The sequence below is a fragment of the Ambystoma mexicanum genome, chromosome 11, assembly GCF_040938575.1.
Source record: "Ambystoma mexicanum isolate Mex_15411 chromosome 11, UKY_AmexF1_1, whole genome shotgun sequence".
Taxonomy (NCBI): domain Eukaryota; kingdom Metazoa; phylum Chordata; class Amphibia; order Caudata; family Ambystomatidae; genus Ambystoma; species Ambystoma mexicanum.
In genome coordinates, this window is record NC_090934.1 from 699,374,553 (window position 1) to 699,662,910 (window position 288,358).

The 288,358-nt window shown below is 48.2% G+C and overlaps 1 long non-coding RNA gene across 1 annotated transcript; it reads right to left on the reverse strand.

Moving 5' to 3' along the window:
* Positions 1 to 5,579: 5,579 nt before the first annotated feature.
* LOC138504765 (uncharacterized) lies at positions 5,580 to 221,626 on the reverse strand. Its single transcript, XR_011279955.1, has 3 exons — positions 221,565 to 221,626; positions 149,104 to 149,175; positions 5,580 to 5,616 (listed from the first exon to the last, which is right to left on the reverse strand). It is a non-coding gene; the product is annotated as an uncharacterized lncRNA (long non-coding RNA).
* Between the last annotated feature and the right edge of the window lie 66,732 nt (positions 221,627 to 288,358).

Consider the following 288,358-nt stretch of genomic DNA (forward strand, 5'->3'; position numbering starts at 1 on the left):
ATCAAATATCTAAAACAGCTTAGCTACATCTATATGATGACTACAGGACAGAAACATTGTTGAAAAAGTGAATATTTTAGATCTCCTGATATATTATTGTTGGGATGCACGTCCAGCTCCCATGCGCACCCAAACTATTTAGGCTGCTGAGAATATATTAAAGCACAAGAAAGGGAACGTGTGCAGTGTGAGAAACCTGAGGGTATGCTCCCGAGTAAACCCTGAGAATCCCTTATTCAGGTGGCCAGGGAAGGGCTGGTGCTCTCAAATCCCAACCCTGGGGGTGGACGATCGAGGGCGGATCACCTGGGTCGGGCAACCCGGGGTTATTCTTGGGGGAATATCCAAGGTGAGATGAAGTATTATACCAGAGAAGAGAAGTCCCTATGGCTTTTATAGGCTGCTCTACAACTACCTCCCTTCCACTCAATGAGTCTCCCTTACTAGAATCCAACAACCCCTTCACATCTGATGAATCCATCAAAAACCACAACTCCCGGAATCCCTGCTATCCTGTCTTCTACCCGGATATTCCCAATCATTCTTCTCCACATCCCTATGGTTAATCTTTCTCGAACACCCAATCTACTTAGACAAAACCCCACCAATCCCGTCCCTCGGATTATCATTTCCTGCATTTCCAACCTGCTCAGATAAAAAACTACCATTCCCACAAACCCCCTTGTTTATTTCGTGATAATAATCCCAATCATTCCCGTTTGCTTCACAAACCCTAGCAATCCCACCCTTCTGAATCCAACCCCCCTAGGACGAAGAATATAATTTCCCATGACAAAAAAAACCTTTTTGACACAAACCCTTTCTTACCCCATGGAAGACAGCAGATTAACCCAAGAGCAGTTTACCTGACATCTCCCTACACAAGGGTCAGGCAATGTCAGGCAATTAACCAGAATTACACAGACCTGATGGCCCTTTCCTTTCCCCACAGGGATAAAAGGTGGAGCACAAGAGCACCAGACGAGCAAGGCAGACCGCATGACATAAGAGCTAACTCAGCACAGCAGTTCAAGAGGAGGACAAAGACGGCGCATACCGAGAGGGTGACAAGGAGAGAGTCGACCTTGCCCTTTCTGACCAAGCTTGTGGAACCTCCGCAAAGGGAATGATATGACCGAGAACAATAGCAGTGTGTTGCAGCAGATTTCAACGGTACACGAGACCCTCCTCCACTGATTACCAAGGCAGGAAGAGATGCTTGTCTCTGTGGTCCCAACCTTGACTCCAAAGAGGAAGAAAGCCAAGCGGTTCATCGCAGCCAGTGGGTCGAGGGGAGTGTCGATAAGAAACCAAACTGTGTTGAACGAAAAGTAGCCAAAGGCTAAATTGAACTTTGAAAAACAAGTGATACTAATAACGAAGGAGGGGGAAAACCATCAACAGAGGAGTCCGACACCATGTGGGTGTTCACACAGGAAACTCTGGACGATTGCCCAACGGTAAAGACTACCGTAACTAGAAGGCCTTGGGAAGAGGCTAAGAAAGGTCAAAGTGGTCATACAGGGGTAATGTAAAATCCTCTGTACCGACGAAAGTCTTTGACCAGCAGATGATTGTGAAAGCTAAGGGAAGTGAATCCTGCCTAGTGAACATTAGTACATGAACTGTATTTCGTAAAGATTAGCAAGAGTGAACCCGGCAGAGGAATGCTAATGAGAAGGGGCGAAGTCTAAAGTTCTGTGATGAACTGTAACAGTCGGCGAGAGTGAACCCGGTAGGAGGAAGCCGACAACCAAAAGTTGGTGAGAGTGAACCTGGCAGAGGGAAACCGACAACGAGGGGAAAAGCCCAAAAAACTGTTTAAAAAGCCAAAGATTTGTGAAAGCAAGAAGTATTGCAAGACAAGGAGAAGGGAAGTGTCCCCCTTGGCATTTGGGATCCGAGCCCGGCCGAGGGAGATCCAGGGGTGGAAAGCTATCGCTCAAAGTTCACTGAGAAGGGAACTGTCTTGTGAATTTGTTGAAAACAATTACGGAGGGGTCTGCGCCCAGAAGAGGGAGACCCAGAGGGGAAGCCGTCACCCAAAGTGTTCGTAGAACAGACCTTTTGTGTTTGTTTGTTGAGAGCATCAGGCCTCGAAGGCGAGAGACTTTTTATTGATAAGAGACTTAACCATCGAAGGACCTGATAGCTGATACGGAACTGTCGGCTCGTGCTGAGAAAGCCTGAGCGTGTGCTGTGCTCCAAGGTCCCACCTTATCCAGTGCTGAAAACGTGGGGAAGGGAGACCCCTGGCAATCACACCCTGACTTATGATTTGAGAACACTTCTTTCTTTATTGATACCCTTTCCCATACTCTTTCTGTAATTAGTTGTAAGGAATTGGCAATCATTTTTTCTTAGTATAGGCCCTTTTATCTTGACACAACGCCACTAGAACAGGAATTTAGGGATTTATATCCCTAAAATAACACATTTAGATTAAAAACGAAATAAACACTATCTGTAAACATAAAAGCAACTAAAACACAATCTTCCACATTCAAAGGGCAACGGAATTGATCTAATCTGGCCCATATACTGTACAAACCTCACCATGGCCAAGGTTAGAGCTACGGGATGACCACTAAATATGATGGCCCAGACTGCTTACTCTGTTAAGGATGTGTAGTAGTCAGAAAATGTGCTCAAGTAAAAAACTCTTTTCTCAGTCAAGTTTCTGTTTCAGATGGCACCCTACAGAAATGACAACATCTATCCTCATTGGAACAACCTATGGTGCATGCCTTGAACCTCTTTAGTACTTAATATGTTAAGGGGCATTCTGAGAAAAATATTTCTGTACACAGGGCTAGGGAATTTACCCTAATACTTTGGTAGGACATTAAAAGATTTTATCTCACTTCTGAGATTGGCAAAGGATTTATATTTAGTGCATTGGGCTAACGTTTCCGACCAGTCGTATAGCCAAAGCTTTTCCTTAGCTTTCTCAGGATTTCCTAATAATCTGTCCATGGTAATGTCCACTAAGGACATGATCTGTAGACATTCTGCTTCCCATTTGGCCAAAGCCTGGTCAGAGCCTACAGACATTGATCTCTTTCAAATCAGGAATGCAGAGTTTGGCTGAGCCAATATACATGTTCTCATAAGAGCCAGAGCCCTCCATTTAACCAGACTAGATATAGATGGTAGGCCCAGCTCATAACGCACAACCTCAATTAGAATGCTTCGAGGTAATGATAGAACTTGTTTCCAAAATATACCCCAATTACATTCCAATCTAGGTGCTAAGCCTCAGTTTGGACTCCGCTCCATACACGAGCGTCGAAATAACCTTCTGTTTATAGAACAAGAGAGTAGGACAAATAGAGTAAGGGCCATAGCGCAGATGAATTATCATTTCTGTCTACATTGATTAAAATAGGGTATTTCCATGCTGTTTTCAGTGATACAAACCCCCAAATACCTGTAGTCATTCACAACTTTCAAGGGTGAATTATAGAGGTACCAAGTTTAGGCCATCTCTTATTGACATGTGCTGGTTTAAATATCAGACTGTTGGATTCATCAACATCAACTCTGAAGCCATTCAGGTTTGCGTTGGAGCTGTCTTTGCAGACTTACAGGTGTGTGGTCCAAAAGGATCAGGTCAACTGCATACAGTAGCCATTGGATGGGACATCCTTCAAAACACGGGGAGTGAAAGGCAGGCCAACCCTCAGGTGATTGCCCAAGTCAGAGATGGAAAGATTAAATAAAGCAGGGGCCAATATTCACCCCTGCTTTAATTCCCTAGACGTGGAAATGGGTTGAGATAGTTTCCTGTCCTGATTTAATTGAACCTGCATTCAAGTTTGACTGTACAGTTCTTTTATGATAGCTAGACTTTATTTCTACTTGAATGGTCAGTTAACATTGTGCTCAGTAAGCAATTCATCATAAAATCACAATGTGTGTACTTTGGCCGGTTTCCATGATGCTAAATAGCACAGTGTGTATGCTTTTCGTTAAGCGCAATTAGCACATAAAGGCCAGATGTATGGCCAATTAGCTCAGCGTGATCAGTATCTGATTATGTTGAGTTAGCAAAGCATGGCCAGTTTCCATTACGCCCAACCAAAACTTCCCCGTCAAGTTTTACTATACTCTGTCAGTACGTTGTTGCCATGTTCTATTTTATCCAGTAGGTGCTACATTTTTCCGATTATATTATGTTCAGTTAGCACAGCACGACTGATTTACGTTGTGCAGAAACAGCAATTAATGGTTAGATTTAATTGTGCACATTGTACATTGTTGCCATTTTTCATTGTATCCAGTTAGCACAGTTGCCACCATGCTGTACAAACAAGGCCTTATAGAATTTGGCCATATTCAAAAGGCCTGATTCAGTCATGCCTATTTTGAACTTTTGTGAAAGAATTCCATTATGCAAATTTATCTCTGTATGGCCAGATTTGATCATGCCTTGTTAGCCCAGAATGGATGGCATATACCATGGCAGCTAGCACAACATCAGCATATTGCTTTATGCCAAATGAACACATTGATGTCATTTTCCATTAGCCACAGTTAGCACAGGTTGCCAAGATTATATAATGCCAAGTTAGCACTGCATGAACAGATTGTTATATTCAGTAAGCACTGAATGGCAGAATTAATTATATTCATTGAGTATAGAATGTCAATTTTACAGTTCGCACAGCATGATCCGTTTTCCTTACACCCAGTTTGTCCATTATTGCCAGATTACATTATCTATAGAAAACACATTTAGACTTCCTGCTGCCACTACTTTTGATTGTGTGACTGGGCAGGAGCTGTGTACGGTAAATTGCAGTAACGTTGTAGCTGGACAAAACTGCATGATCCCCTTGATTCCACGGCTTTCTTATAACGACCGGAGAAATTGAACACAAGCAATGCCTGGGCAGGGGGGTAAGAGGAAAGCAGGTACTCCACGGTCCTCTCGTGCTGCTTTCAGCCTGAGATTGGTATGCTCTAGGAAGCATTCACACAACAGTATTGTGAGCTCAGACATTTCCTTTAGCAAAACGCTACTTGGTATGCAGAACAATACACACTGCACAAAATGTTTGGTTTGCAGCACTTAATCCGTTTTATCCCCACCCTAGCCCTCTTACTATGTACCTGGCTATGGATGCCAATTAATGGTTGTATCACCATTCAGCCGAAACTAATAAAAAAGGGGTTATTACGAAATGTTCTCATGAAAATTGGAAATGTTTTGCTGGTTGCCCACAGTACTTATTGTATCGTTTTGTTACATTAAAACCCTGTTTCACTATTAATTTAGGACATTTTACTAATGAATGTGTATGTTATCAATGTACGCATTTTTTGTTCACATTGAATTTCATTAACTATGAATTTTGTTGTACAAATAACCTGACCAAGCATGTGTTTTGGTTCCCTTATTTGATGTTCTTCGTCATTTTTAATAGATGTATTGTAATTATCATTCAAACATTACACATCATGCTTTTCTGCATACATTCAGATTTTTAATAATCTGTGTGGTATACTGTTATCAGAAATTGTAGCTTTAAGATCTTTGTTGATGATATTGGCAATAATAAAGATTCATAAAAATACCTTCTCTTCTTCCATTGTACATATCTCTGCTTGTAACTTGGTTTGATAAAAAAAAAAAGGGTTGGGAAGAAGAATACAAAAAGTAATGCAACAGTTAGCTTTATGTTTACCAATTAAATTGACAATTGTAATGCCTGAATATATGTCATTTCAAATATTTCCATATTTTGCTGTGTTGATTAATGAGACATTTCTAGTACAAACAATATACATGACTGAGGTCACTGTTTGAAACACTAACAGCAGGCATCTACAATAAAAAACAACCACAAGATCTGTAAGCTCTTTTTTGTTAACAATGTTATTTACCTGTAACAATAGCTCTCTGATTACTTTTGGCAGACACTGGATACCATAAAAGAGTATATCTCAAGGGTTCTGCCTGGCATTTGGTAAAAATAAGGCAGAAAAAGAAGTGGGGTCATATTCCATCTAAAAAACCGTGTTCGAGATATAAAGCAAGATAGAGAACGAGTGTCACTCGTATTAAGTACTTTGTGAGAGAACTCAAAAAATATGATACAACTTATGTGAAAACAAAAGGTGGTATGTTGGCCCACTGCTGTGAAGGACCTCCTCTTACAGCATTTTGGCGGTGAATTGGTTAAGGATTAGGTCAGAAGAATAGCTGTGAATTGAGTCGCTGGACGGATAACAATATTATACGTTTGCTACTTAAAAAAAGGAACAATTTAAAACGTTGCTGGGAAGATTGCCCTATTATTCAATGCAATGAGAACTTGATCCCTGGACTCCCACTGACCTCAGTCAACTAAAAGTTTCCTGCAGTTTTTTTTAGAACTCCCCATTCAAAAGATTTTGGAGCAGTCACCAGGCCTTGTGTTACAGTGGAAATGGCCATGCAATCTGAGGCAGGTTTAAAAGGTAAAAGGAAAAGGGGGTACATGGCAGGTGGGTACAGTGGGTCTCATTCAAACAACTACTAGTTTTTTAGGTGCAACAAGCCCAAAGGAGCAATTACCAACAGCCAGATAAATGCCTTCTCAAGTTGGAAGTAAAGGAGAATTTTATGGACAAAAAGGGATTTCCCATTCTCGATTCGAGTATGTTTGATCAAGTGAAAATGTTGTAATTAACACATTCACTGAGGTCCTCTTTATGTCATGTTCTACGGATGACACTGCTATGAATACGTGAACAAAGCAGTGGAGGAGCAACCGGGAAAAGATATTTGCGTATTCTTACCCCCTATTTTATTTACTTGGAAGTATTAACCAGATTTAAGGGATCTAATGGACAGGTTCGCCGTTTATCTGGAGCCCTGAGAGCTTTGTTTCAAGTTCCTTCTGACTCTGGAGGGCAAGATAGGTCTGAGTTATACTGCAGGCATCTGCCCGCAAAATTCTTACATCTCTGTTGGCTGGTCAGCTTCTGGTTTTGAGCAGCGAGCTTGGGCGTCATGTGACAAAGAGACGATGTGTTGATGAGAGAGCAATGATGGCCAATTCCCCATAAACAGAGATAGACTTGTGGAGAAGATGTAACCGTGTTGAAATAGTAGTAATACAGCAGACTTAGCAGCAAATATTTGAAGCATGCAGCTTCTCCTGAGTGGAGGAAAAAAGATCATGGGGAAGCCTCCAGCACTGGACAACTGGAAGTGGGCGGCACACCTGAACAGTACAATATGCAGCAAATACTGAACTAGGACAACCCATTTTTGATGTTCTTCAATCACTGCATCAGAGCCTAGCGGAACAGGCCAAAGCAGAGAGGGCATACAACTCAAACAGATGTTGCTTGGTTTTGGGGATTATACTAAGAGTGCCTTAGCAGGTGCGTATAAAAACCCTATATTCACAATCTGATACTGTGAGTCTAAATGCACCCATGACCCCGCCAACTGAACAGAGGAGCCTGAGGGAAGACTAACAGACCTTAATTACTAATTGGTGGTACAAAGACAAGTGTGGATTCCAAGATGACGGCTGGCAGAGGAGGACGTGCCTGAGAGTCTCTTTCCACCTGGCCGCATACTAATTCCCCTCCATTTCCGAAACCAGTAGCAGAAGGAGAGGATCCTCTGACGTTGGCATCAGTCGGAAACATAGGTGCGCAAAATCTGCGACGAAGATCAAGGACGGCATGAGCTGTGAAACCAGGTAGCAGGAGGATCCCATCGAACTAGCCCGTCAGCTGTAACGCGGCTGCTAATAAAAGGCGACCGAAAGAGAAAGACCTTAGGGAGTACTTCGCCCCCTCTGTCCCCCGGGAGTGCACATTAGAGACGAAAACGTGCGAAGGGACGAGTGGAAGGAGGAGCCCCCGGGACGCGACCAGAGGAGTGGAAGAGAGCACGGGCCCCGTAGGAGTGGAAGGTAACGTGGACCCAAGCTCCAAGTAAGAGAAACCGACAGGCTTGATATATGTCAAAATACAAAGCCTCATTCAACAGATATTCAACAGATAAATCCCTGGCGCATGCAGGCCGAGCTGAACCATATAATTACTACAATAATAACAATCGGGGCAGAAATAGCTCTGAGCCATCAAGCCGTTTCACGGCACGACTGACACAGCAGGGAGGGGAGAACTAATAACGATAGCACGCATCACCAATATGAAGTTTTTAAAAAACACCATAACCCTCACGAGAGGATTTGTGCTTAATAAGGTGGCGTAGCATACCAGAGAGGATACCCCTGCTATCACAAATAAGAACACTGATACAATATGCGCCATAAAAGACCGCCGGACTCTGGAAATTGACCAACGCAGACATTTGAAGTTCATAAAAAGAGCAATCTCTCTCCCCAGCCACACATATCAATACAAGAGGGTGGAGGACAGGTATAGGGTAATAAAGGAAGCCCAAGCTATGGCCAGCACTCCACGAAAGAACTCAGAGATTAAAGAGTGAAATCCGAATAGACAGTCCTGGAAAGAAGGGATTCTAGTCCCAGGAAACAAAAAGTGCTGCAAAAGCGGTCCAAGAAGATTGAGACAAAGTGGGGGACCTTCTGGAAGTAAGACATTCCCGGAACAGAGTAAGCGACAGACAGCGGGATAACAGCGAGTCCCTCGGATCGAGACCCTCATACATAGGCAAATAAGAGGGAAGAAACATATAACAAAATCACTAGCACCCTTGAAAAAGCTCACATGTCCAAGACAAGGGGGAAAGTGGTGCAAGCGACTCCACTCAAACCTTAGGCAAGACAAGATCCAAGTAAAAAAACAGCTGTGGAGCACTGAAACCCCAACTCCCTCGAAAAGCGTAGGAACAACTCAAAAACCATAAACCGCAGAGATAAGCCCAGAAGTAAAGATGGCGACAACCAAAGAAGATATGCAAAATTGGTTTAAGGAATTCCAAGAGCAATTTATGTACTCATTTATTATCCAGTTTAACGCACTAGCAGAAATTAAACAATCGGTGCAGGAACTGAGAGTGGATGTGGTGAAATTGCAAGAGAGAACTGACACGCTGGAGAAAGTGGTATAAAATGTTGAAGAAGAAGCACAACAAAGCAGGGAAGCCCTAGAACATATAGCACGCCTCACAAATAATCTGGCGATTCAGTGTGAGCACCTGGAAAACCGATTTCGGAAGGTCCAACATTAGAATAAAAAATATGGCGGAATCAGTGGAGGATAAAGACCTGAAAGGGGCAGACAAACAGGTCTTCACGGACATTCTAGCAAGGAATGGGCAAGAAGAGATTCAACTGGACTGAGTGCACCGTGTGGGCCCAAGGAGAACAGGAGATCCAGGTGTACGCCCAAGGGACATATTAGTAGCACTCACCTCATATTCCCAGAAGGTAAACATTCTGAGGAAAGCAAGAACGGCGGGTCAAATTCGAATGAATGGAGAGGAAATTCAACTCTACCAAGACCTGGGGGGGCGTGGCTAGCTGACGAGCGATGTGCAGCTGAATCCCTGCTGCTCCCGTGCAGTCGCAAAATCCGACCGAAATCCTGTGTTGACAACCCCCAAAGACGGTGTCCAGACAGCTGGAATGGGAGCCTGAGACCCAGAGGCAGTGGATAACGGCCTCGGTGGAGGTGTGGAGAGCAGTGCTTTTACGGGCGCTCGCCGGAAAATCCGGACTGCCTGGCGGGAAGAGACACCCAAGATGGCCTCCGTGGCGTAGTGAGGGAGAAGGAGGAGGACGGCTGGAAGCCCGTGGTCGGTGGACATACGCGGCGCCCCCAAGTGCAGCAGGGGCAGTGACTGGCGGAGATGTGCCCTTGTTGGAAGAGCAGGACTTGTTGCTGCCGCGCGGGCGGTGAGGAGATTGGACTTGCGCTCGCATTAGCGGTACAACCCGCTGAGACGGACTGGGCTCTGCCGTGTGGCGTATGGTGGAGCGGTCCGCGCAGGAGTTGGCAGGGGAGGAAGCCGCGGGAGGAACGAAGTGACTTGGGCGCTCTGCAGCGGGGGAAGTGCCTGCCAGGATCCAACGTGTGCGCGCCGGTGACTGGATCAGCAGGGCGGATCCGAGCTACAGTGTGAGAAGGTTAGTGGAGGCTGAGAGGCTGGAGCCTGCATTGCGGCCCTGTGGACATAGCTGCTGAAGCGGTGGCTGGGCAGAGGGCGGCGGAGCTCTCAGGGAGCGCCCAGAAGTTACGCACAGTGCTTGCCCTGAACTAATTTATTTATTTGTTTTTTTTAAAAAAAATGTATTTCTGCCTGCCAGTGGAGGGGCAGTGCAGGGGGGGGGGGCACTGGATTGACTGGAGTGTGCCTCTGGGGACTTTGGAGGAGATGGGGGAGAAGCCACTGAGGTGGAGAGCAGGGGGTGGACTTTTTGCTCCCTGATGTTGGAGGGCCCTGGGGCTCTGCCTGTCTTCTCCCAGGTTGTCTGACAGGGGGGAGACGTGGCTGTGTTCGGAGTAGGGGAAGCAGAGATTTGAAAGCAGCGTGGAGTAGTCCGCTCACCTACTGCCTGGAGGAGGGGGCTGACTCCTGGGAACTGGAGTGGTGCAACAGCCAGTGGGAAGCGTTCAGCCCTTGCTGGAAAGAGTTGGATAAAGTGAGCAGAGCAGGGGCTGAATAGGAGTGACGTTGGGGACATGGTCCCTTGGCGGGAAAAATAAGGCTGGTGTGGAGGGCCTGGCACACTGAGACGTTTGCTGTGCGGAGAGGGGGCTCTGCTGGGAGACACAGGCAGGACAAAAGAACTTGGGGCACAGGTGGGCCAGTTGAGGACAATTCGTAGGACCCACGCCCAGGGGCGAGAAAATAAGAGTTGCTTTGAGATGGGCAAGAGTCAGCAGCGGATGGACAAATACACAGAGACTAAGGATAGTGCCCGGAGACAGGAGGGTGCAGATCGGCAGGAGCAGCCCCCAGGGGAGGACAGAAGGTGCGGGTGCACCGCCGAGAGTATTGGTGGCTAAAATCATGAAATTCCGGCATTAAGATGCCATTTTGCAAGATGCCCGCAGAAGGAGCTATTACATGATTGACAGCGTGAAGTTGAGGATTTTCCCGGACTTTACGCTTGAGGTGCAGCGACAGAGGAGGTCCTTTGATGCAGTGCGAAGCCGGCTAAGGGAACTCAATTTAAAATACATGATGTTTTTCCCGGCTGAAGTGAAAGTGCTGTCGGGGGGGAAATCGTGGTTTTTTACATCTCCGAGAGAGGTATGGGATTGGTTGGAGGTGGGGCAACATCAGGTGAAACCGCTGTCGGGGGGCCCTAAGATGGGAGCAGGTCAGGAGGCGGAAAAGTGTGGGTAAGGTTCAGCGAGACGTCAATGGCAGGGGGTCCAGCAGTAATTGGTTTTCTGGTTGGAGGAGGTATAGGAGATGGTGGGGGGAACACATCGGTGGGGCTGCACGGGGCAAGTGATAAAGCCCTCAATTTACGCGACACTACTGACTACCATCCCCAGGGGGGTGAAGAAGGGGGGCTGAGTAGTCCAGTGGGTCTGTAGTTACGGAGGAGGAAGGAGGAGAGGGAAGGAGTTTGGGGGGGTGGGGTAATGTAGGGTGTGGGGGGAAAGGGGGGTGTTCAGGGGAAGGAAGGGGGGGAGGGTTTGGGATGTTGGCACCAAGTTGGGGTCCGGTGCAGGAGGGGGGAAGCTGGATAAGAGTGGTAGAAATGGGACCTAACACAGCAGGGGCGAGAGATATGGGAAAGGGGAGGGAGAAGTGGGTACGGAGACTGGGAAGGCTGAATAGGAGAAGGGCTATGATGGGAAGAAGCTTCAGTCTACCGGATGGGTAAGCTAGGAAGTTTGAAGATTGGGACATGGAATGTCCGAGGATTATCACAAGAGGAAGAGAGTGGGGGAGTTTTTGAAGAGACAAGAAATACAAGTGGCCCTGTTGCAGGAGATGCATGCAAATGCAGAGTTGCTGGGGAGGTTGGAGAAGCTTTGGGGGGGGCAGATAACTGGCACGGAGTACTCAACCCAGGCGAGGGGTGTTCTGATCTGGGTGTTGAGGGGGTGCCATTGAAGGTGGAGCGGGTGTTGAAGGATGGGGAGGGTAGAACGGTCCTTGCGCACTGTCTGTGGGAAAACAGGTCAATATGCTTGGTTAATTCGTATGCGCCAAATGTGGACGACAAAGAGTATGTCCCTTCAGTGATGCGCGTGATGGGGGTTTATAGAGGGGAAATGGTAGTGTGGGGGCGAGATTTTAATTGCCACTTGGATGATCGGTTGGATGGGAGGGGAACGAGAGGAGGGCCTAAGAAACACATGGCGGGGTCGCTACGGAGGGTAATGGGGGAATTGGACTTGGTGGAAGTGTGGCGGGAGAAACATGGGGAGGAAAGAGGCTTCTCCTACCATTCGGTGGTGCACGGTTCGTACTCGCATTTAGATTACTTGGTAACGGGAAGGGAGTACTGTCACTGCTTTGGAGAGACTATGTACCTCGGGCGTATCCTATCGGATCACTCTCCTTTGGTGACGACATTGTGCGGGTCTAGTGAGGAGCCTCCGTGGCGGTTATGGCGGATGCAGAGGGAGGCGTTACAGGATTGGGCGTTTGTGGCGGAGCTTAGAGAGGGGATCAGGTCGTACTTTGAGCTAAATGAGGGTACGGTGGAGACTAGGGGAGTGCTGTGGGAGGCCTTCAAGGCGACTATAAGAGGGAAGTGTTTGGCCATGACAGTGGGGATGCAAAAACGACTTCTAGAGACGTTGCAGAGGGTGGAGGCCCGGGTCGCGGAACTGGACAGGGAGGCAGCGGGTGGAGTGGAGGTGGGAGAGGCCTTGGCGTGGGGGCTGGAGCTTCACGAGAGAACCCTGTCGGAGCTTTCACACTTTGATAATAATAGACGAGATGTTCGACTTCATGGTCGAGGGACTGTTGCCTCTGCTGGGCCATGGCCATTTGCGGTGGTGTCACAGAGGGGCTGGTCACCTCATGTTGCCTTGCCACAGGGCTTGTGGGGGATGGCCAGTCATCGTCTTGTGGGTGCCCCTGCGTGGTATCCTCATGGTGTACGGGATGGAACAAACAGGGGGATTGAGACAGGTCATGGATGGATCTTACTTCGACATCCCCGTTTTCTGTGTCGGAGCATGCTGCCATTAATGCAGTGTCACCTATGGTGCTGCTGCCACCAGAAGCAGTGCCTTCTGTGGCATCCATTGGGGGGACCTGTGGTGGTGCTGTTGTGGGCATGCTGGCTGCTGGGGTGCCTGTTGAAGTTCCCTCCTGTGTGCTGTCACTTGATTTCTGCTGCCGTGTCTTGATGCGTGCAGCTGAGGTGGAGGGTCTTTGGCCGTTGGTCTTGGCCCTCTTTGCAGGTGTGCTGGTAGGGGTGTCCTGGAGCTCGTCGTTTGAATCGGACCCTGTGGTGGAGTAAAGGAGGGCGAGCGTTATTAATGGGTCTGTTGAAATTGGAATGGCAATGTATCACATGCATTGGGGTGGTACCTGAGGGTGATTTGGGTCGGGGCCTTGGAGGTGGTTTCATTTTTGTGTGGATTGAGGATGCAGTTGTTTTGCAGCCTGCAGTTAGGGTGTGCATGCTGCACGTGTAGAGGGTGTTTTTAGGGTTTTTAATTATTTATGTATTTATTGTGAGTTTTAAAGTGCGCTATCAGGCCAATGTATGTGGACGTTCTCCTGGACATGTGTTACTGTTGCACTATGTGGACACATGGTACTTCACATGATTGGACATTGTGGATTTAGCATTGTTTTATTTGGCCCACCTACCTGATTCTTCGGATGTCTGCACTCCTTTCTCCATCCCTCCGACTCCCTCTATACTCTCCATTCCAATGGTGGAGGCACAGATTTCTTCCCAGGGGGTCAACTTGATGGGTGATTCCGATCCTCCCCCGGTAGCTGTGGCAATGTTTCGGTTGGCAGAAAGTATGCTCCGGACGCGTATCCGCAGGTCGTCCCATCGCTTTCTGCATTGCTGTGGGTTGCGGGGTGCGGTCCCCACCGCACTTACCCGCTGTGCCACCAGGGCCCATATGGCCTTCTTGTTCGCAAGTGCCGTCCTGGTCATTTGCGTCGAGAAGACGACGGCAGCATTCTCCTGGAGGGTCTCTGTGAGCACGGTGAGTTCCTCACGGGAGAAGTGGACCTGCCGCTTGCGGTCGCACGCTTTTTTCGCTACTTTTCCCATTGTTGTTGTTTTCACTAGGGTGGATGACGGGTTGTGATGTGTCTCAGGGTAGTATTTTTAATGGTTGTGTGGGAATTCTGATTTTATAGGTGTACGGCGTGCTGTTTTCCGTTCCGGGACCATGTTTTTACTTCCGTTTCCGTATATTTACGGTCACCGTACTTTCCGATTGCCGCTCATTACGGTGTCCGCTAAAATGGTTGGCGGAATTGCACCTAGGGCGCCGTACGACGGCGGTGGGGGGCGTTTTGGGGACATTTCCGCCATCGCGGACATTGCACTTCCGCCATGGAGTAGTGCTCGTGCCCGATGGGTCGGAATTAGCCGCACTTTGCTCCGTCGTGCAATGGCGGAAACGCTATTTACGCTGTGGCGGTCAGGTCAGTCACTTTCCGCCAGGGTCGTAATGAGGGCCATAACATATTGATATTTTATTTCCTTTATAACATTTCATTTTATTTGTAACATATCGAGGAATAAATCTTACAAAAAAGATAGGGCAATTGCATAGTGCAAATTACCCATCACTGTAAGAAAGAATAAGACATGACCTGGTAAAATGGAACCCTCTAACAGTATCATGGTGGGGGAGGATAACATCGATAAAAATGAACGTTCTACCGCAATTATTATATTATTTTCAGGCATTGCATATTAGAGTGTCGAAAACATTTTTCAAGTCCCTCAATAAGGCAATATCATCAAATAAAGAACCCCCAGAGCAGCAATAACAACGCTAACGCCCCAAGGAACAAAGGGGGAATGACCCTTTCACATTTTAACAAACATTATGAAGCAGCACAGATTAGGGTGGTGAGAGAATGGTCATGGGGGCTACATTGACCCACTGAACAGAATTTTGTCAAAACCAAGCTGCATTTGCGCAGAAACAGCAAAATGGTTGCGCCAGCTCCTGTGAGCACCATGGCCTTAAAACTGCGTTTTGCAGCAACAAAAAGATGCCTGCACCGTGTTGCAAAGCATACATTGGGCAGGATGGAACAATGGGACACACTGAGGGAGTGTGCCAGTGTGTTCTGACATATACAGATGGAATAAAGTGAAAAGGCAGCACTGCTTTGCTGCAAGGCCAAAATCTTCATTAAACAGGAAGCTTTTCACATAAAAAAAATGCTGCTCTGATGCTATTTCCATCTGTTTTTCCTTAAACCACTGTGATTAATAAGACCCTGCCATGTCCATTATCTCTCATTGTGCTTCAGCAAAACAGGGCATGATTTCTAAATGACAGGCCCTGTCAAATCAACTCTGAGGAAAATCAACAAAAGCTTCACTTTTCCCACATGGGAAAACACGTTTATTTTCATCACAATGGGCCTCATTACAACTCAGGCGGTAAGGGGTTTACGGCGCCGTAAACAGCGCCGACCCTTACCGCCTGAGTACGAGGTCCCTTAGCGCCATGGCGGATTTAACACCTGCTTTTAGCAGGTGTTAAAATCCATGGCGCTAAGGGACCATGGAGTTAATTACGCCACCGTAATTTACGGTGGCGTAATTAACGCCTTCCCCACTCCCATTATGCCCTATGGGGCAAAAATGGGAATGGGGAAGGGTAAATGGGGATTGGGGACTTACCGCCCCGCCAAACTCGGAATGGGGCGGTAAGTCCGCCAACCACCATGGCGTAAACGTAGTTTACGCCATGGTGGTAAAGTCACGGCCCAGGCGGTAACTTACCGCCTGGGTCGTAATGAGGCCCAATGTATCAAAGCTCAGTAATTCAAAGAAACTCCAGCTATCTGAGCCATGTCAATTTCAATACATCTCTGCTTCAAACAAAACTCCTGCATACAAGGAAACAACTATGGGGCTAATTCATAGAATTCGGCGCACAAGTGGCGCACGCAGCTGGCACACAGAGTGCGCGTGCGGCAGTCTGCGCCAGCCGCGTGCGCCAAAACCCATTTCGGCGCACAGCGTATTCATGGATTTATACATCCATAAGCAGCCGCAGAGCAGAGTGGTGCAGCGACCCTGCAGCAGCGCCAGTTACGCCCCCAACCCCGTGCGCCAAAAACATTGCACAAATCCAGTACATGGCGCAAAGGCCAGTGGACCAGCATACAGCCCCCCAACCATGAAAACGCGTGTAAAACTCCCCGCACACCCCTCGAAATACACGTACCCTGCACGCGCCAGGTAAATTGCGTGGAAAAAGTCCCCCCTGTGGTGTGGGCTGCCTGTGGGGCATGGCCAGGGTGGATGGGCTGCCTGTGGGGCAAGGGGAGGATGGATGGGCAGCCTGAGCGAATTTCGGGGGTATGCGGGGAGTTGCACACGCGATAGGCCCTGTGTGAGCGGGGTACGTGTATTTGCGGGGAACGCGGGGAGTTGCACACGCGATAGGCCCTGTGCGAGCAGGGTACGTGTATTTCGTGGGCACGCAGGGAGTTTCACATGCGACAGGCCTTGGGCGAGCGGGGTACGTGTATTTCGGGAGTACGCAGGGAGTTTCACATGCGACAGGGCTTGGTCGAGCGGGGTACGTGTATTTGGGGGGTGCGCGGGGAGTTGCACACGCGACAGGCCCTGTGCGAGGGGGGTACGTGTAGTTGGGGGGTGCGCTGGGAATTTCACACGCAACAGGCCCTGTGCGAGCGAGGTACGTGTATTTGGGGGGTATGCGGGGAGTTTCACACGGGATAGTCCTGGCGAGAGCAGGGTACATGTATTTCGGGGGTGCACGGGGAGTTTCACACGCGATTTGGCATCGTGGGCCCTCCCGGGTGTGCGGTTTCCCCCTCCCCATGCCCTGCAGGCAGCCCACATGGCACCATGCACTTGTGAGCCCCAACTCATGTCCGCCATCCCCCCACCCACCATTGACGGGCACCTGCCAGCAGGCCCCGACGCAGGTCCCCCGCTCCTGGGGCTGGGCTGTGGAGCGATGGAATACCAGTCGGGAGTCTTCTGTTCCAGCAGGGGTGGTCACAGCAACTGCAGATGGCTGACGTGCAGGCACCAAATAGCAGGGCACGTGGCCAGCAGGCAGGCAGCAGCAGATGGCAGGTGGGAGAGTGCTCGGGGCTCTGGGGGACAGGAAAATGGCCTTCTGGGCAGGAGAGTGGTCTTCCGTGTGTTGTCACGTGGCCAGCTTGATACGGAGTGAATTGGCACGTGAAAAAACTGCACATCAGCATGTAATTCGAGGACAGGCCCTTAGCGCGTAAGCGTGTCTATGACGTTACGCGCGTAGCCGTTTCCCTCGTGACGGGTGCATAGTGAATCAGCACGTGACAAAAAAAACACGTCTGCGTGTTAATGCGTGTAATTCGAGGAAAGGCTCTTAGCGTGTAAGTGACGTTGCACGTGTGGGCTGGTTTAAAAGGTACGCGTAGGACACCATTTTCTTGTACGTGCTTTTTGTGGAGAGCGAGCGGGTGATTCTTGTACTTCTTGTCGGTTCACACGCGATTTCTTCACAACGGTTCCAGTTCGTACTCCTTGTATACTCAGACAGCGTTCAATTCTTCTTTTGGCGGGGGTGTTGCCAACGCGCACACGCACGTCTTTTTCACGTTCTTTTTCCAGGCAGACGGTGAGTCGCACAGATATTTTTCAACTGTGGTTGACCCTGTGTGTCGCGTACCCATTCAGAGGTCATTGTAGCCTGCGTGTACCACGTGTACGCTTATTTTTGTGTTTCTGGGTGCCACCGCGTAGTGCGGGTTCTTTATTCCACGCACGTGGGCTACCAGGGGTTGCGCGCACGTTCATTTTTGTTTTCGGGGTGCCTGAGTGTTGCGTGACCCGTCATCTTCCCCCAGGGGTCACAGACAGCCTTGCTAGAGCACTAGGGTATGTATTCCATCTAGTACCCTGCCCCTTTCACCCCAATTGCCCAGGACAATTGTTTACTGCACCTCCCATTCGCACAATAACATCAGTGCCATGGTTGGGAGGCGAACAAGTGGTAAGGGAGGCAAAGGTGGCCGACCTCCAAGAGGTGGCTGCAGTAGGGGACGTGGCCAGGATGTGCAGGGTGGCCCAAGAGGCCAGTGTGTGGAGGACCAATCAGGGACACCTATGCCCCCCCAATGGGTCAGCTGACACCATCCCAGCTCAGCCCTTGTTAAGCCGGCCCATATTGTTGCCCCAAACGGCACAGGGTGACTCACAGGCCGACTTCCGTGTCACCAAGTCAAAGCCACGTGTGGCGGTGAAAGTTGCTGTCACCAGGCCATGTAGATCTGGGGCAGCTGTGTCATCTGCTGCTCCAAGTAGCCAGGGTGAGGATGCTGCAGGAGCAGCTGCAGCTCAATCCACCCCAGCTCCGAGTCACCCAGCCGGGACAGTGTTGGTCCAAGTCCATCACACCGAGGTTGGTCCTGCCAACATCCCCCAGCAGCCAAATGCCTGCAGTGAGACCTTTGGTCATCGTGCCTTTGGCTACTTCCAGTGCCCAGTCCACTTGCGCTTCAGCCCCTACCCACCAGAGCGGCGTAAACCACTCAGGGTCCGCACCACCTCTCAAGAGGAAGAAGGGTGCTCTTGCGGTACAGGCTCGGACCCCAGACACAGCTCCCCCCCTCCAGCACGTCAAGGAAGCATTGTTTCAATGATGTGGAACAAGACGCACTTGTGGGCTACGTGTCGGCCCATGGCCGTGAAATGCTGGTGACTGCAGGGTGCAAGACTACGACTGCTCAACGTAGGGCCCACTGGCAGTGCATCGCAGACCAGATTAGTTCCCTTGGATTTGTGAGGCGCACAGCTGATGATTGCTCTAAGCGGTGGAATGACCTCAAACGCAGAGCAAAGAACAAGCTGGCTTCCAATCATGCCTCTACTCTGGTGACTGGCAGAGGGTCTCCACCAGAGGAGGAAGTACTCACAGAACATGAGTCAATCGCTGGAGGCTTCATCACAGAGGATCAGATCCAAGGCGTGGGAGACCTACCAGATCTTGAGGCAATGTCCGGTGAGTGCCCATGCATGTGTGTGCAAACCATGTGTATGTTGCTTGGGTGATGTGTTCTGATTGAGTGCCAGGTGAGGCTGTGTAGTCATGACTGCTATGGGTCACCCATTTGCTGCTTCTAAACCATCCTCCGGCCTTGGGTTTGGGTTTTACAGTATCCCTTCTGACCACAGTTGACAATTTGCACCTGATTACTGCACTTGCCTTTCAACTGCCATCATGCCACAAAATTGTTCATACAGTTTTCCTATTCATTCTGCCTGATTGATGCAATCCTTTGCATGTTTACCACACATTTTTGTGCCGTTCTGCCCCAAATTTAACATTCTTCAGACATAGATTACACCCCACAATGCCCCACATTTGTTTCCTTATTATGGGAATGAATTAATCAATCAGGCTGATTGAGTAATGTGCACCTACATATGCCCTTCAAACAATCACTTTGGGGCCCAGTTTGAATGTTCAACATGACAATTGTCTTCTGTCATGTCCAAGTGACCAACCAATGATGTATCCATGTGCCTGCCACCACTGCAGTAGTGAACACTGGCTTTGTTGCAGCGTGTGACACATGTGTGTTTTGTCACACTCTTTTGCATGTTCTATTTCATGATGTCCATCTCACATGGATGGGTGACAGTACTGATTTTCTACCATCTGGGTGTCCTTGTCAAATCTGCCATGGCTATGCTACGTGCCATCTGTGTGGTGGCATGTGTTATGTATGTGGATTGTCCATGCCACTCACAGGCTCATGTGTGATGGCGGTGCTATGCAGCATGCAGCACATGTGTTGCTTTTCCATCTTGGAGTCCTCAGTGTCTGCTTTTAGGTTCCCCTTCCACTTCATTGCCAGTTCATGCATGCCAGAGTTATTGTCATGTGTGACATGTGTCATTTATGTATTCGATGTGTACCTCGTGATGCCTATGTGTGTGGGCTATGCTGCTCATGCCTGTCTTCATTACTTTTCTTTTATGTTTTTGCAGGTGATGAGGCACTAGATGCTGTAGAGGAGGAGGAGATGGCGCAGAGGCAGGAGTACTCACAGACACAACCAGGCACCTGTGGAGGTCGTGGGGTGGTGGTGGGTGAAAATCCATTACTCCTATAGACCATCCTGTCCACGGGTGTCACTGGGTACACCTCCGCAGACCTCTATAGCTCAGGTGCTGACATTGAGACATATGTCCCGTCGCAGGTGAGTGTTTCTGGCAGGGATGCTGTTCTGTCCAACCCACCTGCACTGGGGGTAGACCCCTCTAGGGGGCATTCAGTGTTGGAAAGTCCACCTGTGGTGGTTACGGATGCAGGGTCACACTCCACTATATTTGCTCCTGTTCCTGGCCCAGCAGATCAAAGGAGGAATGCAGTCCTGCAGCCTCAGGCAGTGCCAGCACAAGAAGGTGCCCATCACCTTGCCCCAAACAGGTGTGGTGCCCGCCAACGCGGTGGCCGTGCGCCACCAGGCAATACTGTGTGAGAGAACTCCATTTATACTATTGCAGCACAACAGGGGGCATCGTGTGAGATTATGGCTCAGGCCATGGATAGGGTGGCCATTTCCTTTCTCCCCCTGAAAGGCAGGTGGAGCTCCAACAGCAGGCAACAGAGTCCATGTGCCGCTCACACAGGGAGGACATGTTGGTGTCCAACAGGGACCGATGGGCTGGCCTGGAGACTCTGCGCACAGCCATATCTGTAGAGTCACAGGCCCACAGGAATGCCCTGAGGTTAGAACACAGGTCCCTCAGAGATACTCTGGGTGCACTTGAGGTGTCCCAGTGTACAAGGTCAGAACAGAAGCTGAAGCAGCTGCCACACACCCTCTCAGCTGAGCTCCAGGCAACCCGTGAGGAGATCCGGGCATCACGCGAGGCCTTGCAGGCAGAAATGCGTGCTACCCGTGAGGTGCTGCATGGGGATCTCCGTACCATCATCATGCAGAACCAAACCTTTCAGACCCGCATGCTTGCTGCCATGGAGGAGCATGCCAGGGCTTTGCGTGGTCTGCCTCCCATATCACGGCCACCTTCTAATGTACCACCAGAGGGTGATGACAGCGACGACAGTTCTCCCACTGTAGGGTAGCCGTGCAGGCCATGAGCCCATGGAGGTTTTCTTTTTCTCAACATCCACGCATGTCGGTGTTGAGGTGCACCCTGTACCTCCTCCCTCCTGGGTGGCCTCACCCCCCCGCACACACCAGGTCGACACATGGCCATTTTTGATTTTTTTTGTTCCATGTTTCATTCAGAATTCAGAATTAGAATAGAATTTATTATCTTTTTGCTACTTCTTTTTTCTATTTATTATTTACAAAATCTTTTCCTTTTTTCATTTTATTTTCATTTAATTTTTTTATTTTCAATTGTATTCTGATTTTTAATTTGTTATTTTATTGATTTGGTTTACTTTTCATTTACTTTTTCTTTATTTAATTTGCATTTACTTTTTTGTTCATAACCATTTCATTTCAGATTGAGAAATCATGTTACAGGGTGTTGCTTTGTGTGGCTCACGTAGGCATCCACTGTGTATTCCAGCTGGGCACATGCAGGCTTGTCCTGTCTTTGGGTTAGAAACTTGGGTTCCTGACACACACACCCCTCCTGCTTCCCCCTTTCCATGGGCTCGCAAAGGGTGTGACCAAGTGACAGTAACTTACACAGAGGCATTGGCTCCCATAAGTTGTGTGGGCAGTCTCTAGTCCAAACTGTGTATACATCCCTAGTGGGGATTGGTGTTCATTTCTCCACTGCATGGTTGATTTGTATATAGTATTACATACAGAACTTTTTGCATATCTACATGTAGCATCTTCATGTCTTAACCAGCCTCTCTCCATTGCAGATGCAGTTCATGTTGTATGCAGTACACTGCCACATTTACCTACCAGCAACACACTGCAGTTGGATGGGGTCGATGTGCTGCCTTTGTCAGGTTGTGATACTTACACTACTTTCATTTTTTACTGTCATACGTTGCCACTGTTGGATCCTATACTAATGTTTTGTCTTGCTGGTAAGTATTTGTTCGTGTGTGCTGTTATTTTTTCATTAGTGAGAGGAAATTGTCTCTGGCCTGTTTACATTTGGGACAGTGTACTTTGTGACACGTGTGTCATGTGTTGTGCGTTCATTTGGTTGCTATCACATAGCATGCCATGCCATGGTGTGTTGGGTAGATGAGATGGGGTTAGGGAGGGGTTGGGTGACATGCCACTATTTTGTTGTAGTATTTTGAAGGGGGTAGTCCTTCATGCTGCATGAATGTGTGCCTTTTACTGACACAGCATTGGATGTGTTTAAGTAGCTAGGGATGCACATGATGTAGCACTTCCAGGTAAACAATCTCAGGGTGGTATGGTTGTGACAGTTGACTGTCCCTTTTGTCATCATCATAAATTGTCAGCTGGTATGTGCCAGGCCTGTGTGCACTTCGCAGGGGTGGGATTTTAGGTGAAGTAATTTGCCACAAGCTGGGTACGGGCAGCCTCACCACGTGCCCTTTCACCTCCCATGCACAGCGGCCATGCATGTGGTTGGGGATGTGGGGGCACCACCATGTCCACCGGCACGCCCCGCCTGGTTGCAACGTTGTGCAGGACACATGCTGCCACTATGATCCTGCACACTACTGGGGGCGCATATAGCAGCTGCCCACCAGAGCGGTCAAGGGAGCGAAAGCGTGACTTGAGCACTCCGAATGTGCGCTCCACTATGCCCCGGGTTGCAATATGAGCTGTGTTCCATTTTACCTGGGGTGGTGTGGTGGGGTTCTGTATTGGCGTCATCATGTAGGTGCTCAGAGGGTAGGCATTGTCCCCTGGGGAGGTGATAATGGTTTTCATTAGTTGGGTTTTCCCATTTGTCAGTGTCTGACATGCATGCATGTGCAGAGGCATTTGTACTCACCAATGACTCCCAGCTTCCAGGTCCCGGTTTAGGGGTGACATTCGGAATATGAAACTATCATGGGTGGACCCCGAATAGTTGGCATATACTGAGGTGATAATTCCCTTGGCATCACATACAACCTGCACGTTGATGGAATGCCAGTGCTTGCGGTTTCGATAGATGTGCTCAGTGGCCCTGGGAGGACGTAGAGCCACATGGGTGCAATCAATGGCACCTAGCACTTTGGGGAAGTGTGCCACCCTGTAAAAATCCTGGACAACGGCCTGCCTTTCTGCAGGTGTTCTGGGCATGTATTTGTGCCTGCGGACTGAGGGGCGTGCAGTCATGATCGCCAACACCTGGTGTAGGCAGCGTGACTGCGTGGCCTAAGACACCCCCAACTATGGCACTTGTCCGCTGAAATGTCCCAGTAGCCAATAAGTGCTACCTTTTCCAAGGGGCTCAGTGCTTGGGAGCACCGGGTGGGTGATGTGAGGTCATCCTCCCACTCAGCAACCAGTTCTAGGGTGATATGGGGTGGAAACCTGTACCTCCCATAGACATGGTCATCAGGCATCCCGAAAAGGCTGGTCCTGGGTAAAAAAATGCAGGGCCTGGCTATCCTCCTCCTCCTGCGGTTTCCCACGCTCACTGGTGCGAGGAACGGTCATCGTAGCGTATGAGCTTGTTTGTTATTTGCGTGCACTTTTATGCTGCGCGGAGCTGCTTACGCCTGCTTCCTGCTGGCGTACGTGTTTCCGGATTAGCACGTCTTTTTTGGCGCACGGGTTTCCCCTGTTCGATTCCATGAATACGTGTTGTTAGCATGCGTGTGGGCGTTGCGGGCATTTACCTCCGGTACTTCCCCCGTAACGCCCACATTTTCAAGCGTTGTTCCCCATTCCACGTGTTACGCCCCGTGTTACGCCCACTATTATTGTGTGCGCTACACGTTGTGTGCTTTCCCTGTGCACGCTGCGCACAGCGTTTAGTGACGTGTGCGCCCGTGTGCGCCACCCACGGATTTGGCGTGCATCCCAGGTTTTCCACGCGCAGTGTATTCCATGAATCGATGAACGGCTGCGTGCGCGGCTTTAGCACGTGTGCGCTGTGATTTTCACGCTTGCGCTCCCCTTTTCGGCGCACATTTATTCCATGAATTAGCCTGTATAGCTGCAGGACAATGTGGCAATCCAGAGGGAGATGCAAAATCGCATTTGAAAAGAAATGCTAGCTTTTCACCACACATGTAAAATGGGCTTTGCAAACTCAGAGAGAAAGGCCTGTTTTAAAAGTAAACTGTTGAATGGAAGCCTGCCATTATCTAGCAATGTGAAGGGGTTTGTTGCTGGGAAAAATACACACCTGGGTTATTTTATTCAACTGTTTTGTTTAACTCAGGACCAAAATATAAGAAAGTAAAACAGTTAACCTATACTGGCTGGATTTTGCAAGGTCCAAAAGAAAAATAGGTTTCTGTTTGGAGGGATGCTACCCACAGGAGGGCCACTCTCAGCAGATACTAACAACCCAGTGATAATTATTAGGTTGGACAGAATCAAGTCTAGGCTGAACCCACTGACAATGGGATTTCCAGGACAAGAAAGTGTGAAGTGGGGTAGGGACAATAAACCTTCAATCCATATGGGAAACCCCCACCTTGCTCTGGAGGAAATGATAGTTGGTGGCAGCTGAAGAAAGAAAGAAATGGCCCAGTGACAGACAACGGACTGCCATTTGCGTCCAAAGACTATTTATGAATAAAAATGTAAAGACGGACCTTTATCTCTGTAGCACGACTTTGTAAAAATGTCGCAGTTTAAAAGTGGTTTTTCTGGGCTTTCATTTAAGACATGGAAGAATTCACTGACCCTTTGGGAATGGAAATGGCAATAAATCGGGGATTACAAGGAAAGTATCCATGATGACAATTTTTATACTTACATCCCTTATGTTAATCCACACATGTGTATAAAGTTTTGGAATTTTAGGCTGAATCGTTGATACTCAAAATTACCAAAACGTCTTAGAAGGGCCAAACAATGTCGCACAGATTGCAGAGTTGGAGTGTTATGCTCTACATAAAATATGTAACCTGTGTATATCATTTGCTAAGAGATGTCAACTGTATAAATATACCGTTTGTGGCAAAATCAGATTTTGGCTAAAATAACTGGGAGGTTTTTGAACATTGTAAACTCACATCATAAATCTGCCCTCCTGCTTTGAAATCCAACCAGTTGAGAGCGAAGCGGAGACTAGCACCCCTGACTAATCCCATTAGTTAGAGGTGTGTTTAGCTAAGCCTGGCCAGCCATATACTTGGATGATGTCACTGTGAATTATAAATAAGAGTCCCTGACAAGACTCTAGACACACAGACACAGACTCTTCCTGATTTTCCTGCGCCGGCGTTCCATTCCTGTTTCATTCATCCTGCTGAGTCCAGATCCCAACTACAAGGCCAAAGCATTGCTGATCCTACTCCAGGGCCCACTGCAAAACCCAAGCTGATCCTATTCCCAGCAAGGCCCTTGATCAAGAATAAACCCACTAATCTCCCATTAAAAAGGGGAAAGCTGTGGTATTCTTTGGGAAGCATCCTGAATCAGCCTGGCTTGCTGCCCACTAATTGCTTGCCCACTAACTGCATCCAGAGGTACCTGTGCCATCCAGTGACCAGAATTACCATCCAGTGACCCGACCTGCCCAGCTGTGTTTTGTCCAGCTGTCCTTTGCCAGGTGTGCTGCCGTGTAGCGACCAGAACCATTGACGGTCCAAAATCCCAAACTAAAAGTGGACTGTAAGTATAATCCCTACCCCATATAAATCCATAGTCTGCGTGTCTTGCATTTGTCCTTATCCCAATCTCTAAGCCATCCTATCCTTATCCTGTCCTGGTAACTTGTCAAAACTGTCAGAATTCTCTGTGTTCTTGCCCTTGATCTCCAAGCATTAGCGCCAGCTTTCTCTTCATTCCTGTCTTGCGTAGATCATAAATCATTAGCGATATTTGGATTAAATTAATTAATTTTCCCCTCACGAAAAGGGGTACACTGCGTGAAGGGTTACAACTGCAGCGTAACTTGGATATTCACGGGTGGCGTTCCTCTTTGATTAGCCATTAAATCTAGTTTAAGTAAACTTTGCCTTTCACTTTTAAAAACCGATTTCTCTTTTTCACTGTTATATTTTCCTAAAAAAAAACCTCACTCTACCTTCCAAATCTCTCTCAAGTCACCAGCTAGAGACCTATTTTCACCTCTATGTTGTACCTGTGATATATATCTGTCCCCCAGCCCAAAGATCGCACTCCAAATCAGAGTATTTCACCCGTTTTTATAAATAAACGTGTGAGTAAATTTACACAGCAATTGAAAGGAAATGCAACTTTTACACGTGTCATTTTGCTGCCATCTGTTCAAAACTTTCCACTCAGATTCCCATTGTATGCTCTTGGTAATCCATTGCTTGTGATTGTTAGTGTCTATGCATTGTTGCTTTAGTGAGAAATTGTTTTTACTTTAAAGTTTTAACCGCACATTAATTAATTATTTGTCAATTTCCGAGTGTCATTGCATAACATTGCAAGGGGTTTGAAATCCGTTTCCCACTCTTATTTGGGGAGGGAAGGTCGGATTTGGATTCCGTTTTCTGCATCTTATTCCTGATTACTTCTTGTGTCTTTCCATCCATTCAGAATTGATTATTTGTGGGTTGAGGGAACATTGCAAGGGGAAATCCTAACTTGGGTGCTATCTTTCCTAAATCAAAAAGTTCTCTGATTCCCTGGTGTTTTGTATATGTTCCACTAGAATGTTAAACCAAGTGTATTGCTTACATCCTCATTGTAATATCACCCCATTGGTGATTGCTGCCCCATATTAAAAATTGTATGATTTCTTTTGAATTTTAAAATAAATAAATAAATATTGCATTTTACCAACCAGCCTGGTTCATGGTTCATTGTGACCCGGGGTATTTGAAAAGGGGGTGTGATACGGGTTGTGTACCATCTCAAGTTGAATCTGCTTAAAATAAGGAGAAACGCATCTTAGTTGTGCGCTACATACTAGGCCGAGACCAAGGTGTGTGTTGCCTGATTGAAATCCGTAACAAATTTGGGGGCTCGTGCCGGGGATTGAGTTTGGTGTCTACCCGTGATAGTCTAACACAGCAGACTACCCTGCAAGGTAGTGATACTTTGTGGTTGGAATACTTGGTTACACTGTACAAGCACCTCCCCAAAACAAATACAGAACAGGTTGAAAAAGTCTGGCTACAAGAAATAACACAACAGGTCACCGCCATGAACCTGGACACGTGGCAGGACGGTGGCCTATTACACCAAGCTCTGAGTGAATTATATATGACCCCAAAAATTAAAGAGGAGCAAATCAAAATTGCCAGAATCACGGCCTACATGTATCTCCACATGGGAGTGATGCGGGAAAGGCATGAGGAAAACACGACTCTTGCGCAGAATCAAGTTGAACTATTAAATAAAATCCAGACTGATCTGAATTTAGCAGAACAAAAATTACAGAAGAGCCAAGAGTTGGAGGTAGAATCTGGAAATTATGTCATAAAATGAAAAGAAGATTTGGCTCTCCAACAGCAAAATAATGCAGATCAAGAGACCCAATTAGAGGCATTAAAAGAGGAGTGTAGAGAAAATGTTGACTCTCTGCAAGAGAGTCAACAGAAGTTAAATCAACAAATGAATTATAATAGATTCTGCGCAGAGCAGATAGTTACCCTACAAGATCAGATAGAGAAATTGAAAGAGGAAAATAATAAATTAATTATGAGAGCCCTCCACTCCCAAGCAGAATTTGATCAAGAGCGCCAGAAATCCAATACCATCAAGAAACAAAGGGATGAACTGGCTCAACAGAGCGGCACCCTAAATCAGGACAAAGATGCCCTAAGCCAGGAAATAAGCAAGTTAAAAACAGAGCTACAGTGAAGTGAGTTAGCCCTCCAAAAACTAATTGAACTCAAAACAGAGTATGGTAATCTACTGGGGCACGCCAGACAGGTAGAAGGTGCTCTGGAAGAGAACACCCAAACCAAAGAGGCACAAACTCAGGAGGTGAGTCTCCTGCAACAGAAATTGTCTCATTATTTTCAAACCATACAGGAAGCGCAGGGACAATGAGGCCCTCTGTGAAAAGAATGATGGGCTCCACAAACAAGTGGCAGCGCAGGAGCGGGTCATAGAGGCCAGTAAAGCCTTGATAGCTGAGCAAAAGTCTAAGATCTTTGCTTATTATCAAGAAGCAGGGGCTGAGAAGGACAAACTACCAAGGTTGGAGAAAGAGGGTGCTAGATTTAATCCTAACTGGAGGGACCCTGAAAAGGTAGAGAGGGACAGGGCAACCCCTGATCATAACATAAGGACCTCTGTACTAAGGGACTCAAACCCATTTAACACTTTGTACACTGCTAACTTCATTGCTGCCGGTTCACATGAGCCGGAAACCATGAGGCCATCAGAATTTAATAGACCAAGCATGATGGAACTGTCAGGTCAGCGCCCCCCAGAAATTGATGGACGGGCGTCCCTGTATAGATACCCAAACATTAAGGCTGATGTCTCTGACAAGGAAGTCTCCTATGAGGGGAGAGCCAGGGAATTAGATCCACAGAAATACGACTTTCCAAGGGACCAGCTGGTTCAATTTGATGAAAACCAAATGGAATGAGGCTGTGGGATATATTGACCCACATCACTAAGCTGCATTTGCGCAAGAAACCTGACTGCGATGGCTCCTGTGCGCACCAGGACCTCAAAACTGCGTTCTGGCAGCAACAAAAAAATGGCTGCACCATCCTGCCTAGCACACTTCAGGCAAAATGGAACAAGGGGACACACTGAAAAAGTATGCCAGTGTGTTCTGAAACCTATAAATGGAATCAAGAGAAAAGTAAAGCCTGCCATTGCGGCAAAAGCCAAAAATCCCTTTCAAAATGGAACAATTTCACACTTTAAACATGCTGCTTTGACGCTAATTCCATCTGTTCATTTTGAAACCACTGTGATTCAAAAGGCCCTGTCATGCCCAGTATATTTCACTGTGCGTCACCAAAACCAGGCATAATTCCTGAGTGACAGGCCCAGTCAAACCAGCTCTGAGAGAAATCAATAAGCAACTTCACTTTCACTCGCACGGGAACACGCGTTTATTTCTTTCCAAATGTATCCAGGCTCAGCAGTTCAAAGAGACTTTAACTCTCTGAGCCAGGTCAAGTGTAAATGTATCTATACTTTAGATATAACTCCTGCATTCAAGGAAATGACTACAGCTGCAAAGACAGTGTGGGCATCTGAGGGAGCTGCCAACCCGAATTCAAAGAAAGAAATCCTAGCAGTTTTTTTTTTTAAACATGTTTATTTTAAACCAAGGCAGGACAATTTACAAAATAGCATTGCACAGCAACTTTACTTGTTTTTTGACAGATCACTTTAGCTCATACTCTTCCCCCCCCTTCCCCCTCCAGTTTCCAGGCTCCCCCCCAGACCACTGTTCCGCGGATCTGCCCACTGCCCATCCCATTCAGGTGGTCTCTTGGTCCTTCAGGGCCCATCAGGTGTTGATTGGTTTAAATGTTAAGGTGGGCAATCGCTGTTCATAATCCAGTACTGGGGCCCAGACATTCTGGAAGCGGTGCAGGACTCCCGCCCTTGCCGCGGTTACCTTTTCCGCGATCAGGATGTCCCAAGGTTTTCCCCACCAGTGAGCCATACAGGGGCCGTCCGGGGATTTCCAGAAGCGGGCCAGCATGGTTTTGCCTGCCAGGAGCCATTGAGTTAATAGTTTTGCTCTATTGCCGGAGCGGGGGTTGACCCTGGGGGTCGGGACCCCTAGTAGGACGGTTTCAGGTTCCAATGGGAGTGCAATCTCGGTGATCTGTTCGATCGTTGACAGGCACCGTTCCCAGAATTGCCGGATCTTTGAGCAGGCACACCACATATGAAAGAAGGAGCCAGGTTGGGCGCATCCCCTCCAGCCGGAAGGGTCCACTCGTGGGTTCATGTGGTGTAGCCTAAGAGGGGGGTAGTACCATCGCAGTGTTAGCTTGTACGCACATTCCTTGTTGGTGACACAGGTAGATGAGGAGTGGGTACGCGTCCAGATATCCACCCAGGCCTGGTCATCAATCGGGTGACTCAAGTCAGCCTCCCATTGGGCCATGCATCAAGTTTTTGCTATTAGGAAGTCACTCAAAAAGCGTCTATATAGGGTCGAGATCCTGCCCCGGGATGGTAGGTCCTTAAGCGTTAGTTCAAGGGAGGTAAGGGGGCGAGGGCCGCCCGGAGGGTTTGGGGATGCGAGCACCAGTGACGGAGCTGGCAGTATTTAAATCTGTCTCTTTATTGGAGTTGAAACAGTTCCTTGCATTGTTCAAAGGTGCGGGGAATGTTCCTGGCATATAGCTGTTCCAGGGTCTCGAGGCCTCTGTCTATCCAGTTCTGGAAGTTACGGGGATTCGCCCCAGGCGAGAAGTCTGGGTTGTGAAAGACCTGTGAGAGGGGGCTTTGTCCTCTTAGAATTCCCTTTTGTTTCAGAACCCAGTCCCAGGAGCTTAGTGTGTGTTTGGTCGTCAGCAGGAGGCTCTTCCAGCGCTCTCTGAGGGAGGGCTGGATATGTGGGAGGAATCGCAAGGGGAGCGGCAGTTGGGCTTGCTCCAGTTCCACCCATCTGGGGCGGTCTGTGCTTATCTGCCATGCGTGAATGTGTGCCAGCTGTGCTGCCGCCCTATATGCCCGAAGATCGGGGACCCCTAGCCCGCCAGTTTAGAGCTGCCAACCAGAGGTTTATGGGCGATTCTGGCCTTCTTGCCCCTCCATATGAACTTCAGCATTTTTCTCTGCAGGTCCTGAAGAGCTGGTGCTGGGAAGGCTACTGCGAGGGAGGAGCAGGCGTAAAGAAATCTCGGGAGCAAGTTCATTTTGACAGCCGTAATTCGTCCCATTAATGAGATTTCCTGAGTGGACCAGCGCTTCAGATCCCATTCCAGTTCTCGAAATAGTCTGGGGTAGTTTGCCTGGTATGTGTCCTTTGGGTTTGCCGTAATGTGTACTCCCAGGTAGGGGATGGACTGTCTCTTCCACGTGATTGGGCAAAGCCTGGTTAGCGCCTCTCGCTCCTACCGGTGGAGGCCGATGCCCAAGGCTACTGATTTGGAGAAGTTGACGGCGAAGCCGGAGACCTTTTCAAAGCTAGCTATTTCCGCCAGCGCGTGCTTTGCTGAGGTGCTAGCCGTCAGAAGGACGTCATCGGCGTATAGCGCAATTTTGTGTTGGGATGGGCTGATTCTCTGGGCGAAAGGTTCCATTGTTAGCGCGAAAAGGAGGGGCGAGAGCGGACAGCCTTGTCTCGTCCCACAGGTCATGGGGATCGGGGTTGATAGGGAGCCGTTGATCCTCAAGAGGGTTTTTGGGGATTTGTAGTTGGCCAATACCATTGATTGAAACGCTGGACCAAAGCCGAAGGCCTCTAGGGTGAGTTTCATAAATGCCCAGTCTACCCTGTCAAATGCTTTGGTGGCGTCTAGGGCAATCAGTGCGAGGCCCTAGGAGTTTCGGTGGGCGAGGTCTTCCAGGTTCAGAGTTCTCTGTATGTTGTCCCCTGCTGCTCTGTTCCAAATGAAGCACGTTTGATCAGGGTGAATTACGTCCGGAAGTATGTGCGACAGCCGATTGGCCAGGATCTTGGAATAGAGGTTAGCGTCTATGTTCAACAGGGCAATTGGTCTGTATGACGCTGGGTCCCTCGGGTCTTTCCCTGGCTTGGGAAGGAGGATTGTAGTAGATTCCTGCATTGAAGGGGTCACCGAACCTGTCTCCTTGAATGAATTGAAGAGTGTCACCAAAGGGGGGGGGATCAGCTGGGGTTTGAATATTTTATAGAATCTCGAGGAGAACCCGTCTGGGCCCGGGGCCCGCGTTCTAAGTGATTTAATGGCTTTGTTAACCTCCTTGTCTGTGATTGGTGCCTCCAAGCTCTCTCTCGTTGGGTTGGGCAGGCGTGGCAAGGCTGCCCCTCGCAGGTATTCCTCCTGTTTGGACCGGTCCGTGGAGGTGCAGTCATTACTTGGGTTAGGTGGTCCACTGCCAGTTGTTGTTTCTTTGGCTCAGTGTATTGAATTACACCCTGTAGTTCACGGAGCCCCGAGATGGTATTGGTGCGTCTTGTTTTGTCCAGCTTGGCTACCAGAAGCTCGTTAGCCTTGTTGTTCTTAGCGTAAAAGAATTGCCTGGTCTTGGCCATTAGTTGTGCAGTGTGCTCAGCATTGTGGGCCTCTAGTTTCTTTCTGGCTGTGAGGATGGCTCGCTGTGTCCTGGGGTGCCACCCTTTCTTTTTTTTGAGCTTCCTCTGCTGTGTGCAGTTCCTCCTTCAGGGCTTGCCGGGTTTGTCGCCGGTTCCTGTGGAATGCCACTCATTGTGCTATCAGCGCTCCCCTGATCACTCCTTTCATTGCGTCCCAGTTGTTTGTGGGGGAAGTGTTCCCAAACGGGTTCTCCTCGAGGAAGTTCTTGATAGTGGTTGCGATCTTGTCTCTGATTAGCATGTCATTGAGGATCGGGTCGTAAAGCGACCATCTGCGCGGGGAGTTGGCTTTGGGTCCTGGATTCGGAATTCCATGATTATTGGTGCATGGTCGGAAAGGATCCTTGGGCCGATGGTTACCTCGTTGGCGTAAGCGAGGGTCTGGGGCGAAGTTAGGAGGAGGTCAATTCTTGAGAAAGTTTGATGGGCAGGTTGTTGAGTCCAGGATCTGGGGATTTAGATCTTTCCTAAATAGGATCGCCGTGCCCCCTTCGCCGTGCCCCCTTCTTAGAGCCTCCCGAGACAAGAAACTGACGTGGATATGAGCGGGATCGTAGGCGCCCAAAGTCTGCCGGAAGGAGGAGAGTTTCTTGGAGCATCGCCACCCCAGCTTCTCCGTCTTGTAATTTCTGTAGGATCGACTTGCGCTTGGCGGGGGAGTTCAGCCCGTTAACATTGAGCGAGAGGCATTGTAAAGTCTGGTATTCCCGGGCCAACGCTCCACCAAATCCATGATCTAGGGGGTGGGGGGCTGGGAGAGAGCCAATTAGTCGCCGTCATAGGTGAGAGTTAAATGTGTGATGTCCTGCTCTTGGGGACTTAACATAGGCCCCCAACGGGAGGCCAACTCTTTAACCGGCGGGGTGGTCGACATTGTGAGTGCGGCCGTACCCCTGGCCAACCGGGCCAAATGAGTCAATAGAAATCCTGCTTGAATTCCAGGATTTCACATTTATCCTGGAGGGCTCTAACCGATTGTTGAATGTCCCCCAACATAGTAGCCTGGTCTTGGGAGTGGTCCTCGACATCCCCCAGCCTCTGTTCCATCTCCGTCACCCTGTGATCTGTTTGCTCTAGTTTGGTGGTGAGTTCTGTCATAAAGGACCTAAATTCGGCCTTAATATCTGCCATGAAAGCTAGTAGGTCACCTCTGGTGGCCAGGGGATCCCCCTCCTCCTGGGGATCCTGTGAGGTAGGCCTGGCCAGGTCGGGTTTTCTTCCTCTGTCCGGTGCTGTAAGCATAGTGGCGATGTCTGCGTTTTTGCTGGCTTTCGTTTGTTTGGACATGGTGCCGGTTCGTGAGGGGAAGAGATGTCAGACAGGCCGGTTTACGGTTAACTCCAGAGGCCCTGATTTGGGCTGGGGTGTGTTGGTCCTGCTGTCCGTTGGAGTGGGGCTCCCAAGTGGAGAGGCTCAGCCCCGACTGCGCCGAGGGTTTAGGTGGGTTATAAGCTCCCAGTATCCAGACAGGAGCAGAGGGCAGTCACCACATTTCGGTGGAACGAGAAGTCCGATGGATCCCCTCAGGCCCCAGGTTGGGGGAGGAGCCTGAGTGGGGAGGTGGGCCCGGGCGCCCCAGGAGGTGGATGGCCAAAGTATGTGTCAACTTAGGAGAAATGCGGGCTCAGTGCCTCTTCCTCGGGGGGGGGCAGGTGCCCGAAGCGGCGGAGCGGGTTCTGGTGCGCAGCCTGCCTGCTCTGAGAACTGTGTAACTACCACCGGCCTGGAGGGCCTGAGTGGGTGGTGGAGCTGCCAGGAGGATCTGCTTTGGTTGTGTGGTGGTTGTGGGTTCTTGTGGTTGTGGGGGATTCAAGCTAGGAGTCGTGGATCCAGAGTTAGGTATAGCAGGGCCTTCACCACTTGCCAATTCGAGGCTGTCACTGATTGTGGCGGGCAAGGAGTGGGGCCACCGTTACTGCTGAAGGAGAGGGAGAGGCGGCACCATTGCTTCATTGGCCGGGGGAGAGGAGCTGCGTGAGCGAATGGGCCTGAGGCGCCCCAGAAATTGAGCATGCAGGCTGCGTGCTTGTTTGTGCTCTCCGACGTGGTTCGGTATGGGGAAGGGTCCGGAGGAAGTCCCATGGGCTGCCGGGGTGGGGGGAGAGCGGAGGGTGCCACTACCTTAGCTCCACCCTCGGAGCGTGCTCTGCAATCCTCTTCAGTGGGGGTCTGGGTCGGCTATGATACGGCCCCCATCCCTCACCCCACAGCGGGCCCTCCCTGCATGAGTGCCGTCCGCGCCGCTTCCCTTGCTGATGCTGGTGCTGGATGTCCGTGTAGGAGCAGAGCCGTGCTCTGCGGGAGCTGTGGGCCAGCCCAGAGTGCGATGCGGGGGACCCCCAGCCTAGAGGGGCACCACGGACCCCGCTGTGTGCCACACCGGGGCCGGGTTCGCTGATGGTGTTGCGCGGGGGTGCAGGGGTGTTGCGTGGGCTCCTCTCCCTTGGCTCCGGCCCGGCGCTGCCGCTGCCTGTCTCCAGAGGTCCCGGTCTCAGGTCTGCATCCGCTGGAGTTGGGTGGCCGTTTTCGGGGCTTCAGTGTGCGGTGGCCACCATGAAGGCTGTTAGCGCCGCCTCTGCACTCTGGGTGAGAGTGCGCCCGCCATTTTGGAATTCTGGCGCCGCCCGGTGCTGTAGAGATCTGACGGCATTGCAACGTCTAGAATGTGCGTTAAGCCCTCATCTTCGGGATGGTATTGCCTTGGGTGTTCAGACTGCCCTGGGTGCTAGCAGGGCCCCAGCTGGATAGCGGGAAGCCACATGTTTTTAGCTTTTACTGCGGGCTTCTCGCGGCTAGACTCAGGGGAGCAGCCACATCGATGGCGCTCCAAGCCACGCCCCCAAATGCTAGCAGTTTTAACACGTGGGAAAATGGGCTTTGCTGACTGAAGAAAAATTGGCCTGTTTAAAAATAAATTGTTAATGAAAGCCTGCTTATTGAGCAATGTAAAGGGTTTATATTAGTGGTGATAATACACACATAGGCTATCTTCTTTCACAGGTTTGTTTATTTCAGGACCCAAAATAAGAAATTAAAGAGTTTAAAACATATGGGCTGGATTTGCAAGCTCTCAGAAAAAACAGCCATTCCAGTTGCCAGCCATGAAACTTCCCCAAGGAAGGAAGATACACAATTGTTATGCTTGATTTGTGCTTGATTCAAAATGGCGCAGGAGCGCAATGCATTCTGGGAGCGCTCGGAGCCATGTTGGATATTTACTTCATACCGCAGTGAAAGGCTGCACACATTTTGCTGAAGTGTTAGATTCACAGTGCTGAGACAAACATGCTTTTCCAAACCTGGTATGCGGTCAAGGCCATTTCTGCTGGGAAAGCTAACGTTGTTATGGCTTGCTACTGTTCTCCGTGGAGCGTGTTTTTAGAGCAGGGAGGCCCTGCGTTCCTTGAGGGGAGCTCTCGATTGACCCAGCTGGCAACCGACGGCTGTTCAACTGCGCAGGTGCAATTTCCAGAATGTTCAAGAATTAACTCCCCTTTGTGGAGTGTGTATATATGCGGAAACCCAGAGGGGGTCAGGTGAGACTTCAGCCAGAGAAGGACGCTCTGTCTGGCCTTCCTGTGAGCTGTGGTACTCTCGGCCTGGCTGTCCCCGGGGTCTTCCAGCCGCTTCTGGACGAGATGAGGAATTCTGTTACGCTCATGGTGATGTATTTCTTTTTGACTTCTTTGTTTTTTCTGTGATCTATGTCCTTATTATTTTTATGAGTTATTTCTATGTACTTGTAATCTTTGAATAAATAGCCGTAAAGAGCTGATTATCTTCTAAAGAGTGCGTGGCTGTGAGTTATTGTGTCTGTCTGTTTATGGGTTGAAGTACTTGCTCTATAATTGCATTGGTGATTTATGGTTGTTCCGTGCACTTTTCGGGGGAGATAAATACAACCATAAATCCAGGACACGTAAGTGAAAATTGCCAGCTTGAAAAACCATACTAGTTAGAACCATAACTCCAAAACGTAATGACTTACCCACACAGGGGGTCATTAATTCCTCTTAAGCAGGTTGTATGTATTGGGTCAAATCCCATCTACATATCATCTAGTGCCAAAATAATTATGAAAGAACCCATTAGTCCCAGTATTGTAATCCACACATTGTGTTATGTCATTACATTAAGAGCACTAGGAACGTGCCATAACCATTAGATGGTGCGTATTATGTAAATTATTACAGACCATGCAAGTCTTAAGTGAGGCTAGTTGGGTGGTGTGCAATCTACCACGTTCGCTACTCCCGATTTTCGTAATCGTTTGCTGACATATATTTAAATGTAGCACTCAATTTACATAAGTTGTGATGTGAATGCAATCAAAGTTATACAATGCACCCAGCGCGAGAGCATGAAAGTACACTTACTCAATAAGACTCCAGTCATACGCGTTGGCTTCGTCCGATTACTAAAGAGGCGGGCGCCATCTTGGGACTATTTGTTAGGTCGTTCCCAAGGTGACGTGTAGCCAAATCTGCCGCTGCACAGTGTTACTAGGCAACTGGCACGCAGATTCCTGGGTTTAACAAGGGACTAAAATGGATTAGATGAGAATCTAACTGCATTAAAATGCATCCGAATACATAGTGTGAAGCCATTAGGTTTAAGGAACCACACTGTTAAGGATACGTGTTCTGTTACAAAATTTTATTGGTTGTCATAGTAACTAGACTACACTCATGGATTATTAAAAGTATATCCACTCTAATAGTATTTGGCTGTCTACACCGTTTAGTGCAATGTCATATGTACACATTAGCGTGTCTTTTCAAGAGCACTGAGTGTAATGGGGAAGTATAACAATTAGAAATTCAAAAGGGTCATTGGTGCTCGTGGTATTTTTCTCTAAACTCAATTGTGTTCCGGATACCTTAGAAATAGTAGCAGTGCAACATAAGCAAAAATCCCATATGATTTAAATGCCTATACATGTAGTGATGTATCTATTTAGGTAGTATGGCACATTACTAGGACTGCTCACATCTTCGTTCTATAGGAACGATGCCATTTCGGTGTCCAAATTCAAACCTAGCACATTTGTATTAAAAAAACAAATCAGTCACGCCTTTGCTTGGCATAAAGCTAAGACTCTGTTTCCACCCCTTTTATTCATTGTGATAAGTTGTAGGCTGATGAATTGAATGTTTGCCTTATCATCCATCTGATGATTATTTTGCCAATGTGCAGCTAGTGGCAGAGACAGGTCCTGACTTCCAATTTTAACCAGTTTTTATTATTTTATATTACAATAGTATGAATGTAAAAGTACTACGACTAGCCCTGATTTGAGAAAGGCCAGCAAGGGCCGAAACACGTGTTAGAGGGCGAACCTGGAGATTTAATAATAAAAACGCTTTCAGTCTAATGGGCGCAATGTCCTGGATTTTTTTGCATTTTTGTACTACTACAATATAAACAAGCCCACTAATCTCCCATTAACAAGGGGAAACTGTGGTACCATTGGCATCCTGATCCAGCTTGGCTTGCCGCCACTCACTGCATTCTGCCATCCTGCTACCTTGATGACCTATATTAAAGTGCTACCCGGTAACCAGTACCTCCCCAGCTGATCCTGTCCCGCTGATTTTCAGGCCGATTCATGGAATTAATGCGCGCTGAAATTTTCGGCGCAAGCGTGCGAAAGCATGTGAATCGCAGCGCAAGTGCGAAAATCGCAGCGAAACCCGCGCACCGCGATTCATGGAAGTCCATGCGCGTGTAAATCCCTGGATGTGCGCTAAAAGTCTGCGTGGCGCACGCGTCTCCAAAGAGCGTGCGCTAAGCGCACAGCGAAAGCACACATAGCGCAGCGCACACAACAAAAGTAGGCAGAACAGAGGGCATAACACGCGGAATGGGGAACGTGTGAAAATGTGGGTGTCACGGGGGAAGTGCAGGAGGCAAATGCGCAGAACGCCCACACGCGCGTCTACAACACGTATTCATGCAATCGAACGGGGATAATGCGTGCGCCAAAAAAGACGCGCTAATCTGGAAACATGTACGCCAGTAGGAAGCAGGCGTACGGGGACCCGCGCAGCATAAAAGTGCGCACAAACAACAAACAAGCTCAGACGCCAAGATGAATATACTGTTCCTAGCAGCAGTGGTCGTGGGATACCGCAGGAGGAGGAGGAGGATAGTCAGGAACAGAATTTTTAAACCCAGAACCAGCCTTTTTGGGATGCCTGATGACCAGGTGTATGGGAGGTACAGGTTTCCACCTCACATAATACTCGACCTGTTGAGTGAGTGGGAGGATGACCTCACATCACCCACTCTGTGCTCCCAAGCACTCAGCCCCCTAGAGAAGGTCCTCAATGTACTGCACTTCTTGGCCACTGGATCATTTCAGCGGACAAGTTCTATAGTGGGGGGGGGGTCACAGGCCACGCAGTCACGCTGCCTACACCAGGTGTTGGCCATCATGACTGCACGCCCATCAGTCCGCAGGCACATATGCCTGCCCAGAACACCTGCAGAGATGCAGGCTGCCGTCCAGGATTTCTACAGGGTGGCACAATTCCCCAAAGTGCTAGGTGCCATTGATTGCACCCATGTGGCTCTACGTCCCCCCAGGGCATCTGAGCACATCTATAGAAACCGCAAGCACTGGCATTCCATCAACGTGTAGGTAGCATGTGATGCCAAGGGAATCATCACCTCAGTATATGCCAACTATCCAGGGTCCACCCACGACAGTTTCATTTACAGAATGTCAACCCTAAACCGTGACCTAGAAGCTGGGCGGCATGGCGATACATGGCTGCTTGGTGAGTATAAATGCCACTGCACATGCATGCATGTAAGGAATACTGAGTAATGTCACAACCCCACTAATGATACCCATCACCACATCCCCAGGGGACAGTGCCTACCCTCTGAGCACCCACATGATGACGCCAATTCGGAACCCCACCACGCCACCCGAGGTGAGATACAACACAGTGTAAGATATAAGTGACCTGGAAAGAGACTGCGCCTGATTCTTGCAAAATATTTTTATTTCTCAAAAAAAAATTGCCCTTAAAGTTGATGACACATGTTTCGGTCCTCCAAGGACCTTTTTCAAATCAGGGCTATTGATTAGTCTTGACATCATATAGTCATAAAAAAGACAAAAAATGGAAACATAAACAAATAGTCACATTGGTAGACATGTGAATATATCCAAAATTAAAGTAATGATGTAAATATTAAGATTAAATATGCATTGAAAGAAAACATTTTTTGATAAAATACATAAACACAAAAGTACATGTATGTTAGAAATAAAAAGCCAGACAATAAATGGATGGGGAATAGGGGTTGGAGAAAGCAGGGTTGAGATTCGGAGACAGATAGATGCAAAATCTTAGTTTGTTATGATACATGATGCATTTACAAATCAAAAAATTGTTATGGTCATTAAAATTCTTTCATGTCTCAGAATATATGTAGAAGCATGTTACCTTGTAGTCATGTAAGATGCCCCTGTCACATAATTTGAAAAATGAGCTTCCATATGTCAAAGGGGTAAATCCCTGTAGGTAAAAAATCATATCATGAACAAACTCTTATCTTACCCTAATATGAAACTCAAATAGTGAAAAATGCACTTAGTATTCGGTTTCCAAATAGCACGTATTCTTAAATATCAAAGTTTATTAAGTAAAAGCTACACGTAAAAAAGTTGTTCGCACTCTTAATAACTCATGGTGCACTTTCACGTGTGAATTTATACGTGGATAAGCGTATTACACGTACGAATACTCGCAAAGTACTTTCGCGTGGAAAAAATACACGCATAAATGGAGGTGATGGTCTGATCCGTAAACGACACGCACATAAGCGTGCGAAAAATATGTGATCATTACAGTGACGGGATCCTAATACGTTAGAGCAACCGGTAAGTAATAAGTGCTCGTACGCATGCACATACTAGTGGATGACAATAAATGGTCGTATCTTAGCTAAACGCGTGAATGTGTAAACGCGTGAAATCGTAATAGTGGATTGACACGTATTCTATACTGGAGGCGCACAATCGCGTGCGCGATATTACATGTTAAAGCGTTAAAGTAAGTCTATACAAATAGGAAACGCACATTCGCGTGCGCGAGAAATGCATGAACCTTCGCGTGAAATCGTAGTGGTGGATTGACACGTATTCTATACTGAAGGCGCACAATCGCGTGCGCGAAATTACATATTAAAGCGTTCAAGTGAGTCTATGCAAGTAACAAACGTGCGTTCGCATGCGCGAAAATCGCATGAAACTTCGGATACGTGAAAAGTCAGACGCTCTCTTACCTGCTGTTCAGAATAAGCGCGTACGATCGCAAAGTTGCTACGTCTCGAGGGGGCGCCATTATGCATCCTCTCTGTTGTTATATCTGTTGCTAAGGTAGCAGATATCACAGAATGTCCTTTCTCCATGTTTAGTCGCGTGTTCACTGGCGGCCATATTATAATGGAGTGAGCATACCATAAAGATATATGGTGAGTCACATAAAGTGAAGTAGTAAGTATTAAAATAAAGTCTGCACATCAAGGACTTTTGATGTCAATGTATTAAAAATGTCAGAAAGGCAGAATTGAAGAGAAAAGCTTCTGTAAAAATATATTGAATAATGTCATAGTCAGAAAGGCCTTAATATATGATAGTGTGAATAGGATGGTAAACATGTTACTCAACATTATAGTTACAACTTAATTATTACTATGAAAAGGACACCATTTCATTATCAGAATTAAGTCCAAGTACTGTGGAGTTGAATTTGCAAATAATTTTCGCCTCAGTTTGTCTGAGTCTCTTTTCTCTGTCACCTCCACGTCTTCCGAGGGTTAATTTTTGAAGGCCAATGAACTTAATGTCAGCTTTATTATCCAATTGATGTTTCTCTTGCCAATGACAAGCAAGAGGAAGTCTAGGGTCCTGGCTTCCAATTTTAGCAAGATGTTCACGTACCCTAGTCCTGAGTTCCCTGATAGTGCTTCCAATGTATACTAATTTGCATACACATATAATCGCGTAAACCACATATTTCGTCCTACAATTTATAGGTTGCTCGATCTTTATAGTCTTATTGTTGCTGCTCTTGAAACAATCAGTTTTTTCATGTGCATGTTTGCAAATGGTGCAAGTTCCACATTTCCTGAAGCCATTGGTGGGTTGTAACCAATTGGATGTTCCCTCTGTTAGGTCTGGTAAGTCTGAAGGACTTAGTTTGTTTTTTAGTGTCTGTGCTCTCAAAGATGATTCTTGGTTTGTCGTCAATAAAGTTAGAAATGTGGTCATCCAATTTCAAAAGATTCCAGTGTTTGGCCAAAATCTTTCTCACGTGTTTATGATCGTTTCCAAATTTAGTAATGAATCCTATAGTAGGTGGCTCCAAAGATGTGTTCCTAATAGCCATAGTCTGTTCCTGAGTTAGTTGCAGACTTTTATCCAATGCCTTGGTAACACATTTATTTGAATATCCTCTTGCCAGAAATCTTGATTGTAGAAGCCTGCATTCTTTCTCAAAGTGTTCTTTGGTCTGAGAGTTTCTTCTTGCTCTTGTGAATTCTCCTGCTGGTATGTTGAGAATCGTTGTTTGATGATGGCAACTAGTAGCGTGTAAGGTAGCGTTGACCTCCGTAGGTTTACGGAATGTGCGCGTTCTTATCTGGTTCTGTTCAATATATATTGTGAGGTCCAAAAAAATCAATGCTATTTGCATCGCAGACACCAGTGAATTGAATACCCATTTTGTTAACATTGATTCTGTTTAGAAATGACGTAAATTCTAGTTCTGTGCCTTTCCATAGTATCAACACATCGTCAATATATCTTAACCAATATACAAGATCCTTCTGGTACACTTTATCCTTGTATATAACTGAATCCTCAAAAAGTCCCATAAAGAGGTTTGCTAGGGCTAGGGCATATTTAGTGCCCATAGCAACCCCTCTAGTTTGCCTATAAAAGACATTGTTAAAATTAAAGATGTTACATTGTAAGGATAGCTCTAACATTTCCTTGATCATTACAATTTGGTGGTACATCGAGGCTGACTCCTCCCTGAAGGTATAATCAATAGTTTTCAGAGCCCATGTGTGTTGAATCGAAGTATATAGTGCTTTCACATCCATGGTTGCTAAAAGGCAATCTTGTTCCCAGTTCCAAGATTGTAGCTTAGTGATGACATCTGTAGTGTCCTTAAGGTATGCCTTTAGTTGGATGGCCCTGGGTCTCAGAATATTATCCAGATACTGTGAGATATTCTCTGTTGCCCAACCAATTCCGCTGACAATAGGGCGGCCCTCTGGTATTAAATCATATTGCTTGTGGATTTTTGGTAAAAAATATATTATAGGTATAGTCGGGTTATTGATTGTAAGAAAGCTCTTTTCATTGTCTGAAATAAGACCTTTTCGATGCCATTCCAGAATCTTAAGTTCCAATTTCTGTGCAATCTCATTTGTAGGGTTAACTGGTAATTTCTCATAACAACCTGGGGTGTTGAGGTGATTATTAGCCATTTTCAAATAATTGTCTCGGTCCATAACAACGATGTTCCCTCCCTTATCCGCTTCCTTGAAAATTTTTGAGCGGTCGGTTTCCAATTGATGTAAAGCTTCTTGTTCTCTAAGGGTGAGATTGAGTTTTGTTTTTGATTGTAGATTTCTATGATCCATTTTATACAGATCTTGAGATACTGCCTTGTAGAAGGTGTCAATGACATTGTCAGTTGCTAATTGGGGTACAAATTTAGATGTAGGTTTCAGCTCCTTCATTGATAAGGAATCAGGTTGCACATTAAAGTCTCTTAATACATTAGTGATGTCATAGTCCATAGGTTCTGCGATTGATCTGAGTAGGTGAATATCTTCAATCTCTTTAATGCTCAGTTCACTTGGAATGACTTTCGGTTGATGTGCGTACATGCCTGGTGCCTTTGTGGCAAAAAACATTTTTAGTTTCAATTTTCGAACAAACTTGAAGAGATCAATATGTAGGTCTGTCTCGTTATGGTTTGTAGATGGCGCAAAAGAAAGTCCTTTGTTAAGAAGCCTGCTCTCTTCAGATGAAATCGGTCTAGATGATAAATTGAGAATCAAATTTGGCCCTATTTCACTCTGTTCGCTTCTCTTGAAGTTGCTCTTGTAAGCCTTTTGTTTACATTTTCTTGTGATTCTTGACTGGTTAGATCTTGAACCCCCCCCCTCCTTCCTCTCCTCCTGGTGTGCTGGGTGTTGCTCCAATGTTCTGTGGCAACTGAAAACGGACCTGTTTCGATGTAGGATTTCTATTACCTTTTTTATATCTCTTGATTTGATTCATGAATCCTGAGGTTGATCTTCCACTTGAACTCACTTTTACCCCTGATATATCAGTTGTATTAGTTGGTTCTTCTGTATTCTGTGTTTCACCTTCCGAATCTGCATCCGAACTGGCCGATGATGTGTTGGGTGTGCTGGTTTTGGACCCAAATTTCGTCGTTGAGTTATATTTCGCTTGAAAGGTATATACCCTATCATCTTGGTAATCTCTTTCGTCCCGATAGTGTTTCCTCAGTTTTCTCAGTTTTACTTCATCTTGATAATTCTTTAAAATGTCATGCATGGTATTGTAATTTTTCTCCTTTGTTGATTCTTGTGATTTTTTATCTGCAATTTCTTTTTTGGTTTTATCAATTAGTTCGATCGAAATGTTAGAGCTATCCTTACAATGTAACATCTTTAATTTTAACAATGTCTTTTATAGACAAACTAGAGGGGTTGCTATGGGCACTAAATATGCCCCAGCCCTAGCAAACCTCTTTATGGGACTTTTTGAGGATTCAGTTATATACAAGGATAAAGTGTACCAGAAGGATCTTGTATATTGGTTAAGATATATTGACGATGTGTTGATACTATGGAAAGGCAGAGAACTAGAATTTACGGCATTTCTAAACAGAATCAATGTTAACGAAATCGGTATTCAATTCACTGGTGTCTGCGATGCAAATAGCATTGATTTTTTGGACCTCACAATATATATTGAACAGAACCAGATAAGAACACGCACATTCCGTAAACCTACGGAGGTCAACGCTACCTTACACGCTACTAGTTGCCATCATCGAACAACGATTCTCAACATACCAGCAGGAGAATTCACAAGAGCAAGAAGAAACTGTCAGACCAAAGAACACTTTGAGAAAGAATGCAGGCTTCTACAATCAAGATTTCTGGCAAGAGGATATTTAAATAAATGTGTTACCAAGGCATTGGATAAAAGTCTGCAACTAACTCAGGAACAGACTCTGGCTATTAAGAACAAATCTTTGGAGCCACCTACTATAGGATTCAATACTAAATTTGGAAACGATCATAAACATGTGAGAAAGATTTTGGCCAAACACTGGAATCTTTTGAAATTGGATGACCACATTTCTAACTTTATTGACGACAAACCAAGAATCATCTTTAAGAGAGCACAGACACTAAAAAACAAACTAAGTCCTTCAGACTTACCAGACCTAACAGAGGGAACATCCAATTGGTTACAACCCACCAATGGCTTCAGGAAATGTGGAACTTGCACCATTTGCAAACATGCACATGAAAAAACTGATTGTTTCAAGAGCAGCAACAATAAGACTATAAAGATCGAGCAACCTATAAATTGTAGGACGAAATATGTGGTTTACGCGATTATATGTGTATGCAAATTAGTATACATTGGAAGCACTATCAGGGAACTCAGGACTAGGGTACGTGAACATCTTGCTAAAATTGGAAGCCAGGACCCTAGACTTCCTCTTGCTTGTCATTGGCAAGAGACACATCAATTGGATAATAAAGCTGACATTAAGTTCATTGGCCTTCAAAAAGTAACCCTCGGCAGACGTGGAGGTGACAGAGAAAAGAGACTCAGACAAACTGAGGCGAAAATTATTTGCAAATTCAACTCCACAGTACTTGGACTTAATTCTGATAATGAAATGGTGTCCTTTTTATAGTAATAATTAAGTTGTAACTATAATGTTGAGTAACATGTTTACCATCCTATTCACACTATCATATATTAAGGCCTTTCTGACTATGACATTATTCAATATATTTTTACAGAAGCTTTTCTCTCCAATTCTGCCTTTCTGACATTTTTAATACATTAACATCAAAAGTCCTTGATGTGCAGACTTTATTTTAATACTTACTACTTCACTTTATGTGACTCACCATATATCTTTATGGTATGTTCACTCCATTATAATATGGCCGCCAGTGAACACGCGACTAAACATGGAGAAAGGACATTCTGTGATATCTGCTACCTTAGCAACAGATATAACAACAGAGAGGACGCATAATGGCGCCCCCTCGAGACTTGTAGCAACTTTGCGATCGTACGCGCTTATTCTGAACAGCAGGTAAGAGAGCGTCTGACTTTTCACGTATCCGAAGTTTCATGCGATTTTCACGCACGCGAACGCACGTTTGTTACTTGCATAGACTCACTTGAACGCTTTAATATGTAATTTCGCGCACGCGACTGTGAGCCTTCAGCATATAATACGTGTCAATCCACCACTACGATTTCACGCGAAGGTTCATGCATTTCTCGCGCACGCGAATGTGCGTTTCCTATCTGTATAGACTTACTTTAACGCTTTAACATGTAATATCGCGCACGCGATTGTGCGCCTCCAGTATAGAATACGTGTCAATCCACTATTACGATTTCACGCGTTTACACATTCACGCGTTTAGCTAAGATACAACCATTTATTGTCATCTACTAGTCTGTGCATGCGTACGAGCACTTATTACTTACCGGTTGCTTTAACGTATTAGGATCCCGTCACTGTAATGATCACATATTTTTCGTACGCTTATGTGCGTTTCGTTTACGGATCAGACCATCACCTCCATTTATGCGTGTATTTTTTCACGCGAAAGTACTTTGCGAATATTCGTACGTGTAATACGCTTATCCACGTATAATTTCACACGTGAAAGTGCACCATGAGTTATTAGGAGTGCGAACAACTTTTTTACGTGTAGCTTTCACTTAATAAACTTTGATATTTAAGAATACGTGCTATTTGGAAACCGAATACTAAGTGCATTTTTCACTATTTGAGTTTCATATTAGGGTAAGATAAGAGTTTGTTCATGATATGATTTTCTACCTACAGGGATTTACCCCTTTGACATATGGAAGCTCATTTTTCACATTGTGTGACAGGGGCATCTTACATGACTACAAGGTAACATGCTTCTACATATATTCTGAGACATGAAAGAATTTTAATGACCATAACAATTTTTTGATTTGTAAATGCATCATGTATCATAACTAACTAAGATTTTGCATCTATCTTTCTCCGAATCTCAACCGTGCTTTCTCCAACCCCTATTCCCCATCCATTTATTGTCTGGATTTTTATTTCTAACATACATGTACTTTTGTGTTTATGTATTTTATCAAAAAATGTTTTCTTTCAATGCACATTTAATCTTAATATTTACATCATTACTTTATTTTTGGATATATTCACATGTCTACAAATGTGACTATTTGTTTATGTTTCCATTTTTTGTCTTTTTTATGACTATATGATGTCAAGACTAATCAATAGCCCTGATTTGAAAAAGGTCCTTGGAGGACCGAAACACGTGTCATCAACTTTAAGGGCTATTTTTTTTTGAGAAATAAAAATATTTTGCAAGAATCAGGCGCAGTCTCTTTCCAGGTCACTTATATCTTACACTATTTTGCAAGGGGTCTTGTACTTGGCTAAACCCCAGACCTGGTGAGACGCGACTCTATGGACTTAGTGTACTGATTGTACCAACTACTTTCATTTTTCACCACTATAAGATGTCGCCAGTTTAGACCAAACCTTCCAAGCCAAGGTTTTTTGAAGGAGATACAACACAGCCCATATTGCAACCCGGGGCATAGTGGAGCGCACATTCGGAGTGCTCAAGTCACACTTTCACTCCCTTGACCGTTCTGGTGGGCAGCTGTTATACGCTTCCCCAGTAGTGTGCAGGATCATAGTGGCAGCATGTGTACTGCACAATTTCGCAACATGCCGGGGCCTGCCGGTGGACATGGTGGTGCCCCCACATCCCCAACCACATGCACGCCCGCTGCGCATGGGAGGGGAAAGGGCACGTGGTAAGGCAGCCCGTACGCAGCTGGTAGCTAATTACTTTACATAAAATCACACCCCTGTGGAGTGCACACAGCCTGGCACATACCAGCTGACAATCAATGATGATGACATAAGGGACAATCAACTGTCACAACCATACCAACCTGAGATTGGTCACCTGGAAGTGTTACATTGTGTGCATCCCTACCTACCCAAACACCACCAATGCTGTGTCATCAAAAGACATACATTTATGCTGCTAAATTCATTACCCCCTTGGTAAATACAACATGAGAACAGCACCATGTCACCCAACCCCTCCCCAGCTCCACCACCAAACACACCATGGCATGTCATGCAATGTGAAAGCAAACAAAGCAATGCACAAGACCTGACACAAGTGTCACAAAGTACACTGTCCCTAATGGAAACTGCCCACACACAATATGCTCCCAGTAATGTATAACTAACAGCACACATTACCAAATACCACCAAAACAATGCTGCAACACACCATGGAAAAAAGCAAAAACATGACAGTACTAAGTTCAAGTAGTGGTAGTCTTACAACCTGAATACGGCAGCACATCGACCCCTTCCAATTGTAGAGTGTTGCTGCCACGCAAAGGACTCAGTGTACTGCATACAACATGAACTGCATCTGCAAAGTAGACAGCCTTGTGAAGACATGGGGAAGGAACCTGCAAATTAGGAGGAAGACATGGATGCACAAGCACATATCAATACACCATGCAGTGTACAATACAACAACAATATCCACTAGGGATGTCTACACAGTATTGACTACAAACTGCCCACACAGCTCATGGGAACCCAACGTCACTGTGTAATTCACTGTCACTTGGTCACACCCTTTGCAAGCCCATGGAAACGGGAAGCAGGAGGGGTGTGTGTCTCACGAACCCAAGCATCTAACCCAAACTCAGGACAAGCCTGCATGTGCCCAGCCGGAATACAGTGGATGCCCATGGGAGCCACACAAGGCAACACTGTAAAAAAAAAAAAAAATCAAAAATCAAAAATGGCCATGTGGGGACCAGGAGGGGTGGGGGAGACCACCCAGGAGGTTCGAGGACAGGGTGCACACCAACACCCACCTGCGTGGATGTTGCAGAAAAAAAAAATACCTACTTGGGCTCATGGCCTGCACGGCTATGCCATTGTGGGAGAACTGCTGTCGCTCTGCTCACCCTCTGCTGCTGCATCAGGAGGTGGTGGCACTATGGGAGGCAGCCCACGCAAAGCCCTGGTATGGTCCTCCATGACAGCAAGCATGCGGGTTCTGAAAGGTCTGATTCTGGAGGATTAAAGTGCAGAGATCCCCATGCAGCACATCACGGGTTGCCTGCATTTCTGCACGCATGGCCTTGCGTGATGCCCGGATCTCCTCACGTGTTGCATGCAGCTCAGCTGAGAGCGAACGTGTGAGCTGCTCCAGCTGCTGTTCTGCCCTTAAATTACTGGAAGCCTCAAGTTCAACAAGAGTCTGCCTGAGGTTATGTAGTTGTACCCTCAGGGCTTCCCTGTGGACCTGGGACTCTATTGATATGGATTCGCGCAGAGTCTCCAGTGCCGCCCATCGGTCCCTGTTGGACGCCAACATGTCTTCCCTGTGTGATTGGCAAATGTAGTCTGTTGCCTGCTGTTGTTGCTCCATCTGCCTTTCAGTGGGGATAATAGAAGTGGCCACCCTCCCCATTGCCTGAGCCATCATTTCTACTGATGCTGCCTGTTGGGTTGCCATACCGTACATGGTGTTTTCCCATACAGTATTGCCTGGTGGCGCATGGCCAGCGCGTCAACGGGCACCACACCTGTTTGGGGCAAGACGATCTGCACCTTGCTGTGCTGGCACTGCCTGAGGCTGCAGGACTGCATTCCCCCTCTGATCTGCTGGCCCAGGAACAGGACCAGATGCTGTTGAGTGTGACCATGCATCTGTCACCACCAAAGGCGGACCTACCAACACTGACATCACCATAGAGTGTTCTACCCCTGGTGCAGGTGGTTTCGACAGAACAAAATCCCTGCCAGAAACACTTACCTGCGACGGCACATAAGTCTCATCATCCGATTCAGCACCTGAATAGAGGTCTGGGGAGGTGCACCCAGAGACACCCCTGGACAGTATGGTCTGCAGTAACATTGGGTTTTCACCCACCACTACACCACGTCCCCCACTGGTGCCTGGTCGTGCCTGAGATTTCCCCTGGGTGTGCACCATCTCCTCAACCTCAACAGCATCAAGTGCGTCATCACCTGCAAAAACATGAAAGACAACAAATGGAAACAGGCATGAGCACCATAGCACACACATAGGCTGTGACAAGCCAGAGATCCAGTACATGATTTACACATGTCCCACATGACTATAACCCTGCCATGCATGCACTGTCAAAGAGTTGGAAGTGGAGTCAAAAAGGCCGACACTGGGGAGATGTCACGATGCCTGCCCCCGGAAAGCCAGACCAGGCCCAGCAACCCCGGAAGCAGGCATCATGCCACTTGAAGCATGCCCAAAAACCCCAGTTAGGGGCTATTTGGCTACAGTCCTGGCGCCTATGGTGCAAGGCTCATAAGAATAAAGTCAGTCCAGGCGCCATGGGCGCCAGGCTCATTACCGAAAAACTTACCTGATGCAGACCATGCTGCATACCTACCTGATGCAGACCATGCTGCACGAAGCCACAAGCCAAGTGAGGCTTAGAGGGACTATTTTACCTCAGGGACTCCTTTCCTCTCGGGTGGGGCTGTGGAAGAATACTTACCTGGAACTTCTTCCAAGGCTATTTAAGCCACACCCGGACAGCCACACGTGCTTCGCGTTATTCTGCGTGCTGCAGCGTAACGCTCACCGTGTCTTCAGCAGCTCCAGTCTTCATCCACGCCCGCTTCAGCCCTGGAACACCTGGAACAAGAAAAGGAGAAGGAGAAGAGATCAGAACAAAACCCTTACCTGAATCCTTGATCCAGCACATCGTCGATCTGGAAGAGAGAAGCCTTCACAGGTGCGTTGCCACGCACCTCGCAGCGCCGCGCTGAACTCACCATCCGGGGCTGCATTCCTTTACTCCATCGCGAACCCAGCATCTCCAGGCCATTCTTCAACACCTGGGGGAGACAAGAACAGATAGGTGAGCAAGGGCAATACAAACCACCCCCAAAGACTTACCTGATTACCACAGGGGGGTACTCACCTCATCTCGGGTCGGCGCAGTCAATCCTGCATCACCGCCGCACCCCGGCCCCTAAGGGGAAAACAAGGACAATACAACCTACCCCCAAAGACTTACCTGATTACCACAGGGCGGTACTCACCTCATCTCGGGTCGGCGCAGTCAATTCTGCATCACCGCCGCACCCCGGCCCCTAAGGGGAAAAACAAGGACAATACAACCTAACCCCAAAGACTTACCTGATTTACCACAGCGGGGTACTCATCTCATTTCGGGTCGGCGCAGTTAATTCTGTATCATCGCTGTACCCCGGCCCCAAAGGGGAGAACCACAATAGACTTACCAGGATCTTACCAATTGCCACTTGGAACTCTTCTAGTGGTTTAAATCTGCAACCTGCAAGGAATCTGGTAGAGTGAAGATCAGACTTTTGAACTCTTACGAACGATTGGACTTTAGAGTCAATACTGGAACTTGCCGATTCCTCCACGCCAGTGAAGTAACTGGTCGTCTACGCGCCCCTGCGCTTGACGCAGGATGGAGAGCTCATCTTTCCAAATCATCAGGTGAGATTAAGAGGGGACTTCAGGAGTGTTCTGTGGGCAGACAAGGGGAGTGGGAAGGCGGGTTAACGCTCAGATTACGGGAGGTTAATTCCCCTTCTCCATTGCAGAAAGATATTCGTACGAGTCCAACAAACGGAGCTAAGTGGGTCTGTCCAGTCTGTCATCTCGGCTCTACGTGTTACTCTGGTGGAAGCAACAGCGGGCCAGTCCAGATCGACGCCCCCGTGGGAATCAGGTGAGCGTAACAGGAGAGCAAGATGGAAAAGCAACACATTTGCAGCATGTTGGGTAGCACTGGCATCACACATCAGGCTGTGAGTGGCATGTCCAATACACATACATGACACATGCCACCACACAGATGTCATGTAGCATAGCCACGGTAAATTCCAAAACTACAGCAATAGGTCAGTGAATGAGTACTGTCACACATCCATGTCACATCGACATGATGCGAAGATTAATGCTGAATAGTGTTGCTAAATATGCATGTGCCACCCACTGAAACACATCCAGTGTCCAATAATACAGTCATTGTGGGCTGATCAATGGTTGGTCACTTTAACATTACAGGAAACATCTGTCATGTTCCACATGCAAACAGGCCCTAATAAAAGATTTCTGCAGCCCAATACTCCATCGGCCTGAATGGTGTAATCATTAACATAACCAGGTAAAAATAGTGGCCCAGTGTGGGCTGTAAACAATGACCGAAGCATATCACATACGTTGCAATAGGGCAGATAAATGCGTAGTAAAAATGGGAGAGTGGAAACAATCAGCCTGAATGAACACTTACAAAATCTGAACAATGTAGTTGCAAGATGACAGTTCAAGGTAAAGTGCACTAATGTGGGCCTAATTGGCAACTGTGGGCAGAAGGGATACAGTCATACCCAAATCCAAGGCACATGAATGTATGGGAGGAAGCAAATGGGCGACCCATAACACTCAGGAGTATACACCCTCACCTGGCACTCAATCAGAACCCGCCACCCAAACAACATACACAAGGATTACACACACACGCATGGTCACTCACCGGACAATGCGTCGTAATCAGGTAGATCTCCCACACCTTGGATCTGTTCCTCTGTGACGAAGGTCCCAGCAACAGACTCATGTTCAGCGGCATGATTTGAGGCCAACTTGTTCTTTGCTCTGCGTTTCAGGTAATTCCACTGCTTGTAGCAATTATCAGCTGTGCGCCTCACAAATCCAAAGGCACTTATGCGGTCCGCGATGTCTGCCAGTGTGCCCTACGTTGACCAGGTGTGGTCTTGCACCCTGCAGTCACCAACATTTCGCGGCTATGTGCGGACACATAGGTCACAAGTGCATCAAGTTCGGGGTCATTAAAGCTAGGCTTCCTTGACGTGCCGGACTGTGTAGCCGTGTCTGGGGTCTCAGCCTGTAGTGCCAGAGCACCCTTCTTGCTCTTCTTCAAAGGTGGAGCAGAGCCTGAGTGGCTTGCGCCGCTCTGGTCAGTAGGGGCAGAAGCGCAGGTGGACTGGGTACTGGCTGAAGTTGTCATGATCTCTGCTTCCAAAAGGTCAGGGTTTTCCCAACTCCCTTGGAAGCAGATCCATAACCCAGGTTCCGAGTGCCAACCAGTCCCAATTGGGACCTTTTGGACCCAGTCCTGGCGCCAGTGGCACCAGGCTCATAAATATGCCCAGTCCCAGCGCTGGAAGCGCCGGGCTCATAATGCTTGGGTGGACTTACCTGCAGCAGACCATGCTGCTTACTTGCCTGCCAGTTGAGCCTCTGATCCTCTTCTGTTTGGAACTACTTTTCCTGTTGGGTGGGGCTGGAGCCACTCCCTAGATTCAGAACACTGGAACTCTTCTGGAAGGCAGGAACTCTTTTCTTACCAGGAACTCTTTTCTTACTTAGGCGTGGCTGTGGAAGGAGACACCTAAGCACTACAGGAGGCTATTTAAACCACACCCGGTGGATGAATCTTGCTTTGCGTTATTCTGCACCCTCTGCAGCAGAACGCTCATCATGTCTTCTGCATCCGGTCCTGGGCCTAAGGAAAAAGGCTTACCATCCTGAATCCAGTCTTCAGCAACACCTATAAAGACAAGAAAGAACAGGTTAGCATTCCGGCATCTGAAAGGCAAAGGCTTACCTAATCTTCGTGCGCTCCGGAGGTCTTCACACTGCATTCCGGCATCTGAAAGACAAAAGCTTACCAACTCTTCGCACGCTCCGGAGGCCGTCGGCGCTGCATCCCGCATCTGAAAGACAAAACAAGGTGCGTTTAAAGACATTGGGGAACTTTAATACTCACGTGCCATTACTCCTTTCCACATCTAACCCAGTGGGTATCCCGGCACCCTGCAGCCGCTCCGAACTTGTACCTGCAAAATAAAAAGACAGTTAGAGCGCATCGTGAAGCTGGCAACAAGCGCTTACTTACGTGCTTCCAGGCGCTTCTATCCATCACACGGGCTCCATCTTCAACTCACTTCAGCCCGTCATCCGCCATCGCCGGAACCCTGCAAAACAAGAGACATCATTATTAAAGACTTTAAAGACATTTGAGTTACTCGAAACTTACCGTTCGTGCAGTAAACGACGGACAGCAGTCCTCTGAAGTCAAGAGGCCTGCGCTACCTATCCAGTGAAGAAACTGGTTACAGCACCCTGCCCCGAGGCAGATGGAGAGCTCGGCATTCACTTACCTAAGGTGAGAGCGTTAACCTGTGGGGGTCTACAGGAGAGGAGAAGGGGAAAGAGATAGGGACACCCCAATAACCCCAGTTCATTAACCCCGTATTTTCTATCTGCAGACATCTTACTCTGCACGTCAGGCATACAGGGCACAGAGGTCCAGCCCAAAGAGCCAACCGGGTGCTGCACATCACCTTTGAAGATACGGTAGTCGCCCAGTCAAGACCGGCGCCTCTGCGAGAATCAGGTGAGCGTTACAGAACGCAAAGCCTACCGCAAAACTCTCGCCCAGGCGCTATGGAAACCTCGGATACTGACCACCTAGCCCGGTTACTTGGGGAACTAAGGGCAGAAGTGCATGCAGCTCGTCAGGAAACGAACGCTCTAAGAAGGGAACTAATTATTTCCAAGGAGAGAACAGATGATCTTGCTAGACAATTGCTACAGTCTAAAGCCGGACAGACCCCGCTACCCACATCAGGGGCAAATCTGCCTTCAACATCCTCTATGAATCCAGTGCAGATCAACCTACCTGGGGATGTACCTCTGGCTCCGCCCGAACGATTTTCTGGTGACCCAAAGAGGTTTGCGATATTTATCAATCAGTGCCGGTTGCACTTCTTATGCCGGCCAGCAGCCTTTCCAACTGATCAAGCTAAAGTAGCTTTTGTACTTTCGTACCTTAGTGGCAATGCGGCAGACTGGTCGATCCCTCTAGTTAATCAAGATGATCCGGTTCTCCATGATTTTCAAGCCTTTCAGCTTAGTATGGAAAAACTGTTCGCAAGACATGCACAGGGGCAGGCCTTGGACAATGAGCTTCTTTCTTTGCGACAGGGTAATCAAGACCTTTTGGCTTATATTGCATCTTTCAATAGACTAATAGTGGAAACTCAATGGTCTGAGGACAAAAGGATTACGCTGTTTTATAGAGGTGTCGTGGAGAGCTCAAAGACGTTTTAGCCCAAGTAGTGAATCCCCCACAAGACTGTTCGGATTATATAGACTTGGTCGTTCAAATAGATCACAGACTGCAGAACAGGAAGGCCGATCGTTCCAAGTTTGATGCTCGAGTATTTTCCAAACCGCCAACTCCTTCCAAAGGAGTAGACTCCGGGGAACCCATGCAAATAGGGGGTCTGAAAGGTCCTCTAACACAAAGGGAGCGGGAAAGGAGAAAACAGTTGCAATTATGCCTATATTGCGGAAACTCAGGGCACTTTCTTCGAGACTGTCCGGTGAAACCTGCCAAGAAGGCAGTAGGAGCTGCAGTTACCACAGTTACAAACTCTGAGCAGGGAAACGACCTCGCCCGACAAGAATAGAGGTCCTCTTGCCGAGCGTGAAAACCAGTTCCGTGACCTCGCATTTCGTGATACCTATGGTCCTCATTAGCCCTGATAATCCGGATCGATTACATGCAATTGAAGCTTACGTCGACAGCGGTGCCATCGGCAATTATGTGGATCATGAAATGGTTTTGAGGATGAATCTAACTCTTTGTCCCAAGGCTGTAAAGGACGTCATTACTACGGTGGATGGTACGGAGATAGCCTCTGGGCCAGTAACGCATACCACTCAAGAGGTGACGCTAGTAAGTCAAGATGGACACCATGAGAAGATCGTGTTCGATGTGATCAAGGCCCCTCAGTTCCAGATTATTCTAGGAATACCTTGGTTAGAGAAACACAATCCTCTGATCGATTGGCGAGCAAGAACGGTCCAGTTTCCAGAATGTGTCTCTACTTGTCACCCTCCACCTGGTGTTGCACTGGCAGCAATTTCTTCAGAGACTCCCCAGTTACCTCCCGAATACCTAGAATACCAAGATGTTTTCCGGAAGGAGCAGGCTAACTCTCTACCTCCTCATAGGTCTTATGACTGCCAGATAGACCTGATACCTGAATCTACTCCTCCTTGTAGTAGAATTTATGCCCTCACCGAGCCTGAGAACCTTCACCTTCGACAATACCTGGATCAATACCTGGCAAATGGGTTTATTCGTCCTTCCAAGTCCCCTGCCTCTTCAGCTTTGTTCTTCGTTCCAAAAAAGGAAGGAGACCTTAGAACTTGTATCGATTATCGCTCCCTGAACCAGATCACCGTTAAGAATAGATATCCGTTACCTTTGATCCCTGAACTCCTGGACCAAGTCAGAAAAGCTGGATCTTAGAGGAGCTTACCACTTGGTACGAGTAAAAGAGGGCAATGAATGGAAGACGGCCTTCCGCACCAAGTATGGGCTATTTGAATATCAGGTCATGCCCTTCGGACTTTGCAATGCCCCGGCCGCCTTTCAATATTTTATGAACGATGTCCTCAGAGAGCTCATAGATGTGTGTGTTGTTGTTTACATCGACGACATTCTCGTTTATTCTTCATCGGAATCTGAACATCGGAAACACGTGAAAATGGTCCTCGAAAGATTGCGTCAACACAAACTTTTCGCTAAGTTGGAAAAATGTGTTTTCAACGTGACTGAAGTTGAATTCTTGGGATTCATATTATCACCTGGTGGAGTGCGTATGGATTCAAAGAAGGTCGATGCAGTTCTCAAATGGCCATCACCATCCTCCGTAAAAGGTGTGCAAAGCATGTTAGGCTTCGCTAACTTTTACCGCAGGTTTATCCCCGAGTTCTCTCGAATAGTCCAGCCCATCACTGCCTTGTTAAAGAAAAACAAACTTTTTGAATGGTCTACCGAGGCGGAACAAGCTTTCCAGGATTTGAAGACTAAATTTATCTCTGCACCAATCTTAAAACACCCTCGCCCCGAACTCCCCTACATCGTGGAAACTGATGCTTCAAGCCTTGCCATGGGGGCAGTTCTATCACAAAAGGACCCGGTAACCAATCAGTTGCATCCCGTGGCATTTTGGTCCCGCAAATTCTCGCCTCCTGAAGTCAATTACACGATTACTGACAAGGAACTTCTGGCTATCAAGTCTGCCTTTAAGGCTTGGCGGCATTATCTGCTGGGGGCCCGACACACCGTTACTGTGATTACGGATCACCGAAACCTGCAATATTTGAAAACCGCAAAAGCCCAATCCTCTAGACAACTCCGTTGGGCATTATTCTTTGCCGAGTTTGACTTCATAATTACCTATCGACCTGGTACAAAGAACGGTAAAGCCGATGCCCTTTCTCGGATGGGAGTGGAAGAACACTTGATCAACCCTAAACCTGTACCAATCATTCCCGAACAAAGAATTCTGGGTGTAATCGCCACAGAATCCATAGAGGAAGTTAAGGATAAAGCCAGGCAACTTGTAACTCCAGCAGACATACAGAATTGGCATCTGCAGGGAAAGGACTTTGCAGTAAAGGACAACTTATTGTATTTCCAAGAACGATTATACCTACCCAGCACAGATTTACAGAAAAAAGTAATCTCTTGTTATCACGACTCTTTAATGGAAGGTCATCCCGGTATAGCCAAGACCTCAGAAAAGATCAAGCGCTACTTCTGGTGGCCGTCTTGGAAAAAAGATATCAGAGACTTTATAATGTCCTGTGGAGTATGCGCCCAAAACAAGAGTCAAAAGGAAAGACCAGCAGGCCTCTTACGCCCTATTGACATCCCACCTCGCCCTTGGCATACGCTTTCTATGGACTTCATCACCGATCTACCTCCATGCTCCGGATACAATACGATTCTAGTAATCGTGGACTTATTCTCCAAGATGGCGCATTTCATTCCGCTCAAAGGCTTGCCAACAGCAGCAACTCTGGCCCGAGAATTTCTCGAAAACATCGTCCGACTGCACGGTTTTCCTTCGGTTCTAATTTCGGATCGAGGTAGTCAATTTATTTCTCATTTTTGGCGAAGTTGCTGTCGGTCGGCTCAAATTGATTTGAGACTATCGACCAGTCACCACCCTCAGACCGACGGACAAACTGAGAGGACCAATCAAACTCTGGAACAGTATTTACGCTGCATGCTGCAACAAACTGAAAAAACTTGGAAAGATATCCTTTGGATAGCCGAGTATGCCTACAATAACTCTGTCCATTCGGGAACTGGGAAAACCCCGTTTTTTCTTTTGTACGGCAGTCACCCTCGAACCTCGGAGTTGGATCCCCTCCAAGATCTTGAAACACCAGGAGTAGACTACCTGCATTCTACAATCACCCAAGCCTTTAAGGAAGCTGTTTCTCACCTTCAAAGGGCTAAAGAACAATACAAGAAAGGAGCAGATCAACATCGGAAGGAAGCCCCTCACTATCAAGTAGGGGATCAAGTCTGGTTATCCACCAAATATCTATCTCTAAAAGGGCCACGCACATTCAACCCAAGATACCTTGGTCCCTATTCCATCACTACCATAGTAAACCCAGTAGCGGTCAAGTTGGACTTGCCCCCGCACATGAAGATACATCCGGTCTTCCACGTCTCTCAATTAAAACCCGTGCAACCTCAAACCCGACTAACCAAATCTCCAAAACCTATCCTAGTTGATGGAGAACTCGAGTTTGAAGTCAAAAGCATTCTGGACTCCAAGATCTCCAAATCTAAACTATTCTACCTAATTGACTGGAAAGGCTACGGCCCCCAAGAGAGATCCTGGGAACCTGCTGAATATGTCCACGCTCCTCGCCTAATCAAAAGATTTCACCGAACATTTCCTGACAAGCCAAAACCCCCGGAGAAGCCCGGTTTGGGAGGGGCCTTGAGGGGGGGTACTGTCATGATCTCTGCTTCCAAAAGGTCAGGGTTTTCCCAACTCCCTTGGAAGCAGATCCATAACCCAGGTTCCGAGTGCCAACCAGTCCCAATTGGGACCTTTTGGACCCAGTCCTGGCGCCAGTGGCACCAGGCTCATAAATATGCCCAGTCCCAGCGCTGGAAGCGCCGGGCTCATAATGCTTGGGTGGACTTACCTGCAGCAGACCATGCTGCTTACTTGCCTGCCAGTTGAGCCTCTGATCCTCTTCTGTTTGGAACTACTTTTCCTGTTGGGTGGGGCTGGAGCCACTCCCTAGATTCAGAACACTGGAACTCTTCTGGAAGGCAGGAACTCTTTTCTTACCAGGAACTCTTTTCTTACTTAGGCGTGGCTGTGGAAGGAGACACCTAAGCACTACAGGAGGCTATTTAAACCACACCCGGTGGATGAATCTTGCTTTGTGTTATTCTGCACCCTCTGCAGCAGAACGCTCATCGTGTCTTCTGCATCCGGTCCTGGGCCTAAGGAAAAAGGCTTACCATCCTGAATCCAGTCTTCAGCAACACCTATAAAGACAAGAAAGAACAGGTTAGCATTCCGGCATCTGAAAGGCAAAGGCTTACCTAATCTTCGTGCGCTCCGGAGGTCTTCACACTGCATTCCGGCATCTGAAAGACAAAAGCTTACCAACTCTTCGCACGCTCCGGAGGCCGTCGGCGCTGCATCCCGCATCTGAAAGACAAAACAAGGTGCGTTTAAAGACATTGGGGAACTTTAATACTCACGTGCCATTACTCCTTTCCACATCTAACCCAGTGGGTATCCCGGCACCCTGCAGCCGCTCCGAACTTGTACCTGCAAAATAAAAAGACAGTTAGAGCGCATCGTGAAGCTGGCAACAAGCGCTTACTTACGTGCTTCCAGGCGCTTCTATCCATCACACGGGTTCCATCTTCAACTCACTTCAGCCCGTCATCCGCCATCGCCGGAACCCTGCAAAACAAGAGACATCATTATTAAAGACTTTAAAGACATTTGAGTTACTCGAAACTTACCGTTCGTGCAGTAAACGACCGACAGCAGTCCTCTGAAGTCAAGAGGCCTGCGCTACCTATCCAGTGAAGAAACTGGTTACAGCACCCTGCCCCGAGGCAGATGGAGAGCTCAGCATTCACTTACCTAAGGTGAGAGCGTTAACCTGTGGGGGTCTACAGGAGAGGAGAAGGGGAAAGAGATAGGGACACCCCAATAACCCTAGTTCATTAACCCCGTATTTTCTATCTGCAGACATCTTACTCTGCACGTCAGGCATACAGGGCACAGAGGTCCAGCCCAAAGAGCCAACCGGGTGCTGCACATCACCTTTGAAGATACGGTAGTCGCCCAGTCAAGACCGGCGCCTCTGCGAGAATCAGGTGAGCGTTACAGAAGTGTGATGTTGGCAGGGGAAACGTCAGTTTGATGGACCAGGACCGACACTGTCCCGGCTGGGAGACTCGGAGCTGGGGTGGATAGAGCTGCAGCTGCCCCAGCAGCCTCCCCACCCTGCCTACTTGGGTCAGCAGATGACATCGCTGCCCCAGATCCACGTGGACTGGTGACACCAACTTGCACCGGCACACGTGGCTTAGACTTGCTGACCTGGAAGTCAGCCTGGGAGTCATCCTGTGCCCGGTCAGGTGCCACAATGGGCTGGTCCAACAAGGGCTGAGCTGGGATGGTGTCAGCCACGTTTCCCTCAACCATGGGGGGGTGCATGGGTGTCCCTGATTGGTCCTCCACACATGGGGGTCTAGGGGCACCCTGCAAATCATGGCTACGTCCCCTACCGTGCCCACCACGCCCACCTTTTGGAGGTCGGCCACCTTTGCCTCCCTTACCGCTTGGTCGCCTCCCAACCATGGCACTGATGATGTTGTGCATATGGGAGTTGCAGTAAACAATTGTCCTGGGCAATTGGGGGTGAAAGGGGTAGGGTACTAGATGGAATTCGTACCCTAGTGCTCTAGCAAGGCTGTCTGTGACCCATGGGGGAAGATGACGGGCCACGCAACGCACAGGCATCCCAAAAGCAAAAAGTAACGTGCATGCAACCCCTCGTAGACCACATGCGTGGAAAAATGAACCCGCACTACGCTGTGGCACCCAGAAACACAAAAACAAGCGTACGCGTGTTACACGCAGCCTACAATGACCTCTGAAGGGGTACACGCCACACAGGGCAAGCACAGTTGGTAAATGCATGCGCGACTCACCGTCTGCCTGGAAAAAGAACGTGAAAAAAATGCGTGTGTGCGCGTAGGCAACACCCCCGCCAAAGGAAGAACTGTACGCTGTCTGAGGAGACAGGACAAACGAAGAAGTGAATGCTGTTTGAGGAAACAGGCCCAAAAAAAATAAAGAACGCTTTTCAGAGGTAACAGGGAGTACGAACTTGAAACGCTGTGAAGTAATCACGTGTGAACCGACAAGAAGTACAGAATTCACCCACTCGCTCTCCACGAAAAGCACGTACAAGGGAATGGGGTCCTACACGTACCTTTTAAAGCGGCCCACACGTACAGCGTCACTTACGCGTGTACGCGCTAAGGCCCTTTCCTCCAATTGCACGAGCTGACACTCGGACGTGCAGTTTTTGGGCGTGTACGATGAACATGCACCCGTGTTGATGGAAACGCCAGCACGCGTCACGTCACTTACGTGCGTAGGCCCTTTCCTCGGATTACACGCATTCACACGCGGACGTGCAGTTTTTTCACGCGCGCTGAACCACTATGCCCACATCATGAGGGAAACGCCCGCGTGAGTCACGCCACAGAAGCGCTTACGCGCTAAGGTCGTTTGGTCCAATGAAACCGCGTACGTGTGATGACGCGCTTACGCGTGAAGGGCCTTTCCTCGAATTACACGCTGACGTGCAAGATTTTCATGTGCCAAATCACTCTCTATCAAGCTGGCCACGCAACAACACACAGACCACGCTCCTGCCCAGAAGGCCGAATTACTGCCCCCCAGAGCCCCAAGCACGCTCCCACCTGCCATCTGCTGCTGCCTGACTGCCTGCTGCCCACGTGCCCTGCTATTTGCTGCCTGCACGTCAGCCAGGGGTGCAGTTGCTGTGACCACCCCTGCTGGAACCGAAGACTCCTGACTGGGATACCATTGCTCCACAGCCCAGCCCCAGAACCCAGTTGCCCACCCACTCCTGCCTCTGGGGTTGCCATTTCGGGCACAACACCATCTGGCACCACTGGCAACCCCCAGCCAGAGAGGCAGTGGGCCACCAGCTTCAGTGCCAGGGAAGTTGGTGTCCTGGTGGAGCAAGTCCTGGGGCAGTATGATGCCCTCTTTGGAAGTTCGCGCGCCGACAATGAAGGATGGACCAGGATCTGGATGGACATTGTGACTGCCATCAACGCGGAGGGGGTGGCAGTCCGCGACTTACAACATGTCAAGAAGCGCTGGGAGGACTTCAGGTCCAGGACCCTCAACAAGGCCTGGCGCCTCTTGAAGGCAGCGGATGCCAAGGGGCGCCGGGGCCACCTGTCCGACCACTAAATGAGGGTCCTGGAACACATATGCCCAGCGCTCCACGTCCAGGTCCTTGAGAGGCAGACCCGTCTGGAGTCGAGCGGTAAGTGTACATGCATACTGATTGGACGCTGTGCATGTGGTGGTGTGCCAGTAGTGTGCAGGTTGCACATGTGTTTTCATAGGGCCATGTAGGGATGTGTATGAACAGGGGCGTGAGGCTGCCACATGTAAGTCCTCTTAGGTGTGAGACACATCGATGGTGTATGTGTTGGTAAGCATGCTGTGCAAATGCAGGTGTGGGAGCACACATGTTTGAATTTCTGTGTATGTACGTTGGCATGGTTGTGGTGTCACACATGGATGGAGGTTCCTGCTGCATGTATCTACACTGTGTACATGTGCATGTGTGTGTATTTGACAAGTGTACAACTGTGATGCAACATGGATGCACGTGACACTGATATGTAGACGGCTGAATGCCAGATGAGACATGTATGGCGATCGCATCGCTGCGACAGTTGGAGGAGATGTAGACATGCATGTAAGTGTGGTGGCGTGTGAGCATGTCTAGTGCACTCCCTGTGTTTCATGTGATGTCAGGCTCAACTTCGGCTGTTCATGCTGTTCTATGTGTATGGATGTTGCTGCCTGGTGCAATATTGCTGTGGAAATGCTCATGTGTGAGTTGAAATGACATGTGTGTCGTGGAGTGTGATGCCATGTCTGAAGTTTGACACTGCCACTCATGTGCAACTGTCATGTGTGTATCAGTCCATTGTACAGTGCCGTGATGTCTGTGTTTTATCTCTCCCTGTCTGCAGCGTTAACTGATGAAGAGGGCGGAGAGGGTGCTGTGGAGCACAGCGGCAGGGATCGCACCACCAGCTGGAGACGCAAGGCCCGGCTCCCCTCCCAGATTGTCATCTCGTCGGGGAGTGAGGAGTCTGGTGCCGCATCCCAGGCCGCAGCTGCCGAGGGTAGGTCCAAGAGGCGGAGGTCGGAGGTGGACTCCTCGGCAGCAGAAGGGGCAGCTGAGACCCCACAGGGTCCAACGGAGGAAGATGGCACAGAGTCATCCAGGTTGGTGGGGGGTTTGGTGGAGGAGGAGGCTGCGGAAGGGAAACACACGGGGTCTGGAGGTGGGGATTCCGCTGGTGCTAGTGGTGCAGTGCAGGGGAAGGGACAGGAGACAGCACAGGCCGCCGCGGAGGTGCCTGTGTGCAATCCTGTCCCTGATCCCGTCACTGCCTCATCTGGCACCAGCAGGGATGCCTACATCCAGACCCGTTTTAAGGGAGGGGATGAGCACACAACAACTGGCCGTCCTCTCCCTGCGGACGTGGCTATCCGGGACCGTGTCAAGCCTGTCATGGCCGGGATAGCATTGCGTCAACGGGGCATGCGAGGTGACCTGCGGTCTTTTTGTGAAGAGACTGCACGTCATCTCGGATGCCTCTTTGACCACGTTGACCTGCTGGGACGGGTCACCGGTGCTGGATTCCTCTGTGTGCTGGACCTTCTTGCGACCCCATCCTCACCTGAACCCCTTACGCGCCAGTCGTCCTCCATGCCATCTTCCCACCCATGTATCACCTGGGTACCCTGTGGAGCTGCCTCTGACCCAGCGGCCAGGCTGGTGAAGGACACATCCCTGCCACAGTCGGGAGTCGGACGTCCAGCAGGGGTGGCCACCACGACAACTGCACCCCAGCCGAAGGAGGACGTGCAGGCAGCAAGAGCCAGGGCGCAGGCACAGACACAGCAGCAACATGGTGGGAGCAATGATGGCTCTGGGCCTTCAACATCGGAGGGGCAGGCATCGGCCAGAGGGCAGGAGGACCCAGGATTCCAAGTGTCTTCCGTGTGGCAGCGGTTGGGCCACGCCATAGATGCGGAGTGGCAGCGGGTGGAAGAGGCACGGCTCACAATGGTCAGGGCAGAGAACTCCAGGCAGAGGGCACTGAGGCGGGCCGAGTGCCTCGAGGCAATTCGCAGGGAGTTGGAGGTGAACATGTCGTCGTCCCTGCGAACCCTCGGGGCCATGGAAGAGGACCGCCTCCAGGACATTGAGCGGGAGTTCGATGATGCCCTGGCCTGGGACATCAAAAAGTGAGCTGTAAGACTAGCCCGCTGCCATTGTAAATAGTTAGATAGTGTTAGGTTTCCTTTCTGTGTTTATTTTGGGCCGCTTGGACAATGCACCACATTTTTGTATATAGTTCTTTATTAGGTAGTGTTTTTTGTAGGTTTCATTTCATTTGTTGGGCTCATGGACCCTGGATTGTTGATTTATATATAGTTGAACAGTGGATGTTTCTCTTTTTTATTTTAATTTCACCATGGCGCAATCGATTTCTGATATTTCTTTTCCCTTGGATTTGCTTTGTTGGACTGAGGCTTTGGACAAATTTTCATTTGGATTTTTTGGATTCTGATTTCATATGTTTTATTCTTTTCCGGACATGCTGCATTTTATTTCTTATTCCCATTATTGAGTGTTTTTTTTATTACATTCATGTTGTGTTCAATACATTTTTGTTTCATACTTCGATGTGTGGTATTCTCTCATTGGTTTCGTGCATGTCATGATATGGGTTTTCACATTCACTTGCACCCATTGTGTGTGTGTGACGGACATGTGTTCATGTACATACTTGCCATTCGGGTTGTATCATGTAATGGCCATTTCTCTGTGGGTGGATGCAATACTTGGTTGGGTCTTTGGGCGGGGGTGGCGTGGGGTGTGATGTGGGTGGCCATGAGGCCCATGAATGAGGATCGTCATGACAAGGGGGGTGGGGGACATGAGTGGGGACCTGCTGGCACGTGCCCCTCACTGCTGGGGGGTGGGGTCTTAGGGAGAATTCTCTGTTAAGGCTAATTTCCCAAACCTAGTGAGTCCCCCAGCAGCTTTGCTGGATTTTTGGGGTTTATTTTTTTCTCCTGCTAAGAGTGAGACTCTTTTTTTTCTCCCACTCTTAGACATGATTTGAGATATCCTTTGACTTTGTAATGTGTTTTATGGGCTATGGGGTCTTTTACTTCATAGAGCTTCATGTATTTTTGGTATGTGTGTTACACAGCACCCTCCGTGTCATAAAACCGGGGTGTCATAGTGACCCCCAAACATAGACTCAGTACCCTGGGACTGACTACTGTCTCCCAGGGCATGTAAAGTCACCATTGGCTTTACTAGTCCTAAATTGTGAACAGAACCAGTACAAACCATCATATTGTGGGCGTACTGGTAGGGGCAATTTGATTACCCCTGGGTCTGTTGTTCGAGGGGGCACTGTCCAGTCCCCCCTGAGCGAGTTTTGGCTGGTGGCAGTGGATACTACTTTTTATATTGAACCGCAAATATATTCCTATGGGATTTTCCCATTGTTCGAGGCTAATACTTTTTAACATAGCCTCAAACATACCGCCGGTTTATTTATTTAATATTAATTCACCGGTTGGTATTTTTGCCTGAACTCAGTTCCAAAATGGCATTTGTGTTCGCTTCTGTGACTCCAACCCAAGTCGAGCCCTTTGTTCCACTTTTTGGCGGGCTTCTCCACAGAAGCCTCCAAAAGTGGAGCCACTCTGTCTGGGTACCACAGGGGGTATGGGAGGGGGTTTAGGCACCCTGGACTGAGTTGCCTCGGCAACTCAAGTCGAACTCTTGTGTGATTGGCCTAGTGGTGAGCCGCCCAGCTATACACTTAGCATGTTTGAGTGACAGCTAGGACTGATGAATGGGGTTTTCTGCATAAAAGCAGGGCTTTGGGGACTGGGACTTCAAACGTCACCACAGGACCAAAGAATCCGAAGAGGGAGAAGCTGAGCCGACCTGCAACGACAACACCACCGGTGGAGCCCTGCTGAACCGACTCATCACTTCTTCCAACGACAGAGGAGATCTTCATCCCGAAGAGTTTTCTTCCTTTGACTGGTGGGGATAACCAGTTTGCCCGCCTTTTCACCTTCCCGGATCATCTCGTGGCCGCCTTGCCTATGCCAAGCACCCAGGCAACCGGAATACCACTTTTTTCCACTAGCGCGAATAAAAGGGTAGTACCTTTTGACCGGAGAACTCCGCGGCTGGTTTCTTCCCTAGCAGTGCAACGACCTTCAGCTTTCCTCCACGTCGAGATCATCTCTACCTCTGGACGACGCCGCGACTTGCACCCGCTGCCAGCAACAACTGCCCCCGCTGGAGGATCCTCTCCACTTTAAAGGTACTGTGTCCGCCAGGCCTCCCTCGCAACTGTCTGTGTGGGGTGACTCTTAAAGCCTCGATTTACCACTTGGGTTGGCCCTAGGCTGGCTAACTGAACTTTTCTAAACTGAACTAATTCCTTTCTGAACTCTCTGCAAGACTTTCCAAGCCTTTTAAACTGTGTGATCTTGGGCGCATTGGTGTTCTACTTTCTCCAAGAGGGAGCCTGGCCTCTGAACTTTTTGCTCACAAGTAGACTTTGACTTTCCTGCCTTGCTGAGTGCTTCTAAAGGATTGTGTTGTGTGCTGTTCCTAATTTCTACCTTTTCCCTCCCTTTTTCTTAAACTTATTGGAGTGCCATCTTTAGTTAAGCGCTCACCTCTGTCTGGAAATAAGTGGTGTTAACTAAGAATTGTCTAATAAGGAATAAGGGATGTATATATAATAATAGTGACTGTTTTTTAACTTACTTATAATAATAGTGCTAGAGTGTTTCTAAGTGCGTCTTTAAATAAATAATTATATACTTGATACCAAAGCTCTGGTCAGTGTTTGCTTGTGCTACTGTATTTTGGTACCTATCTTGTATACTCTATATCCTGTCTAACTCTTCTTGAGAGAAGTATGGCTGCTCAGCCACAGCTACCAGGTAAATCTGGGTGGTACAGACGGCTACCACTTGGGTTTACTGCCAACACCTGTAGTATTAAGGCTTTTGATATGGTCCCTAAGGGAACTGCACAGGTTTCTGCCTAACAGGGGGTGCTGGGGCACATGAGTGGGGGCCTGCTGGGAGGTGCCCCTCACTGCTGGGTGGTGGGGTTGCCGGGTTGACATGTGTGGGACATGAGTGGGGCACCCCTCACTGCTGGGGGGTGGGGGGTTGGGGGTGCTGGGGACATGAGTGGGACATGAGTGGAGGCCTGCTGGCAGGTGCCCCTCACTGCTGGGGGGTAGGGGTGGTGGGGGACATGAGTGGGACATGAGTGGGGGCCTGCTGGCAGGTGCCCCTGACTGCTGGGGGGCGGGGTGCTGGGGGACATGAGTGGGGGCCTGCTGGCAGGTGCCCCTGACTGCTGGGGGGTGGTGGTGCTGGGGGACATGAGTGGGGGCCTGCTGGCAGGTGCCCCTCACTGCTGGGGGGTGGGGGTGCTGGGGGACATGAGTGGGACACTTTGGAACTTTATGAGCAGATGATGGACACTTTTCACCCGAAAGACAACCAGAACTGCATAGAGTATGTAAAATGGACCTTCTCCCCTGAGTACTCCAGCTTCTTTGCTGGACTGGAGGACCAGAACCATTCAAGATGGTCCACCTACAGGGTGGCCATCTTGAAACACTTTTCCGCCCACAGAAACCCCCAAGAGGCTCGCAAAGCGGCCTACAATATGCAGTGCGGGGATGATCAGGCCCCACGAGAATTTGTGCAGGAGCTCAAACGTGCATTTGCGCAACCACTACGAGGGTGCGCACCGATAGCACAGAGTTTGTAACCACCTTCTTTCATGCACTCCCCATGTATATTATAACCCAGCTGGTGGGGATTTCCATGACAAAAGATCTCTGAACTGGGTCATAGAGCAGGCGACCCACATTTATAAGGTCCAAAAAGCTGCAGAAAATAAAAATCTGGCCAAGAACCCCAAACCAGCCAACACCCCTGCTGCTGCTAAGGTGGCACAGGTGAAGGTTGCCCCCATTTTAGATCTAGAGATGGGGGGGCCTAAAAAATTACTTACACAAAATCAGCAAAATCAGAGACCCAGACGGCCTTCAGGGCAATCTCAAACAGGTGGCAGTCAGGGAGGTAATCCCACTAAGGGGACCCCTAACTCCCCTGATTATATCAGTCCCAGATACAAGGGCAACTGACCAATCTTGGGGTGCGTATGGACTCCCCCAGCCCAAGGGGGGGTGGTCCAATGAGGTAAGTACTACCCCGGAAAACTTCCCTCCTAACTTCCCCCAGCAGGGCAGTAATTCCTCAAATGCTGGTTTAAGTTTCTTCCCCTGGAACTCACAAAACTCCAACCTGCAGGACAACCCTCCTTTCATTCCCCGATTTCAGGAACCCAGACTACCCAATCCGGGAGAGGGGAGGCCAACGGTGGAGGGTTACCAAAATTCACCATATTCAGGGTGCTACGGGAGAAAGGATAGTTACCCTTCCCGTGATCTACCTAGATTGGAACAGAGACCCCCGCACCAGCCGGAACGGGTGTCCCAACTGGAGCGCCAGGTCCAGAACCTAACCCAGGATCTGGGTCGCATGTTGAGGGCTCAACAGAACCCTCAGATGAACATGGCAGCTCAGAACCCCACAAATCAAGGGTCTGGTACCCCAGAACAATGAGGGCGAGAACCCTGACAACTCACCGGTTCCAGAGGAGGAGGCACGGGGGGAAGGGAGGTGTAAAGCCCTAGAGGAAGCTTCCTTCCTTACACGTGAATAGCCCCTGGACACCCAGTAACCGGAACAAAAATCTCCTGCCCCCGAAAATCTGCAACGCAAGGAACAGAGGGTGGGTAAACGAAATAAAGAACTCAAGAAGACCCAGTTTGTGGAGGAGTTTAGTGTCCTCCAATTTGAAGGGGAAGAATCCTTAGAGGATTCTTGGAAAAAGATCTTCTCCTTCAGGGACGTGGGGACTCCTCCCAAAGAAAAATGGGTCCCAAAAGATCTAATTGAAGACTGGGTGGGTGTGGGGACTGAGTCAGAATCACACATCCTTGAACCCCAGAATGAGCATCCAGGAAACCCAATAGTAACAGAGGGATCCCAAACCTCACAAATCAATTCTGATGACTGCCTCCAAAAAGGGGCGGGGGCAGCCCAGAATCAGAGAAAGGGGAGCCCAAAACTCCATAAATCTCAGAATGTAACATTTTTCTTTCAGATCCACAACACAGAATTATGCCCAAACTACCCCTGTGTTGGAGTCAAAAATACGGAATTTGACCACCCAGCTTGCCCAAAATGCACATTACCTTTGCCCATTGGAGGAGAAAGAGGATAGATTTCATTTATTTATTTATTTATTTATTTGCATTTGTTAAGCGCACTTGCAGCCAAAAGGCATCGAGGCGCTGTTACAGAATGTGAGAGGACTTGTAATTAACAAAGCGGGTGACCATAGGTCTCATAGTTACACATAGATATACAATGGCATGCAGGTACAGGAATTGTGCTTAATGAGATTCCACGTAGGGAGGATTTTTAGACAAAGAGCCTGGTTTTGATGGCCTTACGAAAGGCTAGGTGTGACTCAATCAGTCTGAGATGAAGTGGCAGTGCGTTCCAGTGTGTGGCTGCCAGGGTGGTGGGGAAGCTGGAGCCACCAGCGTGCACCTTTCGCGTTGTGGGCGTGACAATTGTGTTGACATAGCAGGACCTTAAGGGTCTTGTGGCCGTGTGCTTCGTGATTCTGTGTGTTAGGTATGGGGGGGCAAGTTCATGCAGGCATTTGTGGGTGATAGCGAGGGTTTTAAAATGAATTCTGTTTGACTGGGAGCCAGTGAGCCTGCCTCCTGATTTCGGAAATATGGTCTCTTCTGGCGGTACCTGTGGCAGCCCTCAAAGCGTTCTTTTGGACTAGCTGCAGTTTGGCAATGTGTTTGTTGGAGGTCCCAACGAGGAGGGCATTACAGTAGTCTAACCTTGACCCGATAATTGCCCTAGCAATAGTGAGGCAGTTATGAGGGGACAGGAAGGGCCTGGCGGCGTTGAGGACTTTAGAGTAGTACGCTGAGGAGGCGGTGATTGCATTTACCTGCCTGTCCATGGATAGGTTGGAGACAAGGTAGACTCCAAGCGTTTTCACGCAGTTGGAGACCTTAATGGGAATGTTATTGATGGTGAAGGAGGCGTATTGCTCTCTGAGGTTGCCCAGCGTGAATGGTGATCCTATGAGGAGGAGTTCAGTTTTATCACTGCGCTCACCTCTGTCTGGAAATAAGTGGTGTTAACTAAGAATTGTCTAATATGGAATAAGGGATGTATATATAATAATAGTGACTGTTTTTTAACTTACTTATAATAATAGTGCTAGAGTGTTTCTAAGTGCGTCTTTAAATAAATAATTATATACTTGATACCAAGGCTCTGGTCAGTGTTTGCTTGTGCTACTGTATTTTGGTACCTATCTTGTATACTCTATATCCTGTCTAACTCTTCTTGAGAGAAGTATGGCTGCTCAGCCACAGCTACCAGGTAAATCTGGGTGGTACAGATGGCTACCAATTGGGTTTACTGCCAACACCTGTAGTCTTAAGGCTTTTGATATGGTCCCTAAGGGAACTGCACAGGTTTCTGCCTAACAGGGGGTGCTGGGGCACATGAGTGGGGGCCTGCTGGGAGGTGCCCCTCACTGCTGGGGGGTGGGGGTGCTGGGGGGCAGGAGTGGGACATGAGTGGGGGCCTGCTGGCAGGTTCCCCTGACTGCTGGGGGGTGGGGGTGCTGGGGGACATGAGTTGGTGATCACTAGTGCAAGGTGACATGTGGCTTGGCTGGGGGGCATGCCCATTGTGGATGGGCTGCCTGCGGGACATGACCAGGGGTGCAGGGTAGTCCCCTGTGGTGTGGGCTGCCTGCAGGGGCCGTGGAGGGTGTAGAGGGAACACCTGGGAGGACCCACACTGCCAATTCACGTGTAGGACTCCCTGCGCACCCCCAAAATGCACATACCCTGCTCTGACAGCAGAATCGCGTGTGAAACTTCCCGCGAAGCCCAGTTATACACGTACCCCACTCGCACAGGGCATTTCGCGTGTGAAACTTCCCGCGAACCCATTATACACGTACCCCACTCGCACAGGGCCAATCGCGTGTGAAACTTCCCGCGCACCCCAGGAATACACGTACCCCACTCGCACAGGGCCTATTGCGTGTGAAACTTCCTGCGCACCCCAGGAATACAGGTACCCCACTCGCACAGGGCATTTCGCGTGTAAACTTCCCGCGAACCCATTATACACGTACCCCACTCGCACAGGGCATTTCGCGTGTGAAACTTCCCGCGCACCCCCGAAATACACGTTCCCCTCTCCAATCGCGTGTGAAACTTCCCGCGCACCCCAGGAATACACGTACCCCACTCGCACAGGCCCTATCGCGTGTGAAACTTCCCGCGCACCCCAGGAATACACGTACCCCACTCGCACAGGACATTTTGCGTGTGAAACTTCCCGCGAACCCCTGTTATACAAGTACCCCGCTCCAATCACGTGTGACACTCCCCGTGCAGCGGGGTATGTGTATTCGGAGGGGTGCGCGGGGAGTTTTACAGGCGTTTTCGTGGTTGGGGCCTGTGCGCCACGTATGGGATTTGTGCGCTATGCATGGCGCACGGGGAGGGGTTGGGGCGTAACTGGCGCTGCTGCAGGGTCGCTGCGCCACTCTGCGCCACGGCTGGTTTTGGAAGCTAAAATCCATGAATACGCTGTGCGCGGAAATGGATTTTAGCGCATGCGGCTGGCGCAGAAATTCGCACGCGCACACTTTGCGCCAGCCGCGTGCGCCAATTGTGCGCTGAATTCTATGAATTACCCCCTTTGTCCGGCTGTCCTTTGTTAGACCAGATCCGTGTGGTGACCAGAACGCCGACTGTCCCAAAATCCTAAACTAAAGTGGACTGTGAGTATCAATAGGAACCATATAAAACCATGGTATACCTTGCCTTGTCCTTAGTTCCCCTCCGTAAGTCACCCTATCCTTATCCTGATACCTTGTTCAAACTGTCACAATCATTCTTGCCACCCTGCCTTTGATTTCTAGTGCCCGTGCCATCTCTTAGTAATTTTGTCTTGTGTAAATCCTAAACCATTAATCCTTTTTCGAGTGATCAGACTGGTTCCGCCAGGGCAGGCGCGGGGGAACTAGGGTTCAATTCGCGAATCAACCCTGGAGCTTTCTGTGTGCCTCTTTGGTAGACTAGCCTGAATGCTCTAGTGTAGAGTAAAACTGTTCTTGTCAAAACTGATTTCCTTTCCTTTTTCACCGCTCCATTTTACTCAAAACGCACCTTTCTGGATCGTGCATAACTCATTCAAGTTGCTGTTGGTACTCTTGTTCAGAGAGGAATTGCCATAGCATTTTGGTGCTGTACTGCCCATGTGGGCGGGACAAAGACTGATATGCAAATGGATATTTCCCATCTGTGAAAGGTACAGTGAGCATAAAGCGTGTGCTGCAAACTCTCATCTCAGAACAGGTTATCATGCTATGTTCTTTCTGGAGAGGAGCGCCTGCTACCTTTTTTGAAAAAGGTACCAGCTAGAGACCTCATTTCACTTCCATATTTTACCTATGATCTATAGCTACACCCCAACACAATAACCGCATTGCGATTTACAATCTTTCACCCGTTTTTATTAAAAACCGTTTTGGTAATTTCAGGCGGGAATTGCAAAGTTTGCAAGATTCCCAACGTGTTATTCGCTGCAACATGTTTTAAAACCTGCCACTCATTTTTGAACTGTATGCTCTTGGTTATACATTGCTTGTGATTGTTTGTACTTCTACATGGTAGCTTTAGTGAAGAATTGTATTCGTTTCAAGGTTTTTGCACACATTCATTAATTCATTCATCCATTTCTGAGTGTCATTTTAGCATTGCCAGGGTTTGAACTCCGTTTTTCTCTCTTGTTTGGGGAGGGAAGGTCCGAAGTCAATTCTGATTTCCATTTGTCATTCCTGACTACCTGCTGTTTCTGTTTATCCATTTAGAATTGATTATTTGTGGGTTGAGGGAACATTGCAGGTGGAAATTCTAACTCAAGTGCTATTTTACCTAAAGTCAAAAAGTGCTCCTATTCCCTGCTGTTTTGTAGATGTGTCAATAGAAGGTTTACTAAGTGCATTGCTTACATTCATTCCTATTGTTATTATCACCCCATTGGTGATTGCTGCCCCATATTAAAAATTGTGTGAGTTCTATTTAATTTTAAAATAAATAAATAAATATTACATTTCATCAACCAGCCTGGTTCATGGTCCATTGTGACCCGGGGTATTTGAAAAGGGGGGGGGTGATATGAGTGGTGTACCATCTCAATATTGAATCTAACATAAAAACATAAGCATTTCAATCGTGCGCTGCATACTAGGCCGAGACTAAGGTGTGCGTCGCCTGATTGAAATCCTTAACAAATTCCAAAAAGAGTATCCTGAAGACCTCTACCCAATTAGGGCAGTGGGGGGGATACTCTGCCAACCCTGGGAGCAAGGAAGAGTCAGATGACTACTTCCTGAGCACCACAGGAATAGAGAAACTAGGCCCATCCCTTCTGCGAGCCCCACTCAAGCTCACAGAATCCGGGAGGGCCTAGATGATCATGAGGGGACCTCAAGTAGTAGCGCATCTGAGTCTGAGGGCGAGTGGACTCAGGTGACTAAGCCTAAGAAGGCAAACAAACTCAAGAGAGTTATGACAAAAGACCCCATTAGGCAGATTAATGCCATTAGGAGTTTCATAACCCCATACCATAAAAATGCAAAATATTCTGTTTGGGAACACTTTGGAACTTTATGAGCAGATGATGGACACTTTTCACCCGAAAGACAACCAGAACTGCATAGAGTATGTAAAATGGACCTTCTCCCCTGAGTACTCCAGCTTCTTTGCTGGACTGGAGGACCAGAACCATTCAAGATGGTCCACCTACAGGGTGGCCATCTTGAAACACTTTTCCACCCACAGAAACCCCCAAGAGGCTCGCAAAGCGGCCTACAATATGCAGTGCGGGGATGATCAGGCCCCACGAGAATTTGTGCAGGAGCTCAAACGTGCATTTGCGCAACCACTAGGAGGGTGCGCACCGATAGCACAGAGTTTGTAACCACCTTCTTTCATGCACTCCCCATGTATATTATAACCCAGCTGGTGGGGATTTCCATGACAAAAGATCTCTGAACTGGGTCATAGAGCAGGCGACCCACATTTATAAGGTCCAAAAAGCTGCAGAAAATAAAAATCTGGCCAAGAACCCCAAACCAGCCAACACCCCTGCTGCTGCTAAGGTGGCACAGGTGAAGGTTGCCCCCATTTTAGATCTAGAGATGGGGGGGCCTAAAAAATTACTTACACAAAATCAGCAAAATCAGAGACCCAGACGGCCTTCAGGGCAATCTCAAACAGGTGGCAGTCAGGGAGGTAATCCCACTAAGGGGACCCCTAACTCCCCTGATTATATCAGTCCCAGATACAAGGGCAACTGACCAATCCTGGGGTGCGTATGGACTCCCCCAGCCCAAGGGGGGGCGGTCCAATGAGGTAAGTACTACCCCGGAAAACTTCCCTCCTAACTTCCCCCAGCAGGGCAGTAATTCCTCAAATGCTGGTTTAAGTTTCTTCCCCTGGAACTCACAAAACTCCAACCTGCAGGACAACCCTCCTTTCATTCCCCGATTTCAGGAACCCAGACTACCCAATCCGGGAGAGGGGAGGCCAACGGTGGAGGGTTACCAAAATTCACCATATTCAGGGTGCTACGGGAGAAAGGATAGTTACCCTTCCCGTGATCTACCTAGATTGGAACAGAGACCCCCGCACCAGCCGGAACGGGTGTCCCAACTGGAGCGCCAGGTCCAGAACCTAACCCAGGATCTGGGTCGCATGTTGAGGGCTCAACAGAACCCTCAGATGAACATGGCAGCTCAGAACCCCACAAATCAAGGGTCTGGTACCCCAGAACAATGACGGGCGAGAACCCTGACAACTCACCGGTTCCAGAGGAGGAGGCACGGGGGGAAGGGAGGTGTAAAGCCCTAGAGGAAGCTTCCTTCCTTACACGTGAATAGCCCCTGGACACCCAGTAACCGGAACAAAAATCTCCTGCCCCCGAAAATCTGCAACGCAAGGAACAGACGGTGGGTAAACGAAATAAAGAACTCAAGAAGACCCAGTTTGTGGAGGAGTTTAGTGTCCTCCAATTTGAAGGGGAAGAATCCTTAGAGGATTCTTGGAAAAAGATCTTCTCCTTCAGGGACGTGGGGACTCCTCCCAAAGAAAAATGGGTCCCAAAAGATCTAATTGAAGACTGGGTGGGTGTGGGGACTGAGTCAGAATCACACATCCTTGAACCCCAGAATGAGCATCCAGGAAACCCAATAGTAACAGAGGGATCCCAAACCTCACAAATCAATTCTGATGACTGCCTCCAAAAAGGGGCGGGGGTAGCCCAGAATCAGAGAAAGGGGAGCCCAAAACTCCCCAAATCTCAGAATGTAACATTTTTCTTTCAGATCCACAACACAGAATTATGCCCAAACTACCCCTGTGTTGGAGTCAAAAATAAGGAATTTGACCACCCAGCTTGCCCAAAATGCACATTACCTTTGCCCATTGGAGGAGAAAGAGGATAGATTTCATTTATTTATTTATTTATTTATTTGCATTTGTTAAGCGCACTTGCAGCCAAAAGGCATCGAGGCGCTGTTACAGAATGTGAGAGGACTTGTAATTAACAAAGCGGGTGACCATAGGTCTCATAGTTACACATAGATATACAATGGCATGCAGGTACAGGAATTGTGCTTAATGAGATTCCACGTAGGGAGGATTTTTAGACAAAGATCCTGCTTTTGATGGCCTTACGAAAGGCTAGGTGTGACTCAATCAGTCTGAGATGAAGTGGCACTGCGTTCCAGTGCGTGGCTGCCAGGGTGGTGGGGAAGCTGGAGCCACCAGCGTGCACCTTTCGCGTTGTGGGCGTGACAATTGTGTTGACATAGCAGGACCTTAAGGGTCTTGTGGCCGTGTGCTTCGTGATTCTGTGTGTTAGGTATGGGGGGCAAGTTCATGCAGGCATTTGTGGGTGATAGCGAGGGTTTTAAAAAGAATTCTGTTTGACTGGGAGCCAGTGAGCCTGCCTCCTGATTTCGGAAATATGGTCTCTTCTGGCGGTACCTGTGGCAGCCCTCAGAGCGTTGTTTTGGACTAGCTGCAGTTTGGCAATGTGTTTGTTGGAGGTCCCAACGAGGAGGGCATTACAGTAGTCTAACCTTGACCCGATAATTGCCCTAGCAATAGTGAGGCAGTTATGAGGGGACAGGAAGGGCCTGGCGGCGTTGAGGACTTTAGAGTAGTACGCTGAGGAGGCGGTGATTGCATTTACCTGCCTGTCCATGGATAGGTTGGAGACAAGTAGACTCCAAGCGTTTTCACGCAGTTGGAGACCTTAATGGGAATGTTATTGATGGTGAAGGAGGCGTATTGCTCTCTGAGGTTGCCCAGCGTGAATGGTGATCCTATGAGGAGGAGTTCAGTTTTATCACTGCGCTCACCTCTGTCTGGAAATAAGTGGTGTTAACTAAGAATTGTCTAATATGGAATAAGGGATGTATATATAATAATAGTGACTGTTTTTTAACTTACTTATAATAATAGTGCTAGAGTGTTTCTAAGTGCGTCTTTAAATAAATAATTATATACTTGATACCAAGGCTCTGGTCAGTGTTTGCTTGTGCTACTGTATTTTGGTACCTATCTTGTATACTCTATATCCTGTCTAACTCTTCTTGAGAGAAGTATGGCTGCTCAGCCACAGCTACCAGGTAAATCTGGGTGGTACAGACGGCTACCAATTGGGTTTACTGCCAACACCTGTAGTCTTAAGGCTTTTGATATGGTCCCTAAGGGAACTGCACAGGTTTCTGCCTAACAGGGGGTGCTGGGGCACATGAGTGGGGGCCTGCTGGGAGGTGCCCCTCACTGCTGGGGGGTGGGGGTGCTGGGCGACATGTGTGGGACATGAGTGGGGGCCTGCTGGCAGGTGCCCCTCACTGCTGGGTGGTGGGGTTGCCGGGTTGACATGTGTGGGACATGAGTGGGGCACCCCTCACTGCTGGGGGGTGGGGGGTTGGGGGTGCTGGGGACATGAGTGGGACATGAGTGGAGGCCTGCTGGCAGGTGCCCCTCACTGCTGGGGGGTGGGGGTGCTGGGGGACATGAGTGGGACATGAGTGGGGGCCTGCTGGCAGGTGCCCCTCACTGCTGGGGGGTGGGGGTGCTGGGGGACATGAGTGGGGGCCTGCTGGCAGGTGCCTCTGACTGCTGGGGGGTGGTGGTGCTGGGAGACATGAGTGGGGGCCTGCTGGCAGGTGCCCCTCACTGCTGGGGGGTGGGGGTGCTGGGGGACATGAGTGGGACATGAGTGGAGGCCTGCTGGCAGGTGCCCCTCACTGCTGGGGGGTGGGGGTGCTGGGGGGCAGGAGTGGGACATGAGTGGGGGCCTGCTGGCAGGTTCCCCTGACTGCTGGGGGGTGGGGGTGCTGGGGGACATGAGTTGGTGATCACTAGTGCAAGGTGACATGTGGCTTGGCTGGGGGGCATGCCCATTGTGGATGGGCTGCCTGCGGGACATGACCAGGGGTGCAGGGTAGTCCCCTGTGGTGTGGGCTGCCTGCAGGGGCCGTGGAGGGTGTAGAGGGAACACCTGGGAGGACCCACACTGCCAATTCACGTGTAGGACTCCCTGCGCACCCCCAAAATGCACATACCCCGCTCTGACAGCAAAATCGCGTGTGAAACTTCCCGCGAAGCCCAGTTATTCACGTACCCCACTCGCACAGGGCCAATCGCATGTGAAACTTCCCGCGAACCCCAGTTATACACGTACCCCACTCACACAGGGCCAATCGCGTGTGAAACTTCCCGCGCACCCCAGGAATACACGCACCCCAGGAATACACGTACCCCACTCGCACCGGGCATTTCGCGTGTGAAACTTCCCGCAAACCCATTATACACGTACCCCACTCGCACAGGGCCAATCGCGTGTGAAACTTCCCGCGCACCCCAGGAATACACGTACCCCACTCGCACAGGGCCTATCGCGTGTGAAACTTCCTGCGCACCCCAGGAATACAGGTACCCCACTCGCACAGGGCATTTCGCGTATAAACTTCCCTCGAAACCATTATACGCGTACCCCACTCGCACAGGGCATTTCGCGTGTGAAACTTCCCGCGCACCCCCGAAATACACGTTCCCCTCTCCAATCGCGTGTGAAACTTCCCGCGCACCCCAGGAATACACGTACCCCACTCGCACAGGCCCTATCGCGTGTGAAACTTCCCGCGCACCCCAGGAATACACGTACCCCTCTCGCACAGGGCATTTTGCGTGTGAAACTTCCCGCGAACCCCTGTTATACAAGTACCCCGCTCCAATCACGTGTGACACTCCCCGTGCAGCGGGGTACGTGTATTCGGAGGGGTGCGCGGGGAGTTTTACAGGCGTTTTCGTGGTTGGGGCCTGTGCGCCACGTACGGGATTTGTGCGCTGTGCATGGCGCACGGGGAGGGGTTGGGGCGTAACTGGCGCTGCTGCAGGGTCACTGCGCCACTCTGCGCCACGGCTGGTTTTGGAAGCTAAAATCCATGAATACGCTGTGCGCGGAAATGGATTTTAGCGCATGCGGCTGGCGCAGAAATTCGCACGCGCACACTTTGCGCCAGCCGCGTGCGCCACTTGTGCGCTGAATTCTATGAATTACCCCCTTTGTCCAGCTGTTCTTTGTTAGACCAGATCCGTGTGGTGACCAGAACGCCGACTGTCCCAAAATCCTAAACTAAAGTGGACTGTGAGTATCAATAGGAACCATATAAAACCATGGTATACCTTGCCTTGTCCTTAGTTCCCCTCCGTAAGTCACCCTATCCTTATCCTGATACCTTGTTCAAACTGTCACAATCATTCTTGCCACCCTGCCTTTGATTTCTAGTGCCCGTGCCATCTCTTAGTAATTTTGTCTTGTGTAAATCCTAAACCATTAATCCTTTTTCGAGTGATCAGACTGGTTCCGCCAGGGCAGGCGCGGGGGAACTAGGGTTCAATTCGCGAATCAACCCTGGAGCTTTCTGTGTGCCTCTTTGGTAGACTAGCCTGAATGCTCTAGTGTAGAGTAAAACTGTTCTTGTCAAAACTGATTTCCTTTCCTTTTTCACCGATCCATTTTACTCAAAACGCACCTTTCTGGATCGTGCACAACTCATTCAAGTTGCTGTTGGTACTCTTGTTCAGAGAGGAATTGCCATAGCATTTCGGTGCTGTACTGCCCATGTGGGCGGGACAAAGACTGATATGCAAATGGATATTTCCCATCTGTGAAAGGTACAGTGAGCATAAAGCGTGTGCTGCAAACTCTCATCTCAGAACAGGTTATCATGCTATGTTCTTTCTGGAGAGGAGCGCCTGCTACCTTTTTTGAAAAAGGTACCAGCTAGAGACCTCATTTCACTTCCATATTTTACCTATGATCTATAGCTACACCCCAAAACAATAACTGCATTGCGATTTACAATCTTTCACCCGTTTTTATTAAAAACCGTTTTGGTAATTTCAGGCGGGAATTGCAAAGTTTGCAAGATTCCCAACGTGTTATTCGCTGCAACATGTTTTAAAACCTGCCACTCATTTTTGAACTGTATGCTCTTGGTTATACATTGCTTGTGATTGTTTGTACTTCTACATGGTTGCTTTAGTGAAGAATTGTATTCGTTTCAAGGTTTTTGCACACATTCATCAATTCATTCATCCATTTCCGAGTGTCATTTTAGCATTGCCAGGGTTTGAACTCCGTTTTTCTCTCTTGTTTGGGGAGAGAAGGTCCGAAGTCAATTCTGATTTCCATTTGTCATTCCTGATTACCTGCTGTTTCTGTTTATCCATTTAGAATTGATTATTTGTGGGTTGAGTGAACATTGCAGGTGGAAATTCTAACTCAAGTGCTATTTTACCTAAAGTCAAAAAGTGCTCCTATTCCCTGCTGTTTTGTAGATGTGTCAATAGAAGGTTTACTAAGTGCATTGCTTACATTCATTCCTATTGTTATGATCACCCCATTGGTGATTGCTGCCCCATATTAAAAATTGTGTGAGTTCTATTGAATTTTAAAATAAATAAATAAATATTACATTTCATCAACCAGCCTGGTTCATGGTCCATTGTGACCCGGGGTATTTGAAAAGGGGGCGGGGGGTGATATGAGTGGTGTACCATCTCAATATTGAATCTAACATAAAAACATAAGCATTTCAATCGTGCGCTGCATACTAGGCCGAGACTAAGGTGTGTGTCGCCTGATTGAAATCCTTAACAAATTCCAAAAAGAGTATCCTGACGACCTCTACCCAATTAGGGCAGTGGGGGGGGATACTCTGCCAACCCTGGGAGCAAGGAAGAGTCAGATGACTACTTCCTGAGCACCACAGGAATAGAGAAACTAGGCCCATCCCTTCTGCGAGCCCCACTCAAGCTCACAGAATCCGGGAGGGCCTAGATGATCATGAGGGGACCTCAAGTAGTAGCGCATCTGAGTCTGAGGGCGAGTGGACTCAGGTGACTAAGCCTAAGAAGGCAAACAAACTCAAGAGAGTTATGACAAAAGACCCCATTAGGCAGATTAATGCCATTAGGAGTTTCATAACCCCATACCATAAAAATGCAAAATATTCTGTTTGGGAACACTTTGGAACTTTATGAGCAGATGATGGACACTTTTCACCCGAAAGACAACCAGAACTGCATAGAGTATGTAAAATGGACCTTCTCCCCTGAGTACTCCAGCTTCTTTGCTGGACTGGAGGACCAGAACCATTCAAGATGGTCCACCTACAGGGTGGCCATCTTGAAACACTTTTCCGCCCACAGAAACCCCCAAGAGGCTCGCAAAGCGGCCTACAATATGCAGTGCGGGGATGATCAGGCCCCACGAGAATTTGTGCAGGGGCTCAAACGTGCATTTGCGCAACCACTAGGAGGGTGCGCACCGATAGCAGGGAGTTTTAGCCACCTTCTTTCATGCACTCCCCATGTATATTATAACCCAGCTGGTGGGGATTTCCATGACAAAAGTTCTCTGAACTGGGTCATAGAGCAGGCGACCCGCATTTATAAGGTCCAAAAAGCTGCAGAAAATAAAAATCTGGCCAAGAACCCCAAACCAGCCACCACCCCTGCTGCTGCTAAGGTGGCACAGGTGAAGGTTGCCCCCATTTTTGATCTAGAGATGGGGGGGCCTAAAAATTTACTTACACAAAATCAGCAAAATCAGAGACCCAGACGGCCTTCAGGGCAATCTCAAACAGGTGGCAGTCAGGGAGGTAATCCCACTAAGGGGACCCCTAACTCCCCTGATTATATCAGTCCCAGATACAAGGGCAACTGACCAATCTTGGGGTGCGTATGGACTCCCCCAGCCCAAGGGGGGGGTCCAATGAGGTAAGTACTACCCCGGAAAACTTCCCTCCTAACTTCCCCCAGCAGGGCAGTAATTCCTCAAATGCTGGTTTAAGTTTCTTCCCCTGGAACTCACAAAACTCCAACCTGCAGGACAACCCTCCTTTCATTCCCCGATTTCAGGAACCCAGACTACCCAATCCGGGAGAGGGGAGGCCAACGGTGGAGGGTTACCAAAATTCACCATATTCAGGGTACTACGGGAGAAAGGATAGTTACCCTTCCCGTGATCTACCTAGATTGGAACAGAGACCCCCGCACCAGCCGGAACGGGTGTCCCAACTGGAGCGCCAGGTCCAGAACCTAACCCAGGATCTGGGTCGCATGTTGAGGGCTCAACAGAACCCTCAGATGAACATGGCAGCTCACAACCCCACAAATCAAGGGTCTGGTACCACAGAACAATGACAGGCGAGAACCCTGACAACTCACCGGTTCCAGAGGAGGAGGAACGGGGAGAAGGGAGGTGTAAAGCCCTAGAGGAAGCTTCCTTCCTTACACGTGAATAGCCCCTGGATACCCAGTAACCGGAACAAAAATCTCCTGCCCCCGAAAATCTGCAACGCAAGGAACAGAGGGTGGGTAAACGAAATAAAGAACTCAAGAAGACCCAGTTTGTGGAGGAGTTTAGTGTCCTCCAATTTGAAGGGGAAGAATCCTTAGAGGATTCTTGGAAAAAGATCTTCTCCTTCAGGGACGTGGGGACTCCTCCCAAAGAAAAATGGGTCCCAAAAGATCTAATTGAAGACTGGGTGGGTGTGGGGACTGAGTCAGAATCGCACATCCTTGAACCCCAGAATGAGCATCCAGGAAACCCAATAGTAACAGAGGGATCCCAAACCTCACAAATCAATTCTGATGACTGCCTCCAAAAAGGGGCGGGGGCAGCCCAGAATCAGAGAAAGGGGAGCCCAAAACTCCCCAAATCTCAGAATGTAACCTTTTTCTTTCAGATCCACAACACAGAATTATGCCCAAACTACCCCTGTGTTGGAGTCAAAAATAAGGAATTTGACCACCCAGCTTGCCCAAAATGCACATTACCTGTGCCCATTGGATGAGAAAGAGGATAGATTTCATTTATTTATTTATTTGCATTGGTTAAGCGCACTTGCAGCCAAAAGGCACCGAGGCGCTGTTACAGAATGTGAGAGGACTTGTAAATAACAAAGCGGGTGACCATAGGTTTCATAGTTACACATAGATATACAATGGCATGCAGGTACAGGAATTGTGCTTTATGAGATTCCACATAGGGAGGCTTTTTAGACAAAGAGCCTGGGTTTGATGGCCTTACGAAAGGCTAGGTGTGACTCAATCAGTCTGAGATGAAGTGGCAGTGCGTTCCAGTGCGTGGCTGCCAGGGTGGTGGGGAAGCTGGAGCCACCAGCGTGCACCTTTCGCGTTGTGGGCGTGACAATTGTGTTGACATAGCAGGACCTTAAGGGTCTTGTGGCCGTGTGCTTCGTGATTCTGTGTGTTAGGTATGGGGGGGCAAGTTCATGCAGGCATTTGTGGGTGATAGCGAGGGTTTTAAAAAGAATTCTCTGTTTGACTGGGAGCCAGTGAGCCTGCCTCCTGATTTCGGAAATATGGTCTCTTCTGGCGGTACCTGTGGCAGCCCTCAGAGCGTTGTTTTGGACTAGCTGCAGTTTGGCAATGTGTTTGTTGGAGGTCCCAACGAGGAGGGCATTACAGTAGTCTAACCTTGACCCGATAATTGCCCTGGCAATAGTGAGGCAGTTATGAGTGGACAGGAAGGGCCTGGCGGCGTTGAGGACTTTAGAGTAGTACGCTGAGGAGGCGGTGATTGCATTTACCTGCCTGTCCATGGATAGGTTGGAGACAAGGTAGACTCCAAGCGTTTTCACGCAGTTGGAGACCTTAATGGGAATGTTATTGATGGTGAAGGAGGCGTATTGCTCTCTGAGGTTGCCCAGCGTGAATGGTGATCCTATGAGGAGGAGTTCAGTTTTATCACTGTTGAGGCAGAGCCAGTTCTCTGCCATCCAGGATTGGATGGTGGAGTAGATGGAGGTGAGCGTTTTAGTGTCTGCTAGGTAATCGCCGGTAAGTCGAATAAGGACCTGTGTGTCATCCGCATAGTTGGTATATGAGATGCCAAGGGAGTCGAGGATGTTTAACAGGGGCCTCGTGAAGAGGTTGTAAAGCGTGGGCGCGATACAAGAGCCCGGAGGGACACCACAGGTGATAAGGCTGGGAGAGGCGGATGCTGAGTCAGAGAAGAACTTCATGGCTCTTTCTTGGAGAAAGGTGGTGATCAATTGACAAGCTTTGGTGGAGAAATTGGCTTGAGTGGCTAGATGGTGGCACAGGGTGTTGTGGTCCACCAGGTCAAAAGCGGCGGAGAGATCCAGGAGCAATAAGAGAGCAGGTTTTCCTTTGTCTCTGAGATCGTCCATTTGGTTCTTTAGGTCAAGGAGGGCTGTCTCGGTGCCATGACGTGGGCGGAACCCAGATTGTTGCAGGCCGAGGAGACGGTTGTCTTCCAGGAATTTTTGGACTTGCAGGTAAGGAACAAGTTACTTACCTGTAACTGTTGTTCTCCAGCATGGGTCTGGCATGGATTCACATGCTCATGAATATTCCCCGTCGTCAGGCTGGGAATCCTCGGTAAAGAAAAAATCAGTATCAGTTTTGTTTCTGATCTGTCTTTCGTAGTAGTAACCAATCACTGATTTCTGCGTCATACTGACCACAGCCAATGACTGCCCTCTACCTAAGCCCCGCCTCTGGCAGCCATCTTCAGATTTGGTAGTACGTGAAGTGGCAGTATGAACAAGTGAAGAGCCGCAGAGGGGTAGGCGGGAGGGTTCGCATGTGAATCCATGCCAGACCCATGCTGGAGAACAACAGTTACAGGTAAGTAACTTGTTCCTTCTCCAGCATGGGGTCTGGCATGGATTCACATGCTCATGAATAAAGAATACATAGCAGTACACACATGCACAACCACGGGAGGTGGCAAAGGCTCAACATTAAGCATTACATCAAACTCAACATTAAGCAATTCTTACCTCCTCACCAGGCTCACCTTAGGCGAACAGATTGCGCAGCACTGCTTGGCCGACCCTGGACTCCTCACTGGAATCCCGATCGACGCAGTACAATTTCGTGAAGGTGTGCGTCGACCTCCACGTAGCAGCCCTGCAGATGTCCAGCAAGGGCACACCAGATAGGAACGCCGTGGTAGCTGCGATCGCTCTGGTGGAATGGGCTCTCGGACGGCCAGGCAGCGGTCGGTTTGCCAACCGATGACAGTACATGATACAGCCGGAGAGCCATCTGGAAATGGAGGCCTTTGAGAGAGCCTTCCCCTGATTGACAGGTCCAAAGTTCACAAAAAGTTGTGACGTCTTCCGAAAACACTTCGTTCGGTCCACGTAAAACTTCAGCGCTCTAGCCACATCCAGCAAGTGCAAAGTCCTTTCGGCCGGCGACGAAGGCGATGGGAAGAAAATAGGCAACACCAAGGGCTCGTTGAGGTGGAAGTCCGACGGCACCTTGGGCATGAAGGAGGGGTGCGTCCTGAGCACTACCCTTGTGTCGTGAAAAGTCAAGTACGGGGGCTTGCAGGAAAGGGCCTGGATCTCTCCCACTCTTCGTGCGGAGGTGATGGCCACAAGAAACGCTGTTTTCCACGACAAGAAGTTCAACGGAGCCGAATGCAGAGGCTCGAACGGAGGTCCCATGAGCTTGGTCAGCACCACGTTGAGCTCCCACGCCGGGGCCGGAGCCTTCACCGGCGGGAACGATCTGAACAGTCCCTTCATGAATTCTTTCACCAGACGATGAGACCACAAAGACGTCCGCCCCGTGGTTCTGGTGTATCGGGAGATCGCAGCAAGATGAATCTTGATGGATGCGTGCGCCAGTCCAGCCTTGGCCAGCGTCAGAAGGTACGGCAGTACCTGGGGAGCCGTAATCCGTAGAGGGTTAATCTTCTGTGTGTGGCACCAGACAGAGAACCTCTTCCATTTGTGTCTATAGCATTTAAGAGTTGAGGACGCCCTGGCCTTTGCAAGAACCTCTCTGCAGTCGGCCGGTATGTCGTATCCTCCAAACTCTAACGCTGCAGGAGCCAGGCCTGCAAGTTCAGCGACTTCGGGTCGTGATGGAGGATGGCGCCTGCTTCCCTGGAGAGAAGATCCGCGTCCACTGGCAGCTTGATTGACGGGGACGCTGACAGGTCCAGAAGGTCCGGGAACCATATCTGCCTCGGCCACGCGGGTGCGACGAGGATCATCCTGCACTGTGACCTCTTGAGCTGGTTGATAAGCCGGATCAGCAATGGCAATGGAGGGAACGCGTATAGAAACAGGCCCTCCCAGGGGAACGAGAAAGCATCGCCCATGCTCCTCGGCTGGGGAAACCTGCTGGCGAACCTCCGGCACTTGGAGTTCGTCGCCGTCGCGAACAGATCGATCTGGGGGGTGCCCCACCGTCGGAAGAGGCGGTCCACTAGATCCTGTCATAGTTCCCCACTCGTGGCACGAGCGCAGCTCTCTGCTGAGCGAGTCGGCGATGGTGTTTTTTATCCCTGCCAGATGAAACGGCACAAGAAACATCCCTTGGGCGACGGCCCAATGCCACAGATCCTGCGCCTCCTTGGACAGGGCTGGGGATCTGGTACCGCCCTGCTTCCTGATGTAGAACATGGTGGTGGTGTTGTCGGTGAAGATCCTCACCACCTTGCCCTTGAGGGACGGAAGAAAGGACCTGAGGGCCCAAAACACTGCACGGAGCTCCAGGACGTTGATATGGAGGGACTTCTCTGTCGGAAGCCAAAGGCCTCTTGCGTGCAGATTTTCGGTGTGCGCTCCCCACCCTTCCAGGGAGGCATCCGTGGTCACTGTCTCCTGGTGGCCGGGGGTCTGGAATTCCATGCCCGCCGTCAGATGCGAGCGGGTGCCCCACCACCGGATCGCTCGTCGGAAACTCTCGTCGAGTGTGATCCTCTCCTCGAAGCTGCCCGTCGTCTGGATCCAGCGCGCGTCCAGGAACTCCTGCAACGGGCGCATCCGGAGCCTGCACAGGCGGATGAGATAAATGCAAGAAGACATCATTCCGAGGAGGGACTTGATGGACCTCACCCTGGCCGCGTCCGCAACCAGCATCCGCTGCACCTTGCCCAGGATGGCCCTCGTCCTTTCCTCCGACGGAGAGGCCAGAAGCGACACTGTGTCGAGCTTCGCTCCCAGAAACAGTGCGTCTTGCGAGGCCACCAGGTGGGACTTGGCGTAGTTTATGGAGAATCCCAGGTCCGTGAGTAGTTGGACGGTCCTTGCCGTGTGCTCCATGGCGAGCTCCTTCGTCTTTGCTCGGATGAGCCAGTCGTCCAGGTAGAGGTAGACGTGGATCCCCTCTCGGCGCAGCTGCGCTGCCGCCGGTGCGAGGCACTTGGTGAACACCCTGGGTGCCGACCTCAATCCGAAGGGAAGGGCTCTGAACTGGTAGTGACGCCCTTGGACCACGAACCTGAGAAACTTTCGGTGTCCCTTTAGGATGGGAATATGGAAGTAGGCATCCTCCAAATCCAACAACGACAGGAAATCGCCCTCCTCCAGTTGACCCAGGACGTGTTGGAGGGTGACCATCTGGAACTTCTGTGCCTTGATGAATTTGTTCAGTCGTCGTAGGTCCAGGATGGGACGCCATCCTCCCATCTTCTTCTTCACGAGGAAGTATCTTGAGTAAACTCCGGAGCCCCGAAGCCTCTTTGGGACGAGCTCGATGGCACCCATCTTGAGCATCGCCTTTACCTCCAAGAGAAGTTGAGGGACGTGATGTTCTTTCCTGGCCACAGGGGGGACGCGCGGGCACCTCTTTAGAAACTCGAGCGCGTGACCCTGAGTTAGGGCGTCCAGCACCCAACGGTCGGTGGAGATGGACTCCCACACGCTGACGAAGCTCGCCAGCCGGCCTCCCACCATGGCCGGTTCAGTCCTGCTTTGACGAGGCTTTGCCTCCTTGTCCTTGGCGACGACGGCGGGGTACGCCTGACTTGCCTCGTCCCCTGTAAGCTTCCTGTGACGACGAACGGGCCGCTTGACGGTAGGTGGAAAATCCGCCGCTGGAACCTTTGGAGGCACCCTGTTTGCCTCCGCCGCTCCGAAAGGGCGGCCGCCGTTGCTGGAGAACCCCAAGAGCCCGGGCCGTCTCCGTGTCCGCCTTGATGGCTTGAAGGGAATCGTCCACTGTTTTCCCAAACAGGTTGTTTCCGTCGAACGGCATGTCCAAGACTCTGGTCTGCACGTCCTGACGGAAGTCAGTACCCTTGAGCCATCCACGCCGCCTAAGGCACACGCCGTTGCCCAACTGGCAAAATCCAGTGTCAGCGATGTCCGTCGCAATCGTAATGGCGTGGTCCGACGCCACCTCTCCTTCCTGCAAGATCTCTAGGGCTTCCGCCCTCTTGTCGTCTGGTAGGAAGTCCAGCAGGGGGGCCAGTTTGTACCACAACTCCCTGTCGTAGCGGGCTACGATAGCCAAGGCGTTGGCCGCCTTAATCGTCGTCGCTGCCGACGAGATGACTCTGTGTCCCATCGTGTCTAATTTCTTTCCCTCGCCGTCCGGCGGGGAGGTGGACGTAGAGGCCGCGCCCCCCCCGCTTTCTTCCTGGCCGCCGCGGAGACGACCGAGTCCGAGGTCGGCTGTGCCCGAAGGCACAAGGGGGCCGCGTCCGGGACCCTGTACTTCTTCTCGTACCGATCCCTTCTAGCCGGCGTCATGGATGGGTTCTTGAGGAGGGCGAGGCCCTCATCCCAAATATCGTCTAGTAGAGGTACAGCGAGGACCGTCTTCCTCTTGGTCTCGCGCCGTTGATAAAGGAAACCTTCCTTCTTCTTCTCTTCCGGGCAGAGCTGGAAAAGCTCGGATGCCCTGGCGATCATGGAGTGAAACGATCCAATCTCGTCGGGCGGGGAAGCCCGGGTGGGAGGTGACAACGGGAGATCCTCGTCGTAAACCTTGTCGTCTGTACCCGTCGCGGCCGTGTCAGTCCCCGTATCATCCCCACGTGTCATGGACGGGGAGGAGGGCTGAACAGGGCGCGATGGCTGAAAAGAAGGTGGAGGATGAATCCGTCTTCTCTTAGGGGGAGGGCTCCCAGAAGGGCCTGGCTCCGGGTCCCCCGTCGGGAGCGGTTCCTCCGTTGGTGGTAACGGCAGTCTCGTCCTTATCTCCGAGCATAAGGACTGTATAGCCAACAAAATGGCCGCCGAGTTGTCTTGCAGAACTGGTTGAGGGAGATCCGACGGGCGATCAGGAGCCCCGTCGGCATCCTCGACGCCCTCGTCGTCTTCCACGTCGGGGTCCCTCCCGACAGGATGGCCTTCCTCCACGCCAGAGCCGTGGCCTAAGACTTTGATCAGCTCCTCCTCAGAGGTTGAGGCCGAGTCAACGACGACCTCCTGCCCCCCCTTTTTCTTCTCCGTCGGAGGTTTCACGGGGGTCCTGTTGATGGGCATGAAAGAGGACTCCCTCCGCGGTGGCAGGGAGATTCTGGGCCCCGGGGCCGCCACCACTGGTGTAGCCTCCACAGGCTGAGCCAGGGCCGCCGCGACTGTCTCGATAGAGGCCTTGGCCGGATGGATCAAGGCTTTCACCACCATAGGTGCGCTCACCGCCTTCTCCTTGGGGGGGAGGGTCACCGCCTCGCTCCCCCTCCGATGGGGCCTTAGGGCACGACCGGGGTCTCTCCAGGAGTTTCGCCGGGTGCTCGGCCTTCCTCTTACCCGAGCCAGAGCGTTGGCTCGTGGTTGATGGCGCCGGGGAGGATGCGCCCTGCCTGGCGCCCGTAGACCCCGACCGTTCGGCGCTCCCGGTGCCAGCGGACTCGCGGTGCTTGGCCTTCTGTTGGACCCCCGTCGCCGGGGCGCCCTCAAAGGTCTTAGAAGACCGCTCGGACTTCTTCTTCTTCTCGCCTGACGGGCTCTTTCCTTCCAGCCAGTTGGCGAGACGTTGGTGGCGGTCCTTCACGGTCCGCTCCGACATATTGCCGCAAAACGTACAGTCCTTCTCCACGTGCGTCTTGTCCTCATGTAGGCAGTAAAGGCAAAGGGAGTGCTCGTCCTCCTTAAAGACATTCTGAAGCTGGCATCCAGGGCAGACCCTGAACAGCTTTCCGGGCGTCGAGTTTCCCTTCTCCTGGGCCATGTCCGAGATGGGCCTGAGAAACTTCTGGAGTCCTCCAAAAGCGTGGCTCGACGAAATCTTCACCCTTGAGGGGCGTAGACGAATCCGACACGGGTACCCGTTCATCGGATGAAGAAACGGTGGAGCTTGAGGCTCTTTTGACCGAAAAAAGAGAAATTTTTCTGAGAAAAAACGTGAAAAATAGCACTAACGCTCGAAGAGGGCAGTCATTGGCTGTGGTCAGTATGACGCAGAGATCAGTGATTGGTTACTACTACGAAAGACAGATCAGAAATGAAACTGATACTGATTTTTTCTTTACCGAGGATTCCCAGCCTGACGACGGGGAATATTCATGAGCATGTGAATCCATGCCAGACCCCATGCTGGAGAAGCTGCTTTGTCCAGAATTTTGAGCAGGAGCGGAACAGTGGTGATGGGCCTGTAGTTCCCCGGGACAGTTGGGTCGAGTGAGGGTTTTTTAAGGAGTGGGCGTACCCGGGCTTCCTTAAGTCCAGACGGGACATGGCCTGACTGGAAGGAGGAGTTGATAAATGCAGTAAGGAATGGGGATAGGGTGCGTGCCGAATCTTTGATGCGACTAGCTGGGCAGGCATCACCCTTACAGTTGGAGAGTTTAATGGAGTTGAGCAGGGCAATGACCTCTAGCTCAGTGACATCTTTGAAGTCAAATAGCGGGGAGGGAGTGGTCTTGCTGGGTGGCTTAGCATGCAGATTGGCTATGAGCTTGGAGAGGGCTTTTTGGTGTCCGTGAATTTTAGTTTGGAGAGTGTTAAGCTTCTCTAGCATGACAGATTGAATGCTATTACACCACTTGTCATCTTTGATGACTGATGGGGGGAGCAGGTGGTTTTTCCAATTCCCTAAATATGGTGAATAGTTCCTTAGACCCCGATTTGGCATTGGTGATCCTGACGTTGAAGGAGGCAGCTTTTGCTGTGGTAATGTTTGTTTTATAGGATTTGGAGATGGCTTTGAACTTTAGTTTAGTGGCTTCAGAAGGGTTGGCTTTCCATGTGGAGAGGGTAGTCCTCTTTTGTGCGCGTTGGTCAAGGAGTTCTTTAGTGAACCAAGAGTTGGCATGTTTGGCCTTTTTTGCTTTTTTGAGGGTCAGTGGGGCGATGGCGTCCACGGCTGACATAATGACTTCCTTGAAAGTGTTGGCTAGGGTTTCGGGGTTATTGGAGGACGGAGCCTGTAGGGCAGGGTGGAGAAGGTAGGGTGCTAGGTTCTCTACTGTGAGTAGACGTGAGCTCCTTGTGTAGGTGGCCGGGCACAGTGGGGGGGGGTGAGAGGGCAACTTTCTTGGTTCCAATGTTGAATTGGATGTAGTGGTGGTAGGACCAAGGGATGGGGGTGTTGGCAGTGATGAGGAGGGAGCAGTTGTGGTGGCTGATCCAATCAAGGGTGCGACCTTTGAGATGTGTGGGGTCAGATATAGATTGTGTGAAGCCGAGGTTGGACAATGCCTTCTTAAGGGATTTGGCAGGGGAGTCCTTGGGGTCGTTGAGCCCTAGGTTGAGGTCTCCCAGAAGTATAACCTGTGAGGTCTTTTTGATGTTGTTAGATAGTGCAGGGATGAGGGTGTCGTGGAAGTCGAGACATGGGCCTGGGGGTCTGTACACAATGTGCATAATAATGGTGCAGTTAGGGGAGACATTAATTTTTAGTGGGACGTAGTCGCTGTTGTTGTCAAGTAGTCCATCAACTACTCTGATAGCAAGAGTTTCCCTGGCGATGAGGGCGACGCCTCCACCTCTGTGAGAAGTGCGGTCTTTCCTGAAGATGGAGTATCCAGATGGAATGGCCAGCGATAGTGCTGGGCCTGAGCTCTCATTGAGCCATGTTTCAGTGAGGATGAGGAGGTCAAGGTCGTCCTTAATGAGCAAGTGGGCAGTGAGCATGGTACATCATTAGGCATGGCAAATGGACACGAGAGTAGACACATGGGCAGTGAGCATGGTAACATCATTAGGCATGGTAACATCATTAGGCATGGCATTGTCAGCAATGGATGGACACGGGAGCAGACACATGGGCAGTGAGCATGGTAACATCATTAGGCATGGCATTGCCAGCAATGGACATGGGAGCAGACACATGGGCAGTGGGCAGGGTAACATCATTAGGCATGGCAATGTCAACAGTGGTGGGTAGGGCAACAGGATGGGCGTTGTGCATGGTGCTAGCACTATGGTTAGGCCTGGATGGTGCCAAGTCAATGCTGTAGTTGGGCCTAACGTTCGTGGAGGCCCTGGAATCGGAGTCGGGGGGGGCTCTGAGCAGTCTAAAGTAGCGTGACTGCTGTGTAAGTGGCAGCCCTGAGGTTCATGTTGGCCACGGGGGCGGTGCGCTTGTAGCGGGAGGCCTGGCATCTCATGCCTACCCTTGCGTTATGCCCCGGTCCAAGTGCAAGGGCAATGTACATTTTCGGCGCTGGTGGACACTAGATCCCAAGCCACACTTCTGTCAAAAAGGACCTTGAAGCAGCTAAATTCAGGAAGGGGGGAGGGATACCAGATCCATCTCACCCCTCTTTAGGACAACTCCAGAACTTCGATGGTAATGAAATTCCTGTTGAGGGGACTGCAGACTTGGAAATAAAAATTGGGCGACACAAAGTGAAACACTCGGTCATAGTCGTGACTCCAGAGGGAGCACCCTCTCTACTAGAGAATGACATCCTGCGTAGATTGTCCCGCCTAATAGACTGTGTGAACAAGGTCCTCTGGACTCAGACTAACAGGCCAATAAAATTAAAACAGAGTGTCAACCATGTTAGTTTAAATGGCACATGCCACATGGTTGAACAAAAACCTGATTATATTGAGTTTCATTTCCAGAACAATCAAATACCTGACGCGACAGTAATTGCTGTAGGACAACAAACGGGTGATGGGAACTCCTCTCCATTCCTGAAAATCAACCTTCCTTCCAGTTTCAAGTGGCATTCCACACTGGAAGGAAATACTTTGAAATTCTACACCAATTCCCAATCTGAAAATTCCAATTCTATGGCCAAAAGTGACGAGAAACCAGCTCAAAGTTTAGCTGATATTCAGAAAATTAGAGAACAGTTATTAATCCCTATTCACTTAAATGAGGGGAACAAATCTGTTCTCACCCGAGTGTGCGTGAACAACGATATGAGCTTCATCAGCGAAGCCACGTTCAGGCAGCTCCCAAAAGATACAGCCATTCCGACATTTAAACTGATAAATAAATGGGAAATGGGCCCAGAAACTCCCAATTCCAAACATCTCCTGCCTAGCAGGTGTATGCTCAAAATTTCTATAGGAAACAAAAGCATAGTACATAATTGTTGGGTCGTGCGAGATGTCCCTGCTGCATTCTATTTAGGCAGTGACATTCTCAATCGAGAGGAGGTCACCATCCCAGGACGGACACGACTATTCCCACTCGAATTAAAAATCAAAAGAGGACAGAAACTGCAAAATCCTGATGCATATGTACACCTTAATGCCCATCTCCAACAGCAGGGGGGGGTTGGGGTTAAACCCAACACCATTAGTCAATGTAGAACACAACACCATTCCAATATTTATGTTTAAAAGCGACCCTAGGAGTATCACTCTGGGCGCAGGCCCCATTATTGGAATGGCGGTTGATGACAGACATTTTTCCATAGATCTAGGTAATGAACTGATAGGACCAATCCCCAATGACTGTTGTGACAGTGATAGTGACAATGACATACCACCATACAGGATCTTCACCCGGCATGGGGGGAATTCCCTGGTCTACTCTTCCTGCCCTTATGCTGAGGAAGAGATGACCTGTGACATCAGGCAGGATGAGGTGATCTTCCAGGTCCACAATGACAGCCTCCCGTTAGGTAAGATTTCCACGGAGCTTGTAAATCTTCCTTTCCTGGTTCAACCCCAGAACTTTTTGTTTTTCTAGTGGGATATTTTTCATTAATACCTCAGTGAGTGGGAACCTTTTTCCACACTCACCTAATCTTTAACTCTTTCTATTGGTGTCATTTTTAAGACCCTCTATAGTGTCTTTTTAAAGTTATCATGTTTAACAACTTATTGGCAGTAAGTGCCTGTTGATGCTGGGTTGCCCTAGGGGCTCCCCATTTAACTTTCTTGTGCTAATCTTGAGATCTTGAGTGAACTACAGTTCCCAATGGTAGAAAGGATCTTTGGATCCCTTTTACACTTTATTCTGTGAAACCAGCACACCCCACCTTATGTGGAATGCTGGGAATATACAATGTATCCCCTTTCACATTAAAACTGTGACAATTCTGTTACAGTGACAAGTGTACCTTAAATGGCTGGTGGCAGTGATACCTTTTGCTAACTTGGTGCACACCTTTACAGTGGGCTGTAATTACAGCTGCAGTAAAGGAACCTAAGGGTGCTCATTTTACCAAAATGGCCCCTGTCTTCTTTTTCTGCCATTTTAGTATTTCTTGTGGTTTCTTGTTCCTTCCCCTGACATCCAGGGTGGGAAATTCCCTTGTGTGAGTTTGGTCTTCGGCGGGAGTCCCCTGGACACCCCGCCCAGGCTCCAGTCAGTCTGTAAGCACAGGAAGTGGGGGAGGAGTCCAAAACTTCCCCATCCTTTGTCTTACGCCTTGCTTCAACTGGGACAAATCCCAGTGGGGGGCTGGCTGTCCTGATTGGACAACCAGATGCCCCTTTCTTGTAAAATGTGGGGAGATAATGCAGATGTTGTGCTGTAGTTCCTGATAAATACTGGAAACCTGGAAGCTGAAGTCATGTCGACCACTGGAACAGAAAACCAAAGAGGATGACGAAGGAAAAGAGGCGGAGATGATTTCCAGTGACCAGAGAGCCTGCTGTGTAACCAGAGCCTGCTGCAGCCCTTCCTTCTAATCGACCTGGGGTCTCCGAAAACGATGACCCGAACCCAGAGCCTGGTGAGACCCACTAGACTCATGAAGACCTGCATTTTGAGCCATCCCACGGATTGCTGCGACCTTGCGTTCTTGCAATACCCCAATACCCTGGGACCTCCAGCCACTGTGCGGTGCACGGTCTTCCGAATTCCGAATCTCGCTGAAACTTTGTGGGCATCTTGGTGTATCTCCAGGGACAGGAATCAAGTCCAAACAGTCCACTTACAAGAGTGCTGGACCTTTAAAACGACAAGAATTCAACTGCAATTTTCTGTCTTCTTCTGTGCTCCTTGAAAAGGCGCCAAATCCGCAGAGCCACATTCAGCTGCGAGGGAAATCTTGCATAGAGCCTTCTTCATCGATCCCTGCTGCAAAGTCCCTTCTGAGGTCTTGTGTTCAGTCTCCAGGACAATGAATCCACTGACCGGGTATTTGGCTGCAGTCCCTGAAGTTCTCCTGCTGCAATCACTTCTTCATTGCTGAGGTACTGTGTTGGCTTGGGTATATACTTACCTTAAGCCTTTTGCGATTTCTGTGTAGTCCTGGGGTGTTTTCTGTGATTGGGAGGTCCCTCATCCAGTGCACCCAGTCCCACTGCGAGAATCCTGCTGGGGTGTCTTCTGTGAAGCCCCTGGACCCTCTTCTAACTCTAAAATAAAGTACTCACCTGTTTGCACAGTTTTCCTAAGGAACTCTGACTTTTGCTACTGAAGAACTTATTCTAACACTGCCTGTTGGTCAGTAGTCCTAGTGACCCCCCTTCTGCCACAGAGAACATTCATGTTCCAAGAATAAGGGAAAGACTTTGAAGGGATTGGGACTTCTGCCTAGAAAAGAAATCAAGTGTTTTACATACTTGTAAAGAGTTGGTTGGTAACTGTAATTCTAAGAGTGAACAGTTACAAAAGTTCTTACTAATCTTGAATGTGTGATGCGCTATTCTTAAAAGTATGGTTAACATCTTTTCTTCCTTAGCCACTGTTTTGCCAGTCTAATAGAAAGTAGATGTGAAGGTATTTTTCTCTCCTGTGATTAGGTTGTGCCTCTTTGCAAAAGTAATGTGTTGGTTTCACCAGATTATTCCTGTAGGGTAATTGTATGAGTGTCCTCCAACTGTTGGTATCACCAGGTTAGTCCTGTTAGGGTAACTGTATGAGTGTCCCCCAACTGGGTCTTGCTTCCCCTGACTTGCTGCTAGCCTGTCCTTAATAAGTCTACCTTAAGTTGTTGCCTACCTAGAATAACTATTCAGTAAAGTGTGACATTGGGTTTTACTTTTCTCTTCATTGTGAAGTTAAAGTATGTGGGTTTTACTTACCTTGTGATAGCTGTGTGCCATCCAAAATAAGTTACCAGAGTTATTGCTTACCTTAATCTGGGGTTCCCTGATTTCAAAAGCATCTGTAATTGTATATTACATCCTTAGGTTTTACTCACCTGGTATAACTGTGTGTTATGAAAAGCGGAAAAATTTGTCCAGAGAACAACATCAATTATAACAATGTATGAGAATTTATTTAAGGTGATACAAATATTGAAAAGTAATTTAATTACAATTTAATAAACACTAGTAAATTTGACATCGCAACAAAGCAGCAAAATGTACCTAAAATAGGCTAAAACTTCATTCACACTTGCCATTCATACAGCAACAATCAATCACGACTCAACACACAGTGACAGACATCCAAAATGCTAAAAAACAACAAGACTTATGCTAAAAACAGGTGAGGAGAGAAAATCTATTACTGCTCCCCGCAGCGGCATTCATTGGTATTGTAATTGCCAAAACACATAATAGAGCTTATTAATAACACATCTATTCTAAGGGTGGATCAAAAAAAGGGAATACAAGGATCACATCCCTTAAAGTTTTTCTCGCCCGGTTTCGACGTGGGGTGTAAGTTTGCGACAACAGAAGGTGAAAAATGAATCTGCTAGACCTCAAGGGCTAAGTCCTGGTGAGGTCTATAAATCCCTCATAACTTTCCAAGACAGCGCATGCTAGCTGTAGGTGGACAGAGTAGCGGCTGTTAGGGTTACCCAGGCAGAATACTGCAGCGTAACACGGTAGATGGAACCGTAGAGGAGCGGCCTCACTCGCTCTCCGTCTCGCGGCAGTAGTACAGATGGACGCCGCGCATGCCCAAAAGAAGGCCTGCAGGATGACCATCGTGGTTCCATCTACTGTGTTACGCTGAAGTATTCTGCCAGGGTAACCCTAACGGCCACTACTCTGTCCACCTACAGCTAGCATGCGCTGTCTTGGAAAGCTATGAGGGATTTATAGACCTCACCAGGACTTAGTCCTCGAGGTCTAGCAGATTAATTTTTCACCTTCTGTTGTCGCCAGCAGCTGGTTGCTCACCAGTACGGGCACATCCGCCTCCTGATGAAGACGTTGTGCAAACTTACACCCCACGTGGAAACCGGTCGAGAAAAACTTTAAGGGATGTGTTCCTTGTATTCCCTTTTTCTGATCCACCCTTATAATAGATGCGTTATTAATAAGCTCTATTATGTGTTTTGGCAATTACAATACCAATGAATGCCGCTGCGGGGAGCAGTAATAGATATTCTCTCCTCACCTGTTTTAGCATAAGTCTTGTTGTTTTTTAGCATTTTGGATGTCTGTCACTGTGTGTTGAGTCGTGATTGAATGTTGCACTATGAATGGCAAGTGTGAATGAAGTTTTAGCCTATTTTAGGCACATTTTGCTGCTGTGTTGCGATGTCAAATTTACTAGCGTTTATTAAATTGTAATTAAATTACTTTTCAATTTTTGTATCACCTTAAATAAATGTTGATACATTGTGGCGGAGTTCGGAGACGAGTTCAGTCTCCTGCAGAACTCTCTGTGTTTGAACCCCTGTGAGGAGCTGCTGCGACGGACCCTGTTGCTTTAAGGCTGAGGATCTGCCTCCAAAAGCTGCGTGTCAGCGCGGAGCGCGGCGCAGAGTTCGAGACGAGTTCAGTCTCCTGCAGAACTCTCTGTGTTTGAACCCCTGTGAGGAGCTGCTGCGACAGACCCTGTTGCTTTAAGACTGAGGACCTGCCTACAAAAGCTGCGTGTCAGCGCGGAGCGCGGCGCAGAGTTCGGAGACGAGTTCAGTCTCCTGCAGAACTGTCTGTGTTTGAACCCCTGTGAGGAGCTGCTGCGACGGACCCTGTTGCTTTAAGGCTGAGGACCTGCCTACAAAAGCTGCGTGTCAGCGCGGAGCGCGGCGCGGAGTTCGGAGACGAGTTCAGTCTCCTGCAGTCCGCTGCACGTCCGCCTGCACGCCAACACATCCCTGGTAGCGGGCTGAGCCGCAGTCATAATACAATACAAAATGGTGACTGCAACACCGAAGGAGGGACCGCAGACTCGGCAAAAATCACTGCTACATCAAAGGAAGCCACCGCAGAGGCTAAACAAGGAGGTAAGCCTGGTGGACTTGTCTGTACCGAATGATTCAACTGGGTCAATTATAAATGCGGACAAACTGGAAGCCAGTCGACCGTTGAAATGCATAGTGCCTTCCTTAGCCCATCTGTCCCAGACTGCAATGGGTTTCCCGCAGCCGGAGACTGCTCACATGGGAAATGAAAGTAATGAAGGCATAAGACTTCCTCAATGTGTGCATTCAGAAAAACTTGAAAGCTGTTCAGTTGAACCGGAAAACGCCTTCTCGCCTTCGGTTTACATTGACGCTTATGAAACCCCTCAAATCTCTCCCTTTGAACTAACTGACCTCGATTTGTTAGGTATTAACATTCCAAATGTTCTATCCCAGACTAAAGTTTCATTGCCTCCCCCCCTGGCAGATCGTAGAAGATCTGGAGTGCAGTTCGCACCTTCTTCTCCAATGCTTCCACTTGCCACAAAAAACACATCAATGACTTCAATACCATTCAGTATTATGAAGGCAGCTGGTTTTAATCCAGTTAACGAAATAAAATCGATGGGGGGGGGCGAGTCTTGATTTTATGCCGACTGAAATGTCATCTGAAATTGCCACAGCGGCGGAGAAAGACCTTAGTCAAAGGGTCTTCCTTGAAGCCGTGGGCACAAATAAAGCACATGTACTGCAGATGCAAAAATCACAGGACTCTTCCAGAGGTAAGAAACCTATCGAAGTTCCATCGACTGAACTCTCAGGACGTGAAGCAAGGTTGGCTGCAAGGTTAAAAGCCGACTTTTTAGCAACTTACGAGCGTTTAAATGATAGCTTTCAACAAAATCAAACGGCACATCCATCTAGAAAAGAACCCGCAGACAACAAATTAGTAGGGAATTCATCTTGGAACACATCATTCAGGTCTGAGGGGTCAATGTCAGTTGTGGACAACTCCATACATCAAAAATCGGACGCAAACTTGGAATCGGTAGGCTCAAAGGATGTAGAGGCCAGGATGTAGAGGCCAGAGCTGTCATGAGTAACTCCAAGTTGGCTGGTCGGATAAAGGAAAAGAGTGCCGCCCTTGGAGAGAATCAAGATGTTTCCGAACAAGATAGGTCTGAACCCCCCTCTAAAAGCTCGCTATCCACAGCGGCCGGAATACAAATTCACAATAATGTGTTGGCTGCAACATCAATTGCCTTATTACCATTTATGAAATTGTATGAATCCCTGCAAGATGCTGTAAGTGACCAAATGACGCTTTTGGCTTCTGTAAATGCCAAGATTTCAACCTTAGAAACTCTTTCACAAGTAATTACGCACAGACTGGACTATGAAGCTGAAACATCCCTTAAATGGCAAAGCAGATTATGCGATCTTGCTCGTCAGGCAAATGGTGATAATGCGGGCCTAATTGATGCAGTAATTGAATGCACAAAATGGATGCGCCATAATAATTCAACGAAAAGCTGAACAGGAAGTGCGGGACCTAATGACCTGCCTAGACAACCATTATTGACTGAATCACCAAATGGTAAGCCTGGTTTGATCCCAAAACCTTGCCTCAAGCCCTCAGGATTGTCTAGCTGTAGTATGGTCCCTGCTTGTACAGTCGATGGGCAAATGAATATTGGAAACAACGTCCTTGACGTAAGAGACAGGGGTTTGAAGTCAAATGAAGCAAGCAAAAAGCAAACGTCGCTTGTCCAGCTCAACCCCCTGTCCCAGCAAGAAACATCTGACAATACCAATAATGGCGTCGCGATTATAGCTTCGGCGGAGCCGGAGCAAGCACAAGGGGAACGGCTGCCAGGGCTAGATGTGGAAAGAGCTGCCCCAGGAAATTTATCTGAAATACTTTCATTTGGGATCTTTAACAAATCCACAACAGCAGAGAAAGTGAGCAAAAACCATCCCCTGGATAAAAAGAGAGGGGAAAAAAACTTACAGACGCGCTCTACCCAGAGGCAAGTGGCCAAACGCGCGCGTAAAACGGGCAGTAAGAAATTCATACGGAATCTATTGACACCGCCACGCCTGTCTATGTTTCAACGTCAGGCGAAGCAACCAAAGGAGTCTGATAATTCTATAAAAGAAACTGAAACAACGAGAGTGCCTAAACGGTGCTTGAAAAGAACAAGAGACTGTTCAGGTTGTAATGACGACGAAACATCTGAGTCATCTATCGACCTACTCAATTGACGACGATGAAGTAAAAGAAGTGGCTGTTCCTACGGTGGAAAAATTACTGGGTGACACGGGTAAGGCCAAAGAGACTCAGCCTAGACCGGGCATTCGAAATGTCATTCCACCACAAGTAAGTGGGCTAGCAAGCAAAAACAACAAAAAGGTGCCTCTATCTTTGCCAACAAATACGGAAACAGAAGAGCAGAGCAGCAAATTGCCAGCTGTTCATGCCCAGCCAAATGATATGTGTGTCAAATTAAATCCGAAACTAACAAGAGCACAAATTGAAAAGCTTGGCAGAAATTCTAATTTGGAAAACACAGATTTGAATGCTCCATCTGAGAGAGGTATCTGGAAAATACAAATTAAAAATGTCCTGCTAGAACAAAAAGAAGTAAATTTGAATCGTCGGAACATATTAAAATTTTTACAGTGCATCCCAACTCTCCGAGCTACCAAATCAGACGACATAGCGGTAGTTGAGTATATGTCTGAAGACCATCTGGACTGGGTCAACTTGCATCTTAATTCCAGCACGCTAAAGGAAGCCGTAAAGGATGCTGCTGCCGATTTTTTGTTCTTCGGCTTCGAAATTATATGTGCTGATGCTCAGGACGTAGAAAACATTCCCTATCCTTCTATGGAACAAACAGAGAATGAAAAAAGAAGAAAAGAATTGTGGGATCACATGAGGATAAAGCGATCAACGTGCCAAAGACACGCAAAACAAATTGGCCAGTAGCTCAGCGTGGATGGATTGGATATCAACAATCAATTAATGTCATGGAACACACAAGAGGTATCTGGAAAATACAAATTAAAAATGTCCTGCTAGAACAAAAAGAAGTAAATTTGAATCGTCGGAACATATTAAAATTTTTACAGTGCATCCCAACTCTCCGAGCTACCAAATCAGACGACATAGCGGTAGTTGAGTATATGTCTGAAGACCATCTGGACTGGGTCAACTTGCATCTTAATTCCAGCACGCTAAAGGAAGCCGTAAAGGATGCTGCTGCCGATTTTTTGTTCTTCGGCTTCGAAATTATATGTGCTGATGCTCAGGACGTAGAAAACATTCCCTATCCTTCTATGGAACAAACAGAGAATGAAAAAAGAAGAAAAGAATTGTGGGATCACATGAGGATAAAGCGATCAACGTGCCAAAGACACGCAAAACAAATTGGCCAGTAGCTCAGCGTGGATGGATTGGATATCAACAATCAATTAATGTCATGGAACACACAAGGCTTCTCCCACCTTTTTGAAGGTAAAGCCCAGCGTGTGATGGATATACAGTCCTTCTCAACCCGGCAGGAAAGAACTTGTTTGGCTGTCCCTTCTCTGGTTTGATAACCATGATAAATAACAGTGAGGACTGGAAGATTCTGTCAACTAAGAATCCAAACATGTTCGCACAAGTCACGACAATTCAAAACACCAGGTCCTTAAATTCCAGTGACCAGGTGACTCTGATAGTGAACATTTATTGGAATCCAGCAATGATATCACAATCAAGATTCATTGCTGAGGTTATGACCGCAATTGACGAATGTTTACTCTCATACACCGATCCTGCAATTATAATATGTGGGGATTTCAACTATTCTTGGGTAAATAAACCCCTGACAAAAAGCATAACAACTGCATCGAGGAGCAACAAGCATTTGCAGGATCGGGGTGAAAGATGGGCAAAGGAACTTGCCCTTAGAGACGGCTCTATGCTGAATGGCTGCACTCGTGGTGACATCCCTCCAGGTTTTACCTGGAAGCGAGGAGATTCCATGAAGACGCTCGATTATATATGGGTGTCTAGGAACTTTTTGGAACAAATAATCACTTTCAAAGTCACCGAGACAGAAAAAAGCGACCATGACGCACTAATGCTGAAATGGCTGAAAGTTCCAAAAACAACCTCGATAAAATACCCGGATAGGATTACTATAAACAATGGAGACAATAGGCTATGTCTGAATGTACCCAAGCTGGTCAAAATAAAATCCCGTTTTGCTAACGCGATCGACACCACGGCAAGGATAAATTATACATTGTTATTACATCAATACAAAACGAGGTCCAATATACGAAAAGGGCATGATGTCGAAGCAAAACATACTTTTAACCCAATAATAAGACGAGAGAAGCAAAATCTTCGGAACGACATCAGGCTCCTAAGAAAGGATCCTAGCTCCTGCAACAACATATTAATTCAAAAAAGAAAACAGCGTTACCGAAACTGGATGAAATCGTTCAATTTGAGTCGAGTTCAAGCCCAAGCCGAACAGATGTTGAAACTAATCCTGCAAAAAGATAGTAGACATATTTGGGAGATAATTAATACCGGTGGGATTAAACATACTTTTGCAATGTCAAATGGAGTAAGTGGAGCAAGCTGGGTGGTGCATTTTACTACCATATTTGACGATTGCAACTGCATTAAGGTCCCCCAACTAGTTCTCCCTGATGAAAGATGGAATGTGGCGGACTCAGAGGAAGATATTAAACGGGCAATTCAGAAGCTAAACTCTTCCAGAGCAGTCGGCCCTGATGGTATTTCAAATATGATGCTAAAAAACCAGAGCTCTGTATGGGCAAATTTGATGAGTATCCTATTCGAAAGAATTGCGCTGGAAAGAGTACTGCCTGATTCTTGGTCCAAGGCGGTGGTTGTTCCGATATTCAAAAAGGGTAATCGGGACGATCCAAACAACTATCGCCCGATCGCCCTTCTGGATACAATCGGAAAAGTATTTGGGTCCTTTCTCCAGAAACGTCTTGCTCACTGGGCTGAAGAAGTCGCAGCTGTTGACCGACGTCAAACCAGATTTACAAAGGGTGTGGGGGTTGAGCTTAACTTGGTCCTTTTGAACTGCCTAAAACTAGACTCACTGAGGCGTAAGAGAAAACTGTACATCGCCTTCATAGATCTGAGTCAGGCTTTCGACAGTATCAATCGCAACCTGCTGTGGAAGAAACTGCGTGCTTGGAATTGTCCAAGTGAGTTGCTGGCACCATTGATTGCGCTACATTCCAACACATCCATTAGAGTTCGGCTAAACGAGCAAGGCGACTTATCTGATGAGATATCTACAAAACGAGGAGTCAAACAGGGTTGCCCTTTAGCAGCCCAGTTATTTAAGCTCTTCATCTCTGATCTACCTCTAACATTAAGTGAAGTAAGAGTCTTTCCTCCGTCGGTGAATGGTCATGAATTAAGTTGGGCTGTTTACGCCAACGATATTGTGATTATGGACTCTACTCCTATTGGACTGCAACGCCTGCTAAATGTATTCCAGCAATATTGCATGCAAAATGACCTACAAATTAATATCAAAAAGACAAAAATCATTGAGGTTGGTCAGAGTAAATCAAAGAAGTCAGGTAATTTTGAATGGAAGATAAACGATGAACTTCTCGCGACAACTGACAGTATAAGATACTTAGGTGTTTTGTTTAACACCTCAATTCGAGAATGGGAGTGGTCTCAAGACTTGGTGGCCCAGGTGAAAATGTTTGCATTGCAAGGGGCAAAATTGCATGCAGCTTATGGAAAATTCACTCTAAAGCCGGTCTTATTATTCTATCTTCAAAAGGTAGTTCCCGCGATAACCTTTGGGAGTGAAACATGTTGGAATCTTCCAGAAGACTTGTGGGACAAGCTCGAAGGTAGATTTTGGCGCAAAGTGTTGAGATTACCAAATAGCTCATCAATTGTGGCAATACGATATGAGCTATGTATTGAGGCCCTATATGGAACTGTTCTGTGGAAATCAATCTCCATGTTCAGGAAAATGCAGATGGAGATGGTAGTAAAACCATACGAAATCCTACACTCTGTTTCTGATCATTCATCTGCCTTTTTTTTAAAGGAGTGGGAAAAAAAACTACTTCTTGTACTAGAAGATGCTGGAGTTTCCGTAGAGACTGTAATATTCCGCCCCCAAATTGCGAAGAAAAAAATTTGCCATCATAATTGGCTAAGAAATGAAGAACGCCGAAACAAACTGACAACTTCTCTGGACCTTGGAAGTGCGCAGAATAAACTTGATGCAATCCCAAAATACTTGGAGAAATTCCCATAACAATACCATCGTAATATGTTCTTGTGGCTGAGACTTAACCTATATAAAACTAGGGAGATACAGCTTTTGAGGTATGATCCGCTGGCGCAGACGGCACAGTGCCGATTCTGTAAACTTGGCCAAGAATCGGTGAGACACCTAATCTTGGACTGTGAAGCCATTACAGCGCAGCGTAGTCTGCATCTAGATCGCTTCGCTCCCTCGTCAGGAAACATGGATTCCTGGTGGTGCTATTTGATTGCAGGTTTCAATATTCAGCTAACCTGCGCAATAATAAACTTTATGGACGCATTACAGCTAAATAACTTGGAATGTAATTAGTGATTTTATTTAGTGAAGATCTTGAAGACTTGAAGTACAAATGTAACAAAAAGTTTTTCTTTCTTTTGTAATAAACTAATGTTACAATAAAAAAAAAAGATACATTGTTATAATTGATGTTGTTCTCTGGACACTTTTTTACGCTTTTCATGTCCTAATAATACTCTGGTTCAGAGGTTAGAGTTTTCCTGCTCTTTTCAGGTTTTGCATAACTGTGTTATGACAAAAGTAGTTATAGGTTTTTACTGCACTTAAGATAAGTGTTTCACTGTTCAACAAAAGTATATTGTCCAGTTGACTGACTGTGATTTGTTCCAAGAGTCACAACTGGAAGGGCCTACTGCCCTTGTATTACTGAATGTAATCTGAAAGTAACCATTGGTCTTTTACTCCCAAAAAATAGGCTTGACATATAGTAAATGTGTATAACAAGGTTTTGACTTCCCTAGAACTACTGTTAGGTGTTCCAAATAAGGTTTATACTTGTGTCTGTGTGCTTTCAAGTATAGTGTTGGGTTTTTATACTGTGATTTCTTATAATGTTTTAGTACTTACTTACCCCTAGATTTATCTGGGCCTACCTGTATTTAAATAAATCCTTTATTTTTACAATACATAGTGTTTCAGTGTTTCTTTGGATCATTTGTATTACAATTTCACTTGTACTGAGTCTACTGCCCTCTCCCTCCTAGGATAAGCCTGGCTGCTCTGACTACGCTACCCTGAACTCAGGTTGTAAAGCCTTATACTAAGAGTGGTGTTTTGTACTGCCTCAGTTAAATGGTTTTACTAAGCCCTTAGTTGGACTTCAGAAAAACTGTCCTAACACCTCCCCTACCTGAAACCCTCTGTCCAGGTCAATACTCTAACCAGGGACCTCTCCACCCAGCTGGAGGAGGCCGCTGAGATAGCAAAACCAGAAGTCTTTTCAGGCAAATGGTTGAAGAGCGAGTTAACCTAGCTGATGCCTGTGAGACTCCGGAGAAAAAGCAAAAGTTGAAACAGGTGTTCTTAGATTTTCAAGATCTCTTTGCGGTGGACTTGTACGACTGTGGTCGCACCGAAATCCACACCACAACAATTCCCACGGACCCTGGAATGACTCCAGTGTTTGTGAAGCAATATCACTTGCCTCTCGCATCCATGGAGTACCTGACGGAAATCATCAAAAACCTTGAGTCCCATGGGATAATTTGTCCAGTCCACAGCACCTTTAATAACCCGGTGCTGGGGATTTTAAAACCGAACGGCCAGTGGAGACTTTGTGCCGACCTTAGGGAGCTGAATAAACGGGTCCACATGTCCCAATGGCCTCTCCCCTACATTGACCAGGGGCTGGCCCAGATCCAGGGGTCAGAGGTATACACTGCCATTGACCTGACCAATGGGTATTGGACCGTGCCTGTCAGTAAAGAGGACCAATACAAGCTGCCCTTTACCTTCGGGGGGCAGCAGTACACCTGGATCCGGACTCCCTTCGGATACATCAACTTCGGCAACAAATTCAACATCTTCCTACATAAGGCCATGCCCGACTTGGGTGAAAGGGGTAACCTGGCCTATGCGGATGATGTCCTGATAAAAAAGCTCAACTGTTGAGGAACACATAGCGGAAATCCGTTATGTTCTGACACAGTTGAGGGTTGCCGGAGCAAAACTATCCTTCCAAAAGGCACAGTGGTGCAGAACCCGTGTCAACTTTTTGGGACATGAGATAACTTCTGAGGGTCTCTACCCCCAGGAGAAGAAAGTGGAACCACTCCTAAAACCTAAAGACCCCACAACTCTGCGGGAGCTAAGAAGCCTCCTTGGACTAACTAACTACAGTAGGAAGTTCATTGAGGATTACGCAGAGATCACAAGACCCCTGATCCATCTGTTGAAGTGGGGGGGTCAAGTGGGAGTGGGGTCCAGTGCAAGCCGAGGCAGTAAAGCAACTCATATTGATGATCTGGTCACCTCTAGTGGGGTGACCATCTATTGGAAGAAGATCAAGGGTCATTCCAGAATAGAGGGGCTAGACCAAACTGGAAACGACCTAGCTGATCAGTTGGCCAAAACCAGAGCCATCCAGGGGGATCTCCTCGAGATCGAGTCCCTGTTGGGGGAAATCCAGGTCACTGCTATCACTAGGTCCCAGACAAATGCTCACAATGAACTCTCAACTGCCTAATGGAGTAAGGAGACCCCAGATGCTGATTATATCACGTCACAAAAAGGGGATACAATTATTGGTAAATTTTATCAACACATTGAGGACCCTGAGAAATTTCCTCTGATGGATACCGATTACATTGGGAAAGAGAACCTCAGGGTGTTGATGAAATGTCCAAAAATGTTCCGGATCCAAGACGGTTTGTTGGTAAGGAGATCCATATCTGGCTGGGACCAGTGGGTGGTCCCTACCTCATTCCGAAGCCTGATGCTAAGTCACGCCATGATGCAGCCACGGCCGGTCATCGGGGGTGTCACACTACTCTAGAAATCTTGCGAGAGGTTGCATACTGGCCACACATGGTGCAGGACCTCGACCAATACTTGAAGGGGTGTCATGTGTGTGCACAATTTCAGCCAACATCACTCGCACACCAAGCTCCCCTCCAGAAGAGGGGGATGACACTGCCTTGGTCAGATTTACAAGTAGATTTCATCGGGCGGACCCGTGATTCGCTCCTCCAGGGGGAACAAGTACATGTTAACCGTAACATGCTTGTTTACCAAATGGGTGGAATGTCTCCTGGCTCCAAATTGCAAGGCAGAAACAGCAGCTGCCCTGATGATCAACCACATCCTCTTGTGTTTTGGCCTACCCCAAAGGATTGAGTCAGACCGAGGTAGTCACTTCACCAGCAAAGTGATAACAAATATGTGGGAGATACTTGGGGTAAAAAGGAAACTTCACATTGCATACCGCTGTCCTCTAGTGGTGGAGTTAAGAGGTACAATAAAACCATTGTGAGCATTCTAAAAAAGGTTGTGGCAAATTCTGGGCCAAGTTGGGACATCCGATTGCCGCTTGTCCTGATGGCCATCAGATCTACACCTTCTTCGGCAACTAAGATGTCTCCATTTGAGATGATGACTGGACGAAGGATGGTGCTACCTCAGCATTTGCTCTATAGAACACAGGAGCAGGCACTAATAAACGCCTCCACAACTCATGAGTATGTTGAGAATCTAAGAAAACAGCTTCAACATGCTTTTGCATACTCTCAGCGGAATCTAGAAAGATCTGCAGACGGTATAAAGACTCAATATGTCTAAAAACAGCCAAAAAGGAATACAGAGATAACATTTCACCTGTCGTCTACAGAATCCACATCCCCAAAGGCGAATTGACAGAAGAGAAATGGGTCCATATTAATCAGCTAAAGAGTTGTCACCCTAGGCACACTTTGCAGCAAATTGAGGAGCCAAGAGAGAATCAAATAGAGGAGACATCTGAAGCATGGGAATAACAAAAAGAAGAATCAGAAGGGAACAAAGGATTTATAAATATAATTATGTAACAGAGTATTTTTCTTCACTATCCATTGTCAGTATTGAATGCATGCATGTCCCACTGCTGTCAACCCTATAGGAAGGCAGTTAGTGGGAAAATGAAGTAACCAGTTCTGATTTATTTAATAGATTTGTGCTGGTTGCGCTGATTCAGAGACCAAGGAGGACCTCCCCGGCGACCTGGAAGGGAGAAATCAAAGAAAATATGGCAGTGTCGCTCAACACCATAAAGGGAGATCCAAGAGAAAGCTGGGGGTTGACGTTCCACGCTGCAACGAGAGTCAGTGAGAGGATCGGGGCGTTCCGCTATCTATTGGAAGAAGGACTCCTGACTGATGAAGCCCACCTTGCCCTACTCTCCCTCGACAAGGATCTTTGAAGAGTCGGAGGGGGAATCTGTGGGCTACATTGACCCACTGAACAGAATTTCACCAAAACCAAGCTGCATTTGCGCAGAAATAGCAAAATGGTTGTGCTGGCTCCTGTGAGCACCATGGCCTTAAAACTGCGTTTTGCAGCAACAAAAAGATGCCTGCACCGTCTTGCAAAGCATACATTGGTCAGGATGGAACAAGGGGACACACTGAGGGAGTGTGCCATGTGTTCTGACATATATAGATGGAATAAAGTGAAAAGGCAGCACTGCTTTGCTGCAAGCCCAAAATCTTCATTAAACAGGAAACTTTTCACCTAAAAAAAATGCTGCTCTGATGCTATTTCCATCTGTTTTTCCTTAAACCACTGTGATTAATAAGGCCCTGCCATGCCCGGTATCTCTCATTATGCCTCAGCAAAACCGGGCATGATTTCTGAATGACAGGCCCTGTCAAATCAACCGTGAGGAAAAGCAACAAAAGCTTCACTTTTCCCACACGGGAAAACGCGCTCATTTTCATCACAATGTATCAAAGCTCAGTAGTTCAAAGAAACTCCAGCTATTTGAGCCATGTCAATTTCAATACATCTGTGCTTCAAACAAAACTCCTGCATACAAGGAAACAACTATAGCTGCACGACAGTGTGGGAATCCAGAGGGAGATGCAAAATCAAATTTAAAAAGAAATGCCAGCTTTTCACCACACATGTAAAATGGGCTTTGCAAACTCAGAGAGAAAGGCCCGTTTTAAAAATAAACTGTTGAATGGAAGCCTGCCATTATCTAGCAATGTGAAGGGGTTTGACGCTGGGGAAAATACACACATGGGTTATTTTATTCAACTGGTTTGTTTAACTCAGGACCAAAATATAAGAAAGTAAAACTGTTAACCTATATTGGCTGGATTTTGCAAGTTCCAAAAGAAAAATAGGTTTCTGTTTGGGGGGATGCTACCCACAGGAGGGCCTCTCTCAGCAGATACTAACACCCCAGTGATAACTATTAGGTTGGACAGAATCAAGTCTAGGCTGAACCCACTGACAATGGGATTTCCAGGACAAGAAAGTGTGAAGTGGGGTAGGGACAATAAACCTTCAATCCAGATGGGAAACCCCACCTTGCTCTGGAGGAAATGACAGTTGGTGGCAGCTGAAGAAAGAAGAAAATGGCCCAGTGACAGACAACGGACTGCCATTTGCGTCCAAAGGCTATTTATGAATAAAAATGTAAAGACCTTTATCTCTGCAGCAAGACTTTGTAAAAATGTAAAAATGTTGCAGTTTAAGTGGTTTTTTTGGGCTTTTATTTAAGAGATGGTAGCATTCACTGACCCTTTGGGAATGGAAATGGCAAATAATCGGGGATTACAAGGAAAGTATCCATGATGCCAATGCAATTTTATACTTGCATCCCTTATGTTAATCCACACGTGTATAAAGTTTTGGAATTTTAGGCTGAATCGTTGATACTCAAAATTACCAAAAAGTATTAGAAGGGCAAAACAATGTCGCACGGATTGCAGAGTTGGTGTGTTATGCTCTACATAAAATATGTAACATGCATATATAATTTCCTAAGAGATGTCAACTGTATAAACATACCGTTTGTGGCAAAATCGGATTTTTGGCTAAAATAACTGTGGGAGGTTTTTGAACATTGTAAACTCACACCATAAATCTGCCCTCCTGCTTTGAAATCCAACCAGTTGAGTGAGGCAGAGACTAGCACCCCTGACCAATCCCATTACTTAGAGGTGTGTTTAGCTAAGCCTGCCAAGCCATATACTTGTATGGTGTCTCTGTGCATTATAAATAAGAGTCCCTGCAAAGACTCTAGACACGGACTCTTCCTGATTTTCCTGCGCCAGCGTTCCATTCCTATTTCATTTATCCTGCTGAGTGCAGATCCCAACTACAAGGCCAAAGCATTGCTGACCCTACTCCAGGGCCCACTGCAAAACCCAAGCAGTGCTGATCCTATTCCCAGCAAGGCCATTGATCCAGAATCAACCCACTAATCTCCCATTAAAAAGGGGAAAGCTGTGGTATTCTTTGGGAAGCATCCTGAATCAACCTGGCTTGCTGCCCACTAACTGATTGCCCACTACCTGCATCCAAAGGTACCTGTGCCATCCAGTGACCAGAATTACCATCCGGTGACCCGACCTGCCCAGCTGTCTTTTGCCCAGCTGTCCTTTGCCAGGCCTGCTGCCGTGTAGTGACCAGAACCATTGACGGTCCAAAATTCCAAACTAAAAGTGGACTGTAAGTATAATCCCTACCCCATAGAAATCCATAGTCTGCTTGTCTAGCATTTGTCCTTATCCCAATCTCTAAGCCATCCTATCCTTATCCTGGTAACTTGTAAAAACTTTCAGAATTCTCTGTGTTTTTACCCTTGATCTCCAAGCGTTAGGGCCACTTTTCTCTTCATTCCTGTCTTGCGTAGATCATAAATCATTAGCAATATTTGGATTAAATTAATTAATTTTCCCTCAAGAAAAGGGGTACACTGCATGAAGGGTTACAACTGCAGCGTAACTTGCATATTCACGGGTGGCGTTCCTCTTTGCTTAGCCATTAAATCTAGTTTAAGTAAACTTTGCCTTTCACTTTTAAAAACCGATTTCTCTTTTTCACTGTTATATTTTCCTAAAAAAAAAACCTCACTCTACCTTCCAAATCTCTCTCAAGTCACCAGCTGGAGACCTATTCTCACCTCTATGTTGTACCTGTGATATATATCTGTCCCCCAGCCCAAAGATCGCACTCCAAATCAGAGTATTTCACCCGTTTTTATAAAAGAAAAGTGTGAGTAAATTTACACAGCAATTGAAAGGAAATGCAACTTTTACACGTGTCATTTTGCTGCCATCCGTTTAAAACTTTCCACTCAGATTCCCATTGTATGCTCTTGGTAATCCATTGCTTGTGATTGTTAGTGTCTATGCATTGTTGCTTTAGTGAGAAATTGTTTTTACTTTAAAGTTTTAACCGCACATTAATTAATTATTTGTCAATTTCCGAGTGTCATTGCATAACATTGCAAGGGGTTTGAAATCTGTTTCCCACTCTTATTTGGTGAGGGAAGGTCGGATTTGGATTCCGTTTTCTGCATCTTATTCCTGATTACTTCGTGTGTCTTTCCATCCATTCAGAATTGATTATTTGTGGGTGGAGGGAACATTGCAGGGGGAAATCCTAACTTGGGAGCTATCTTTCCTAAATCAAAAAGTGCTCTGATTCCCTGTTTTGTATATGTTCCACTAGAAGGTTGAACCAAGTGTATGGCTTACATCCTCATTGTAATTATCAACCCATTGGTGATTGCTGCCCCATATTAAAAATGGTATGATTTCTTTAGAATTTTAAAATAAATAAATATTGCATTTTATCAACCAGGCTGGTTCATGTTCCATTGTGACCCGGGGTATTTGAAAAGGGGGTGTGATACGAATTGTGTACCATCTCAAATTGAATCTGCATAAAATAAGGAGAAAAGCATCTCAGTTGCGCGCTACATACTAGGACGAGACCAAGGTGTGTGTCGCCTGATTGAAATCCTTAACAGTCAGCGGAGGCCTACATAAAATTTGGGCCAGACAGGATTCAGCGGTTGCGGGGACTCCCCTTTTGGGGCTGTTGTGGCTAAACAAACGGGACAGACACCCTAATCTTAAGATCAGTGAAGAACTAAGGGTGGGGCTGGAGGCTTGCGATTCAGTCATAGAATGAAGGGCACTCACAGTGTCTCCGGCCCCGTTCTGTCCAATGTTTGGGAATCCCGATTTCCAACTATGGATTTGAAAAGGACCACACGAGACATGTGCCAGGGACAATCCGTTTGGTCATTTGAAAACTGTATTTAAGAATTGGGCTTGACAGAAAAAGATAGGTTTAAATATGAACAATTGAAGCATTGGTTGGCCTCCTCATCCATCAAACAAGCGGCAACAAGACAACTAACGCCATTCGAAACATATATAACTTCCCACACGGGTTCAAAGAATCTGATCTCTAATAGCTATAGATTCCTGAATGAACATGAGGAACAAATTCAATGGAGTTATATGAAAAAATGGGAAAAGACCCTAGGGGAAACAATATCAAAGAACCACTGTGAATACTTGTGGGGGGCTATCCCAAAACTAATTTGAGCCATACAGCTAAGAGAAATGTGGATACAAATCCTATTACAATGGCATTAGGATACATGTAATGTTTCCACAGTCATCAAATCAATGCTGGAGGGGGTGCAAGAAAGTAGGAGGCTGGAAACATATATGGAGGGAATGCCCGGAGGTACAGATGTTCTGGGAGGGGGTTAAATCACAAATCCAAACGATGTTTCAGGGGGTGGATCAGCTAGGAGAAAAGGTATGGCTGTGTGGTATGTGGGAACCTAAGTCGAAAGGTCCAACTAAATCACAGAAAATGGGGTTCATGATATTATTAATAGCGGCATGGCTGGTGATTGCGCAACGATGGAAGCAACAATCACCACCCACACTCCAAAACTGGCTCCAAAAGGTTTGGTCCTTTGTTTCATTAGAATGGGTAAGGAACAAGTTACTTACCTGTAACTGTTGTTCTCCAGCATGGGGCTGGCATGGATTCACATGCTCATGAATATTCCCCGTCGTCAGGCTGGGAATCCTCGGTAAAGAAAAAATCAGTATCAGTTTCGTTTCTGATCTGTCTTTCGTAGTAGTAACCAATCACTGATCTCTGCGTCATACTGACCACAGCCAATGACTGCCCTCTACCTAAGCCCCGCCTCTGGCAGCCATCTTCAGATTTGGTAGCACGTGAAGTGGCAGTATGACCAAGTGAAGAGCCGCAGAGGGGTAGGCGACAGGGTTTGCATGTGAATCCATGCCAGACCCATGATGGAGAACAACAGTTACAGGTAAGTAACTTGTTCCTTCTCCAGCATGGGGTCTGGCATGGATTCACATGCTCATGAATATAAGAATAAATAGCAGTACACACATGCACAACCACGGGGGTTGGCAAAAGGCTCAACATAAAGTAAAACAAACAACTCAACATTAAGCATCTCTTACCTCCTCACCAGGCTCACCTTAAGCGAACAGGTTGCGCAGCACTGCTTGGCCGACCCTGGACTCCTCCCTGGAATCCCGATCGACGCAGTAGAATCTCGTGAAGGTGTGCGTCGACCTCCACGTAGCTCTGGTCGAATGGGCTCTCGGAATGCCTGGCAGCAGTCGGTTAGCTAACCGGTGGCAGTGCATGATGCAGCCGGAGAGCCATCTGGAAATAGAAGACTTCGAGAGAGCCTTCCCTTGATTCACAGGTCCAAAGTTCACGAATAGCTGTGATGTCCTCCGAAAACTCTTTGTGCGGTCCACGTAGAACTTCAGCGCTCTAGCCACATCCAGCGAGTGCAAAGTCCTCTCGGCCGGCGACGAAGGAGACGGGAAGAAAACAGGTAACACCAGGGGCTCGTTAAGATGGAAGTCCGACGGCACCTTGGGCATAAAGGAGGGGTGCGTCCTAAGAACCACCCTCGAGGCATGGAAAGTAAAGTACGGTGCTTTGCAGGATAGGGCCTGGATCTCTCCCACTCGTCGTGCGGAGGTAATGGCCACCAGGAATGCAGTCTTCCACGACACAAACTTCATCGGTGTGGAGTGCATCGGCTCGAATGGGGGCCCCATGAGCCTGGTCAGCACCACGTTAAGTTCCCACGCCAGGGCCGGGGCCTTCACCGGGGGGAACGACCGGAACAGTCCTTTCATAAACTCTTCTACCAGTCGATGGGACCACAGGGACGTCCGTCCTGTGGTTCTGGTATAGCTGGAGATCGCCGCCAGATGAATCTTAATGGAGGCATGGGCTAGCCCAGCCTTTGCCAGCGATAGCAGGTACGGCAGCACTTGAGGGGCCGTAATCCGTAGGGGGTTGATCTTCTGTGCTCGGCACCAGATAGAGAACCTCTTCCACTTATGACCGTAGCATTTGAGAGTCGAGGACGCCCTGGCCCTTGCAAGAACCTCTCTGCAATCGGCCGGTATATCGTAGCCTCCAAACTCTAGCGCTGCAGGAGCCAAGCCTGCAGGTTCAGCGACGCCGGGTCGTGGTGGAAGATGGCGCCTCCTTCTCTGGAGAGAAGGTCCGCGTCCGCCGACAGCTTGATGGGAGGGGACGTTGACAAGTCCAGAAGGTCTGGGAACCAGATCTGCCTCGGCCACGCCGGTGCGACGAGGATCATCCTGCACCGGGACCTCTTGAGCTGGTTGATGAGTCGAAGCAGCAACGGCAACGGAGGGAACACATACAGGTATAGGCCGTCCCAGGGGAACGAGAACGAATCGCCCATGCTTCTCGGCTGGGGAAACCTGCTGGCGAACCTCTTGCACTTCGAGTTCGTCGCTGTTGCGAACAGGTCGATTTGGGGTTTGCCCCATCGTCGGAAGAGTTGATCCACCTGATCCTGGCGCAGTTCCCACTCGTGACACGCGCGCAGCTCCCTGGTGAGCGAGTCGGCATTGTGTTTCTTTCTCCTGCCAGGTGGAAGGGAACCAGGAACATCCCCTGGGCGACCGCCCAGTGCCACAGATCCTGTGCTTCCTTGGATAGGGCTGGGGATCTGGTGCCTCCCTGCTTCCGTTTGTAAAACATTGTCGTGGTGTTGTCCGTGAAGATCCGCACCACCTTGCCCTTGAGCGACGGGAGGAACGATTTGAGAGCCCAGAACACGGCTCGGAGTTCCAGGACGTTGATGTGCAGGAGCCTCTCCTCCGGGAGCCAGAGGCCTCTTGCGTGAAGATCTCCGGTGTGGGCGCCCCAAACTTCCAGGGAGGCGTCCGTCGTCATCGTCTCCTGGTACGACGGCGTCTGAAAATCCTTGCCCGCCGTGAGGTGCGCTCGAACACCCCACCACTGAATTGCCCGCCGGAACACCTCGTTGAGGGGGACCCTGTCTTCGAAGGTGCCCGTTGCCTGCATCCAACGGGCGTCGAGAAATTCTTGAAGAGGGCGCATCCCTAGTCTGCAGAGGCGCACCAGGAAGATGCAAGAGGACATCATCCCCAGGAGGGACTTGATGGACCTCACCCTGGCCACGTCCGTGGCTAGCAGGCGCTGCACTTTGCCTAGAATGGTCTTCGTCCGTTCTTCCGACGGTGCCGCCAGGCGCCTCACTGTATCGAGCTTCGCTCCCAGATACATGGCCACCTTCGACGGCCCCAGGTTTGACTTTGGGTAATTTATGGCGAATCCCAGGTCTGTGAGTAGCTGGACGGTCCTCGCAGTGTGTTCAACGGCGAGTTCCCTCGTCCTTGAGCGGATGAGCCAGTCGTCCAGGTAGGGGTAGACGTGAATCCCCTGCAGGCGCAGCCGCGCTGCCACGGGTGCTAGGCACTTGGTAAAGACCCTGGGGGCCGACTTCAATCCGAACGGCAGTGCTCTGAATTGGTAATGGCGTCCCTGGACGACGAACCTGAGGAACTTTCGGTGACTTTTGAGGATGGGAACGTGGAAGTATGCATCCTCCAGGTCCAACGACGATAGAAAGTCGCCTTCCTCCAGCTGTCCCAGTACGTGCTGGAGGGTGACCATCCTGAACTTTTGTGACCTGATGTATTTGTTCAAACGACGAAGGTCCAGGATGGGGCGCCAGCCGCCCGTCTTCTTCCTGACGAGGAAGTACCTTGAGTACACCCCGGAGCCCCGGAGCCTTCTTGGGACAAGCTCGATGGCGCCTTTCCTGAGCATCGCCCGTACTTCCAACAGCAGTTGCGGGACGTGACTTTCCTTCCTGGCCACAGGTGGAACGTGAGGGCACTTCTTCAGGAATTTGATAGAGTGTCCTCTTGCCAGGGTATCCAGCACCCAACAGTCGGTGGAGATAGACTTCCACACGCCGACGAACTTCGTCAGCCGGCCTCCCACCGGGGTGCTTCGGTGGGGGCCCGAGACCACGGCCAGTCCTGCTTGGAGGTGGTGGCGTTGCTGCCCTGGCCACCTTGCCGACGGCGGCGAGGCACTCCCTGCTTGTCGCGACCCCTGTAGGCCTCCTGAGACGAGGAGCGTGCCGCCTGGCGGTAGGACGACGAGCTACCGCTGAATCCCTTGGAGGCACCCTGTCTGCCTCCGGAGCTCCGAAAGGGCCGTCGTTGCTGAAGGGCTCCTAGGGCGCGGGCCGTCTCCGTGTCCGTCTTTATGGCTTGGAGGGATTCGTCCACCGCCTTCCCGAACAAGTTGCTGCCGTCGAACGGCATGTCCAACACCCTGGTCTGGACGTCCTGACGGAAGTCGGTCGCCTGGAGCCAACCCCGTCGTCGTAGGCAAACACTGTTACCCAGCTGGCGGAACCCGGTATCGGCAATATCGATTGCCACCGTTATGCCGTGGTCCGACGCCACCTCGCCTTCTTGAAGTATTTCCAGGGCCTTGGACCTCTTGTCTTTCGGTAGGAAGTCCAATATGGGGGCCAGCTTAAACCAGAGCTCCCTGTCGTAACGGGCCACGATCGCCAGGGCGTTGGGCGCTTTGATCGTCGTCGTCGCCGCCGACGAAATGACCTGCCGCCCCATGGCGTCCAACTTCTTTCCCTCGCTGTCCGGCGGGGAATTCGATGTCAAGGCTCCTGACCCCGCCGCTTTCTTCTTCGCCGCCGCCGAGACGACCGAGTCTGGCGTTGGCTGGGCCCTGAGGCTCAGGGGGGCGGTTTCGGGGACCCGGTACTTCTTCTCGTACCGGTCCCGTTTGGCTGGTGCCGTGGAGGGGTTCTTGAGAACCGACAGGCCCTCCTCCCAGATGTCATCGATTAGAGGCACCGCGATGACAGTCTTCCTCTTGGCCTCCCGGCGCTGATAGAGGAAACTTTCCTTTTTCTGCTCCTCCGGGCAGAGCTGGAACAATTCGGACGCCCTGGCGATCATGGCGTGGAATGAGCCAATCTCGTCGGGCGGCGAGGCCCATGCGACGGGAGACGGGAGACCCGTTCCGTCATCGTCGCCCTCAGAACCCGTCGTCGAGCCCATCGCACCGTCATCTCCCGACTCTTGGGAGGATGAGGAGAGAACAGTAGGCCTTACGGGGGCGAGTGGAGGAGAGGGTTGGGTCCTCGGTCGTTTGTTCTGAGGACTTCCCGACGGGCCAGGTTGCGGGTCCTCCGGCCTGGGCCGTGGTAATCTCGTCCTTATCTCAGAGCATAAGGACTGGATCGCAGACAAAATGGCCGCCGAGCTATCCTGAGGCCTAGGTTCCGGCTGCGCCGGAAGGGAAGGCTGCTCTTCCTCGCCATCGTTGTCTTCCTCGGTTATCTCCCGAGGATCTTCCTTACGGGATCGAACCTTCTCGAATTGGACTTCGAGATTCCTCACGGCCTCGGTCAGTTCCTCCTCCGAGGCTGACTCCGAGCTCGAGGAGGCTACCGTGCCCCCCCTCGCTTCTTCCATCATGGTGGCCATGACGATGGGCTGAAAAGAGGATTCCCTCCTTGGCGGCAGGGAAACTCTAGTCCCGGAGGCAGTCTCCGCTGGCGGGGTCTCTGCCGGCTTGGCCAGAGTCACCGCAATCGCCTCGATAGAGGCCTTTGCCTGCTGGGTAGGGGCCTTCACCACCTTAGGTGCGTCCCGGGCCTTCTCCTTAGGGGGAGGGGCAACGCCTCGCTCCCCCTCTTCCGAGATCGGACGGAGCTTCTCCCGAAGCTTACCCAGGGTCTCAGACTTCCTCTTCCCCGAACCGGAGCGCTGGCTCGTGGTTGACGGTGCCGGGGAAGGCGCGCCCTGCCTGGCGACCGAAGAGCCCGACCTTTCGGCGCTCCCGGAGCCAGCGGACTTGCAGCGCTTGGCCTGGTGTTGGGCCCCCGTCGCCGGGGCGCCCGCACAGGACTTAGAAGCCCGCTCGGACCCTTTCTTCTTCTTCTCACCCGTTGAGCCCTTCTCCAACCAGCTGGCGAGACGGGATCGAGGGTCTCTCATGGTCCGCTCCGACAAGTTCTTGCAGAACTGGCAGTCCTTCTCTACATGAGTCTTGTCCCCATGAAGACAGTAGAGGCAACGCGAATGTTCGTCTTCCTTAAACACATTCTGCAGCCCGCATCCAGGGCAGCTGCGAAACAGCTTGGGTCCGGGTGACGAACTCGCGTCCTGGGCCATCTCGAAGTAGGCCGCAAATCTTCTGGAATCCTCCAAGAAGTTGATTCGACGAAATCTTCACCCTTGAGGGGCGTAGGAAAATCCTGTAACGGGTAGCCGTTAACGGGAGTAGAAACGGTGGAGCTTGAGGCTCGATTAACCGAAAAAATGTGAAAATTCACCTGAAAAAGCGCAAAACACGCAGTAAAAGCTTGAGATCTAAGCACGAGGACTCCCAACACTTGAACGTGCAGTAAAAATCTGAAGATGGCTGCCAGAGGCGGGGCTTAGGTAGAGGGCAGTCATTGGCTGTGGTCAGTATGACGCAGAGATCAGTGATTGGTTCCTACTACAAAAGACAGATCAGAAACGAAACTGATACTGATTTTTTCTTTACCGAGGATTCCCAGCCTGACGACGGGGAATATTCATGAGCATGTGAATCCATGCCAGACCCCATGCTGGAGAAATATATAGATCCAACGAGATCAAGAGGGCTTCAGGAAAGACTGGGGGGCTAGTACTGAACTACTTACAAAGTGACTACATGATGCAATGGTGCCCACACAAGATAAGAATATTGGACATTGTGGGATCCTGAGAAAAAGCCATTTATAAGGATAGACTATTAGCCTTCAGGCAAGGAGGTGGGGGGTAAGGAAGGGGGCAATTTTATTTGAACTGTTGAACTGTTATGAAGATGTCAATAATATGAAAAATTAATAAAAACGCAAAGTGGTGACAAAGTGGTGACAGCATCCAACATCATTACATTACTATAATTACATGCAGTATTACAGTACATCAATTTTCCATCGTGTTTTGTGGGCGAAGAGCATACAACATACATATTCAGAGTTCTCGTACAGGTTGTGAAATAAAATGTCTTTGCACCTGATTGCTTCACAGGACCGGGCAGTCAGTTCAATGATAGTGGTATGGGTACCTCAGATATAACAGTCTGTGGTGTAGAGATTAATAGTTTCTGCACCTATTTATAACATAGGTGCAGGCGGGTATCTTAACAACAGTAATACAGATCAACGCCTCTGCATCTAAATTGGTTTCTCTTTAAAGATTAATCTCTGATATACAATAAATCAGTTTCTTTGCCATTCCTATTACGGGGGGCACAAGTCAGGTGTATTCATCAGTTCATTTAACATTTGTCCCCAGTCTATACTATTGTCCGCCTCCGTATCCGCCGGAGCTTAGTATCTAAGTAGCTCCATGTCTGCCATCCCCCATCGATATACATCTTTCAACCATAGCTGAATTGATGGGCCTTTTCGGATCTTTCCAAGAGATTGCATTCTGCGTTTGGCTAGTATAAGTAGAAAGGACGCTATTTTCTTTTTGGGTTTTGTTCACTCCCCCCACCCCTGGTGGTGGCCCCGAAAGACATGTTTCAGGTGTGCACATGTAATTGCTATTAGCCCAGCAGTTTGTCTTACTTACTACCTCTTCCCAAAATTATCTGATTACCTGGCAATCCCATGTCATGTGCCAGAAACCTGCCATGGCTTCATTACATCTCGGACAGGTGTTGTGGGTTATTCATATAAAGTCTGGATGATGTCATATATACTCTGTGGGTAAAATTGTATTGAATTAATCTGAACCTGGCATTTCTTGATACCTTACGGAGTTGCTCCCATATTTTGACCCACTGTTCCTCGGGTAACTCTTTTCCAACATCTCTTTCCCATTTCACCTTTACCGCTAGTTCCGGGAGTTTCTTCCTTTCCTTCATCAACAAATACAAGCGTGATATCAAACCCCTGCTACAGGTACTATGTATCATCTGGTGCATCAGGGGGCTATTTTCTGGTTCGACCGGAGTTTCCTCCCATAGATCAGCTATTCTTTTTACAATTCGGCATAACTTAAGAAAGCCCATTCAGGCATGTCATACCGTTGGCGCCATTCCTGGAATGATAGCAGTTTCCCTTCTTAATAGAGATCCCCCAATTTTGTACATCCTGTACTCTGTAGCTTAACCCTGTCGAGGTTGGTCAGTATTCCTGCGATCCCTGGATCAAAGCTCAGTGGTAGGTCCGGACTATATGGATATGAATTCTGAGATTTCCCCAATACTTGTTTACAGACTTCCCTTGGCACTGTATAGATCACAGTAAGCCCTGAGGCGAAAGGGCAAGGTGATTCCTGTTTGGCTGTGGCGAGTGAACATGCAGCAGAGGAGAGAGGAGAAGGAGAAAGTGAAGGCTCCCTGCTACTACCTGTTATTCACCCCAAGATACGTGTGCCTTTAAGGATTGCGACTGACTACTTAAGGCTGCCTTGGACGCCCTTGCGGCGTAAGCCCTGAGGCGAAAGGGCGACGTGATTCCTGTTTGGCTGTGGCGAGTGAACCTGCAGTAGAGGAGAGAGGAGAAGGAGAAAGCAAAGGCTCCCTGCTACTACCTGTTATTCATCCCAAGGCGTGTGTGCCTTTAAGGATTGCGACTGACTACTTAAGGCCGCCTGGGACGCCCTTGCGGCGTAAGCCCTGAGGCGAATGGGCGAGGTGTTTCCTGTTTGGCTGTTTGGCGAGTGGCAGTGGCGAGGCGGGGCTCTTCCATCAAATTATAAACTCTTACAGAGCCCAATATAATCGCCGGCAACACAACCATCCTATCCCCACGGACTCGAGCGCAAACAAAGCGCTGCGCCAGGAATGAGGACGTTATGGCAGAGAGATCGAGGCAATCTCAGGCTAGTCGCTATTACTCCTGTGCCTCGGACTCTGAAGAAAGATCTACTCAGGTACTTGACTATAATGATTACATTATTACTGCTGCTGGCACGAATCATACCATTGCTCCTGAAATTGCTATTGATTTACAAGTCTTTCACGAGACGAATATTGACTTATCATGCACAGAAAACATTGCACTTACTTCACGGATTGATGCTTTGCTTGTACCGAGTGCATTGCGGCGGCTGTCGGGGCTCGACTCTGGCCTCCAGGGGGGGCGGGGTGACTCCCTGACGAGTGGAGCCGTGCCGGAGTGCCTATGTACCTTGGCTGCGCGGGCTGTTGAACATGTCGGCGGGAGCGATGTACCTGTGGCGGCCAGCTTGGTGGGAGTGGCTCATGCGGCTCGCCCGCCAGTTGTGCTTCCTGGTGTGGGCTGCGAGGCAGCCGGGCGCCAGTGGCTCTTGAAGACGTGCGTGAGCTCCGCAGTTTGATTACCGACTGCGTCCAACCGCGGGTCTGCAGTTTCGTGGCGGCTCGCCCGGCTGGTGAGGAGGCTGTGCTTGCCGTTGACGATGGGGGGGACATCCCCTTGGACTCCGGCTGCTCGAGCGGGGCTGCTGTGGTACCATTGCAGCCACTGCCGGTTCCATTAGACCTCGCTGCTTCGAGTGAACAGCTAACTCAGGTAGAAACGTTCGGTACTGCACCCTTGTCGGATGACCGTATTCCTGCGTGTAAAGACGCACACGCCTTTCCCAATACTGCCTCAATAGACCTTTGTTCTGCCGTGATGCAGAACCCCGCACAGACATCAGCAGCCAGTTCAGAGTGGAAAAATTCTTTGGATGTGGTAAATAGGGTGTTACAGAACCTGCTCCAAATAAATAAAGCACGTACTCCAAACCATCTACCTGAACTAATTTTAGAAAATGAGGGGGGCACCAGAATGTCCTTAAAGAGAAACAACAACAGACTTTCGAACCCTAACGAGGATATCTGGCCAAGGGTCACATATAAACGCCCGAGACTAAGCAAAGGGCACTCTAATCAAGAGGTGACTCAGACTTCTCCGACGACTGTGCTTGACTCTCAAAAAAGACTTTCCAGCAATCGGAACATTCATGTTTTAAATCAAAATGATGCATTAAACATATCTGACTTGATGAGACCCAGTGCTGTTTCAGTCTCAGATGATTCTTCAACATCAGACTCTTCATTTGTGGATCGGCCTTTCCCAAAAGTAAGGAGGTCTAATATGGCTACGCTTCAACAAAAACAATTTACCAAAGACTCAATTCATAGTCTACGGGCTTCAAAATCTACATGTGACCACGTGCCATTCAATGAACTACAAGCTCAGTTAACCTCTTCAATGGCTATCTCAATGGTGCCATTCACAAAACTATATGAGTCCATCAATTACAGTACTAGGGATCTAACAACCCTGGCAGCACTAATGAATTCTAAATTGATACATCTGGAAGAATCGCAGTCAAAACAAATTAACAAGCAAGAAGAGGTATTTCACAAGATGACGACATTACTCTCATCTGTGAACGATCAAAAAAGAAGCGATGCACTTGACAAAAAACTATTGGCAGAGGTTGCAAAAGAGGCTTTGGCACTGTTCCGCCATAACCATAGGGCCGCATCTCCGACATCTCAACCTCCAGTTGCAACGGTGTCAGATACTGACCGCCACGATCCAATTCAAGTATTGGCAAAAGACGTTCAGCCAACATGCGCTGATCAAGAAGGGGTCTCTGACGTCTTGCAACTTAATCCTACTCTTCCCACAGTGGGGAAGGCCTCAATTGACGCTAGAAGGGCAGGAAAGTCGAAAGAAGGAAGAACTCCAAATTTAGAAACTAACACTGGAAAGATGAAATCACCAGCTGCTTGCAGGTTGCCTACGAACAGCGGAACCATTATTCTTGATGATGTAGACACTACTGTCTCGCTGGGAACTGCGGCAGAGACTTCTTTTAACAGTGCCTTTCTTCAGGCAAGAAGCACTGCTAATTTGGCCCAACTTAGCGTGCAAGTTGCATCATCCTCATCACTCCCCAATGCTGTGCTATCACCAACACTACGGAAGTGGTTGTTGAATCAGCCCATCCCAAGACTGTTGATTTGTTTTCCATCTTCAATGGTGGCTCTCACCCCACTCTGTTAACAACAAAACAGATACAGCCTCACAAACAACAAATAAAGAAACCCAAAAACCTTCCAGGGAGGAAGATGAATCAAGCGTGTGGTGCCCGAAAATGTTTGCGTAACATTAAAGTGATCCAATATGTAGAGAAGGTGAAAGCACCCAATACCTGTCTTCCTTTAAAGACACCTGAGAACAAGACTACAACGATTGTTCCACCACCGATACTACCAGAAAAGGAACTCATTCAGATCGACAATGCCTTGCAGGATAGTTTGGATGCATTATTGGACCTATCCGTGTACAACGATCCAGAATGTGAGGATTGTGAGAAGCAGCCCACCAGGTCTACAGCGAAGGCTGCATCAGACAGTCCCAAACCACAGGAACCACTGAGAAAGGTTACACTTACCTTGCCAGTTGACAGCGGCGCCGCGCTGCCTAGGAAAACCGCGCTCACTTCCTCAGACGGGCTGATTAATGACAGAAATGTGATTAAAGGCGAAAGAACACATGCAATTATTGTTGAAAACGTTATTGACGTGGCAAACGACACTCTGCCGTTAAGACCTGTGTTCCACACCCTACAAGAAAAAAGGGCCCTAATAAGGGCTAACCTACAGAGATCTACCTTGCCTATTACGAAGCCTGGCCAACTGTCATCTGTTGGGGTAAGTGCTGGTTATGAGAAGTCTTATAGTAATGATTTAATACCATCACTAAAACGTCCACCACATGGGAGCAAGGACAAATATGATACGGAGAGATCTGATAATTCCACCGTTACAACAAAACCTCAGAAAAACAAAATTCATGAAAATCAACATCCCTGTATCAAAGATTTTGATTGAGAGAATCGACTCTTGCGATAATCTGATCTTGAATCGCATAAACGTGATAAAACTTCTACACCACATTCCCCAATTACGTGCATTGAGTTCTCAGGACGTAAAAATTGTAGAGTTCCCTGATGAAAAACGGAACGACAACGTGATTTTACATCTTGCATCAAACATAATTGCAGGAGCAATCTTAGAGGCCGCAGACGCATTATTCTCAATGAGTCAACTGGGAAACATGTCATGGAATCTATGTCACCTGATCGATCCTCTCACACGAGGGAAGGATCGTTCGATCCAATCACTCAGAACGAGCACTTTGCTAATTCACCTAACACCAAGAAGGCAGTTGATAAGCAGAGCTTTGTTCCTCAGAAACCACATGGCATCTTAAAACTTGGGTTGCCGAATGTTTCGTTTTCTGAAACCCACCTCGACGCTTTGAGTAGTAAAATGGTTATCATTAGAATCACCATAAATGGAGGAATCAACTGCGAGACTGCTGTGAACACTCCATCAAGCAGCCCGATTATTAAGGATCAAATGGACAATTGGAACTGGCTCGCAAAATCCTTAAACAAAAATAGATTAAGTTAACGCCAGATGGAGGATCACAATCCATCATGCACATTTATATCATAGAACACGAGAGGATTTGTACATCTGCTTAATTCAAACTGGCTGCAGGCAATCCATGTAGCTTGCTTGCAAGAGACATGGATGAGTACCCTATCTGTGGTCTCTGAATTCGAAGGGGCCCTCAATCCTGCCATTACACTAGAAAAGGGTCGTCCTATGGCAGGGTTGGTGACTCTCATTAGGCGATCCTCGGGTTACCATCTCTTAAAATCGACAAACTACTCTTCTTACATCCAGGTGTCCGAGATTGGGAAACACCACGAAATAAAGGCCTGCTTGGATCGCATATATATTATAAATATATATTGGAACACGAGAGGGCGGGCTCATCTTATTTCATAGACCAAATCTCCACAATCATTGACGACTTGATGGAATCTACACGGCCAATAAACTTAATAATTTGTGGTGACATTAACATAGACGTCTTTAAACCGCTAAAAGCACATAAAGCAAGCCTTGCAAAAGAATGGCTGGAAGAACTAAAAGCTCAGGATTTAACGATGCTAAATGGATGTACTTGTGGAGATATTCTACCTGGTTCAACGTGGCAACAAGGTGAGCTAACATCCACTATTGACTATATGTTTGCATCAGATGCCCTCCACTCCCAAGCCAAATCTTTAAAGGTGGTCCACATGTTTAACAGAGACCATGACATGCTAAAAATTGAGTTTTCAACTGCCAATAATAAGCCTGGTCTAGAGGGGCAACCACAGGTGTTGGTGGAATTCAGTAGAATCAGATTGCGGCTGAACACAAACGAAGTTGCGCACTTATCAGAGCAATTTCACAGAGACGGCACAACAGTGAAATATACACCGCTGCTATCTGTGTTTAAAGCAAAAAACATAGGGCTCAAAAATGTGTCATTCAAAAACATCCATTGCTTTGACCTAGAGGTGATGAAGAGGAAGCGTCTGATGCGTTCGACGATCCGAAAAAATAAAATGCTCCCGAACCATGTAAGAATAGCAGAAAACCAGCTGGCGAAACAAAACTACAAAAACTGGCTAAAAGGCCACAGGCACCTACTGGTACAACACGACGCAGGGGAAGATGCCGATGTGCCTAAAAAACAAAAATAGTGGAGATTTTTGGCGCATTATTAACAATCTCGAAGCACCTCAAACGTCACTCCAAGCTTGTATGGTGATGGGAGCTGAATGGCAGACGCATTATGAGACTCTTTATAGCATACCGAACGTCACCCCAGTTCTATCTACCCTACTGTAATCATCTTGGGACACACAATCTTCAAAAGAAGACATTATGGCCATAATAAAAAAAAGCTAACAATTCCAGGGCCCCCGGACCAGATGGTCTAACGAACTTCACAATCAAGCAACATCCTGAAATCTGGGCAGATGTGTGTCTGGAGTTGTTCGGAAGGATAAGAGAACAACAGCAGACTCCTAGGTCATGGAAATCGGCTATAATTGTGCCCATTTTTAAGAAGGGAAACAGAGCCTGCCCTAAAAACTACCGTCCGGTGGCACTGCTAGATGTTCTTGGTAAAATCTACGCTACAGTGCTACAAAGAAAACTGATTGAATGGTCGAAAAAGGCTAATAGGGTAGACACAAGACAAGCTGGGTTTGTCAAATACGTTGGATGTTCGTTGAATTTACTTATTCTGAACTTGTTGAAGATGTAGGCCTTACGTACCAACACTAAAGTTTATCTTGCCTTTATCGATTTCTCCCATGCATTTGACACCATTAACCGCGAAATGCTGTGGAATAAGCTGCGACAATGGGGCTGCCAACCTGGCGTGGTAAATGCAATTAAAGATCTACACACAGATACATCGATTCATATACGACTGGACCAAGCAGGAACGCTGTCTAAAGAGATCAAGACGTATAAAGGAGTGAAGCAGGGTTGCCCTTTGGCTGCCGCTATATTTAGCCTTTTTATATCGGACATTGGAGATGCCATAAACTCTGTGCGAACTTTTCCTCCCAAACTCCACATGTCGCATATTAGCTGGCTGTTATACGCAGACAATTTGATTATACTGGATTTAACAGCTATTGGCCTACAGAGAAAGTTAGATGCAGTACACAAATACGTGACCATGAATCAATTGGAGATTAATACCTCCAAATGCAAAATCATGGTGCTTAACAACTTCAGAACAGCTCGAAACAAGACCAAAAGCAAAGTTAAAATGGAAGCTGGGCCACGATTTGATAGGCTTGTCAAGCAGTGTGAAATATCTAGGCGTGCAGATAAGCTCTAATATAAACGACGGCCCATGGATCATTGAAATCAGGAGGAAATGTCTTCAACTCGCCAACCAAGCGTTGCTTATAAACAAAAAATGTGGAAGGTTTTCGCTGATTGCAGTTCGAAACTTTTACCAGCAAAAGGTTTCTCCAATCCTAACGTATGGAGCTGAAAATGCACTGGGATGTCCCGAAACCTTATGGGCTACACTGTAGAACATGTTCTGGTCCAAAGCATTGAGTGCCAAAGGGGCTATCCACGGCATGTATAAGATATGAATTGGCACTAACTTCATTGCATGGCAGAATTTGTTGGAACCTCTTGTCTTTATTTCTTAAAGCACAGAAACGCAAGAACATTCCGCAGTTTCAGAATCTACATGACATATCTTCCGAGGGTCATACCATGGTAGCAATGTGGGCCAAACGCTGTGAAGACCTCCTCGTGGAATTTGATATCAGCATGGAAACATTGCATGACAATCCGGATGCTGCAAAGTTTAAAATCTGGCATGCTGATTGGGCAGCGACATGCGCTTAAAGATCCGACAAGACACTGATGGCTGATGTACCGACTGAAGCAAGGGCATTTAATGTCCTACAAAGATACATAGGCCTGTTCCCGAGTGCAAACGCAAGGAGAGTGTTCATGCTGTTTAGATTGAACGTCTTCAAACCTAGAGAGCGGCTTAAATTATGGGATCGTAATGCATCCTTAGATACAGCATGTAGGTTATGTGCACGTGAGGTAGAGACCCTCAAACATTTGGTATTGTTCTGCAGTAAATTGCGAGATGTGCGATCAATCCATCTGGGCTCATGGGCCAAGGACCATCTTTCACTATGTGCCGACGAATGGTGGGAGAAAATGTTCAACGGGATCGACATGAAGTTGATACTCCCACTCACATCTTTCTTAACCGTGATTGAGAACTTGTTGAAATCGGACTTACCTCAATCTTAATTACTGGGTTGTTAGAAAGATGTAACAGTTAATTTGGGTTTTGGCAGGATTGGGTGCAATCAATGACTTATGTGCAGGAATTGATGTTTGTAACAAAAAAAAAACTTTTTTTTAAAGGTTTGTTTTTAAACCAATAAAAATATTTAAAAAAAAAAAATAGATCACGCTTTTTTCCCCTAGTCACCATTGGGTCCCATAATACTTCAATTCCTTTCCTATACGCCGAAAACCCCCCTAATAAATGTTTCAGATATCCATCTGGTGTGTCTACCCAGTTGGAGACTTTGCAGTTGGGCCGCTGAGTAATATACTTCATAATCTGGCAATTTAAGTCCCCTTCCGTGTGTGGCCTTCATAGAGTATTTAACGCTCCCCACCATCTATTCGACCCAGAAAAGCAGTTCCCCTATGTAAGTGTCTAGTATCTTGAAGAATACTGTTTTGATCTTATCCAGGATGTTGCTAAAGAAATACAACAACCTGGGTAACACCACCATTTTGCATGGAGCGGCGCGCGGATGAGGACCTAATCCACGTCGCTCCGCTGAGGCCGCCAGATATCCTGGAGGAAATATCCTAATTTCGGCTGCTGTTCACCAAGAAAAGCATTGATAAAGCTCTCTGAGAACTTCCTCCGTGGAATGGACACCCACAAGTCATCCATCAGAGATCTGTCCTGTAAAGTTGCAGAAGTTGTTGAGGATCAGACTTGTCCAACCTTTTTGAGAATGGCCCAGAGATGTTTTATGGCAGGGCAAAAGGGGCTCTTGCCATGGGCCCCTACCTTGGAGGGGGCCCCACAAGGCTCCCTGGGCTAAAGAAGTCTGTTCCAATTGTTTACCAAACTTAAACAGCACACGTCAGGATTTGATGGTGTTCTGCTGAGGCTCTAAACATATTGCGTGTCTGTTGTTGACAAGTACATTCTGCTCTGATCAATTCCTCCTGTAATGCTTTCTGTGTTCACTCTGGTATACGAAGTTTGTGTGTTCACTATGGCACAACTCCTATAGCATTCTCGCCTTTCTGTGGGGATAAAATGAATCCTGTGCAGTAGCCAAAGTTGAAATGCATATTGATAAATGTGAGTGCCGCGATGGTTCAGAAGACAGCCGGGTGTGCATAACACTCTTCACAGAGATCTGTGTTCATATGAAAGATTACAATCCCAAATTCCAGCAAGGCTGACTCATCCTTTCCTATGTCTGAAGTTGATAAACCTGCATGTATATGTATTTTGTTGTGTTCCATAACAGGTGCTATTATCAGCAATGAACCTGAACCAGATAAAGGTTGCTATAAAAACAAACAATGCGTCAGTGTGGTCAAGATTTAGAAATTGGTTTGTTCAGATGGGGAGTTGTACAACCTAGGTTGGGGGCAGACGCCTCCAATGATGAGCATTAAGCGTTAGTCCGAAAAAAGGTGATTAGGTATCCAAATTCAACACTGTGGAACCAAGTTCATGCTTGCATACTGGCTTTGCCAGCAGATGATACAGGGATCCTGGACAAATCATCATATCACTGACATTCATGTGCTGTCTTCTGTGAAAAGGTTTGCCTTCTCACATGCTGGTGGCATTATTTAGCCCATTACCTGTGTTTTCTTTTTATGTAGGCCATTTGAGTGAAAGGGGTTGTACACATAGGAAAGCGGACCAAATATAGCATGCCTTGGGCAAGCAGTACCAACTGTTGGAGTGGCCGGTATGGCAAAGGTCTTCCACCTTATCTAGTCCTAACCCATGGTATGCATAATTTAATCTGGCGTACTTGCCATTTTCTTCTATCACTGCGCAAGGGGAATTGCTGTCTCTCTAACATTGTTCTGTATGATCTACCTTTGCTATATATATTGCCCTCTGTACATGTGGTGGTAATAACCGGGCCATTAAGCTGTTGCACAGTGTGGATTGGGAGTTGCTACATGAGGTATTGGTGTTATGTGTGGTTTTCTCTTCGGATATACTGTTGGTTATTAATACATCACTACTTTCCTTCAAGCTTTCATTTGGGAGGAACTTAAGACCATGTTAGAGCTTGGAGTGGACAACATACTAAATACTGAGGTAGGTTGTTGCAATGTAAACATTCTGGGGGATACAAAAGTAACATTTGGTACATCTGGTAACATTTCAGTCATATTGTCATTGTATGAGAGAACACCTGGGGCTTTTCCTGTTGCATTTTTATGTAAACTGGTCAAATTCAAGGAGGTGTTACCGCTCCACTTCCACTGAAACCCGTCCCACGTCCATCTGCCCCCCCGGCCTCCTTTTTTTTATATATTGGACCCCCAGATAAAAGATGCTCCCCAATAAATACCCAAAATAAGCATTAACAATATGAACAATATTGCACTAAAGTGCAGGCCACAGTTGTAGCTATAGCTTCTAGTAACACTAATCCTATCCCTACTACTATCTACATTTTCATTGAGCAGAGTCAATTCCATCATCGTAGCACCTGTCGAGATGAATAAAATGGGGTGGGTGTTAATAGAAATGTAAGCGGGAAGAAAAGAGAGAGGAAAAGAGAAAGAGAGAGAAAGAGAAAGACAAAAAAGAGAAAGAGAAAGAGAAAAAAGAGAAAGAGAAAGAGAAAAAAAGAGGAGAAAGAGAGGGAGAGAGACAGAGAGAGAGAGAGAGAGAGAGAGAGAGAGAGCTATTCTTGGTATCCCTGGCTCTAGCAGCGATGCATGTTTTTCTTTTCTTACATTCCACATACAAAAATAATCGTGGTGTAGGGCTATTTGTGTTGAGGTAGTTGCTGTGTCTGTAGTGAGTGTTTCTTGTGGTGTGTGGTTTGGTGCTCTACGAACATCTGAGAGATGTATCCAGTACCTCAGTCCTTTTACTTTTACTGTGAGGGGCGTGGAATATACCACTTCATAGGGTCCATGGAACCTCGGAGCATTCCACTTTCTGACAAAGCTCCTTACATAGATCCATTCTTACGGTAATAATGGTTGGGCTGGGGACGTGTCAGTTGTGGAGGCAGTTGTTGTTTCTCTCTCTTCTGTGTGTGGGGGTATAATCTGCCGTGAGATGTATCTTATAGCACGGGTGAGCTGTGTGAGGTATGCTTTGAATTCCTCTCCTAATATAGTTGCTGCCCTGTGTGTGTCAGATGCTCTCCTCACTGGTGACAGTGGTGTTTGCATACCTCAGTCAGTCACTATTTTGTGCAGGGACAAGTGGTGGTCCTTGCTGGACTGTGTGCTTAGTTGAAACAACGCAAGGGGTAGGCAATATACCCAATTCTTTTTCAGGGTATTGCATAGTTTTGATAACCTGCTTTTAAGGAGGCTGTATATTTTTTCTACCACCCCATTTGCTTGCAGGTGGTAAATGGAGCACATTTTGTGTTTTATTCCTAAGAGAGTAGTTCTTTCTTTGAATAGTTCATTAAATAAAGTGTGTTGCGTTGTCAGAGCGAATAATGTCACACACACCGCATCGGGAAAATACTTCACTGACAAGGAATTTCACAGCACATTTTGCGTCTGGGTGGGCACAGGGCCCTGCTTCCACCCAGAGAGAGAATGGACACACCACTACGATCAAGTACCGCGCTCCAGTACACCTTTCCCCCATTTCTGCATAATCTATGTGCAGCTCTCAGAAGAGTCCGATGGGGCGGGGCAACGTCCCTCGCAATGTTCTCAGTGCCATCCCTGTTGTGAACACTTGACACGTGGTGGTAAATTGAATCACCATTTGTGTAAGGTGTTCCTGCAAGTTTGGAATGAACCAATTTTCTTGGAGATCGGCAGCTATATGTTGTTTCGAACGGTGGACTGGAAAGTGTAACTGTTCAAACACAGTGTACAATAATTCAACAGGCATGACAACTTTTCCTGTACACTTTTGTCACCATAAGAGATTGGTGGGTGATTGTGTACACCCACGCTTGAGCCATAAGTCTTGTTCTGCAGCTGGTGCCCTTCGTTGTAACTCTATTATTTGCGTAATGGGTAATGCTGTCTATGCTTCTGTTGTAACGCTCACCTGATTCCCGTAGAGGCGCCGGTCTTGACTGGGCGTATACCGTATCTTCAAAGGTGATGTGTAACACACGGCTGGCTCTTTGGGCTGGACCTCTGTGCACTGTATGTCTGACTCGAAGGGTAAGATGTCTGCAGATAGAAAATATGGGATTAAGGAACTGGGTTAATGAATGTCTCTCTTCTTCCCTTTCTCTTCTCCTGTAGAACCCCAAAGGTTAACGCTCTCACCTTAGGTAAGTGAACGCTGTGCTCTCCATCTGCCTCGGGGCAGGGTGCTGTAACCAGTTTCTTCACTGGATAAGGGGAGCAGGCCTCTTGACTTCAGAGGACTGCTGTCCGTCGTTTACTGCACGAACGGCAAGTTTCGAGTAATTCTAATGTCTTTAAAGTCTTTAGTAATGATGTCTCTTGTTTTGCAGGGTTCCGGCGATGGCGGATGACGGGCTGAAGTGAGTTGAAGATGGAGCCCGTGTGATGAATAGAAGCGCCTGGAAGCACGTAAGTAAGCGCTTGTTGCCTGCTTCACGATGCGCTCTAACTGTCTTTTTATTTTGCAGGTACAAGTTCGGAGCGGCTGCAGGGTGCCGGAATACCCACTGGGTTAGATGTGTAAAGGAGTAATGGCACGTGAGTATTAAAGTTCCCCAATGTCTTTAAACGCACCTTGTTTTGTCTTTCAGATGCGGGATGCAGCGCTGAAGGCCTCCGGAGCGTGCAAAGAGTTGGTAAGCTTTTGTCTTTCAGATGCCGGAATGCAGCGCGAGGCGTTGGTGACAGCCGATGGACCAGGTAAGTGAAGAGCTGTCACTGAAGACCGTAATGCTAACCTGTTCTTTCTTGTCTTTATAGGTGTTGCTGAAGACTGGATTCAGGATGGTAAGCCTTTTTCCTTAGGCCCAGGATCAGATGCAGAAGACACGATGAGCGTTCTGCTGCAGAGGATGCAGAATAACGCAAAGCAAGATTCATCCATCGGGTGTGGTTTAAATAGCCTCCTGTAGTGCTTAGGTGTCTCCTTCCACAGCCACGCCTAGGTAAGAAAAGAGTTCCTGCTTTCCAGAAGAGTTCCAGTGTTCTGAATCTAGGGAGTGGCTCCTGCCCCACCCAACAGGAAAAGTAGTTCCAAACAGAAGAGGATCAGAGGCTCAACTGGCAGGCAAGTAAGCAGCATGGTCTGCTGCAGGTAAGTCCACCCAAGCATTATGAGCCCGGCGCTTCCAGCGCTGGGACTGGGCATATTTATGAGCCTGGTGCCACTGGCGCCAGGACTGGGTCCAAAAGGTCCCAATTGGGACTGGCTGGCACTCGGAACCTGGGTTATGGATCTGCTTCCAAGGGAGTTGGGAAAACTCTGACCTTTTGGAAGCAGAGATCATGACAGTACCCCCCCCTCAAGGCCCCTCCCAAACCGGGCTTCTCCGGGGGTTTTGGCTTGTCAGGAAATGTTCGGTGAAATCTTTTGATTAGGCGAGGAGCGTGGACATATTCAGCAGGTTCCCAGGGTCTCTCTTGGGGGCCATAGCCTTTCCAGTCAATTAGGTAAAATAGCTTAGATTTGGAGATCTTGGAGTCCAGAATGCTTTTGACTTCAAACTCGAGTTCTCCATCAACTAGGATAGGTTTTGGAGATTTAGTTAGTCGGGTTTGAGGTTGCACGGGTTTTAATAGAGAGACGTGGAAGACCGGATGTATTTTCATGTGCGGGGGCAAGTCCAACTTGACCGCTACTGGGTTTACTATGGTAGTGATGGAATAGGGACCAAGGTATCTTGGGTTGAATGTGCGTGGCCCTTTTAGAGGTAGATATTTGGTGGATAACCAGACTTGATCCCCTACTCGATATTGAGGGGCTTCCTTCCGATGTTGATCTGCTCCTTTCTTGTATTGTTCTTTAGCCCTTTGAAGGTGAGAAACAGCTTCCTTAAAGGCTTGGGTGATTGTAGAATGCAGGTAGTCTACTGCTGGTGTTTCAAGATCTTGGAGGGGATCCAACTCCGAGGTTCGAGGGTGACTGCCGTACAAAAGAAAAAACGGGGTTTTCCCAGTTCCCGAATGGACAGAGTTATTGTAGGCATATTCGGCTATCCAAAGGATGTCTTTCCAAGTTTGTTGCAGCATGCAGCGTAAATACTGTTCCAGAGTTTGATTGGTCCTCTCGGTTTGTCCGTCGGTCTGAGGGTGGTGACTGGTCGATAGTCTCACATCAATTTGAGCCGACTGACAGCAACTTCGCCAAAAATGAGAAATAAATTGACTACCTCGATCCGAAATTAGAACCGAAGGAAAACCGTGCAGTCGGACGATGTTTTCGAGAAATTCTCCGGCCAGAGTTGCTGCTGTTGGCAAGCCTTTGAGCGGAATGAAATGCGCCATCTTGGAGAATAAGTCCACGATTACTAGAATCGTATTGTATCCGGAGCATGGAGGTAGATCGGTGATGAAGTCCATAGAAAGCGTATGCCAAGGGCGAGGTGGGATGTCAATAGGGCGTAAGAGGCCTGCTGGTCTTTCCTTTTGACTCTTGTTTTGGGCGCATACTCCACAGGACATTATAAAGTCTCTGATATCTTTTTTCCAAGACGGCCACCAGAAGTAGCGCTTGATCTTTTCTGAGGTCTTGGCCATACCGGGATGTCCTTACATTAAAGAATCGTGATAACAAGAGATTACTTTTTTCTGTAGATCTGTGCTGGGTAGGTATAATCGTTCTTGGAAATACAATAAGTTGTCCTTTACTGCAAAGTCCTTTCCCTGCAGATGCCAATTCTGTATGTCTGCTGGAGTTACAAGTTGCCTGGCTTTATCCTTAACTTCCTCTATGGATTCTGTGGCGATTACACCCAGAATTCTTTGTTCGGGAATGATTGGTACAGGTTTAGGGTTGATCAAGTGTTCTTCCACTCCCATCCGAGAAAGGGCATCAGCTTTACCGTTCTTTGTACCAGGTCGATAGGTAATTATGAAGTCAAACTCGGCAAAGAATAATGCCCAACGGAGTTGTCTAGAGGATTGGGCTTTAGCGGTTTTCAAATATTGCAGGTTTCGGTGATCCGTAATCACAGTAACGGTGTGTCGGGCCCCCAGCAGATAATGCCGCCAAGCCTTAAAGGCAGACTTGATAGCCAGAAGTTCCTTGTCAGTAATCGTGTAATTGATTTCAGGAGGCGAGAATTTGCGGGACCAAAATGCCACGGGATGCAACTGATTGGTTACCGGGTCCTTTTGTGATAGAACTGCCCCCATGGCAAGGCTTGAAGCATCAGTTTCCACGATGTAGGGGAGTTCGGGGCGAGGGTGTTTTAAGATTGGTGCAGAGATAAATTTAGTCTTCAAATCCTGGAAAGCTTGTTCCGCCTCGGTAGACCATTCAAAACGTTTGTTTTTCTTTAACAAGGCAGTGATGGGCTGGACTATTCGAGAGAATTCGGGGATAAACCTGCGGTAAAAGTTAGCGAAGCCTAACATGCTTTGCACACCTTTTACGGAGGATGGTGATGGCCATTTGAGAACTGCATCAACCTTCTTTGAATCCATACGCACTCCGCCAGGTGATAATATGAATCCCAAGAATTCAACTTCAGTCACGTTGAAAACACATTTTTCCAACTTAGCGAAAAGTTTGTGTTGACGCAATCTTTCGAGGACCATTTTCACGTGTTTCCGATGTTCAGATTCCGATGAAGAATAAACGAGGATGTCGTCAATGTAAACAACAACACACACATCTATGAGCTCTCTGAGGACATCGTTCATAAAATATTGAAAGGCGGCCGGGGCATTGCAAAGTCCGAAGGGCATGACCTGATATTCAAATAGCCCATACTTGGTGCGGAAGGCCGTCTTCCATTCATCGCCCTCTTTTACTCGTACCAAGTGGTAAGCTCCTCTAAGATCCAGCTTTGTATATATGCATGCTTTTCTGACTTGGTCCAGGAGTTCAGGGATCAAAGGTAACGGATATCTATTCTTAACGGTGATCTGGTTCAGGGAGCGATAATCTATACAAGTTCTAAGGTCTCCTTCCTTTTTTGGAACGAAGAACAAAGCTGAAGAAGCAGGGGACTTGGAAGGACGAATAAACCCATTTGCCAGGTATTGATCCAGGTATTGTCGAAGGTGAAGGTTCTCAGGCTCGGTGAGGGCATAAATTCTACTACAAGGAGGAGTAGATCCAGGTATCAGGTCTATCTGGCAGTCATAAGACCTATGAGGAGGTAGAGAGTTAGCCTGATCCTTCCGGAAAACATCTTGGTATTCTAGGTATTCGGGAGGTAACTGGGGAGTCTCTGAAGAAATTGCTGCCAGTGCAACACCAGGTGGAGGGTGACAAGTAGAGACACATTCTGGAAACTGGACCGTTCTTGCTCGCCAATCGATCAGAGGATTGTGTTTCTCTAACCAAGTTATTCCTAGAATAATCTGAAACTGAGGGGCCTTGATCACATCGAACACGATCTTCTCATGGTGTCCATCTTGACTTACTAGCGTCACCTCTTGAGTGGTATGCGTTACTGGCCCGGAGGCTATCTCCGTACCATCCACCGTAGTAATGACGTCCTTTACAGCCTTGGGACAAAGAGTTAGATTCATCCTCAAAACCATTTCATGATCCACATAATTGCCGATGGCACCGCTGTCGACGTAAGCTTCAATTGCATGTAATCGATCCGGATTATCAGGGCTAATGAGGACCATAGGTATCACGAAATGCGAGGTCACGGAACTGGTTTTCACGCTCGGCAAGAGGACCTCTATTCTTGTCGGGCGAGGTCGTTTCCCTGCTCAGAGTTTGTAACTTTGGTAACTGCAGCTCCTACTGCCTTCTTGGCAGGTTTCACCGGACAGTCTCGAAGAAAGTGCCCTGAGTTTCCGCAATAGAGGCATAATTGCAACCGTTTTCTCCTTTCCCGCTCCTTTTGTGTTAGAGGACCTTTCAGACCCCCTATTTGCATGGGTTCCCCGGAGTCTACTCCTTTGGAAGGAGTTGGCGGTTTGGAAAATACTCGAGCATCAAACTTGGAACGATCGGCCTTCCTGTTCTGCAGTCTGTGATCTATTTGAACGACTAAGTCTATATAGTCCGAACAATCTTGTGGGGGATTCACTACTTGGGCTAACACATCTTTGAGCTCTCCACGTAGACCTCTATAAAACAGCGTAATCCTTTTGTCCTCAGGCCATTGAGTTTCCACTATCAGTCTGTTGAAAGACGCAATATAAGCCAAAAGGTCTTGATTACCTTGTCGCAACGAAAGAAGCTCATTGTCCAAGGCCTGCCCCTGTGAATGTCTTGCGAACAGTTTTTCCATACTGAGCTGAAAAGCTTGAAAATCATGGAGGACCGGATCATCTTGATTTACTAGAGGGATCGACCAGTCTGCCGCATTGCCACTAAGGTACGAAAGCACGAAAGCTACTTTAACTTGATCAGTTGGAAAGGCTGCTGGCCGGCATAAGAAATGCAACCGGCACTGATTGATAAATACTGCAAATTTCTTTGGCTCACCAGAAAATCGTTCGGGCGGAGCCAGAGGTACATTCCCAGGTAGGTTGATCTGCACTGGATTCATAGAGGATGTAGAAGGAAGATTTCCCCCAGATGCGGGTAACTGGGTCTGTCCGGCTTGTGACTGTAGCAATTGTCTAGCGAGATCATCTGTTCGCTCCTTGGAAATAATCAGTTCCCTTCTTAGAGCGTTCGTTTCCTGACGGGCTGCATGCACTTCTGCCCTTAGTTCCCCAAGTAACTGGGCTAGCTGGTCGGTATCCGAGGTTTCCATAGCGCCTGGACGGGAGTTTTGTGGTAGGCTTTGCGTTCTGTAACGCTCACCTGATTCCCGTAGAGGCGCCGGTCTTGACTGGGCGTATACCGTATCTTCAAAGGTGTTGTGTAACACACGGCTGGCTCTTTGGGCTGGACCTCTGTGCACTGTATGTCTGACTCGAAGGGTAAGATGTCTGCAGATAGAAAATATGGGATTAAGGAACTGGGTTAATGAATGTCTCTCTTCTTCCCTTTCTCTTCTCCTGTAGAACCCCAAAGGTTAACGCTCTCACCTTACGTAAGTGAACGCTGTGCTCTCCATCTGCCTCGGGGCAGGGTGCTGTAACCAGTTTCTTCACTGGATAAGGGGAGCAGGCCTCTTGACTTCAGAGGACTGCTGTCCGTCGTTTACTGCACGAACGGTAAGTTTCGAGTAATTCTAATGTCTTTAAAGTCTTTAGTAATGATGTTTCTTGTTTTGCAGGGTTCCGGCGATGGCGGATGACGGGCTGAAGTGAGTTGAAGATGGAGCCCGTGTGATGAATAGAAGCGCCTGGAAGCACGTAAGTAAGCGCTTGTTGCCTGCTTCACGATGCGCTCTAACTGTCTTTTTATTTTGCAGGTACAAGTTCGGAGCGGCTGCAGGGTGCCGGAATACCCACTGGGTTAGATGTGGAAAGGAGTAATGGCACGTGAGTATTAAAGTTCCCCAATGTCTTTAAACGCACCTTGTTTTGTCTTTCAGATGCGGGATGCAGCGCCGAAGGCCTCCGGAGCGTGCAAAGAGTTGGTAAGCTTTTGTCTTTCAGATGCCGGAATGCAGCGCGAGGCGTTGGTGACAGCCGATGGACCAGGTAAGTGAAGAGCTGTCACTGAAGACCGTAATGCTAACCTGTTCTTTCTTGTCTTTATAGGTGTTGCTGAAGACTGGATTCAGGATGGTAAGCCTTTTTCCTTAGGCCCAGGATCAGATGCAGAAGACACGATGAGCGTTCTGCTGCAGAGGATGCAGAATAACGCAAAGCAAGATTCATCCATCGGGTGTGGTTTAAATAGCCTTCTGTAGTGCTTAGGTGTCTCCTTCCACAGCCACGCCTAGGTAAGAAAAGAGTTCCTGCTTTCCAGAAGAGTTCCAGTGTTTTGAATCTAGGGAGTGGCTCCTGCCCCACCCAACAGGAAAAGTAGTTCCAAACAGAAGAGGATCAGAGGCTCAACTGGCAGGCAAGTAAGCAGCATGGTCTGCTGCAGGTAAGTCCACCCAAGCATTATGAGCCCGGCGCTTCCAGCGCTGGGACTGGGCATATTTATGAGCCTGGTGCCACTGGCGCCAGGACTGGGTCCAAAAGGTCCCAATTGGGACTGGTTGGCACTCGGAACCTGGGTTATGGATCTGCTTCCAAGGGAGTTGGGAAAACCCTGACCTTTTGGAAGCAGAGATCATGACATCTGTGTGTTGGGGCGTAACAGGGGTGGTAAGGACATACTCTGTACCCACCTGGATCTGGAGGTAAGATGCTCTTTTTGTTTCTGCGTCTGTTGCAGCGTTTCCCAATAATATTTTGTCAGTGTTGTGTGTGTGAGCTAGGCATTTGACGACAGCTACGACAGAAGGCTCTGCGAGGGCCAAAATCAACTCATTCAGCAATCCAGCGTGCTGTACTGGGGAGTGGTCTGCTCTTCTGAACCCCCTTCTCCTCCATCTGGACAGACCCGAGTGCACCGTAGCGGTGACATATGCAGAATCTGAATACATTTTAACAACACCCTTTTGCTGTCTTTAGCCATTCAATCAAAGCGACAAGCTTTGCTGCTTGCGCAGAAAAATGTTTGGGCAATCTTTTCAGAATCAGTGTTTCATTTTCCCCTTCCTCCAACCTCACCACCACAGCCCCAACATGTTTTTCACCTGTCTCCAGATCTATGGATGCTGACCCGTCAATGAAGAACACCTCCCATTCTTCTCAAGCGCTATCTCGTGCATTTGGGATATCATCTCCTTCTCCTTCATATGACAATGGCCTGAGGGCACGCTGTACTTTTCGATACTGAACCATGATGTCGCAAGGAATACATATCTCAAGCACTATTTCTCCATCATCATTTGCATCCTCGAACAATTCCTCATCAGTTATTTCCCGCAATGGTGTATTGGGGTCAACACATAAGACTGTGCATCATTGGCACACATTAATGTCCGTCCCTAGTACTACTATTCTCTGGTTGGACACTTGCAATCCCTCTAAATCTATGGACAGGATGGTGGCAGCAACCATTGGGAGTGCTACAGGGCAGAAGATAAAATCAGAAGGTACTCTCCACTCTTTCCTTGTGAGCTCGGATACTGCTCTTGCTAACACTCGAATCCCATTTATGAACATATCAGGGTTTACAGGTACTCCGCTTACCACTATTTCATTTGCCATTGTGTGAATCACCAGCATCGCCCTGAGGGAGCACATGGCGGGGATGGAGCAAACCTACTAAGCAGATCCCTCCCCAGTAAATTGACAGGCGAGCTTTCATAGTATAGGAATGGGGCTCGCAGAACCTTTCCCCCAATTTTGACATCCAAATCTTCTGTATATGGAACTGTTACTACAGCCCCAGAGAATCTCTGCATGTCGAGAGTTTGTACTGATAACGGGAAATCACCTTCACAAATACATTACTTTTCCGTCCCTGTGTCTACCATGAAGATGAAATGCTTATTTCCTATCTCTGCCCCCACCAGTGGTTCCTCTTCTGGGTGCAAGGTTGCCGACAGTACTGGACCCGCAAGAGCTCTCTGTGGGCTGTCCTGGTCTGGATATGTGTCTGTCCCTGGACAGTCTATTGGGTTCCCTCCCAGGACACATGCACCTTGGTATGGTGCCTCTGCACCAATTGGAGCAGTAGCGAAAGGGTTTCTGTTCCCCCCAACCTGAGCATTAGGGTTGCCTTGCTGTGGCTGGATTGTGTGAGGGGGGGTGGCATAGGTGGCAGAGCCTGGCATGTGGGGAGGTAGCTGGGGGTAGGCTTGTGTTTCGTACAGGTTCATCATTGCTCCTTGTGCTGGGTCCTGTGGGCTGCCGGGGTGGGGGTTGCCGTACTGTTGTTGATTGTATTGGGGTTTATTATATTGGTAGTTCCCCCCCTGCCTGCTGTGGCACTCTCTGGCAAAATGTCCCCATCTTCCGCATGGACAACACTGCCCTTGCCCTCCTCCTCTTGGTCCTTGCCCTCCGATCTGTCCCTGAAACCCACCTTATCCTCGTGGTGGTCCTCCTTGCCATTGCGGTCCCGTATATTGTTGATTTCCTACCCACTGTCCTTGTCTGTCCAGACCACTGCCATCCTAGCCTGTGTGGCAATGGAGGCGCACCCTTCTTCTCCCATCTGTTACCGCCGCTACCTTGCCTAGTTGGTTCTGTACCAGTTTTGCTTCCTCAGCCTGCCTTCTCTGGATAGTTTCTTTCTCTCTCTTTGATCCTTCTGCAGTGGTGTACACTTATGCTTTAAATTTCGGGCCAAACTTTTGCTCCACCCCCGCTATCTTGTCCAAGGCCTTCTGTACTTCATTGGGGAGTCCTCGCTTTATGATAAAATAAAACAGGAATGTTGATTGGTCCCACGCGGTGCCCGTCTCTGCCCTCCACATCTCTTGGACCCGAAGAATGAACTGCACAGCATCTTCCTCATCTCCCATAGCGCATTGCATTATTGAGTGTACATCAGGAGTATCGGGGAAGGCTTGTCGCAGTGCATCCCACACATGTGCTCTGATGTTATTCAACGATGCCCCAGCATGAGTGTCATTACTGATCATTACTCCCAGGTACCCTGCTTTCACCCACACTGATTCTGCCTGATCCCCCACTGCTGATACTAGCCAGCTTTTGATATCTCCTATCTCCAGGGGCACTGCATCTTGTAGTGTGTTTCTCAAAGGCGTAAATACATATTCTCACGCCCGCCGTGAGTGGGGGAGGGGTTTGAGGAGGTTGTTTTTATCCAACTGTGACCATGGGACATAATAAGGTCGCCCCGCTCCCTAATGGATAAAGGGCATTTGTAATTTTGCTTTTGCTTTCCCACCTTTTGCTCCACTTCCTTTCTTTTTCGCTAGAGCCATTCTCCCGAACCTCTCTCACAACCTCCCTTCCCATGTCCCTTCTACCCTCGGTGTGGACAGGTGTACTTGCTCGATCCCACCCACTGCTCCTTCTTCTCCATTGTCAAAGTCACTCCAGTGCTCCTCGTCTCACTGATCCCACATTCTCATATCGCAAGCTGTCGGATTCCCCTTCCCGTTCAACGCGCACGGCCCATATGGGGGCACTATCAATCCCGAATTAAAAATCTCCGGATTTCCACTCGTCCTCCTGTGGAGGAGGTGGGGTTTGGGTTAATGCTGCATTCTCTGACTCTCTTGCTGCTTCACAGGCTGCTCGTAATCTAGCTAGCTCTGTGCAGGTGGAGGACAATGTCACTTCTATGTCCCTTGCACTCATTCCTGTGTGAGTGGGTGTAGTTATGGTGGGGTCGTATGGTGGAAGAGGTGCTGTACTTTTATTACCTTGAGCACTCCCTCCAGACACATATGTCGGATTCGAATACCCTTCTGTGGGTCGTGTTAGTAATGGGTACATTTTCTTAGGTTGCTCGTCCCCCCTTTGCACTCTCTCCCAGGTCATCCATGGTTAAGTTCTCAGATGTTCGTTCCCTTTTCTCTATGACAGGTAGAGAAAAGGCCACAAATCCAATATCTCCCTTCTGTTTTGAAGTGGCTTTCCCTTGTATTTAGCAGTCAAATATGTGGACATATGATCTAGGGCACTCTTGTCGAAGGACCCTTCCTCTGGCCAGGAGTTGGGCATTCCTTCCCCTTTTATTTCTGTCACCCACTGCTCGTGGTATTTCTTGATCTTTTCACTGTTTAGCGGTAGGCTCTTACATATATGTGTCAAGAGTGTGTCTGTCCCCATGGCTGTCGTCTCTTTAAAGAGCAGGTCACTAAAAATATTTGTGCAGTGTTTATCTCCCGTCCTGTCAGGGCTTACAATGTCAGTTAATCTATATCCGTCACATATATGTAAACACTGTTATTACATCGTCAGACAAGGTGGGCATAACTGTTGCTTTAGGATACAAAACAAACGTACACTTAACACATAGTTTCCCTCCCTCCTTAGAGCATTCCCATTCCACTCTTACTTGCTTTTCATTCAAACCATACCCACCCCTTCTGGGCTTCCTTCTTGCATATAAAAAGGACACTAAAAACAACAAACTAAAATAACAAGCTAAAACAACAACCACTACTTGTTCCCGAGCCCTCTACTTATACGGGGCTCCTACTTTGTTCTCTGTATTTGTATTCTCTTGCACTGGTCGGGACAGTGTACTATGGCTGCCACCTTCCAACCTCTTTCGGGGCTAGGCTCCCCTTCCTTCTTTTTTTCTAATCTCCATAAAAACTAAAAAGAATAAAACCTAATGGCCATATACAAAACTAAGGTCACTCCAATCACTCTCATTCCTTACGTGTTCCCCTCCAGCATACTGCTCCATTCCCAAACCCTGACATTGCTTTTCCTTGCAATCTATACTCACGTGTCCGTGTTCTTCTGAAAGCCTCCATTTGCGGTTAATCCACAACATGCCTGGGCCTCTCACTGGTGCTGCACCGGCTCCAACGAGCAGGTGGGATTTTCGCAAAGCCGGAACCCACAAGAACCGTTTCTGCTGTGTGCACGTTTTGGGGGACTGATCAGCTGTAGGTGGGCACAGCCTTTCTGGAGAGGCCCTGGATAACGCAGCAGGTACGGGGGCTAAGGAATCACGTCACGGGGTCACCAAATGAAGACATATACCTCTGAACGCACACTCCAAAGTAAATAGAACCCGCTAGGGAAGAAAGCCAAGAAATAGTTTTGCAAGGATAACAAAGTTTTATAGAAGTGTCAGCAAAGAACTCTGGTGTCCGAGAGCGCTCTGCCAAAACGTACACGAGCAGCACATTAAGAAGGCCCACAGCATCATCAGTGACATCATCACATACGGTACAAATCGACATGGCTGATTGGTGAGTGACATATACAGAGGCCTGCTCCATAGGGGATTGTCAAGCGCTAATTGGCTTGTTCTTCCCCGTCGATCCTTGAGCACATGGGTCAGCTGGGCTCATCTGTGTGGTGAAGGTCAGGGCATGCATCAAACACATTATATCTAATCTAAGCTAAACAACTGAAACCGGTTATTCATCCATTATGACAGGCACCTGGGCATCAGAGGAAAGGGGTGACAGCGAGAAAGGAGGGTAAAATACAGTTATGGTGACCCCTAACTTCGAGACTTCGTTAATACCGCAGTTCCTGCCCCCAAGGTCTCCTCCCGGGGGATTGATCTCTGATTTATCCTTCCTAGTACCTCATGTTACAGGAAACGTGTTTTGCTATTGAAAAGATGTACAGCGGTACAAGCTTTAGATCCATGGTGGGCACCTTGGGGAGGTTATGGCCTGGGGGTCAGGTTGGTGGAGGGTGGCTGGCTCCGGCCTGGCTGGGTTGGGGTCAGAGGCCCTGATAGAAGTTTAGTGGAGACGGATGGGTGCATCGCAGGGCCTGGTACTGTCTCATGCTCTGTACAGGGCACATTCCTGAATGTAGATAATTGCAACACTGGAGGGACAGAAGGAAAATGGACTTCTGTGGGAACAGGGCTCGTGCAGAGCTAGCCTGGTGTGCTGATGGTTTGGCACCTCTGTGTGAACCCAGGATGCAGGCTCCGCAGCCCTCAGTGTGTCCGTCTTTGGCCTAATACAAAATCGACGGCGGGCAGGGATTTGGCTGCTTCCAGGCACTACAGAACTTTTGTATGCACCCTTGGAGTGGGGGTTTCTCCCCCCTTGCAGGATATATCGTTTCATAGGGGGGCCCGCCTTACTTGGAAGCACTTTGGGGGTGGTATAGGCTCATTTCCATCCCAACATTTTCCACCGAACATCAATTAGTCTCCTAAATAATGTTATTCATACCTCATCATTATGGGCCTCATTACGACCCAGGCGTTAAGGGTTAACGCCGTTGTTAACCCTTAACGCCTATTCTGATTTTAACGGCTGCTCTTAGCAGCCGTTAAAATCCATGGCGCTAACCTGCCATGATGCTAATTACGCCACCGTAATTTACGGTGGCGTAATTAGCGCCTTTCCCACTCCCATTATGCCCTATGGGGCAAAAATGGGAATGGGGAAGGGAAAATGGGAAATGGGGATTTACCGCCCTACTCACCTTGGAATGGGGCGGTAAATCCGCCATCCACCATGGTGTAAACATAGTTTACACTATGGTGGTAAAGTTGCCGCAATTAGCGCCTGGGTCGTAATGACCCCCTATGTCTATAACCGAGCTTACTCATTACCTTCCCATAAGGAAGCATAGCGTGATCACTTCAGGAGATGCCAACCACTATCATACAAACCTATCCGCAGACCCTACACATCACCACATTCCCAGAGCGTGATAGCTCCTCAGAAAGCTAAATTCAATTGTACCCGCTCCTGTCAAATTTGACCAATTTGGGAACTAACCAGCTAAGCCACCATCGCAGCCCCCCGCCAGCCAACTACGTCTGGCCCTGTTCCTTGTTTACCAATGTCAAGCCCTACCCATCTGGGTATCAACTTAGAGCCACCACTGCAGAGCCTCATAGCACTTATCGTTTAAACATTGCGGTTGGATCATATCATGATATGATATGATAGTCTATTTATATAGCGCCTATACACAATGTGTTTCAAAGCACTTCAAGGCAAGGGAGGGAACAAGGGAAAATACGATGACATTCTTACAGGCCATGAACAGTAAGGATGTGAAATTAACTATCGTACTCAGCCTGACGACATTTCAGATAGTGCAAGATCCAAGACATAGATAAGGAAGGGAGGGGGAGAGTGGGAAGGAAATGGAGACAGCCAGGCGACTACCGTACTAGGCATGACGACATTTTTGGTAGAGCCGGAGAAAAACAAAAGTTGGGGGAGAGGGGTGCAGAAAGGGAGGAACAAAACAAGTGACTATCGTACTAGGCCTGGCGACATTTCAGATAGTGCTGGAGGATGGGGGGGGGGCAATTAAGGGGAGGAGACAGATGAGGTTGCTATCATACTAGGTCCAGGGACAATTCTGATAGAGTAAGTGCATAGAAGAAAGTAAGGGCAGGAGGGGAGGAGATAGGAAAAGGGAGAAAGGCAGAGGAGGAGAGAACAGAGAGTAAGCAGTCAAAAAGAGTGGAGAAGCAAGAGGGGAGAGCAAAAACACATGGCAGAAGTCAGTAGTAACACATAATTTTGCAAGCCAGGATACAAGATGAAGATGGGAACAGCATGATTCAGGGCCACCATGAGTACAAGATGCAAAGGAAGTCCAGCATGAGAGTTGAGAAAGGGTAACACACCGTGAATCAATGAAGTCCATAAAAGTCAAATCCAGCATTGGCCACAAGACGTTGATGGTGAAACCAGAATGTATCAGGACATACTCCTGCAGAAGTAGGCTGGAGGGGAGTGGCGGGGAGGGGGAGCAGGGTAGAAGAATCAAGAAAAACAGGCAACTCCTGTGTGCGAGAAGGGAGGGAGGAACAAGGCAATATCACAGGGGGACCTGAGGGGGTCGGGATGGCTTGTGGGGACAGAGGGAGTAAACACATGTTGGTGCATGCTCACCTGCTGTCTGGGCAGGGAGTCGGGCCCTGGGTCCTCCTGGTCCGAACAGGTCCAAACAGGAATTGCCCTTTCCTTCGTCAGCGCTTCACTTCAGACACCCGGGCGACAGATGCCCTTGATCTAAGAATTAAGAGCAGGAAGGAAGAGGCAGGGCTAAGAAGGTGGGTGGTGCTTAGGCCAGGTGACCTAGATCCACTTGCACCTGCTCCCCATCTGCAAAGGAAAAGAGCCTGGAGGGCTCCTTAAGTAGGGAAAAAGAGCGGCAACCAGGAAGGCACCAGGTGGGGGGGGGCTTGCTAAGTGGGGAAAAAGAGCGGCAACCTGGAAGGCACCAGGTGGCCGGGGCTTGCTAAGTGGGGAAAAAGAGCGGCAACCTGGAAGGTGCCAAGTGGTCGGGGCTTAGGCCAGGTGACCTAGATCCACTTGCACCTTGTCCCCATGCCACTTATCAGGCACACAAGGTGGTATATGATCAAATGAGGCAACCATGACCTACCTAGGAATAAGGCCAAGAACTCCTGCACTGTAGGCACAATAGCGACTATGCTTTGCTGGACTCTCAGGAGAATTATGTGATAACCATAAACATGTCAGAAACTACCCAGCCTCCTGCCATAACCTATGACCAGGCACCAGGAAAATGGGCCCTCTGCCACCTACAACAGAGCCTCCGGAAAAGGACTGTCCAACCGGGCTAACACAATATAATATGCACCAGCCAGAGTATCTCTCTCGGAAATCTACTACCCCGAACCACCAGGACAGCCGCAGCCTGCTCATCGAGCTCCGAAAGTTACCTGGTACAGGGGCCTCCTACAGATAATCAGACACTCATTCCTACCAATATGCTCACTCTCCACTTCATACCAAAAAATAATAGAACGCAGATATACCCCTCGATCAATTTCGGCCTAGCTGCACAAATACCTACACAACTCCTTGAACACCTCAACAGTCTGTTAGAATGCAGTTGTACCCCATGAAAAAAATCGGCCTAGCTGCACACATAATTTCTTACACAGGCCCCACGGCAGCCAGAATGTAGACTCTGGGACCACCAACCTTGCTGCACACATTACACTGATCTCTCACAACCACTGCACTGCACTTAGCATTAGAATGCAGTCAACCCTGTGCAAGCCGCTCTGGCTGCACACATACCAAGTGCACCCAAGCACTTTATGCTACCGTGCTGTCTCCACTTACCTGGACTACGGTCCCCAAGGGTGTTCGACCCACAGCACTTTGAGACCATACCAATGGTACGTAAGGCGCTATACAAATGCACTGTAACAGAACATAACATAGCATATATCCATTCCTTGTTCTCAGTGGGCCTCATTACAAGTGTGCCGGTCTGGTAACAACGGTGCCGGTAAGCCTACCAGCACTGTTGTTACTGGACCAGCACACTACGAGTCTGCGGGCGGGTGCCGTCCTGCCCGCCAGGGTCAGACCTGGTGGGTGGAACGGCAATCGCCTGCCGACTTTCACGGAAGCACCGGCACCGTTATTAACGGTGCCGGTGCTTCCGTGGTCCCCATTCCCACTGAGTCCTATGGGACTCAAATTGGAATGGGGATTAACATTTACTGGTGCCTGACTTCCCAGAACGCCTGGGTCATAATTCCCCATTGATTCTGGCAAGCCATGCGCGGTAAATTTTGCAAGTCCGACAGCAACCTGCCGGCAGCACCGGCAGGGTTACCGCCGGACTTGTAACGAGGCCCAGTATCTTAATTTGGTTGCTTATTTAATTGGTAAAATCAAGTCCGGGATAACTGTGGGGTGCGGTCACAGGCGTGCTTGAAAATATCTGGCCCACACAAATTAAGCAATGCATGCATCCCTTGGTTGCGATCACCCTTATGTTCTGGCTCAGTTTCTAAGGGTTGAATTTGTTGACACACCTTTCATTTCATGCAAAAGCCACATGCATTTTCTTTCTTTTGCATGGCATCATTTGGCCTTGGATGTCTGTTTGCATTCACAGTCATTTGGTAAAACGGGCCTATAGACACTGATAGTAACGCTACATGTGGTGATCCATTCTTGTATAAAATGTATATCACATTACAGTGATATCGTAACCATATTTTTCTTAGTGTACTCAGGAACAATGCTTTGTGATGCCACTTCCTGTTTTGTAAAGGGGTGAAAGGGCGTGTGCCATCACTTCCCGAAATGTCAGTTGGGAGGGGTGGGGGGCCTCAAATGGCATCACTTCCTGTGATGTCATCAGAGGTCAAAGGTTGTGTGATGTCACTTCTGCTACCTCTGACACTTTGGTGAAATGACACCCGTGTTTGTTTGCAGCCAATAGAACAACGCTGCTTTCTGTGAATCTTTTAACAGGCAAAAAAGATAAGCGTCAAGTAACAACATTTATATTTTTGGGAAAATACTGATAAAACACAAGAATTTACAAACCATGCACTGAAACTAGGAATCCCTAATCATAACCAGAGTGTATGGAAAAGAACAGGCATATTCACTGTACTACCTGCTTTTTAAAGGCTGCCAGTGATTCATTGTGTTGCTTCATCAATGTTTCCGATTGTTGTGCTAGAGAATTCTGATCAGATAAAATAATGAAAAAAGAGTAAATTAACATTTCCCCTGTTAAGAGTAATAACATAAATTCTGTATGCATCATTCCTTGTAAACTGAGGGGAAGTATAGGGATGTAGGCTTCTACCACAGATGACTTCCCCCTTGAAGGGCATATCTCCCAAAATCTGAAAGTAAAAAGTGACCTTTTGTGTACTGAAACTGTCCTCTAGTCATCATGCATGTAAGCACAGCAAGAAAGCCAATAGTTTCAAAATACACACAATAAATAGTTTACTAGCAAGAGCAATATTAAGCATTTTAAAGCTATTTTGTACATGTATTAGAAAAAGGATTCTATGTCGAGGCACTTCACCGTTTACACGGCAGCTCCTACTCAAACCTTCCTGGTGCTATTGTATGTTTTTGCATTGCAGATACAAATATCTAATCATCTGGGTTGTACCCGTGTCCTTTTGGTTCAGGACTAATAATAACACAATAAACAACCATAAGACTTAAATTATATTTCACCACTTTTCACAAAAATTCTACTTTTCTCTTGTAATTATAGTTTCAAAAGAGCATACAGTGGGTTTTTATCAAATATAAATTGTATTAACCAGAAAAATCTAGGTAAAATGTATCAACCTCAATCCCTTATGTACACGTTAAAATCTTAGAAAATACAGGGACAACATTTAGGGCCTCATTTAGAGCTTGGCAGAGGGGTAAAAAAGTCGTGGTCATTCTGTTACCGCCACTTTTTTTTTGCAGAAACAGAATTACTGCTGTTGTTACCGCTCCGCCAGATCCAGCGTATGGCGTTGAAGTGGAGGATTTGCCTAAAACATAATGCTGGAGGTAAATCCTCTCCTTTAAAGTCAAAAACGTCAGCAATCCGGCTCACAGTAATTCTGCCAAAAACCCCATGGAGTCTTATGCACTCTGAAAATGTGGACTAACACCACCCTACCACCATTTATAATCCTGTGGTTAATCCACTGGACCAAGTGACAGTAACTGTGACCAATGTTGGCAGAAATTCAGCGTAATTACCACCGAATTACAGCTAAACTCGGAATGAGACCCTCAATCTCATCTACACCTCCTAGTCTGTTGAAACCTGGTATTAACTGATTCTGGTAATACCTCAGTCAAGGTCAAGCTCGCACCCTTCTCAGATAATCCAGGAGGGAGGACAACCCTCAATTTCAGTCATCCCCGCAAACCGTGGTCACAGGACATAAACCTTGTTAGATCTAATAATGGATTTTGTATCTGTATTGTCTACGTTTTTAACGTTTATGTAAGTGACTGAGGTTGATACATTTGCACCACAGACAAACAGACATTTATTAAGCGGAGGTTACAAACTCATAATGACACTGACCTAATAGAAAAAAAGATTTAATGCACTTTATTTACAAGTTCTTCGCCTAGACAAATAACCTAGTGAAGGAAGGAATGAATGACTGGAGAGAAGATATTGCTAACGATGCAAGACTCCAAGGAAATTACCCTCTCCCACCCTGCAATCCCAGCTTTCAGGCGCTGATAACACTCCACGACAGCAGACACTGGAGATTGCCTGGGTAAATTAGCCAAACACGTAGTCCTTCAGATTCTTGCGGAATGATTTGTAAATGGATTCATCACTGAACCATATCAGAAGATGGTTCTACAGCATAAGCAGGGGGTATTTGGGAGTCCTGAATTGATATGCATGATGACCCAAGGGTTTTTAACAAAATGATGGCGCAAGCGTCAGTGCAGGGGCTACATTTAATTCACCTCTGTTTCTGTATTACATCATTATAAGAAATCACCATACTGGTGGCAGTTATCTTTAAACATAAGCCATCCCAAGTTTGAGGTATGATGGCTGGCATTTCATATAATTATAAAAGCCACACCTGAGTGTGTATCATATATGTGTCTTTATTGTGAGCCAGGCCAGCTATGGACAGGCTGCTGTACCCAGTGAGACCATAGTGAGTGTGGACCGCCTTCTTTTGATCCTTTCTGAGGATGGGTAAAACCTCCCTCCAGCAAGACAGCCCCTCACCAGGAGCTGTCCTGGGAAAAAGGAATCAAAAAGTACACCCTACCCAAAACGACTAGCCTCCCGCTAAGTCGTTGCATAGCAAAGGGCCTTTAATGATATGGCTCTGAGAAGGGGGCAGTGTTAGTGTAGCCAGAGGAAGCTCAGCACAAGTGGGAAGGGTTTCACTATCTTGTTTCTCTCTGCACCTCTCTTTCCTTCCTGTCGCCCCCCTGCACCACCTCTAACACCCACCTGTCTGATTTGACAGTGCCCCAGTGTCGCAGGTGTTGGGTTATGTGTCCTCCCACCGGGGGTGAGATGCAGGATGGGCAGCATCCTGGAGTCCATTTTATTTAGCCTGGGCTTTGTCATGGCTGGATCCCCTTCCTCTTTGGGTTTGCTATCTCGAGGAACTCTGATGATACCTGCCTGTTGTTTGGTAGTAGACTGCAGATGAGGTTTGCCCTTGAAAGGACCTGCTGTATGCTCTGTATCTAGTGCTATAACCTTGAAAAGAGCGAAAGGGACGACACTCCTAATCTTTGTCTCTGAGGCAGCGTATTGCCCTTGCTGTATCAGTGTCCGACTTGATGCCTTTTAGATGGTCGTCAGTCTTCTTCGCAAAGAGCTCTTGGCTGTCAAAAGGCATGTCTAGAATGTGTGCTTGGACCTCTGGTCTAAGGTTAATGGGCTTCATCCAGGCTTGACGCCGCAAGACTGTGCCATGAGCCGTTTGTCTAAACCCACATTAGGCGACATCCACAGCGGCATCTATCATATGGTCCGAGGCGCTCTCACCATCCGTGACTATGGATTTAGCCTCCTCCTGAAATTCGGTGTTTAACCAGTCGCGACATTCAGAGCCATAGCTCCCGATCTAATCTGGCTATCATAGCCATTGTGTTTCCGGCCCTCACAGACAATGACGCAGCAGCTGATACCTTTCGGCCCATCGCCTCGAGCTTCCGTCCCTCCTTGTCAGGTGGGGCAGTGAGCAGGGAGGCTGGATTCTGTAGTCTCTTTCTTGCTACAACCCTCACCACAAAGTCGGGATTTGGGTGACCTCTTAGGCATAAAGGAGCCTAATCAGGGGCTTTGTACTTTTTCTCTGGTCTCGCCAGCAACGCAGGTGTGGAGAGTGGAATGGCCAAAATCTTCTCCCCTGCCTCACAAATTGTCTCCAGGATCAGAATCGTGGTTAATGTCCGGCATATTTTGTCCCTATGTTCATAGAGGACTGATGTCTTCTAGCCACTTGGATTTTAAAAATCTCAGCCGATTTGGCAATGGTGGAGTGAAACAAGACAATATCATCCTTGGGGGGGGGAGCTCCCCCCTCGAATCATGTTTCTTCTCAGTGACAATGGTGTCCCAGTTGTCCAGCTTTGTGTCGGGTGTATCTCTGGTTAGCTCTCCCCTTGTGTCGCAGGGTCAGAAAATCCCTGAAAGGGTTGTCCCTATCATCTGGTTGCACAGGATCGTCCATGGGGTCTTGATGCCATTCAGAGACTGTGATGGTAGATGGTGCTTTGGGCTCTCGGGTCCTTTGTGGTGAGGACCGTGGCGGGAGGGAGAATGCCTCAGTTTTTGTGGTCTGGGCGACTCACTATAGTGGGATCGCTGCCTATGGTGACTGCTCAACGATGGTGAAGAGCGGCAAGTGCGGGCTGTGGGGGACCTGCTTCGAGTGCGTGCTGCGGAGGACCTGCTTCGTGAGGGTCTACCTTCTCCTTGATTTGATAGAGCAGTTATTAGTCTAGCTCTTTGTCTCCTTTGAAATTCCTCCATTCTTGTTTGCATGGATTGCATGAGGGCTGGGTCGAAAGGATCCGCTGTATCTTCCATGACTGGTTACCAGTGTGGGCTATGTTCTTTAGGTTGTGCTGGCTGTAGCTCCTCCCCCTCGAGTACTCCTACTGCAGAATGAGGTCTGGCAATTCTGCCATTTCTCTTTTCAGGAACAGTTGTGCAGCCCCTCTAAGCTCCCTAACTGTGCAGCTTGTGATTCCAGGGCAACTAGCTCTTTCTCCGGGTGAATTAACTGTATTGGAGGCTTGTCGACGATGTCCACTGCCATGGACGATGAAGGCTTTTTTCTGCTGGTTGGAGGTGTCCATCGACAAAGTCTCCATCGACGACAATGTCGATGCTCCCTAACTGTGCAGGTTGTGATTCCAGGGCAACTAGCTCTTTCTCCGGGTGAATTAAATGTATTGGAGGCTTGTCGACGATATCCACTGCCATGGACGATGAAGGCTTTTTTCTGCTGGTTGGAGGTGTCCATCGACAAAGTCTCCATCGACGACAATGTCTTCATCGACGAGTGTTGTTTCATAGACAAATGCTGTTTCATAGTCAAATGTTTTGTGGACGAATGTTTCATCAAGTCTTTCGACAACAAGGTTTTCGTCAACAAGGTTATGATTTCCTTGGTCAACGATGGTTTGTCTGTCGACGGGCCATGCGCCTTGGATGGTGTGAGGCTGCTCGTGGATGGTGGCAAAGGATTTGGTGTGGACGGCACCCCCGTGGACAAGCATTCTGCCGATGAAGATGAAGACATCAAATCTTTATTTTCCCTGTGGTGATCCCCCTTCTGCAAGGTCTTGGAGGCCAGGGTGGCCTTCTCATTCTTTTTCTTCGCCTTGGGGGGTGGAGATTCCATCCTTTCCACTGATGAAGATCTCCTCTTCTGAGCTTGCTTTTCTCTCAATGCGTCGGGTTGATGTGCAAGGCACAGTTTTTGATGACTGCTTTCCAAGTGTAGCAGTAGAGTCTTCTATGCCTGTCCTCGAGTGTACTTTTTGAGAAGGTCTGGCAAATCTTGCAGGACTGTATATCATTGGGATAGAGGCAATAAATACAGTATTTATGAGGGCCTCTGATAAAAAAAATCACCCTCTTGCCACACTTGCTGCAGTCCGTGAAAAGGGAGTATTTTTTCTTAGCAGTGTGCATGTCTGGCTCTGTTATGAGGTAATAGGAAGGCAGTCAAAATTCGATGATTTTGGAGGGAAGGAAGGTGTCCTGAGCCCAGGAAACACTATGGCCAGTGAAGTCACAATCCCAGCAAAAAAAGACTACATTTAGGTAGAAGAAAAACAGGTTTAAAAGGATTAAAGTGAAAATACCTCAGAAAGCTCTAGAGGAATCCCTTGTCAGTTAGACCACAGTGAAACATCTGAGGAAGGCTGCCTGGGGTGGAGCTTAAGTCCTGCCACCTCATTGGTTAGGGTCTAAAAGGACCAAAGGAGGTGGAAGGACTGCACAAGTGAAGGGCTACTCAGGGTAGCGTTTTCCTAGGTGAAAAAAGTTTAATTCATTATAAAACACTTTAAATTACCGAGGATTCCCGTCCGGTCTGACGATGAGGAATATTCAAGCATGTGAATCTATGAAAGATCCAATGCTGGAGAAAATATGGTAAGCCCTACTGAGAGTCCGTTTCCATAACTTATACAGCTAAGTCCCTGTGTTTTGAGGCTGGAATTCCTAAGCCTGCAAAGTACCAATACTTCAGTAATCTTTGCAAAGAAACAAGAAATGCTCTGCTTTGTGATTTCCTCACTTCTGTGGTGATAAATAAGAATGATTTTGTACTTTTCTTTTCACTCAATGAAGTGTCAGCGCTATCACAGCACAAAAAAACAGAATAACCCTGGTCCAGATGTAGTACTGATGTACACTTTTAAAAAAGAAGGGAGTATCTGGGCACCATACCTGGCAAAATTATTGTATGTTTACAGATGACGGGTAAAATTCCCCAATTGTGGCAAAGAGCCAAGCCCTATCTCCAAGAAGGGAGGTAGATATTCCCCAGCTAATTACCATCCGATTTCCATTCTGGATCGTGCTGGTAACACATATGAGAAGTGCTGTTAGAACTGGGTGAGTTCTCAACAAATAATTTCTCACCTTCAGGCCGGCTTTCAGAAGGGATTCAGTAAAGTTGACCAAAGTTTTAGACTCCATTTTCTGTGGCAAAATATATCACTTTGAGGAAATTAAACTTTTTTTTTCCTTTGCAGACCATAGGACTGCATTTCATGCTAACCCAAGAAATGCATTATGATGTACACTGAAAGAACTAGAATTAACAAATGCTTTATTGCGGGCAATTGTGGCACTGTATACAGATAATACTGCCACAGTTAGATAGAGCAAAGGCAGTGAAATGAGCTCCCCTTTCCCAGTTGAAATAGGAGTAAGGTAAGCATGCATTTTGGCCCCTAACTTTTTTAACCTTTTTATTACCCTTCTAGCCAAGAAAATATCTCAATTGGATGCTACAGTTTTGAATGGACTCCCAATGAGTGTTTTACTATTTGTGGAAGATGCCATTCAGGTATTAAAAACTTTGGCTGGTTTGATTGGGCATTTATCATTGTATTACCAAGGGATCAGATATAAACCTTCAGAAAACAAAGGTGCTTGTTTGCATAAGAGATAAAAGGAAGACATCCAAATGTAAGCTTCCCTTGATGAGCTAAATGTTGAAGCGATTTCCTCATACGATTACCTGGGTATTAGCTTTTTCTGAAAGAGTTTCTCGAGACAGAGAGGTAAGTCCTACCCTCAAAGTCGTGAATCAAAAGCTAGACAGCATGAATATTATGGTGCCGAATATTGGGGTTACACCAATACTATAGCCCTCATTAAGAACATGCCAGTCTGGAAAAAAGTGCTGGAAACTACGGACACCGGCACCTTTTCCAGACGGTCATACTGTGAGTCTGCCGGTAAGGGCAGTGAACTACCGACAGGCCTGACCTGCCAGTAGTTCAGGCCCCTACCAGCAGATAATTCACTGAAGCACCGTAACTAACAGTGCTGGTGCTTCCGTGTTCCAACACGGGAATGGGAACTTACTGTTCCGCCACCGCTCATAATATACCAGTAATACTGGGATATTGGGTGGCGGAAACGTTAAGCCAAGATTGCTGATAGGCCGCCAAACCAGCAACCTCATAATGAGTGCCCATGAGTATTTATCTTCTAGTATAATACATTTTTAAAGCAACCTTAAAGACTGAACTTTCAACTACAAATCTTGTACTTCATTTGGACCTTGGATGTTCTCAGATGGAGGTTTTAATATATCCTAAACCAATGTTGTATTGGATTAAGTTATGGAGATCTCCAGAACTGTATGTCTTTAGAGAGGCAGTATGTTCCGTCAAAAAGGTAGCCTAGGTCTTCCTTGGTTTAAACATGTGAGAGATACCTCACGTATCGTTCTAGTGCATTACTGGGATAACCCGGCTAATATCTGTTCTAAATCTGCTTCAACTGCAAAAGACAAATATGATCTGATAGCGTTCCCGTTTTCCTACTACTTAGCAATAAAAAACAATTATAGATCTGAGCAGTATTTAGATATGATTGCAAATCCATGCGCTTTGACCCTTGTTTTAAAACTTTATATGGGAATGTTACCAGTTGTCACACTCAAAAACAAATGGAATCCAGTGTCACTGCGCTTATGTCCTGGGTGTAAATTACATAAAGGGTCACTCCAGCACTTTTTGATTTTTGGCACATTTTATAGTGACATTTGAGGGAAGAATCTGAAACCATTCAGGAATCATGGAGAAAAAAGTATTGAGTATGCCTTACATGTTTGTACATCCTTAAAGATTGATGTTCAATTTGCTCTCTCAATTTTTCAACAGCTTGCTTGGCGTCGTAGTAGTCTGATTGCAAAACAACAATCAGATGAGTTTAATCTTACGGCTGAAGCCTGCAAGTTATAATTTGTATACATTTGCATTGTGTGATTGCTGGCTATTCATTTACTTGGGGTTTGTTGACATTTTAAGTGTGATCATATTGATGTCTTATTGGAAATATTTTTATTGTTCAGTTTAAGGAATATTTATTATCCAAATAGCGTTCAAAATGTTTTTATTTTTGATGTATTTCATGTATGATGATACTGAAGAAATTAATTTATTTTCTACTTTTATAACGCAAGTCGAAAGAAAGCCATAATAGTAATAAGGATATCTAATTGACTCCCCCTTCCTTAACCAATCCTAAACGCAAAACAGTAAGTAATCACTCTTCCCACTTTCTAGCGCAAAACTCCCTATTAAATGTTCCAAGCCTTGTCATGTTTGCAATCATGTTGTCACTTTGTGTGCTGCACGATGAGAAAACGAGGGCCTAGAGCCCCACTACACCGACACTAAGTGGCAATACTAAAGGAGTTGGAGAAATTTGCTCCGATGAAGCTACACTGAATTATTTATTTGGAAAGTCTTCCCAATCCCCTTGAAAGACCAGACTAGTAAACACAAATCTAAATACCTTCAGCTATCCCTCCGCAAATACCTCCCCTCTCGAGCTCCTCGCTCCTTACCTCTAACTCCCTCAGGGTCTGTTGTTTTTCAAAGAAACAAGCTGGGGGTAGATCTCTGTCTTCGGCTGGGGCCTCCCTCTGGAACAGCCTCTCTGCCACTCTAAAACCTGAGGAGAACCATCTCCGGTTCCGGAAGAACCTCAAGACCTTCCTTTTTGCTTCTGCCTTCGCTCCCCCTCTCCCCTGCTGATCTGTTCTCTCTTGGAACTGTGCACCTGGCCACCCTCTGTCCTCCGGGCCCAGGTACCTGCTCACCCTGCCACCCTCCCGCACTGCCTCCGGGCCACCCTTTGCACTGGGGTCTGTATCTGTACCCATACAGTCCCCCCCTTTTTTCTTTCTGCACTTATCAGACCTACCCTGTCTGCTGCCTTAAACCCAGCACTTGCCAATTGCTGGCTCCACTATCACTGTTTGTTGCCTTTATAGTTTTTTATTATTTATCTTTTTCTCCTTTGCTCCGCACTTTCCATTTCTCCCCCTTCCATGTACTTCTCCCCTCCCCCTCTGCCATGCACTTGCACGTTCTCAAAGTCACTGGGCCTAGTAAGATCGTTGTTTTGTTCTCCCCTGTTCCCCTCCCTTGCCTTGTCGCGCTCTGAAACACTTGTGTACGAGCGCAATAGAAATAAAATATCAATATCAATAAGGTGGTTGATACCTCAGAGCCATAGCCTGGGACCATGTGCTCCTGGAGCTGTGTGCTGGACTTGCAGTGGCAGAGTCACCTGAGTAGGTGAGCGCAGATAGCTTCGGCTTGCCCACTGTTGGATCATGATTAGGAGCCATGTCTGGGGGCACTAGAAAGCTGCAGGATGTGTGTGCCCCCATGGCCATGGCAGGATGGACAAACTAGCAATACAAATTTAATTTGCAGAACGTCATGGTGGATATTGGGAGCTTAATAAATACTCTTATGGTGACCTTGAAGCAGAGAAATTGCATTGCAGCAACACCGGATCAAAAGGGGTGAGCCCAGGTTATGCAGACCACCCTTACTGCCTCCCCCTTTACCATTTCACTCTGCTTGGGACGTTTGGAGTGCTGGTAAGGGCGGGGTATATTGGTGCTGGGTGTCATAACGCTGGGCCAGGATAACCTCTGTGGACTGAGCCTCTGAAACAGGCTATCAATGACTGGAGTGCAAAGTCAAAGTTTTAGTGGAGGCTTGCAGGGTGCTTTTAATGAGGGAAATGTACTGCAGTAGCAGCAACTGCAGTTGAAAGAGGCTGCATGTGACAACTATTTACCCCACTTCCCCAACTGGTGCTATGGGATAGTCATCTTGGCAGGGGTGCACTATGAGACAAGCAGACCCCAGGGAACACAGCATGAAGCTCACTAAAATAGTCTCTGTGAGCAGGCATGAGGTGGACTTTGGCGAGTTGCTTCATGGGTATCCAACCCTGATTAAATCTCCCTGATGTTGGTGGGCCATCATGGGGGCACACAATCAGAGTAGGAAACATACTATTTTTTTTTATGCAACTGCAGGCTACAATTATTGCCGTGGAGGAAAGTGTGGCATCCTTGAATGTTTTGTGGGCAATCCAAAACTGTAGGCAGTCACTGGAATCAAGCATAGGAGCAGTGGCAGCAGAGATACAACTGATGAGGAAATACTTAAAGTATTGAAAAAGGCCAGTGAAGCAGAAAATAGGTTGACCAGTGCTGAGTATGCAATGAAGAAAATGCAGGATAACATGAAGGACCTTGGATGCAGGATAGCAACACTAGAGACAAGAGCAGAAGATGTGGCGGGCGACTAAAGGTGGAACAACCTAAGGATGGTTGGCTTTCCGGCAGAGGCAGATGGATAACACACAGAGATGCTCATTGAGAATTGGCTGTGCATCCTGGTGGGGCCTAAGAAGCTGTCTTCATGCTTTGTTGTCGAGGGAGCGCAAAGGGCCCTAGCCACACAGGGATTGCAACTTCATTTTTAAGGAGGCCAGGGCTAAAGAAAACATCCAAGACCGGAGTAGCACAATAAACATTTTCCCATACTACACAATGGCGTTCCTAAAAGCCAGATGATCATAGAAGAAGGTGAAGAAGTTGTGATCATTATCAATGAAATATATGCTTCCAAGTTGAAAATTATGGAGAACATTAAGACATACTTCTTTGAGACCCCACAGGAGGCATTTAATTTAATTTATTGAATTCATAAAGCACCTTTCGCCAAAAGCATTATTACAAAATATTAGAAAAACAGTGCAATGTACATGATAATGCAAAAAACAACTAAAATAGAAGGAGGGGGAGAGGAACAGAAAGTCACTAATTAAAAAGAAAGGAGAGAAGATAAGCTTTCAGGTTACATTGAAAAATACAGAGATGAAGAAGAGTGGATAGAGAGAGGGAGAGAATTCTGGTGTTTAGGGGCTGAGAGGGCAAAAGATCGGAAACGGGAAGCAGCACAGGGAGATTTGGGGATAGTGAGAAGAAGCAGATTCTGTGATCAGAGAGTCTGAGAGGGAAAATAGAACGAGACTAGTTAAGACGAACAAGTTACTTACCAACTGTAACGTTCTTTCTATTGGATGTTCCTCCCACGTATTCCTCATCTTAAAATATTTGTATTGCAGCTTCAGCTGCTTCGGAAACATTTTTTCACCAGGGGGCGATGTGTTTGAGACCGCAGAGTCGAAGTCCCTCGAGGGCCGCTGTCGGGCGTCGACGTCATCCGCTGTATAAAGGGCTCGAGCAGCGCCCGTTACCTTAGTTCTGTTTTTACGGTGTTCATGGTCGCATCAGCTGATCAGGTCTTAAGTCCTCAGGCTCTTAAGGAAGTTAGAGTGCAACTGGCGTAAACTGTACGGAGGGGTAGGATGGGAGGGTCGATGAGGAATACGTGGGAGGAACATCCAATCGAAAGAACGTTACAGTTGTACTGAATGAAGGACAGCTTTTGCAAATAGTCCTCCTTGATATGAAGTAGAGTCCAAGCAGTAATGCTTTACAAAGGTGTGCATTGACGAGCAGGTGGCCGCAGCACAAATATCCTGCACCGGGACACCCCTCTGAAGAGCCTCGGAAGTTGCCATGCATCTGGTTGAATGAGCCCTTAATCCATCTGGAGGCTCTTTCCCAGCTAGTTTATAGCATTCAGAGATTGCTAGAGTTATCCATCTGGATAGAGTTTGTTTAGATACTGTAAGGCCCAATTTGTGCCCAGTATACCCAACGAATAGTTGGTCACATTGTCGGAGATTTGCCAATCTGGAAATGTAGAAACTGAGAGCCCTTTTTGGGTCCAGTCTATGCAACCTTTCCTCTTCCTTACTAGCGTGAGGTGTAGGATAAAAGGAAGGTAAGACAATTTTTTGTGACAGATGAAAATCAGACACTATTTTAGGCAAGAAAGATGGTTTGACTTTTAGAATAACCTTGCCCCTATGGAAAATGGTGTGAGGAGGCTTACAAGACGGTGCCTGCAACTCACTTACCCTGCGGGCTGATGTTATAGCCACTAACTGAATTGTCTTAAGAGTGAGCAGTCTTAATGGACAAGAATGTAAAGGTTCGAAAGGAGCACACATGAGAAATTTTAAGACTAGATTTAAATCCCAGATGGGCACCTGAAAAGGTGTCGGAGGATAGACATTTGTCAGCCCTTTCAAGAATTGAATGACTAAAGGCATTTTAAAATATGACACCTCTTCCGAGGAGCGCTTAAAGATAGATAGCGCTGCCAAGCAACCTTTTATAGTTCCAACTTGGAACCCCAAATTGGCTAAGTGTAAGAGAAAAGAAAGTACTGTTGGAGTATTACAAAGAAATGGATCCACATTCTTATACCTGCACCAGTTACTGAACTTGTTCGAACAACACCGATAGAGGGATTTTGTTGCTGGCCTTCTGGCCGAAAGCAAAATCTCCATTACGTCATCCGGGAGGTCCCAATCCTTATATCTTAGCCTCTCAGAAACCATGCGTGAAGGCTGAGTGTCTTGACCTCTGGATGGAGAACCCGACCTTCCTCTTGCGAGAGAAGATCCTCTCTTTGTGGAAGACGTATTGGAGGGCAGATGGACATGTCCAGAAGGTCCGGGTACCACGTCCTCCTGGCCCAATCCAGGGCAATTAGGATCATGGTTTTCCTGAACTTTCTCAACCTCCTGATTACGTGAGGAATCACGGGGACTGGAGGAAACGCGTAACGGAGTGGAAATACCCAGTCCACTACGAACGTGTCCCCTAGAGCTCCTCTTGGGGGAAATTCCCTTGAGCAATACAGTTTGCACTTACGGTTGGCCTCGGTCGCGAACAGATCCACTTGAGGGGTTTCCCAAAGGACAAAGATCTCTTGAAGTACTTCCTGAGCTAGTTCCCATTCGTGGGAGACTGTGCTCTGCCTGCTCAGAGCATTTGCCGCCATGTTTAGCTCTCCGGCGAGGTGAAGTGGCGATAGAGAGATTCCTTCTTGCATTGCCCAGAACCAGAGCTGCATTGCCTCTCTGCACAGTGGAAGTGATCCTACGCCTCCTCTTTTTTTGAGGTAGTACATGGCCACTGTGTTGTCCATCATTATCAGGACATTCTTTCCCTGAACAGAGGGCAGAAAAGCCTTCAGCGCTAGTTTGATTGCTATCAGCTCCAAAAGGTTGATGTGTAGCTTGGACTCCGATGGAGACCAACGACTGCTGATTGTCAGATCGTTGGTGTGGGCTCCCCACCCTGTGAGTGAGGCGTCCGTCACTACCGTTATCTCCAGCCGTAGTTGCCAAAAAGGTTCCCCCTTGAGGATATTCTCCTTGCAAGCCCATCATAGGAGATCTTGAGCCACCTTAGACGGGACTTGTAGAAGGTCTGACATCTCCCCCGCAAACGGGGGCCATTGAGTCCATAAGGCCCACTGAAGGGATCTCATCCTCAATCTGGCCTCTGGCACCAGAAAAATACAGGATGCCGTGAGGCCTAGCAACCTTAGAAAGTCGAAAGCCGGTAGAGGTTGGGCATTTTGAAACTTCATTACTATCTGCAGAATGTGGTGAGCTCTCTCCTCGGGAGGCGAGGCTTTCCCTGAGGAAGTGTCAAGGATCGCTTCGATGAATTGGAGTTTTTGGCTTGGAATCATTTGTGACTTCTTGTAATTGAGGGAGAAGCCCAGACTGTATAAGAAGTGGCAGGTCAAGGCCAGATGTTCCTGGGCTCGTTCGGATGAACTCGCCATGATGAGCCAATCGTCCAGATAAGGGTAGACGTGAATCCCCCTTCTTCTGATACTCGCTGCCAACACCACCATCAGTTTGGTGAAAACCCTCGGGCGGAGGTCAGCCCAAATGGTAGAACCCGAAACTGTTAATGAAAACCACCAATTGCGAACCTCAGGTACTTTCTGTGCTTGAGATGGATTGGCACATGAAAGTAAGCATCCTGAAGGTCCAATTAACCCAGCCAGTCCTGAAGCTGAAGAGCCTGAAGGATCTGAGAAAGGGTCACCATCTTGAACTTGTCCTTCCTGAGGAACTTGTTCAAGCTTCTCAAGTCGAAGATGGGTCTCAATCCTCCGTCCTTTTTGGGGATGAGAAAATAGGGGGAGTACCAGCCCTTGTTCCTCTCTGCTACAGGTACATGTTCTATTGCATCTTTCTCTAGCAGGGTTAAAATCTCCTGCACAAGGAGCGGGTCTGGAAATTTTACAGAGTTAGCTCCCGCTGGATGATCTTGAGGTCTTTGATGAAAAGGAAGACAGTAACCATGGGTAACTATCTATAGTGCCCAAGCATCTGACATAATGCCCTGCCATTCGTCCAGATACCGAGTGATTCTGCCTCCCACTGGGGTTTTGTGGGTTAAGACCTCAAAGTGGCTTTGCAGCGGCTGCAGCAGTGGCTGAGGAGGTAGCACCTCTCCCTTTTCCACCACGAAGGGGTTTTCTCTGTTGGCCTCTCTGACTGGCCTGGCCCCTAGCTTTTCCAAAAGAGGAATAGAAGCGAAAGGGGAGACTCTTCCAGGGAGATGAGCCTGCGTGAGAGTGTTGTTGAGGTTGCTTTATAGCGGCGCTGAGTGATTTTGCTGCCGCTTTCGAGGTCTGCAGTATCTCCAAGCTCTCGTCCGCCTTGCTGCCAAACAACCTCAAGCCATCAAAAGGCATATTAAGTAATCTAGACTGCACATTAGGTGCAAAACCAGATTTCCTTAGCCATGCGAATCTGCGCAAGACTGTGCTAGATGCAATGGACCTGCTTATACTATCCGCAGTGTCCAATCCTGACTGAAGGCATTCCTCCATGGCCTCTTTACCATCCTTCACTATAGCCAGGAAACCATCCCGTTCCTCACCTTCCGGGTTGGCGTTCTGCCGCTGATGGCATGCAGTCCAACAGGGTATAAGTAAATCTTGCTACTGTGCAAGTGACATTAGTCGATTTCAGGGTCATGCTGCCCGAAGAAAAAGCTTTCCAGGCCCAAGCATCGACTTTTTTATCGTCCCTGTCTTGTGGTATTGATGGGTAAGCTGATTCCCTAGTGGAGGTTGCAGCTTGCACCACTAGATTTTCAGGAGGTGGATGTTTGGATAAATATTCTGGATCTGATAAAGCTGGCCTATATTTTGGTGCCAGTTTCTTATTTACTGCTGCAATCGAATCACGAGTGTTCCAATTTACCATTACCCTTTTTTGCAGTGCTTTATGGAATGGGAGAACAGGATCTTTTAAAGGACCCTCACTCAGGATGTCAGTCATGTCATCCTGGTCAAAATCTGGGGAAGCTGCTTTCCAACCCATAAAATCAATGACCCTTCCTATATGATTCCGATAACTGGGATCAGCATGATCTGTAGGATCTGGCCTTTCAAAATCCACTTCAGGTGAAGTGTCTAAGCCAGTTGCATTTTGGAGACAGTCATTAAGGTCTGTTGTTTTAGACTGGGTCCACTAGTTCTTCAGGAACCTCCCTGGCTCCAAATCTAACTCCAGCTGGAGCAACATCCTCTTCAGGAGGAATGTTCTTCATATATAGATGACATGGATCTAAAAAATTCCTGTCTAGGTTGAGGGTGGAAAGTCTTTTCAGGCAAAGAAGGTGGAATTTGCCTAGGCATGGACAATGGCGTCGACTTGGGTCTTGGTATTAAAGAAGGCCTTGATAAAGGCGTAGAAGGCATCGATAGGGTAAACGCTGGCTTTGACGGTGTCGAAGGAGGCTTCGATGCAGCTAAAGGTGTCAACGTCATCTTCGTCAGCGGTGTCGACGCTATGGTCGTCGACGGTGTCGAGTCGAGTTTTGGCTTCGACTTCGACGTCGATGCTGATTCCGCTAGCCCCGATTTATGCACCGGAGGCGTAGACTTAGTGCAAGGCATCGGGGAACGTTCCCTTGAAGACACTCTCGACTCATTTTCCACCCTTGCGTGTTTAGATCTTGATTTTTCTCTGTCACTTTTAGAGTGAGTAGAGGCATGATCACCACGCAGCAGCTTCGAGGGGGTCTGGGCCGCTTTCTCGAATATTTTAAGCATCGAAGCCCTGAAGGCCTACCATTTTTGTTGGGAATCATGCTTTGATGGGTAAATTACTCTCCTCTCAGAAGAGGACGAGGAGGAAGGAGACATACAATGTTGTTTTTTTTTTACTTTTTAGTCAAAGACGGGGACGACTTCCTCGAGCGACTCTCCAATCTCTACCTCCTCGACACGTGACGAGATTTTCTACCGGTTTCATCCGAATCCTTTTCTCTTTTCGAAGACTTATATTTCTCCTCCCCCACCGCCAGCTTACCTCTGCGTTCCCTAAGAGCCTTATTTGACATGGCCTGACAGGACCTGCACTCATCAACCCGATGGTCTGGGCTGAGGCACCAGAGGCAATTCCAATGGGGGTCGGTTATAGACATCTTCCTGGCACACTTCAGACATTTTTTTTAACCGTGTCTTGGGTGTGGAGGGAGTTGAAGACGAGGACATCGTCGAAGAAATTCTTGATGCACCATTTGTAACACAAAGCAGTTGCGTCGGAAAAACAAACTGAGGTAACGGGCGCTGCTCGATCCCTTTATACAGTGGATGACGTTGACGCCCGAGGGCGGCCCTCGCGGGACTTCGACTCCGCGGTCTCGAACACAGCGCCCCCTGGTGAAAAAAGATTTCCGAAAGCAACTGAAGCTGGGACACGAATATTATAAAATGAGGAATCCGTGGGAGGACACAATCCATTCGAAAGATAAGGAGGAGCCAAATCATGAGTACATTTAAAAACAATAGAAAGAAAATGGTAGAGAAGAAGTGATTCAAAGGGAAGCAGTGAGACAGTAAAGAAGATGTGATAGAAGAGCGAAAAGGTAAAGAGAGAAAAGAAGACGACACGAAGAATTATAATCATATCCGAGAGGAAGAAGATGTGAGGCAGGCAGGCCAAGAAGAAGAAAAGAACAGTAGTCAATACGAAAAAAGACCAGGCAGAACAGAAGAAGTTAAGTAGAATGAAATGAGAGATAGGGGCAGGCATGACAGATGTTAAAAAGGAAATAGCGGCATGACCGATCAATAGAAGAGATATGCAGTTTAAAGGAAAGCGAGGGATCAAAGATGCCCCCCAAATTGCATGCAGAAGAGGAAAAGGGCAGAAGAGAAGGAGGAAAAAAGAGAGACGTAGGCGTAGACAGAATAGTTGAAGCTGGAAAAAACAGAACCTCAGTCTTAAAAGGATTGAAGTGTAGAAACTGAAAAGACATCGGGCCTCATTACGACCCTGGCGGTCCGGAAATAACGGTGGCGGTAAACCCGCCGCCACCGTTGTTTCCGAACCGCCTGATCCCGACCCCTGCAGGCGGGAGTCGATGTTCCCGCCAGGTCTGACCTGGCGGGTTTAACACCTCCCGCATGCAGGCGGACGAGGAAACACCGGCAGCATTACGAGATGCTGCCGGTGTTTCCATGATCCCGATTCCCATTGAGTCCCACAGGACTAAATGGGAATGGGGATTTACACCATTCCGCCTCCGTGATTCCCGGAAAACCGGGGTTGTAATGCCCCGGTAATTCCGGGAATCACAGAGGCAGAATGGTAATACAAGTCTGGCGGTAACCAGGCGGTTTTACCGCCGCGGTTACCGCCGGACTCGTAATGAGGCCCATCCAGTTTTGGACAGCAGAAAGGCAAGTTGATACAGTGGAGTGCAGAATAGAGTCATAGGGAGAAAAAAAGAGAAAGATTTGTGTATCATCTGCATACAGATGCAAGGAAAGATTAAATGAAGAAATAAGAGCAGAGAGTGGGGCAGTGTAGAGAGAACAAACGAGAGGACCAAGTACAGAGCCTTGAGAGACACCGTAGAGAAGAGGAAGTGAGGAAGTGGTGTTTCCAGCCCAAGTTACAGAATAGGACCACTGGGAACAATAGGAGCAGAACCATTCAAGGACAGACCCAGTAATACCCATAGAAGAGAGGGAGGAAATAAGAAGAGCGTGATCAACAGTATTGGCATGGTAATAGATAAAGAATCATGCAGCAGAAAAAGAGGGTAGAACTATAAAATACACTAAACGCAGACTTGGCAAACACAGGCATGAGTCAAGAGTTTCTAGTGGTGGTGGCAGGGAGCCTAAGCCTGTTCTATGACAGATGATCAGAAATTGACACATCGCTAGAAATTGGCTGATCGATGGATGGTTGGCAGTGGATGTGATGGAAGAGACTGAATAATGGTGATTCATGTGGGAAAACATGCTGTGGCTCATTGGACTACATTTGTGGGATGTAGAGAGCAGGGAGAGATATTGGTTTCTGAATCAACAGATATTTGTGCAAATTCTTTATCTCTGAAAGGTGGGATCAAGGAAAGTACATGATCTGGTCAGTAGACAATTACTTGGTTAACAGTGTTAGTAAATGTGGTTCATTCTTTTTTTCAGCAACTGACATGGAATGGAGGGGTACCGATGTGACCTGTTGAAGTGGGTGAGACTAGCATCTGAATGGGGGGATAAAAGGCATGGGGATGGAAATCGAGTTGAACAATATCTATTTGATAGGTAAGTGTGTATGTTAGACAACTAAATGGCTTGATGATGCAATAAATAAGCGTTTTGGATTAAAACGCTATATAAATTCAATAAAATACAAATACAAATTAATTGCAATGACCTAGCATGTTAGAAGACTTGAAAGTGCTGCAAAAAGGCATACCGTCCAAACCCTTCTACAAAGCAGGAAAGTGTAGATTTCCATCCTGTAGGATTTATTTATATATACAGAGAGGAAGGGGGGCGCAAGAGAGCCCGCAGTCAAGATGGCTGCTTCTTGTTGAGCTCCGCACTTGGTGTGCTCAAGGGGGAGGCTAAAACCGCACCCACCAGAGGAACGAGCTAACCCTAAGATGGGGTCACCTTCAGCTATGCCCCGCCTATCCGCTGCCTGAATCTGTGTTCCCGTGGTGGCTTGAGCGTGTCCTAGCAGCGACGAGCGAGCTGTGTGGCTCGCACCACCGGAGTGGCCCGGGCTCGTAACGATAAGAGAGTTAATGCTGCATGGCCCTGTGAGCTCTGTGTAGCAGGCAACGAGGACCGGAGCGCCACAGAGCACCTTGGCGGTGACAGGGGGTCGAAGTCCAGAGGCACGGACCACCTAGACCATTGTTGGAGGAGTGAGCATGTGACTTTGGGAGCCAGGCAGAGAGCCGCTCCTGAAGAGATCGACTGGGCGGGCTTGCCCTGCCGGGGTCTGATCTGCCTGTGGCGGCCAGGAAGAGGGGAGAGGCGGATTCCCTTATGAATCTGCTGGGAGAGAGGGGGCCCCCAGCTTCCACGGTGACATACGGGGGCTGGCGTCTCCCTGGCTTGCATCCACTCTGCTTAGGCTGGCGGCCCCCCACTGTCGTCTTCACACTCCCTTGCAAAACTGGGTGGAACAGAGACTCCTTAGCCCATTGAGCTGGCCAACAAGATGACCACGTTATCTGCCAACACTGCGGCAGCCGCCGCGTGGCCACTCCTGCCTCGGCTTGGCAGGGGGCGTCCTCCCACAAGACTCCGCGGGGCACCGGAAGCTCCACACCCACGTCTACGGTCACTGAACTGACTGCACGAACATATAACGCAGACTGCACCTGAAGATGCTCCTGCTGGGCCAGTGTTGGCCTGTGCCAACATCCCACTCTGCGCCGTTGCTGGTGTGCCCGGGTGGTTCCCATGCCCCATTGGAGCCAAAACCTTTCATAAATGACTCGCAGCGGGGAACCCTGCCCCGACCTTGGAGCCCATCCCGAGGCCCCTGGTCCCTCTTGCTGAGGCCGTCCCCAATCAACAGATCTAATTAATATACTCTGGGCCCTTCCACAACACAGATCCTGGGCCGGGGACCACGGGGGTTGGAACTGAAGTGAGGGGCGGCACTCGAGGAGCACAGATGGCCACACACCCATTGCCCCACGGTGTGTTATTCGCTACCCTACCCCCACGCTTGGGTGGGCCCACACTTGGGTGGGGTGGGCCCAGGGGCAAACCCGTGGAGCGACTCCCCACACTCCTGGAGGGTCCATGCACTAGAAGATATCATCAGCGGCTAGGAAGCCAGTTCCTTTGAGAGCACTGAACCTGGGGAAAGGGGGCCTGGACTCCCCAGACTGCAGCGGGCTCTAGGGGACACAGGGGGTCATTACAAGGTTGGAGGTAATGGAAAAACGATGCCGGTAAGGGATTACCGGCACTGCATACCACTATGGGCTATTCCGACTCAACAAGCCGGTATTAGCGCCACCGCTGATAGCGTGCTCCCCCATACTGTGATGTGCGCGGGCATGCGGCCCTTAGGCCCGGCAATAGCGGGATGGCGCTAACACGAGGACATCACAAGTCAGACGGACATGCAAATACCAGCACATGAAAGCGGTAATGAGGAGTACCGGGATGCCAGCAATACCGGCATCGCGATCCACCCACAAACAGCAATGTCCAGTGTTCCCAACTGCCACAGGTGCACACAATAGGTGCAGGTGGTGGCAATGGAGTCTGGGCCAGCACAAAAGGAGCACACCCACACACCACACCCCTGACCACACCAAAATGATTCCACTTGTAGTAGCAATACTGGGGCTGGAGTACATGCTTGCATTGCTACACCAGCAAAAACAATAGGCACCACAGAGGAGACTGAGGGGGAGAAGGAGGGTGAGACAGGCCCAGCAAGCCCCACCAGTGCAGCCAAAGGTACCACGCAGGCAGCCCCCAATCCCTTGCATCAGAGCCAGTCCATTCAACCTAACCCCTGAGCAGATCCACACCCTGTACCGACTGGACCGGGACACCATCACCACCATTGTGGACATGATACACAACGAAATTGTCAGCCTGATTGAAATACGCACAGCCATCCCACCTCTACTGAAGGTAGTTTCTGTGCTCCACTTCCTGGCCACAGGCACCTACCAGCACACAGTGGGGCACATGCATAGCATATCACAACCCTTATTTTCTTGCATGCTGAACCAAGTGCTGGATGCCCTCCTGAAGCACACAAGGGACTACATATCCCTACCACAGACTCCCCAGGAGATCTTTGACACAAAAGTTGGCTTCCATGCACTGGCAGGCATGCCAAATTAAATTGGTGCACTTGACTGCACCCATGTGGAATTGGTGGTCCCGCATGCAACAGAGGTGGTGTACCGCAATCGTAAGCTATATCACTCAATCAATGTACAGATGGTATGCGACTCCAGCAAGATCATCACACATTGTTGGGCCCGATTTCCCGGATCAACTCATGACTCAATGGTCTTGCGCAACTCCACGCTACCACGCTACATGGAGCGGCATGCAGGACGCCATGCCTGGCTGCTTGGTAAGTTGCATGACAGGCACATGGCCTTGAAATGGGGGAAGAGATGCACACACCACCATGGTGACATTGTTGTGGTGACAGCACTATGTGCACATCCCAAAACACTGTGCCCCAAAGCATCCCAAGCTGAACATGACAACCAATTCCAATAGCAATGAAGTAAGCTGCACACCTATCACAACATGCCAAACATAAAACCACCCCACATCGCACAAGACGTGCACCACCCATCATCGGACCTCACCCTCCGTAACACAATCCAGCAACATGCTGTGAGTATTCACAATGTAAATGTCTGCAGCAAATCACTACACAGGACAAGCATCCATGAGAGTGCACAAAACAAAACCACCAAGGGAATCCACTGCTTGTCACAGGGCCACCACCACAGTAGTGCAGCATGTCACCATAGGAATAATCAGCGCTGAACGCCAAATAATGCAGAGTCTACTGCCAACGCTGCCAGTATACAGAACACTACACATCACATATATATATCACAAACACAGCGGTATGCGTCCACAATGCATGAGCAACATCAAGGCAGTGTACACCGTGTATCATCTTGAAGATGTAATCCACACCATAAGAGCATGGCACAGCACACATTGAGGGAAGGAAAAATGTGTGCATACAACCAGGGACATGTGCATGTGACCAACAAATATCTGCAGGCATGTGTGATAAGTACAGCTGTCCATCATGAATCGACTAACACATACCTTATTTTGCTCACATGCAGGTGATAGTGGCTATCCCTTGAAGCCGTGGCTCCTCACCCCTGTCCGAAACCCGCAGAACAGGCACGAGGAGGACTACAGTCGTTCCCATACACGTACCCGTTTGGTCATCGAGCAGACCTTTGGCCTGTTGAAGTCATGTTTTCGCTGCCTTAGCCGGTCGGGTGGGGCACTCCTCTACAGGCATGAGAAGGTGGGCAAGATCATCATGGCCTGTGTCATGCTGCACAATATGTTTATCCGACAGAGCGTGCCCCTGACATTGAACAGCAAACCACCAGGTGATGATGAAGGGGATGAAGAAGATGTGGGCGCACATCATCGCGGTGCCGATGCACAGGAGGGGAGGGACGTGCTGTGCGCCAGTCTGTGATTGGACAATATTTCTAAGACACATGGGTGCAGAGGGTGACATGAAAGTGGGACAGAGGGCACTGGGTGTGGGAGTACATGTACACTACGCACTGTATAGCAATAAATGACACATATGCAATAAGGAATGTCCACTCAAGTATTGTATTAAACTGCTAAATAGTACAAAGTGCTCAAAACCTCCACCTCACACACCCTCTCCCCCTCCCCCCACAACTCCACCACACACCCTCTCCCCCCTCCCCCCCACAACTCCCCCACACACCCTATCCCCCTCCCCCCCACAACTCCCCCACACACTCTCTCCCACCTCCCCCTCCCCCCACAACTCCCCCACACACCCTCTCCCACCTCCCACTCCCCCCACAACTCCCCCACACATGGTGTCCAAGCAAATGCTGCAGGTTTCTGTGTATATTGCCTTAATCAGGCTGCCCCATCTACATTTGCCCACTTCCCGCACCTGGTGGCGGCATGTCCGATCACCGCAAGGTGCGCGCAGACCTGCGAAGGGGGCTGGTTTGAGTGGAGCTGGATGATGATGCGGTGCCCGCTGGCTCCAGTCTGGGGGCCGGACGCTCTGCCTCCAAGGAATCCGCTATGCGGGAAAGGACCTGCCTCAGAGAAGACACCTCCTCGTATATACGCGTAGTGCTGGCCTCAATGGCCTGTCTCAGGGACGCAGTGTTGTCCCGCCCCTCCTGCCTTGCCTGGGCACCGTCGGAAACAAACTGCCTGACTAGGGCTGGCAGCTCCTCCTGGCGCTGCACCGTATGTTCCATTTGCTGCACACCATCCCGGACACCAGTGGAGGTGGATGGTGCATGTGGCAAATTCCCAAATCCGTGCGGCTCCTCTGTCGGGCTCATGCTCCCTTGACCTGGCTCCCCTCAGACTGCTCCGGTGTGGTGTCATTGTTGGTGTACAATGGTGTGACCTGGGGTGATGGGGCGGGACTGGGTGTGGCAGGTAAGTGCGAAGAGTCATCCTCCACAGGGACACACACCTGGCCCTGGCTCTGCACATCCTCGTCCGTCTGGGGTGCCGTGGCTGCCGCCTCCCCAACAGAGCTGTTCACAGCTGAAAGGGCCCCATCGGCCACTGTCTCCTGTGCAGGGGGCACAGATGTTGTGGGGACTGTAGCAGTGGCCCTTAGCGGCATCAGTGCTGTGGTGCTGCATCAGTGCCATGGCATCCTGTGGTGTTTGCCTCTTCTGTGCCGGTCGTGGCTTGCTGGCCCTTTCGATGTTGAAGGCCTGTTGCCTTCTTCCCCGCCCTGGCCCTCTTCCGGGGAGTTGTTGCCTGTGGGGCTGAGTCCCGGGCCTCGCAGTCAGGATCTGAGCCTGTGGGTGACCGAGAGAGGGACGGCATCAGTGATGGTTCTACAAGCATCATGCATACATTGGTATTATTGATGTTCTACACATTAGAGGGGATTAGGTATTGGAGTTTTGACAATCATGTTGCTTGCTATATGGTTGGAACATGCAGGCATCCGTCAGAGTCACACATGTTGGAGCTGGCGTATGCTGTGTGACATGCATTTCCTTTGTGGACTTAGTGCAGTGTGACTTATGCCGTTTTCATATTTGTGTGGTGTGTCTCAGGTATGGCATTGCCATGCTGCATGCATGTGGATGTGTCAGTGCTGAGGACAGCATCTACGCAGGGATGTGTCAATGTGTATGTAATGGGCCATGCATTGCCTCTTGGGACGGACAAATTGGTGGACTATCATCATACTTTGCATTACAGTGTTGTCTTAGGACACTCACTTCCATCCACCGATGAGGTGGCGCCACGTTCCATCTCGCCCACACCTTCTATTGCCTCAATGCCAAAAGTGCTGGCGCAGATTTCCTCCCACCGGCTCAGTTTGATAGGGGAGCTAGGACCACCGCCAGTAGCCAGGCCCTGGCTCCGGTTTGCCAACATTATGTTTCTGACCCTCAGGCGCAGGTCATCCCATCGTTTGCGCACGTCCTTGACTGTGCGGGGGGTGTTCCCTACTGCACTGACTTTTTCGGCAACAAGTTGCCAGATTTCCTTTTTCTTCATCTGTTCCTCTCTCTTGAGGTTGTTGGTAAAAACAACCTCAGCATTATCTGCCAGTGTCTCTGAGAGCATTGTCAGCTCGTCCTCCGTGAAGCGCTCTTTGCACTGCCAGGATTCGCCTTTTTTGACAGCCTTAGGCATGATGCTGGTGGTGATGGTTTTTTCTGCAGTCGGAAATAGGCTCCAGGTCCTGTGTAGTGAGGATGGCAATGGATTGTGTTTTTCAAGATGGCTGCTGTGCTCTTTCCCGTTACGGCGCGATGACGCTACTTCCGGTTCCGCTTATTAGCGGGCACCACTATTAGCGGTCACCGCTAATAGCGGCGGACGCTAATAGCGGGGCCCGCTAATGCCGTATCCATTGATGCCGGTCACGTTATTTAGGGGAGGATGGCGGCGGTAGTGCTGTCTGCGCTTTCCATGATGCCGCTAAGGGGCATTTTTGGGACTTTAGCGGCATGCCGGTACTGTCGATAACGGCATGCCGCTACACTCGTGCACGTGAACTCGTAATAGCCCAGTGTTAGCGGGCTCTTTCCTACACGGACACGGTATTTGCTTCATGCTGGTAAGAACTGTTTCTTACCTCCAACCTCGTAATGACCCCCACAGTCATGAAGTGCACCTCCCCTATTGAAAGGAGTACAGGACCACCTTGTGAGTTGGGCGGCAGTACTGTGAACGGGAGCTATATGGCAAAGGGAAATATGCAGCAACCCCGCTTACTCTTCTCCCAGAAGGAGGGTTGGAGTGGCGGTAGTGAAAGGATGAAAGGAGACATCCTGGACAGGTCGGGCCTACCTGGCCTAGAGGAGGACCCCTTGACATCTGCTGGTGGTGCTCTGGCTTCGGAGATCAGCCTAGTGCTAGCGGAGATGCGGTCTGGCTTTGCGTCCATTAATAAGAAGCTTGATGGAATGGCACATAAGGTCGACCGCATGCAGGAACGCATTGAGAAGTAGAGTGGGCGAATATCTGAAGCAGAGCACCAAGTAGGGGCCCTGGAGGATACCAGCGGCGAGGTAACACAGGCAATTCGATCACTTCAAAGGGAAGTCAACTCTATAAAGGAAAAGAATGAAGATTTGCAGCCGAGGTCCCGGAGAAATAATATCCGGGTGGTGGGGATCCCAGAGTCTATCCCACAGCAAAACATGGAGGTTTTCATGGGAAAATGTATACCGGACGTTCTACAGGCACCACCATTGTCATCACAATTCCTGATTGAGAGGGCACAGCGGGTGTTGCAGGTGTCCCCTAGACCGGTTTATATGAGCGAATTGTTTGAATTCTGTGCTTTTCTGAAATTCATTGTTCTGTTCAAATGTGTTGAGATGAATAGTAATTGAATCTAATATGTTATAGCTTTGAACCTATGGAATGGTGGACTCTATGAAGCAATATTGTGTTCACCCTCAGCCTACTAAATAATTATAGCATATTGTTTGTACAGACCAGAAAAGACCTGCACAGGTTTCTAAGTTTTTCCTTTGTTTTGTTCATTATATGTACAGTTGTTGATTTGTCATTAACTAAGTTGTGTCAAGCTAAAATCAAGGTGATCCCTTGTGCCACCTTGTTTTATCTGAACATCTGTTTCTTTTCTTGTTTTAAGAATATAATTAAAAAGACTAGCCACAAAAATAATAAAGAGGCTACCATAAAAAACCAAACATTGTTAATGGTTGTTTCATCACCACGTAATCATTATTCAATACTTATGCATGGTGTTTTTTGGAAGGTTTAAAAAACACACTGCTCTAAATTATTGCAGCATTGAATTAGAGAGGGTAGGAACATTCATTGTATATACATCTTGTGTCCCCTAGACCGGGCCAGAGACCCCGCCTGATAATAGCTCGCCTGCTCAACTAGAGGTCCTGCAACACTATCCTCTGCAGAGCCCGGGAGCTCGGCAACCTGAACTATGAAAACACCCAGGTCTCCTTCTAGCCAGAGTTCACTCCTTCAGTCCAGAAGGCTTGCCTCTCTTTTCTGGCAGCAAAATGAGCTCTCTGTGACTGAGGATTACAATATATATATATTTTTTTAATTTATTACATTTGTTACTCGCCCAGACCCTGGGGTATCACGGCGAAAGATACAGAAGGTAGTCAATTATTAAACAATGTTACAGTTACAAAGCAATAATACATTTTTTATACAAACGTTACAAGAGAATATGTGGTCATATATCAGATTCCAATTGGTGAGATAGTCCTTACCCTTATGTTTGCAGCACTGTGGTTGCCCTGAGCAGTGTAGTTGGTCATGGGAGGGTAGGGCTTGGGCGGTTAATATTTATTGAATGACCAGGTTTTCAGAGCTTTTTGAATTTTCGTAATGATTCCTCATTTTTGATGCTCAGAGATAGGGTGTTCCAGTGCGAAGGGGCTAGAACTTTGAAACTACTTCCTCCTGCTCTGCTATATTTGTATGGAGGAACTTCTAAGAGGGCCAGATTATTAGATCTCAGTGACCTGCATGCCATTTTCTTTTTTGATGGAGTTGTTGAGATAGCTGGGCGCTTTGTTGGTGGTACATTTGTAGACGATGCTAAGGGTTTTGAATATGATCCTTGCTTCAATAGGCAGCCAGTGATTTTTTCTTCTAGTTTTGGATATCTGTTCTGATTTCTTTATCCCTAAAGCCGCTCTAAGGGCTTTATTCTGCAGTAGTTGGATTTTGTTTATGTTGGTTTTGGAAGTTCCTAGGAAGAGGATGTTACAGTAATCTAGTTTTGTTAGGATCAAGGCTCTAGCCAGGGTGATGCAATTTACAGGGGTGAGAAATTGGCGACTGAGAGCAATACGTTTTGCTGTGAAGGCTGTGGACGAAGAGAGGGCTGCTATTTGTTTATGCATGGAGAGGTTGGCATCGATGTAGACACCTAACGTTTTGACTTGTTTAAGTACTGGGATCCGGGTACCGTCGATGTTAATGTGAGAGTAGTCCGGATGGAGGGTGCTAATTCTTTTTTGGGAGCCCACAATGAGGACCTCCGTTTTCTCATCATTTAAGCAAAGACTGTTCAGGGCCATCCAGTTTTGGATTATGGAATAAACTTTATTAATGGTGAGAGTGTCTTGGGTGTAGTCGCCTGAGATAGGGATGAGGATCTGTGTGTCATCTGCGAAGTTGGTGTAAATGACACCCATATCGTCTAGGGCTGAGAATAAGAGTTTGGTGTATGCATTATAGAGGGTGGCAGGATCCCTGGGGGACACCTATGGGCACTAATATGGGGTCCGCTGCAAAATTCCCAATGGCAACTCTGGAAGTACGGTCGGTGAGAAAGGATTTGATCCAGTATGTGGCGTTGTTGGAAAGATTGAAATCTTTTTTTAGAGTGTTACATCCGTCCAAACTGCGTGTGCAGCATGGTGTCCAAGCACACTTCTTCACAGACCCCGGGGCGGTGCAGGACTTCCTGGAGTCGCTGCCGAAGGAGAGAGGGGCTGCTTGAATCAGAGATAAGTGACCTTGAGCGGATGCCTGTTTGGGATTGCGTTCCACTGAGTGTGCAAGAGAATATGCTCCGGCAGACTGAGACCGTTAATAGCCCCACGGACCTAATGTCAGTATACAATGTTTCTCTTGGTGGGTCACAGATATGCTAGCCCATGTAATGAATCAGTCCAGCTGCTAAGTAAAGAGGTTACTGTTAGGGCCTCCCCATGAGGACGAACCGACATGCGGGCCCTTGGGCAGTGGTGTCTGGCGCCGCTGGGCTGTGGCCCACGGTGGCTTGGGAAGGGAGGGGGAACAGACAATCCACTGCTAGTTGGAGATGGGCAGTGTGGGTGGGGGAGGGCAGATTGGGTGTTATTTGGGTGACAAGGCATGTGGGGGTCGGAGGAAGGACCGGGGGAAGTTGGGAGTTATTATTTCAAAATGATTCATGTGTGTTGTGTTTAGGATCTGACTATGGTGGGGCACAATAGTATACAGAGACTCTATCGGCCTGCCCAGAACAACAATAGGTCCATGGCGAGCTGTAAGGTGATAAGCTAGAACGTGCAAGGGCTTAATAACCCGCGTAAGGTCCGCAAAGTGATCCAATGCTGTGAAAGGAATGAAGACATGGTGGCCCGCTTGCGGGAAACTCACCTAGCCGGCAGGGGGAATGAGGGGATCACCAGGTCCTGGGGGAATTAAAAATACTACACCTCCTACTCGGCTTACTCAGCTGAGGTCATGATACTAATACATAGGTCACTTAGGTTTCGCACCACAGAGACTGAGATAGACCCGACTGGGAGGTTTGTGACTGTCTCGGGATGCTGCGGGTCCACTCTGGTGATGTTCTTTAACATCTATGGCCCAAATGTGGACGAGCCCTTCTTCTTTGAGTCACTGCTTTCCAGATGTCACAAGTACTCGCATACCAATATTGTGTGGGCGGGAGATCTCAATATCACCCTAGACCCACTTAGAGATAGATCAGCTGGCAGCGCTCACCCGCGGTCTCGGGCAGCGGAAACGGTGCGGAGGAGCATGGTGGAGCTGGAGCTAGAGGATGTATGGAGGATACTCCAGCCGGAGGGCAGGGAATACTCGTTCTGTTCAACCATTCACAACACATCCTCGCGCATAGATTATTTCCTAGTGAGCCTGCTTCTTATACATAGAACAATTGACTGTATCCTTCTCCCTAGAATGCTATCTGACCACTCACCGGTCCTCAGGTCACTGGATGCGTGCTGCAAAGGTATCCCTCGACCCTTCTGGAGATTCAAAGCCATAGCCCTATTGGACATAGTGCTCAGGAGCGAGGTGCTGAGCCTGGTCAAGTCATATTTCCAGGAAAACTTGGGGTCCGTTTCCACAATGAGCTCCACATGGGAGGCCTTCAAGGTGGCCCTGAGAGGGGTGTGTCTCTGGAACTGGGGATGTTGTGGACGATACGCAGGCAATTAACTGAAACAGAACTGGAAATGAAGAGCTATGAGAGCAGGGTGGAGGAAAGGGAAGATGCCAACTTCAGGGCCAATTTAAGGGGCACACTAGACCGCTTCAATAATCTGTCAGAACGTGAGATTAAATATCTGGTGCATTCGGCAATGGCTCGTCAGTATGGGGAGGAGGGTAGGCTGGGTAGACTGCTAGCAGCAATGATCAAACGTGAGAGGGGGGCTACAGATATTGCTGCTGTGCAAACAGAGGAGGGAGAAGTGGTTGTAAAGCCAGAAGCCATTCTGGACACCTTCCGCCGATACTACAAACGCTTATATACATCTCGGGGGTCGCTCCCGGCCACCCTCGGGACTGTTCCTCATACCACCCTATATCCCTGCTGAACTTAGACGCAAAAATCGTTGCTAAGGTGTTAGCAGACCGATTACTCCCGCACGTCTCAACCATTGTCCATGCGGACCAGTCGGGCCTCATCCCTGGGAGATCGACCGCACTGAACCTGCGCAAGCTTTTTGCAATCCTGGCTCAGATTGACCCTAAAGTGCAGGCACTGGTGGCTCTTCTCAACATGGAGAAAGCATTTGACTCCGTCGAGTGGGGCTACCGGTTTGAGGTGCTAAAACAGGTGGGCATTCCGGAGCACTACCCGACGGCAGTGCGCCTGCTGTATACTGGGGCGAAGGCTTGCTTAGGGCTGGATGTCAGGTGATCTGGGACCTTAGACCTGGGTTGTGGAACCAGGCAAGGCTCCCCGCTCTCACCGTTGCTCTTCACGATGGTTCCATGTGTTAATATCCCCACAAAAACATCGCAATCCAAAAATATCAAAATATTTTTGCAGCAATATTGAGCCATGGACCCTACAGGAGACACCCCCGCAACTCCCGCATTATTTTAAAATGTGCAGGGGACACTCCTGCAATCCCCGCTCCCACAAATTATCCCCCCAAAAATATCACCTATGGCGAGACAAACGACCATATGTACGGCAAAAGTTTTGGTGCGGATAATATGTAGGGATACCCTTCACGATGGAGCCACTGGCAGCTCGGCTACGTAAATTCCACCTGGCAAGGGGTCTGGCAATGGGTGGGGATAGGGAACTGGCGTCACTTTAAGCAGACGATGCTATCCTATACTTTAAAGACCCCACGAGCAACCTGCAACCACTGTTGCAAGAAATAGCAGAATTCGGCCACGCCACCGGGCTCAGAATTAACTGATCAAAATCGCTCTTGTTCCCTCTAAATGAGTGAAACACTGAGCCCCCTCACACCGCAGGCTAGTCAGTTACATATTTAGGGGTGAGGGTAAGTCATGAGGCCCGAACACTATTGGAAGATAAACACATAAGATATTTGAAGGTTCTGAAGCCAAAGGTGGAGAGGTGGTGTAGTCTCCCCCTCTCACTGATGGGGTGGATAGCGATCGCCAAAATGGTGGTGGTCCCCAAACGACTTTACATTTTTCAAAACATATCTGTGTGGCCGGGGGTCGGCTATTTCGGTGAGTTGAAAGCCAAGATGGTCAAGTTGGCATGGAACCCACGCCCCCCCCACCCCCCTTCGACTCGACCCCACCGGAGTTAGCTGGGACACTCTGGTTCTGCCCTGGGAGTGTGGTGGTGTTGGTGCTCCAGACGTAGAGCTATACTTCCTTGCTGCACAACTATACTTTGCGTCCTACTGGATGCCGGAAGCCCCATATTACCCTCACGTGCATATAGAAAGATGCCTGGTGCGTCCGTTCAATCTACAAGGGACCCTGTATCAAGGAGGGTGTTGGACAGTAAATTCAACCCAGTGACGTGCACAGTACACACATGGAACAGGGTCCTGAAGCGACTACGGGTCGATATCCACTTTGACCCGGGCGTTTGCCTATGGAATATAGAGTCCCTACCACCAACATGTGACGAAGCTGTAATCCGAGAGTGGCAAGGAGTGGGGATTGGACGCATGGCCGATTTATACCCTGGGGGAACATTTGTATCACAAGAGCAATTCTCTGCAAAGATGGGAGTGGGGTTCCAACGCAGAGTGCAGTACTTCAGAATCCGGGCTGCCTTCAGGGAGTGGTCCCCAACGTTCCCCAATATGCAACCTGCACTCCCGCTTCTGAAATACCCCTTGGTTCCCTCGCTGCAAGGGGTGTGGTCTCTGCGATGTACGGGCTAATCCAGTGCGACTCGCAGCGGGAGACCCTGAAGTGTAGATGAAGGTGGGAGGAGGATGCTGGAGCCCCTTTTATAGACAAACAATGTGCTATGCTTTGCGCACGCACACACTGTGGGGCATTCAGCACACACTTACAGTTGATTCAACTGAAACCCTATACAGAGTGTACATGACCCCTGCTCGCCTCCATCTATTGAATCCTTCACGGTTGGGCTGCTACCCGAGATGTAATGCAGAGTCAGCAGAGTTTATCCATATGTTGTGGGCGTGCCCTAAGCTGTGGGACTTTTAAGAAGGGGTGGTGGAAGCTGTCTCCAAAATGATCGGGCGCACGGTACTCGAATTACTGTGCTGCATGTTTGGCTGGTTCCCCGGGAGTCCAAAACAATATTGGAAGCTGCTGACAACATGTATGATAGTTTCAAGGAGAAGTATTCTGATGAGATGGACAGGCCCGACACCACCTGGGGTAAGGACTTGGCACAAGGCTCTTGTAAGGGACACTGATCAAGAATATGGCCTTCTGTGTGCCCTGCAGAACAGGCCTAAGAACATGTGGGGTCCTTTTGTGTTCTATCTACTATCTCAACGTCCTGAGACAAGACTCTGCAGAGACAATGTCAGTGTCTTAGGCAATGAACTGGGTCCCGCGCCTAGCTGAAATGTAATCCACTATGCCAATGTGTGACTCATGCATAAGCTGTACCTCGCATACTCCCAAATGTCAGGGGAACTAGGCTGCTTGTCTGTTAACACATTGCATGTACAGTACTACTGTTGTACCTCACAGAGATGATGTGTAATTGTATGTTTTGAGGTGTGATTCAATCAATAAAGAAAGGTTAACAAAAATATACAAGATGAACAATGCTCTTTTGATCACAAAGAACGTACAATAGATATGAAATCCAATTTGACAGTAAGCAGTGAGCTTCTTATAATGTGGTGAGTTAGAGTTGCATTCTGTCCAAGTTGTGGAGGGAAGTAAATGAAACAGTCACTCGGGACAATACATAAGTGGACATACATAGATTAAGGACAATCAATATTAGAAAGTGCAGAGTTCCAGTCTGCCCCAGTCCCTGCTCTTTGTTTCCCGTGAGAGGAGCTGCACGACCTGCTCAGTCCTGTTTCTATCTTTACTGGAAAATCATTCAAATACTCCGTTTACGCACGGAGCGCGGCGCGGAGTTCAGGTGCAGAGTTCCAGTCTGCCCCAGTCCGCATCCAGTCCACTGACAAGCTTGCGTTGCCCGTGCCGGGTAAATGACTATCCGCCGAGGGTCCGCTAACGTGAAGGAAAACCCTCCAACATCGACGCATGCTGAACCCGTGGACGGCCTTGAAGGCTGCGATGGGTGAAAAGGTAAGCAAATCTACCGGTCAAGTGCTTCACGCTCTTCATGCTCCCCAAATGTTACCTGCAGCACTACCAACTGCATTGTCAACATCGACGATGCCTTTATCAGAGCTCCCGAGCTGCATCTCTAACATTTCAGTCCTTTTGATTGAACCACAATCTGAAGAACAAATTGACTTAGCGGTGAGCCAGCTGATAAATCAAATACATAAACCTCGCCAAGAAAAGTGCGACATTGCACATGAAACCCCATCCGCTTGTGGAGGGACCCCGGCTGTGTACGATTTCTCTGCTCCCCTGGCTTTACCGGTTACTCATCTTGTGATCGCCCCACGGCACTCGCCTGATGTTCCCTCTGAGTCAAACACAGGTACTCCTCAAATCACACCCGGGTCCATAATCACCCCTGCTTCTATCCCCGCTTCTATCCAAATAAACTTTCCCTTTGAAAAGGTTTCAGATGCCCCTTCACTGTCATGTACCGCAAAGTCAAAAACATCCGCACAAACCATCGAGGCTTCAAATGAAAAAAAGGACACTATCATTTTTAGTCAGTGATGAGGAGTTATTGAAGATCTCAAATGTTGACGGGACTCATTTGATCATCCACCCTCCTGCATCTGAGGATGCCCCTGTAAAAAAGCTGAGCCTGATTCCAAATGATGCCTCAAACTGTTTATCTTCACACAACGGTTTGCAACGTCAGCAGGCCACGCTTCCGACGCATGAAGAACTGACTTTTGACCACCAGCAACACTTTCAGGAGCCTGCGAGAACTTCATTTCCACCGCCCAAAGCTCCTCTGAAATCTACTATCTCGCTTGGAAGGCAAAACCTAATGTGGGAATACGAATGCGCCCCTATTACTCCCACTTCAATCTGTTCACAATTGTCTGCAAGCGAAGCTCCATCAAAGACCTCTTGTGGCAGAAGTTTGTCAGGACAAATCCCCGACTCCATCGAACCTGGGAATGATAGCGCCTTCGCTTGTCAAGCTCCCGAGGGGCACGAGCTGCGTCCTAAAGATACCTTCGGACTGCCGAAGGTTGACCCAAAGCCCTTGGGTGCGCCTGTCGGCTTTCTCGGCCCACACCCCAACTAAAACAATCTGGACTCAAGCTCCATTGCAAGAGCACACCGACTTCAATGCATAGTTGAGCTTAAATCCAAAGCTAATCCGCCGATGGCAACAGTGATTGACAAAACAATCCCGAATGCAAGCACGCCTCATGCAAAACCTATTCAGCCACGTGATGAAGCTCAAGCTTCAAACCATATAAGAAACACTTCTTTCACAAACTCTCAATTTAACCTGGATAGCTCACAATCCTCGTTGTTGGGCCACGATCTAGGATTGCCTCCCGAGTATTTCTGTTGAAGCACTTTCCCAGATTCATAACAACATTTTAGCTGCCTCTGCGGTTGCTCTTGCTCCCTTCACAAAATTACTTGAGTCACTAAACGGGACAATTTGCGACCAAGGAGCGGCGATTTCAAACTTGGCAATGAAATTAGAAAAATTAGACGGCTTCACAGGCTTTCTGCAAGACCAGATGGAGAAGGATGCTGAAAAATCAATGAGGTGGCAAGATAGGCTGAGCTACTTGGCTGCTCGGCACCATTGCCAAAATGATTCACTAATTGAAGGTCTGTTAGAAGCGGTAAAATGGATGCGCAAGAATGTCACTAATGATCAAAAAAGCCAATCCTATAAAGACGTTCACACAAATGGAGATCTCTCTTCAAACAGCTTGGTCCCTCTTGTTGGACCTGCCGATGCTAATGCTCCAGCTCTATTCCCTCTCTCAAACGCAGCAGAAAGAGCTGAAGGGGATCGAAGTCGATTGAGCAATGATGCTCCCTTGGTACAAGAGACTCCTCTATTAGCGCAACCTCTTCCTGTGCTTGATAAAGCATATGACCAAGTTAGCACCTCAGCAAATACTTTTAACATTTTCAAAGGTTCTGCCAAAACCATAACAACGAGTGATCACAAGAAAGTGTCACGTGTGAATGTAAAAAACGCAAAAGATCCAAGCCAAAAAAACAAGCCACAAGACAATGAAAGACTCAACACGATCTGCAACCCCTGCTGCTCTAATTCCAACGCGAGACGCAGGAATTGTAATGCAGCCACTGAGGAAATCAGCCAAACGTCGGCGAGTGGACTCCAGCCCCAATAGCGCATCCAGCTCTACTCTCGACGACTTATGCAATCTGTCAACATATTCAATTAACACTGATGCTCCCTAAATGGGTCACTTGAGGCCAAAGAGGCTGACCCGATTGACTTTTCCGACGAGAGAAATATGTCTTCAAACGCCGACGCACAAAATATCCAATTTGGGAGTGCAGCAAAGCTGAAAGGCGTAAAAGTCACGAAGGCCAAATTCTTGACACTAAACTCCAGGCTAAATCCCAAACAAACACTGAATCAGCGGAAATCTGGTGTCCACCACTCATCCAGAGAACATGGGAACTTACATCTTCAAAAAAATCTCTGTCATTGGAAACTTCGGCTACAAAATATTCATTCAGATGAGAACAAGGTCAATTTAAATCGAGGAAATATCTTAAAACTATTTGCCTGTATCCCACAACTTCGATCAATATCATCAGACGACATCAAGATTGTGGAGTACATTACTGAACTGACCTCTGACCAAGTTTTACTCCACATATCCTCGGCGGCTGTGAAAAATCTTTTACTACAGGCAACAGAAGATCTCCTGTTGTATGGATTTGACCTTACTGTGGAACCTGACACCGTGTCTCATGCCACAAATTCACTGAAAATCTCAAATAGTGACGAGTCCCGAAGTGTCGACCGGCGATCTGCCTTGCGAAAATCCTTATCTCTCCCCCAAGTAAACAACCAGAACTCAAAATATCAGGCCAGTAAAGGAAGAAGCGGACATGAGAGCAAAGTTTCAAATGGTTCCCGAAAGTAACAATGACTGACTATCCCACACTGTGAGCTAACCTTGCTCTCATGGAACACTCAAGGTTTCACTCATCTGTTTAATAATTTCACTGAACCTCTCGAGGATGTATTTGCTATCTGTCTACAGGAAACCTGGCTTCGAGATCCACCGACCCGTATGGGTTCACTATTCTCATAAATCCAGCCAGAAAAAACACCAACGGATGTCCTTTTGCAGGTTTAATAACTCTACTGAAAATTCAAAACTGGTGGACACTTCTGGCCTCTACCAATCCAAATCTGTTTGTCCACAGTACTCTGATACAAATAACATTGTCCAAAAATAAGTCTAATTTACCTATAATTAACGGATATTGGAATCCTGCTATGATTTCTGCAACTTCGTTCATACACACTGTAACAACTTTAATTGATGAAAGCTTTCTCAATTACAACAATCTATCTGTTCTTGTATGCAGCGACTTCAACTGCAGCTGGTTTAAATATGATCCACACATGAAGTTAAATACTCGGTTGTTAGACAATGCAGTCGTTCCAACAGGCCAAGCCGGGCTTCTTGCTCTTTCTCAACAACACTGTCAGATGGTTAATGGAACCATCAAAGGTGATCAACCCTCTAGACCAACGTGGCACGGCATGCAAAGAAATAACACTCTTGATTACATCTGGGCTTCGGACAGCCTCTTCGCAAGATTGGTTTCCCTCAACGTGGTGCATATGAAATATAGCGATCACGACATGCTACGGCTTGTATTGACGGAAGAAGGTTGTGTTTCACCTGAAAAATATGCTCCTCATTTGTCAACAAATGCTTCAAGCAACAGGCTTTCAACAACTGGCCCTCTAATCGCACCTCTAAGTCATAGACTCTCTGTAACACAGAATGTTAAATACACACCCTTGTTGGCAGATTTTACCCTGAAAGCCTCAAACTTGAAAACAGTCGGGTTTACTCCAAAACATCAACATTGTCATGAAATAGCTATGGCAAAAAAACAGACTAAGGAAAGATCTACGTATGATTAAGAAAGGAATGACCGATCAAGGTGTCAAACTAAGGAAAATCAGAGAACGGCGACAGCTTTACCGCAACTGGTTAAGATCTCACTCGACACTAATTGATCAAAATCGTGCAGAAATCATGCTAAAATTATTAATAACCAAAAATAACCAAAAATACACGTGAAATCTGGAGGTCGAGTCCTTAAAGCATCTTATAACTGCGTGTCCTATGCTGATTGCTCAACGAGAACTGCACCTGAGCAAATTTATTTTAATTTGTTTATTTATCATTCGACACACAGGAGAGATTATACAAGAACATTACATATAGTATCTCAGGTCATGTAACCCAGAGTCCCCATCACCCACCCCGCACATTCCCCAGCAAGCATAGTTCTCGGCTTTAGTCAGACTGGCCCGGCGGCACTGGTGGGTCCTCCATAGCGTGAAGGGCCCTAGCGATCAGGGGCGGTTTGTGGGTCAGGGCCGGATAATTCTGGTCATAGTCTAGCACTGGTTCCCAGATATCCCGAAAACGATGAAGCAGTCCCGCCCTGGCTGCAGTGACTTTCTCAGCTATTAAAATATCCAAAAGTTTGACCCAGCAAAGGGCCATCAAGGGTCCGTCCACGGACTTCCAGGTGCGGGCCACCGTGATCTTAGCCGCTAATAGGAACTGGGATATCAGGGCCGCTCTTCTCCCAGACCATGGGTATGAGCCTGACAATGGAATCCCTAAAAGGACCTGTTTGGGCCTGGGTGACGTCTTTAATGGTGGCTAGACAGAGAGACCAAAACTCCTGCACCCGGGGGCAGGTCCACCACATGTGGGAGTAGGATCCTGGGAGGCCGCAAAGTCGCCAACAGAGAGGGTTTAGTGCTGGTTGGAAGTGATGAAGGCGTAGAGGGGGGTAATACCAGCGCAGGAGTAGTTTATGGGCACACTCCCTGTTGGTTATACAGCGGGAAGACGTCCGCGTTCTTGTCCAAATGTCTACCCATGTATGGTCCTTGATGGCGTGTCCGAGGTCCGTTTCCCATTGGGACATGTAGGAAGGCCTGGCCCGGAGGGGGTCCACCTGCAGCAGCCTATACAAGGTCGATATTTTCCCCCGGGCCGGTAGGTCGCTCACCGTCAGTTCCAGTGAGGTAAGGGGTCTTGTGGCCACTGCTCGGGTCTGTGGGTGAGAGCACCAGTGTCTGAGCTGAGCGTAGGAGTACCTATCCGTTTCCGCTAACTGAAAAGTCATCTTGCATCGTTCAAAGGTTAGGGGGGAGTCCCCTTCAAAAAGTTGTCCTAAAGTGGCGAGGCCCCCTGCGACCCAGTTTCTGAAGTTTTGGGGACGGGCCCCGGGGGAGAAAGCTGGGTTGAGGAAGATTGGGTTGAGCGCACGCAAGTCTCCTGGGACGCCCCGGTGTCTGCGAGCCCACTCCCAGGCCTTAATTGTATGTTTTGTAGCTGTGAGAGTGCCCGGCCAGCTGCGGCGTAAAGCTGTGGGTAAGAACGGGAGGAAGCGAAGGGGAAGAGAGAGGCAGGATTGTTCGATCTCCACCCATTTCGGTCGACCGGTAGCAAGTCCCTATGCCTGGAGGTGGGCTAGCTGTGCCGCCATATGGTATTTGCGGAGGTCGGGGACCCCCAGGCCTCCCAATCTCGTGCTGGCCATCATTGTTCTCCACGGGATGCGCGGTTTCTTCCCCTTCCAGATAAAGTCCACCATCTTTCTTTGGAGCCGCTGCAAGGGGGGAAGCGGAATGGTGATCGGGAGGGCGGCACAGGCATAGAGGAAGCGCGGGAGTAAGTTCATTTTGCCGCCGTGATCCTGCCTAGGAGGGAGATATCTTGGGGTTGCCAGCGGGTCAGATCCTTTTCTAGTTCCTCGAAGAGTGGCGGGAAGTTAGCTCGGTAAACTTCCGTTGGGCGTGCGGGGATATGAACCCCCAAGTAGGGGATCGATTTGATGCTCCATTGAAACGGACCCCTCTTCACCAGAGCCTCCCGTTCAGCTGGCGTCATGCCCACTCCCAGCGCCACTGACTTTTGATAGTTAATCACGAATCCTGAGACCATCCCAAAGTTGTGGATTTCAGTTAAGGCCTCGCTCATGAATCTCTCAATGTTTGTGATGGTAAGCAAAACATCATCCGCATAGAGGGCCACTTTATGTTGTGCAGAGCCGGTGCATAGGCCACTGATTCGGGGGTTCTTCCGGACTCGTTGAGCCAGCGGCTGCATGGCCAAAGCGAAAAGCAGAGGGGATAGAGGACATCCCTGCCTCGTTCCACACGTGAGGGAGATTGGGTCCGACAAGCGGCCATTGACTCTCAGCCTCGTCCTGGGGGACTGGTAGTTCGCCAGGATCATCTTCTGAAAGGTCGGACCGAAGCCAAAGGCCCCCAGAGTGAGGCGCAGATAAGACCAGTCCACCTTGTCGAACGCTTTAGTTGCGTCCAATGCCAATAGGGCTAGCTGTTGGGAATCCCGAGTGGTGATTTCAATGAGATCCAGGGCCCTGCGGATGTTGTCTTTCGTCGACCTGTGGTTTATAAAGCCTGTTTGATCCGGGTCTATGATATTAGGGAGGATAGGTGCCAGACGGTTGGCCAAGACTTTATATATGTTGGCGTCCAAATTTAGCAACGCAACGGGTCTATATGAGCCGATATCGTGAGAATCTTTCCCGGGCTTAGGGATAAGGACTGTAATAGATTCTTGCATCGTTGGGGTGACGGTGCCAGTGGCCACGAATGAGTTGAAGAGGCGGGCCAGAGGGGCCGCGAGTTGGGGCCAGAAGATTTTGTAGAAGCGATTGGAAAATCCGTCCGGGCCCGGGGCTCTGGGTTTTAAGCTCTTAATGGCCGCCTCCACCTCCTCAATTGTAATCGGGGCTTCCAGGTCTTCCCCGGCCGTCTGGGTCAGGTGTGGTAGGGTCGCCTCTTGGATGTATGAGTGCTGTTTAATTGGATCTCTCGGGGCTGCCGTCATTATTTCCAGGTGGTGGGCTGTTGCCAAGCGTATTTTCTCATGGTCAGCGTAGTGGATCACCCCCTGCGGATCACGGAGGCCTAAGATAGTATTTCTGCTCTTCGCCTTTGCCAGTTTGCTAACCAGGAGCTTGTTGGCCTTGTTGTTGTGAGCGTAGTACCATTGCTTAGACTTGGTTACCAGATTCGCTGTAGCCTCAGCATAGTGGGCTTCCAGCCGTTTCCTGGCCATTTGCAGGATCCTGTAGGATTTAGGGGCCCAGCCCTTCCTTTTATGTGTAGCCTCAGCCTCTCGGACTGCTGCTTCCAAAGCGTCGCGCGACTCCCTCTTCCTTTTGTGGTATGCGGCTCCCTGGGCAATCAGCTCGCCTCTGAGGACCGCCTTTATGGCGTCCCAGGTGTTAGCCGGGGAAGTGTCCTCGTCCCGGTTTTCAACGAAAAAGTTCCTAATGGAGTTGGCGATTGAGTCCCTCACTGCCATGTCTCCCAGGATAGGGTCATAGAGGCACCACCGGCGGCGCGGAGGGGGGAATGGGTCATAAGACCGTAGGGTCAGAGTAACTGGAGCATGGTCCGAAAGGATCCGGGGGCCAATTATCACATCATCAGTGAAGGAAAGGATCTGTGGGGAGGTCAGGATTAGGTCAATTCTGGAGAAGGTACGATGCACATATGAATAGAAGGTAAAGTCCCGTTCGTTTGGGAACAGAACCCTCCAAGAGTCCACAATGTTTAGTGTGCGAAACAGGTGGAGCAAGCCAGCGGCCAACTTCAAATCTCTAGAAGACGGGGGGTGAGATCTGTCCTTGAGAGGGTCCGGAGACCCGTTAAAGTCTCCTCCCATGACGACATGCCCCTCGATGAATGGGAGGAGAGAGACCTCTAGATCCTGGTAGAAGCTCTCCTGATATTCGTTCGGGGCGTACACCGTGATGAGGGTGTAGAGCTGGCCATGGATGGAGCATTTGACTGCAATAAAGCGACCCTCCTGGCACTGTAACGAGTCAAGAATCTGAGGCTTCAGGTCTTTTGCGAATAAAATAGCGGTGCCCCCCTTCTTAGTGCCGTTAGAGGCGAGGAATTGTAGTTGGAAGAGTCTGCTTCGCAGGCGAGAAAAGTCTGCCGGGATCAGGTGCGTCTCTTGCAAAAAAGCGATCGACGACCCGTTGTCTTGTATCCTCTGTAGGATCGATTTCCTCTTTGGGGGGGAGTTCAGGCCCCTGACGTTCAAGGAGGTGAACTTGAGTTTCAAGTGAGGGGGTTGGTCCGGGGGATCTTCTTGCTGGGGGAAGGGAGTCGTGGGGGAGTTAGGTCAGCCATGGACGTGAGAGCATGATTGAGTTGGAGTCTCCTGTGGTCGAGGGTTTTTTAAACTGGTTCAACTGGTCTCCAACGGGAGAAAACACATTCAAAAGCAACCTCCAACGGGAGGACCAAGGTGCGGCCAGGGAGGTCGATTTAGAACTATCGACATGTCCCCTAGGCAACATGGCTGTCACTCGATAGCACCAACATGTTTGAAAGTCTCTCCAAGGGTAAAGTGGTGTCATCCGCCTTGTAGGGGGTTATGGACCGCGTCGGATCCGCGGCAAGATGTGAAGCTTAGGGTCCTTCCAGGGTCATGGTTCCAGTGCAGGCGTTAAGGCGTGTCATTTGGGTTTGCGATTTCTCTGCACGCTGGACCATGGGGTCCATTTCGGTTTTGGGGAGGTTGCTTCTGAGGCTGGGCTTGATCGGCCCGGAGTGGAGAGGTCTAAGGTCTCTGGGGAGTCCAGGCGGAGGATTGACGTCGCATCGTCGAGGTGGCTGATGGTGCGCTGAGTGTCCTTGTACAAGAACTGTAGGGCCGTAGGAAAGAGCCATTGATAACAGATCTGCTGATCCCGAAGAAAGAGTGACAGAGGCCGGAGCATTCTGCGCTTTTGAAGAGTCAGCGGGGAGAGGTCCTGGAAGATCTGTATCGGGATTCCCTGAAATGAGAGCTCGTCCTTAGAGCGGCCAATTGCTGCTATGGCCTCCTTGGTGCTGTAGAAGTGGACCCTAGTGATCACGTCCGGGGGGGAGTCCGCATCGACCCCTTGGCGAGGGCACAGTCTGTGGGTCCGATCCAGCAGCAGTTGAGTCTCGTTCAGGTCTGGCAGGAGGGCCTGGAAGAAGGTGCTAACGTATTCCGGGAGCTCCCGATCAGAGAACAAGGCGGGCACCCCGCAAAGACGTAGGTTGTTGCAGCGGGAGCGGTTCTCCAAGTCCTCCTGCTTATGTTCGAGGATTTCGGTTCTTGCCACCAGCGATTGGACGGTGCGTTGAATTTCCGTCAGTGAGGCGGAGTGGTCCGTGGTCAGGTCCTCGACCTCGCCAACCCTCAGTTCGATGCCGGCGACTCTTTGTTCGGTCTGTTCCAATTTGGCGGTGAGTTCTGACATGCAGGCTCTGAATTCAGATTTAATATCGCTCATGAAAGCCTGAAGATCCTCCTTAGTTGCAAGCGTTCCGCCGCCCTCAGACGTTTTCTGGGGGGTGAGCTTGAGGGGGTCCGCCTTCCCACCCCTCCCAGAGGCCTGCAGCATGGCAGAGATGTCGGCTGATTTAGGAGGCTTTAGTGCTTTGGCCATCGTTCTGCGGGGAGGGGACGTCCCCCGAGGGTGACTCCCGAGTTCTCGTTTTGCAAGGGGTTGAGGGGGGCGGCCAAAATAGATGTGCGGGGTGGGCAAGGCCCGAGGATCCTAGGCGGTGGAGCGGACAGGTTAAGACTCCAGCTTCTCGTGAAATAGAACAGTTCCTCAAAGTTGGCCAGTCCAGCGAGCTGGGTGTCCGCCTAGGAAGGTGGCGGTCGGCACCTCCGGCCGGTGGTGAGCAGACGTGGGCAGGGGTGCCCCAGGAAGTAGAAGGGGGGGACAGTAGGTGGAGCTTGAGGGCCATCCCGGCGGGGATATTAGGTGCCCGGAGGGGGTGTTCTGGTAGGCCTCAGGGTAACCCGGGGGGGGGGAGGGCAGAGAGCAGGTAGCAGAGGGGCCAGAAGAGACAAAGTCGTCCCAGGGCGGTGTGTGTTGCTCAAATCGGGGCCACACTGTAGCTGGAGATGGAGGGCCTCTGGAGTGAAGGCTGGCGGGGGGGGGTTGCTGGGGCAGGGCTGAGGGGCAGCCCACCTCACCTGTGCGTGGCCGACCCCCGAGCCGGGGCCACGCTGCAACAAGTAGGCCTTCGATGGTAGCCGGGGGAGGCAGGGCCCCACCCCCGAGAGCAGCAGGCCGAAGATGGGCAGGGGCGCCCCAGGAATCGAAGAGGGTGCTGAGGTGGAGCTGAGGGGCCGCCAATCTCAGCCGGGTGACGTGTGTGGCTCTCACTCGAGCCGGGATCACGGGGGGGGCCTCCGGTGGTAGCCGGGAGAGGCAGCAGGCAGAAAGTGGGCAGGGGCGCCCCAGGAAGACGAGGGTGGAGGGTCCGCAGAGAGGGCAATCCCAGCGAGTCGGGTGATCACAGGGGCCCCAGCAGCAGGCCTCGCACCGTCGAGGACCAGGCACAGGGGGGGGGGAGACGCTCCGGTGCAGGGTGTTGGGCGGGATGAGCCTCATACGCGTCTCATGGGCAGACGATGGCAGCTAGCCGCCAGCCTGGAGCGGGTCGCGAGGATGCGGCGGCCATTTTAGGTCGTGTTACGGGAGCAGGCTTTTGCGCTCCCCGTCGCGTTTTCGCTGTTAGCAAAGGCGTTATGCCCTCAAAACGCTGCCATCCACTGCCCAGGACCACAGCAGGTGAAAGCTCCCCATCACGACCAACGAACTTAGCTGGAAACGGGTAAAATTAACGCTGAACCGCGGATCCGAGCGGAGGCCATCAGAGGAGCTGCCTCATCGCTGGCGCTCCAGGCCACCCACCTGAGCAAATTTAAGTCGCATCTTTACGATGCAGATGATTGGTGGGCACAGGTCGTTGCTGGCAGAAACATCAAACTATCATGTAGCTTAATTAATTTCCTCGACATGATCTTGCAAGTTGATCCAACCTGAGTTGACTTAACTGTCTCCTTAAAACTGGTGAATCTGGTTTTGCAATCCTATACGAAGATGCCAGACGAATTCTATGGAGGAAAGACATTTTTGAGATGACTAAGTTGTTTTGGAACTCAATACAGACTGAGGACGTGGAATTAATGTAACGAAAGTGGAGCAAGAAAAGAGAAAGTGAGAGGAAGCACAGGGAGGTGAGGTGCCACGAGGGTAGTCGAGGAGGCAAAACATAGATTACGAGAAGGCTTGTAGAGTTGTTTAGAAGAAGATAGATAAAGTGGTGCCTTATCATGGATAGATTTGTGAACCAGGAGAAGAAATTTAAATCTGGCAATGTTTTGCATCGTCAGCCATCCAATCTGGTGACTGTACGAGAAAGTAGGTGTGAAGTGAGGGAGTTCAAAAAGAGACCTGGTAGCGAAGTAAACAATCTTGTAGATAGGCCAGAAAGCGTAGTTGGGGAGACCAAAGAGGATGTAGGAGGTTGAGGTGACCCACCGTTGCCGTTTTGGAGATGAAAGTAGAGAAGGTGTGAGAAGAGTCATAGACGACACTGAGGTTTTTGGCTGAAGAAGAGTAGGGGAGAGTGTCAGGTAGGAACTGGATAGACTGAGGAAGGGATGAGAGAGAGTATTTGGAAGGGAAGAAGAGCACCTCTATTTTGGTAGAGTTTAACATCAGAGAGTGCAAAGCCATCTAATATTTATTGGCAGAGAGACAGTTTGAAATTTTGATAGAGAGATTAGAGGAGAGTTCAGGAAAAGAGAACAAGATGTGGGTGTCGTCCATGGAGAGTTGGTATGAGAACCTAGGAACTCCGTTTCATGGCTGAGATGTGCGCTACATTATGCAAAAGCTTGAGGGGGCAGATGTACGCAGCTCACTACATCACTGCGGCCAGGTGATTACTGATCTGGGTCCCCCTTAGTGTTCCACTTGGAGTTGTTGAAAACAGAAAGTGATGATACAGGAAGTTATATTTTGGTCCAAAGCTTGCTGAACAGTAGGGTGATATTCATTGTAAATACTTATGGTTTTAATTATTCAGATGGGCTTTATTTAACAAGATGGAAACTCTGTTCACACAATAGCCACTGCAAAACTGTGATTTGGGCAGATTTTGCTTTGATCCCGTAATATTTGGTGGATAGGCACCCAGTGTTTGCCCTCGAACACCAGGGTCTAGGATGCTGTGAGATGTAATATCTCTATGCAGCCTACATGACATATGGCATGGTCAACACCCTGACTGGAGGGAATACTCTTTTTACTCCTCACTCCATAGAATGTTTAACAGACTTGACATGATACTGGCACATGTGAAGATGACAGACAGGGTAATTGAGGTGGAATACTGTGGCAGGAGCCTTTCAGATCACTCGCCGATTAAATTTGGTCTGAGAGGAGGGGTCTCTAGGTAACACTACTTCCTGGCATATGAATGTGGGTTGGCTGTATGTAGGGGCATACAGACTGGAGTTAAGGGAAAAGATGAACGTGTTCCTGGAACACAATGCACTGGAAGGTGGTAGAGCTGTGCCCACACGGGAAGCCTTTAAGAAATTGGTATGGAGTTGAGTGCATTTCAATGACCAAAGGAATGAAGAGAACACCTGCAAATCGGCTTATATAACTATAAGGTAAGCTTGAGGCTTTGGATAGGAAGACAGGTGGGAGAGTGAATTAACTGAATTCAGCAAACAACCTGGGAAAATGATGGAATCACTTAGCAAATTTGAGTACCACTCTCATCTAACACAATTACATAGGCAGGGATCCAAAATGAGGGGAGCTGGGAGCTATTTAGCTCCTGCTTCTAGCCTAGAAGAGCCTGGTTATCTTCAAACCAACAGCTACCTGGAGTTACTTTTGGCTCCCCAAGCCAACTGATGCCGAACAAGCACAACTACGTGAATTTAACTCTGTACATTTGGGACAATTGATACATAAACATTAGGACACATCCATATGACTTTTAAAGCATATGGGGCCTTAAATATTGTGTGCATGTATATGTTTGCATTTTATGTGGAAGTTAGATTTGTGCAACGCTATATACTAGCTCCTCGTTCTGCAGTGGTAGCTCCTAGTGACCGGTTACTGCTGGATTCCCAAGAGCTGCTTGAAGCTCCTGCTTATCCAATCCTAATTTAGAGCACTGCATAGGGAGGCATATAAAGCTAGCAGAATGTTAACATAGCTTCTTAGAGGTGTCGGGAGGGGGGATAAAGCATATTACTGCAGTCAGAAAGAGAGTGGTGACTTGGTATATGATGGTGCCGTGATCAGCAATGCATGCCTGCATTACTATAAGAAAAACAAAAGAGATAAAGGCTGGAAGGTTCAGAATTCATGTCAACCTCTGGCATTGGCAACCTTCCAGATCTTTGTTCTTTGCCTGCCAAGCCATTGTACTAAGGGAAAAAACATATGCAAATCAGGATTGGCCCCACCCCAAAAGAGGCAGTTCAGCCAAAATTGCTTGGTCACATCCCTTCTGCTTGAGACCACAAGCAACCCCAGACATGCTTTTGCCTCATTGAAGACATCAGTGAGGCGTAGCTTGGGTCTCTAGGGCCAGCAGGCATACTACACTGGACCCTGAGCTGGGTGTGGAACTAATAAATTAACAAATACTTGACTAGGGCAGGTCGAGCCTTGGTGAAGCAGAACCGGAGTTGCTTGAGGAAAAGTCTATGGGCCTCATTACACGGAAGGCAGTGATCCAGGGTGCTATTAGCACCCTGGACCATGCCGGTAAATTACCGGCACCGCCTTGGCGGTAAGGGGATTTACCGCCCCATTCCAAGGTCGGTGGGGCGGTAAATCCCCCTTCTGCCATTGCCCTTCCCCATTCCCATTTCTGCCCCATAGGGCTCTATGGGAATGGGGAAGGCGCTAATTACGGCACCGCAATTTTGCGGTGCCGTAATTAGCTCCGAGGTCCCTTAGCGGGTTGGTTTTTAACGCCTGCAAAAAGCAGGCGTTAAAGCACCAACCCGCTAAGGGACCTCGTAGTACGGCGGTAAGGGTTAACGGTCACCGTTGCCATTAACGGTGACCGTTAACCCTTACCGCCGTCCGTGTAATGAGTCCCTATGTATGTTGAAATGAGGTGCAAAACTGGCTCCTGAAAAGTGTTAAGGGCCCCGGGAATGATGAATCCCGCAACTTTTTATTATGTGTATGGGAATTTCTTGATTCTGATTCAGTGTTGCGGATAGCCGGAAACAGCAGGTACAAGTCAGTTGCCAAGTACCATGAAACAGGCAATAATTATAGTATTGCCAAAAAGTGTGAAAGATGAAAGAGAAGTGACCTAAAAAAGGCATCTGGCTCTGATTAATATGGAGATTAAGATACTTGGTATTGTTTTGGCTAGAGGAATGCAACAAAACATTACTAGACTGGTCCATCTTGACCAATGACACTTTGTGCCAGCACTGAATGTAGTAATGAATTTTCCGAAGAATCTTTGCTGCGTTAGAGGAATCAAAGGACAAAGAGGAGACACTGGCCATTGACAGTCTCAATGCCATAAAGGTGTTTAATTTGCTGGGCTAGTGTTTTCAAATGGGCCAGGATTAGGTTGGTTGTTTTAGGGTTGTTCAGGCTCCTATTTAATAGCTGTACAACTATAGATTGTACTTGAAAGAGTGAGTGATACAGTGAGACTTCTGGCTGGGGCGCTCATGTTCCCACTACTGTACATCCTGGTGCCAGACAATTTGAAAATGGAATTTGGGGGAAAGGGTGTGATGCTTCCTAGAGAGATGCAGGTCGTCTCCCTGCACATGGATGGCCTCCTATTGTAGGAAACCCAGAGCGTACATTTCCTAAAATGCTTAATGCAATGGAGCACTATGTACTGTCCTCTGGACTATGGAATAACTGACAGAAGACCTGTATGTTCCTGGTGAGCACCTAGGTGAACGTGAGGAACTTCAGTTGGGTATTAAGTGGGCTTCATCTTCCTTTAAATATCTTGGGATAACTGTTGCACAGTCAGATGACACCATATTAAAGGAGAAGGTTTTTAAGAAGGCAGAGGGTGTACAACCATTTCTGGGATTTTGGAATTCTGTACCACTGTCATTAATGGGATAAATCACCATTAGCAAAATGATCCTTCTACTCAAGCTGCTTAATTTATTACAGCCTATGTCCGTCAACTGCCTAAGAAAATATTGAAAAACCTTAAGAGTATATTAAACACATTGATTTGGGTGGTGTGATGAATCCTGCAGAGTCATCACTGACCCCCAGCCTAAAGTCTCCTCCCATGTGGCCAGGAGACGGCATCTGCTACCTGATCCTGACCCTGGGGGTGGTATTCTAAGGCAGGATCACATGGGAGGAGATGGCTGTCAGGGGGAGGTGATGGCTCCGAAAGGAGGGATGCAGTATTCTCCCTTTCACCGGGAAGACGAGACCCTAAACCCAAAGTTTCTAATAGCCTGCTGTCATTATTCAGAACCCTCTAATTGCAAGGACTTGAAACCTATTTGTGTTAAACATCTTAAACAGAACTTTATTAATTCTTCCTATGTGTATAACCTCCCTAAAACTCATTTGACATCTGGTGCTCATGATGATTGTTATGTAGACAACAATGTTCAACTAAAGAACTTGAATCACTGTGAAAGTGCTTTGTACTCAAATTCCCAGAAAGCTTTTAGTAATGGGACAAGGAAGAGGAGTAAGGAGTCAGTGAGGATCAACAGCAATAATAAGAGTGATGTGCGGTCTAGGTGTTATGCATTCAATCCATTTCGCAGGACATTTAAATACGAAAATCACACGGAGGTGAAGGAAGGTGTAGGAGAAGTGGGAATGGGCTGCAGAACACGCAGAACAGGATGCTAAGCGTGGAGAGGCGCAGACGTGCAGGAGCAAGCCCAGCTAAAGGGTAGAGGTGCTCCCGAACTGCATCTGGTCCACCTGATGTAACGGGGTGGAGGGAGACCCAGAGGAGACAAGAGGGCCTCAGGGTAGTGTAGCAAAGGAACCGACAACCACAGACAGGTTGTCCACGAAGCTGTCAAATCCACAGGCAACAACTGTACTGTCGAGGGACAAAGAAGCCAGCAGAGGCCCTCAAAGGGGGTTTGACAAGCTGCAAATGTCACACCCGAGGCAGGGCTCTGCCGCTACAGCAAACCACGAGTCACAGACTCCAGAAGACACTGGTGAGTTGGCCCTCTGGTACTGGTGACCCCGTGGCATTCCGACAGGGAAATGGCCAGTTAAATCAAAGTTATGAATACCGACCAAATAGATTTATAGAGCAAACCAGAGAACAAATATGGTACAATTCTCAAGATAAGAGATGTCAGTTGGGGGAAACCTAGAACAAGCATTGCCAAGAGCCAAGAGACATTGGCCCTCATTAGGATTCAGCCGGTAACCCGCTGGTGCTACCAGCGGGTTACCGGCAGACTTGCCTTGTCGTTTCTGCTGCCTGATATCCGGTGCTACCAGGATATCACAGGCGTCAGAGGAACAGTAAGTTTCCATTCCCGGGGCGTGGCTTGATGGCTACGTGAGAGGACGTTCCTTGGAGGAGCTCCCGATGATCCGATCCTGATCCTGGAAAAAAGTGATGGTTTTTGGCAGACTTTCGAACCCACGGTACATCTAAAGGCATATGAAAGTGGGGGGCACACGGTGCGTGCCCTCCCCAACGGCGAGACTGCATATTCACGGAACCAGACCCCAAAGAAGGTGGCGGTCGTGCAAAGGAAGGGGAGCACCCAAGATGGCCGCCTGTGGACAAAGGGCCATAAAAGGTCCGACGAACTGAGGAAGACAAGGTTGGTCGGAACGTGGGCGAGCCCAACCAGAAGGCAAGAACATAAGGGCGAGCCCCCACTGCAGAGGCCATGGGTCGTGGCGAGCTAGCAGAGTGAATCCAGGTTCAGCGAAACCTCGCTGTGAAGGGGCCGGCGAGCGAACCCCGCGAGGATACAGCTGGGCGCGGGGGCCCAATCGACGCAACAAGATGTCTTCCAAGGTGGTGCGACCCCGGATCAAACAGCCTACGATGGAGACCTATGCTAGGTCGCCCTCGGGCGCGGAAGGGGGCAAGAGCAAAGAAACCCCTGCGGCAGCGACGGACCCACCGGGTACTATCCAGGAGGTGCTGGCAGCAACTGCCGACTTGAAGGTGGACTGGGAGACGAAGCTGGGCCTGGCCATGAAAGAGTTGCAAGAGGGCCTAAACCTCAAGATAGGAGCGGTCCGAGAAGAAGTGAACCTGTTGCGCCAGGATGTGCGAACGATCGCGGAGCGCACTGGGGAACTGGAGAAGGAGTTGGCCCCGACCGTGGAGGCGTGCAATACACACGCCAAGGAACTTCATGCCCTCGTGCAACGAGTGGGCAATTTGGAGGACAGAGCAGAGCAGGCGGAGGGGCGCGCCAGGCGCAACAACATTCGCATAGTGGGGGTACCGGAGGGGATGAAAGGATCGAACCCCACGGATTTCGTTGAAACCATGCTTTTGCAGGAGATTACAGGCGGAGAGCTGACCCAGGGGTTCGCTGTCGAAAGGGCGCACAGGGCCCTGACCAGGAGACCGGCCCCAGGAGCCCCCCCGTGGCTGTTGATTGCAAAGATCTTGAACTATCGTGACCGTGAGAAGATTCTCGAATTTTTCCGGAAAGGGGGCACGATAGAAAGGGGGTCAGCGAATATAACAGCGTATCCGGATTACACGCTGCTTGTACAACGGAGTCGAATGAACTTTGGAACGGTGAAGAGGAGGCTCAGAGAGTCAGGCCACCGCTACATGTTGCTTTACCCCGCTAGGTTAAAGGTGATTCATAAGAACAGATCCCTCTTCTTTGAGACGCCGAGCGACGCAATGGAATGGCTGGATATGCAAGGTCGACCACAGGAATCGGATACCCAGACAGAAGCGGATGGAGATAAGTAGCACGCTGCAGAGGCACCCGTGAGGCCATAGCTATGACATTGGGACTAGAATATAGTTTGATACTGTGCTTGTGTGGGGGAAGTCACGGCATCTGCCGGCGGGTCCCGTTGAATTCACTTCTCCTAAATAGATGACTGGGAGCTCCTGGGGAGAAACCTCTGCACCCGATAGTAGTACACTTAGTTAGGTCACTGTTAGATTGGTGACACCCCGCGGGGTCCTTGTTCTTGGTCACGAGACGGGTCCAGACGTGGGTAGGCCTGAGATCCAGGGATGGAGCTGGGCTAGTGTTGGGGGTTGGTGGGGAGAGGTGGGGGAGTTGTGTGCAGTGGTGTGAGGTTGGGGAAGGTGGGAGGGGGGCACGGTTCGTTAACAGAAGGGAAAGAGCCAGGAAGCAACCCTACATGGGGAACATCATGGGGAGGGATGGGACGGAGATAGACCGACTGGATGGCATCGGGTAATCTCAGAATTGTGACCTGGAATGTACGGGGCCTCAACAGGTACCTTAAACGTAACAAAGTGATGATGTATTTAAAGAGGATGCGCGTAGACATAGCCCTGCTGCAAGAGACCCACCTCACTAGGGAAAGGCTGGAGGTGGTCGGGAGGAAATGGAAGGGCACCGTTATAGAGGCGGCATACTCAGCGTATGCCAGAGGGGTTGTCACTTGGGTGGCCCCCCACGTGCCGTTTCGAGTGCTTGATTCTACGGTGGACCCGGAGGGTAGAATGGTGGTGGTAACGGGTCTCTTGGAAAACAGAGAAGTACACATCATAAATTTGTACGCCCCCAATAACGATACAGCGGCTTACTTTAGGACCCTCTACGGTAAACTTGGCCCCCTGGCGGGGGGTACGGTAGCTTTAGGGGGGATTTTAACTGCACCGTAGACCCCAGCATGGATAGGTCCAAGGACAGGGCAGGAAAAACGGCACCGGCGGCTAAAGCGCTGAGTACCCTACTGAAAGACCTAGGCCTAGAGGATGCGTGGAGAAGGCTGCATCCCATGGATAGACAGTACTCACACTACGCAGCGCCACATGATTTGTACACAAGGTTAGACTACATGTTTGTAACAGCCGGGATAGTGAGAGAAATAGAAGGAGCAGAATACAAAGCCCGAGTGCTGTCGGACCACTCGCCCTTGGTGGTGGACTGGAGACCCCAGCCCCCACGACTGCAGATCCCTACATAGAGACTTAGGACCGAGGCTCTGCAGGATGAGGGGTTTCGGGAGGGCCTGAGGGACGCCATTGAAGAATATTTTGATACAAACACGGGAAGCGTAAGCTCTGTGGGCACAATGTGGGAAGCGTTTAAGGTGGTGGTGCGTGGGGTAGCTATCTCCCAAGTTAAGGGGCTACAGGGGGGGGGGTCGAAAGGGAGCTCCGGGAGGCGGAAAGGGAGCTAGAGGAGCTCACGCGTTGCGTGAGCACCGCTCATGATAACAGAACCAAAGTAGAGGAGCTACAGTTGTCCTGCAGTGCACTCTGGGATAGACTGTGTAGACTCAGCTACAGGAAATATACGGAGAGGATACACGCAGGGGGCGACAAGCCGGGCAAATTGCTGGCTTGGCTGTACAAGAGTGAGACCCCCCGCCCATTGATTAGTGAGATTCAGGGCGAAGGAGGTAGCATATGCAACACCCAGAAAGAGGTAAATGAGGAATTCCTTAAGTTTTACAGGCACTTGTATGAGGACACGGGGGAGGATATGGGCCAAGACATACTAGACACATTGGGGGACATTGAGCTGCCCACCTTAGATGATCTAGAACGTTCTGAGTTGGACGCACCCGTCACCTCGGATGAGCTGGAGGTAGTGATTCGGAACTTGCCCACTTGTAAGGCGCCGGGTTCGGATGGGCTGCCCAGCGAGTTCTACAAAACATACCAGCAAGAGCTGCTCCAGCCACTGCTTGCCACTTTCAACGAGGCCTATGAGAAGGGAGAACTCCCATTGTCCCTCCGTGAGGCTGTAATCATCCCACTCCTGAAACCAGGCAAGCCGGACGTGGAGCGTGGGTCTTACAGACCGTTGTCCATGCTCAACCAGGACAGCAAAATACTCACAGCGGTGCTGGCTAATAGACTGAAGAGGGTGATTAAGAAACTGATACACCCAGATCAGACGGGATATGTTCCGGGTAGAAACATCACCGATAACCACCGGAGGCTACACCATGTCATAGACCAAACTGAGGAGGACACGGGCGAGCTGGCTATAGTGTCGTTAGACGCGGTCAAGGCCTTCGACTTGGTACGATGGCCCTGGCTGAAAGCGGTCCTGAAGGGGTACGGAGTGGGACCCGGATACCTCAGATGGGTACAGTTGTTTTACAGCACCCGGATGGCGAGGGTCAAGACAGGGTCCACGGTCTCAGATTCTTGGCAACTGAGCAGGGGGACCAGACAGGGATGTCCCTGGTCACCTATGCTATATATACTGGCATTGGAGCCGCTGGCAATATGCTTGCATCAACAATATGGGGAGGTGGGCATAAACACGGCCAGTGGAGAGCATCTGATATCATTATATGCAGATGATATGCTCCTTTATTTGCGCTACCCAGAAGAAAACCTACAGTACGTCCTAGAGGTGATAGAACGGTACGCCATCCTCTCCGGTATATCGGTGAACCCTGGAAAGTCCAGCCTGTTCCCTTTGGGTAGATATAGGAATGTCCCGGTGCAGAGGCTGCCTATTCTGCCAATACCATGGCAGCCCGCAACATTTAGGTATTTGGGAATAAACATTTATCACAAGATTGAGACAGAACACAAGCACAACACGGAAAAGGCGATAGAGGGGATTAAGAACAGTATGGTATTCTGGTCCAGATTGCCCCTGACCATGATGGGGAGGGCGGCCTTGCTCAAGATGGTGGTCCTGCCTAGACTCTTGCACTTCTTTATAAACGTCCCGTTTCTGATACCAAGGAGCCTATTCGCGAAACTTCACAGCGTCTGCAGGGGTTTTGTGTGGGGCAGCTCTAGGAATAGGGTGGCTCTGTGGAAGCTCCAGAACCCGTGTGACAGGGGGGGGATAGGCCTGCCTAACTTCGAACTCTACTACCTGGCGGGGCAGCTGCAGTACGTGGCCAGGTGGCTCTCGACTGAAGATTCGGCGGAACCCAGGCTCCTGCGCGAAGATACAGCCCCATACTTTCTGATGGAAGTAGTGTGGTTGGGCAGAGATAAACTGGTGGGCAAGGGGCGGCTACTGAGATTGGGCTGGGAGATCTGGCACAGGACATGGAAGATTGGGGGGGACTCGGAACCATACTCCCAGCAGGCCCCTTTGGCGGCTCTGTGTGGGAGCGACTCTCAACTACTTGAATCTGTCCGCAGATACTGGGAACAGGTAGGCCTAGCCACCCTCGGGGACATATGGCAGGAAGGGGAGGCGGTGGACTTTCAGCGGCTGCAGGAAGAGACGGGAGTACATGGTGGCCAATATATAACCTACACTAGGCTGGTGAAAAAGACTAGAGAAAGATGGCCGGAGACAGTGCTCGCGGAAGATCCAGATGCCTCCCTAGAAACTATGTATGATGTATCGGAGGTCGGGCACGAAATATCGAGGATATATGAGCTCCTGCGAGCAAGGGCAGGGAAGGAGTTGCTCCAATTGAGACAAGATTGGGAGGAGGAGGTGGGAGGACCCATGACGGATGGGCAGTGGGAACGGGCCCAGAGGTACCATAAAAAGGTGTCCCGTAACGCGAGATTCCAACAGCTTCAATTGTATGTTACCCACAGGGCTTATTTAACCCCTGGGAAGATTGCAAAGTTTGGGGGATCAGCTATGCAGCAATGCCCTAGGTGTGGGGAGGTGAACGCGGGACTGCTACACATGTTTTGGGCTTGCCCGGAGGTGCATAGATTTTGGAACGAGGTCAAGACGAGACTGGCTGGCGGGGGGGTGGTGTTGGATGTGGAATCGGCCTGGTCATGCATGCTTGGACTATTCCCTAGACCCCGGCATTCGAAACACATAAGCAAGATGAAGGACCTGGCCCATGTCTTGGCCAAACGTAGGATAGCCATGAGCTGGAAGGCGGCCCACAGACCTAGGGTGGAGTTATGGTGGACAGACCTCTTGAGGTGGGCAGAAGCTGAATCCGTAGTCTGGTTTGAAGCGGTCACCGGGGGGGCGAAGAAAAAGCAGAGCCCTTGCTGGCCTGGCGGCAATTGGTGGCCTCGTTAGCAAACCCTCACCAGGGTGACAACATAACAGAGGACCCCATTGATGGCTGTCTAGGTAGTGTGCCACCCAATGATGTTCCTGTAAACAATATGTGAGAACCGGCTCTAGTTTAAAGGGGGATGGGGGAATTGGGGAGTTTGAAAATGTGTTGGAATATGATGCTTTCTATGTTTTGAAACAGTTGTAGTGTGTTTGTTTGACCTTAAAAAATATAATAAAAATATATTTAAAAAAAAAAAAGTTTCCATTCCCGTGGAGTCCCACAGGTCTCCATGGGAATGGAAACCCTGAAGCAGCAGCACCGTTAGTAACAGTGCCGGTGCTTCAGTGAAAAATCTGTCAGTAGGAGCCAGAACTACCAGCACGTCTGGCCTGCCAGTAGTTCACAACCCCTCCTCGCAGACTTGAAGTGAACTGGTCCGGAAAAGGTGCTGGTAACGTTACCAGCACCTTTATTTCCAGACCGGCTCACTTATAATGAAGGTCATTGTGATATGATCTGATAGGTTATTTATAAAGTGCTTAATACCCAGGGGTTTCTGATCGCGGACCTGGGGAGCGAACCTGTGTTGCTCCATGTCGTCTTGCTTCCAAGGCGAGCACGTTGCCCCTGAGCTAGCCTCCTGAGACTGTAAAAGAGGTTGACAGAAGGAGCTTGAACAAAAACTCATATAGCGGATGTCAATATGGGGGAAATTGGTGCAGGTGTTAACTGAAGTCAACACGGTTGTACCAATGAAGAGGCACAATTGTGAGAACATTTGAGAGAAAGACTTGATAAGCACACCATGTAGTGAAACCTTTTTGAAAGAGATACATGGCAGGCGAGTACACCAGGGGATCTGTGTGAGTCAAACGGAGGATATTCCTAGCAGGGGAGTAAACCAGGATATCCAGAGTTTTTCAGTTTAGCCTTCTTTATGAAAAGATACCAGGCAGGAGAGTACACCGGAGGATCTTTGTGAGGCAAAAAGAGTATATTCCTGGCAAGGGAGTATACCCAGAAATTCAGTGTTGTGTTGGGAAAGAGTTTTTGTTCTATTACGTTTTCTTTCTGTGGAAGTTGAATATTTCAGTAAAGGAGTTCCTGGCAGGGGAGTACACCGGGAAATCCAATGTTCTATTCAAAAGAAACTTTCTTACATCAAGTTTTCTGTTGAGGTAACATTTTGCTTTGTCATCCTGAAAAATGATAAAATACTATTTCCTGCTAAATACCAGACACTTTTGAAGGAACTTTAGTATATCAAGCCTTTGTTGAAATTGAACATTTTGCGTTACACTCATAAAGACTATAAAATACTGTCTTCCAATCCATTTCAACCTGTATTGTAAAAGAGAATGTTACCCTTGTCATCTTAAGGGGAATTACCAGTAAAGAGACATTTCCATCACCTTTAATATGAACTTTGGTGAACCAGAGTATTTCAGATGCCTTTTCCTGAAACAGTTCAGGAGAAGGGAAGTTAAACCCTGGAGACAAGGATTGTTTTGCTGAAATTGTATATATCTATGGTTCTGCACAACTTAGTTGAAGTGACAACAGGAATTATACTGTACCTTTTGATTGTGTATGTTAGCGTGAGGGTCAAGTGTATTTTGGACACAAGGTCAACTTTCTTTCGTTTTATAGCTAGGGACATTTCCTTTTGGTTAGGGCAAGATAGGCCTTTTCCACACCATTCTCTTTTAATAAATATGGCTACTGTTGAGAAACGTACCTCTCATTGCTGACCCCTCACAGTGGGCAAGTTCCCACAGATAACACTTGCTACTCTGAAACTTCCGTACGAGAAGGGGTGAGAGGAGTTGCAAAACTATGAAATATATTACTTTGAATCACAAGTCCAATATACTGTTCATTGGTCTAATGCAAGGTAATGGACTGTGGAGTTAGAGTTGATAGTTAGGATGCGCATGGGTAAGCTGGTGGAAAGCCTGCTTCAGGGAGCAGCAGGGATGGGTGACAGCTACCCCAGGTCGATCAACACAGTATCTAAGGTATAGCATAGGTATAAAGGAGGCTTCATCTTAGGATCTCATATCACACTGAGAATCTAATTCTGGTAAATTTCGAAGTATTTAAGGTTCTCAATACCCTTGAAAGAAGAGAGCGAGTTAGAGCGCACTGTACAAAGTGGGTGCAGTTCTTCTGAGGTGAGGCCGGAAGAGAATGATAAATTACTAGAGGTTATTGATGTCTCTTGGGATGCAGGAATACATTTTTGGAAGAGAGAGATGTAGGGGAGTAGGAGACAAAATCAAAGAAGGGGAATGGGCTACGGCATGCACATTCACTAAGCCAGTGCTGCCATCTAATTCCAGGTTAAAATGAATATATTCTGTATTTTGTGTAGGGGCTCCTTCACGAACCACACATTGAGCCATTATCCCCATGGCTGTCACTTAGGTCAGGAATCCAGATCCTTGCATCTTGTGCGTTTATGTTCAGAGGTGATGGCGCAATGGAGTTAGGTCTCAGAGTATCTGTAGGAGATAAGTGGCTGCTCCTGACTATATGACTAACGCCTGAGTCCTGGGGATTCTCTCTAGTAAAAAGAGAGTGCTGAAGATAACTCAGAAATTAGTATCTTTGAGTATGGTATTATATAAATGGCAGCTGGCAAATTGTTGTCTGTGGCCCTACATACTACTCATGAACTATTGGCACAGTGAACTAATTAAATAGGCGAAAGTAGGGGAACTTTTACATTAAGAGGAGGGTAATGCATGGAGGTAACCGGCCTGAGCCTAATGTGTGGGCCTATTTCTTGGCTCACTGGATGGACAGCATGGTGAAGAGCCAGTGGAGCGGTATCATGGAGCATCTAGTCACTGAGGCGATGATGCAACAAGCCTAAGTGGGATAATATGACTCTTTTCTTCATCTTCCTTGACGTGTTATATTTGTTTAGGCACGCATTGCTACCCCTTGCAAGGCGAGAACAAAGGACTGTTAAGATGCTTCATGGCTTAACTTGATTAAGCACATTGCAATTATCCCTGACCAGTCACCCCTCAAATTGAAATGAATTGATGCAGTTATTAAATGTCCTCTTTATTTCAGTCTTTGTCATGTACATACAGCATAGAACCTCCCTTGTTAATCAAATATTGTCATGTTGAATAGATGATTTTTTCCCTTCGCATCTGAATGCACTTTTGTACTTTTAAAATAAAGAATGCATTTAAAAATACACATTTGCAAACATTTCTAAAAAATCCCCTAGACAGAAAATGCATCTGCCATGCAGAGAACTCCCTCTGAGAAGAGTCATGTGGTAGACGGGGCCTGCAGTTTACACGGCAGCAGAATGTGGGCTACATTTTGATTAGACGATTTGGGCTGTGTTTAGATAGCTCATGACCGCCTGCTTCCACTGACCAATCAGTCAGTCAGAAAAATCTTCATTTCGGGAGAACCAAAGCGCCCACGAAATCAGGAACACATGAAATAGCATCATTCATAATTTAAAAAAGACATCAATAAAAGCATTTCCAGTCTGAACAATACACCCAAAAAATACAATATTTAGATACAGCAAAGCATAAAACCTCCAGCTATAACTATTTTATGAGAAATGTACTAGGTATAAATGTATTTAAATAGGGCTTTAATCAAGCCCTTCATTCCAATGTATCTAATACTTAATACTATACTAAATGCAAGTGTTGCTTTCAGTGTGTGTGTCCCAAGCAAAACAAGAGAGCACATCCTTCTTCTTGCAGTGTTGGTTTTCGTATCCTTTTCCTGTACCGTTCATATGTCGGACAGATTAAAAAAGTGCAACATTGACTCCAAACATCTAGTGCAAAAAGGACACTTTACATTGTTCTCAAACATATGCTCAGCAGTTATTTGACCACTGTACAGTAACACTATTCAAAGAAATCACATTCAAACGGGCGTGTTACTAGAATCCTCTTGCCTAAATTGTGATCAATTAAAGTGCACTTAGGCTGAGTTTGGAACAGTAATGAGTTATCACAAAGGTTCCTTGATTTTACCAACTCTAGTTCTCGCTTGTTTTGATACCTATTTTTTTATTTTGTTGTGTCTTTTTAATACATTACATCTTATGCATAGAAGTATTCAAGAGCATCTGTGACATAATTAAACGAGAATATTAACCTCCTGTTTATATGTAACCCATCCCTCGCCCCCTAACTTGTAAACTTTGCCATTGTCCTCATGTATGTCCCTTTGTGTTGTCCTCTAGCTTCTGTGTTACAGCACAACCGTTTTTATTTTGGGTCGGCCTGTGCTCCTCTGGTGCATCAGCCAGATGCGCAAACAATGTATGTGTTAGCCCATTTGAAGCTGTGATGTCATCGCTTGTTTCCCTAAGCACTCGATATATTGCCCTAGGACAGACAACAGACTCGGCTATTGCCCACCTATGTAAGTCCTTCCACCATGCTTCGACCTTGTGGCCATCCACAGACTTCCAGGCCATCGTGATTCTGCATTTGGCCAGCATGCAGGGGCGAGCTCCTTAATTTTACCAATATGTTTTGCGCTGCTGTGGAAACACACCCATTAAACATGCTTCTGGAGACCCAATGTCCAAATTTACCCCACCCCTGGCCACTTTGGCCCTCATCAGGAGTTGGGTGGAGCGGTAAAATGCGGCGGTAACGCTATTAACGCCACATTTGCTGCTCTGCCCAATCTCAAGTTGGGCAGAAAGTGGGAGTTTTACCTCAAGCTTTTTGCTTGAGGTAAAAATCTTCCCTTTCCGGCCATTTTTGGCACCATTAGCGAGGCGCTAATAGCACCATGAAACCCACATTGGGTCCAATGAACCCAGTGGGAATGGGGATTTAACCCTCCCCGCAGCAACTCGCGATCCGGTGCAAATTGCGCAGGACTGAGTTGCAGTAAGGGTAACAATCTCTGCCCAGTACCTCTGTATTGTCCGACAAGACGAGAACATGTGCAACATGCCGGGTTTCCTTCCCGGCATCTGGGACAACATTGTCTATCTGCCCCTTTGAACTGGATGATCTTGTGGGTTGTCAAATATGCTCTATGGGTTATGTACAGTTGTGCGAGTTTCAATCTGGTGTTTCTAGAGACCTGTTTCGGATATAGCATTACTTGTGCCCATTCAGCATCTGTGAAAGGCCTATATAGGTCCGATTCCCACTTGGTCTGCACCCTCACGGCCGGCACACACAGGCCAGCCAGAAATAACTTGTAAAGTCTTGACACCTCGTGTCCTCCTTCCGTCTTATCATATATTTTTTTCTACCTTAGTGTGACATTCGAGGCCCACCCGGAGGTCTAGCCATCTCCGTTCAATTGTGCGTGTCAAGTTTAGATAAAATAGGAATTTCCCTTTGCATATGCCAGTCTGCACTTCTAAAATCTTAAAGTCTTCCAATTTCCCATCTTGGAGCAGGTCGCCTACAGTGAAAACACCACCACTTTCCCAATGTCTGCAGATTCCCAATACAAATTGCTGATTCCCGGCTATTATGGCCGCTAGAGGCATCTGAGGGGAAAAGGGGTCTTTCCAAGCCCTGCATCACAGTTGTTTACCTAAAACCAGAAGGAGCAGGGGCTTTCCAAGATGTGATCTGTGCACCCATGAAATCTCTTTCAAGTAATAGCGCCCCACAGTAGGCTGTAGGAGTGCTGTGTCCAGTGTAGGTTTGTCTGCCAGCCAGCCGGCTGCGAACTGTAGCTGTCCGGCTGGAAAATATAATTCAAACTGGGGTATCCTGATCTCTGCCGCTTCGTAGGTTCTCTCGAGTGTGTTTAAGGCAATCCTGTGTCTGCTCCCCTTCCACCTTAATTATAGTGTCCAAATTACGTAAGAAATGCTAAAGTATATAATAGGGTATGTTTACTTAGTAGTATAATAGCTGTGGGAGAACCACCATTTTCAAGAACGCTGCCCTACCCATCAACGATAGAGGCAGCAGGCTCCAAAAGCTCATGGATTTTGTCACTTTGTCCAGGGCGCCTTGCGTGTTGCGGTCATGCTCAGCCCTGACATCATGATGTATGTCAACACCTAAATATCTAAAGGTGTCAATGGATCACTTAAGTACCAGGGCAGGGAGTTGCTCCTTTCCCCTCTTCCTTAAACCTGCCAGTGGCAACAGGCACGATTTCTCTCGGCTGATAGTGATGCCTGAGAGTTCGGCAAAACAATCCAGAACGTCTAATACATATTGTAAATTGATCTCTGGCCACTCTACGTAGAGCAGCATATTGTCTGCATACATGGAGATCACATGCAACATCCCCATCTATGTATATGCCTGCATCCACGTATCCTTCCTTGACGAACGCTGCAATTGTTTCCATTGTAAGAATAAAAAGCATTGGGGAAAACAGGCATTCCTGCCTGGTGCTTTTTTCAAGCTCCCATCCACCAGAAATGCAGCGACCCATTCTTACTCTGGCTCTGGGTGCAGTGAAGACCAATTTAACCCACTGCAGGTAACCTTGCCCAATGCCAAACCGTTGGAGGGTGGCATACATCCACTCCCATTTGACGGAGTCAAACCATTGGACAGCGTTCAATGGTGCCCCGCATAATGCTCTTCCATGGATTCAGGTCGATCAATTATATGATTTAAGCGTTGCATGCATCAGGAGGTATCTCTTCTGGTCTGGGTGTATTAAACTTCCAATCACACCTCTAAGTCTGTTTGCCAGTATAGCACTGAGTATTTTACTATCCGGATTTACCATCGATAGGGGTCTGTAGGAGCCGCATTCCATTTGTGATTTATTTGGTTTGGGTACAAGTATGACAGATTCTCTTAAGCTCATGGGGAGTACGCCCACCTCATGCGCCTCATTCAACATTTCAAGGAGCGTCAGTACCAATTTATCTGCAAACTCCTTATAGAATTGGCTCGGTAGACCATCTGCTCCAGGAGGTTTGCCTGGGGGCAAGGTCCTAATCGTGGCTTGCAGCTCCTGAATGGAGCGTCCAACATTTCTGCTGCTTCTCTACTATAGTGGCCTATTTATCCAAGACCTTAACCCAAAGTCAAACTAAGGACTCGGTCATTGAGAGGGAACTCTTGGCAATTAAGCTAGCCCGTGAGGAATGGAGCCATCTACTACAAGGAAGTTCACATCCATTCATAATCTGCACCGATCACAGGAACCTTAAAGTCCTGCAACAGATGGAATGCCAAGTTAGGTGGGTGCATTTCTTTGCCCAATATGCCTCTACCATCTCATACATTCCAGGAAGCCAAAACATCCTCGCGGATGCCTTGTCAAGACAATATAACACCGATTCCTCCTCAGAAACCCTGCAGGAATATCTGTTCCGAAGAAACAGATTTGTAATTCTGGTGACATCTTTCCTCCAAGAAGTCAAGGAAGCCTCTGTGACGACACCTCCAGAACTCGACAAGACCAAGAGATTCAATGTCGAAAGAAGAGAAGGCTTGATCTTTGTTAACAACCGACTGTTCCCAAGGAATCATTGCACCAGTAGGTTCTCTCCTGGTGTCATGATGGTTGGGTGGCCGGTCACAGAGGGTTCTGCAACACAACCAAACTTATCCAACTAAATTTCTGGTGGCCAGCACTTCGATCTGATGTCAAGGATTACACAAAAGCTTGTTCGCTGTGTGCTCAGAGTAAATACAGCACACAAAGACCCATAGGAATACAGGAACAGAGTCCAGTACCTTCAAGGCCATGGAGTCAGGTCTTAACGGATTTTATGGTCGATCTTCCTCTCTCCCAGGGATGTACAGTTATCATGGTAACAGTCGATTCTTTTTCTAAAATGGCACACTTCACACCTCTCCCAAGTTTACCAACGGCTTCAGAGATGGCCATGGTGTTTTGCAAAGAAATATTCTGTCTGCACGGTCTGCCGGAATGCATCATATCCGACCAAGGTACCCAATACACTTCTAGGTAAGAAGAGGAACAAACTCCAAGCCGACCTTCACTGAAGAGAGGTGCCGGATTGGGAAGCAGGTTCCAAAGACTGGTTGTCTACCAAATTCCTACCGAGATGGGTTCATCCATCCAAGTTGTCACCTCGCTACATAGGACCATATGAGATTTCAGCTAAGGTCAATCCTGTAGCCTTCAGACTCAAGCTACCTAAGACTCTCTGTCGCCTACACCCAGTGTTTCATGCCTCACTTTTGCGCTCATGGGTACCTGATCCATTCAGTCGCCAGCCAACGAGACATAAACTTCCGACCCTCTCTCAACCCAAAGAATACAAAGTGTTTCGAATCTGGGACTCAAGATATCGGAGAGGCAGACTGGGGTATCTGGTGCAGTGGAAAGGCTACTGAAAGAATGGAGGCCACACTCCGAAAGCCGGTAAGTCCTTTATTTAACGGAGCTCGCCGGTGCCCTAATAGCTGCAGGGCTCAACTTTGTTTCAAACCACCAACTGTCCGCTGCGGTCACGCGACTCTCATTCCAAGTATAACAAGAGAGCACGCGCGACCGCCGCGAGACAGCATACAATTCTCTACACATCTTCCCCCTCAAACAGAGCAAATAATTTACTTTATAATGCTCATAACAGTAACGAAAAAACTTAACCAAAGCGACAAATCAGTAATATCAGAGAATTTGCCTGAACTGGAAAGAATAGAAAGTTAAACAGTAGTGCGCAGCCTACACATGACATGAGCAACATATCAGTATCAAGTTTCATAATCCCTCATTCACCCCGGCTTAGATCTAGCCCTATGTGAAGAATCTTCTTTGACTCTCCCACCTTTATTCTTCTTGTTCTCATCAGGCACCCTTCCTTTCATCTCCTCATTCAATTTATGATTATCCTCCTCCACAGCTCTCAACTGTTCATCAAATTTACTCTCTTCCCCATCACCCACTCTCGCCAACCTTCCTTTCGACCAAACCTCACCTCCCTCCAAAATGACCACATTACTTTTTACTGCACATATCTTCTTCGGTCCCAGGAATCTACTTTCCACACATTTGTTCACTAGTCTGGGATTTTTTCATATACTTTTTCCCCAACCTTCCATTCTTGTTCCTTCACTCTCATCCTGTCATCAAACAGTTCCTTATTTCTTTCCTGACTCAATGTAATGAGTTTCATAATGTGATCCCGATCAACATTAACCACTTTGGCCATTCCCAGCCATCCTGGACAAAGCCTTGTCCCAGGTTCCCTTCCTTTCATCGAAACAAATGGAGATACACCTGTCACAGAATGTGGCGTAGTGACATAATTCCATGTCAGCATCCTTAATAATTCCCTCCATGGTTGTCTCGATTTCATGGCCATCTGCAGGCCCCCTTTTATGTACCTGTTTACTCTTTCAACAAGTCCATTAGTTTTAGGATTATACAAGGCAGTTCTTGTGTGTTTTATACTGTATCCCGCAAGAAACTTTTTCATTGCCCCAGACACAAATTGCACCCCATTATCAGACACGATTTCAACAGGTACTCCTTCCTTAAGAAAAACCTTTTCCAAGAAACCAATCAACTCCTTTGCCGTGACTTGCTTTACAGCTTCCCACTCAAACCATTTGGAATGAAAATCCACCACAACAAACACAAACGTCAAGCCTTCTCCCAGACCCGCTACAGGACCCATTATGTCCACCGCTAACTTGCTCCACGGCTGGTCTGGTATCACATTGGGAATCAACAGAGCTTCCCTCACCACTCTGCATTTGTCACTTGTTTGGCAAATCATGCAATCCTTGACATACCTTTCCGCACTCCTACCAATTCCCGGCCACCAATAATTCTGCCTCAATTTCCTCTTCATAGCCGCTTCTCCAGGATGCCCCTGATGAGCCAGCTCAACCAGTACCGACCTAAGGGAAGGAGGAGGAACAATGCACCTCCCTCTCCTTAACCTATCATCACATAGGTTCAACTCATTTTTCACTTCCCACCAAGTATTGAATTTACAATCCAAGTCCTTTTTTGCTGGCCACCCCCTCACTGTCCAACATTTGAATAGCTTGAGATCCTCATCAGAATTTTCTTCTTGTGCCCATTCTTCCTTATCAACTGCACCTTGTAATTCTGCTACTACTGACTCCTCCTCCATCTCTCTATCTTCCATAGGTTCACCCCTGAGTGGCAGTCTGGGTAGGCAGTCTGCCACAACATTTCGCTTCCCTGGCAAATAGCTCACATCCAAGTTAAAGTTTTGGAGTCCCAAACCCCACCTGCTTATTCTTGGAGAACCCATGGCCCATCTTCCCCTCTCAAACATCTGAACCATGGGCTTGTGGTCCGACCTGACAATAATTCTCCTCCCCCACAAGAAATACTTAAAATGATTTACCGCCCAGACCATGGCCAACGTTTCTCTTTCAATAATTGAATATTTGCTCTCTGCCCCTCTCAGCGTCCTAGACGCAAATGCTATAACTCTCTCAGTATTGTCTCTGTCGCACTGCACCAATGTCGCACCCAGTCCCAACATGCTCGCATCTACTACCAAAACAATCTTGTCCTTAGGGTCAAATCTACCTATGGATGGTGCCTCACCCACTGCTTGCTTAATACACTCAAAAGCCACATCACATTCAGCGGACCATTCAAATTTCACTCCCTTCTTGAGTAACATTCTGAGGGGAATTGACCCTTTGGCAAAATCCTTTACAACCCTATGACAATATTCGGCCAAACCTAAAAATGATTTCACCTGCTCTTTATCTTTTGGCACAGGTGCACATTTCACTGCTTCCACCAAATTCTTCTTATGCCTCACCTCTTGCTCATCAATCTCATGTCCCAGATACTCCACCCTGTGTACCGCAATCTTACAGCTCCTCTTCACTGTCAACCCTGCCTCACTCAATCTGTTCAACACCTGTTTCAACACCTCATCATGTTCTTCAGTAGAACTAGCATAGATCAGCACATCGTCCTGGAACACAATAATGTTCTTTACTCCACTCAACACCGTCTCCATGACCCTTTGGAATACGGCTGCCGCCGAGGCAAGCCCAAATGGCATCCTACAGTATTTGAATGAACCAAACACTGTGATAAATGCCGTCAAGTGTTGACAATCCTCCTTCAGCGGAATCTGATGGTATGCTTGAGAAAGGTCAATGACAGAAAACACTTTGGCATTGTTCAGTACTGATAGCTTGTCACCTATTATCGGTAGAGGATGTCTATCCACTAAGATGTTCCTGTTCAGATCTCGCAGATCCACACATAGTCTAATATCTCCATTGGCCTTAGCCGCTACTACTACCGGCGATAGCCATTCTGAGCTTTCACTCTTCTTTATTACTCCCCTTTGGAGTAACGACTCCACTTCTGCTTTGAGTTTCTCACTTAACCCATGAGGTACCGGCCTCACCCTGTGCACTTTCGGACTGGCCCCTGCCTTGAGCTGAATCTCGTGTTCAAATCCTTTCAACATCCCTAGTTCCTCACGAAACACCATGGGATAATCCTTTTCCCATCTGTCCTTCAGTTCAGCTACATCAACTGGTCTCTCCGCGTTCGCCTGTATTCTAATTCCCAACTTCCACTGTTCACCCCATCCTAGGAGTGAAGAACCTTCTTGGATAACATACACCTCTGATTCACAGCTCCTCCCTTTATATTTAATGGAAGCCTGGAACATCCCTACAATTTCAATTCTCACGTTTCCATACGCATAGGGTTCTATGTTGTGCTTCTTCAATTGTCTCACGTCTCCTTGCATACAACTCAGAAATGTCGCTTTTGACATCAATGTCCATGGTGAGCAACTGTCCACCTTCATTGTCACCACTCTTCCATTGACCATGAATACATCTGTAGGCGCACCTCCCTTGCTTGAGACCTCTGTTACTTCCAGCACATGCTTCGTCTGGTTGCTCCTTCCCATTTCCAGATCTTCTCCTTGTTCAGGCACTCTTCCACCTGCTTCAATGCTCTGCACTGTCCCTGATTCACGGCAAACTCTCGCAAAATGACCTTTCTTCTTGCATTTCAGACACAAGATATTTCTGGCTGGACAAAACATGCTTGTGGAAATATAATGGTTACTCCCACATTTGTAGCACTTGATTTCCTTGTTGGGGACTCCCTTACGAAATCCCTTCACCGCAGCCACTTCTCCTTCCGACTTGTCTCCCTTCATAGTGGTCATATATTTATGGGTCTGTTCCATACTTCATGCCATGTCTATGGCCGACTCCAGTGATGCATCTTTAGATAATAGCCTCTCTTGTATTTTTATATTATTCGTGCAACGAACCAATTGGTCCCTTATGAGAGAGTCAGTGAGTAGCCCAAATTCACACGTATGACTAAGAGACCTCAACGCCGCAATAACATTTTCCACCGGCTCCTGTGGGTCTTGTATCCTTTGGAAGAACTTGTGTCTCTCAAATGTTATGTTTTTCTTGGCTTCAAAATGAACTTCAAACTTCCTTCCCGCCATGGAATATTGGTCCACCTCCCCTTGGCCTTGCTGTGGAAGATCAGGTAATCCATCATAGACACTTCTACCTTCAGTTCCCAAATTGTGCAGCAGGATCGCCTCTTTTCTCGCCGCTGCGAACTTGTCCCCTCCAATTGCAATCAGGTACGTGTCAAACAACTTCTTCCACCTGTCCCACCTTATAGGTGGAGCGCCAGGTTCTGACAGGAACGGTGGCGGGGGTGACATACTAGCTGCAGCCATCTTTTTGTGTCTGGTGTCCTATTTACACCAAATATCACCAAATGCGCTAATGCACTGGCTTATATCTCCAATCCTATTCACTGTTCTTCCCCTTATCTTCTTAGTATTTGTCAGTCCTTCTGTGCTTAAATGCTCTTAAGCAACTCTTCAGTGTAGATGGTGCAGGTTCACTGTCTATATGTATGTTCCTGCAACACAGCCTTGTGTGAAGCACCGTCCCCTCTGCAGTGACTTCAATATCCTAAGGCACACTCCCTTCTTATGATGGCCTCTTGTTGGCCCTGAGCTTACTCTCAGATGTGCCTCCCCCCTGGCTGTGCCCTAGCCCCCCTCTCCCTGCTCAACACCTTCTTGTCCAACGAGAGGGAGAGTGGGCGGCACCCTCCAAGAGGAGCAGCTTTTCCTTATGTGGCTGCTCGCTCGGAGTAGAGGCGGGGAGACCGCCCCCCTGCAGCGCCACGCTCCGAGGTGCCGCAGAGACAGTGCCTCTGCAGGCCCCCACCTCTTCGCAGGCCGCTCTGCCTGTCGCAGGGCCTGCTCTCCGTGCCGCGGACGACGCGTTCTGCGTTGCGGTCCTGAGGGAGACGTCGCCATGCTCCGCGGCGAGCTCCGTGTGCCCTCCTCGTCGCCACTTGAAAGAATGGAGGCCACACTCCGAAAGCCGGTAAGTCCTTTATTTAACGGAGCTCGCCGGTGCCCTAATAGCTGCAGGGCTCAACTTCGTTTCAAACCACCAACTGTCCGCTGCGGTCACGCGACTCTCATTCCAAGTATAACAAGAGAGCACGCGCGACCGCCGCGAGACAGCATTCAATTCTCTACAGCTACCCACTCTTGGAAAACTCGTGGGAACCCAGCTCCTATGTGCATGAACCTCGACTGTTGCAAAGATTTCACCTGTTTCATCCAGGCAAGCTGGGCACCGGCAGGCCTAGGAGGCATACTGTCATGCACGGCAAGCCGTGGCGACTTTGGGTTCAATGGAAGGACCGCTATTCAACTGCACGTTATGTTCCTTCCCGAACACACAGTAGCGGTTTAGCGATTTTCATCATGGCTGCCACATCAGATAAATGCTTTCTGTCTCCTCTGGTTCGGCGCGTTGCAACCCACTTGGTTTCTTATGGGTTACGCGCTAGTTTTGGTGCCCCGCGCTTCTAGAAAGCTTTCCTGTGCTCCTTTCCTCCGCTTGCTGTCACACCTTCACCTCGGCCGCCGGCTACTCTGCTCTCGCGTGTAGCTTGCTCTACTTGGCTCTGCCAGTTCCTCCCAGCTCTCGACCAGCTCTCTGGGTTTCCCCAGGCTCTCAGCTGCTCTCTCTTCTCAGGGTTTCCTTTTGGCTTCCCGAGGGGCTCCAAGCTCTCTGCGCTTGTCTCTCCCTTGTGGCTACTGGTTCCCTGTTGCCTCTGTGCTCTCCTGGCTTCTCATCCTGCACTAAGTCGGAACTCTCCCTGCCTTAGAATCCCCAGGACTTTCTTTCTCTCACCTCCGGATCTCTTATTTTACCTGGGACTCCAAATTGTACCTCTATCACACCAAATCCTATCAGGGGTTTTTCTGCCAACACAGGCTTTTCCCCTGATTGGCTGTCTCGGGTAAGGGGCCACTAGTCCACCTGTTTTCCTCATTAGACATAGTGGCTTCCCTTCGAGACAGGTCGTACCTCTTCAAAAAGAAAAAGCCCTCTAAAAAGAAGAAGATAGGATGAAATAAGGAATCCTCGTCAAGTAGTCAGGATGAATCAGGTGAGAAACGTGAATTCCTGTCTGATTGGATAGAAGATCCTGATACATACTCCTAATTAAGTCGAGAAGGGATGCAACATCTCTCTTGGTCGCCATTGAGTACTCTCCCCCGGTCTCCATCTTCTGTGATTCAGGGTGAGCCGTGGGATCCGGTCTTCCTGGGTACACAAATTCGGCCAGCTTTGTTCTGGCTTCCATGTAACCTTGGGCCCGGTTGGGGAACTCTGATGAGGTCCTTCCCCTTCCTCTTCCTTTCCACCAGAGGGTACAGTATGTCCGGGCCCTCCCCTGTCCACGGGATCCCCTTCAATGGGAAACCGTCAGCCTGTGTGTCGTCCAAGAGGAGTGATTCTCTCTGCCACCTGCAGGGGGGTTTAAAGTCTACGTCCCGGGGATAGGGCGGGCACACACCCCGTGTTCGGGGGCCCACACCTCTCCCACAGACCCCTAATTGCTATTATGAAGCTGGGGCCACTTCCGTCCCCTGATGGATCTGCTCTGTTCCACTATTTCGGAGCTCTGCCCAAAGCACCACTCCAAATCTCATGTGGGGCTCAGTTCACCGGTGCCACCAATGCTCCACACTGTTCACTGCAGCAGCGGGACCCTTCCGGGGGCCCCAACGCCAGGGAGGCGGGTACAGGCCCCAGGACTGGGGGCTCACACCTCCAGTAGTATACCTCCTATTATGGGCCCAATTTGGAATCACCTGCGTGGCCCCATGGTTCTGCGGAGCACCCCTGCCGTCAGAGTCCGTACCCAGTCTCTACCTGCTAATCCAGGTCTTTCCGCTACTACCGGGAGGACCGGCAGCACGCCACCACTGATGCTCCGTTGCAGCCCTCAGCTGTCCAGCCAGGCCCTTCAGAACACTGCACCACCCCTGGACTCAGCACCCCGGAAGGTGGGCACACAGCTCCTTTATTGGGGGCCCACACCTCCAGGGCATTTATTCTGTTTGGCTGACCTGCATCCTCCTTCCCGGGCCGTAGTAATCATCTGACTCTGGCCACCCACACAGCAGGCGGGCCCAAATGTTCAGTACTCCCAAGTATTCCGTGCTCGTAGCCACCTCCAGCAGAAGGAAATTCAGATGGGACCCCCGGTGCCCGGGTGGGCCAAGCGGTCACCCCCCCTCCTGATCAGTGTGCTCTCTTTATGGACCCTCTATGGTCTTATATCTGCTCTTTGTGCCGTACCTGATCACAGTGCAGCCCCGGGTCGTTCCTCAATCCACGAGCTATCCCCTCTCTTCAAGCTGCTGGGGGCTCCAGCTGCGAGTCACCAAATAAGGTGCTCGGCGGCCTGCTGCCTCTGACGTCCGGCGGAGTCTCTGGAGAGCCCCCGCTGTGTCTCTCCAGGCCCCAGATCTGGTCTGGGCCTATTCACCTCAATGCTGGTGAGGGCGGGGGGTGGAATGCCGCTGATGGACCTGTGCGTCGGGGGCAAACCCGACCCACCTTCTTACCTCTGTCTCAGGAAGGGGGTGCGGGTCCTGGGCGGCCCCCCTCCATGTCGGGACTGCTGAATCTCCGGTGTCTCTGCGTCCCGCAGCTCGTCCCTTCTGTCTCGGTCTTGCACCGGCAAGAGGGGGAGTTGAATCTCCTCTTTGCCGGCCGCGATTTCCTCGGGCTCAAATGCTCACCTCTGGGGTCTTTCTGTCACCTGGGGGGCTACAAGTGGGGGCAAAAACACTTAGAACGGCCTGGGTGACGCAGCTGTGCTTTCAGGCTACTGTCACCTGCGTGCCTCCTGGTGGCCCCCTCTGCCCATAACGTTTGATAAACAACTCCAAACTCAATTTGAGAACCCTTGAATCGATGTAATGGGGCACTTGTTTGTAGAGGGAGAGTTTATCACACTGAACACTTACGAAGAGGGGTATTGTTAATAGTTGAAATATTTTCTTATACTATAGATTAAAACTTGCACTTAAGGACCATAGTCTAGGTTGCCCTTTTGAACCTGGGGTTTCAGAGGTTGTCCATTTCATTATAACCAATAGAGTGCACCTTTTCTCTAAAATATACAGTAAGATACAGAACTCACGGATGCAAAGTATTCAATGGGCCTGCAGACAATCCAGTGCTATCTCACTGAATTATAGATGTAGATTAATACATTTCAAATTTCCTCATCAGTTGTATCATACAACACACACTTTGGCAATGATTCACAGAAATGTTTTATAATGGCGCAATCCCATCGGAAAACATTCCGTGAATCAGTGCCCTTTGCATTTCTATATCCCAGAGGTGGTAGATAAATGGACAGCTGTGCATGAGACCAGGTTGACTTTGTTTATCTGGCATGGGGGTGTGCTTATATAAAGTCATTTTGGTGTAGGGTCAGAGAAAGGGTTAAAAAAAATTAATGGGGGTCGGGGTGCCACTTGATCCAACGCTGTGGTTATTTGGGCTATTCAGTTCGAAATCCATCTGTAGGACACAGTTTCTAAATCTGTCATCGATTGTGGTCTGGTGATGTGTTGCCACGCATTGGGGCAGGAATATTGTGCCAAAAACAGTGACAATAATGAAAGATTTGATTTATTGCCATGAACGGTCTGAGGAATGGGCCACTCTGCTCCCATCAGACCAAGAGATGTATGGGGTAACATGGAAGCATTTTTTGCTAATGAGTTGCATTAATGTAAATACGCAATTATGTGCTGCATGATATGTATGATATGTACTAGAGTGGCTATCGAGTTAATGCTTTATCTTGTAGAGGCAGAACTTTACCCATCCCTTCTTAAAGCAGTGATATCCTATTGTTTGGTTGTTTATGATTTATACACGTTTTGAAACGCTTGTGATGATGCAGCCTAAAGGTATTATTTATTGGTAATTTCAAAGCGTACATTTTTGTGTTTGTTATGCATGTTTAAAAAAATTATGAGTTGAAAAAAAGGATAAAGTTCGGAAAAAAAACAATCCCCTCCAGACCTCTTCCTTACATCAGGGAAGTGTTTCAAGCGTATGAATCTGGAAAGAATACAAACCTCTGAAGAATTTTATGAAACTCTCCAATAGAAACTTGTGTACACTTTGATGCACACTTTGATGACATAATTGCCAGATTTAATATACACTAAAGAGAACACACATTAAATGGATTACTTACATTCTGCCATTGAAGTTCTTGCTTCTCCCTCATTATTTTAGTGATATGTTCTTCATACTGTATTTTGGCATCCTTTAAGAAAATACAAAGGATTGTACTTTTATTTAGTGGTGAAAACTATTAAATATTCAAAGTCCACAATGTACATTAAAGATGTAAGAGCATTGTTTTTCTTAAGGTAGCTGGTAAATTGTATAAAGTTACTGTAAAGCAACATGTCCTGCACATATAAACCAAATTAAATGCATGCATTCACAATGCACTGATTTTGTCAGGACGTCAAGGGGTATACAAGTATCACTGGATGATTTTCAGGAATATTACGATCAAATAGGTAAAATCATTTAGGTAAAGGAAATCTAGTAACACGAAGTAGCAGGAACATAACGTTTATATGAATAAGAAATGCATGGAGCACCGGCACATTAAAGATCAGGAAATCCGATCCCAGTGCAAGGAAAGTGGGTCCAGAGTGTTGGAAAACGCAAGGTTGTCCTTACACAACAATGGACAGCATTATTACGATAGGTTTGGATTGGCATTTGCTACGGGAAGGGCAATCAAAAGGTTTGCAGCCCACAACTGGGCAGAGCCATTGGGACAGGTAAACCGCTCAACTAGTGCAAGTCAACCACTGTAGTGATGTTTGTGTTTCTAGTCGCCCCCCACCCCCCCTCCGACCCCCGCACGCTTGTGGTAGAATTCGATGATATCGGTACAACTGTGAGCAGTGTTCTGATGTAGTGTGGAAATATTGCATACAAGAAGCTCCAGGTGGATGCACAGCACGGCCAACACCCAGTCACTAAACCACTTGGCCATCTTTTGTGCGATCACGCACTGCTTTTTCCGTGCAGACTTTTTCCTCTCTGCCAATGATGTGAAGTATAATTCAATAAAGAGAGAGGAGAAGCTGTAGCTGATTGGGTCTGCTTTAAAAAAAACGGGCAAGGCCAATGTCTAGGTGTTTTCAAATGGTTTTGCGATTAGTAAGAAAAGTAAGAAATGGCTTTGTGGTGCGCAATCAATCAATGGACATTATTATTATTAGATGAAGCAACATGCAAATTACAGTGAGTGAGGCTTTTTTACCCCGCTACCTGAGAACTAAATCCCTCTTCTCTTAGGGGCTGCCATTTTTTAAATTTGTATGGACAGTAAATTTGGTAGGTTAGTGAATATGAGATTACCCGAGTTGCTCAGGATCACACACTTTGATTTAGAGGTGAAGCTGGGATTTGAGCCCTGTCTGCAATTCTGCACTTGACCACATTGTTTCACTGTTCTTGTCATGCAGCAAGCTGCAACTATTTTTGAATGTTTCTTTTTTTTTACTTTATTTTTTATTTGATTTAATTGTACTTTACAATTTTTACAAATATAAAAGTCGAGTGTGAAAAGAACGATAGAACGTTCCGATATCCTCCTGAATTATTGTTTTTTCCTTTCACATCCTCTTTAACATTAACTTGAGTCCATTTGTCATTATCAAATACCTCATTCCACAATGGTCTACATAAGAACCCTCAGCCATTAACTTTTAGAATAAGCTTTTCTCAATCCCATTATGTTTTTTCGAATGGAAGGATATTCTTCATGAATGCTACCACTGCCATGACAGTTGACGGTTTTTCTCCATTTACCAAAAGTGACCACCATTCGTCTCTGGTTAAAGTTTATTTTTTCACCCACAATGATTGCAAGAAAAAATTTCTGATCACCATCAGTTCTTTACAATCCAATAATAAATTAGTGGCGGCGAGTGGCAGTCCTGCAGTATCCCTTGCCTGAAGAGTCTGCTTTCCCTGTCTTCATAGGAGGTGGAGCCAATTCTCAACTACTCTATAACTACCTTTACAGTCCGCGGAGTGGCGGCGAGTGGCAGTCCTGCAGTATCCCTTACCTGAAGAGTCTGCTTTCCCTGTCTTCATAGGAGGTGGAGCCAATTCTCAACTACTCTATAACTACCTCTACAGTCCGCGAAGCGGACGCGGAGTGGCGGCGAGTGGCAGTCCTGCAGTATCCCTTGCCTGAAGAGTCTGCTTTCCCTGTCTTCATAGGAGGTGGAGCCAATTCTCAACTACTCTATAACTACCTCTACAGTCCGCGGAGCGGACGCGGAGTGGCGGCGAGTGGCAGTCCTGCAGTCATGGCAGGCGAGGCTGCGAGGACTGCCACCTCCCCAACCTCACCATTTACTGACTTGGAAGCAAAACGCTGGATGCGCAGTTCGCGTCCTCCCTCTATTTTAGAAGAACTGACAAACACTAAACAAAATCAAGTCTACTGTTTTTCCACAGCTTGTAGCTCATATGGAAAAACAGGAAAAACTGATAAGCCGGCAATGACACTGCTCAACTATAAACAGCAACGGAGGAAAGCAGCCGTTCTTACGGCCCCCTCGGCGCTCTCGACGGAAGAAAAACAACAAGAAACGATGCCGGAACCAGAGCCAGGAGTTTCTGCAACATCAATCATAGAGGACTTACATCTTGAGGCCCGACTTACCGAGTACCTCGTGGACCCTGCGATCACTGTCCCTCTGGCGCCCTCACCTATTGGTCCCGGAGGAGATATTAAGTCTGTGCCGTCCAGGGGAGAGGATCCAGGCCCACGAGGATGTACGTTGCTGTCGTCCAAGGCCTCAGCCTCCGATGCAGCCTCGAGGACCGGCAAAAACCGAAGTCAGCCGCACGAAGAAGGCCCAGTAATTGCGGAGTCCGGAGTGGTCGAACCCTGCAACCGCGACACAGTTGTAGCCTTCATACACAGCGACGCGGCCGCTGAAAAAGAAGACCCCGCCCCACGGGGGCGTGGCCCACCGTCATCTGCCTCGGCACTGAGGACTCCCCCCGAGTCTCTCCACCAGGATGAGGAACTCGCTTGCAATGACCAGGAAAATCCAGATAAATTGTGCACTACTTCAACGCCGGCCAGGTCAAAACAAAGTAAACGCCCTAGACACTCACCGGCAGCTCATAAAACAACAGAAAAGAAACACCTTAAAGGCGGTAAAAAAGACAACAAAAAAAGAAGGCTGCTTTTAAATAAGGGCTTAGTCACAAAGATAACTAATAACAACGGCCTAACAGCCTACTCGAAAAGGTCAGGTAAGGCAATGCAAAACACTGCCTCACAAAACCTGCTCACCAGATTTTTCAATCCAAAAACTTCTCAATATTCTCAATACTCTCATCGCACTCTAGAGCTTACGGACACTGAAATTTTGGAAGCACTAGAAGAAAACCCCCCACCGTCAAAATACAGGAAGACTGTGCAACTGACTCACCACCCACAAACATTGGCGACTTTAGCTACTGCTATTTTACACCAAAAGGAGAAGCAACTTTCCGACACCTCAGAGGCTACGCCACCACCGTTAAAACAAAAACCTCAGCCCCAGACGGAGAAGGGGAGAGAGCTCCAAACAAACCATCCCGTACAACCAAAAGCACCAACCGGGGAAATTTCCAACAAAAGCAATGACAAGGAGCACGACGTTGGCCTACCAATCAATACAAATGAACCAGTCAAGAACTCAACATCAGTGACCACAAAAGAGCAAGTTTTAACAATTCCCAGATCGGAAGATCTTCAGCCCGATCCCCAAATCTCTTGGTCAGACTCTGGACCTCCTCCAGACCAGGAAAAGCATGATTCTATTCCGACGGTGGATTTGGCCCAACCTCTAATGCCAAATAGCGCCCTTACAGTGGACAAAGAACATTTTAGAAGCACTGGTCGTGAGACGGAAAGCCCAAAATCAATTTCTACAGTACCAGCCAGGCCTTCTCACAGAAGACACTCTCTCGACCATCCCTCCACAAGACATTATCATAAATCTTACAAGACGGCCTCTACTGTTTTTTCGCCTCAAAGAAGTCCTAGCAACCAAGCCAAATCGCCTTCAAAAACTCCATCAGCGAAAAAAACAGACATTTTTTCCATCATGTCTGCAATTTCAATAGGCCTCACCCCATTCACCAAACTTTATGAATCCTTAAATGAGACTCTCAAAGACCACACTTCAATTCAAGCGATGATGTACACTAAACTCATTTTCCTGGAGGGCTATGTGATGGCCCACGAAGAGCGTCTGAAACAAGCAAAAGATCAAAACCTTTATTTTACTCCATCACAACAGAAAGCGAGAAAGGAAAATCCAACACTTGCCGATTCACTGCATAATAAAACCACGAGAGAGGTGGGAGAACAAACATCCACGTTCATAGATTTGACAGTGAAAACTACCATCAAAAACTGTCAAACCCAAACCGACACAAGCCAAACGAATTCTATAACAAAACCTAGAGGCCAAGATGAGAAAAAGGAAGTTGTGCTGGTAGTAGACAACACCTTCACCCCAGACACTGGATACCCCTTCCAGAGCCAAAGCACTGAACAAGCCTACAAGATCTTTACCAAAAAGAAAACGGATAAGGACCAAAGCAAAAGGAGCAATGTCCAACCTTCCAACCCCATGAAACAACAGGAACCCTCAATTAAACCCAGAACTAAACCGAACAGAGTCGACCCAGAATGTGCTAGAGTGGAGACTATTCCCTCGGCAACCCAGAGCACTCCCACCCCCCAGAACACAGCCACTTATTCTCCCAAAACGACTGAAGACTTCATGATCCAGGAATCGTTGATGAATATTAGCCTGCACTTAGAGGAAGGCTATCCATCAGACACCATCGAGGAAATAGCTAAATCGCAAGGAAAAACAGAAATCCTAGTGGGCCATCATTCCAGCTTAGATGTCACCTTAGAAGAAGTGCGCCTAAACCAACTTGTACCCTTCCTCACATTAGAAGAACGTCGTAACAAAACAATTCAAAATTTAAAGAAGCTGGAACCAAAAGCAACAGAACTTCAGCCAACAACCCAACAAAAACTAACAACGCGCTCCTACAAGGTGAGGGACACTAGTTCAAGGTTTGACTCACAAAGATATCACGCTCGGAGCCATGAAGCCTCGAAAGAGGTGCAATCACAAGGAAAAAAGTCTAGCGAAGAAAGACCTGAACAAAGTAACCGAAAACAAAAAATCGAGGTTCTGCATTACAGATCCAAAACAGAAAAATACAAAAAGATCTCCAAAGCCCCTCAAGAACGACTGTGGGTCCTCAAACTGGAACAAATTCCAGGAAATCATGACGACATGATTTTGAATAGAAGCTCAGTACTAATACTATTCAATCGTGTGCCCAAGCTGAGGATAATTAATACGAATGACCTAAGGATAGTTGATCCAAGCCACAGGAAAGGTAAGGCGCAAACATATCTGCACATTTCTTCAACAACAATCAAAGACCTGCTAAGAAGAGAAGCAAAAAATCTACTAAAGATGGGATACGACCTCACAGAAACAACAAATAGCAGAGATCACTCGCGCACTAAACCCCTCACCCCGAGGGGAAACAGAAAATCCCAAGGCGACTATTCAAAAACTAATTCAATTACCCAAACATGCCAAAGAAATGGGGAACGGTCGACGGCCAGAATAGAGCAGAGTGAGAACAGCGACACTAAAACCCACGCTTTACCCAGTCCAAAGGGGCGAGTCAAATCTATCTCGAAGTACGATGCAACAGGACCAAAAACGAACCTGAATATTCGAATGTCCTCTACAAACACTCCATCTAGAGAAAACTTACACGAGACCTTCAGCCAACCGGAACAACCTTCAACGTTGGACAAAACTGGAACTTTAACCAAGTCTACAGCAACGAGCCTATGGGCTTGGCTTCCAAAAGCACTAACATCAAAGAAAATTCAATAGCAACTCAAGTACTCGGAAAACAGCCATATAGACCACCAGACAACAGACGTGAGTAGACATGAAATCCGTCTATGTTCTTGGAACACGAGGGGTTTCTACCATTTGACCAACCCAGGCGAAATCCATCTAGGGGATTATGATATACTATGTCTACAAGAAACGTGGCTAACAAAACTACCGACTTTAGATGGCTACGAACTTGTCTTGGCGCCAGCTTTAAAAAGCACGAAAGGCCGGCCGTCGTCTGGCCTTTTGACAGCCATCCGCATGGGGCACGGCTTACAACTGGAAAAAGTCTTAAGAGCCAACCAACACCTTCTAGTAGTTCTTCTAAAGTGGTCCCAACAAAGCAATCACGACAAGAAAGACCAAAACACATCTTTACCTATTTTAAATATATACTGGAATCCAGCAAAAACAGAAGTGACTACTTTCCTTAGAGAAATGGAACTAGAAATAGACGAGGTACTGACAGTCCACCAAGTGACGCATATACTAATTTGCGGTGATCTAAATGCAGCATGTCCCCAACAAAAACCAAAAAAAGCCATAACCCCTGCCGTCTTAAGAGGAAGTCAGTGGCTCGACCTTATGAAGTCTAGACAGTTCCAGAATTTAGACACGGTCTTTCCAGACAAGTCACGTCCACCGACCTGGTCAAATGGGGTTTCCGAGTCATCAATTGACCACATATTCGTATCACGCCCTTTTTTGAACTTGATCTTAGACTTCAAGGTGAAACAAACAACGGCAAGTGATCACAACCCTCTAATTACAACGTGGCAAAGCTCCAACAAAGCAGTTGAATCGTTGAACTACCAGGTGGAACTAAATCCTCAGGGAAACAGATTACGCCTTACAGCGAAAGATATTATAGAACTATCCAATAAGTACAGTAAGGCCAAAACAAGTAACCTGGAGTTTGAGACCGATTACGGCCCCTTGCTAACAACATATAGGAAGCCTGGTACTACGAGATCTCTCCCCCTAGAATCAAAGCATTCATATGACATACAGCAAGTGGAAAAACGAAGAGAATACCGCAAAGCAATTAGAATTGCCGGAAAACTTGAAGTTAACCAAGCAAAGAGGGAGAAAAGGAAAGTGAAGTCCACTTACCGCTCCTGGCTAAAATCTCATCGCAGAACTCTATATCAACAAGACTCCAAAGCTATTTTGAGAGCCATCTGCACAAAAAATTCGAAAGATTTCTGGACATTAATAAACTCCAAATCATCTACCAGTAGTGCAAGCATTGAAAACGCTATTGGAGAAGCAACTTGGGACAAATACATAAAGAAAACTTTTGGTCTACCTTGGGGCCAGAAACCCGCTACACTAGAGAGTCAAGAACTACCCTGGGTAAAAATCAGCGATCAAGAAGAAATTTTCGACCTAATCGTCAACCTGAAAAATTCAAGGGCTCCTGGCCCCGAAGGTATTACAAATATAGACCTGAAATCCAACCCAGAAGCTTGGTCCTCTTTTATCTGTCAAGTCTTCTCAAGATGTGCGGAATCAAAATCAATTCCTGCTTCTTGGACCACAGCCACAATTGTACCCATATACAAGAAGGGAGACATCAACGATCCAGTGAGCTATCGCCCCATAGCGCTCCTTGATCCAATAGGAAAGCTATTCGGCGCTTTGCTACTGAAAAGATTCCAACAATGGGCCTTGAACGCCGCATGTAATGATCCATTTCAATCTGGATTTAAAAAGAACTTGGGAACTACAGCCAATATTCTTCTGATAAGTATACTGAAAATCAAAATGCTCGAAGGAGGGCCTAGGTTACATCTGGCCTTCATAGACCTTTCCCAAGCATTTGACAGAGTCGACAGGTCTGCGCTTTGGAGGAAACTGAAAACCTGGTCTTGCCCTGAGTCCATACTGAACCCCATTAAAGCACTATATATGAACACGACAGTCCATGTTAAACTGAACTACCAAGGCCTGCTATCAAAACCAATAGCAACCCAAAGAGGTGTCAAACAGGGATGCCCCTTGGCTCCCTCCCTCTTTTTGGCCTACCTCGGTGATTTTCAAATTTCAGAAGCCTCTGTGAGAACCTTCCCACCCCGGGTGGGTCAACAGACCATTAGCAGAATTTTCTACGCCGATGACCTTATACTGATCGATCAAACACCCATAGGTCTACAGCATCAACTGGACAACCTGTACGAGTATACTACAGCAAATAACCTGGAAGTAAACAAAACCAAAACAAAAATACTTACCTTGGGAAAATCAACCAAGAAAACTGAAAAACTAAAGTGGTTTTTTCAATCAGAGGAGATCGAAAAAGTTCAAAACTTCAAGTACCTGGGTATTGTGCTGGACAACACCAAAAAAGAAACAGCCATGCAAGATCATCTGAGAACAAAAACCAGGAAACTTGCCTCACAAGGAAAAGCTATCGATCATAAGCTGGGTCACTTTTCTACGATCCCGGCAATTGATTTTTACAAAATGAAGGTGGTTCCAGCTCTAACCTATGGTACTGAAGCAATGATATTGCTCCCGCGTGAATTTTGGCCAAAACTTGAAGCCTATTACTGGCGAACTGTTCTCGGCCTTCCTACGTCTACGCCGGTAGCATCAATTTGAAGGGAACTGAGTCTTCTGTCCCTGCAAGGGGCGTTGAACTGTAATTCACTAAGGCTTTACAGAAAAATCTTACTTCCTGAAAGTCCACTGCTATACAGACTGATCAAAATTGAACTAGCAGCCGAGTCTAACAAAATTCTACAATCCTGGAAGACCTACATCTCAAGACTGCTAAAAGAAATTGAATGTGACGAGAATGACTTGATCACAAATCCAGGAAAAATTCTGAAAAAAACTAAAGAGCTAGACTGGATTAAGACGTTGGCAAAAGCTTCAGAAAACAAGCTAACTCAACACTTGCCACCGAATACAAAGAAACTGAATGAATTACAGGGATACATCAAACAATTTCCCAACAGAAAAGCAAGAAACTGTATTCTAAGAGTGAGATTGAATTTGTTGCCTACAAATGAAATTAGAGCCATTAGGGGTATGTCAACTCTACCACACTGGAGATTATGTCACAATACAAACGAAAAAGAGACAGTTCGACATCTCCTACTGGGTTGCCCAGAAACCAAACCAATCAGGACCGCCTACATGCGACACTTCTCATTGGACCCTTCTTTAGACAGTGAACTTTGTTGATGGTCAAGAATGACTAGTGGAGATAGACCGACTTGGCTAACGGCTACCACGCAAATAGTTCACCAAATCATGGCAAAACTGGACACTTTGACCTCTCCAGAAATGACAGCAGAAAGTCAGGACGCGACGTTTGCCCTCTCAACTTCGCGAAACCTAGAGGTAGCAGCTGCGAGTGAATAGAGATCATGATTAATCATATCTTCCACTCACTAATACCAGTTTGAAGAGGCCGTAGAAGGCTGAAAACCCTAGCAACTTTGCTTCTCATGTAAACAAAATCAACAAAAAGACATTTAACAGACATGGACAGTGACAAGCTCTTTGTAAAAATCAATCTTTTTATTTTGATTCATACAAATAAAAAAAAATAAAAAATAAAAAAAATAATAAATTAATGCTCCAAATTTTCCTCCTGGTCTCTTCTTTCGCGAAAGCGGCAGTGGTTAGATTCCAAGATCTTGTTTGTATGAAGCAAGTTCAATTTCAATCTTAGAAATATCTCCCGATATGGTCTATTCGGGAATTTCACCAAGTAATTTGCCAGTTGGTTTCTTTTTTTGCCTACCCATGGGAGGTTTTTCATCGATTTATAAAATGATACAGTATGCTGAGTTTTGATCCAATCCAAATCTCCCAACTTCTTTTTAACACTTGTCGGGTTTCTGAGAAGGTCTTCTTCGGAGCAACCTAGTTCCAATAGTTTGGCTCGACATTTTATCGACCAGTCGTTCATGAGCTTACTTTTCACCCCCTTTAATTCCTTGTTTATGATTTCAAAGATTTGCGGGGGTTTCGGTTGAATTATTTTGCTGAATAAGGCCATGGTGTTCCAAGTTATCACTGCTTCTAGTAATAGCAGGCCTAGTTCTCTCCGGATTATAGCTACCGGTGTTGAACTTGGCAGACCCAAAACTCTCCTCCAGAAAAGGCCTTCTAGTATAGGCCAGAATTTGGCTGGTATCTCTGGCATTGCTTCTACTCCGTAACTAATCGCTGGGACTACCTTCCCTTTACAGAAATTTACCATCGGGAGTGAGGAAAGCATCCATATTTTATATTGATCGTAGCTGCTTGAATGGCCAGAGTTTTAATTTTCTCTCTTAACGAGTATTGTGCAAAAATCTCCACTTTGCTATTTGACAGAATCTCTCCTAGGTACCGGAACGTTTGTACCTGCTCGATCTTTATGCCGTCCATATACCATCTTAAGTTTTCTTTCCAATTAGCTCCTTTCTCAAAGCATAACATTTTTGTGTTTTCTTTATTTATCTCCAAGCTATTTTTTTTGGATATAGCATTGGAGTGCTTCGAGTTGATGTTGGAGTCCAACCGCCGTCTGATCTATAAGGATCAGGTCATCAGCGTATAGCAAGTGTGTCAATTGAACTCCTCTGATCGTAGGAGGAAAAGATCTGACCAAAACCTCATCATCTTTTATGTCATTCAGGAAGAAGATAAACAAGGCTGGGGCCAGAGGGCAGCCCTGTTTTACTCCTCTGGCTGTAGATATTTCTGATGACAGCAACCCTGCCCTGTTCAACCTCACTCTGATAGTGGTGCCGGAGTGTAAGGCCACTATTGGTTCCAGTAGTTCGTTTGGGCAGTCATGATAGCATAATTTCCACCATAGTTTTTCCCGATCGATTTGGTCGAAGGCTTGAGTGAGGTCTACGAAAGCCAGGAAAATTCTTGGTTTCCCTTCCGCCACTTTAACTTTCAAGATACTGAGTAACAATATATTTCCTGTTGTTCCTATCCCTTTAAGGCACCCAGTTTGAAAAGGGTCATTGAGTTCTTTTCTCATTGTCCAGTCTTGACATTTTTGTAGTAAAAGGGAAGCAAAGGCTTTTCTGATTACGTCCAGTAATGTAATTGGCCTGTAATGGTTCGGGTTCTCTTTCTTTCCCTTCTTAAAGATGGGTACTACAGTAGCCATTTTACAAGATCTTGCGATGACATGATTTGTAACAAAGGTTTTAAATAGTTTGTGGATGAAAAGGGACCACTCTTCTATATTTTCTTTTAAAGTGGCGTTGGTGAGCCCGTCAGGGCCTGGTGCTCTTGATGTACTAAGCATCTGTGACGTCCTGCTTATGTCATCTATTTCGTGGGGTGTATCCCACGGTATAGAAATTGGTTCAGTCCTCAGTACTGGTAACGTTGACGATTTCCTGTATAGTGACTTGAAGTGGTCCATCCAGGTATTTTCAGAGACGCAGTTTTGTTGAAGATCAGTCTTATTCGGTCTAGTTCTGCTTATCAGAGACCAAAAATCCTTGGATTTTTTCCTGGGCAGAGTTCTCAACATGTTCTCGGAGTCTTTCTGGTAGAGCCTTAGTCGGTAGTTTATTATCCAGGATCTGTATTTCTTAGCTGCTTGTTTAGCCAGTGCCACGTCCACCTCTGATTTTGCCCTGGTGGCTAGGCCTTTCAATCTTCTCACTTCTCTCCTTTTTTATCTGGTAGCATTCTAATAAGGTTGTGTACTCGAACAGGACGCTGTGTCGTGATGTTCTTGTATCCCTTATATTTCTCTCTTAAATTTTTGTTAGATGTTCTACCTCAGTCCTTCTCATTCTCAGTCTTGTTCCCACTTGACATTCTTCCACCTCTGTCGGGAAATAAGATATTTTATCCCCTGTTGCTACAGTAGCGGATAGTAGGTTATGGTCGCTCTTCCTAGTCTGCGTAACCGTATAAGAAGTTGATAGCATGAAAAGGCTTCTTAACCAATAGATGTTGTCAATGTCAGCCCCCTGGTTGCCTCTTTTCCATGTTGGAATTAAATTGGTCTCGCCTTGCCACAAGGCAGACAGGTTAGGGAAGTCCCATGTTTTCATCAGAGAGTCCCACAGTTTAGCTGTGTTTTTTTTTTTTATCATGCTTCTTTTGTTTCAGACTTAAGTTTAGGTCTCCACATACAATTATGTGGCTTGCATTTGGTATGATATATGCGTCCTCAATGAGCTGGGAGACCATTTTTAAGAAGGACTAATTTGTCAGGGCTGCCTGGTTCCAGTAGAGGTTTATTACTACTAGAGGCATTTCCTCCGTTTGATTTGACTTGTTCGAAGAGTGGGTCCACGATAGCAAGAGCTGCTGCATTAATGAGTTTTGCAAGACAATTTTGGGCCTCGTAAGCCCACTTCCCGATCTTATTGCAATCAGAAGGCCTGAGGTTGGTCGGCCTTTTACCTCTTTGTTTGCTGGAGATAAAAAGATTTCATAGCCGTCCATGCCTCGGCTTTTTCTCAGCCATGTTTCTTGCAGACACAGCAGGTCAAAATCCCTTAAGTTAACATCACTGGCCGTTGTCAAATGTTTGAAGCCACAGGTGTTCCAACACGCCATCTTTAGCTCCTTTTGTCCTGTCAGTGAGGTCTCCTCAGTTTTTGAGAGGGGATTTACCTTGCTCTTTGGCCTCCCTTGCTATGCCTTTTGTTGTTGGGCCAAGGCTGCTGATATCCAAGCCTATTTTCTGAATTGTGGGGTTCCAGATTGGTGATACTGTTTGAATTGGGCCTCTTTGACTCCATTGGTTGAAGAGTCAGATTAAATGTTACTTTCAAACTTAATTCGGGTCCTTTAGGGTATCTCTCAGTGTCTAGAGGGTCATTGAACTCTTTCCGATCTGCTTGATCCATCTCCATGCTTGAGTCAAGGTGTCTTGCTTTTTCACTGCTCTTTGACTCTCCAATAGAAAGTGATTTCCTCTCCTCCAATCTTTTGCTGTCGTTCTATGGGTCCGTTCTTTGTCTTGTTTCTGTCAGATCGAACCCCAGCATGAGAAGGCTTTCTGCTGCTTCCCTCAGCATCCCTCTGACTATTGGCGATGAGACGTGGAGAAAAACACTATCGGTACGACTTTCTCTTTCGAATTCTATTATTTTGAGGTCATTTGATTGAATGTTTCTTAAATTTGGGATACAGTTAAATAAGGACAAGATCGTTGCTCTGTTCAATATACAGTTGTTCCCTTTGTCCAAGATTTTTTCCAGTTTAAAGCTTTAAGTTTGAGTAATTTTATCACTCGATCTGTGATAGCCTTTACATTTTTGAGATGTCTTCCACTTGTAGTTTCTCTATCGTGGAGTCTCCCACGATTGGATTATGAGTCCTTCCTCCAAGACTTCCGGTTATCGTTTTGATCCCTTGATTTTTCCTTCCTTTTTTTGACTCATCTTGCTTATTCTACACAGGCTTTTTGATTTTGGTAAATTCATTTGGGGGAAGTTGGATTGTATGGAATCGCAGGTCTGCTTCTCGTCTCTTTTCTTTCATGCTCTTGAATCCTGGTGAGGTTACGTTTTCTGGTTCTTCAACCGTCTCTGGTTCTTCTATAAGGTCTATTGTTACCATGGGTTTTTCTTTCCTCGTTGAACAGTTATTGAAGTTTCCAGTCCATTCTGATTCCGACTGTTCGACTGAGTAAGTCGATAGGTCCATCAGGTTCTGGAAAACTTGTGTATCATCCACTGATGGTAACAGCACTACCCTCAATGTTTCTCTTATTTCTGGCTTATTATCCAGAAGGTTTTGTAACTGGCGGTTTCTTAAGTTTAGTTCTTGGTGCTGGTTGTGGAGGAATGGTGTTTCCCTTTCCTTTTTCCATTAAATCTTTCGTGGAGTTCAAACTAATTTTCCGTTCAGGTAGGCTCTGGTTTCGTTTTACCCCCTGGTTATGATTTTTCCTTTGCCCAGAGAAAATTGAGAACTCTGCACTTTTTTCTTCCACTCTGCATAATGCTGATCCAGCTTTAAGCTTATAACTAGTCACAACTTGTTTGTCAGGTCTTTTTGTGGTCCCGGTCATGCTTTCTGGACCCTCTCTTGATTCATTTATACTATTAAGGATGTGATGAACCTTCTCCGCATTTTCCTTTCTGGGTAAATCGACAGTCGACTCTAATCGGAGCAAATTGATTTTCCAAGATCCTCTTTGTTAGTTTTAACACATCCATTTTTTTCTCGGGACCCTCCTGTTCTCTTGAGGGCGAGTCCTAGTTCTTGTTCTTTTTGGATATGTTCAGGGGATCTTGAAAGATCAACCACTTCTACAAGCTCGTCACGTTGTCTTAATTCTTTCTCTGCTCCTTCCCAGTTTGTGTTCTTTGTGTCTGTTTGGGTTGTTGCCTATTTTTGTAGTTGATCGCTAGTGATGTAGCGATCTTGGGAACTCAGAGGTCACAGAACTTTGAATCTCAAATCTATGAGCTGTGTGATGTTGATTCCCATTATTCACTGCCATTAAGTATCCCTCTGTGAAAATCTGTTTAGAATGGATCATTGCTATCATCGTTGAGTTATCTTTCACTGAATCGTTCAAAGCATCATAGAGCTTCGTGAAAGGTGCCAAGGCTATTGTCAAGGTGGACATTATTGCCAGCAGGTCGTGTTTTTTGTTCTGATTTTCTTTGTCAGAGTGATCGTCTTGTTGATCTAAATCCTTTTCCGACTTTATATCTTGAGAGGCTGTTACGCTCACCTGGTTCCCACAGGGGCATCAATCGGACCCAGACAGCTGCGGCCTCCACCAACGTGATGCGTAGTGCCGAGATAACTGTCTGGACTGACCCGCCTAATCTCGTCTGCTTGACCCGTAGAAGTATTCTCCTGCAAGTGGAGAAAGGGATTTAGCCACCTGTGGATTTTAGTGATGGCCCCAGCCCACGCTTCTCATTCTCCCCACTTGTCACCTCCGATATCCCCTTTTAGTAACCTCACCTTATGTTTTTAAATGATGAGCTCTCCATCCTGCGTGGCATGCAGGGGTGCGTAGATACCAGTTACTTCACTGGTTTGAAGGTATTGGAGGAATTCCGGAGGAATATTGACTTCAGGGTTTATAAAGTTCAAAGAGTTCAATATGTCCAATGTTCACTCTTGTTCCATTCCCTTGTTAAATTGCAGCTGGTCCAAAAGAATATTGCCTGGAGGTAGCCGATGGCATTCAGGTAAGAGTCTGTATTACCCAACACTGTCCGGTAAAAGTTGCATGAGTTTAACTTGTTGTTTTCTCTCCCTTTATAGGTGCGGCATATGAAGATGAAGCGTATTAAAGGGTAATGCCTCCGGTGGTAAATCAGGTAATCCTATGGTGGTAAGAGATTGTATTTGTCGGCTCTCTTGGCTCACCTTGTTATTTCTTTTGTTTTCCACCAGGTGCTGGAGTTCGACGAAGAAAATGATGGAGGCAGCGCCGAGTCGAAAGATGCTGTGGACTGGTGAGTATGACGCGGCGCTGCTGCTGGCGATGCAACACGTACTGGAATAGTGTCCTTTCCAGGCTCGGAGACGTGCTGGATCCGGAATCAGGTAAGGAATTAAAATAATGTCCGTGATCTAACATTTTCTCCTTCTTTCCCCTTTTTCTAGGAACTCCGGATTCGAGGCGGGAGTGGCAGAAGACTGGATGCTGACTTGCAGGCACGGTGAGCGTTACACTGCAGGATGCAGAATAACGCGAAGCGTGTGCTGCTGTTCGGGCGTGGTTTAAATAGCCTCCAAAGTAGTTCCAGGTAAGAAGTTCCCCAGAACCACACCCGAGTAAAAAATAGTCCCTGTAATAAAATAGTCCCATCCAGGCCTCACATTGGCTTGGATTCATTTGCAGCATGGTCTGCATGAGGTAAGTAATGTCTATGAGCCTGGCGCTTATGGCGCCAGGACTGGTTTCTAAGATGAGCCTGGCGCCTAAGGTGCCAGGACCGAACCCAAACAGCCCCCAGCAGGGGCTGCTGGGGTTTTAACAAGTATCTGGATGCCTGCTCCCGGGGTTGATGGACTCGATCCGGATGTAGGCACCATGACAGCACTCCCCCCCCCACGGCCCCTCCTAAAGTTGTTCTTCCCCTTGGTCCTGGCTTGTCTGGGAAGTTCTGATGGAATTTTTTCACCAACCTTTCTTGTGGTCCGTAACCCTTCCAGTCGATTAAATAAAAAAGTCTTGATTTAACCATTTTAGAGTCCAGGATGTTTTTTACCTCGAATTCAGGTTCTCCATCTATCAGGATGGGGTCAGGTGGTTTGGTTAATCTTGTCCCGGGTTTAACTGGTTTTAGAAGTGAAACATGAAAGACAGGATGAATTCGCATATTAGAGGGTAATTCTAATTTGACGGCCACCGGGTTGATAATGGCCTTAATGGTGTAAGGTCCCAAATATCTAGAATTAAAAGTCCGAGTTTCTTTCAGAGGTATGTGTCTTGTAGCCAGCCAAACTTGATCTCCAATCTGATATGGTAGAGTCTCACTTCTATGTTGATCAGCATTTTTCTTGTATTTTTCTTTTGCTAGTTTCAAATGTTCTGTTGCCTCCTTAAAGGCTTGTGTAATAGTAGAGTGCAGATGGGTCACTGCCGGCATTTCTAAGTGCTGGGGTTCTGAGGTTCGAGGATGATGTCCATATATGATATAAAAGGGGCTTTGTCCGGTTCCTGAATGTACAGAGTTATTGTATGCGTATTCAGAAATCCATAAAATATCCTTCCGATTATCTTCGGTTTGGTGAAGCATACAACGTAGGTATTGTTCAAGAGTCTGGTTGGTCCTCTCCGTCTGACCATCAGTTTGGGGATGGTGACTGGTTGATAACCTTACATCGATTTGCGCCAATTGACAACATTTCTTCCAAAATTGTGAAATGAACTGCCTACCTTGGTCAGAAATGAATACGGAAGGAAATTCATGTATTCGAACAATGTTTTCGAGAAATTCCTTGGCCAAAATTGAAGCGGAAGGTAATCATTTCAAAGGAATAAAGTGGGCCATCTTGGAAAAAAGATCCACAATAACTAGAATGGTGTTGAATCCATTACATGGCGGTAGATCTGTAATAAAGTCTAAAGACAAAGTGTGCCATGGTGTGGGTGGAATATCTAAAGGCTGTAAAAGACCACTTGGTCTTTCTTCTGACTTTTGTTTGGGCGCAGATGCCACAAGACAGTACAAATGACTTTACGTCTTTTCGCCAGGTGGGCCACCAGAATTGTCTTTTAATTTGGGTGCCCTTCCATCAGAGCATCATGGTAATTGGAGATGACTAGTTCTTGTAGTTCCTTGTGTGGTAGAAATAGACGCCCTTGATAGTAAGGTAAGTCATTGATGACTGAATAATCTTGGCCCTTTTTCACCCAGTCCTGCAGGGCTGCTGAATCGAAAAGTTGTTGGATTTTTAAATGAATATATTCTAAAGTCTGTAGTGTAGATTACTCTTGAAGTTGTTTTTAGTGCGTTTAGAGATTTCATTGCGCATGTTTCAGGGAGTATTGGGGGCGTTAATGTCAGTGATTTGTTTACCATGCTTGGTAATGTTTCCGTCTTACCTGGCTACCCTTTCGATTCCTCTCCTTCTAGATTTTGAAAGAGTCCTCGGCGTGTAAGCGTTGTTGGCTTATGGATGCAAACTTCCATTGAGGGCGCTGTGGCAGCTCCGTTCTGCGCCTCCTCACGGCGAATCTTTGAGCTGCGGAGGTAGCGAGCCTCCTCCATGATTAGGCTACCGCTCTGCCCTTGCAGTTCTCTCGATCTATGTCGGGAACAGCTGATCCAATCTGCAATACTACCCCAGAGCGGTTTTGCAGTTTAAGATGGTACAGGTATTTTTATCGTATTTCCGCACGTTGTTTCCCAGTGTAAATAGCGCTTGCAGTAAATGAGTTGCAGGGTGTCTAGATACTAGCGTAGCTACAGAGCCACTGTTTCCTCCATCCGCGGTCCCAACGGGAACACACAAGAACACAGTCATCCGCACTCGCTTGGGTAGCTGGAATCTTTAAAGGTTGGAGACCCCCTCTTTTCAAACACCAGTAAAGACAGACTGGTGTCAGGCAGTATGTCACAGGAGAGCACAAACAAGAGAACACACTAGTCCGCACTCGCTTATTGGCATTTGTTATGTAATAAACAAATACACCAGTCAATATAACCCAAAACATTGAAGAGTCCCTTCCCCGCCCTGTCTACTTTAGCATCCATAATCACAACATAATCTTACAGGGCAATTCACCTAAAGATAGCAGTTCTCTGCATGCAGTGAAAAAATTGTGGATAACATCAAAGACCAAAGTATATTCCCTGAATTTAGGTGTGCTTCCTATTCTGTCACAATATTACTGGCAATCCAAAAGACACAGGGCCTCATCATGAGTTTGGCAGTATACAGTAAAAGCGGTGGTAACGGAATTACTGCCACTTTTTCCACAACACCGAATAAGGAGTTAACGCTAATTGAATTAGCGCCAGTGCTAATTCAGCTGGCGGATTTACTGCCAAGAGTGAAAACGGTATTTCCACTGTATCACAAGTCGAAATTCTGCTGATATACAGCCAAAAATGGGTGGAGGTAAAGGTAAATGCATACAGGTAATGGAAAACAAGTTGCAGGTGCACCCAATCTACTTTGAAAAACTACAAAAGGCCTGCAACTGACCCAAATAAACTTTCCAACACCATGCTGCCAGTAGCTGTCGCTAACTGGGACATGCAGCAAGTCCTGCCCCACATTGAACTGCAAAAGCCGGAACAGCAGCACAGGGAACGGGGGCTGAGAGGAGGAAGAGTAGACGCCATGCAAGGTGAGGGCCCATTCCCTGGGTCATGCCTTCACCCGGGACATTAACTGACATCCAGCCGATTACCCTGTACTAGCTAAATAGAGAGACCATTGTAGAGCTACTCTTCCAGATACATGACTACATACAGAGCAGGATTAACATCAGAACTGCCTTATCCCCACTGCTGAAGCTTGTGTCATGCCTATATTTCTTTGACACTGGCCCCTACCAGCACACTGTGGGCATGCTGGATTGCTTGTCCCAGCCCACATTTTCATATGTGCTTGTGCAGATGGTGGAAACACCCCTGCGCCATGCCTTCCGGCACATCTCCCTGCCCACCGCCATGGCACAGATAAAGGCTACGAAAGCATGTTTCTATGCAGCAGCTCACCTGCCCAATATAATTGCTGCTCTGTAGTGCACCCATGTGGCAATGGTCGCCCCACAGGCGTCCAAATAGGTATACCGTAACAGGAAGCTGCAACACTCCATGAATGTTCAGGTCACCTACGATGCGGACTTCCTGATCACACACTGCTGCGCCCGCTTCCCTGGTCACTCACAATGCTATGGTGCTGCGGAACAGCACACTGCCTGCATACATGGAGAGCCAAAGAGGCTAACGGACATGGATGGATGTAATCCGGTAACCATGTATATGAAGCCATAATGGAAGGAACGCAGACATCGCAAACGTGCATAAGAACACCAAATCATCCATCAGGGCACATGCATGATAGCAACATACAGGCCGAACACAGGCCACATGCACTCTGCAATGCCAATCACAGAGTGATGACTGCTGGTTGTGAGCTGTGTGCATGCTGTAACACGACAATGCATATATACCCCCATAGTGAATGGCTCTAAATCAAAGAACTGGGATGGACATCTGTGGACAATAACATGGAAAATGCATTCACAGATTGACCATCAAAATGTCATTAGAAACGGCAACACATCCACAATGCAATATGAGTGACACGTGAAAGCAAGAAGTATTGCAAGACAAGGGGAAGGGAAGTGTCCCCCTTGTCATTTGGGATCAGAGCCCGGCCGAGGGAGATCCAGGGGTGAAACGTCACCCAAAGTGTCTGATGGGTCAGCACCCAGAAGAGGGAGACCCAAGAGTAAAGCCATCACCCAAGGTGTTTTGAAGGGTCAGAGCCAAGAAGAGGGGGGCCCAGGGGTGAAGCATCACCCAAAGCGATATTGTGAAGGTTCTACACCCGGAAGAGGGGCACCCAGGGGTGACGCCGTCACCCAAAGTCTACATGAAGCAGAACTTTGTGTTTGATTGTTGAATACATCAGGCCTAGAAAGAAAGAGACTTTTATTGAAAAGAGACTTAACCATCGAAGAACCTCCTTAGCTGATACGGAACTGTTAGCTTGTGCTGGGAAGGCTCGAGCGTGTGCTGTGCTCCAAAGTCCCACCTTGCCCCGTGCTAAAAACATGGCGAAAGGAGACCTCAAGGCAATCACATCCTGACTTATTATTTGAACGTTTCCTTTATTTTGACACCCTATCCCACACTCTTTCTGTGATTAGTTGTAAGGATTTGGCAATAGGTTTTTTTCTTAGTAAAGGCCCTTTTATTTTGACACAGTGCCACTACGACTGTCTTATTTTTCATTTGATGGTCGACTCTTGCTCCCATCTTAGATTTAGGTTTAGTGTAGGCGTTTTTTCCACCCTGCATTTATAGTTCAATAAACACCCTTGAACTGTGATCACTTGTGTCTGTCTTTACTGTTGCCACCATGAGTTCCTTACATTCGGGATGCTGCGATTATTTCCATGGTGATCGGGTGGGATGTGTAAAACGTTATCTGTTGAAGAAGTCTTCACACTGAAAAGGACACACTTGAGCACATCTTGAGCACATCATACAACTATGTGCAAAACCTAGTGCCACACAGCACTGTACTGGAAAATGCCTTCACAGCAAATGCTCGGTATTATGGGTATGTTTTATTCCCATCTTTCATCACCAGCTCTCTATTTGTTCCTATACCAAGGATTACACATGCACCCCTAGTTCTACAATCAGGCGCCCTCCCCCTCAACCACCTTGCACATTTCCAATTGTTTGTCTGTTTGTTTCTACCCTATTTCCACATCACGTAACCTATCCATATTTTCCCCCTCTTTCTTTCCCCCACAGACCACCCCCTTGTTACCTCTGGTGGGCACAGTCCGGACAAACCTTGGAGTCATAACACAACTCTGGTGCCAATGGGAAAAGTACAAAGCGTATAGCTTAGCAAAATAACAATTACTTATTTATGCAGCGTTGAGAACGTCTCAGCACCTGTGCACTGTGGTTTTTAGGCAAAACTTAAATCTTCTGGATATAATGGCACAGCACTTTCTTGTACTCACTATTAACAACTAATTACTTATAGGCCCTCATTACGACCCTGGCGGAAATCGAAAAACGATGGCGGAAATGCAATACCGCCATCGAATAGCGCTCGGTGCGATTATGACCCGTCACCGTAAAGTACGATGCCATTAGCGACACCGTAGTGAACGCCAACGCTAACTGCACCAAGTACACGCACGCGCGCCATGCCAAACCGTAATTACCACCATGGCGCAACGGTACGCGAATTCTGACCCTAGCGGACATGTACCTAACGCCATCAAGCATGGCGGAAAGTACCATTCCGCCATGGTGAGAAGTACGGCATCGCGAATCAACCGTAAACGGCCCTACTGAGTGCCTGTACACCACTCCCTGGCCACATTGCACAACTCCTCGTAGGTGCAATGAAGTCACACAATGAAACCAATGAAATGTACAAGTCACCCATGCATGCCAACGAACAAATGAATCTAGGGGCTCCAAGTGCCTTGTGAGTGGCCATCCATATTTGCCATGGCACCATTGCCGCACTGATGCAGCACAGGCATGTGAAGGTTCAAGTCCAGCAACATGAACTGAAACATGAGACAAACAAAAACAGGCCCCCCCATCGACTGACACCAGTGTAAGGCAACATTCAAAGCAGTATCCTGAGGGAGACTGCACCAGCCCTGTACTCCTGCCAGTAAACAAACCAACCATCAGCATAAGCATGTACCACACAAGTTGGCAGAGTGACTGAGCAGCCAGGCTCATCTCAAGAGGGGCCAATGGGAGCTGCAGGGCACAGATGGCACGAATACAGAAGCTATTCCAATGGACATGACCTCAGTCTCCCTCCAAGAAACGCACGCAAACACAGGCACCTGTGACCAGCCATATTCTGATAATCACATCATTCCACCAATCCACCTGGCTGACCGGCATCTGTTACACAAAAGCTAATCCCCCGCCCCTGAGCATGACATCATTAAAACAGTCATAATGGTAGCCCCTATCCCTGACCACACTGGGCTTCGTAGGCAAACGCGCCCAGTACAGTACCACGCAACTATACTCAGAAGCCGGAACCCAATGCAGATCTTCTCACAATACATCGCTCCACAAATAGGGATATGCTACATTACTTGCAAAGAAGAACGCTACACGGTTAATATCAGAATAGAAATTTAATGCACCACAAAATCACCAAGCCCATACAGCCATTAGGTCATGAACTCCAAAATATATTTCATTATTGTGGGCTGCATCCGCAATAAATGACCAGCTTCTTCTTGTGTGACGCCCTGTTCCTTCATGGTACACAGGGGCTACATTCACGTTCAAAAAGCCAACATGGAAGCGCCTAGAACCGCAGGGCCGTCCCATTAGGTAGGCACTAGTCCAGCTGAAAGGTCGAAATGTTGCTCCTAGCCACTAGTACTGCGTAAGGGCATGTGGCCCATTGGCGATCGTCCCATAAGATCGTAATGGTGCTCCACTGATTAACTCGAAGCAGCAGGTGTCGGGAGTAAAAGCCATCTGCAGGAGTGGCATACAGATGGCAGCGGCAAAAGGGGAGGTGATACCTGTCACCCAAATGAAATGAAAAAGAATAGTATGGCCATCAGAACTTGATTTGTATTACTCACTTCAATGATCACACTAAATCTACAGCCATATGCATGCTAGCCCACTCCAAAGGATTATTCCCACCCAAAAATCACTTGCGAATCATAACTATAAAAATCGAGGTGAAAACACTATTACAAATGAGTGTTTGTGTGCATGCGTCTGTCAAAACAGAATCCATTCGATGGGATTAGTAACGTGCATAGACACAAGTGTTTGAAGGCGCGTCGAGACAGGGAGGGTTCAACAAGGGCAGATAGACGATGGTCCCACTATGGCAGCTCTGCATCACATAGCGCAGGGGAGGTGGATAGATCCCAAAAAGCCCTGTACATGGCAAACTCTCTATTAAATCATCTGTCCATGCATCCATACATCATTCCCTCATCCCGGTATGAAAACGCCTGATTATTCACTCACATAACATGTGAAATTTCCATTGAGTCTGTGCGTAATGCAGTCTGCAGAATCCACTGTGCTCCAGCCCGGAATTCCAGTGTTGTGAAGTAACATGTATTTGGGAACGTCCTGCCTTATCGTCCACTACGCTATTGCGCATCCCATACTATTCATATCAATCATTGCATTCTCGCCATGGCCCCTGTCCCAAGGACATTAAACAATAGAACGTTATATTTGCAGTCAGACCTGTGGGCGTCTCCTCGCCGCTAGCTGAAGACCGAAAGCGCCGTCCTTCGAATTCCTCATTTGCAACATCACGTCGAAAAGGCATCTGTGACCGCTTGAAATCACTAATTCATCCATGTAGTGCGGCAATGTGTGAAAATGCAAACTGGCTTCACTCACAAATGGGACGCCCCGCCCGTCGGTGAACCGAGGTACAGTGCTGCATGAGGGTCCACCGTTAATCGAGTACTACATTCCACTGACCCTTCACAAGTTTGTTCGCGACTGCAAAGATAGTATGTGAAACAATGGGACCATAGCAGAATGAACATATGAACCAATATTTCACTGCCATCGGGATCAAACACATGATTGTAATAGCAAGATGGCATGCGTCAAATTGCAGCGTTGTGTGCGGGACGTGCTCGCCCAAAGGGGATTGCAGCTTGCACAGGTGGAATGAATCACCACAGGTGGAGGCTATACAGCCTGAAAACACATAAATTGCACACCCAACCCCCTCCCACAACCACACCCACTCCAAAATGCTACCGGCAGGACTAGCGATGTTGGCCCTGGGGGACCTGATAGCACTGCAAGTACTCCAACTTCAAGAAGAAGACGAACACCAACTACTACAACAACCGGCCGCACAGAGGAGACGCAGGAGGAGGAGGAGGGCAAGGCAGGGCCAGCAAGGCCCGCCAGCACAGCCACTACCACCACGCAGGCAGCCCGCAATCCCACGCCTCCGAGCTCATCCGTTCACCCTCACTGATGAGCAGATCCACACCCTCTACCGTTTGGACCGGGACACCATAACCGCCATTGTGGACATGACACAGGCTGACCTTGTCAGCATGATAGATAGCCCAACCGCCATCCCACCCCTACTGAAGGTGGTGTCTGTACTCCACTTCCTGGCCACAGGCACCTACCAGCACACAGTGGGACAGTTGCATGGCATTTCACAGCCAGTGTTGTCACGGACACTATTGCAAGTGCTTGATGCCCTCCTGAAGCACGCAGACGACTACATCTCTCTACCACGCTCGGAGCAGGAAATTACGAACACAAAAGTGGGATTCCATGCATTTGGCGGCATACCGGGTTGCATTGGTGCCATCGACTGCACCCATGTGGAATTGGTCGTCCCACATGCCATGGAGGCCCAGTACCGCAACCGAAAACAATTTCATTCCCTCAATGTACAAATGGTGTGTGACTCCAACAGGATCATTACACATTGTTGTGCCCGATTTCCTGGATCAACCCATGATTCTATGGTCTTGAGGAACTCTACAATACCACGCTACATGGAGCGACACGCAGGGAACAGATCCTGGCTACTCGGTGAGTCTCATTTCATGCATGATAATGTGGGGTATGTGATGCGGCAATGACCTGGCAGGAAGGGGGGGGGGATGCGTACGTAGCAATGTCATTCCACAAACATCCTTTATTGTCCACATACAGGTGATGCCGGGTATCCACTGAAGAGATGGCTCCTTACACCACTCCGGAACCCACAGAACCAGCATGAGGAGGACTACAACCATGCCCACTCACGTACCCGTGTAGTCATAGAACAGGCATTCGGCCTACTGAAGACTCGTTTCCGCTGCCTCAGCAGGTCTGGCGGGGCACTCCTGTACCGCCATGAGAAGGTTGCAAAGATGGTCATGGCATGTGTCATGCTACACAACATGTGCGTACGTAGAAATGTGCCCATGCCCCCTGACGCAGAACTGCTAGCACCTGAAGATGGTCATGATGAGGGTGGGGATGTGGCAGCACCTCAAGGAGTCTGCGAGGCACAGGAGGGCCGTGAAATTCGGCAGATTCTCATAGATTCATGCTTCTAGCACTCACGCCTGGTGGCTGATACATGGACACGGGACTTGTGGCACTGTGTGTGTCTGGAACATGCACAATATGGACTGTACGCCTATAAAGGCCTCGTACACAAAGATCAATGTCCACACATCTCATTGGATGATTGTGCAATGTTTATAGCATATGTGAAATTATGTTACACACCCCATCGACCCGCCACCCAAGTGAGCCCAACACACCCCCTCCACCCTCCTACCTCCCCCCCGAACACCAGTGTCCAAAGATGCTCATTGTCAGTGGGCAGACGCTATTGCAAGCCCCCTCTCCGGGTATCAGGGGCACCCCTGCCTGTGGAGCGCAGGTTCCTCCCAGATCTACGTTGGGGGCTGCCCTGGACGGAACTTGCAACGGATGATGTCTCTGCCTGCTCACGTCCATGCATGTCCCTAAGGGTTTGTGAGAGCTCAGTGAGCACACGGCGCACAGCGGCAAGTTCAGCACATACGTCTTTGGACGTCGCATGCAGTTCCCCCCTCAGGCTCTCGGTGCTTCTCTCCATTTGTACTCTCAGGCTCTCGGTGCTTCTCTCCATTTGTACTCTCAGGCTCTCGGTGCTTCTCTCCATTTCTGCCCTAAGTGTCTCAGTTGATGTTTCTATGGCTGCCTTAGTACCCCCACATTCATCAGCATGGTCCTTGAGGAGCGTGGCCAGTTGCTGCTGTTGCACGATCACCTGGTCGAGGGACTGTTGCCTCTGCTGTGCCATGGCCATTTGCGGTGGTGTCACAGAGGGGCTGGTCACCTCATGTTGCCTTGCCACAGGGCTTGTGGGGGATGGCCAGTCGTCGTCTTGTGGGTGCCCCTGCGTGGTATCCTCATGGTGTACGGGATGAAACAAACAGGGGGATTGAGACAAATCATGGATGGAACTTACTTCGACATCCCCGTTTTCTGTGTCGGAGCATGCTGCCATTAATGCAGTGTCACCTATGGTGCTGCTGTCACCAGAAGCAGTGCCTTCTGTGGCATCCATTGGGGGGACCTGTGGTGGTGCTGTTGTGGGCATGCTGGCTGCTGGGGTGCCTGTTGAAGTTCCCTCCTGTGTGCTGCCACTTGATTTGTGCAGCTGCCGTGTCTTGATGCGTGTAGCTGAGGTGGAGGGTCTTTGGCCGTTGGTCTTGGCCCTCTTTGCAGGTGTGCTGGTAGGGGTGTCCTGGAGCTCGTCGTTTGAATCGGACCCTGTGGTGGAGTAAAGGAGGGCGAGCGTTATTAATGGGTCTGTGGAAATTGGAATGGCAATGTATCACATGCATTGGGGGGGTACCTGAGGGTGATTTGGGTCGGGGCCTGGAGGTGGTTTCATTTTTGTGTGGATTGAGGATGCAGTTGTTTTGCAGCCTGCAGTTAGGGTGTGCCTGCTGCACGTGTAGAGGGTTTTTTTAGGATTTTTAATTATTTATGTATTTAATGTGAGTTTTAAAGTGCGCTATCAGGCCAATGTATGTGGACGTTCTCCTGGACATGTGTTACTGTTGCACTATGTGGACACATGGTTCTTCACATGATTGGACATTGTGGATTTAGCATTGTTTTATTTGGGCCACCTACCTGATTCTTCGGATGTCTGCACTCCTTTCTCCATCCCGCCGACTCCCTCTATACTCTCCATTCCAATGGTGGAGGCACAGATTTCTTCCCAGGGGGTCAACTTGATGGGTGATTCCGATCCTCCCCCGGTAGCTGTGGCAATGTTACGGTTGGCGGATAGTATGCTCCGTACGCGTATCCGCAGGTCGTCCCATCGCTTTCTGCATTGCTGTGGGTTGCGGGGTGCGGTCCCCACCGCACTTACCCGCTGTGCCACCAGGGCCCATATGGCCTTCTTGTTCGCAAGTGCCGTCCTGGTCATTTGCGTCGAGAAGACGACGGCAGCATTCTCCTGGAGGGTCTCTGTGAGCACGGTGAGTTCCTCACGGGAGAAGTGGACCTGCCGCTTGCGGTCGCACGCTTTTTTCGCTACTTTTCCCATTTTTATTGCTTTCACTAGGGTGGATGACGGGTTGGGATGTGTCTCAGGGTAGTATTTTTTATGGTTGTGTGGGAATTCTGATTTTATAGGTGTACGGTGTGCTGTTTCCCGTTCCGGGCCCATGTTTTTACTTCCGTTTCCATATATTTACGGTCACCGTACTTTCCGATTGCCGCTCATTACGGTGACCGCTAAGATGGGTGGCGGAATTGCACCTAGGGCGCCGTACGACGGCGGTGAGGGGCGTTTTGGGGTCATTTCCGCCATCGCGGACTTTGCACTTCCGCCATGGCGTAGTGCTCGTGCCCGATGGGTCGGAATTAGCCGCACTTTGCTCCGTCGTGCAATGGCGGAAACGCTATTTACGCTATGGCGGTCAGGTCAGTCACTTTCCGCCAGGGTCGTAATGAGGGCCTATGTCTTAATGTGACTTACTAAGAAATAACTTGGCATGGATATCAGAAAAACTAATCATATATTGTTATACACACCCATCTACCCACTTTTCTTAATATAGGGTTACTGCATCACATTCTTTGCATAAAGCATAATAGGACCTTCTGCTTCTGGGTTGCACTAGCACAGCATCAAAAACTATGTTAAATTATTATTATAAACTGCATTAAGCCATCTGCAATCGTCACCTAGTCTTTGTGTGGTCAGAGTTTAAGGTGTCACTAATTGCCATTATCACGTCAATGAAGTGTAATTCGGTCCTTACTTTCTTTAATGGGAGGAATGAAATTGATTAACGTAGGCCGCTAAACTCCTTATGGGAATGAGCAATGTTTTAACTATTTAGGAGATTTTTCATAGCATGGTCTACAGTAATGTTTTTGACTAAAACATAGCACCTATGTGCGCTTTTTACTAAAATATAGCGCTTGTGTGTAGTGTACCCAGAGGTATAATGGACATTTGCTTCAGGCCTCAGTGGAAACTGCACTTGTTGCAAACTCTTTTCGTTTTATTTAATTGGTAAACATGTTTTCAGTGCTGTCTAGTGCTTATGTTATTTTGCAATGCTTCAAGGACACGTTGGAGAGAAACTACACGCATAGACGGCTAAGACTGAGGCAGGTGCCGTCCGGTAATTGATAACGCTGTTGTGGAACGTAGTTATTTTTGCTGTTTTCGTGAAAAAGGGAAAAGCTTTGCCTTTTTGGGTTGCTATGGGTCACTCTGGCCAGGGGGCCCAGGGGAACTTTTGACTCGGCAGAGACTTGGAAAAAGCCAGAAAGTTTTGGAAAATGCCATCATGCATTTGCAATGGCTTAAAAAAGGGGGTGGGGGATTGCCCGGACAGTCACACAGAGAAAGCTTAGCTGGTAGATGGACGTATTGTGCCAGGCCCGTTGATAAAGATCTCTCTACCTGCCTGTGGGGAGCTTTCTAGTGCAGATTTTCTGGCGAGATTAAGGTATTATTTAACGCTGTATCAACTGTGATATACTTTTTCTACATCTACATAAAACAATAACAACATGGCAAACGCGATAGCTGTTCTTTTGTATTTCAGAGTATTTCAATATCTGTCCATTACATTCCTTACAAACCACTTATCCCCTAGACTGGGTTGTTATATGCAATTTAAGGTTCAAAGGAATTTATAGACCTGGTACCCATGGCTCCTAGAATGCATTACAGAGTCCAAATTAGGTTTAATCAAGTAGGACATACGGTTACAAAAAAGAACCAACTATCAAAGAGTGCAAAATAGGTCTTCTTTGGGGATATTCATCTTTTGCCAACTTTATGTTAGGTTGTTTTTGTTAAGCAGTCTAATATCAACAAATTGGCTTCCTTGTGCTTATTGCAGTTGAGCATATATTGAGCAGACAAAACTTATTTAGTGAGCATCCACATCTTCAGTTGCTTTGAGAAGGACAATTGGTTCGAAATGCTATGAAGGGCTATCAGCAGTGAATTGCAAATGTGTCCAGCCTGAAAGAAAAAACATACTTCCGCTCATTCTACTCAAGCACATTTTGGGAAATTTGACAAATGTAAGAGACATGGAAAGTTGTTGCAATGAAACAGGACTTGAATCGAGAAATCAAAAAATGTTGAATTACTTTAATACAGTTCTTGTATTATTTGAAAGTGACCAAGAATGAAAAAAGAAATGTGTGAATTGCTGATCACATGATGGAATGGGTTTACTTTGTCAGGGTGTTGAACAGTTTTGTAAGTTACCAGTTTACAAATGTTTAAGGACAATGTTGCAAAAATTGCAACAAAAACATTTGATCTTCTGGAATTTGTAAAGCGTAGCTGCGAGCAAAAGGTATCCTGGTGCTATAGACTCTCAAGATGAGAGTCGAACTACTGCTAAGAAGAAGGACGAAAATAAAGAAAGCTGCAAATAGGCACCCATCCCAGGTTCAAGGATTAAAACACTGCCTGCACAGAGCAGAGGGAGCAAGATTTTTGGCAAATTCGTATCTATGTGTACTTTATAAATCACGGCATCCTCCAAATTGAGCTGTTTCTTGTGCTTTTTGGCAAATTCAAAACTAGGTGCGCTTTTTAAATCAGTACATCCTCCATTTTGTGCTGTTTCTAGTGCTTTTTTTCAAAATTCGAATCTAGGTGTACTTTTCAAATCACTGCATCCTCCATTTTGTGCTGTTTCAGGTTTTTTTTTTGGCAAATTCCAATCAAGGTGTGCTTTTTATTCTGCGCACTGTTTGCCTTCCTGTGCACACCTCCTCCTCTGTGCCTGCCTGGCTGCTAGGCCACTTGGTGAATTCCTGTGCGCTCTGTAGCTCCTCTGCGTATCCCTCTCTACACCCATGGCACCCTCCATCTCTCCTATCTATTCTAACTGCTATTTTATCACTTATCCTTCCTCCCTCACAAAGTCTGGAAGAAAAAAGCTGAAGAAAGCTCTCCTGAACTTTAATCCGGCCTAACTATCGCTGACTTACGTCAATGCCACTTCCAGACAGACTATAACAGACATCCTCTACACTGTCCCCTCTCCTGACCTATGGAACCTCCATCTGGTCTCCACTCTTTCTCCTTTTTCCTCCTTTCCCATTAATGGTGGCACCAGATGGGAAGTTCTCCTTGCATACTTCTCAACCTCTAGGTGTATCATTAATATCTACCACAATGGCACTCTAATGGCCCAAGGTTCTCAGCCTACTCTTCTGCTTCTCGACCAGTGCCTGCCTTCTCTCATAAACCTCCTCCCTTCTCCTGCCACCCCTGCTTCCCTTGCCCTCACTTCTCCACCACCACCGATGGGAGTGTACCTGTACACAGCTCTGTCACTGCTTTTGACACTCTCCTTCCTGAAGCGCTCTTGAATCATCCACTTCTCAGTTCCGGGTCCTCTGCGACTGAGTCTCTCTCACTTTTCTTCCTTCCGGCCCAAACCACTCTGCCGGCCACACTCTTGTTGCCCTCATCTCTGACGACATCCCTATCCCTAATCTGGTTACCCCCCCCTCTCCTAGTCTGACCACTCTCTCCTTTCCTCCCACCTGGTGCTCCTTGGCCCTCTATCCGAGTCACCCCCTGCTCTGTCAGCCTCCTTCGCCGTCATTCGACCGATGAAGCAAGTGTCAGTTGCTGCTTTTGCCTCCACCTTCATCCACCCCCCCTACGCGCCTGACTCTCTCTCTGACTCTGTCCTTGCTAACCTGCAGCACCTTGCTATCTCTAATGCCCTTGACATCCTTGCCCCTGCCATGAGGATCTGCCTAAAATCTGCCACCAAGAACAACAGCTGGTATGACTGCGATCTAGCATCTCTGAAACACAAGTGCAGAGTTGCTGAACGGAAGTGGCAGACGTTGGGTTTATCATCTGACAAACTGGCCTGCTGGCTGCTCATAAAGGCAATATCGCTTCTCTATCCGTTCCCAGAAGCGGGCCCACATCCAAGCCTATATTTCTGGAGCCAATAACAACATGGCCAAACTTTTCAAAATCTGCAAGGAACTTGTCAATTCACTTGCAGTCTCCACCTCTCTCCTTCCTTCCCAGGCTCTCTGCACTGCCTTGGCCTCCCACTTCACATCCAAAACTCAGGATATCCTTTCCTCACTCTCCTCCACCCCCACATGTTCTCCCACACCTGCTCCCCTCTCACTCAGCTCCCTCCTGCCCATAGCACCGGATGAGGTCTCTAAAGTGGTCTGCTCTATGAAAGCCTCCTCCAAACAGGTGCTCCCCAGCTCCTCCAGAACCCTCAAGGACAACATTTCCTCTCTCGCCCCAGCTCTTGCTGACTTCTGTAACCACTTCTTAGCCACTGGCTCTTTCCCTCTGTTTCTAAAGCACTCCCTTGTGCACCCTCTCCTAAATGAGCCATCTGCTGACCCCTCCTGCACGGCTAACTATCGTCCTATCACTACTACCCCCTTCTTGGGTAAACTCTTGGAAAACTTGTTCCTCCCCCAGCTGATCCTCCACTCTGATCTTGTTGGTTGCCTTCATGACCATCAATCTGGATTCCGGGCATACAGAGGTGCAGAAACTGCTCGCCTGAGCACCTGTGAAACCATGCTTGCAAATCTCAACTCTCCTGCTGTTTTCATTCTCCTCGATCTCTCCTCTGACTTTGAACGGTCCACCATTCCATCCTCATAAAACAAATCTGTGACACCCTCATCATCACTGACCGGGCACTGGATTGGCTGACCTCCTTCTTCACAAACCGCCCCTCCCCCGCTGCAATTAGCCCCTTTCTCCTCCATCACCACCCTCTCAACTGGTGGCGTGCCCAATGGCTCTATCCTATCGCCATGGCTCTTCAATATCTATCTCGCCCCTCTTGCTCATCTGATCTCCTCCTTCTCCCCTCAGTTCCAGTGTTACGCTGATGACACACAGCTTTCCTTCAAACTTCCCTCTACTTCCCCCTCTTCCTCCTCTCTCATCCCCAACTGTCTATCCGCCATTCAGGCATGGTGTGCAGCGAATGATCTCTGTCTCAATGCCAGTAAGACATAGATCCTCCTCATCGGGATACATGTGCCCTCTTTTCCTCCTACCCTCTGGCCACACTCTTTGGGCCCTATACCCCCACCATCTCGCGAGGCAAAAACCTTGGGGTCATCTTAGAGTCCGCTCTCTTCTTCACCCCTCACATCATGGAACTTACCAAGAAGTCCCACTTCCAGCTCCACCCTTCAGAGGCATTCTTCCTTTTCTCACCTTCCCCCAGAAGCTCAATGTCTCCAGAGCTCTGGTCCTCTCCAGGCTGGACTACTGCAATGGCCTCTTTCTCAATCTCCCTCTTCCCTCCATTTTGGCCCCTCAAGCTAATCCAGGACAGGGCTGCAAGACTTATCCTTGGCCTCAAGCCCAGAGACTGCAGCTCTCCAGCCCTAAAATCTTTTCACTGGCTCCCGATGGCTGCAAGGATCAAATTCACTCTATCTCCAATTTTCCCTCCCTAAATACTCCCCTGCTAGAGCCCTACGCTCCTCTAATTCCAACTCTCTGACTGTCAAATGCTTCTTCAAGCAGAGAGTGGGGGGCAGGTGTCTCTCCTCGGCTGGTGTCTCCCTTTGGAACAGCCTCCCTGCCCGTCTCAGACTTGAGCGGGACCTCCTTAAGTTATGTACACTGCTCAAAACTGTGCTTTTTTCCACCTCTTTCCCCCTTTCCCTTCCCCGCTAATCACCCCACTGCCGCTGTGACTGGTGGCCTGATCCTCATGAATCTCACAGGATCCCAGGCCCTTCCTCCCAGTCAGTACCAGCACCCCTTACCCCATTGCACTGCCCTGCGGGCCTCTGCTTGGTGGCGCCACATCCCACCTTGAGAGTCGCCTGTACCAGCACTTAGCCTGAGGTTCTCCTCCTTGGCTCCCATTAGCACTTCCCTCCCGGGTCCTCATCCAGCACTTGTCCACTCCTCTGTTCCCCGCCCCATCCCCTTCACCTGCACTTCTCATCAATGCACTTGCACAGCCGAATGCCACAGGGCCTAGTACGACCATGACTATTTTGTCATTGTTTTTCATTTCCCCTGTTCCCTTCCCATTTAGCCTTGTGTTACTTTGAAACACAATTCTGCTGTATAAAGCACCTTACAAATGCTCAATATAAAAGATGAAACTGCATTCTATTGCTATGTTTTCATCTTGTTGTCCTGCCTTCCACTATATTATTTACGTTCCATATACTCATAACTAAGCAGGGACTTCTCCCTAGGCTGGCTATGTACCCATTTGGGCTCTTGCTTAGCCCGCCGGGATGCCTTAAAAACGGCCCAGATTCTGTTTATGTGTTACACACAGGTGTGTGGCACCAGCCACACTGCAGAATCACACATAAGCCTACCAGCATTAATATCTCGAATAGCACACAACTATTCTTTTACTAGTATCCATCTCTGTGGGAATTTTCCCACACCAAGATAGCGGTCAGCCGGGACGTGTGCGCCTCTGCACATGCGCCCGGTAGTTATGGCAACCCTTCATAAACATCCAGGCAGTACGAGCCTTCGTCTTGCAGACGGATGGCTCGGGACTCCAAGGAAACACACAAGGTAAGCATGGATGCTGCACAGCAGCATATCCAGACTGTAGATTTTGTAATGTAAGGCCAGGATAATTCTTTAATGATAATGCCACGTAGGGAGGGACTCGAGTAGTCTCTCCTTCAGAGCACGCATTTTTACGGCAGGTGGGACGCCGCCTGCACAATTAGTTTTTATTAATGTGGATTGGTGTCATATTGTATGTTCCGCTGCAGCGGACTGTGCAGGGCGCAATTTTTCCTCTCCTTGCTGAGACTTGCTATTACTCCACGGAACTTACGATCCCTCCTTGAGGGCATTGTCCAGACTTCTTTGGTGATCGACACCCTTAACCCTTTAAAGTCCACATTAAGCAACATATGGTGATCCCATATCTATTTTCTTGCTGAGGTGTTTGAGACTAACAGGTACAACATCTGAGTCTGCCATATGGTCTTCCCCGCTATGTTCAATAACGGCCAGAAGCTGGGTGAGTAGGGTACCCGCAATGAAGGAGTTTTCTCATTATAAGCTCCATATGGCATGCATCCGGGGAGTTGATCTCATGTATGCAATTCTTTTTTACCATATAGGGTGCAAACCTCACAAAGTCGTTCCATACAGGATTTGAGGTCAGTGTATTGATGTATTCTGTATGAATTATGTTATATCTCATGTTCTTGATTACTCAACTTAAGATAGTTTACCTGTTGTATTACAGGTAGACAGATGAATTTATGATTATTGCTACATTGAAAAGAAATTAACAAAAAGCTCCAAGCCTGATGATGGATTAGTAATCCAAAACGTGTTGGCAAACTTTAGATCCAAATTGGAGTTTATTGGTTGTAACACAAAATACCTTTGACCTTTCTGTAAATCAAACATGTATTATTTCTACTGTTGAAGGTTGAGGAGAAATGGTTGTTTTCTTCTCGGAATTTGTAAATATTTTTATGACCACAAGTTGTATGAGCACAAGTGAATTTATGCCTTTAATTGTGACTTTACCTTTTCGTTTCGTGTTTGCTGTGGGTACATGAACCCAGTCTACATTTAATTTCAGTTTTCTTTAACAATGAGATTAATGTTTTTATGATATGTACACCTAGAGAGGTTGTGGGTTAAGTGTAATCTTATTGCACTACTAACTTAAACATATGAAAAACAGAGTTCAACAGGGTTACCTGTTGGCGACATCAGGTCGGGTGGTTGTTCTATTGCTATGTGCTCAGGACCTCTGGGTACAGTGGATAATAATTTGCATTGATAAACAGTATTTTTAGCAGAAAGTGGTTTTTAGCATGTCTGAAGTAGGAGGTGCTCTGTATATCTAGTTTTTTTTTATTATTAGTATAATACAGTCATCTGTAAATGACTTAAAACATACCAATAAGAAATGAAAACATATAAAATAGTAGAAAAAAGTAGAAAAAAGATGAAACGCACTCTTTATACAAATCATATAGAAATACAAATAAATAGAATAATCAATCCATTTCACACGACAATAATAGATAAAACCTAGATAAGATATTCAAATCATCCATTAATAGCTTAAATTCGTACGTTATAACATAACAAATTAAGCAAATATAATTTCCCTCCATGTAGCGACTCCACAGATAGTTGAAGTGGGAGAATGGGATAACACCCTCCCCCCAATCTCATCGAGACCATGGCCTAGGGGATCACGGCCTAGACACCCTCCGCGAGATGAGTTCGCCTATCTACCTGACGACAAAATACCTTGGTTCAAGAACCTACACATAATAGGAGTGTGCCCACCAGTACGATCAGCATCAGCCCCCATGGCCCGCGATGATACCAGTGCATGGATGAACTCGACTAGAGCAACGATTACAAATTTCCACATCGGTAGAGATGCCATGACAACATAGCCAACGGACAAGAGCACACGTGCCACCATGCACACTGGTCACTCACACACTAATCTACACGAAGAACATACTCAGCGTTATGACGTAGCGGACCGTCACACTCACAGACGTGCATCGTTTTTATTTTTCACATAGGCTTTCTACAGCACCGCAGAAACGCAAGACGCCTGAAGAGATTGTGAATATGCTTGCTGGTGCTTCCTTGCTACCTACCCCTATAAGACGCTTTCCCTGTATACTTAATGCTGCATATGGTGATTTGTCACTTCACGTCCACCCTACCATGGATCATGTACCTCCACCCATAAACTAGGCCCGAGTAGGCCGCGAGCAAGAGTCCCCAGGTCTGAGCCTTGCAAACGAAAACCCTCTCAGAACAAAATGCAAGTGCTGATCAAGCAGAATGAATCCCCAGCGAGGGCCCACAGCCAAGGCCACGATGTTGCAACTTGCATACTGAAAGCCCAGCGCCAAGGTTACACCTGCAAAGTCTAAGCCTCCAGACACAGAATACTAAAATCAAATGCTCATAATTCTGCTCCAGCCATGGTCTCTCCACACGTGACTAAGCCAAACTGACAGAGTGCCAATTCTACGAGACAAAGAAGCAGCCAGGGTCTCACAGGTTGCAACAACGAAGCGGCAAGATGGACATCTACAACGATGGGAACGACCCTCTTAAGAGCCTATGAGCAGACCTGCCCGTTGTTTGCACATAACACATAGTTGCACATTGTTGCTAATGACAGGTACACCGTGAGCTGGGAACGACAATGGTCCCAGGCTTGGGGGCTCGCGGGAGAACCAATCAGAACACAGGGGGACTCGCTACTGCCGCCATTACTCATAACCAATCAACAAGGGTCCCCTTGTTGCAATTTTGAAGTAGCAATGTTAGGGACAGCCCAAGCATACCACCCGATTTTGCTCCTTCCAATAACAAATTTCTCTATACCATAACTATACTAACCCTACCACTCGGATAGCCAATCCTGAATGGTAATAGGTTTTTGCGCTAACTTTCTCAAGTGACGCAGGTAGCACGTCATACTGTAGTAAAAAGGGCCTGCGAGCCACTGAGAGACACCACCTTTTTGCGCTTACTCGCATGCATACGAGAAACCGTTCCTGCTGTTGTAATAAACTGCAGTCTCAGCCTTGCTCCTTGTGTGTGCCTCGTACTCATTTTGGGAACACGGGAGGAGTTGGGGCCTCCCTGCCCGGAGATCCGCGGGCGGCTCTGCCGACTCCGGGATATTCACCCCGACAAGTTGGAGGCACTGCTGAGATATTTTGAGGTCTGCCCCATCATCTTTTATATTCCAAGGCCTCTTGTTGCGAGGCGGCCCGGCAGGCCGGCCCCCTCTGCCGCTGCCCCCTTTTGAGGACTACAGGACCATCGCGAAACTGCGAGAAGACCGGACGGCGCAATCCGGATATTGGCCCTCGGGAGCCGATTGAGAAGTATCCCGCCCGCGGTTGGCGAGTGTCTGGACGAGTTCAGACGAATGGAGGTGGCGAGCCGCTTGGATGGGGTGCACACAGTCGCGCGGCCCCGCATCAAGGGAAGAGTATGGCACACTCAACAAGCAACGTAATAGTGTAAGGGAGGGGGGAGGATTGGCGAAAAGGGTGGTGGGACATTTACAGTGTGTGCTAAGGATTTGAATACCAGGCGACGGCAGGTGGGCGAGTGGTGGTAACGACAGGCACGAGGGGCGTCTCCCGCCGCGTCACGGAGGAAGGTGGGTGGAGCCGAACGGCGCCACACGTGACCGTTAGAAGGCCCTGATTTGTTCGGATCGCGCGCACATGTATGGAGGGGGTGTGGATTTCCTATGAATTGGCGTTTTAGGTCAATGAGTAGATGTCGATACCTACTAATTGAGTGTTGAAACTCGTTAGATAGATGACGTTTCCCCGTAGGAGGTAGCTAGAGTGTTGCCGAGTGCAGAAGATAATTGACTGGTTAAGCTCCCCAGGTGAGGGGCATATCACACGCGAGGCACCGCCGCGTGTGCAGTTCGATTATAAGAGTTGTATTGTTGGTTTCCTTGTTCCTGGTGAAAGACAGCTGTGGGGTTGACGGGATAACAAGTTAAAGTACATTGTGGGATTTTAATGTAAAAGTCCTTACCGGTATTAGATTAACGAGGTTGGTGATGTCACCCGTAGGATACCATAGGACTCCCCGGCTGCTTGGTGTTTTGCTCGGGTTGGCCAGGAGGTGACCAAGTGTTAAATAACAGGGAGAGGAGTGGAATAGAAGGGGTAGAGAGGGCTTGTGCAGAGAGCGCTGGCACCCCTTAATAAGGGAAGAGTGAGAAGGGGTGGAGTGGCCGCGCACAGTGAACGCCGGTCACGTTGAGCGCAGTGGTTGAAAGGTAGAGAGTGAAGGTGGGCGGCTGTACAAGCACGTCACCCAGGGCACGCAGCCGCAGTGGGCTTCGTGTGCTGTGGCCGGAGGGGGCCGTACTAGTGGTTTCAAGGAAAAGAGAAAAAGAATTGTACATTTGTGAACTTAATTGCTTTTCAGCGGATGATCGGAAGTCCCCAAATTACGGGGCCAGGTAAAGAAGGTTGCAATTACAAGCGTTAATATAAAGTATAACCATGTCTTACGAGTCAGGGTCCACTGGGTGGGGGAACACTTTAACAACTCCCCTCCAACATATCTGTAAGACGTTATCGCCTCATAAGGAGAAACTTATTAAGTATAGCATTGCGGGGCGTGGCTACGAGAGCCATGTAGAGAGACGTGCTCTTGGGGAGCTCCTGCGATCCGTTCATGATCCTGCTGTATTAGTGCTGTTGGAGATGCCTGCGGCTGCTGAAAATACATATGGACGCTTATGAAGGTGCCGGGAGCGCCTTCTGAACTTTTGGTACTTTGGAAATAAACAGAAACGAAGTTCTACCCACCACTGGATTGCGTGAGGCGAAGGGGGAAGAAGATACAAAATGGCCGGCGGGGCCAGAGAAGAAAGGAGCCCGTCCGCCCCGTGAAGAACTTGCTACAGTTGCAGAGAGGGAGTGAGCCGTGCTGCGAGGCGCACCAGGATACATTGCGGCAAGATATGAGTGCAGGTGGGCCTGAAGATCTGTAGACCGGCACAGTAAGGTGTGTGCGGTGCCTGGCGCACGTCACAGGGACCCCTGGACTGGCGGTGGTTATTGTTTGCAGGCAATCGGAGCAACGAAGTGAAAGGATCGAGAGGGAGCCGCCCGGAGGACGGACCGCGGCTTTGGAAGGCACACAGGGACACTGTGTTACAACACTACGGCATAGGCCGGCCGGTTGGTTTGCAAGACTGCAGAGGCAAGCGCGTGCCGTGCCTGGCGCACATCGCGCGGACCCCCTATATTGGCGGTCACTGAAGGTTATGAGTGGTCGGAGCGGCGGAGGAGTGGGACCGCTAAGGGGCCGCCCGGATTAGAGACCGCGGCCTCGAGAGTTTATATACAGGCGCAGCAACGGCGCTTCTGATCACTGCGTGACCTGACGAAAGCGAAACTGGGCAGGATTGCTCGAAGCTGGTGGCTGGACCCGGAGAGGGGCAGGGAGCGGAGGCTGGCGGTCCGACCTGGGAGAGAGTGGAGAAGCAACAGAAGGGCACACGCATATGGACTAATGGAGGCATGAAGCTTGGGGCTAGCTGTGCCCACGAGGAGCGCACACGATCGGCGTCGGAGGCCTCTGATGGAGGCAGGCAATTGCATGGTGGAGTTGGAGCTGCGCTGGGCCCCTGAAGCCCGGATGCCATCACAGCCGTGAACTAGGGTGCGCAGTCGTTGCACCACACAAGAGACTTCAGGCACAGTGCACTGTATGATGGTACACTAGTGAGTGCGAGGTACACACCTGGTGCGGAATTGGAAAGCAACAAGGCCCCGGAGGTCACACAGCGCAGGGCATACCCAGCCTGTACTTTGCAATAGGTTGGAGCCACCAGTGCGGCAGATCCCCCCCTTGGCATTCAAGTGTGGATAGGAGGCTGTCCCTAACCGGAGGAATGTCCAGTAAGCCCCTGAGAGCGAAGGCCAAACAGCCCACGCTAGACGAATATAGTAGAACACCAACTGGCCCAGAAGGAGCCAGGAGTAAAGATAAGATCTCAGCAGGGGGAATGGCCGCTGTGAGCACAAATCAGGAGGTCCTTGAGGCAATTGCGGATTTGAAGGCGGCCTGGGAGTCCAAACTCCAATTGGCTGTGACAGAATTGAAGACGGCGATGGGGGCGGTACAGGAAGATGTGAACCTCCTCAGGCAGGATGTTAGGACTCTGGCGGAACGCACGGAGACCCTGGAGAAAGAGATGGGTCCAACCGCAGCGGACTGCGCTGCACACAAACGGGAGCTACATGCCCTGGTACAACATGTGGGCAATCTGGAGAGTAGGGCGGAGGAGGCGGAAGGGCGCGCTCGGAGGAATAACATTTGTATCATTGGACTGCCAGAAGGTGCTGAGGGCCACAACCCGACGGAGTTCGTGGAAAATATGCTGTTGCAGGAAATCACCGGGGGAACCCTCTCCCAGGGATTTGCTGTGGAAAGAGCGCACAGGGCCCCGACACGGAAACCACCGCCGGGAAATCCGCCAGGCCAATGATCGCCAAGATCCTCAATTATCGGGATCGAGAAAGAATCCTCGAACACTTCCGCAAAGGGGGAACAATTCGACGAGGAGCGGCGAGCATAACTGCCTACCCGGATTAAACCCTGCAGGTACAGCAAAGCCGCATGAACTTTGGATCGGTTAAGAGGAGATTGCGTGACGCGGGTCACAAATACATGCTGCTCTACCCGGCCAAGCTAAAGGCTTTTTATAAAAACAAGATGCTGTTCTTCGATACTCCAGAAGACGCCATGGGGTGGCTAGATATGCAGAGCTGCCCCCAAGAGCCAGATGTTCAGAAGGAAGATGGAGCAGGACGAGATAAGTAAAGTTGCGGAACTGGTGGGAATGCGGACTGTGGGACTCGATTATAGTCATTGATGCTGCTGGACGGCAGGTACGCTTTGGTTGGTAGGAAACAGGATGCGTGTGCACGGAGACTGCTGCGCGATGAAGGAGCCTCTCGGGGCCGATCTTTATACCCCCATTTAGAGTTTAGTTTGGTCACTGTTAGTGAGGTGACACCCTGCTGGGTTCTCAATTTGGGCTGCCAAGGGAGAGCCAAACGCGGGGATGCCTGAGATCCAGGGACGGAGCTGGGCAGTTAGTTGGGTTGGGGGCTTGGGGTGTTTAAGTTTAAATATGAGCCTTTGTGGAAGAACTAGCATCAGGAATCTGTTTGGTGTGGGGGGGTCGTGTGGAAGAGGGGGGGAACCATCAATGAACCATGGGGACCTTAAGATATTAACGTGGAATGTTAGAGGGCTCAACAGTTACTTGAAGCGGAATAAAGTTATGCTGTATTTGAAGCGACAGAAGATAGACGTCGCCTTGCTGCAGGAGACGCATCTGACGCGTGAGAAAATGGAGTTGGTGGGGAGGAAATGGAAAGGGATAGCGGTGGGTTCATCGTACTCGGCCTATGCAAGGGGAGTGCTTGTTTGGATGGCGCCACATGTCCCATTTAAGTTGACTGAAGAAGTTGTGGAAGCGGATGGGAGGTTGGTTATAGTTAGAGGGCTGATAGAGAACAAAGAAGTATGCATAGTGAACACATACGCCCCTAAACAAAACACGGCGGCATACTTTAGGACACTGTGTACCAAGTTGGGTGCGTGTGTGGGGGCTGCGATGATCTGGGGCAGGGATTTTAATTGTGTCTTGAATCCAAGAGTAGACAGGTCAGATGAAAAGACGGCCAGGCCCAAACCAGCGGCCAAAGTGTTGCAGACGCTGCTGGCAGACTTTGGCTTGGTAGATGTTTGGAGAGCGAAACACCCTGATGGGAGGCAGTACTCGCACTATTCAGCCCCACATCAACTACACACGAGGCTTGATTATATTTTTGCCACTCCGGACGTGGTTGCTGAGAGTATTCATATAGATTACAAAGCAAGGGTTCTCTCGGATCACTCGCCCAGTGTCCTCGGGTGGCAGTATTGCCCCCCAAGAGCGCGAATACCGACGTGGCGCATCTGGGAAGAGGCGCTCAAAGATCCAGTTTTCAGAGAGGACATAAGGGATGAGATTATTGCTTACTTCGAGGTGAATACTGGCAGTGTGCAGTCGGCGGGCACTTTATGGGAGGCCTTTAAGGTTGTGATGCGGGGGATCGCCATTGCAAAGTCCAAGGGGTTGCTGGGGGGAGTTCTGGCTGATCTACAAAAGGCTGAGATCGAACTGGAAAGAGAGCTGGAAGGGGGTGGGGCGGACATGGAGGTGGTATTCAAATTACAGCAGAAGTGCGCGGAATACTGGGACAGGCTCTGTAACTTGAATTACAAAAAATATATAGAGAGGCAACATGCGGGAGGAGATAAAACGGGCCGACTTCTAGCATGGTTGTATAAGAGCGAAACCCCTAGATCCCCGATTCGAACTGTAACCAGTGAAGAGGGCGAGACGGTGGACACACAAGAAGGAGTAAATAGGGCATTTGCGGAATACTATAAGGCATTATATGAGGATGAGGGGGGGAGCAGCCAGGAGGAGATAGATGAGGTACTGGAGGATATAGGCCTGCCCAAGGTTAGTGACGAGGAGAGGGAGGAGCTGGATGCACCGATCACTCTGGAGGAACTGAAAGAGATTGTGAGGCAGTTACCCACCAGCAAGGCCCCAGGTGCAGACGGATTCCCTAGTGAATTTTATAAAGCGTATGAGGAGGAGGTGCTCCCACCCATGCTAGAAATGCTCAATGAGGCGTTTGAGGTGGGACGGTTGCCGTAGTCACTCAGGGAGGCGATCATAATACCGCTCCCCAAGCCCAATAAACCAGGACACAGTTGTGGCTCCTACAGGCCCCTGTCGATGCTGAATCAGGACAGTAAGATCCTGACAGCTGTCCTAGCTAACAGAATGCGGAGAGTGATCGGCAAGTTAATTCACCCAGACCAAACGGGCTATGTCCCGAGTAGGAACATCACTCACAATCATAGACGACTCCACCGAGTGGTTGAATGGGGGTGCATTAATGACGGCGAAATGGCGATTGTGGCATTGGACGCAGTTAAAGCGTTCGATTCTGTTAAGTGGCTGTGGTTGCTGGCGGCCCTGGGAGGGTATGGGGTGGGGTCAGGTTATATTAAATGAGCCGAGATGCTATATAGCGAACTGCTGGCCAGGGTTCGTACAGGTGCAGTGGTGTCGGAAAGATGGCAGCTGGGCAGAGGCACTCGGCAGGGGTGCCCCTGGTCCCCGATGCTGTACATTTTGCCCCTGGAGCCCTTAGCAATATACCTTAGGCAACAATATGACCCGATCGGTATCGAGGTGGGAGGGGAGAGTCATCTCATATCCTTGTATGCAGATGATTTGTTATTATATCTAAAATACCCGGAGGAGAACATTCGGTATGTTTTGGAGGTGATGGGGAGGTATGCCAGGCTGTCCGGTATAGCGGTCAACCCCCAGAAATCTTGCCTATTCCCGCTGGGTAGCTATGTGGGAATGCCTGTAGAGAGGTTGCCGGTGTTGTAGATTCCGTGGGCAGCGAGTTCCTTCCGCTACCTGGGAATAGATGTGTATCACGCGACTGAGGAAGAACATAGGCGCAATACCGAAATAGCCATTGGAAAAATCGGGAAATGCATGAGGTTTTGGGAGAGGTTGCCCTTAGCGATGATGGGCCTAAGTGCTATGCTTAAAATGGTGGTCTTACCTAGGCTTTTACATTATTTCAACAATATCCCTTACATGATACCCAAGAAGTTTTTTGTTAAGCTGCACAGTATGTGCAGGGAATTTTTGTGGCAGGGCACCCGGAACAGAGTTGCATTATGGAAGCTGCAGAACTTCTATGAGAAAGGCGGTATTAAACTGCCTAATTTTGAGGCTTACTATGTAGCGGCGCAACTGCAATATGTGGCTAAGTGGCTCTCTGATGAGGAGACCCCTGAACACAGGTTGTTCGGGAGGAACTGTTCTCCTTTTTAATTGCGGGAAATGATCTGGGTGGCTAGCTCGGATATGAGGGAGCGCCCTAGAATGCTGTTGTTGGGGAGGAACATGTGGCGCCGAGCCTGCCGGATGATGGGGGACCCCTTCCCGTGTGTTCCGCAGATACCGTTGGTCGCACTGGCAAAGGGGGACAGGCAACTGAGGGTGATCATTAGGACCTATTGGGAATCAGTGGGACTAGTCGTTCTTGGAGACATTTGGCAAGACGGGGCTATTATGGAGTTGGGGGAACTTAGGGAAGCGTCGGGATTGCACGTAGGCCAATATGTCACTTATCATAGGGTAGTACAGGAGATTCGGAGTAGGTGGCCCGAAACTAGTTTGGCAGAGGAGCCGGATGCTACTGTTGTGGGGATATATGATATATCGGAGGGTGGGCATGAGGTTTCTAGATTGCACGAGATGTTGATGACTAAGATTGGGAAGGATCTGGTGCATTTGAGATTAGAATGGGAAACAGAGATGGGAGCCCCGATGGAAGATGGGATGTGGGAACGGGCTTTGGGATATCATAAGAAGGTGTCGAGAAATGCCAGGCTCAAACAACTACAGCTATACATAACGCACAAGGCATACATGACCCCTCGGAGAATATCTAAGTTCAGGAATGTTGGGCGCCAGGGGTGCCCTAAGTGTAACGAGGAGAATGTAGACATGATACACATGTTCTGGGCGTGCCCGGTAATAGAAGGTTACTGGGGTGAAGTGGCACAGAAACTAGCGGGCAAGGGGGTCACGCTCATAATAGGATCGGCCTGGGCCTGCTTGCTGGGAGGGTATCCCAGGGCGCGGAAACTCAAACATGTTGGGAAATTGAAAGATTTGGCATATGTGCTCGCAAAATGAAGGATTGCCATGGGATGGAAGGAGTGTCAGAAGCCGCGAGTGGAGGTCTGGTGGAGGGACTGACAAAAATGGGTGGAGGCTGAAACAGCGGTGTGGCAAGAGACTAGTAACACGGGGGGGTGAAGAAATGGGCTCCCTCATGGCATGGAAACTGTTGATAGCTGAAATGTTTGGAGCAGTATCGGCACCTGCCAGATCTGAGGGCAGCGGCGCCCTGACACACGGAACAGATACTGAATGTGAAGAACAAACAGGCTCATAAGGGGGGGGGACGGGGAGTGCAGTGTTTACGTTGTCAAATGTGTCTAATTATGTTGTGTTGTATTGTTGTTTGGTTTGAATAAAAATTTAAAAATTAAAAAAAAACAACCAAAAAAAAGTATAGCATTGCATGGACACAAGGAACAGACAATAAAATGACGACACCGTGGCCGCCTAATGGCAGTTTCGACCCATATGTTCAGCACATGCTATTAACACACATACACAACACATACAAGGGGAAGAAGTTAGCTAGTCATGTGGAAATGTTTAACTTGTGGAGGATGTTCCAGGGGTCTAGGCCAGGACCAACAGGTATGTTTACCGTGGGAGGGACCGCAGAGGAGAAGGGGAGCAAGGAAACAGGAGAGAGCAAAGGTGGTAAGGAAGAGGAAAGGAGTGTGGGTGAGGCGGTTAGCAGTACTCAGGACAGTGAGAATAACAAAGGGGGGGACGAAGGTTCCAGAACCGCACATGACGTGGAGGTGAAGAAGGAGAAGATAGAAGAAGTGCCTTTAGCGAAGGTGGTAAAGAAGGAGGAGGTGGGTTATATCCATTAACGGAGTTACGAGAAGCAGCGAGGCAGCAGTTAACAGCAGCCGAAGGGTATTCAAACCCCACCTATAGCCCTCCACCATATACTGCCACAGGTAGTAACCAGAGGGGGGAGGTAACGAGCACGGTGGGTTCGTGTTCCACAGGATCGGACGGAAAAGGAGAAGGGAAAAGTGAGAAGCGCATCATGAACATAGGACCTGACGAGTGGGTAGCAGCGCAGGTGCTTTTAAAGTTGCGGGGATCACTAACGGGAGAAGAGGAGAGTGCGGTGAGAAGAACGTACAAGGATGATGAGGAAAATACACAGGCAGTGGATGAGGTGAGTGAGGAAAAGGAGAGGGAACTGTCGCAAGAGGAGGAGGAAATGTTGGAGGACCGGTTGGTGGAATTGAGAAATGTGCGGAGTGCACTGATTAGGCAGTTCGAGCAAGAGACGCGGGGAGGAGGAAAGAGAAGAAGGAAGCTAGGGACGAGCGGGAAAGGATGAAAGAACATGCGGAGGAGACGAAGAGGAAAGTGGAGAGGATGAAGGCAGCAGCGGAAAGGACGTCCCGTGCAGAGCAGCGTGATATGAAAAGGAGGGAGGAAGAGAGAGAAAAGGAACTGGAGAGGTGGAAGAAGAAGATACTATCTGAAAGCACAAGGAAATACGATGAGGGTAGAGTGATAGAAAGCATATTACGACGGGAACGGGAAAAAAGGAAGAGGAGGAGCAGATATTAGCAAGGGTAAGTAGTGAGGTAATGGAGGAACTAAAAAAGAAGAGAGGAAATTGGGGGAGAGATAACTAAAATGGAGGACGAGGGGAGTGAAGGTAAGAAGGTGGGGAACGGAGTGAGAACATATAGGGGGGAGAAGAGAGGGGAATGGATTTAATAGACTTGAAAACGGCGACAGTAGGAGGAAAAAGAACAGAGTGGGGGTTGTCACTGCTGGACGGTTTCTGCAGTGAAGAAGATGAAGATATTGGGAAAAGGGGGAGCGGAGGCAGTAGAGAAAGTTTAGATAAATTGTACCTTACACGCGCAGACGGCGAATCGCCATGGATATGCGGGAAAAGAGAAGAGGGAAAGACAGGTGACGAACAGGTAAGAGAGATAGCAGAAAGAGCAATACCCGCAGCAACATCTGCGCTAACGTGCCCACCACGCCCACTCACACCTACGCCGGAACAATCGCCATACATTGGCAGACTTAGGGACCTCCCTCGACAACATACACCTGTGGTGAAACATGATAGCAATAGGAAGGGGAGGAAGGGTGAAGAAGTGGACACGACAAGCGCCCGTAAAATAGATATGATAACAGAGTTTCCAGACACAGAGAACAAAGACGAATATACTGATGTTGCCGCACAATCCCGGAAGGGACAGAGGGAGTACAATTTAATGCCTCTTTTGGAACGGGGAGGGGTAAGACCGCAATATGTCCCCTGGAAACATGCCGATAAGGAGAACATAAAATGTAGACTCCCATCATTAAGCGGGGGAGCGGGGAAGTGGATCTATGAAATGGAGAAACACACAGCGGGGCAAAAGCTAGCAGTGGGTGATGTGAAGGGGCTCTTAATATCAATACTAGGGGATGCATCAGATGATATCTTGAAAAGGGCGGGCTTCCCCGGATTGACTACTACCGACACGTCACATGACGGGGTTCCATTTGCCAACTGTAGACATGCACTGTGGCAGGCCCTGAGGGTTCAGTACCCAGACATGTCATGCATAGGAGCTATTACCTCACGCAAAATGCGTGAGAACGAAGATCCTGTTGATTACATCCAGGAGATTCAGGAGAAGTGGCGCTTGGAAACTCAGGAGCAGTGGGATAAAACACCGGCCATTTTTTACCACATACTTGCACAGGGGCTCCCGGAGGCAGTACAAAGGTAACTGAAGAAGGTAGTGGGGATAGAAGCAAAGCCATGGTCGGAAATACAACTAACGATAATACACCACTGTAGGATATGGCAAGAAAAGATGAGGCAAAAGGAGGAAGACAGGAAGGCAGAGGAAGCAAAATGAATGCAGAAGAAACTAACCAAATACTCAATGGAAGGTGCCTTAATTACAACACCAGTAACGGTCACACAGACACCTACGCCAGTAGTAATAGCACCAGACGCAAGACAGCAACAAATGACCTAAATACCACAACCAACGCAAGTAATACCTCAGCGAGTGTCACAGCCCCCTATATACGCAGCCGCAGCTGGGGGGGGGTACATGCTGCAAGGGAGTGGTTATTACAACACATTCTGGGGAAGGGGCGGAATGTTGAGAGGAAGGGGGTATGCCCAGCCCACACAGCAGCAGGTAGGAGGGCTCCGAGGTCATTACCCCAATGGGCAACCAGTATACCAAGATAACAGCAGCAATTTTCCATGGCAGGCCAGGGAACCCCCAGTATGTTGGGTTTGCGGAACGGTAGGACATATGTCACGTACATGCAGAGTAAGGCCCATATTATGGGGGGAAGGGGCAGCAAGGGCATGTGGGGGAACTGCAGATGTACAAACAACAAGAGACGCAACAGAATGCCGCACAGCAACAACAACAAGTGCAGTATCTTGCACTGCAAACGCAGACACAGGGCCACACATTACCACAGCAACAGATGGTAGTGGCACAACAACACCAGGTGCAACCAGCACCGGAACAAGCCCTGATACAGGACAGTAAAGTATCGACCACTGATACACCACTACCACAAACACAGTTGGGGAAGGTGACAATATTAGGACATAACCCCTACACCGGGGGTGGTATGTCGTTGTACCCACAATAGGACAGCCCACAGATATCCTTGATGTGTCCCATCCTGTCGGTAACACCCAATAATGCGGAGGAACCACTCATACAGGTAACGATAGGTGACAAAAAGTTTTCCTTCCTTGTTGACACTGGGGCAACCAGATCATGCGTAAGGGAGGGTAAATTTAAGATGTCAGGTGAAGCCATGCAAACTCAAGGATTCTCTGGGGCTCGAGGGTTGGTTCCCTTTACTGATAACATCTCCCTATCCATAGGAGATAACAAAATGTCCGTCCCGCTTCTATATTCAAGGGAGTCGCCAGTAAACATACTTGGGAGGGATATCATGAGCAGATTGAATATGACCATATCCTTCACGGAGGATGGCATAATTTGCTCTACGCCAGGAATAAACATGCTTACAGCACGACAAATATTGCAAGCGTACTGTGGTAAAACAGTGGCTCGAGCCGAGCCATTTGACGGAGAGATGTTCCAGTATGGTACAGATATGGCATTTGCATGGATGCCTGGGATTGAGGGAAAGGTTTGGAGGAGACCAGCAGCATACTTATTCAGACCAGAGACACCAACGGATGAACCCGAGGGGGAGGTGATTTCAGTGAGCATCGAAAGCATAATGGCAACCCCAGATTACATCGCAGTTCATGCCCAAGACAGGGAGGGTAGGGCATGGAGAACAGTAATAGCATTGGCTGAGGGGTGCAGACTCACGCAGGTTTCTGATGAAGAGCTTTTCTCAGACGACAGGGGAGAAGGGACGATGGTGTTCATGATGAGTGTTGACATTTGGCTAAAGGTGACATACAAGCGAGTGGTGCAAAAAATGGCTATGGCACTTGAAGCGCCCACATGTTCCCCAGTACCATTCTATGAGGAAGACATGGCGAAGGTGCCAGCATCTTTGTGGACCACTAGTCGATATGACGTGGGCTGTATAAAGAGCATTGGGGGAGTAAAAATAAAGTTGAAGAAGGGAGCAATTTTGCCCAGAGTCAAACAGTATCCATTGTCAAAGGAGGCAGATGAGGGCATATATGAGACGATATCAGCCGTGATAAACAATGGCATATTGGTACCATCAGAGTCAACATGCAATACGGCTGTGTACCCAGTGCGCAAGGCAAAGGGAGGTTTATGGCATTTCATCCAGGACCTTAGGCCCTTGAATCACATAGTAGAGGCAGAGTACCCCATAGCAGCAAATCCAGCCACTATACTATGTAGAATGCCAGCTGAGGCCTCATGGTTCACAGTAAATGACCTCAAAAATGCCTTCTTCTCCATACCTTTGCACCCAGACTCACAGGATCTCACGAGCTTCACTTACAAGAACACAAAATGGAAACATACAAGGTTGCCACAAGGATACTGTGAATCACCCTCAATATTCAACAGGGTAATACAGATGGACTTAGAGAACATTGAAATGGAAAGCACAGTGCTGCAGTATGTCGATGACATAATGATTTGCAGCACCACTGAGGAGAGATGCAGGGAAGACTCAATAAAAATGCTAACAGTATTAGCCGAAAAGGGATACAAGGTGGACAAAGAAAAGTTACAGTACTGTCAGGAACAAGTATTATATATTGGCCAACTAATCTCCCAGCATGGAAGGCACATAGCACCACAAAGGGCGCAGGCGATAAAGAACACACCACAGCCACAAACAGTGCGAGAATTGCAACAGTTCTTAGGCTTATGTAATTACTGCAGAGAATGGGTTTTCGATTACAGTTCGTACATAGGGCCCCTACTTGAAGTCTTGAGGGAAGCGCAGCAGGCGGACAAGAAATTGAAATGGACAAGGGAAATTGTAGAGGCGTTTGACGAATTGAAGAATGCCATATCCTCTGCACCCGTGCTAGCCACCCCAAACTATGAACACCACTTTTTCATTTTCTCACATTGTGATTCAGCAGTAATGAAGGCAGTACTGACTCAGAAAACAAGCATGGGGCACAAGCCAATTGCATTTTACAGTGGTCATTTGGACCCGGTAATGTTAGGTCATTTCCCTTGCGAACAAGGTCTCGCAGCAGCTACATTTGCGGTCGAAAAATCTTCATCAATAACAATGGGGTGCCCTACTACATTGTTTGTGGAGCATGCATTTTGAACAAGCCCAAATCTACACTGACCACACAAAGGGCCTCAGGGTATGAGATTATTTTATCTAGACCAGAATTGACCATTGTTAGGTGTAGCACAGTGAATCCAGCCAGGTTCCTAGCAGGAGTATTTGAAGAAGGTGATTATGCTCATGATTACACGCAAACAAATGAAATGTATTCTTGCACAAGGAAGGTTGAAGAGGATGCACTGACAGGGGGTGATATAATGTTTATCGACGGGTCCTCAACTATTGACCAAACAGATGGAGTAAGGAGAACAGCAGCAGCAGTAGTAAAAATGACAGAGGATTTGTTGCATGTCCCGATCAAATGCGTCCAATTGCCACAGCACTATTCGGCCCAAGCAGCAGAATTAGTGGCGCTGATTTTAGCACTAAAAGAAACTTTTGATAAAAAGGTCACCATATACTCCGATAGTGCATATGTAACATCAACAGTACACTCAGGATTAGTTAAATGGCAGAGAAGAGGGTTTAGGAGAGCAGATGGTACACCAGTACAGCATGCGCCCTTACTAGCTGAATTAATAGAAGTAATAAACGGTCCCCAAGAAGTGGCATTGGTTAAGTGCCAAGCCCACACTAATGGTGATGACTATATCTAGAAAGGTAATGAAGTAGCAGACGCACACGCAAAACATGCTGCGTATTTTGGTGAACTGTGGACTCCCCCAGAATCAGAGAGAGGGAGGGGGAGGTTGAAAGCGAGACAAATGTTAATGAAGGAAGGGTATACACATCTCCCTGCAACACAGACTATGGAACTGCAGGCGTCCGCACCAATGGCAGAAAAGGAACAAGTTACTTACCTGTAACTGTTGTTCTCCAGCATGGGTCTGGCATGGATTCACATGCTCATGAATATTCCCCGTCGTCAGGCTGGGAATCCTCGGTAAAGAAAAATCAGTATCAGTTTCGTTTCTGATCTGTCTTTCGTAGTAGTAACCAATCACTGATCTCTGCGTCATACTGACCACAGCCAATGACTGCCATCTCCCTACGCCCCGCCTCAGCCAGCCATCTTCAGATTTGGTAGCACGTGAAGTGGCAGTATGACCAAGTGAAGAGCCGCAGAGGGGTAGGCGGGAGGGTTTGCATGTGAATCCATGCCAGACCCATGCTGGAGAACAACAGTTACAGGTAAGTGATTTGTTCCTTCTCCAGCATGGGGTCTGGCATGGATTCACATGCTCATGAATAAGAGAATACATAGCAGTACACACATGCACAATCAAGGGAGGTGGCAAAAGCTCAACATTAAGCATTACATCCAAAACTCAACATTAAGCAATTCTTACCTCCTCACCAGGCTCACCTTAGGCGAACAGGTTGTGCAGCACTGCTTGGCCGACCCTGGACTCCTCCCTGGAATCCCGATCGACGCAGTAGAATTTCGTGAAGGTGTGCGTCGACCTCCACGTAGCAGCCCTGCAGATGTCCAGCAAGAGCACACCAGATAGGAATGCCATGGTAGCTGCGATCGCTCTGGTGGAATGTGCTCTCGGACGGCCAGGCAGCAGTCGGTTTGCCAACCGATGACAGTACATGATACAGCCAGAGAGCCATCTGGAAATGGAAGCCTTCGAGAGAGCCTTCCCCTGATTGACAGGTCCAAAGTTCACAAAAAGTTGCAACATCTTCCGAAAACTCTTCGTGCGGTCCACGTAGAACTTCAGCGCTCTAGCCACATCCAGCGAGTGCAAAGTCCTTTCAGCCGGTGACGAAGGCGACGGAAAGAAAACAGGCAACACCAATGGTGGGGGTGCGTCCTGAGCACTACCCTTGTGTCGTGAAAAGTCAAGTATGGGGGCTTGCAGGAAAGGGCCTGGACCTCTCCCACCCGTCGTGCGGAGGTGATGGCCACAAGAAACGTTGTTTTCCACGACAAGAACTTCAACGGAGCTGAGTGCAGAGGCTCGAACGGAGGTCCCATAAGCTTGGTCAGCACCACGTTGAGCTCCCACGACGGGGCCGGGCCTTCACCGGCGGGAACGATCTGAACAGTCCCTTCATGAATTCCTTCACCAGACGATGAGACCACAAAGACGTCCGTCCCGTGGATATGGTGTATCGGGAGATCGCAGCAAGATGAACCTTGATGGAAGCTTGCGCCAGTCCAACCTTGGCCAGCGTCAGCAGGTACGGCAGTACTTGAGGAGCCGTAATCCGTAGAGGGTTAATCTTCTGTGCGTGGCACCAGACAGAGAACCTCTTCCATTTGTGTCTGTAGCATTTAAGAGTTGAGGACGCCCTGGCCTTTGCAAGAACCTCTCTGCAGTCGGCCGGTATGTCGTAAACTCCAAACTCTAGCGCTGCAGGAGCCAGGCCTGCAAGTTCAGCGACTTCGGGTCGTGATGGAGGATGGCGCCTGGAGAGAAGATCCGTGTCCACTGGCAGCTTGATTGACGGGGACGCTGACAAGTCCAGAAGGTCCGGGAACCATATCTGCCTCGGCCACACAGGTGCAACGAGGATCATCCTGCACCGTGACCTCTTGAGCTGGTTGATGAGCCGGATCAGCAGCGGCAATGGAGGGAACGCTTATAGGAATAGGCCCTCCAAGGGGAACGAGAAAGCATCGCCCATGCTCCTCGGCTGGGGAAACCTGCTGGTGAACCTCCGGCACTTGGAGTTCGTCGCCGTCGCGAACAGATCGATCTGGGGTGTGCCCCACCGTCGGAAGAGGCGGTCCACTAGATCCTGCCGTAGTTCCCACTCGTGGCACGAGCGCAGCTCTCTGCTGAGCGAGTCGGCGATGGTGTTTTTTATTCCTGCCAGATGAAACGGCACCAGAAACATCCCTTGGGCGACGGCCCAATGCCACAGATCCTGCGCCTCATTGGACAGGGCTGGGGATCTGGTACCGCCCTGCTTCCTGATGTAGAACATGATGGTGGTGTTGTCGGTGAAGATCCTCACCACGTTGCCCTTGAGGGACGGAAGAAAGGACCTGAGGGCCCAAAACACTGCACAGAGTTCCAGGATGTTGATATGGAGGGACTTCTCCACCGGCAGCCAAAGGCCCCTCGCGTGCAGGTTTTCGGTGTGCGCTCCCCACCCTTCCAGGGAGGCATCCCTGGTCACTGTCTCCTGGTGTCCCGGGGTCTGGAAGTCCATGCCCGCCGTCAGATGCGCGCGGGTGCCCCACCACCGGATCGCTCGTCGGAAGCTCTCGTCGAGTGTGATCCCGTCCTCGAAGCTGCCCATCGTCTGGATCCAGCGAGCGTCCAGGAACTCCTGTAATGGGCGCATCCGAAGCCTGCACAGGCGGATGAGATAAATGCAAGAAGACATCATTCCGAGGAGGGACTTGATGGACCTCACCCTGGCCGCGTCCGCAACCAGCATCCGCTGCACCTTGCCCAAGATGGCCCTCGTCCTTTCCTCCGATGGAGAGGCCAGAAGCGACACTGTGTCGAGCTTCGCTCCCAGAAACAGTGCATCTTGCGCGGGCACCAGGTGGGACTTGGCGTAGTTAATGGAGAATCCCAGGTCCGTGAGTAGTTGGACGGTCCTCGCCGTGTGCTCCGCGGCGAGCTCCTTCGCCTTTGCTCGGATGAGACAGTTGTCCAGGTAGGGGTAGACGTGGATCCCCTCCAGGCGCAGCCGCGCCGCCACCGGAGCGAGGCACTTGGTGAACACCCTGGGTGCCGACCTCAATCCGAAGGGAAGGGCTCTGAACTGATAGTGACGCCCTTGGACCACGAATCTGAGGAACTTTCGGTGTCCCTTTAGGATGGGGATATGGAAGTAGGCATCCTCCAAATCCAACGACGACAGGAAATCGCCCTCCTCCAGTTGGCCCAGGACGTGCTGGAGGGTGACCATCCGGAACTTCTGTGCCTTGATGAATTTGTTCAGTCGTCGTAGGTCCAGGATGCCTCCCGTCTTCTTCTTCACGAGGAAGTATCTTGAGTGAACTCCGGAGCCCCGAAGCCTCTTTGGGACAAGCTCGATGGCGCCTTTCTTGAGCATCGCCTTTACCTCCAAGAAAAGTTGAGGGACGTGATGTTCCTTCCTGGCCACGGGGGGGACGTGCGGGCACTTCTTTAGAAACGTGACCCTGGGCCAGGGCGTCCAGCACCCAACGGTCGGTGGAGATGGACTACCACACGCTGACGAAGCTCGCCAGCCGGCCTCCCACCGGGGTGCTTCGGTGGGGGCCCGACCCCACGGCCAGTTCAGTCCTGCTTCGACGAGGCTTTGCCGCCTTGTCCTCCTTGGCGACGACGGCGGGGTCCGCCCGACTTGCCTCGTCCCCTGTAGGCTTCCTGCGACGACGAACGGGCCGCTTGACGATAGGTGGAAAATCCGCCGCCGGAACCTTTGGAGGCACCTTGCTTGCCTCCGCCGCTCCGAAAGGGCAGCCGTCGTTGCTGGAGAAGACCAAGAGCCCGGGCCGTTTCCGTGTCCGTCTTGATGGCTTGTAGGGAATCGTCCACTGTTTTCCCAAACAGGTTGCTCCCGTCGAACGGCATGTCCAAGACTCTGGTCTGCACGTCCTGACGGAAGTCAGTTGCCTTGAGCCATCCACGCCGCCTAAGGCACACGCCGTTGCCCAACTGGCGAAATCCAGTGTCAGCGATGTCCGTCGCTATCGTAATGGCGTGGTCCGACGCCACTTCTCCTTCCTGCAAGATCTCTAGGGCATCCGCCCTCTTGTCGTCTGGTAGGAAGTCCAGCAGGGGGGCGATTTTGTACCACAACTCCCTGTCGTATCGGGCTACAATCGCCTTAATCGTCGTCGCTGCCGATGAGATGACTCTGCGTCCCATCGTGTCCAATTTCTTTCCCTCGCCGTCCGGCGGGGAGGTTGACGTAGAGGCCGAGGCCCCCCCCCCACTTTCTTCCTGGCCACTGCGGAGTCGACCGAGTCCGGGGTCGGCTGTGCCCGAAGGCACAAGGGGGCCGCGTCCGGGACCCGGTACTTCTTCTCGTACCGATCCCTTCTCGCAGGCGTTGTGGATGGGTTCTTGAGGAGGGTGAGACCCTCATCCCAGATATCGTCCAGTAGAGGTACAGCGAGGACCGTCTTCCTCTTGGTCTCGTGCCGTTGATAAAGGAAACCTTCCTTCTTCTTCTCTTCCGGGCAGAGCTGGAAAAGCTCGGATGCCCTGGCGATCATGGCGTGAAACGATCCAATCTCGTCGGGCGGGGAAGCCCGGGGAGGAGGTGACGACGGGCGATCCTTGTCGTAAACCTCCTCGTCTGTACCCGTCGCGGCCGTGTCAGTCCCCGTATCATCCCCACGGGTCGTGGACGGGGAGGAGGGCTGAGCAGGGCGCGATGGTTGAAAAGGAGGTGGAGGATGAATCCTTCTTCTCTTAGGGGGAGGGCTCCCAGAAGGGCCTGGCTCCGGGTCCCCTGTCGGGAGCGGTTCCTCCGTTGGCGGTAATGGCAATCTCGTCCTTATCTCCGAGCATAAGGACTGTATAGCCAACAAAATGGCCGCTGAGTTGTCTTGCGGCACTGGTTGAGGGGATTCCGACGGGCGGTCAGGAGCCCCGTCGGCACCCTCGATATTCTTGTCGTCTCCTACGTCGGGGTCCCTCCCGACGGGCTGGTCTTCTTCCACGCCAACGCCGTGGCCTAAGACTTCAATCAGCTCCTCCTCAGAGGTTGAGGCCGAATCCACGACGACCTCCTGCCCCCCCTTTTTCTTCTCCGTCGGAGGTTTCACGGGGGTCCTGTCGATGGGCATGAAAGAGGACTCCCTCCGCGGTGGCAGGGAGACTCTGGGCCCTGAGGTCGCCACCACTGGTGTAGCCTCCACAGGCTGAGCCAGGGCCGCCGCGACTGTCTCGATAGAGGCCTTGGCCGGGTGGATCAAGGCTTTCACTACCTTAGGTGCGTTCACCGCCTTCTCCTTGGGGGAAGGGTCACTGCCTCGCTCCCCCTCCGATGGGGCCTTCGAGCTCGACCGGGGTCTCTCCAGGAGCTTCGCCGGGTGCTCAGCCTTCCTCTTACCCGAGCCAGAGAGTTGGCTCGTGGTTGATGGCGCCGGGGAGGATGCGCCCTGCCTGGCGCCCATAGAGCCCGACCGTTTGGCGCTCCCGGTGCCAGTAGATTCACGGTGCTTGGCCTTCTGTTGGACCGCCGTCACCGGGGCGCCCTCAAAGGTCTTAGAAGACCGCTCGGACTTCTTCTTCTTGCCTGGCGGGCTCTTCCCTTCCAGCCAGTTGGCGAGACGCAGATGGCGGTCCTTCATGGTCCGCTCCGACATATTGCCGCAAAACGCACAGTCCTTCTCCTCGTGCGTCTTGTCCTCATGCAGGCAGTAGAGGCAAAGGGAGTGTTCGTCCTCCTTAAAGACATTCTGAAGCTGGCATCCAGGGCAGACCCTGAACAGCTTTCCGGGCGTCGAGCTCCCCTTCTCCTGGGCCATGATCGAGATGGGCCTGAGAAACTTCTGGAGTCCTCCAAAAGCGTGGCTCGACGAAATCTTCACCCTTGAGGGGCGTAGAAGAATCCGACACGGGTCCCCGTTGATCGGATAGAGAAACGGTGGAGCTTGAGGCTCTTTTGACCGAAAAAGAGAACATTTTCCTAAGAAAAAGCGTGGAAAAGGGCACTAAAGCTCGAGAGCAATAGCACGAGGATCCCAACACTTGAACGTGCGGTAAAAATCTGAGGATGGCTGCCAGAGGTGGGGCTTAGGGAGTTGGCAGTCATTGGCTGTGTTCAGTATGACGCAGAGATCAGTGATTGGTTACTACTACGAAAGACAGATCAGAAACGAAACTGATACTGATATTTCTTTACCGAGGATTCCCAGCCTGACGACGGGGAATATTCATGAGCATGTGAATCCATGCCAGACCCCATGCTGGAGAAGGAGCTGTGGGTAAAAAGAGGATGCACAATGTCCCCCACAGACGCATTGTGGTGACAAAATAACACTGTAAGGGTAGTTATGCCCTTGGCACTGTTAAAAACCGCGCTTACACAGCTACATTATCCGGCACATACAGGAAAATAGATGATTGCAGCACAAATTAGGGAAAACTGGTTTTGTCCCGATCTAAATTCTCATGTTGCCAACTTCATAAGCAGGTGCCTAACATGCCAACAGTTTACAGCCGGTCACACGCTACAAGTGATAAAGGGTACTATACCCCGGCCAGAAGGACCCTTCTTACACCTTCACATTGACTACGTTGACATGATCAACCTTTGTCAAGGACATAGGTACATGATAGTTGTAGTATGCCCATTCTCCAGATGGATCGAAGCTGGGCCCTGCACGCACGCAGACGCTTTCAGGGCTGTGAGATTTTTAGTGAGATAGGTCTTCCCTAGTTGGGGTGTTCGTGAAGTGCTACGGTCGGATAACGGCCCGCACTTGGCAAATGAACTATTTCAGCATATCACTACCCTCCTGGGAATTAAGCATAAATTTGCATGTGCATATCATCCACAAGCAAATGGCGTGTGTGAACGCCTGAACGGCCTCCTAAAGGAGGAGATTGCAAAGATCCAGCAGACCACTGAAAAAAAAAGCTGGTTGTACTGCCTTCCCCTTGCATTATTTGAGTTAAGAAATAGACCAGGTTCCGACCACCACCTCACCCCACACGAGGTGGTTACAGGTCGTCAAATGCGTCTCCTTTTAACACCAGCATCAAGAGCACTCACCGACAATGAAAGTTCTGCAAATGTTTTTGGTGATGAAATGCATCAATATGTGTCTTCCTTGATTACTAGGGTCGCCTTTATCTCTCAACAGCTCGAGCGCACGCGGGAGCGGGTCGAAGAACACACAGCACAAAGAATCAGTTGAAAACGAAGAACAGCAAGGACTATGTAAAATTGCGGAGGGCATAGCGTCCTCCTCCGGAACTTTAATCGTAAGAGGAACGAGCCCCGTTTTACTGGGCCACACTTGGTAGAGGCAGTAGCTCCTCGAGCAGTAAAGCTGGCAAATAAGAGCACTTGGACTCATCTTCACGACGTTAAGCCCTATATCTACAAGACCCGCCCTTGCGTTGACAATAGGGCCACCGTAGAGACGACATCATCAGCAGCACCGCCACCAGACAAACACACGACGACAACTAAAGAGGACAATTGTGATTTTGCCCCCGATCTGTCCCCCCCACGGACATTATGACGGAATTCGAAAAGTCACCCCTAGCCCATCCCATGGTCACAAGGTCCCAAACGAAAGGAAAACTTGCTCAGTTAACCCCACCCTGCCCACCCACAAATGAGTAAAGGACATTAAAATGATGATGTTGAATGTTGCACACACCATTATAAACACTTGTATGTTCTCTTTCTCTTTTCTCTCGCACATGCAGGTACCGCATATCGCTATTGTTTAGAAAAGTGCATTAACTAGCGTGGTGTTCTGCCCAAAAGTAAATGCTGCCCTTAGATGATGATAACCCTGAAGCCCTATCACACCAATTTGTATACCACATAAGAAGACCAAAGTATCTAAAACGAAAGAGGGTACGTGTATATTACACAGCCTTCGTTTTGGCCATAGAACAATCATTTCCCCATCTTCACGAACACCTACCAGCTCTGAGAGACAGGTCCCTAAAATTACTATGGGAGCAGCTTTTCGCCTGTGCAATGAATGACCACCTGATAGGGAGTGCTTAAATAACACTACTACTTATAATAACGCATCCCTTCAGAATTTTCAGGCGGGCAACTTTAACGACGCAAGAATAGGCTGCAGGACCGCAGCAAAGGTAAGAGCAAAAATGCCAGTGACATTAGTGATTGTAATAAAATTATTAGGCGTGTTGGTAATCACTGGTCTATTGGCTGCCTCTGTCTGGCAGAACACTTATGATTTGAATACTGTGGCTGCACCCAAAATTAACTTATCCCCTCCCACGGCTGCAACAGGTACAGCATCAGGTGGTACAAGTAACATTAGAGATGAGGTTAGGAGAGTTAAACGCAACACATATGCAGAAGAAAAGGAAATTAACACATATCTCACAGATTCAGCACACGTCTCAAACAACATGTGGTACAACCACATGACCAAAATTGGTAAGCAGACAACGGAAGACAGCTGCTACGTTTGCTTGATGATACCTTATGCCATGAGTGCATCAGGAACATTTGTTGCTACAGAAGTACCAGCTAACACAGTGTCATGCTTGATATATTTAGCGCTGTTCCAGACGAGAGGACGATTCCAAGGAACGGTGGTGAGAATTGAATGGAAAACGAGGGACACATATCCGTATGAGAATAACTTCCTTAAGACGTACTTGGCCTACCACAAGAGGAGCCTACACATACTCAAGCATTCAGATACATCACCGATGGCCCCGACAAAGGAGAAACAAAGAAGGTTACGTTGGACTACTAACCATGCGATTGGTATGCAAATGAAATACCTGGAGAACAAGGATGCTGGGAAAGACCACTTATTGTGATAACTGGGAAAGTATATATGAACAATGAATGGCAGATAGGAGTAGTAGGGAGTAATATGGTAACAAGAGAAAACACTACCACCATAAAGGAACACAATGATAGATGTTGGACAACATGGGGCATGTATGTACCAATATTAACGTGGATGGAGAAAGATGAAGACCCAGTGAGAATACTACCACTATCTGCTCCCACGTTGTGCTACCAACACAGAGGAGATGTGGACGTAGGGTACAACTTCAATTGTAAAGACATAGTGGAGTTACCTGAGGGGGGTGCTGGAAAAGCAGTAATAATGGACCACTATTGGGCCTGCGGTGATAAGGCATATCATACACTGCCTTCCTCTTGGAATGGAATATGCACTATGTTACACATCAATGTGCCATCACTAGTTGTGCCTCAAAAACACGTCAATTTAGCCAACTTCCCCAAGATGGATGAAGGGAACAAGAGAAGGAAGAGATCGTTGAAAATTACAGTAGGTGATGAGAACAACAATAATAATGTCTTGTCGAGAGCAAAAACACAAGGGGAAGCGCTTACAGGAAATTATCTTTGGGGACGCTCGGAAACAGCACTCACTTCCATTCCACCGCAGCACAGTCTATTTAGTAGAGCGGCAATGTTCTTCTCATCAATAATACATCCAGGATTGCAGGCAAATGCCAATGCGAAGTAGCTTCAGATAACTAGGTGGGAGCTGATGATGACAATAAATTCGACTGTCAATGGATTTAACGCAATAAAGGAAGAACTGCGAGCAGTAAGAATGGTGGCGCTACAGAATAGATATGTGCTGGACCTCCTCACAGCGATGGAAGGAGGGGTTTGCGCAAAAATTGGACAATCATGCTGCACATTCGGCCCAGCTAATGATGCAGACAATGGAACACTTACTGAAGCAGTATCCCAACTCGCCCAGGTGCACTCCAGGATGGAAGAAGAGAGCAAAGGAGTGAAGAAGGACGACAGCTGGTTTTCCTTTCTGTGGTCATGGATGCCATCATGGCTGTCAGATGGACTAAAGTTACTGGTAGGAGAAATAATATTAGGTACGGCTGTGTTACTTATAATTAAGTTTTGGAAAGCAAGAAAAGCGCACTCAGTGGATGAAATGATAGAGATGGCCGGTATGCACGCATTATTGCCAGCAGATGATGCGCTCCACACGGATATGATAATAAAGGAAAGAGAGAGGCTGCGCGAACATATTATTGACAACCACAAGGATCCGTCATCACTTAAAGTGGAGAACCCAAGGAACCCGAGGAGCTATGTAGGGAGATGGGTTTACTGCAAACCTGGTGGAAGCTGTGTATACATTTACTGGTCCTTTGAAGATCATGTGAACTATTACGGACACTTGGCTGGAATAACTAAAGTATGGAGAGTGAAAGGAGATAAGGAAAAGGATGAGTTTGTGCTCGACAAGTTGACCAGAGGGGGGACTGAAGTGGGAGAATGGGATAACACCCTCCCCCCAATCTCATCCAGCCTAGGGGATCACGGCCTAGACACCCTCCGCGAGATGAATTCGCCTATCTACCTGACAACAAAATACCTTGGTTCAAGAACCTACACATAAGAGGAGTGTGCCCACCAGTACGATCAGCATCAGCCCCCATGGCCTGTGATGATACCTGCGGCATGGATGAACTGGACTAGAGCAACGATTACAAATTTCCACATCGGTAGAGATGCCATGACGACAAGAGCACACGTGCCACCATGCACACTGGTCACTCACACACTAATCTACACGAAGAACATACTCAGTGCTATGACGTAGCGGACGAGCATCGTTTTTATTTCTCACATAGGCTTTCTACAGCACCGCAGAAACGCAAGACGCCTGAAGAGATCGTGAATATGCTTGCTGATGCTTCCTTGCTACCTACCCCTATAAGACTCTTTCCCGTATACTTAATGCTGCATATGGTGATTTGCCACTTCACGTCCACCCTACCATGGATCATGTACCTCCACCCATTACCTAGGCCCGAGTAGGCCGCGAGCAAGAGTCCCCAGGTCGGAGCCTTGCAAACGAAAACCCCCTCAGAACAAAATGCAAGTGCTGATCAAGCAGAATGAATCCCCAGCGAGGGCCCACAGTCAAGGCCACGATGTTGCAACTTGCATACCGAAAGCCCAGCGCCAAGGTTACACCTGCAAAGTCTAAGCCTCCAGACACAGAATACTAAAATCAAATGCTCATAATTCTGCTCCAGCCATGGTCTCTCCACATGTGACCAAGCCGAACTGACAGAGTACCAAGTCTACGAGACAAAGAAGCAGCCAGGGTCTCACAGTAAAGTGGCAAGATGGACACCTACACCGATGGGAACGACCCGCTTAAGAGCCTATGAGCAGACCTGCCTGTTGTTTGCACATAACACATAGTTGCACATTGTTGCTAATGACAGGTACACCGTGAGCTGGGAACGACGATGGTCCCAGGCTTGGGGGCTCGCGGGAGAACCAATCAGAACACAGGGGGACTCGTTACTGACGCCATTACTCATAACCAATCACCAAGGGTGCCCTTGTTGCAATTTTGAAGTAGCAATGTTAGGGACAGCCCAAGCATACCACCTGATTTTGCTCCTTCCAATAACAAATTTCTCTATACCATAACTATACTAACCCTACCACTCGGATAGCCAATCCTTACTGGCAATAGGTTTTTGCGCTAACTTTCTCAAGTGACGCAGGTAGCGCGTCATACTGTAGTAAAAAAGGCCTGCGAGCCACCGAGAGACACCACCTTTTTGCGCTTTCTCGCATGCATACGAGAAACCGTTCCTGCTGTTGTGATAAACTGCAGTCTCAGCCTCATACTCATTTTGGGAACACAGGAGGAGTTGGGGCCTCCCTGCCCGGAGATCCGCGGACGGCTCTGCCGACTCCGGGATATTCACCCCGACATAGTGACTATGGCTTTAACAAAGTTCCAGATTGCATTATGCTAACAAATATTTTCTATGCATTGAGGTCAACATCTCACAAATAATCAAAACATGCTTTATACTTTCCAATTGAGGTGTATGGCAAAGACGACATGTCCTGGTAGCTCTGGTATTTTCTTCCCAGGCCCCTAGCACCCCCAAAGTTTGTAAAATGTTAAATTAAATTTGCATGTAATCACGCCAAATTTTATTATTGTGAAACTCAAACTAAATATCTGGGTAAAAGGTGTGTTCTAGGAGCAAAGGCAAAGTAATCCCCAAAGTGGGCCTTAGTGGCTAAGTCAAGGAAACTTTACTCACAATCAACCTCTCCAATATTTTGTTTTAATGCAAGCCTTAAATTGGGATTCATGTATCGGCATCAGATCAATAGTAATGTGCTTACACCATACCAGCCCCTCCATCATCAACTGGTCAATAGTAATCCTCTTAAAACAGATATTCTCAGTGGGATATCCCCTAGTTGTCAAATGCATGAGAGAATTGGAGGGGCGTTAACACATTTCCTATATAGGTTAAGTCTACGATGTAGTTTAATCAAATTTCATTTCATATATTCCACAGAAAGATTGAAAGAAAGTTATGTTAATGACCTTAAGCAATAGCTTCCAAGCGTTTTAATTTCAGCTGCATAGCCACATCCCCATCTTTCAACAACATACATCATAGCTGACACAATTTTCATACTATCAATATCTGTTATGGCTTTTACAGTATAGCTGCAGTATTGAGCCACGCATGTTCCAATTGCCACAACATGTTGATGAACAGACGCCTAACATTCGCCATTTGTCTGTTCCAGTTGAGTTTATGATGTATCACGACCCCTAGGTAATTATAGTCAGCAACAAACTTAACTGCCTGTTTGCTCAGTCTCCATCTGTGGTGGCTCCCAGAAGGACTGAAGCTGGGCAAAAGGACATAGTCTTGGTCTTATTACAATTAATAGTAAGCCTATTCTTCTTGGCGTAAGTCCAAAGCAGGACTAACTGCTTTTGCAAAACCCTGGGAGTGTAGTCTAGCAAAATCAAGTTGGCTGCATAACCCAACCATTGTAATTGTATACTGCCCATTTTCAGCTGTAATTCCTCATCCCATTTGAGTTCAAGAGAGAGATATGCTAGATATAGGTTTAAAAAAGTAGGGGCCAGAACACAGCCTTGCTTGAGACCCACAAATGTGGGAATTGAGTCGCTCAATTTTCCAGATTGACAGATTTCTCACTGTCACAGTGGTGTTTTTATGGAGGGCTATTAGCATTTTCAACAGACCCCTCGGGGATACTCCAGCTATGCAGCTTCTTCCACAGTAAATTACGCTGGACAGCGCTAAAAGCGGCACTGAAATCTATAAACGTGACATGCGCAGGTTGTTTATATGTACGCCAGTCAGCCTCTATCGTAGTTACCAATGTCATGATATTAGTTAGGGTAGAGGAACCCTTTCTAAACCCAATCTTGTTTTACGGTAAGATGTTAATATGCTCCATCCAGCCAGTTTACTCTTTCAATAAGATACAGCCAAACATCTTAGCTGGAGCATCTAGCATGGCCCAAACTATATTTCCCCACAGCAGAGTATTATTTTTACATAAAGAGTTACAGATTCCATCAGGTCCCGGTACCTTTGAGTCTTTAATATTACTAATTATATGTATGTCCATATCGGCCTCACAGTCGTAAATCCACCTGCAACCCGAAGTATCAACTTCTATATTACTGTTGGATTTAACTCCAATCGTATTAGTAATATAATGTTCTATTTATCTTTAGAGGCTCCACCGCTAATCCTTGAGCCTATTTTTAGTCCATTTACCAACTTCCAAAACCTTTGCTAGTCTCCATCAATATTCCAATGTTCACATTTTCTTGTTCTCATATGACCCTTCTGGCATTTCTGCTATCAAACTTTTGTGCTGAACCAGGAATGAGACGCCAATACAGCGGGCTCATAGTGATTGCTATAAACTTTATTCAAAACAAAAGGGGTTGGAAAATGTCTCACTGTCCCTGCTGTAGGAGGTATTTCCCTACCTCAATCAAACACTTAGGGTCTGTCCTGCGTCAAGACCTCCAAAGCAACATGTCCTTTGTCAGAGATGCTATCCTAGCCCTTACATTCTAAAAGAAACTCTATTCTGCTAAGGGTATTGGTTTGGCCTTTAAAGTGCACAAAGTTTAAAGTTCTAAAAGAAAAGGGTAACTCAAACAAAAAGATTCCAAATGGATAGTGTTCACAGTTCCAGGGGATCACTCCATTCCCCAGGTTTTTCTCCACCACAATGAACAGTTCAACAAGAATAACCAAGTACTTTATAGGCCAAGAGGATAACTCCCTCTCTACGTACTTGCAATTTACTATCGCAGACCTGGCTTTCTAACATATACTATCCTGCCAGGACGTTCTTAGATAGTTCACTCAATTCACAATCCCAAGGGCATGGGTCTTCCGCAGAATTCTCTTTACATACTTGACTTTGCCTGGTATACTCTCCTGCCAGAGCTTTCTCATACAACTCAGATCTCTCTCAATGTGGTTGTGGGTGCAAGACTTGCACGCTTTCTCAGGCTGCAACCTTTTCCATGCATTCAACTCTCTCTTCCAAGGCTTCTAGCCCTTCCCAAGCAGCCTTTAAGCTCTTTCCTAAGTGTGCAGCAATGCTCCTGAAGCGCCCCAGGTCCCACCATCCCCAGCTGGACTCACCGGCTGTGTTTGACTGCTTCGTTCTTCCTCATGCCGTACTGTGAATGCTGCCGTACACCGGTCGATCGGGAGGATGATCAACTTCTTCTCCGCTCTCCGCCTGATCACTGCAGTCGAAGGGGAGCCTCTTCCTCTCAGTCCTGCCACGGCAGAGCAGTGGCTCTTCAGTTCCTTCCCCTTTGGAATGCCAGCAATCCCTTAGCATTGAGTAGCAGCTTGGCTGCTCCTCCCCTTCACTGCACTTTACCTGCTGCCACAGTCTCCTCGAGCTTCTTCCGACTCATGACGCCTGCTCGTATCAGGTATCTCTCTCCTGCCAGCAGCAGCTGTGGGGAATTTAAATGTCCCGGCCTTGCGTGTCTCCTTCCAACAACTAGAGCGTGGTGTGGGCTTCTGTGCTCTAGTGATCTTCATTGCTCCATTCCTCATGCTTGTCTCAGTATTTCCAAAGGATTCATATACATGGGATTCATAGTTCGTTTTTGTCATTCTATTTTCAGGATATTGTAGAATGCTATCAGCTAGTCCTGTAGGTTGTTGATGGGGATTACTACAATATGACACCAGGGCATGGGGAATAGAGAGGGTTTCCCTAAACGAAAAGGGGGATATATTGGCTAATCTGATGACGCCTAACTCTCCCCTGAGGGTTGCCTCCCGCTATATGCTCCTCCCTCATGTAGCCACCCTGAGGGTCAGGATCAGGTAGCGGCTGCCGTCCCCATGCGACATGGGAAGAGGCTTCCTCCAGGATAAGAGTGATGACATCATCAGATTCATCACACTTTCCTACTCTTACATGCAGCTACTTACGCTTGTATGGATTGTTTGCTACTAATAATCAGAGGCAAGTCTTTCCTCAGGTTTATTTTAGCTAAGCACTCTTCCATCAATGGAATGACTGGTATAGTTATTCTTAATTACATCTGGCTTTTTAATCCTAATAACTATGCTGAGAAATACATTTGGACATGTGATAAATGAATGATATATAATTATCGAATTATAATTAACTTAAAAGGCAGTGTTTAAGAGGACGCATTTATCACACAACAAATGAGTCACCCTAAAAGTATGACATCAGTCAGTTCAGGGAGCATTCTATATTAGCATTCCCCCTGTGATGATTTTGACTCTTTATCCATGAAAATGGCATAGTTATAGCAAGGCTCAATTAAAGAGTACAGCAACCCAAAATCTCCCTTGTATCAAGTAAAGGGAAAGTGCATTCACTGGTAACATAAGCACTTTGTTCACAATTAAGTTTATTAGTTCTGTTTTTTGTAATTTTAACATGCACTGTATTTCAAGCTGCTTAATGTCAAGGAAGGCTCTAACTAAGAAAATGCGAGAAGCGAGTTGACCTATCACAACTTTTGTATATTCTTCACTATATTGGCAAATGAAAAAGCATGGATGCAAGCCAATGGCGGGAATGTACTTGCCAAATGCTCCTCAACTAATTCAATTGGCAAATGTTTTTTGTGACGGTGGCTCCTACAATAGGTGCAGTCTGGAGCCCTGAATATCCCTCCCATGGATCTAGGTCACCTGGCCTAAACCCTGCCCACATGTCAATCACTTTAAACTGTTGATGCGTTCCTGATTTGACGCTTTATCCCTACTTAAGCAGCCCTCCAGCCTCTTTTCCTTGTCAGTTGGTGACCCAGTG